The sequence below is a fragment of the Numenius arquata genome, chromosome 6 (genome assembly GCF_964106895.1).
Source record: "Numenius arquata chromosome 6, bNumArq3.hap1.1, whole genome shotgun sequence".
In the NCBI taxonomy this organism is placed as follows: domain Eukaryota; kingdom Metazoa; phylum Chordata; class Aves; order Charadriiformes; family Scolopacidae; genus Numenius; species Numenius arquata.
This window is the reverse complement of record NC_133581.1, coordinates 7,874,445-8,162,802: the sequence shown is the minus strand read 5'-3', so window position 1 is coordinate 8,162,802 and position 288,358 is coordinate 7,874,445. Positions and strand designations below refer to the sequence as shown.

At 39.1% G+C, this 288,358-nt stretch overlaps 3 protein-coding genes across 4 annotated transcripts in view; 1 reads left to right on the top strand and 2 right to left on the bottom strand.

Annotated features, from left to right (window-relative positions):
- WARS1 (tryptophanyl-tRNA synthetase 1) overlaps nt 1–21,156 on the bottom strand; it is a 22,801-nt gene extending 1,645 nt beyond the window's left edge. Inside the window, exons 1-12 of one of the 2 annotated variants that reach the window (XM_074148441.1) lie at nt 21,109–21,155; nt 18,419–18,495; nt 16,085–16,294; nt 14,798–15,005; nt 10,948–11,056; nt 9,928–10,047; nt 9,140–9,322; nt 7,763–7,863; nt 6,433–6,545; nt 5,167–5,340; nt 2,124–2,264; nt 1–915 (exon numbers count right to left, since the gene is read on the bottom strand). The exon at nt 1–915 is cut by the window's left edge and continues 1,645 nt beyond it. In XM_074148441.1, the coding sequence (XP_074004542.1) occupies nt 757–915; nt 2,124–2,264; nt 5,167–5,340; nt 6,433–6,545; nt 7,763–7,863; nt 9,140–9,322; nt 9,928–10,047; nt 10,948–11,056; nt 14,798–15,005; nt 16,085–16,195 (1,419 nt within the window). In that variant the 5' untranslated portion in view covers nt 16,196–16,294; nt 18,419–18,495; nt 21,109–21,155 and the 3' untranslated portion in view covers nt 1–756. Of the gene's footprint in view, nt 916–2,123; nt 2,265–5,166; nt 5,341–6,432; nt 6,546–7,762; nt 7,864–9,139; nt 9,323–9,927; nt 10,048–10,947; nt 11,057–14,797; nt 15,006–16,084; nt 16,295–18,418; nt 18,496–21,108 lie in introns of both variants that reach the window. The other variant, XM_074148442.1, reaches the window with a different exon arrangement.
- Nucleotides 21,157–23,959: 2,803 nt separating this feature from the next.
- On the top strand, nt 23,960–87,264 carry WDR25 (WD repeat domain 25). Its single transcript, XM_074149503.1, has 6 exons — nt 23,960–24,735; nt 58,570–58,717; nt 68,394–68,524; nt 82,601–82,771; nt 85,836–85,976; nt 86,349–87,264. Exons 1-6 carry the CDS (start codon nt 24,019–24,021, stop codon nt 86,568–86,570), a joined length of 1,530 nt encoding a protein of 509 aa, XP_074005604.1. The 5' UTR covers nt 23,960–24,018; the 3' UTR covers nt 86,571–87,264.
- A 20,865-nt stretch (nt 87,265–108,129) lies between these two features.
- BEGAIN (brain enriched guanylate kinase associated) lies at nt 108,130–258,126 on the bottom strand. The gene is made up of 9 exons (XM_074149429.1): nt 257,383–258,126; nt 221,623–221,651; nt 182,679–182,768; nt 168,119–168,280; nt 166,492–166,548; nt 161,612–161,678; nt 116,179–116,286; nt 112,794–112,877; nt 108,130–109,503 (listed from the first exon to the last, which is right to left on the bottom strand). The coding sequence occupies exons 1-9, from the start codon at nt 258,124–258,126 to the stop codon at nt 108,130–108,132; spliced, it is 2,715 nt and encodes a 904-aa protein (XP_074005530.1).
- Nucleotides 258,127–288,358: the final 30,232 nt, after the last annotated feature.

Here is a 288,358-nt window from a genome sequence, read left to right as displayed (position 1 = left end):
ATTTAACACTTGGTATTTTTTATAACTAGAAATGAAAATTTGCATTTCTATACTATCTTCCGGCTGAGAATATGAAAGAACAAGGTTATAAACCCTTGTGATAACCTTCTCTGTCCAGAGGCAGTCAGACCAGTTAAACAGCTGCAGAAACAAAAGTACAGTGAGAGTTCTGTGACTTGCCCCGGGTCACAGAGGAAGGCAACAGCAAAACCCGCCTGATGTTTCTTTCTCTCCTGTTCAACTCGCAGATCTCCATTCTTTCTGCATTGATCCCGGGCCTGAGTCACTGTGCAATCTACTTTGTACCATCCCTGTCTTTTTGTGTGAAGCATGTTCCCAGAAGCCCAGCAAAGCAAGGTACACAGGACAAAAGAAAATGGAGCTACTAGTTATTTGTTTGAGATATGACCTCTTATCAACATATCTAAAACAATTTACAAGTTAGGCTTTATCATCAAAATGGAAGCTTTATTTATATTTTCAACATGAAATACAATAAAACACAGTGTTGTGCTGACAGACATGCTTTTCTGCAAGACTGGCCAATTTTGTCTTGTATATCCTGATTTTAAATTGATACGAGTCCTATTTTAAACTTTTCCTGTACTTTGACGTTAATTGTAATTAACTCATTAAAAGCAGTATTTATAAAGCACCGATTGCAGGCTGTACATAATAAGGGAGTGATGACATACAACAGAAGACAACAATTACTCAGTTTTGGTTTATCAAGTGGTAACTTACATACGCATTTCTTCAAAATTCAAAAGCCAGCTTCCGCGGGGTCATGAATTGCTTCACCATTTCGTCTGTAACCTGCTTCCGTCTCTCTTGATGAGCTGCTATCAAGGGCTGCAACGTTTCAATAAGAACCTTCTTCAGCTCCCCTGTGAGCAATTCCCCGCTTGTGTACGCCTGCCGAGAAAGTGATGATTCCTAAATCCGGCGCTATATGGAAAATGACTCAGTGACAAGTATTTCTTTAAGACCCTGCCCTAGCAATACAGATTTGGCTGTTTTAAAAATGAGCACACGTCTTAGAGGACCATGCGGTATCACTCTGAAAATGTAACTTCCAAAATTGCTTGTTGCCTCTTAAAAGATTAAGGCAGCTGGGCAATTTCACATGTGACAAGCTGTACGGACCGATTAAGCTACATTCACAAGAATTTAACTGGAAAATCCTGCAATTATTTGCAAGAAACCACAATTTTTTCTCCCCAGAATCCCAGTTCAAGTAAACAATCACCCTAGACTGTTTTTTGCAATAAGAGATATGAGTTCTCATATTTTTCTGTCATTGCATTTGTTTGGGTTAGAGGTTTGATGTGATTAAAGTACCCTTTCCACAGGAAAGACACTCAGAATCGATGCTCACACTAGGAGTCATATTCACAGTTGGTAACTCACAGTGTGCATGGGGATTAGTAGCTCTCCAGCCCTGCTCGTGGTGGAAAAGAGGAGAAGATTGGAGAAGAGGTTGCAGCCGTTCCCAGCAGGTAAAAGCAGATAAACCAATGTGACACAGGTATTATCAAACACTGACACTGCCTTCCAAAGAGCACGCACTGCCTAGTATTGATCACGGTCACACAGCTGAAGGGACTGAAATGTCTTGCTACCAACCCCAGGGACAGAAGTCTGCCAGATAGATTTAAGGAAAATGCAACTTCTATGAAGCAGTCTTTGCTTGGGATAAGTGAATCAATTCCTCATAGCCACTACATTTCTTGTAATGATAAGAAAAAACAAAAAACCAGCACGCTTTTGGCATTAGCTTTTGAAGTTTTGCAGAGCATCTAGGTACCTTGCACATAAGGAACAGTTGGAGTGTATTATACAATTAAAAACAACACTAATCCTAAGGTGGCCTTATTTCAAAAGATACTGTCCCACAGTGTTGGAGATCCATATGAAAATACTAGGGAAATTTATTATTATTTAAAAAGAAGAGACAGAATGACCTGTGAGAAAGGAGAACTTTGCAACAAATACAGAAGTCTTAATATTGAAACTTGTAAGGGATGGAGAGTGCAAGAATAACACCACAATGGGAGGACTTAGTTACAGCTTTGTCCTCGCAGTGAGGAATGAATAACATTACCTTCAACTTGGCTACTTACCTGCTTCAGTTGTTCAAGCCTGTCATCATCTTCCAGGAAGAAAGTCAGGTACATAAAAGACACGTCAACATCACAGTTACCTCCGTACTTCCTGTGCTCTTCAATAGTATCTCTGCCTCCCGAGAAGGCATGCTTGTTGATCTGAAAAAACAGAATGATGAATGATATTATGGTATAATTTCTAATAAATTCTAGATTATTATACTGTAAACAGAAGCGTATCATGATCCTCCAAATTCCATATTAAGGACTAGCTGAGCGGTGAGTGGGGCAAGTTAATGCAGAGCCTCCGGACTGAAGCAGGGAGGCAAAAAGGGGGTCCTTAGAAGCCAGCAGGGAAAAATGGCTATACACACACTCCCCAGACTGCATAAACAGATGAAAAATGAAGAAAAATTTAAAAATAATTCACCCAAGATTCAGACAAAAAAGTTTTAAGTCCCTTTTGCTGAAGCTATTGTCTGTTGGACAGAACTTTTGCTTACAGGAAATGTACTTCATGTAAGAAGAAACATTCATTCCATCAAGAAATTAATTTTGAAAGATACGAAGGCGTATATGAAATAAGAAATTTCTTCACTTGAAGAAATTTTAGAGAAGAACCTAGTCTCTTTCTCTTTTTTCAGGGAAAATGAAAAAAAAGAGAAACCAGAGTTAAAGATTACAAAACTCTGGCTAGAATGGCTAAAATTAGACAAATACCCAATTGTTCAGTCTAAAAACGGAATACTTACTCAATCTCCCCCCTCTTTTTAAGCACAGGTTCCTGTGGGGAGATGAACTGCAGTGGTGAATGGATCTACCTGCTAATCCCATCCCCAGTAAATCCAGAAGCTACCGGCTTATTTTAAAAACTTATCCATGTGTATAGAATTCTGAGAGGATGTTAACCTTCCTACAAATTTAAAGTAAATCAATTGCCAGGAAGATAAAAAACCCCCAGTATTTCTCAACTATAAGCTGAGCTTTCATTTGGCTCTTCTATCTTTCCAGATACCATCATCAGCCAGCCAAGAGACACACATGCATATAAAGTAGCTTTTTTCATTATTTTAGTTCTGGTATCTAGGAACTGCTATATATTTATAACTTCTGAACATTCTAATTAGCTGTATGACTGTCTGGTTCTTTTTTGAATCTTTCTAACCACCACGTTACAGATGATGTCCTGTGGCAATGAATTACATACAAAAATAATGCACTGCTGAATATCTTAACATAAACTGCCATCTGTCACATTCCATCTATTCTGATATTGTAGGGCAGCCTGAATAGCTGTCTCAGTATCTGCAAAACAAAGTTTTTACATATTGTTTTGCACTTCCCCTCACCCGTCTCCTTACTAGAGTTCGAAAGTCTTTGTATGAATTTTTTTCCTGTCTTTCATCCGTTCAGTTTGTCTTACTAAGGTGAGAGGAATTAAATACAATATGCCAGGTGAAAGCACGTGACTGTTTTATACAAAATGCTTCCTACAGTGATCTCAAGTTCATGTTTCACACATTCTGGCACCTACTTGTTGACTGGGGATTTCAATGATTTATCTATAGTGATGCACTGATATTTCCCCTGAATTAGTGCAGACTTAAAATCTAAACAGTTTCTAGGAACACAAATAAATAATTGAGCTGTAATTTGGTGCTGATAAGTGAAATAGGAATAGTTTATTACAGTGTTGCCGTTCATCTCCTTGGATTTCCTAGAAGCTTCTCAGCCTTTCACAGTGTCTAGTAATTTTTCATCTTCTATCACCTGTAAATTTTGAACCTCCTTATTTAGCAATGTACTAGTTGTCTGAAAAATGCTGTAAGCAGTAATATTTTTTTTTGTGCAGCAGTGGTACTCTCTTTTTAACCTTCATCCATCACCAGAAGTCACCTTTCCTACTCTAATTTTTTATTTGTTGGCCATAACAATATTTGGTGTTTCACTCAAGCTCTATTTCCATAAAGACTACTCTCTGATGGACTTCAGAAGCTGAAATAAATCTCAGTTTGTCCTCCATTACTCAATACTTTACATTATGTTCAGAATTTTCTCTTTATAGCTTTTATATTCCAAGTAGCTGGAATTATTTATTATTCCAACAAGTTCAAGGATAGCAGAAATAAGGCTTATTAATTGGACATAAGGCTTCTTCGATCTCTTTGCAGATTAGCTACTTGCCAGGAAAAAATGGAAGAATATTGCCAGTATTGTCACTAATCATGTATCCACTATTCTGAAATGATAGGCTTTTTAAAAAAGCAACTGCGTAACTGCGCAAGTAAACTGGCATTATTATAATCCAAGCACATGAAGAATTTGAATTCTTATTTCGTGTCTGGTTATCATGCCTAGAAATCCTGTTCCGAAGACCGAATTTTATTTCTTTTTTAAATACCACAACAGAGGTGAACTTTTGCCAAAGCAAATCATCTGACACTGAGTAAGAGGGATTTTCCTTTGAGCTATAAGGAGCACTAGGAGTATACTCAGATAGGAGAAAATACCCCTTCTAAAATTTAGGTGAAATTCAACATAATATTTGTTTGTGAATTGGGGGGAGGAGTGCAGAGCAGCAGCAGATCCCCAAGCCGCAGGAAAAATCTGACCTGTGTTGTAACCAACACTGCAATGTTTGGTGCTCCCAGCATGGAGAGGAAGTCAAGAGAAAGAGCTGTTTATTTGATTTACATCATGCACTGTCAGATTTCAAGACTACGGCAACATAATATTTATTTTTAGAGCATGAGCCTCCACAGCTCTTAGTCCTACACCACTGCTCTGCAGATATCAGACAAACAAACACACACAGTGTTTTGTATATTATTCTAGCTAATGTTTGTACTGTTAGACTAGTTGGCAAGGCAAAAGATTATATTTGTGAGTCTAGCTAAATTTGTATAACTTGGTCAATTCCCAAAGATGCTTTGCGATGAAACGTATGGAAAAAAGGATGCAGATATGTTCCAAGAAAACATTAAAAAATTGCCCTTGTAACCGTGAGGACCACCCTTCTTCGTTATCAAGCTTTGTGCTCTCAAGTTTTGTAGGTCCTTACCTTTGTCTTGATTTGTTTGGGTGTATCAGTGAGGAAGATGGAGGAGTTTGGGTCACTAGCGCTCATTTTTGTCTGTGCTCCTTGCAGGGCTGGGAAGAAGACTGAGTGCATTAGGGCTGGTTTAGGCTGTCCAATTCTAGGTGCTACATCTCGGGTCATTCTAAAATAAGGATCCTAGAACAACCATCAATAAAAGCACAGAATAAAGTCGAAAAGTGTGATTTAAAAGATGATTAGTGCTGACTCATTCATGTCTTAACAGGTGCTTTCAAGAAAAGGAAAAAAAAACCAACAAAAAACCCCAAGCAAACCACAAAATATTCCAGAGCTTACTTCTAATCCAGTTCATCAAGAGGAACAAACAAACAAAATCCCCTTTTTTATTTCCATAGTTTTGCTGTACACCCCGATTCCCTCAATTAATAGGTATATTTACAAAGATTTTAAATAGTTGTGAAAACTATGCTGAGTAGGCTTGGAGGTGGATGCAGATTAAGATGCCAGCTCCCTCCCAAAGCATTTAACAACCAGCACAATCTTAATTAAATCAGTCATCAAGCTGGCAGTGCTGTGCTGCTGATCTGACCAACTGGAATAATATTACTACATAATATTGTAGCTGAGGAATGCAATTACACCATCTTCCAGTGACTGTCCTGTGACTAAAATAGCTAAAGATACAGACAGCGCAGAATTTGACTCCTAGAAACAACACTTATTTAAAGTAATGACACTACCACTGTCATTTGTAGACGATGTTCTTCCATCCTCTCTATATAGATCTGAATTGTTAAGGTTCTGCAGCCTTTCTGGCAAACTATTTCAATGCTTCTTTATTCTTACTGATAGAAGGTTTTTCCCTATGGTTCAATGCAAGTCTCTTGTGCTGCAAGTTAAACTCGTTACATCTTGTCCTAGTTACCATGGAGATGGCCCAAAGTTTCTTCCTATCCCCACGTCATGATACTTCTGCATCGATTTTACTGTCTTTGCTTGCATAGGTGCCAGCTCACTGCGAACTGGGTTGAGATCAAGACAGATCCAACACTGGCAAGAACAAGTAATGCGTGACTCCATGATTGTTGGGTTAAGCCTTCATCTTTGTCAGGACACCACACAATACCTTTTTATCTCTTTCAGCTTCTGCTCAAGAAAGGTGCTTGTGGAAATGTTTTACAGATGTTTTGATAAACCACCATGAAGCTTGAATGGTACACTATAAAAACAAATCCATGAAAACTAAATTAAGTAGCATGATTTTCTTACCTGATCTATAGCACACGGGATAAGACACTGAATGTTCTCCTTGCCATTGAAGATCTGTGGAAATGATGAACTGAAGGATGGAGCAGCTTGAATAGCAGGAAAGCTGATCTTTCCTAGAAAACAAAATGGAAAAGCTGAGAAGCCAATATAAGCAATGATAAATACAGAAAACTTTTTGAATTATAAAAAAATGCACAACTGAATCATTCAGATGCTCAGTTGAAGACCAGCATCTATCTTTATCAAGCAGTGTTGCCTTATCTGAGGAAACTTTTTCACCTTTACCTTCTATGATGTCAAAAAACCTTCAACTAACATAGAAACTAATGAAAAAAGGCAGGCTGTGATCACAAAGGTTCTGGAAAAGGTTCATCAGCGAATACTCTCTTCATCATTGAACTATCCACCCTTCCCAGAAACATAATCTACTATATCATCACTCTGAGCTGCTCTTTTTTTCCTCTTTGTGAGAGAATGACTATAGAGCTACTTGTCAGCCAAGTTCCCCTCTAAGATCTTAGAATCATTGCTATATGCACCTGTACTTGTGAAGAAAATTAGGCACATCTAAGATGCTTTTTTAATCACATAGCGATCAACCTGCTTGCCTGATCAAAATCCTCTCAGAATAGAAAGCAAATAGCAGATTTTTCCAAACATGGAACGGAGTCCTTATCACAATACCAACTTTATTAGAACACTATTAAGACAGAAGTAGGAATCTGTTCCTTGATTACAGTAAAGGCTGAAAACCTGTCACTAGCCCAATTACTGGTCAAAGAATGCTCAGGGACCCCACGGTTTTAATGCAATCTTTGACACAGAATCTTTTTTTGGCTAATATGATAGAAACCTGCAATCACAGCGAAGTAAACAGAAGACAGAGTTACCCAGCACCTTAACAATTCAGCTTTTGAGTGCTCCTTTTCATATATGTGTATGTGTGTGTATTAATGTAACTTTTTCTGAAGAGAAAAGCTTCTATATAGTTTTGGCATTGAAATTTCTAGGAGGAATGAATAACTATAGCTGCAATGACTATATTAAAAAAAAATAAAAAAAATTCCATATCCTGGGCACTTCAACGTTGATGTTTTGTACTTTGCTGTTACTAAGGCCAAAACTGTAGATATCATGCCAGAAATTCCACTGTAAAGTGTTTTCAATACCGAAGGAAACACAATAACACCCTTTCACAATCAGCCTACAAACAATGCTTGTTGTATCTGTTTCGTGACTGGCAGATATTAATCTCTTTAAACAATTACTTAAGTAGTGCTACAGAAAGTGAAAGCAAGCATCACTTCTAGTCACTCATATTATTTCCTACCAATGCAATCACTGTCTGTAAAGCCAAAAATTCCTTTCACTTGGTTAAATGTCACATGCTTCTGAACTTTGACAATGTTTCTGTAGAATCCAGTACTCGACCTGTGAGAAAGAAAGTGGAAAAATAAAAAGAGAAGCCAAGAACAGAAAGGTGCAGGTATAAACTTTCACTCCAAAAGCTGAGAATGTAAAAAAACCTGCAGGATTAAATCTCACTATTGTGGTCTTTTTGTGGCCCACTGAGATCATAATTAGAGAATTATTTACAAACAAGAATTTTATGCCTTTAAAGCTTAATTTATTCTTCCCCCCCTCCAACATTTACCACAAACATTTTTTGTCACAATTGACCATCTAGACCTAGAAATATTTTGATTCGGAAATGGTGACAAAATACCTCACAGAGCCTGAAGTTTATTTATCCTTATGCTTCCCTGTGAACTTGGGCAACCTGAGTGGATCGTGTCTTCTATGTTGCTTGGTATCCCCAGTGTGTATCCCACACAGGACACTGTGGTTCACCAAAGGAATAGTAGCTCAAATCCTCCAAATTCTCATTTTCTAGAGGCTAGGTTTCCTGGTTGGACTTTGTCTGTCACCAAATACAGCAGCAGCATTTCCAAATCAAAAATAGCTCAGCTGAAGCACAAGCAACAGCAGTTCTGACCTGCCCTTGTTCAGCCACAGGGCAGATCTATATTCATGCAACTTAAGGCCGAGGAGTGAAAGGAGGAAAAACTGCTTTATAGGCTCCACATTCTTGGGGCTGTAGGATACACACTTTGTCTCTACAACATATATTCTCTCATCCTAATCTTTAAGAAAGCTCATCACCCACACGGAAGAACAAAACCCAAAACTTCAATTCTGAACTCTGCCATAAAACTTCTTCCTGCTGAGAACGCAGTTCCAATGGCAGTTTCTTCTTCTTAAATCTCCTATAAACTTTACTCAAAGCTCAAATAATAATCTTTCATGCTGTATTAAGTTAATTGACCACAACAAGTTGCTGAAGTGCGTTTTGTTGATGCAGATAAAGTGTAAACACATCTCAAAGGTTTTGATACCATCTTCAACAAGTCAATCTGAAGGTTTCTTGGTGGTTTACAATTTGGCTGTTTAATACATTTTTCATAATTTAAATTTAAGCATTTCATGCACAAGTGTTCATTCATATGTTATACAGAAGAATGACAGTAGGATATATAGAGAGAACGTTATCAGAAAAATTAATAGGTTTCTATTTTAAGTGATGTAAAACCTCTCTTGAAGCTTTCAAATTTAAATACATTTATTAAAATACTGCTGGCTGTCAAAGCTGGAGAGAAAATACAGAAACTTTTTTTCATTACAATGCCCTAAAGAACTTTATACTTACCCCAAATAGTCTAAATCCGAAAATATAAAGGTTTTATTGACGTCAAAACCACACGCAATGATGTCTTTTGCATTTTCTCTAGCATACTCATATGCCTTCTCAGTTGTCAGGTCCTTCCAAAGGTATTTCTCATCATCAGTTAACTGTATAACTAAGGGAACATCAAATACTTCTTGTAGCCACCTAATAAAAGCAGAAAGATTTTATCTCTAAGTTAAAATGAAGACGTTAGTCATGCAGCTAAAATATTTATACACTTTTGTTTACATGTATAAAAAGAGGTCTGCTTCTCTTCTCTTTGTATGCACACGCAGTTATGTTTATATGAACAGAATAAACATTTTATACAGATTATAACGACAACCTACCTGGAAAAAAAGGCTCATGCTTATTGTTTCCTGTACATATGATAGGGGTCACCATTTGCAACAGAAATAGAGACTTCAAACAGACTTTTAGCTCTTTGATTGCAACATCTGTGTGTCCTGCTGCTGCAGGCACTGCACTATAGAGTAATGTTACTGAGTCTCATCACAAATACGTTTTTAAGAAGAACAAAAATTCTAAGGAGTGCCCCAGGGCTAAGGGTGCAAAGAAGAGGGCTTTATGGTGATGCAAGGATTACAATCATTTTAATGAAAAGGTAAGATTGCATTGTTTAAGTTCATTATTATTCACCTCACAAACAGAACTCCCTGTAATGTATCATTTTGGCAGTTCCGTAAACCAGGTTCAATATTTCCTTAGAAAAAAAAAGTGGTTTAATGCAAATGGTAGAAATAACTTACTTTGTGAATATGAATGGGATAAGATGACCAACATGCATTGCCTGAGAAGATGGCCCTCTGCCTGTATAAAGGTAAAAGGACTTCTTATTTTCATAAGCATCAAGGATTTGGTCCATATCTCTAAAGATAAAACAGAGAAAACATGGTGCAACTCTTTAGGAAGAAACGTCTACAGGAAAAAGCTCCTATTCAAAATTTGAGCGCTCTTAAAGCTAAACATATTTATAAATAAAATACAGTACGATGAGTTTCCTAGGAATAAAAGGGTTTTGTTTGTTCATTTCTTTAATTTAAGAAAAGTGTCTTCTTCAGTCTCAATGAAAAAAAACTCAAAGAAAAATTAAATTTAAAAAATATTTTAATATTTAAATTGAAATTTAAAAAGTGTGCAACATGAAATTACTTAATTGGATAATAATTTCTAAGGCCCAGTAAAACAGAGCTGGCAATTATTTCCCAAATAGGTTCAAAGAACCAGCTTGGAATGGTCTCTGCTGGAGGTTATGCCCTAAATCATGCTCGGGCATTTATTTGAAATGTGCTAACTGTCATAGTCCAAAAGCCCATGCATGTTAACATTTAACAGTGTAGATGACTGGCAGGCTGATGCTTAAAATTATTGCCTGGGCCTTTTTTACGTAACAATACAGATGCATAGGTCTACAGGCCACGTAGACCCTTGTTGAGATCAGCAGTGACACCATGTGAGCCCTGGAGCTCTTTGCTAGGCCAATTCTTTCTCTGGCTGCAAATGTAGAGTCAAAACAGAATCAGTTCAAAACAAAGATTCCGCGTACATTTCTCCAATTTGAGATTAGTGAAGATGCATCAGAAACCGATGCGACCAAGGGTTTCAAATGTTGCCAGGGAAATCTGCAGCAGTTGCTAATTCAAATGACACAGTTGGTTAACCTTGGTAAAAGAACATGGTCTTTTGCTAGTCATACCTTTCTCCCAACAATGCTCATAGAAAGTCTGCCTGATAGGACCTTTTTGAAGTTTAAAATAGGAAAAACTCACCTGTGAGAGAAAAAGATTCCTCTACGTAGAAAGCGATGAGGTTTTTGCCCAATAGCTCTTTCTATTCGGTTGATCAGATCAGTGTCAATTTTACTGCTGCCAAACCGAACTATAATCATAAAATGTAAAAAACAATAAATTAATAAGTAGAGCATAGCTACAACCAGATCTTGGATTACCAAGAACATACCAATGCAGCCTAGATTAAAAAGGACATCTCCTTCTTCAAGTATCGGGTAAAATGACTAGATTTTCCTGCTTCTTGTCCGGAATCCCAGCAATCGCCTCCAATACTAACTCTCTGCTAGGAGACCCAGTCTACGCACAATCCGTAGCATTGCTCCATCCATGACTAATTATAATTGCAGTCTCCTTATAGCAGAAGTATTGATATTCAGAACAAAACATATTCCAAAGAAACATATTTAGGTCAATAACTTGGCCTCTGTAAGCCATAGAATAAAAGTGGCTGTGAGGCTCTGAACGTTCCTCTCTTGATGGCTAAATTTTCTGCCCTCAGATTACATGGTTTTTCACTTCCCAACCCCAAATAGTCTTCTGCAAAATAAATTCTTCTTTTATATGGATATGATTACAGACACTGCTCTCCTCAAGAGGGGTGTGAAAAGGTAATGCATAACACTCATCATGGCAGACAAGTATGGCTTATTACTTAGTGGTTTAGGAAATCAGGTGATTAATAAAACAATGTTTTCAGATGTAGTCATTTCATCCAAAAAAGGTTTTGGCAGAGTTAAATAGCAGTATTTTTCCAATTCCAAATAAAACTGAACTAGGGAAGCCTTATTTCTTCAGTAAAGCTTCCTATTCTCCAATCCCAATTCTTGGGCCCTAATAAGCAGGTCACTGCTTCTTGATTTGGGCTCGATTGAGAAAATCTAGACAAGAATCTACTCTCTGCTATCTTCTATTCTGCTCTATTCAACATTAGAATGACTGGCACTATTAACTACTAGAAATCAAAGAATCATAGAATAGTTTAGGTTGGAAGGGACCTTTAAAGGCCATCTAGTCCAACCCCCCCACAATAAGCAGGGACATCTTCAACTAGATCAGGTTGCTCAGAGCCCCTTCCAACCTGACCTTGAATGTTTCCAGGGATGGGGCATCTACCACGTCTCTGGGCAACCTGGGCCAGTGTTTCACCACCCTCATTGTAAAAAGTTTCTTCCTTATATCTAGTCTAAGTTTTCCCGCTTTTAGTTTAAAGCCATTACGCCTTGTCCTATCGCAACAGGCTCTGCTAAAAAGTTTGTCCCCATCTTTTGTATAGGCCCCTTTTAAGTACTGAAAGGGTGCAATAAGGTCTCCCTGGAGCCTTCTCTTCTCCAGGTCAAACAACCCCACTTCTCTCAGAAGAGAGTTCACCTCACAGGAGAGGTGCTCCAGCCCTCTGATCATCTTTGTGGTCTTCCTCTGGACTCGTTCCAACAGGTCCATGTCTTCTTATGTTGGGGGCCCCAGAGCTGGACGCAGTACTCCAGGTGGGGTCTCACCAGAGTAGAGTAAAGGGGCAGAACCACCTCCCTTGACCTGCTGGCCACGCTTCTTGTGATGCAGCCCAGAATGCAGTTAGCTTTCTGGGCTGAGAGCACACATTGTCAGCTCATGTCCAGCTTTTCATCTACCACTCCTCCCAAGTCTCTCTCGGCAGGGCTGCTCTCAATCCCTTCATCCCCCAGCCCATATTGATACTGGGGGTTGACCTAACCCAGGTGCAGGACCCTGCACTTGGCCTTGTTGAACCTCATGAGGTTCACATGGTCCCACTTCTGGAGCTTGTCCAGGATCCTCTGGATGGCATCCCATCCCTCAGGCATGTCAACCGCACCACACGGCTTGGTGTCTGCACCCTTATCCAACGAGAAACAAGTTCCTGCTTACAATCGTTCATTCACTCCAGGTGAGTCAAACAGGATATCATACAGGGGAAGAACTGGGCCCATCCACTGACCCACTAAAATAATTCAGCAACCACTGCTTTAATCCATATGTTTTCTGAGTGTTATCGCATCTGTTTGTCCTAAGCAAACCTTAGTTACTGAATTAATTTCTTCCTAGCAAATAAAATGCATTAAAAATCGTGAAGTAATTATAACCTGAATGAATGCTAAAAAGATCAAATGAACAAGAAAATGTATGATTCAGCAGAATAATAGGAAATGCTAAGAGAGTAATCTTACAGAAACAGAAAACATGAGAATGCCCCAGACGAATTGGGGCTAGCCACCCTAGAAATATTTGTATATTGTCATACAAAATGATTAAAAGCACTCCTTTATATAGAGCACTTCCCTGGAAATGTCTAAATACCTTTATTAAAAGTTCACAGACTGCACAACTCCCTTTTCTTTGTCCATCTTCATCTTTTCTGTTAAAAGTTTGGATAATTTTTCTCTACCTGCTTCCTCTTATTCCTCTTATGAGGACGTTCAAAACATTTTAGGCTCTCTATCCACAAAGAAACTGCTTCCCTAAACACCTTCTGCACACCTAGGACAAACATTTGAGAAGAATATCTCTTCCAATTATATGGTGTTTTTTGCACTTTCACTACTTCTATGTTTGAGTAAACACAAACACACTGGCAACTTTCTCAGGTACCGCTAGTAAATAAACAGATTATAGGTGGCACAAAAATGCCCTTTACGGTAAGAGCTACCAGATGTCAAGTTCTTGGACAATACTTTTTATTCTTTTTTTTTTTTAAGAGGGAGGAAAAGGATGAAGTTTATCAATAACAAGCAGTAACTTTTCTACTTCCTAAAGTGGCTAGGCTAGTACTCTTCTCTGAAAAATTTCACCACCACTTAGAACAAGCAGATTGACTCATCCACCAAGTTCCCCAATCTACTAGCAGTGTTAAGTAAGTAAAATCCCTTCATGCTAACCCACCCCTGTGGGTAGATCAAAAGGTCATACACAAACAGTTACTGGAAAAAAGGACATTGCTGTTAGGTGTTAGCGTTGCTTTAGAAAACTGATCTACAGTGAAGTCATGCTAGTCATTCTCAGAAAGATCTTGAGATTGTGCCAACACAAGTCTTGTACTCTTCCTACTTTTCTACAAGACTTAGAACCACCACTGAAGAAAACAAAAAGCCTTCTCCGCACCACCTACACAAGTAACAAGATGACAGATTTTGTGCATTTCCAGACTCTAGACATTTCTAACAATTATCTTTCTTCCTTATCCTCCACCAATATATTTCTTTCTTTACAGACTTCTCCCTTTCCAACATTTTCTTTCTCTATTACCTCCTGCAGACGAAGCCAGTATGCACGTACATTTGATGCGACCTTACAATAACATCACACCAAATTAAAAGAAAGCTGACTCTAGCAACTGACCTCCCAAAAGCAAATATATGGCTACTGACATAAGGGTGTATGCTCTATTGTGAGAAACAAGCTGCTAAGTAGACACCAGCAACTTAACAACTGTTATAGAATTTTCACTGAGGTACTAAATATGGATTGAATATTGACAATAATTTAATAAAAGCAGAAATAGTAACCTACCGTAACTTAACGTAACTTCTAATAACAGCTCTTTTGGCAGCTTATGCCAAAAGACAAACAGTAAAACTTTTATTTTAAACTGAAAAGTTCTTTGTAAAGTATTTAAGTCTTCCGCAGGAGATCCCTGCCTGGGACATTTTCAATTCCTACAGCAAATTCTTTAGACATGTGAACGCTAAGATTAGACATACATTAAATGATACCTATGATGGTTCTGATCAGGATTTGTTATGATCCCTTGCTGTTTTAGTGCTCATTAGGATCACTTGACATAAATTTCTTAGTAGCAGTCAAGAAAGATTTATACCTATGAGTTTGTCATAATCCACGCCTTTAGCATTTGATGTCTGCACAGTCCAGGGGTCCACAAAATCCTCATCCTCTTCTTTAGTTGTACCGTTGTTTATTAATACGAGATCTCTTGGAGGCAAGCCTGCCTGATAATCTTGCCCTGTTGTTGTTTTATATGACTGTTTTAATGATAATAGCATCCTCACTGCTGCATCAATTTCATCCTGAATAAAGGAAAAAAAAAAAAAAGCTGTTTGACTCGACTTAAGATAGATAATTACATTAATGTCCCAACCCTTCAAAATCCTACATCCATGCTTCGACTTGAATTGCATTATTCATAAACTCTAATCCTTTCTTTACATGTTTGTGGCATCACTGCCAAAGCAGTGATGAAAGAAATAGCAGGTGACCATTTCCTAACCAGCAGAATTTAGAGCATCACCATTGCCAAGATATTTAAAGCACCTCTGTCTCACTTTTCAAATTCTGCCTGAGGAAAAAAAAATGCTTGCCTACTTTTCAGAAGTACAACAAGCTTAACATTTCAAGCACAAATTTCTAAGATATATAAATATAATATAAATTATTATCTAATTTACTTCACAATGCTTTTAGTGGGTCACCTTAAAATAATTTATTCATTACAATTCATCAACAGACTTGAAGACAAACTAGAACAAAAAGTTATTTACAACTTTCATTGTTATGACCTTTTTAATACAAAGCTATTGTAACATCTCATGCAAGCAATAGACAGATCAATACTTTATTTAACTCCTGGTTTTCAAGGCTTAGTCCCACAGACAATACACTAAGAGACTCCATATTAAACCCGAGCTGTCATTGCCAACATAGTGATGACAGAATACGAAACTTGAAATTAATGGCAAATTACAAAATCACTTAAGAGACATTAAGCAGGGGGTGTCAGTACAGTTACAGGAAGACATATTTAAGAGATTTAAATAAAGAATCTAAAACCAGGGCAGAAGACAAGTGATAAAACTTTCACTTGAAAATCCAATACTTTGGATCCCACCATGTAGTGCAGCAACTGGCTGAAGCAGACTTCTAAGCCTATGACTCTCTGTTCTTACTTCAGAAGTAACAGCTTTGCTCTTGTTAACAACTACCTTGCTCCAGGTATGTCCACAGTTCACAAAATGGACATAAATATATTTTGACAATTTTTTTTTTTATTACAATACAAAATAGATCTCAGAACAATCCTATCCTTCAGTGCTCTTACAGACAGACCTAACTTGAAAAAGGACGAGTTCAAAACATGAAATGGAAATACCTTTGGTGCTTTTCCTGCTTTCAGTGCTCTGACTTTCTCTCCTTGTTCAGTTACTCTTTCAAACAGCTGAAGCGGACTCAGAGTCAAATCACAGTTTGGACTATCAGCCATTTTGCCTGACTGCAAAAGATCTGTTTATTTACAATTCTACTAAATTTAAGGTCTTCCAATTCTTCGGCTTGTAGATTCAAACAGCAGCAACAAGGAGAACTGTAGGGCAAAAAATAGTGTGTTTTATTCTTTTGCTTATATCTTGAAGATTAGATTAAGAGAATAAGAAAATAAAAACTATACTGACCTCATACCTAATCTTATTCATATCAGATTGATAAATGTGGAGACATTAACACAGCAAGCTTCAGTTTCATACAGAAATGGACTGAGAATGACAAGAGTACCGAATAAATTTAAAGATCACTCTTAATGTTGTTTGTCTACGTATCTCATTTAACACTAGGATACCTTTTCAAAGTCAAACTCTTGACAAAAGTAATTAAATTTACATATGATTCAGAGCATCTCAGAACAGTTGATAGAGGTTATCTGATTCCTGATTAGTTAATGGTTTTGTACTATTTGATATCTTGTCAGATTCTGACAATGACATCTTTATAACTATCTAATGGAATTTTGTCTTAATATATGTAATATAGTACTTCAGCCCAAAGAAAGAAATACAAGAAAAAAGCCTAGTCATCTTCTTTACTGCTTTGCTCCAGAAGTTACAAAACGTACTGATGATTAGCGGGAAATGCTGCTTTCTAAAGAATCCTTGGGTAAGCGAAAAATTTAGGCTGTAAATTTAAGGCACTATTTGTGTCTCAGCAATATGTAGGAAAAATAACCCTCGGAGATGGCTTGTGATGATGAGATGGCCTAGAATAATAACACAAGAGCCTTCCTATGTCTTATATATATCTTGATCACTGGAACTTCCTAGAACAGAGTGTGCCTGTGCTTCCACAAATGGGTTTCTCTCGCAGGCTAACATCTCTAATGTATAGATTAACAATAACATTATCTGAAAGCTTCTTAGCAGCATATTTTTCTTTTAATTAATAGCAGTTGAGACTTCAGAAAACTACAACTGCATAGTGTACAGTACACTAACACAGACAGTACAGAAAATTAAATAACACTGTTAAAATGCTAAGCATAGAGTTTTTGTTATTAAATGCATTAAAATCAGTAAGGTTATTTTCACTCTACATCAGAAATATCTTGATCTTTGTTCCATCGGTTATAATCTGAAATGCGTTACAAAGAAGCTCTGCTTTACTTATTTTTAATGAATACATTGAATACCACTTGGTAATTTCCAACACAGGAAACTCCTGTAACATGGATTACATTGTATTAACTCGTACTTTACTACACGTGCCTCTCATAAAGGTGGCACAGCAATTCATACTACCCCAGTAATTTCTTCGTCTAATTTTTCTAAAATCACCTGATAAATTCCCTTCAAATACTCTCTGATCTAATTATTGAGTTTTATTGATGTCTGAGAAACCTGGTGAACCTGTTATCAGCCTGCCAGGAGTGAAAACTCATTTCAAGTGCAAAGGCAGAATTCCTTATTTTAAGAAATCCTTATTTTCAAAAATTATTCATGCTCAGCAGCCCTCTGTAGAAAATGATGAGGTCTTTAGAAGTATACATGCTCTGAATCAGTTTTTTGTAAAAATTCAAGGATCGTGCTGTTTAAGTATTCGGAACTGAGGATAATCAAGCATTAACTTGATATGAGAAAAGAGTTTTAAAACCATTATGGTCCTGATTATAGTCAGCTTGCCACATTTACACAGAAGAAAGTAAGTGTTAAAAAGGGGAAAGGAGGACACCATCTGTTGGAAAAACAACATTGTAAATGAAACTGCGACTACGTCAAATCAATCCATTTGGGATGAACATACCACAATAACAAGGTACACAGAGAAGCATATAAAGAATGATAAGGAATTTCATAAACCATGAGGCTGTTAAAATGAGATAACAGTGCAGGTACTAATGACAAAAGTGAACTGAGGGAAAAGCAAATTTTCCGTAAAAACTGTAACTGCAACTTGGCCAGGGTTGTGAAGTGCTGCCTCACAATCTGATGTGGTCGATTTATGCAATCACCCAAGCTACTGCATAGCTTTTTCACTTGAGGAAAGCGATGCCACCTTAATTCATACACTGGTGCTTATTTGACGTGCACTGTATTCGGATGCGATAGTGACAAATGCAATGCATGTTGAAAGAGTAAATTAACTTCATACCGAGTTGCAAACAGCGGTGTGTTAGAAACACAGATTTCACCCTAAGCATTCTCTGTCATGCTGTACTCACGTCCATGAAGGATGAACTCTGTGCCCATGTAAAGTCCTCCTGACTCGCAAAGGATAATGTTTTTCTGGAGAGACTCCCTAGCATATTATTGATCCATTACTATGCATGGAGCATGAATAGATTGAGTTTACAAGATACATATGTAACTGAAGTGAATCACAAAAGCTGTTAATAAAAATTACGTTCATTTGGCTCCCTCTTCCCAGAATTAAAAAAGAACAAAAGCATATAATAGTTGCATTATCTGTTCAGCAGTATTTCCAAGCCTTCTACAAAATAATCAGCCTAATCACAACCTTAGTTATATTTACATAGCATATATTTAAACTGCCACTGTAAAAAGCCTTCACCTGCCTAGAAAACTTAAGAAGGTTGCTTTGGTAACTTGCTGGTTACCAAAGCGTAGCTATCATTAAGGCTTTGTTTGTCAGACAGGTGCAATATTCCCAGATTTCAGCTTCAGTTGAATACCCTGAGAAAGCTGAGAAGTGCGTACAGCCACTTGCTAATTTAATTCGCTTAGCCTATTAACAGATATCATACTTAGATTCCATAACTGCCTAAAAAAAAAAAAACCAAACTAACATATTAGCAGTAATACTTAAGTTTTTAACCTAATTATGATCCCTTCAAGCTTGATTATTTGCAGTGTGACAGTATTATTTTAAAGCAGTCATTTGAAGCATATCAAATAATTCTCTGATGTATTCCTACAATTTACTTATGTTCTTTTATTTGGATACTGATGTGTTCCTGTTTTTCATGGGCACAAGATATTTAACTGGAAAATAAAGTCTATAGAGTAAATTCATATTAGAAAATGTTTATGAATATTAACACATCCCCTTTCTGTAGGAATATGCCAGTTATATTTAGTGGGTTCAAATTTTACAAAATAGAAAAAGGTAAACAAGAATTATTCTTTAGTGTAGAACAAACTGTGACTTGGTGTTTTAACTTAATTCCCGAATGTACATTCTTACTGATAGATTTCCTCCAGTCAGAAAGGTTGAAATGTCACAGTTGAGACTAAGGATACATACTGGAGAGTGGTAACACAGAAAGACTTTTTAAAAAGTTTGAAATGTTATGGATTTTAGCTGAGCAAAGAATCCCAAATATAGGTGCTTTTTCAGTAAGAAGTAGCAAAAGTAATCTCATCACTGCAACAAGAGATGAGGATATCACGATTATAGAATGCAGAAGATACTGACTGCTACCTAAAATTTACTTCTATTTACCTCAGTACCTGTCCTTATTTGCTTGTGGAATTCAAACTAGGAATTCAATAATATGGAACACAGGTCTTCATCTTTTGAAATTCATAAATGCAATCATGAACAGTTTAAAGAAACCCCTGGATATTCTGCATTTTATCAGGACATTTTTTCTTGCTTTCTTAGTGGTGTTATGAAAACTAACAGTCCCAGACACATTAGATACCATATGTGAACAGATTTGGAGGACAAAAGTAATACATGGGAACCTGGGAATGTACTACAAAGACATTTAGGCCCAGAATCTAAGATGAACTTAAAAGCCTCAGTTTCACAGTGTGAACCTGAAAGCCAAGAATTGTGTGCCTTTTCTATCTATGCAATACATGCTAACTTGCAATGGGTATTGCTCTTGTGATTGTTTCAGAATATTAAATAATCATGAGACAAAGCTCAAAAATAATCCTTGGCATAAGTATCAGAAAACAACTGTATTCTCCTCTCTTTCCAGTTGGATGACAATCACAGATCTAAGATAATTTTCACTGTTTGCTATCTGATTTGGTAAGTTAGAGACCTGAGAATCAAAGAACAGGGTTTCACATTATGTTAAGAAGAGCTCTTTCAGGACAAACATTGCATGAAGGTACATCAAGACTTCCAAAGACAACAGTAATAAGAGAGTCCCCAAAGAATTTTCATGAACTAAAGAATGTGATGTTAAGTCTGACAGCACTTTTGTTCCTGAAAACTGTTTTAACTCCTGGAAATAAAACAAAAAATGAAACCTGAGATTAAAGCAGGTACTATGCACACAGATGTCGTGTAACACATGCCTTGAGAAGTGCTCCAACATAGGCTTTGTTTCATGGCAGACCTACCTTCCCAGCCATGGTAATCATCAATTTATCTATGAAAATACATTAAAAGTATACAAGACAATTCCCTGAGATGATAATATGGCCCCTCAACCACCCTCATCTGAACAAAGTCCGATGTGAATCTTTACTATACTACAGCTGTTAGGAGATAAGCTTTTCTGCACGAACAGTTATGCATAGAATTAGCCGGCAAGTGAACGTTTCCAGCGCTGGAGCCATGACACGCTCCCCTGTCACAGGCCTGCCCGGGCAGGGCAAAGGCCCTCGCCAGCTCTGCTCCCCCTGGGACTTTCCCAGCGGCCAGGACTCCCCCCTCCACCGTTCCTCAGGGAAAAGGCCTTTCTCTTCCGACGCGTTGGCGATGCAGAGGAGGAAAAAATCCCTCAAGAGCATCGACGTCTGGCGGAGGGAGGGAGAGAGGGAAGGATGGAATGTCCTCTGAAAGGACCCCCGCGCTCCCCACCCGCCACAGGGGCGGCAATAACCGCCCGACCAGCCCCTCTCCCGCCCGCCAGGATCTCTCACCGAAGCCTCATCCCCAACCCTGCCCTCACCCGCTCACCAAAACCCTGCCCAGCCAGATCCAGCTCACCTCAGCGCTCCCCTGTCACTGCCATTGCATCACCCCCCAACCGGCACGGCACTCAATACCTCCCGGCTGGGAAACGCACACCCCCGGAACCATCATTTCCCCTGCCCTCCCTCCACTTGCAGCCACCAGCCCAAAGAAACGCCCTCCCCACGGCCCGCAGCGGTGTGATAAGGGCTCCAGCGCGCCAAGCTACCGTCTGACTAAACCCGGGGTGCCTGCGGGAGGGCGGTGACAGAGGGAACCCTTTGAGTAGGGCGGCTTGTTTGCACCCGGCGCGTTTTGAGGCCGCTGGGCCGGCTGGTGACTTCCGGGCTGGGCCGGCGGCGCGGTGGAGCGGAGCAGGTACTGGCGGGGCGTGGAGGGGAAAGCGGTGAGGGTGAGGGTGAGGGTGAGGGTGGCCCCACGAGTGGCCTTAGTGGCCGGGGGTGAGGGCCGGGTTCGCGTGTGGCAGCGGCTGCGGTGTCGGGGTGAGGGGGGAAGAAGCGGTCCTCGGTGCCCGCTCCGCCCCCGAGAGCGCTCCTGGCCCCCCGTGTGGGCACCGAGGGGCCCTGAGCGGGCGTGTGGTGATCTGCGTTCAAATCTTTGCTTCAGCGGGCACGGGTAAATCACTCGTGTGGAAAGGAAAGAGAAACAGAAGGTTTGTGGGTTTCTCCGTTAGCTTGGTGCGTTGTGAATGGTGCCGTTCATAAATTCACAGCCTGGCTACAGCACGTTCCCAATGAAGTACGTTGTGGGGGTTTTCCCCTGCATTTGTCTATAGTTGGCATGAGAAACTCGGGGGTGGTGTTTCTTTGAAACAGAAGTTGAATGGGAAGTCTTAAGATGGCAGAGATGCTTTGCTTTTACAGAAATACTGAGGCTTGTGGGTGACGTGTGTGACGGGATGGATTTATGCTTGTTGATGACATTTCTTTCCAATATCCCATGGGAAACTTTTTTAACCTGGTGTGTGTAAAGCACTGTTTGCACTTAACTTTGAATCTCAGCTTAATTTTTTTTTTTTTATTTTTTCCTTGTTACAAGAAAGTAAAGTAACTTTGAAAGTCTAACCCCATACACTTGTGTATCTTTATTTATAGCTTTCCGCCAGAGGTCAACTTCTTACTGCATTTGTCCTTTGAACATGATGCATTTTGGCTGAGGCCTGTTTTTGGCACTGCAATACAAATAGTAACCACTTGTTGCAATTACTGAAGTGCAGTCCTTTAAAGTTACTGTTTATTTGATAAGAGGTTTCAGTTTGTGGCTATGAATTTCAATTTACTGGTTTTTTTTAATTGATTTAAGTTTTTCTGAAACACTATCTCATCAGTTTTTCCTTGATGCTGTTTAAGTGAAATGCTGTTTTAATAAATGAAACTGTATGATTAAAAAAAGAATTTTTCCTTGCTCTTAGTTGCTGTTGCTTATAGCTGTCCTAAATTTCAGATAAAGACAAAATGTCCTCTAGAGGGAGATCTTGATGCTTTTATGTGCTAAAATGTTAGTCACATTGTTCCAGTTAAATGTCTCGATCACTTGTCTTGGAAAGGATCTGTGATGATGAATGTGTACATCTTAATAGGAACCTGTTTTCTGGATCTGTACTTGGAAATTTCATTACAGAATACAGACCATGGCCTGTAGTGTAGGTTAAATGAAACATGCTCGTTTGGATTCAAAGAGCTCTAATTCTGAAGTTAAATGACTAATCTTTACAAGTTCCATTGTAGTAGTCCTGCAGTAGTATTTGTAGGACCTACATTTGTGACACTAATTCTGCAAATGCTTACGTAGATACCGACCTTCATACAGCATTCTCATTTTAATCATGATGCTTTTGGGGGCGGCTTCTCCACTGACATAAACCAAGAATTTCAGCAGCTGCTCTGAAAGTGTTATGGGTTAAATCACTTCAGCATGATGAGTGCTAGCAGCTGGGCAAGGACACAAAGCAGAAATAAAATGTCCCATTTAATTAGTCTTAGCAATTGAAGGATAGCAGTGCTTTTAGACTGCAAACAGCAGTGGCTGAAAGATTATTTTTTCAGGCATGTCAATTGCTTGAATGTAGTTAACCCTATATTCCACATGCTCTCCAAATTTTTGGAAGAAGCTTGGTGGGATTGTTGTGGTGTTGAGTTATTCAGCATGTTACATACCCAGTCTCAGCATGAGATTTCTTTCTCACAGACACTTTGAAAAAGTTTATTCCACAGTAAACAAGGCATCTATGCTCTTATTTTTCTGTAAGTAAATGCAAACAGTGAATTCAGTGTAGCTTCTAACATAAGCCAGTTCTGTAAAACTAAAGGCTGTTTGGAACTTGCTCTGTGGGTATAGTTGGAAGATTTCCCCATGCTGCAAGACTGCTGAATGAGTCAAAAATGTACTTTTTTAGTTGCAAGTTGAAGCCCTTCAAACTTCTTTCAAGTCATCTGTACCATTAAGAAATAGATATTGTTAGACTGACTCCAAAATAGCTGTAATTTTTGTATTACCAAACCACTTCATAATTAATTGCCCTCTTTTGTGTGTGTGTGTGGGGAAGCGCTACTGCAAGTAAGGTTAAAGTGATTTGCAGTACTTATGTTGCAAGTTTGTTTTCCTTTTCATACTCATTTTCATTGTTTTGTTGTATGCAAATGCATCTCTGCAATGCATTAAAAATGTATGTAAAGTGCTTGGAGCCAAATGGTGTTGCATAATTGAATGTGCAGATGTTTCATAATAGAGGAGTAATTTCCATTAATAAACAGGAGTAAAAGTTACGGGTTTTTTTTGTTAAGAAAAGCATATTTATATCCTGAAGTTACTCAAATTGTAGACTCCGTAATAAATTGTGCTCTGAATAATCAATTCTCTATTGTAGATCATCATTTTGGAGGATTCCAGCACTGAGGTTTCGGGAGTCTGCTGTGTCTAGCCATAATGAATTCGTCACTGGTTGCTTATGATGATTCAGACTCTGAGACAGAAACTGAAAAAACTGAAGTCCCCAATACTTCTAGCAGAGAAACAAGCTTTCCAAGTTCTTCTGTGAATCCTGTTCAGTACTTTGCACCTGGTAGTTTGAGTACGAAATCTACATATGAAATGCATCCTACTGAGAACACTGACAGTTCTGGCACAAGCAGCATTTGTGAAGATCCCCTTGAGCATTATGCACAGAATAATAGCGCTGATTTGACATCTCCTTATTGTAGGAGAGCATACTCAGGCCATACTGCTTTATCTATGTCCTACAAAAACTATGAACAGACATTGAGCTCTTCAACAAACTCTGGAAATGGCGTTTCCCAGAAGAGAATACATAAGGACAGTACCACTGCCATAAAAGGAATTAGACCCTATATCCCTAAAAGACTGCGTCAGGAAAATTCCAGTATGCCTGAAAATAAAGAATCTGATCAGAGACATAGCTCAGATTGTGATGTTAAGCTGGGCGTATCAGGAGAGCAGACTTTGAGAGGGACCTCTGAATTAATTAAGCCATATTTGGGATCCAAATATAAATTAACTGAAGTCCCCAAAAGCTTAATATTTTACATGTCTAAACACAGCGGCCCAGTTAATGAAATCCAGTGGTGTCCTGTACGAGAACAAAGTCACATGCTTCTCTCGGCTTCTATGGATAAAACAGTCAAGGTAATGTAAAGCAAGATGCTTTGTGGACCAGTCATCAAACTTAAAAATACTGTATTGAATAATGATCTTCTGGGAATAACGTCCTTGCTTGTGTGTATTTAACAGTTCCAAAGTATTCATGGAAGAGATGCTTTGCAGTACAAGACTCTATTATGAACTTGCAGCCTAATCCTTCACTGTACCTACAGTCAGTTCTTTTATTTTGGAATGTGGGTTTGGTTTTTTTTGTGTTAAACATGTCAGTGTTTTAGATCTTAAGAAGTTAGATTTCTAATAGGTCATCTGTAATAATCTGTATTAATGTTGGGTTTTGATTATTTCCTACTTTTTAATGTCACAGTGGCCACAAGCGCGGTGGTCTGCATACAGATTCTGCCTTAAGTCATCAAACAACTGACTGCCACTACTGGAATAGTATTTTGAGGAACTTTACCTTTCTGAGAGGCCAAAGTGATTACTGCTGGAGGAGGTATGTCAGGTCAGATGGATTTTTCATCTGAACTAATGTGGCAGGTCCTGCACCCCAGAAAGGTGTCCTGTCATGATCTAAGGAGTCTTCCCACTTTAAGTTTGTTTCAAGGGTTATTTGCTCAATACTTAAAGTGTGTTTTCCTTCTAGCTTTATTGAATTTGGCTTCAGTTCTTTGTTTGTAAATTTAGTCAGACCAATGAGTCTTACTTTCATATTAAGAATGCATAATAAAAATATTTTATGCGTATGCTTTCCCAGATGTAGAGCTAATGCCATCTCTGGGTTAAAGTAATAGTCTTCCAAAGTGCGTTTGCACAGGCACAGAGTTTTGATCAGAGCAGGGAGAAAAGTGTCCTTTTTGGTGGAAGGCATGCTTTATTGTATCTAACATGTATTTAATTTAGGGCTTTAAGTAAATCTTACTAAGTAAAGAGGCAAGAAGAACATCCTTTGTAATGGCATACTTCTAAAACCAAAGGAGAGGAGGGAAATTTGAATTTGAATTCTGATTTCATAAAGGAAAAAAATTCTTAAATCTTATTTTTAATAAGAGAATTTATTTATTTTTAAGTCTTTTGCTGCTTAATTTGTAGTGGAGAATTTGGTTTCATCTAGTTTGGCTTTTGTGTGATTTTTCTTATCTTAGGTCTTTTTTTCTTTTTTTTTTTCTTTCCTCTTTACCCAAATTTGCCAGAGGCCCTGTGAAATATGTGCTGACTTTGCATCTTTGAAGCAGTGATGTTCTTGAATCTTGGACAGAGTTTTTGCTTTTTTCTCCTTAATGTGTATTAAAGCACTGGTGCTCACAAAAAAGCCCAGATCTATAGTATGAATAAAATTTACTCAGTTGCTTGTCTTCTGTTCTCTTAAGTCACAATAACTTCACTGGTTCTGTAGTCAGCATAACCTATCAGACCATCAAAGTCTGAATACTTTGAACTGTGGGTAATTCCTCCTTCATCTTCTTTTCAAAGCTCTTTTAACATCTTTGTCTTAAAGATTAAATGGAGGAAAAAAGTACCTTTGTTTTCTTTGCAAGTGTTCTTTAATATATTGAATAAGTTAAATCTTGGCTGCAGCTTGAAGGACAGAGTTAGAAGGAAAAGACCAAGATATGAAAAAAGTGCTGATAGATGTTTTTAGTAAGCAGCAATTTAAATTTGGGTTGTATAAAACTATATGCACCTCTGACTTCAATGTGTCTGAATGTGACCTTTTGCCTTAAACTGTCACACCACATGCTTAATGTTTGTTTACTATCCCAGAGCCTCATTTTACTGATGAATGAAATCATGGACGTGTTAAACTTGGTAAAACAATCCAAAATCAAAGCTGTTGCTGCAATGTAAAATAATTAAAAAATGGAAATAATAGCCTGTCTGTTTTGTTTTCTAAGCAGAAAGAAATATTAGTGGCTTTTTTTTTTTTCTGAAGCAGTGTTACTACCCCTGATTGGAAGCAGTCTTTAAAATTAAAGCTGTTTTTTGAAGAAATCAAGTTGCTTAGGTGACCCAAGCAATGTAAACAAAGTATGTTAATGTTGGCAACACTTCAGAGCATGTGACTCCAAAACATTAATAAAGTAATAATGTCAGTGTTACAAAGCATATTAAAACACACTTCCGTATTTTGGAAGGTAGCCTGTAGAGAAATACCTATGAATGCTTTTCTTTCATAATGAAATGGAAACCCATAGCGGTATGAGCAGCAGCATCTCAGGTCTGCACCTTCACACAAGCGCCTCTCAGGCCAGTAGAGGGCACGGTTAGATCAAGTATTGACTTGATGGTACGAAACTAATTTCTCTAACTTTCTAGGGTCATGAGCCCATAAATCTCTAATGACTATGACAGCAGTAGTTTATCTTCTGGGGATTTTTTGGCTGTCTACTGTTCCCTGAAGTTCTCAGTTTTCTGATGTAAGCATAAAATAACTGATTCAAAATGCAGATGTAGATGCTATTTTTTTTCGATCCTGTACCTTCCCACAGCTTACTTTTTTTGTTGTTTTCTTCCAAAAACACCTGCTTGGATTTGCTAGTTTAAATCCAGGCCGTGGAAGCGTGTTCTCTTTCCCTTTAGTGGGAGTATGCAGACACTGAGGATGTTTCCACTATTTACTTTGAACATCTGATTCGGATAAAACTCAAAGCACAGTTAGAAGCCTAAAATCCCTGTATGATCAGAGACAGTAGGCAATCCAGAGCCTTAAAACTCTGTACTTTCAGTTAGTCATGTCAATAACTGGTTGAATATTTTTGTGTGTAAATATCTTGGATTCAGTCCTTGCATTCAGCCTCTGCATTAAGACATTTATCTTTTGAAGAGTCGAATATTAGTGGTGATTTCTCAGAATTGAGATTTATGGCTAAGAAGATCTGACTGACTGTGGTAGTTTAAATTAGGCTTAAATAAAACTTCCTACAGTTGTATGCATTTTTGGTAGTATTTAGCCAAAGAATTTTGCATCTTTTATCTGCTCTTGTGTGCTTAAGTATTTTCTTCTTAAAGTTTTCATCACAAACTACGAATTTCCCTTTATGGGAAAGGATTTTCTTTTTTTATTTTGGTATGGAGAAGGAAGAAATACTTGGTTCAGCTATCTTAATCTAATTTCTTTATTCCCATCTAAATTACTGTGACTAAATTGTCCGTATCACACAGGGATATATCTAAAATGTATATATAGAACTGATTATTTGGTTTTGTACTTTTTAAGTGTTTGTAACCTGTTTAAAACAGGGGAAAGGAACAGTCTTCCATTTATGTTCTCCCAGATTAACAAACGTACACAATACCATCCTCTTTATGAATCAGTGTAAGTCATATTAAAATATTTACAAAACCTGTGTTGATGTTTTCAGTTTGTGTTGACTGAAGAGTAGCCCAGTGTCAGGAAAGATCATCTGAAGCAGTTTGTATATCTTGCAAATTTAGGAAGGAATAAAAGTATTTCGTCTTAGTTTTTTGTCTACGACTGCATTTAAAAAAAAACCAAACAGTTATCAAGTGGTACGGTTGGAAAAACAAAATCAGTTATCAGCTCAGGGGTGTAATTTTCTAGACTAACATTTCTACCAGCAGATGGGCTCCTCAGTATCTGAGAAAGGGATGGTAACTAAACTGTTCCTTTAAAGACTGGAAGATTTTAATGTTTGCCTCCATGTTGTGTGTTGAAAAACCAAAATTAAAAGTTTATGCATATGTTGCAAACCTTATAAGAAAACTTCATAGAGACCTGGAGGTAAGATAGAACCTCATATGGGAAGTGATATGTGCTGTAGATTAATTACCCACAGTTCTTCAAGTCAGGATCATTAACAGAAGAATATTTCATGGTAAACTTTAAATTTGTAAGGAATGAAAAAAAAAAAGTTAGATTAGGATTTGGTAAGTCTTTTACACTCTATTTTCTTAGGATTTTGAGCTTCCCCTTTGGAAGGGGAAGTTGATAGTACTTTCAGCCTAAATAGCTGGAGAAAGGGGCAGGAAACCTGGTTCACGTTAGGGAAAGTACTGTTGGGAGCTCTTACTGTGGCAGTGCTCTTCTTCACTATTACATTCTAACTGTATTATCAGTGGGTTATGTTTCTAGTTTAAGTATGTATTTTAAGGATTGTGAAACATAATTGTCTGAACTGATTAAATGTTTTCTTTGGATAATATTTCTTCTCTACCTTCTCTTTGAATAGCTCCTGTAAATGAAATTTAGGCTACTACTGCCATTTTTGGTTTTGCCTATTTAAACATTGAAATAGTGTTTGTGATTTTAAATCTCATCTAGTATTTTTTGCATAAATTTTGAGACTCAGCACTATTATTAAAAGTGCCTAGTTTCTGTAGCGTGGATATTTAACGCTTTCTGAACATCAGACCTTGTTTAGGTATTTCTGGTTTAGAACCTCAAATACAGAAGCCAAAAATCACAGGTTACCATTGAATACAGCTGTTTACCTCAGGCAGCAGGGTAGATAAAAAGTTGTCTCTTGAAAGACATGTTTACCAATTGCAGAAACCACAGGATGGTATTCACATTGTTTGTGTCTTTTATTTGGAACACCTTGTAATTGCATAGAGCCACAGAGATGTAAACGTTTTCACTAGTTAATTCTGCTGGACTTAGCTTTTTAATAATGGTATGGGAGGCTTGAGCTATGAACAATTATTCTGTATTTCCTATTTTGTCTTAAATTAACTCAAGGTAACATCTTTATATAATCATCTGTAAAGTTTTAATTCCCTGTTCCTGGTTTTCTATTTAGAGCATCACAGCAGGTGTTCTGTTTGTTTCAAAGTATTTCTTCATTTTCAGTGCTTTCACCCTCCACTGATAAGCAAGATCAAGACAAGTATGTACTGTGATACTTTGGTATGCAAAATGTATATTAATAGCACTTTGATGGGATAACTTGTATTGTAACTCATTGTTGGAAGTTTTTCTTATGCTTTTTGTTCCCTACATGTCTGGTTGAATTGTATCTTCATTTAGTCACAGCTGAACCTATACAAGGAAAGTAAAAGTTTTTAAAATTAGTTTAGTAACGTCAGCCTGTTGGAACAGAGGTGTTGCCTACTTCTCCTGATAAAGAATACAAGAACATCCATAGTGGTTCAGACCAGGGCTCTGTCTAGCCCAGTGGTCGATCTCTAGTAGGGTCCACAAGGAGATGCCTAGAGAAGAAGAACAAGTCAAAGTTTTACAGTGCCCTTAAGTGTCCTTATCTGGTCTCTGCTTCTTTTGAAGTCAGGGGATTTCTGGGCTCCAAAGTAGTTCATCTTTGTATCTTGCTACCTCAAGAAATCTCTTCCAGATACTTCTGCAGTCTTATCAGACTCTCTTGTGATCACTGGATCTAGAGTGGTAAATTACTTGTACTGGTTGAATTTAGTGTATGAATTTTGCTTCCTGGAGTGTACCAAGTACTACAAGAAATACCATTTATATTCATATTTTCAAAACGTTTTATTCTTTTGTGTTTGTGTGTGCGTCAGGAGATAGATAGCATCATAGTATATTCCAGGAATTTGTTAGTCTTGACCCTGTTCTATCAGACTGAAAGCGATGGAACATGATGGCCTCCCTTCATCCGTATCATGGGTGTAGTCCTGGTGGGAGCAATGCAGATTCCCTAGATACTGCCATTACCCTGCTTCAGAGTAACAAACTCTGATGTTTCTGTCTTCAACCATTCTGCACGCAAGTTGCTTGAAATAGGCAGCGTTTCTTGTTGTTCTGTCACACGCACATCTGTTTATGAAGGAATGAATTTAAGCTGCTGGCATATTTCCTATAAACTCAGGCGTAGCTGTCAGATGGCTATAGCCCCGTCACTGCTAGGCTAGATTCAAACTCTTCACTAAGCACTATTAGGTAGCGTGCTGCCCAAGTGTTGCAATTCTTAAATTCATTTTTAAAATCCAATTGTGGCACTGCTCCTTTAGCTCTAGCTGATGCATAAGATGAGAATTTGGGGAGTCATCGTATTTAATACGTATATTCCACTTTAATTGAAATTCTGATAAATGAAAATATCTCTCTGATGTTGGTACACTTTTAATACTGTATTTTAAAAATAACAAGAAGTTCTCCCCATTATCTTGGAAGTGGCAAAAAACCGCTCATATTCTGGAGATTGTGTGCTGCTTACCTAGACGTGTGAACAAAGCGCTGTCATTTTCTTCTTAAGAGGCTATTGTTGAGGAGGCTACTAAATAGGCTATTGTGAAATACTGGAGCTGACTTTTCTTTATGACGCCTTGTTCTGACCTTCTTCTCTTGTCTGTTTAGAACTATGTATATTTTTTTTTTCCAAGGACTTTAAGATTGCTGATTATGAAGATGGAAGTACACTTTGATAGGTATGATAGGTATATGCATGGTAATACCAATTTCCTGAGTGCTGGAAGGGCTTCTTTGTATACCTTGATCTTTTTTGAACAAAATTATTTCATACATCTCAATGAGAAGTATTCTTCATAATGCTTTTTTTTTTTTTTTTTGTAAGAAAAGTAACATCATGCAGGAAGGGTGCTTGACCATCAATGAAAGCTCCTGACTGTGCTTATGCCTAGGCGATAATAGAGATCAGGATGTAATAGCCAGCTCTCACTCAATTGTTCTGCAAAAGCCATTAACACAAGTCAGCAAAGAACAGTTCATGAGGGTGGTGGATTTTGGTCCCTTCATCACAAAGGTATGTGTGGGTAAGGGTTGATCCACACTCGGTATGTGAACACCTAGATGCGTTTAGAGATCATTGTTACACAGAGATGTATTTTTTTAATTATTTTCTTGTTTCCAGCAATGCTGTTGTCAAGGAAACAGAAATCTTTGTAATGCCTTTGTTCACTTTCTCAGAATCCACAGCTGGAGATGACTTGTATAGTTTTTATTATGTTCTTAGTAGTTGACACACTCTTGTGCCTCAAAGGATTTTTTTCAAAGGAGTTTGTTTCTTTGAGTATAAATAGCACCATCCTGATCTCTACGCTGTTTGATAGACCATTGGTTTTTTTTCCTTCTTCACTAACAAGAACTAAATTCAGTGCTACTTTCGATTAGAATTTATCTTAACACTTGCGTGAAAACTGACTTTTTTTTTTTTTTTTTTTAAAAAAAGGAGGGGAGGGGCCAAAACCGTGGTGAACCTGTCAGGTTCTGGGTTAGATTTTCAGTTCTGTAAGGGCGTTAGTTTTTCTTTACACTTGGAAATGTCTCCTCAATGAGGATCTCCTTAAACAATTTTAGAGTAGCACACAAAGTGGTCTTGCAAAGCAATTTCGACTACTTTATGGCCATTTTAGAGAATGTGGGTATGGGAGAGAAGATTGAGATTTCATGGCACAGCTAATATGCTTGTGTTTCCCTCAAAACTGGGAATTATTTAAAGAAAAAATACAGAAAACAGAAAATTAAGTTCTTCCAAATAGCAGTAGAGTTAATGGAGCCTGGCTGTGTGTTGAGGCAGGCTGGCTGGCTGTAGATTCTCTTGAATTTCTCTTTCAGGGCTTGTGCAGTGTCTTTCCCTTTTATTTAGCTGCTTAGCTTGATTAAATCTTGAGGGGAAAATGCTGAGACCTCTGTGAAATTTGGTTAATATTGACCAATAGGTGCAAAGTGGCCACCAGCGAGATGCACAGGGTGCGTGGCTGTTTTGACGGTGTTATTTCACAAACCTTTCTTTCTGCAGAAATCCGAAAGGATGGAGGGTAACTTTTGGATATCCTTAACAGTGATGTGGAAGAAAGGATTCTGTTTCCTCATGTGACCTAAAAAGAATTGTGGTTATTTGTGTCATTACTTACAGAAATATCAGGAATATTGTTTATCTGACTTTTTTCTTAGAAACCCATCTGTCCTGAATGGCTGAGTTCTGCACATCCTTTTTACTGAGAACTCTACCAGCTGTTCACCAAGAGTCTCTTAAGCAGCAGAGAAATAAGCAACCTTGTCCTCCCTCCCAGTATAGCCAGCCTACTGGGAAGAAAAAGTCAGGGCTAGAGAGATCAATGAAGTAGTGTCTCTAATGAAGCTTAACTGATAATGTCATAAATGAAGCCCTCCAAATATGCATGGGATCTCTGTGGGCAGCTGCTGTGGAGTCGAACATCAGAATGTTACCTGAGATGGGAGAAATGTCTGGTGGTATTATCCCCCTCCTGGATGCTTCAGTAAGATTGCTGGTGAAAAAGTCAAGATTTTGGTGCTTGGGAAAAAAATGGAACTATAGTAGTTTTTAGTTCTGAAGTTCCTGTCATACGTTGTGGGAGTATCTCTATTTATTTAACAGTTGAGAAATTCTGAATATTTTTGCTGTTTAGGAATATAAATAACACCAGTCTCACTTTGCATCTTTCTAGAAGTCTAGCTTTATAGATGCATCTCACATGCTGCTATGTATTAAAAAAAAATCTGCTAACAAAGCTACAAGATATCTTATGACTTAGATTCCTTACCTCTCTTGGTCTGTCGATGTTGTCAAGGAAACATGTTTTTCAGAAGCTTTGCTCTACTTTTTTAGGTTCTGTAGAGAGATTACTTGTGTAGGATTTATCCTACATTGGGAGTAGAAACAATTGGCCTGAAGTTTCTATTCTTTTCAGTATGTTCATGTCCTTGCTTTATTTTAAGCATATTTTATATTTAATGTGTGAAATAGCTTCATCTTTAAGGTCATAATATCAGTGAATGTACCAAAGATTGCTGACATTTGATCTTTAGATGAAGCCTGCTAAAAAGATCTTTAATGACATTTTGCTATATACTTACGCTATAAAGACAACTGTTAGTTATAGATTCCTTTTAAATTAAAGGGGAAAGAAACGTTAATAAACCCCTCGTTCTTTAGAGAAGTTGCTTCACTACTATGGAACTAATGGCTTAACGTCCTTTATCATACATATCATGTTTCATTGCAGTAATCCTCCCTCTTCAAAGAAGAAGTGTTTTGTAGCTGGTCTGGAACTGCCTTTGATTTGTCTCCCAGTTCATACATGCTGGCTGACCGGCTGGTTAGGGTACTGTGACTGAGCTTCACCATCAGTGTGCTTTTGGGGCCTTTTATTTATTTAATTATTTCAAAATTTAAATAAAACTGCTGATGTTCTTCTAGGACACATCTTAAAAAATGCAGTTATAGAAACTTCTACTTTTCTCAAATGTTTTAGTGGGTTAATGGATCAAAGATACTGGGCAAGACAGATAATAAAGACTGCACGTGCTTGTATCTTGTGCTTGTGCCGACTGTGTAACACCTCACTTCCTGAAGTCAGCTTTTGGAATTCATCCTTTTCTCTAGTCATCTTGTCTTTTTCCAGATTGTACTTTCCTCACTAAAAGAATTTTTCTCATTCTGAGCATTGTGACTCGTGGCTGGAATTGTATATTTTTATATACTGAGGAAGGGACACAGCTGGTTCTCTATGGAAAGGATGGCTATTGTAAATGCAGGTGGTTAGGGATGACATAGTCTTTATAAAGATGTTAAAGCTAGCACTATGTTAACAATGCAAAAGAAATTAAAATTAATTAGGTAGTTCAATCTTACTCTGCTTGCTAGTATTGAAATAGTACTAGTTATAAATGTCTTCATTGCCAACAAAACACATTGCTGCTTGACATAATTAATAGTTTATTTTCATAATTAAATACCTAGTTCTGCTCACGTTTAAAACTGGTTTATGTCACTGAAATCAGTGGGTTTAGGATTGCATCTATATTTTCCATAGCCAAGGATTTTTCATCTCTTTTTTTTTCCTTTTTGTTTTTCCTTTTTCCTCCCCAGTTACTAAAGTTGTCAATAGCCTTGGGAACAATAAACAGTATATCTTTTAGTTGATAGAATGAACAGCTGCAAAGAAAATGTTACTTGCCCAGACTTACTGATAAATGAATGCAAGATTCGTTAAAGCTCAGGTTTTCACATAGCTGTTCTAAATCGCTAACTGTACGCTGCCCCTCATAGTTAGATAATACTTCAAATCAGTGTACTCCTTAATATAAGAAAGCCACCTGAAATGCTGCCAGCCCTGCCCCTGCTGCCAGTGTCCCCGCCTGCCTTGTGCTGGTGGCTGGGTCAGGGGAGCTTGTCCGTACCTGTTGTCCCTGCTGGGTCAAGTTCTCCTGGTGGATAATGTGCAAGAATGAGACAGCTTAAATGGCTCCTTTTATTTTGTTGTGTTTGTGCTTATTTGTTATATTGACTGTAATAACAGAAGAGATGGTTACCTGATTTTATATATGTACGTATAAGGACGAGAGGCCTTAGCTGATTGACAGTTTTCATAGAATCATGGAATGTGTTGGATTGGAAGGGACCTTTAGAGGTCATCTAGTCCAACCCCCCTGCAGTAAGCAGGGACAGCTTTAACTAGATCAGATTGTTCAGAGCCTCATCAAACCTGACCTTGAATGTCTTCAATGATGGGGCCTCCACCACCTCTCTGGGCAACCTGTTCCAGTGTCTCACCACCCTCGGCATAAACAACTTCTTCCTAATGTCTAATCTAAATCTGCTCTGCTCTAGTTTAAAACCATTGCCCCTCCCCAGCTTTCTTTTAGGCCCCCTTTTTATATTTAAAAAAAATATGATAATATTGAATTCCAGTACAAATAGGTATGTTTGATAGCCACTGTTTAACTAAAGTTTAAGTAAAAAAAACAAACCCAAACATCTCCCTCTTCAGAAATAAGCTGTAGGTCAACAGCAAATAGATACACAGTGTTTCAGAAGCTGTTGGATGTACAGGGGCGTACAGTTGCTAAGACTGTATGTATATTCTGAATAGAACAGCGTTTCTTACTCTAGTAGCGGATGTTCAAAATCTGTGAGATGTGGTGTTCTGAACGTATCTCTCCAGTCCTTAGTTACCTGTAGGAATTGAGGACAATTAAGACAATTTGCCTCGGAAGTGCTGTAAGTCTGAAATTGAGATGTTTAAGACTTATGAGGAATCCTCACTTTTTAATAGAGCATAAATGTATGTGATCTTGGGCAAGTGATTGATGCTAATGAACATGATACATAAAGGTGAAGGGAAAATCAGATTATTTAATAAATGGCTATAGTAATTCAGCTAATTATCTCCAGGGGAGTTGTAATACATTTGAAGTTCTTCTCGTTTGCCTGCTGGTAAGATATTGATTACTTAAGTGTTTTTTGGACATGAATACTAAGTACTAGTAACTGCTACTGTGATTGTGCTTTTAGGTGGTCTGAACACGTTTATATCATTCTTAACACACTACTATTACACTGGGAAGTTAATGAGAAACTGCCAAATTTACGACTTCTTTTCCCATATAGGTTCAGCAGAAGAAAATTTAGTGATTTTAGAGTAATTCTTAATAGCTACCTGTCATTATATATTGGTTTCTCCTGACTTACTTGAATGTGTGTGTCAAACTGCTCTGCTTTAAGTATGTCATCCCAAATATACCTAATGTCCGATTTATCTGAAGTAAATTTTTGTGCATTCTTTTTCTTAAGCCAAAATTTTAGTAAATGTAGTATACAGCTGGGGTGGGGATATAAATATCTTTGCCTTACTTGGTTTAGCTTTCTGCTAAAATAATTCTGATTTTTCATATTGTACAACTAACCATAGCTTAAATCACTAACTGATTTATAAGTATCTTGTAACTTCTTTTCATTTTTTTTTCATTTTCCAGGAACTTACCATTTTAGGTACATCCACAGGGTTAGCCATATTACAATGATTAGTCACAAAACATTTAAAGGTTAACTGCAAAATAGGTGGAAATTCTTCCCTTTATTTTGGTGTGTGTGGGAAGTTACTTCTCTTGCACTGTCTGCCCAGCATGAATGTACGATTGCTATTTTGTAGGTAGAAAAAAACTAATCATGGTCCTAACTTTTAGCTAGCTGAAAATGTGGTGTGTCTGAGCATCTTCCTTAGAGTCAATGGTTTATGGAGAATTTGCGTTTTGCCTCAGACATGATTATCCCAGAATCTTTCTGCACAATAAAGAACACACTACATTAAAAGGGGTAATGGTTTTAAATTGGAAGAGGGGAGATTTAGATTAGGTATTAGGAGGAAATTCTTTACTGTGAGGGTGGTGAAGCACTGAAACAAGTTGCCCAGGGAAGTTGTGGATGCCCCATCCCTGGAAGTGTTCAAGGCCAGGCTGGATGGGGCTTTGAGCAACCTGCTCTAGTGGGGGTGTCCCTGCCCATGGCAGGGGGGTTGGAACTCCATGATCTTTAAGGTCCCTTCCAACCTGAACCATTCTGTGGTTCTATGATTCTATGGAAAGATGGCCATCAATGGCAGACACACTTTGTTGTTGTGGATAGAGTCGCTGATAAACAATGATTTTAAATATCCTTTACTGTGTACATATACTTATTTACAAATTGCCTTTTTTTTTTTTTTGTGAGCTTTGCTTGTAATGTAAAGATTGCCTGTCTTCAGAGTGAAAAATATTTTTTTTTTATAGGTGATTCTCTTTTTCTTCTTTTTTTTCTTTTTTTCTTCCCTTATCAGCTTGCCTTATTGTTCAGCATTTGGTAAGCATACCTCTTTTGCAGATAGTGGGAATTTAGCTATAAAAAGATGGATTGGTATAGATTGCTAAAATATCAGATGAAGTCTTCGATCGTATGAATCTTACTGTTTGGCCTGATTTGCCTCAACTGTTCTTGTAACTAATTTGATGTTTTGGCTGAGAGTTTCTGATGTTTCCTTTGGATTGCCTAATACATAGGGTGTTAAATTCTAGGCTCCTTTAGTACGAATCTCTGCAGTAATTCAGAGAATACTTAATTTGGATTTAGAATGCTATGATTCTATGATTCTAATTCAGAGAATACTTAATTTGGATTTTAAAATTTTTCGAGAAAATAATGTGTAATCTACATGTTGGTGAGTTATGATGGTCTAATGCCATCAGAATGTCCTATAGAATAGATGAATTCAGATGAAAAACATGTTTTAAATGTTGCTTTCCTCTTATTTTGCTGCAAATTCAGTGAGGAGCATCAGAAACATACATGTTTATTCCCCTGAAATGTCAAAAGGCATTATCTTGTCATACTTCCACAGTAGTAGGAGAACAATGCTAACAACATAGTTTTGATTCTTATTTATTCCTTCTATTCTCTGGTTGTATTGTTCCAAAAAGCAGTACCCCTTGGAGAGTCCCCAGCTCCCTTGGGGAGGTTAAAATCTGCGTTAGCTTTAAGAATGTGGACCATAGCCATTGACTTTCAATTAATGCCTGTTTGGCAGACCTGGCTTGCGTTAGGGCTAACTTTTTCCATTTGGTTAGTGTAATGTAACCTCCCACTGTCCACTTGATTCTGCTGACCACTTTATATGGGAACAGAAGTAGCGCTCATGAAACTTTCCAAAAGTGACTATTGCTGAATTTTGACTGTAAGAAAGTGTTTCCACAGTACTTTTGGTGTTCTTACACAGAAGAAAGAGAGGGACAAGAAAGATCTATACTAAATTTTACTCCTCCACTGTATTTCTTTTTTTGGATAGGCCTGATTAGGTTGGTTTTTTTCTGAAACATGCCTTGAGCACTTGTTGGAGAACTACAGTTGTGATTTTATTGACTAGTTTGGTTGAAGATCACTTTTATCTGAACTTGTATCTTGAGTTGAAGTGCAGCAACATGGGCTTAACTCTCACTGTTGTTCATGCCCAGAGATTTTTATAAACATTTTTGTCCATTTACAGCTTAAGGTAACAGATACTGGAGGAGGTAGGTAGCATGTAGATGTCTTGAAGAAGTTCTTCCCAAAGTAGGAATTGGGAGTCTGAGATTTATGTGCTCTTTGGGGTCAGGTACTGTCATTTTGCTGATGAGAAAAGGACCAAGGGTTTCTTGGAGGGTGACATCCTCCCGAGCAAAGTCCAGCTGGCTCCTGTTCTAGGCAGGGGGGGTTAATGACCTGCAGCATGGAGCGTCTCATACCCGTCTCTGTTCTCGGTGCAGTTGGCATTGCCAGGGCTTGCGAGGCACCTTTGAAGCAGAACACTAAATGCGCACTTACGCAGCGAGGCAGCAGCAGGAACTGTCCTTTAGACAAGGTCAGGAGTTTCTTGGCACTACACACTTTTTCAGAACATATGATTTTTCTTTTTTTTTAGAAAGATTTCACCTCATTTTCTCTCCAAACATGATTCTTGACAAAACTCAGGAGAGACTCTTTGGGTATAGAATAAAACTGCTAGTCAAACTGGGTTGAGAGATACAGACCAGTAGGACATCCTTATAACATACCATTATTTACAGTTATTTTTACTGATTAAAAATCCTCTGTGTCAAATCATTGGAAAGCAATAGAGTAAGCTTAATATTTTGTACCTTAGAATGTTGCCTATATGTTTCTTCTCTATCTTGGAGCACATTATTCATTATTCTAGTGAAAAGAGGCTTTCTTTACTTTTGGAAAAATTAAGGATAAAATACCAAGGCATGACTGTTTTGACACCCTGTGCTTGGGGTCAGTTTTTCCCTATTTTAGGGTATTTCTCCAGGAAGCCTTGATCAAGACCAAGATCAGTGTTGATGATCAAAGCCTCCTTCCTTCTCTGAAGACAATAATGGTTATACCTTTTTTTCCCAACAGAATCATGTCAATGCATTTTCTGATTTCCCACACTTTTGCATTATGCATTGTATTTCATCCCTGTAATTTGGTTGAGTTTTTCTTTTTGTAATGAATTTGACTTAGCTGTAAACAAGATGGAAGAAAATACAGAACCTAATGTGGATAGTATCCTTAGTATGCACCTTAGTAGCGGTACCCTGGCTTGATGATGAATACTTTAAAACAAGTATCCCTCGTGTCAGTCTTGTGATCCTGAGTTCAATTAAGGAAGCTCAGTCATTTTTGTTCTGGTCTCCATCTGATGGTGTGAGGAATTTATTTTTAACTGTCTCTTCTGAGAAAACAATCAGAATTAGTGTTTTGTTGTTTTGGGTTTTTTTTCTTAGCTTTTGCCTGAAGGAGAGTTTCTTAACAAAAGCCATGTACTTGCATTTGAACACATATCCCTATATTAGGAGGTAAGCAAAGGTATCCAATTTTCCTGAGCAACAAAATACTTGATTACAGGTCTAATGATAGTTTAAGAGGTGTTTTCAGATGTGCTGAAATCAAGGACTTGAAGCAGATGAACTTAATTATCTTTGTGAATATTCACAATCACATTATGTGCTTTAAATGTCACACTTGGAAATAGTGCCTCATTGCTAGTTAATTAACAATAATTACTCAAGGTAGTACTTATGTTTCTAGAATTTCTTACCCACTGCGAAAAATGTACTTTGCTTCTAAAGGTTTAGCAGTATAAAACGCAGATGTTACTTAACTCATTCTTGAAGTGTTACTGTTGCTTAGACCCTCTGTACTTTTTACTTCCAGCGTTGCTGCGTGGAGAATCAATTATTCCATTCCATTTGCTCCGCTACATCTGGGCAGTGTACACCTGAACAGTGAACACCTGAACCATGCCGTATACTATATTTTTTTTCTTTTTAAAAAAAGTGAGGGGTCGATTTATTTTACTGTTTTTGGTTTTTTTTTAGCAGAATAAGGAGAAAAGCAGTAGCAAATTAGACTGTCAGCCTAGATCCATCATGAGGTGTTACCAAGGTGTGTTGATATCTTCAGCTAAAGAAATACGGCTTATGATAATACCAGAAGGGTTTTTTCAGTCATAGCACCTATGCTCAGTATGTTTTCCTCTCTGCAAGGATGGCTTTTCTTGACAAAGAGCATTATACAACCCAAGATAGCTTACACTGCAATTGGAAAAAGCCCTCATAGATGCTAGAAAATCCTCCCTATGCTGTAGTTTCCAGTTTCCTTCTTCCATTGTTCTTCTCTGCCTTTCCTGTAGAAACTTAATTGAAATGTCAAAGGATTCCCTTCAAGTTTTTTCCCTTAAAAAATAAATCTTTCTTCAACAACGATAGTCTCCTTGTTTGCACCAGCACAATACATGTGCTCGTGTGTGTATCTATTAAAATATATATATCTTTATATATATAAAGAGCTTTAACAGAAAACCTCTATTGTCAGTTATTTGTACTTACAGAATGGGTATTCTCTGCCTGCATACTTCATTCACCTGTGTGAATGAGGTGTCCATTGAAATCCTGGTAATAATGTGTAACTAATATTTCATAATAATCTTTTTCTGTAAAGTACATTAAATGCTTTGTTTTAAAGTTTTTAATTTGTGACAGCACTTGCAACATGCTAAGCAGATGTTTTAATTCTCATACATCAATTTAAAGCTAATTCAGAGAACAGCAAGAAAAGCTACTAAATTTTAGAAACAGTCATGAAGATTAATTAAACTAATTATCTGTGCTTTGTGCAGTGGGAGTGGAGATAACTGCAGGTACATGAAAGCATAACCAAGGAAGTGATGAATATTGTTTGGAGTGGTAAAAGTATTTTAGTGATGGCAACACAGATGGAGAAGCAGCTGAGCGATAGGAAGCCAAAATAATAAATGAATGCGATTGTGGAAGGGACTTCAATGTGTTATGTGAAAATAGTGTTGGAAGTGGTAAGCACTTCATTAGGGAGACTTCCCAATAGAAATTTTTCAGTTGTAGAATGACTTGGGGGGGGGGAAGCTTTTCACAACTACCAGGTTTTGTTTTTAAGTATTTGGAGAACATCGTGGACCCATTCTAACTGAGTGGTTATGTTCCGAACGTCAACAGCTTTCACCCATATGACTGCTATGTCAAATGGCTTGAACCAAAATGATACTTACTGCTTATTTTTTTCCCACCGTTATACATGAAGGACTCCCTTCTTTGTAAGGACTGATGAGAAATCTGCTTTTGGGTATCTCAGTACAGAGCCTTGTTTATCAAAAAGCTTGATAGGCAGCTGCTGACATTATGATTGTTTATTTTAGAAATTGTTCATTTTTATGTGCTTAAATAGGAATTATATATGTCTGAAAAATATGTTCAAAACTGGTCACTAATCTCCTTAAATTTTTGTTAAGATGCAGAAGCCTGTAATGCTACCAGAATTTTCAAGTAACCCAAACCCAAAATATTTACATTAGCTTTTCATTTTTAAATCATTCATTCAGTAGTTCTACACGGATAGTGAAGTAAATGCAATTAAATACTTACAGTGGTGACGTGGCAATTTCTCTAGGTGTGTCATACAGCAGTGAGAAATGCTGAACCAAATTCTACTCGACGAGAGGCTGTATTACGGTAGTGCCAAGGAGTCGAGCACCCTGGGACATATGGTGAAAGTTACTTTGGGTTTATGTGCGTATTTCAGTGCTGCCAGCCTGGGGCTAGAAGCTGCAGAGCAGGTTTGGGGTGATGCCCTCATGAGCAAGGTAGTCCTTCCTCTGGGGTGAGGTTAACAGTGGGATGTCTCATGGTACCACTGCACTGATGTGATGATCGTGTAGGTTGGCACTACAGCAATGTAGTCAGAGGCAGCCCGTACTGATAGAATAAAATTATTATGCATTATTGCTTGCTAAAATGAAGTGTGTTCATCAGGCTTTAGAAAAAGAAAAAGTGTGTTGGAGGGGCAGTAGTGTGTAATCTTACAAATATCTAAATATTACATTTGCTTATAGTTAAATAGAACTTAACTGAGTCCTATGTAAATGCCAGGCAATGTTTGTAAGTATCATTATGGTCATATCTGCTCCTTGATAACTCTACATTGCCATTGCTTTATGGTTTCATGTCAATGTCCAATTAGGAGAAAGCTAGTTTTTAACCTGATTCTAGATTTTTAGTATGGAGTATGATTTTCACTTCCAGCTCCAAAGGTATGCCCTTATACCAGCTGTAAAATGAAAGTTAGTAATACTGTCCCTTTAATATGACAAAATCACAATAATTTTGCAGGCTTTAAGTTAATTTCTAAGCTGTTACTATAGAGTAATATGGTAGATTCTTTTAAACTTGTACAATTCTGAATATTTGTAGATGCTTTCACTCACACTTTTATAGCAGGACTTCTCACTCGAGCTGTACTAATAGTTTAAATTTAAAAAAAATTAGTTACATCTGGCAAATAGCTTTGAAAACATTTGAACTACAGTAACAATAATCGCTCTTTAAGGCACAGCTTCTTTTATCTTAAATTGCTGTCATTTTTCTCACCATATGATAGCCAGGTAAAGTAAATACACAATTTTCAGATGCTTATCAGCTTAAGGAAAAAAACCTCATGTGGGTTTTTAAAATTAACTGAGGCTGTGTTTAATATTGTTGAATCTATTATTAAAGTAAACAGCTCTCTAAGGTATTAATAAAGAAAAGGCTATTTGACGCAAACTGTTCTGCTTTGTATTGTTGAAAAATATAGTCAAAGATCTGTTGTTCAAGTGTCAGGTTGGTTGTGTCAGTGTGTTACATTTTAGGAATGCAAGCCAACACAGAAAACCCTCTCTGCTGATTAGATGTACATTAGGTTTGCAAATGACATACCATGCCCTTTGGGATAAAGGCCTTCATGAAATCATTGGCAATAACTTCTGTTGGGTTGACTTATGTAATAGGTTGTTCTTCAAAATTTCGCAGGAGAGAGATTAAGAGTTATAAAGTCTGAAGTACAGAAACTCTGTAGGGCAATCTAAATGATGTTATAGGAACCAAACTATATTACAAAGAGGAATATTAAACATATTTGCAATCTTCTGTTATTTGTTATACGAGTACCAGGCCCCTTTCTGTCTAATGGGTTGCATAGATATGCAAAGGAGAAATAACAAAAGCTAATCAGTTTTGTTTTATGTAAAGCTGTTAATATGTAGATACTTGAGTTCCCTCAAAAAAAAAATAATCTGAGTATTCTAATGATGCATGTTGACATTGTGTAAATTGCTTGGAGAAGAGGAGCTGCTGTAATCACTTCACTTGAAAAGTGAATATACTTAAAAAGAAAATAGGATGACACAGCCGATGTTGTACATCTGCGCTAAAATTACTGTGAAATAGTCAAGTCCCAGTTAACCTGAGACAGTTGGTGTAAAGCTGGTGGGGGCTTTACCAACTGGGAAAACAAAACAAAACTGTACCCTTTCTTTAGTGTAGAGACACATGGATGTGAAAAGCATCAGTGCAATGGGCTCAGCATGCTGGAGACAAATGTGAAAGTGAAATAAATAGTGTGTGGCATGGGGCAGGCTGGAAGGGAAGGTGAGACTTCTGTGGGTCACAGTAAGCTTCTGGGCATCTTACCAGCCCTGCAGCTGTGCAGTCCCCACCAGTGGGCCAAGGAATGAAGGAATAGTTATGGTGATGGCCACACTGGGTGAAGAAAACTGAGTTGTGGTCTGTGTTTGGTGGGAGACTGCAAAAAAAAAAAATTAAAAAAATTAAAAATGGGCAAGTTGTTTTGCAACTGACTTGTTTCCTAGATAGTCGCTGCAGAGCAGGATTGTCTCTACTACACTGAAATGTCAGGAATATGCTGAGGGAATACCTTTGGTGTGCACTGCTGCACACATTAAAGAAAACCTGGGCTCTGTGGAAGGTATCCATCACCATCTGTGGTGCAAACTGTTAGCTTTGCGTTAGCAGATTTTCTAGGAGGTACTGAATATCCTGGGAGCCAAATGTGAACCTTTGAGAAATCCTGAGGTCTTTGGGGCATCTGCCTCCTACACTCCCAAATACTAGAGGCAGTCCTTGTGAGTATCCAGGAAATGAAAACATCCTTAAGGTAATCATCACTTGTATTTCACCATGTTACTCATTCTGTGATGCTCTTCAGCTTCCAGGATTTAACAGTATTTTTCACAGAATTCATTCTGGGTAAAATCTGCCTTCGGCCATCCAGTGGAGACACACCTGAGCAGGAATTCCTGCAGTAGAGAGATTTGGACTTTATGCTGATCTCCCTAAGAGGAAGTGTCAGTGAGGATTACAGAAGGCAGCTTTGTGCTCAGAGTTGTTATCTGGAGGCTCTTTAATTTATATAGGAAGTACACACCTCCAATTCACGTGCAGCAATTCAATGTATGTGTTAGAAGGCGTGATATTCACAACACACTTAGCAGCTTGTTCCAGGGGTTGCAGGAGACCAAACCTTGTACCCAGAGACCTTTGTGACTTGGCCCATAAACTTCCTGTATGTTTTCCCTATTACTTTCCCCAATTCTTATAGATACATAAAAATCATAATAGCTCAGTAATGGTACAAACAATTGTTATAAACCAGGATGACTTCCATAAGAAAAATAGGAAAGATTCTCAGTCTGGCTGATCCTGGTATAACTTGAACAAGTGGAGGCTCCTATATAGTACATCCAACCTGCTAGGACAAGAGGAAATGGCCTCAAGTTGCTCCAGGGGAGGTTCAGGTTGGATATTAGGAGAAATCTTTACACTGAAAGGGTTATTAAGCATTGGAATGGGCTGCCCAGGGAAGTGGTTGAGGCACCATCCCTGAAGGTATTTAAAAGATGGGTAGGCATCGTGCTTATAGACGTGGCTTAGTGATGTTTTTTATCAGAGTTAGGTTGATGGTTGGACTAGATGATATTAAAGGTCCCTTCCAACCTAGACAATTCTATGATTCTATGATCTTCTGGAGAAAAATCCTGAAAAGACCTCAACCGAAGTTTACACCCAGCCTGAAGGCTATAGGGGTATTCTTCAGAGCAGTTAAAAAATATCCAGTATCATTTAAAAGAAGCTATCAAAATAAATTACCTTTTTCTGTGCTCTCTTGTTGTCCTGGCTAAACTGGTTCTAGTACAAAGCCAGGTGAGGTATCGCAGCTACAACTGCGGTTTAGTCTTATCCTCGGTGTCACTTAAAATAATCCGTCTGCTCGCTGTATTTCTCAAACTGTATTCCGCTCTGGGAAATCAAAAAAAAAAATCTGCTCTTACTTCAAGACCTTTACTGCAAGAACTTAATCAAACAGTGGGCTTGCAGCCATCTTTTCTCTTCACCCCTGTTTCTGACCTCCTGCAGAGTAAGGCTATTTCTGTGGAAAGGAATCAAGCTGTTAAAGTTGCTCAGCTGCCAGAGGTGGCTCTGATATTTCTTCCTCTGAAGGTAAAAAAAATCACTCCAGCTTGTTGTTAATTGTGTAATACAGCTTCAGTAAAATGCTACTACAAGCTGTGGTGGGCAGTCCTGAATTATTCATCTGGATATTAAAATATCTAGCCAAAATCAAATCAAATACCTTCAAATCCAAGATAACACAGATCCTACACCTTAATATATGTTTAACTTTCTGCAGTTCCCAGTGTGTCTAGATTAGTATAGTGTTTTTTATATATATATGTTTTGTTTGTATAGTATAGAGATTGCAGCTTCCCTGCCTTCTAGAGACGAGCGAGTGCTGGGAGTAATGTGACCAATTCCCTTGCCTTCATTTGAGGTCTTGGTGCTGCAGAGTTTTTGCTGCATCCAGCAGTGGCGCTGGGTAGTGCAGGGGATGCTGAAGCGGGCTGAGGAGCTCCCGGCCGCCCTGCTGTGCCCCAAGGCTCTTGCTGGCCTTGAAAGGGCTCTTAGCCAACAGGGCCATATTCAGAGTGGTCTGATGTGAATGGAAAGCGAAGTATTTTCCCAAATCTCGGGAATGGGGAAAGAACGCCGCTCTTACCTCTATTGCATCTCCATTCTTTTGGAATCTCTCCTTTTTAAGAACAAAGACGAACTGGGAAAACTCTAGCTGTCTGCTAAAATAAAAGTCAAAAGTAAATCTCCAAATACACTGATCCTTGATCTCATTATGTGAAGAATTTATGGTGCAAACGGCTGCAATTTTCTAGTGTCTCTTAAAATCGTACAAGCAATATAAAACATTCTAACAAACAAATATGTGCTTTTGGAGAAGGAATCAATGTGTTTTGAAAGTCTACCGGTGTAATTTCCCTGAAGTTTTTAAATGAGCAGGCAAGATAAAATGGTTTCAGGAGAATTTTGTTAATAATGATGTTTTGGTTTCAAGGAAGGAAACTAGAACTGTGAAGATTTCACTTGGCAATATAGAAAAAAATACATGAAAATAATGGAAATAAGCATGTCAGTTTTCTCTCCACTTTAATGCTGTAAAGAAATGTAACCAATAAAAAATGCTAGCAACTGCACAATGATCGTGTTTTGAACAGATTTATACTGTAGCTTCTAACCAACATATGAATTAAAGCTCCAATACATATTAGCAGAAACTAAGCTGCTTTTTCACACCACTCTGTGTATCTGCCCACCTTGATTATAGTTTAAATAGATGATTAAAATTTGATGGTTCTCTGGTTCTTCAACATGTCTCCTCAGTTTTTAGTTTATATCCCCCTCGGGATGGCAGTCATTCCCATAGAAAGATTCAGATGATGTCTTAAGGAACAATGAATTGTGTCAGTGCTTCTCTTTGTTGCCCATTTCTCTGGAAGTATTTTTTAAACAGCAAGATCATCTTACTGAGCTTATTTTAATATTTTTTTCTTTTAGTAGGGGTGGAACCTGTGCTGCTAGTACTGTTCATTAAACAAGTAAGGTATATAGTTCCTACTGGACTTAATTTGTTGAAACTGATTTTGTCACTTCTTAAATGTGCTTTGTATGCCACTGTGATAGTAAAAATAAATGTATATTTGAAACTTGTAGCTCTCAGCTGTGTTTAAAAAGCAAACACGTGCCCCTAAGACTCAAAGCTTGGTGCCGTATCTGAACTAGATGTTTACTGGAAATGCTACAAAACAATGAACTGAAGTCAGATGGTCCCTGATGGTGTTACAAAACTCATGTAAAAAACAAAACAAAACAAAAACCACCCCAAACCCCTCAAACAAGGAATTTTAGATTGATTTTATTGTCAAGTAAGTATGGGAGTACTCCAGCATTTAAAAATGCTCTGAAGTTTCATTTTAAAAACATGCCTTTAAAAAGACTACCTCAAATTTAAAAGCTTTTTGTTTAAATAGTGATCAAAGATGTTAAGAATTAAAGCAGATGTTGATCTGTAAAGTATTATGACACTTAGAAGCGTAGAATGCTGCTTTATCTTGCCCTTTTATGTGGTATTTAATATCAGGCATGTGCAACACGTTATGGGATACTCTTTCATTTGTAGAATCTAAATCTCTCTCTATGCTATTTTTTAATATCGCTGTCACTATTCAAACTCATAATTGATTTTAAATACATAAGTGGTTCTAATTATTCCAGGTCCTGCTTAAACAGTGTGTATGTATAGATGTTTAGTACTTTGATTCTGAAACATGTATTTTGGGTTGGCGGGGAAAAAGTTTTTTACTTCTAAATGGTGTGGAATAATTTATTTCTCAAGGAAGAGGCACTGGTTCCAAGTCTCGCCCCCTCCCGCCTTCAGCCTGTAATTATCAGAGTTGAAAAATCAACTACTGTTGAAGTTAATCAGTTTTCATTTGTTTTGGGTGAGAGTTTCAAAGCTGAAGTACCTTGATAACAAATGATAGGGCAAAGCTTGCACAGTAGCGATCATACTTCAATAATGTAATTATACTCTAAAAATATCATTTAATAGGTAGTAGTAATGTCTTAAGCCTGTGATTACTGAATCCTTGGGAATATCTTACTTCTAAGGGACCTATAAAAAATGATTAAAAGTGCATTACTTGACAGTTGGTTTAAGGTAGCTGTGCAGTCTGTGTCCTCACTGGGGGTTTCCTTCGGTTCTGGAAACTGAAACAGATTGAAACCCACTTTAGTATTGCTTTTTTTTTGGAGATGCTGTTGATTATCACCACGTAATAGCATGTTCTCTAACAGTACCTTTTTACAGCCGTATTTAATAACAAAATGTCTGATTATTGTTCCCCTGAACCCCTCTTCCGAGCAGTGCCTGTGTCTGATTCTGCCCTGCTCATCCTTAGGAAGAGGTGTCTGGTCCATGTTGTGGTCGCTGGTGGTGTGATGGAGGGTGGAGGGAGGGTAGGGTGCTGCTGGTCATAAATATATTGTCTAGTTGTTCTTGACTGTATACACGCAGCATATGTGTGAAGCTGCTAACTGCTTAATCAGAAATTAATAGTGGTGTTATTATTCCCTCAGTTAGGAGGGTAAGTTATAGGAGGTATTATAACATTGAAAGGTTAAAATCCAAATTTTCAAATTCAATCTAAAGTTTAAAGTTTATTAACCCTCTACCCTCAACTTCCATTGGCATTAATGACTCTTGTAAGTGCCAACACATCTGGAAATTGGACCGCTTGGATCTTAATTCTTACATGAGCAAGCAGAAGGTTAACAAATTTAAAAATTGCAAACTAAAGACCCAAAATGAGGATGATGTAGTTATTTGGAATTAGAATACTTTTTTGGGGGGTGAGAATTACATTCCTCTCTTTAAAATGATGGTATGACTTGTAATGAAGTAGCTTTACTCATGAAGTTAAACACTATAATGATCTTTTAATGGCACCTTAATGGCCTCTCCGAGGACTTGCACTGAAATAATTTTACCTTCTCATAATTGCACTTCATAATGGGCTGTAGCAGCACAATTTAAGATCTCCTTAATTTTTTCATTGGTTTGTTAAATTTAGCAAACTCTCTAAGTTACCATTCTGTCAAATAGAGGAAGTATTAGATTTTTTTTTTTTTGATTGTTGTATCAGGTGTATCTTCCATACCTAAATATTTTGTCTGTCTCAGTAATAATAAGTTAGAGATTTTTGTAAAATTTTTTCTATTGGGTGAAATAATAATAATGTGTATACTGAATTGATTTGCCATCCAAGAGGAGAATTTCTCGTGATACCTTAATAACAATACCTGAAATTCAGGTGTATGTGTGACTCAGAAGCTAGGTTTCGTGAAGAAGTAGATTATTACCTATCCAGCGCTTATGTTATTCTGTGCAAATAGCCTGAAAGAAAGTGCCTGTTCAGCTTTGTTATTTCTGTGAAGCCCAGGTGATGGATGGAAATAGTTCACTATAAATCTGTCATGACTTCAGTTCAACGGGCACAGCAACAGATATGCCATAATAAAAGGAAAATTTTACAATGTCTTGCTGTGTCATGAAAGCACTCAAATGTAATTGCTATTGAATAACTTTGAAACTTTTGACTTGGTTTTCATGTAAATGACCTCGCAGGCCAAGATTTCACCCTGAGCTTGTTCATACTTTGACAGTTTTATTTCAGTTCTTATCACGGAGATGTTAATTTTAGGTAAACATCCTTTATAAGCAAACTAATTCTAATCTGTATCTTCAGTTTTTAAAGGCAGCAGGGCCTATTTCTGAATAATTATGTAATATGCTAGCATTTATTTACTTTAATCGAGCGTTTAAATGTGTTGTTAGTATTCTGATACTTCATGTTGCAACATCAATGCATGTGTTACTTGGCAATGTTTAGCAGCATTTCATCCGGACATGAAATGTGTGTGTAAGTGCCGTCCAAAGACCTTGAAGGTCTCCCTCTGAGAAGGTTGTGAAACACTGGGGGATTGAGCTTGTTTGTCCAGAAACTGCATATAATTACCAGGGGCAGAATATTGAAAGCCACCAAATGGAAGTAATGTCTTTTCCCAGCTATCCTGTCATCTTGTCTGATTTTCTGTAATTCCAGACATGAATACCATCCAAGAAATAGGGATTCACTGGTGTCAATGCTTTCTTTTCTTTTTCCATTTCTGAATCAAGGGGATGGAAAAAAAGCTATTTACAGTTGAGATTAGTATGTCCTAAGAAAAATATAGCATGTGGGGTAAAATTTCAGCTTTTGATACAATGGCAATATGTAATTTACAAATTCTCTGATAGAAGTGTCTATGAAGTGTTTCTATCAGTCTTGTTCAGCCTCTTATCGTTACCCATTTTTTTATAATTTACACCTTTTTAAGAGTTCTGTTTGCCAGTTTTGACTTGAAAGGCTCCAATGGAGGCGCTATTAATTATTTATATTGGCAAAAATCCAGCCACTTTGTATACATTAAAATTCTTTATGTATTTTTTGATTTGCTGATTAGATTTTCTTTGTGCTACAAGTCAGCTTTTGAAGTATGGAATCTTTAGGTGTATTTCCAAGAGTAGATGGCCAACAAACAAGCTTAGGTTAGATGTAGTAGCTCTCGTTATTAAAGCTTTACCAAGAACATTCCCTTATTTTATATAACCAGATGGATAGCTCTTACCGTAGGGGTGTGGGGTTTTTGTTTTCTTTCTACAGAATTCTATTTTACTTTTCTTGTCTCGCCCTTTGCCAGCTGAAAATGTCAACATTTTATCTTGGTTTATTAGTGCTTTCTTAAAATCATTTTATAGGATGCTGACAGCTCAAAGTACACTTTTGATTAGGTTTTTATTTTCCTGTTAATGGCAAAACCACCAAAATGAAGCTTCAAAATTAACAATTATGGAGCCTTCCTTGGGGAAAGGACTGCTGAGTTTCTGTGGGAGGGAAGATTAAAATAAAACACACCAAATAATTGGAAATGTATTTCATAGCCATGCATAGTATGTTAGTGCTGCCTCATGAAGCTAAATGCAATGCTTGTACTTAACTCAGCATTTGCTGGATTCACCAGGGTTAAAGCTTCTTGACATATTTGCGAATCAGTTTTCATATTGCTGACTAGTTTCTAGTAGTACTGCTAACTTGGTTAGTTAGTATTATAACTTTAAATGCTTCTGCCTGAATAAAGCCCCCTACAAAATTAAGACCTATCTTATGATCCAATGTATTGTTCCATCTTTTTTTTTTTTTGCAAACGAGAAGTTTTTCCACCTCATTGGCTTGATAAATGTATTTGAAACATTTTAATATTAAAATTTTTGGTGGAAAAAAAAATAATGAAGTGAGACCTTATGCTGACTGTATCAGCTAATTGAATTTATTATATTTTGCTACTTTCCATTCCCCTTGTTTCTGTAGTAGTGAAGGTAGTAATAAACTATCCAAATACAAACCCTTATTCAGATATTAAAGCAATAATAAAGTTAGCTCCTTTTTGTCAGTCGCTAGTCCTATGCTTTGTATCAGTAAGCTAATAGTGTTTTGAGTTATGTCTGCTGCAAGAAGGAAAGTAGTGGAAATCTGTAAGTGGTTGGTCAAATGACAGTGTTCATATATAATTCTTACACCATGTCTAGATTAGGAAGATGGATGTCATTTCAAATATGTTCCCTAGCACACTTTTAAACATTCCTGGAGCAAGTGTTCAACACATCTGAAAATGTGTTAGCTTTATCTGACTTAACAGAATCCTGCTGAAAAACTCTTTTTTGGGACACTTAGTTTACAAATTAAACTGGTATGCCCAAAATGGCATCAATCATAGTCTATATAACACTCTGAACATCTATTTACATCCTTCATATCTGGATGAAAATAAATTTATTAACGCTTACATGTCTAAGTAAGCTAGACCTTAGGTCATCGTTTTTCCTTAACTCTTAGTTGTCACACAACTTGTAAACTTTTAGTTTAACTACAAGTTTAGACAAAAGATTACAAAGACAGTGATCCATTTTGTAATTTCATTTCAACATTTCAACAACTTCTACCTTCTACTAAAACTGTAATATTTAGCTTGCTATTTTAAAAAGCCACTAATTGAAACAACAATGAAATATTCTAAATTTTCCTGTAGTTACTCTAGGAGTTTATACATATTACATTCCATTCCCACTCAAGATCAGATTTTTTTCAGTCATGCAGTGGCTTGGGGAGGTTCAGGCACACGCTAATGCTTGGCTGTTTATTGCTTTTCAGCTATTTGTTGCATTTTTCTGGCTTTCTGTTGTCTCAATTCTATGAACTAAAGAATATACTTGTGCATGTGAGTGCCGCCTTGTCCTTACTGCTCTTGGTTAGAGATACTCAAGGGGCACCTTTAACTCTTGCAATCCTGCCCAAAGCTGCACCTCATCCAAGTAGGAAATCTGAAGAAGCAGCAGCAAATACCTTTTTGTAAGTTTGCCGTGGGCCTAACACTGCCCTCTGGCCCACTGACTTTTGAAGAACCTTTTAAACTACAGTTCTGAGCTTGCTTTGCAAACTAGAAAAGACGTAGTTTTCTGCAGATAGTGTGGGGCTTCCGTCTTTACTGTATTTATTAGAAATTGCAGTATTTAGATACTGATGAGATCAGAAAAGCAGTATGGTTCAGGGAGTACCATTCGCTTGAATCTATGCACGTTAGCAGATATGACGTGTTCAAATTACAGAGATTAATTCAGTTCTGCAGTTAAAAATATACAGAAAAGGACAAAACAGTGGGTTTTTTTTTTATCCTTGAGACATGCTAGGGAGCAATGTTATTCCAAAAAGGAAAAGGAGAAGGTCGTGTGTCTCCAGCTTCACAAGTCTGTGGAGCAACCTGAGCATGCTTTGGAAGGGAGCAGCATATGTTCTAGTTGAAGCATAGTAATTCTTCATGTGTCCTGTAACTCAGTACTGTCACACCGTCCCATGTCATCCCTGAACAGGGCTGTTTCTTAAATGCTATCTTTGTATTTAGATTAATCTAGAAGTTGGAAACTATTTTTTTCTGTTGTTCATGTAGTAGGAGCCACTGACAGAGGAAGTTGGTAATTACAGAAGAATGGCACAACGTAGTTAAACTGAGGGGAGAGATTTCTGTTATTTTAGTATCGATGTTATGTTGACATTAACTTGAATTGATCTGTTAAAGTTTTTAATTTTGTTATGCATGCTCCAGAAATTAATTTCTTGTTTAGTATTCTTGATTGGCTCTGCTGTAGTTCCTTTGTGCATGCAAATTCAAAACGCATACAACTTAGTTCCTGATACTTGCTTCCAACCTGTAATTCATCACAACTGAATCTTTGTTTTTGGGTTGACTGTGCAATTAGTGACTGTCTGTTTGAATAGATGCACCTTTCTCTTTCTAAAAGTAAGGCTTCTGTATTTTCTTTTCTGCAATCTAATTGCTTGGAGGCAAGTGCGTTATAGATAATCGTAGAATGACAATGGCAGAAATGTGCTCAATTCCTAATTTATCAGTCTTTGTATGCTAGATGAGTTCTCACATTACTTTGGCTACTCTGCTTACGTTGCTGTGACTCTTTTTTCCTAGGAATGAATGCCTAGTTTGGATGGTCAGTAAAATAAAAGCCTTTATTGTGTCCTATGAGCTGGCTGATAGCCTAGCAGACCCCTGAACATTCTTCTGTGGCTGCGATTTACTTGAATAGCAAACGCTTACCTCTTCCTGTTTTCTTCTGTGACCTACCAAGAGAGTTTTTATTATCTTCAACCTGAAGTACCTAATTTTCAGGGGCTGTTTTCCTGAAAGCTTTCAGTCAGAAAATAGGATCTGGAAACATATAATCTATAATAAATCTCAACTGTTATACTGTTTAGCTGCTTACATGATTTGTGAACTTCTGATCTTGAGGGTGAGGAGGTCTGGTTATATTACCTAAAATGCTGGTTACAGTATTTTCACAGCCTTCCTAAACTATACAGGAAAGGAAGAAACTTCTAAAGCTTTTATTTCCAAATATTATTAAGAACGTGAAAGAGCAATTGAATTACAACATGCTTTGGAGAAAGTAAAAAGAAAATTGCTTTTGTAAAGAAATCTCTAGTATAATTTTGTCACTTGGCTGTTTGTACCTGCCATTTTGGCCCCATATATTAATCCTAGGAGATAACTATGTAATCACCATACGTTCTATAATATGAGAGGTAATGAAATGAAATCAGTTGGTGGAAAAGAAATAGAAAGGCAATGTTATAAATAGTGAAGTATGGAAGAGTAAGAATTAGTAGTGAAATATGAACCAGCTTGACACATTGAAGCCAATTTTAATAAAATTGGAAAAAATGCAATTAAACTGTTCATGATACCTTAATGCCAGAAAGGAATTGAAGAAAATATTTCAAAAGAACTAGTTAACTTCAAAGCTTTGAGTCTTGGCTGTTTATTTCTTTCAAATATTGGTGAATTCATTAGTTTATAATTGTAGATTTAGGGGAGATAATCCAGTAATATGTGCCTTTTTCCTAATGACAGTAGTTGCATATTTCATTCTTTTTGGGATTCTTTCTAAAGGGACAGGATGGACTGATTACTGTTTATAACATGAAACATTTCTTGAATGTGTGGCAATAAGCAGACTCGCTAAGAAAATGCAGGCTTGATGGTGGCTTTGTGATGAACCTTTGAATCATCTTTCCTTGGTAAGGAAATACAGTAGATTCTCCATTTCTGGGAGTAACACAGTTAACATCTCTTGTCAATTCTATAGACAGAACAGTGTTTATAACTTGGGACAGAATCATTCTGTTACAGCTGGGCATGCATAGCTCCCACCTTTTCATAATTTCTTATTTGTACAGATGGTGCATAGCTTGTCCTTTAATTGCCTTGTTTTGGGTTCTGCACACCCATTTCTGTTTCTTGTTATGCAATGGCTCACCTTTATATGACTTTCTGTGGGCATCGCTGCCTCTTTAAGTGATTGCTGAAGAGCTAACTGTAAATATCAAATACCACTTCTTGCAAATAGCAAGTAGAGCTTCCCTTTTCTTGTGGAAGGTGAATATTGGATCTTCAAACTCTGAAATTGTTCTGGGGATGCACTGCACAGTATCCTCCTCGCAGCAGGGCGCACACTTGATGTATCAAAGTTACACTGAGCTAAATTCACTAGACATGAGACTTGAAGGAAAATCCCAAGCAGGTCATTTGGAACCCTACATAGGGGTGAATGCGCCTGGATGAAGCTTGCACTGCACAGCAGGACAGGGTCTGCCACCCTCTTCTGCTGCCTTGTTTGACTTCTCTATCCATTAAGCTGTGAAGCCACAGCAGGAGCGGCACCTCTCAGCATTATTTAAAAGCACATTTGTGGGCTCCAGTGAATTTGCACTGGACCGTATCTTGATGGAGGTCTGTCATAACTCTTCTGTCTGAACTGACTGCTTGTATTGGGCATAAACGGTGGGGTTTGGTAGCAGGGGCTGCAGGGTTCCCCTGTGTGGGAGAAGGTAGTGGGCTGCCGTGTGCTGCTACACCTCATTCCAGCTCACTCTGAAATGGATGAAAACAACTCACTGTGAGACAGAACTTCAGAAGAGCATGTGGTGCCTCTGCTCGAGCACATTGAAGAAAAGGAGCGGCTGCTGAGGGCAGGGGACACAAGGACACACATGAGGAAACATGAGGATGTGTGTGAGGACATAGAAGGCGATGGGGAGGTAAAGACACAAGGGGAAGAGTTGTCCATCTGGTGAGGAGGAGCAGAGAAAGGATGAAGAGAGTAAGGTGCAAGGAGAGGCAGCAAGAAACCTCTAGGCCCTGCGACGGCCGTTGTCTGGCCGAAGGGATGTGCATAAGGCCTGGTGAAAATGGGGAGCTGGGATAGGAATAAGGGAGGAGAAATGCTGGGCTGAAGTGGGACCTGGGGAGGGAAAGGGCTCCTCTTGAGGCCTCGTTTAACTCTTGCTCTTTTTCCCACAATACTTGAATCTGTAATTAAAAGCTTACGTTAATTGGCAATAAACTAAGTGAATTTGCTCAGTGAAGACTGCCTTGCCCACGCGGCTGTAATCGCAGAAGGCATTGCAGCAGCACCGTTACCTGAGCAGAAGGGAGCTGATGGAAAGCAAAACAGTGAAGAGAAACATGGCGTTCGGTAACGTGTCCCTTGTGCGCGGTCACTGCATGGTCTCATCCACCGGCGTCGATCGTGTCTTCCGTTTCACATAACAGGGAAATGTGCAGCTTTAAGGCTGCGCTTTTTCCATTTATACAGCTTTTTTTTTTTTTTTTTTAATCAAGCGGGAGCTCAGAAGTGCTGTTGAACTTGCTTTACTTCATCCTTCTTGTGAAAATTGAGTTTTCATACTTAATCACTAAAACATGACAGAAAAATATCTGAAGCATGTACCACCTGTTTTTCCTTTCATCTTGATTCATTCATTAGCTTCCTCGCATTAAAAGCCCTCCAAGACACAATTAACCCTTTTTTAATACTGTGAAGCTTGAAATGATCATTAAAACTCATTAAAGCAGAAAACTTACTTTCAAAAGGAGTTTAATATTAAAATTTTCCTGGTTTCTTTTCTAGTGGATAGGGTAGAATACTTAGGGTATGGCCATCACGGTTCCAGTCTTAACTGACTATTCAAGTAATTAATGATAATTGGTTGCTTTGCATTGCAGAACTGCGTTCCGTGCTGGAAGATACTTTGATGAAATAATCTTCTATAATGGAACATTGTCTTCTGAGTATGGACTATATAATAATGATATTGTCAGTGAGTCCTTTTTGTCCAGTAAGAAGAATATATAATTGAAGATACAATACATTACCAAAAAGCCTTGCTTTTTTCTCCCCTTTACATTCTCCTGTATTGTGAATTGTGCTGTTGCCACAAGAAAGCAAACATCTACTTATGTTTTCTGATTTACTGAGTTGTTTTTGGTTTTAACATCCTTTAAAATCCACAAACATGCAGTTGATTGTATTTTGGTACTAACTTCAGTGTTTGTGTGTTAATATCCATGAAGGTTGAATTTGATCTCACTTTAAAAAAAAGTCTTTTTTTGGTATTCTGTTAATTGCCTGGCATTATATAAACAATCTTGGAATTGAGAAATTGATCAGAATAGACAAAATTCAGAATAACCTTCTAAGCTCATAGGCAGTGTTGTTTTCATCCTGCAAGTTTTTGCAGGATGAAAATGACTAACCACAAATAGAAGTACCATGAAGTAAAATGGTGACTTTAAAGCAATAAACTGCCTTGGATTTACTGAAGCTGCAATAAAACTATCATGAAGCACTGTCAAAGTGTTGATTTATTTGTACTACTAATATTAGAAATAATAAAATGTAGGAGTTACTGGTATGGTTATAGCATTTGATATCCATTTTATTAGACGACTCAACAGTATGTTATATTGTATCATACAATCATAAAATATTTTATAATCTAGCTTTTACTGAAGCAGAATATTCATTGGGAAAATAGTTTTGATATTTAGCCTTCTGTCTCAGAACTGAGCATACTGGATATTTATATAGGTCATTTGTTGATAAACTTCTAATTTTATCTTAAAACTATGACAAAAAGAGCACCATGAAAAGGATGTAGTTTTGATTATTGTGAACTGTATTTGGTAACTGAAATTATAATTCAAACTGGTTCTGTTTTCTAAAATATATTATTTGGAAACAACTGCCTTTATCTTTAAAAATTGCTTTAAAAATCTGAGCAGGACTACTTATGATCTGAAAATATTAGCTGTTGTATACTTAAAAAAACCCTGGATAACTAGTAGAATAGAATTTTCAGAAGTGCTTAGCATCAACTTAATTCTGTCCAGAAAAATGAGAGGACTTAGACCAGTCCTTAGAAATCTCCATGTAGATGCATGATGATGTTCTTATCTGCCTCCTCAGTGAAGTTAAGATAAAATTCTACTTAAAATTAGAAACTGATTGACAAATATGATAATAGCCTATCTATAGGTAGATGCGAAAGCTGTAATCTGCTAGGATTCCTCTTACTTGCTGGAAAGCAAGATATGGTAGAGACAGAAATTTAGAAGAAAAATTATTTAAAGGGAAAATATATTTGGATACGTATCTGCACAGAGGTAGGACAGCATTATGAATGGGAAAGTATAAGATGAATTGCCATTGAGAGCAACGTAGACACTTCAAGAAATAATAGAAGTTATAAATGTGTATTACTGATTTGTGCCTTGTTAATTAAATGCCATAATTCTAATCAACTGTGTAGTTACTTCAAGCAGACTTTTGAGGCTTAGCAACTTTGGAATGAAAAGCTTTCTCAGGCATGATGATTTGCTGTAGCTACTTATCAGTACATTGAAAAAAAAATACTGTGATTCTTTACAAAGTTGTCCTTATCCTTCTTTTTAAGGTATGGGACGCTGTAGATACCGGCTGCTGTTTAAGAACATATTCCTGTCACTCTTGTGCTGTTCGAGCTGCCCGGTGGTCATCTTGTGGAAGAAGGATCCTCAGTGGGGGCTTTGATTCCATGCTGCATTTAACAGATGTAGAAACAGGTAAAGGTCACATAAGGGTGTATTATAGCCCTATCTTTATTGAGTATAGATAACTTTGGATCTCATTAGCCTTATTCTTTCTTCTAAAAATATAGATAAAATCTATAAATCAGAGTTAGAGTTCTTGAAAAGTATCCTCATTTAAAAAAAAAGTATCTGGAGTAGTTGGAGATCTTTAAGAAAACTGACCTATCTTTAACTTCATGATCACCTGTAATGTCTGTTGTCAGGTACTGCAGAGATGAACAGAATGTAACGTGTATTTTTTTATGGTCTGTTATGATCATTCCTTAAAGCATTTGAAGAGCCTCTTAAGGCTGACTTCAGTAACATTTATACATACGGTTAATTTAAACATAGGCTTGTACCTCATTCTCAATTGGGTGGGTTTTAAGTTTGTCCTTGAAGTTATTTTGGTGGGGTTTTTTTCCTGACTAGGTCCTTAATTAGGAGTATAGAAACTTACATTCTGGTATGAAAACTTGAGACTGAACCTGTGTTGCTTTGATGCAGTTGTAAATTTGATTTGGGATTTGATTTTTGTGACCTTAGAACTAGTTTACTGGATGCTATCTCTCCTTATGTCTCCTTCACAAACTAAAGTGCTTCTATCAGCTGTATTTCTTCTCTCCTTTATATGTTATCAGCATTCATACAGCAGCATTCATTGGGGCTGTACATAATAGGACACCTCTGTATGTATAAATGATTAGGCCTAAAATAGTACCTTCTCAACTGAAGAGACAGAATTTTATTTTTTCCACTTAATTTATTTTTAAATGTTTAACTCCTGCAAAGGTGCAATATTTTTTTGGTAAGACTACAAAGAAACCTTTACAAAAATTACAAGAAGTTCTTGTCTACTAGGGTTTTCTCTTACGTCAAAGTAAGAAGTACATTGTGTGTGAATATCTGGAGAGCACATTCCTATTCAGATGAACTGGGAAAGTGGCCAGGAAATTTATGAATATTGTTCACATGAAAAGAAGATTCTTTTTCATGCTCTAAGAATTTGTTTTTCTCAATATTTGTCATACCAGAAGTATTTAAATTCATTGGTGGCTGGAAGAGAGCTGTTGTAGCTTGGGAATGTAAAACAGGTGACACAGTTATGGAATATTGATGTTTTGAGAATATTCAGGTTTTGTAATGGGGAAAAGAACTTTATATATCTGATGCAGTGGTAATACATTAGGTTAGTATATACCAAGTCATTAATTTTGTCAGACGACTTTATGTTCAGTCTCATTGCAGCAACTTTCTCATTTCTGGTCTCAAATATAACTGAATCTTACTAATCCAAGGGTATTTAATTTTGGCTGTAGTGCTTACAAGTTCTAAAAAGAATGGCTACTGCTGTTAATCGGATTTATAGCAGCAGAATAGATTTTAGAATAGATTTTGAAGGGACTACTCTGGGGAAAATCTCATTTTATAAAACCATAGAACAAATTCCAAAGATACGTAATTTTAATCATATACTTTAATTTCTAACTTCTCTTTGACTTAACTATCCAGTAATGGGATAGTAGTCTGGGTTGATTGTAGTGGTTCATTTAAAATAAGGTATTTCTAGTGTTTTAGGAAATGACAACAGTAACAAATTATATTTACAAAGTTTCAAAACAGATAAGATTATAAATGGTTCTTTCCTTACTGGCTTGTAAGTTATGTAGTATTTCTAACTACTTAATTAAACTGTATGTGTAAAGGCAAAATGAATGCTTACAATCCTTGAAAATACCAAATATTCGTTATTGCCTTATGTCAAGGATGCAGGATTCCTTGTAGCATCTGTGAACTGCAGTTGTAATGTTGATGTTTGGACCTGAATTTCGGTGATACACGCCTCATTTGGAAAAGTGTGATATGAGTGATCGGAATTTTATTCTGATTTGCTACGCATGCAGGCCAGTTTCTGATTTCCTTCTCTGTTGTATAGTTACTCTTTCTTTTATACAGATCAGTCAATTCCTTTCAGAGCAACAGGACAAGCAGTTTGCCTCTGGAATCCAAATCAATTCGATATAAAAAGCCTCATTTCCATTTGAAAACCACTAAGGCAGCTATAAGATTTTGATTTACATTAGTTTACTGAATCATTCATTCCTCCTCACTCTTCATCAGTGCTGAGATGATTTCTTCTTTGATTAACTTCAGATAGATGTTAGAACTGTTCCTTCACAGAGGACTTTTAGATACTTTTTTAGACTTTGGTGTTAATTACTTTCCATTGCTAGACTGAACTAACTACCCGTGTGTTTAAATGCCGTAAATGCATGCTGGTGGGATTTTATAAATAATAATACTGTCTTTAAGGCTCTGTGCTCTTGTCTCGTGTGTTGTTCTGGTTCAACACTTTTCTAGTAATTTTTGCTAAAGTTTAATCTTTCTTGTCTTTGTTGTCAGTATAGATTTTATATATTACATGTGTTTTAAAAATTGGTACGTGTCCTTCACCAAAAAAACCCTAACAGTCTGAAGAGAATTACTTTTAAAAGTTTAGGGAAGGTTACAAATACAGTTTAGTACATGTGTGGTATTGAGCTGCTCAGTTGGGATTTTTTTGTCATTTTGGGTTGGTTTTCTTTTAGGAACATAGTTTCTGCCCTATTAAATCAAAACTGTAGTCTAGCTAATTGTTTGTTCTGGGTCTGATGACATCTAGTTATGAGATTCTTCAAAGGAATGTGCCAGCATTGTTGTAACAAACAGTGCTAGAATAAATTCTCCAGGAAATTTTGTTTCTAAGCTTGGACTTAACTTGGGATGTTGCATTTTCTAGGGTAATTTCTTTCTTTTCTTTTTTTTTTTTTTTTTTCTTTTAATCTTTATGATTTGAACAACATCAGAATAGAAGCAAACACTGAAATCTCATTAATCACAAAGCAGAATTTTTCTTGTTGCTGGCAAGGGTAGAAGCCACATCTATGAAATCTTATCCTGCAGTTTTACACCATCAAACCTCTTCCCTTTGTCAAGTGTATTTAATGAAAGTTCTTATAAAAAGAAGATCTAAGATGCTGCAAACAGGAAAAATGGGCTGATAGGAGCCCCATGAAGTTCAACAAACACAAATAGGAAGTCCTGCATCTGGAATGAAGTAATCCCATACAACAGAACAGGCTGGTGGTAAACTGGCTAGAAAGCAGCTTTGCAGAAAAATACCTGGGGGTCCCGGTGCTGAATATGAATCAGGAGTGTTCTCTTGCAGCAGAGGTCAACTTTGTCCCAGGCCAGATTAGCAAGTGTTTACCTACTACACAGAGAAGATGATGACAGGATCTTCTCAGAGGTGCACAGTGAAAGGATGAGAGACAAAGAACAAATGTAGGAACACGGGAAAATCTTTTGGCTCAAACACTAAAATAGGTTGTCCAGAGAGGCTGTGGAGTCTCTATACTTGGAGATACTCAGAACTTCAGTGGACAGGCCCTAAGTAACCTGCTGCAGCTGCACCTACTTTGAAACAGGTTTGGGCTAGATGACCCCTGGAGGTCCAACCTACATGATTTGTTGATGCTATGTTGAAGAACGGGGAAAGAGAAGAATTCAAGTGATTGGGGTACAAGAAGCTCACTTGTCCTGGTTTGGTGAAAACAGATACTGTTGTACAAGCCGCCTTTTTCTAAATTCATTTTTTATAGATTTATTTATTTATTATTTTAAAGGGTCATCCATTGGCCTAACACCAGGATGTCAAGTTAAGACTTCCACAAATATGGTTTTCTTGAAAATTGTTGTATGCATTCAGAGTATATCTGATCCAAAATATGCATAAAATGTTTATGAAACGCAAGGTTATTCATGCGTCATTCACGTGAGTGGTTTTGTGGCTACCGTTTGCATGAGACAAGTCTAGTACTGCAACATGGGGTTTCATAAATTTTAATAGATCCAAAAATTGCAGCTGAGCTGCCTGTAAAGATTACTGGGTAATTTTTTTATTTTATTGTTGTATTTCGTATACGTTATTTCTTTGTAAAAATAAAGCTTTTTGAAATGTTTCACAAATGTAACAATGCAACAGTTTGAACAAGTGAGACTCCCTGTTTTTTTTCATCTCTACTAACACCACACTTGCAGTCATTTTTACTAGTGATAGTTCAGCCGCTTTGTTATTTACAGACCAGTAAGTAGTGGTGTATTCAGAGAGTACTTAAAAAAAAAATTGCTTTTAAAACAGTTCTAGGTCAAGTACATTTGACATTTAACTTCTGTTACGTCCAGATGTGATGGAGATGCTCCACCAACTTTAGAAGGGTAATTGTATTTTTAAAATTTATTTATAACTATTTTATTTTGAAATATATGTTTTATTCATCAGTGGTTTTTTCATTAGTCACAAATGAATTGGTACAATAGCATAGGCAGAACATTGGCTGGGTTGGAACTATTTGCATATTGTAGATACTTTTCATTTCTTTAATATTATGACAGAGGGAATCTTCCAAGAAATTTTGGCACACTTCCTGTGTTGCCAAATGCTGCAGTTGTATTTTAGTTCATGGATTGAGCATGATTTCAAATATAACTTCCTCAGATTCATAATGGCAAATTTAAATTCCCCATTATTTTTAAACTTTTAGCATTATCATGACTAGGATATTGAAATTAAGCTGTTGGTTTTGAAGGACAGTTATATAAATATATATTGTGGTCACATAAATCTTTTTAAACCTATTTTATTTTACAGTATTTTGAGAGTTTCTTAATGGAACATTCTGTATCTCCAAGAGGATGCTTCAAACTTGCTTTTCTACATTTTCCTTTATATTAGAATTCGGTAGTTCTATAGATATGAGATTATTTATGTTAATGTAATTCCATTTGTTCACACAGGAGTTTTAGTGCTTATACATAAATGTCACCTCAGGAGAGCTGTGACTTTCTTCTGCTATTCGTCACCTTCTCTCCCAGTACAATGTAGACAGTACGTTGTTTGAATGTGCATGTAAGGTTTTTTGTGACACCTCAGAAAAATATCCAGTTGATTGATTTTTCTATTTTTAATTTTTTTTTTATTTTAAATACGTACAGGCATCTTTGATATGAGGTCTTAAGATTCCCCACAAAATTCAGCAGTTTTAAGTAATGTGTTGAACATAGTTTAGTGGCCACTCTCCAGCTAGGAGGTAACAGCATTTTACTTTTTATACTCACTAATGTGAAGTCCTTGCAATAAGAAGAGAGAAAAATATTTATTTTGGCAACATTTTAAAGGGTAAAACATAAAATGATTTAACATTTCTAGCACCTTTGCATGCCAGAAACTTGTGACTAGGTAGGGGAAAAAATTTGGAAACACATATTGGCAGTATAAGTTTGGAAAAATAATAAAGCAATTTGTAAGCGTGCCAAGATAAAACGGACAAGTAACAGCCAACATTGGTTTGTTAAGAAGAAATTATGTCTGATCAATCTAATTTTCTTCTCACTATTCTGCGTGAGAGAGATTGCCACTGCAATGAGATTTTTTTTTTAAATATATTGTTTTATGTCTTTTTGTAAATACAGAAGGGAAATCCGTTCTGCTTACCAAGATTACTCTCATGTCCTTGTAAGTTTTAGGCTTCACTTTTCTTTACAAATTAGTGTGAGGAAGTGAATGTTTTTGGATTATGTAGGTAGAGGTGTGAACCTCAGGACCACTAAACACGGTTACAGAAGCATCCTGTGCTCAATAACTGTGCTGGTGTTCTGTGAAAAATTCACAATGTTAAATAGCCTTTAAAATATCTGATTTCATAGTTGAGCAGTTTCACAGTAGGCTGCAGCATAAAGGAGCAGAAGCATATGTTCAAGATGTTTTTAAAGATTTTTTTTTTTCATACTGTGTGTGTTACTGGTGAGCTTTTAATGAATGAAGAATTGAATTAAAGCACCTTCAGAATATAAAACGCACTGTAAAGATGTAGTGGATATTGTTACTGAAATTGTGAAAATTAAAGATTGAGAGAAACATTTGCTTTCTGCTTTGGTATAGCGACCTCCCATACAGGAAAATGATACGTGGTATGGATTTTCCCTCAATTAGCCAAATAGATTTTCAGAAGATGTAATTTTCTACAGCCTATGACTTGGTTGAGTCTTTGTTATGCTGCCTTTAGGAACTAAAATACAATAAATATATACACAATAGAAGTGCATACAAGCTTGCTGATTTACACCCATTGTACTCTATTATGGATAAAGGAGTCTTCTGCTCATATTTGCAATATGTAAAATAAGGCCTGAAAAGTTGAATGTGTTTAATGTTAAATAAACTGAGTAATTGTAGACAAAAATATACATAACTGTAAATACCGACTGCCAGAAAGTTGGAGCAGGATCTCAAGCAAACACTGAAGCTGGATTTCCCAAGCATGGGGCTAGGTTCTGTCGCAGCGTGGTTACAGCGTGGGAAACAGCAAATTCTGCTCATAGTAGTAAAACACACTAGAGAGTGTGGAAAGGGGCTCAGAGTTGAATTCATTGTTTTAACGCACTGAATTACGTGAGCTATTTTGCCTCACATCATCTCCCAGAGTGATCTGTTCATCTCTCAGGTGGGTATCTTTCCTAAGTTTCTGAGGTTCTGAAAGATGTCTGTTGATAGAGGTTTCACAGTTGTGTAGAAAATGGGCCTCAGCACTTCAGCCCTGCAGTCCTAATGCTTAAAAGGGAAGAGTTTAAGGGATGTATGCATATAAGTGTTAGGAAAGTTCATTTTGCTGGGTTCGGGCATGTTTGTATGGCAAGCAGTCCGATTTAGGTTCTGTGTATTGTGCAGAAATTTCAGTTCTAGCAATAGGAGAATTTCCTTGCTGTACTGTTGCAATCCTCCTCTTTTGAATATGTTGCCTGCTGGTTCTTTGCTTTCCATGCTCTTTTTTTTCCCCATTCCAGCCTGTTTCTTATTTTCTGTGACATGAGAGTAGAATGAAATTCATATATGCATCTAATAACAGCAGACTCTTCAGAACACTGTTTACTAAGCTTCCAAAAAGAGACATTTGATTCAGTTTCACCCGGGGGAGTGAGAGAATGAGAGAGAGTTGTATTTCAAAGTATTAATTGGAGAGCCTGAAATTTTAAGATTAGTGTCTCCTGATTGCTCCTCAGACCAGTCAAAAAACTAGCGTGGTTAATATCTGCATCAAACAGGTTAAGATAGGAAAAGGAAGGGGTTAAAGAGTGTACAGGTGAATGAGATGCTCCAGTTGTTTGCATTAATTCAATTTAGTATTACATTAAAATGCAGAATTCATAGAATTACACTGTAATGATCTCAGTACTAGGAGAGTTTTTGGATGAATTGCAGACTCTAGAAGACAAGAAAATGGCAAACGCAGTACTCGCTTCTTAAAACAGGAGGAGATGAAGTAGGGAATTAGAGAACTTTAGTTTCTGGAGAAAATAGTGAGCAAATGATTGAGTTACTTGGAAGTAGCTGGGGATGAGATTGAAAGATGGACTAAGTAATAACAAATTATGTTAAATCAATCTTCTTTCTGTGGAAAAAGTAACAGGTCTTGTAGTTAGTAGATTAACTGTGTCTTGAATTTAGTGCACATCTTTTTTGATTGTCTCACCTGCTTTCTCATCTCTTAGGCTAGAGTGCTTGTGGAGAGCGCAACGGCAAGAGAAATGTATGCATTATAGAAGAAGCAGTTTTCAGAAGTCTTGTGGAAGTAAAAACAGGTCTCAGTAAAGTCAGTTAAACAATTAATGTTTGTTGGAAGGTTAGATGATGAGTTCCACTGGATCACTTATGTATGTATTTAATGCCATTTAGACAATACACTTTATGAAGAACTATGCCTTGATGCACACTTTGTGAACCTGTTTGTCAGGAATAGTACAGGTAGGCTGCAGTTTTGCTAATTTCAGGCTGCAGTACCATTAAAATCTTGCTCACAGAGTGTTTATTAAACTAGGTACTAGTAGGAACCAAATTCCTTGGGAACAAACTGACTAGTGAGGCTCCATGGGGAAATTCAGTATTTTTCTCAAGTGCTGTGGATGCTTTTCTAAAGCCTGCAAATGATGCCTGGTAGTGGTGTACATGAGTCCAATATCTTGTTACTCCTATAACTGATGATTTTGATACTTTCTTCCTTCCCCATGGAGTCTTTTTTTGCTTCTGTAGCTGTTGGGGTACTGAAAGCTCCCATGGTGAGAGATGGTCACTGTTGCATATGACTCGTAGGGGGGGGCTTCTGCTGCCCTTGTGACTTTTTTTCTCTGGGGAAGGAACTTATGGAATACATTAAATCTTTTGCTCAGTAGTGACAGAAAGGCCCTTTAGATCTTGCATGGGTAATGAGTGGAGAAACCATTAAAAAAGAACAAAAACAACTACAAAAACCTGTTTTCACATAAAACAGCACTCACCTCTTCCTTCGCTCCCTGCAATCCATTTTCCCTGACCCTGCTAGCTTGAAGAGCACATGATGAAGTAAAATCTCTCTTCTTTTCTTTAAAGTGAATAAATAAATAATTTGACAAGTCTTAGCTGCTTGACTGTATAAGTTGAGTTCAGCAGATGGGGAAAATGGAACTGATGACAAAATCAAATAAATTTGCTCCAAATCATAAAATAAGCATAAAAAAAAATCTATACGTATGTTTTTCTGAATTGTTCGCCTCACAGTAAGTATTTGCACCCATCACTAATGTTTTTATCTCAAAGTATTTTCAGTTAAGAAAGTCTATCTTAAGACAACTTTCACTTGCCGAAAATGTAGATTAATGAATATTTTAAGAGGCTTTTGTCATAGTATTTTAAGGGTTCTTTTTGACTTCTGCAGTGCCTTCTTCACTGTGGCTTAAAGCAGTAACTTTATTTAATGTAGATCTTTATATGTGATATGTAGAATATAAAGTACAGTTGAAATTGTGAAACCAAGTAAATGTATTTATCTTATTCCATGCTGCTGTTCCAAAAATGATATTTCAGTGAATATACATTAATATCATGAATTTCTTAGCATGAAAGGAAGCAGCGGACTGTGAAAAAGTCCTATAAATTAACCTAGCTGAATTCTGTTGCCTTTGAAAGTGCCGACAATCCAATTGATACTAACCACAGGATCCTGCGGAGATTGGTGTACACAATTAACTGTTGGGAACGGTGTATCCATGGGAACAGCTATTGCTTTCATATTGCCTCCATGGTATGCAAATTATTTCCTGTTTTCAAGAAGAAGTTTCACTCCTACCCTCACAGAAAGATAAAAAAACAAGTCAAGAGTTGTGGTATAGTTTGAGATGCGGTATTCCTGTACATATAATGTTTTGTTCTGGTTACTTTTATCCCTTTGAAAGAAAGACTATGGCTACTCTCTAGGGAAACATTCAGCCATTAGTTTTGTAGATATAATCCTGCATGTTGACTGAACTGGGACCTTGGTGGAGCTCCTTTTCTTAATGTGAGAAACCACTTGTTCTCTCCTCTCACTAGGAAGCATTCAGTAGTGTAGAGGCCCATGAGCAGGAGCAATTTTACATAGATAGAAATTAGCAAGTTCAATTTTGTAGTTTCAGTAAATCAGAGTATCCCCAGATACTTGAAATGTGTTAATATAAACATACTCACCTTTGACAACCTTGATTTTTTTGAAACTAGGTTGGAATGAATAACATATTTCATTTTCCGCTCAAATTTTAATCTCCACTTCTCACTTTATTTTAGGGAAGCAGATATTTAGCAGCAAAAATGAATTTAGGATCAGCGCACTGAAGTTCCACCCTACAGAGTCAAATATTTTCATTTGTGGAGGTTTCAGCCCGGAAGTTAAAGCTTGGGATGTAAGGACTTCGAAGGTAATGGAAAACTTTTTTTCTCTTTTTCTTTTAGGATATTTCCCAGGTTGGACGAGCTGTACATTTCTAAGCTGCTAGAGGTACTGGTCTTTTGATGAAATGTTATTCTGAAGTATTTTGCATTTCTCATTGATTGTGTTGCCATTTGTTGCTACCTCTGTAATGTTTTTGAAGCACAAAGAGGAACATTGTGCGCAAAAAATATGGGGGTTTTGGTTTATGTAAATATGAATAGCATATAATTGAATTAAGTAAAGTCAATAGCTCACCTCAGGACTGTGAAAAAGGCAGTTATGTACTAGGAAGCAGTACAGGTGACTTGGTCTTCAAGCTCTTAGGTGTGGGTCAGGGTGTGTGTTCCTGCACCTTTTGTGTAGAATCCTGGAGTAATTTTTACATTTGTGAAAGAGCACAGGGAGGCATGTACAGTCTCTGCCTCTACTTTATCCTGAGCCATGCAGAATGGTGTGTTCCCAGCTGCCAGTCAGAGCTCAGGTAAGACCAGTCCTGTAATCTGCCAGTGGGAGTGTAAGGCAAGCTGACATCCTCAGGCACAGAACAGCTCAAAGAGCAGCAGTGACTGTAAAGTGAGTAGTTCTTTGTTTTCCTTTGATCTTCTATGTGGGTAGATCCTACTCATTGTAGTTAGCCATCTGTTTGCTCTTGAGGGTGACAGAAGGGATCTGAAAAAGATGATTGCTTATCCAAACTCTGTCTCTGACTTTGGTGTGCTAAGAATAGACTAAGGTGTAGGATCTATTCCTCAGGCTTCTGTCACATTAATAAATTCTTACAAGAAAAACATTACTAAATGCATATCAAGAATGCTAAGTCTGAGGCTGCTGTGAAGATAAATTTACTGCGAGTTTCAGAGTTACGTTGTCAGCACGAAAACCCTTCTATGAAGTCTGATGGGATTTATTTCATCCATCTTGTTTGTATGGTGGCTAGTTTTCCTTGATAAGCATATGAAGAGATACTCAAAGCATGGTTCTATGAAGGAAGGTGATTCCAGTTTTAGATTGCAAAAATTGTAAATACTTATGATAAAGAGTACCTATGTAACTTTTTTTGAAGTGATGAGATTTTCCATAGTAACTCTTCCTTCCCTCCCCCTGCCTCACACTGGTAAACAGTACTCTAGCGTTGTCAATAAGTGATTTTGTTGTACTGTCTTTAGTGTGGGCAACTTACAGAGCATGAAAATATATACGACACAAATCGTAAATAGTACCAGTTCAAAGGGTATTCATTCCAGATAATCAGAGGTAACTCTGTATATTTACTGTAGAAAAAAACATCTTTTTTTTTCTGGCAGGGTGCTGGAGAAGGAAGACTAATAGAAGTCTTCTCTCCTGAACAGCAGGGTCAGTGATTTCGTGGCATGGAAATGAAGTAGAGAATACCATTGTGCTCTCTTGAGGTTCTCCTAACAGTAGACCTTAACTGAGGGGAGGAGGTGCAGTCTGTAATTGAACACTTAGCCGTCCTTTTTAACATAGAGAAGCCATTGTATGTCATGGTAGGGTGAACTTCCTTTAAAAAGTGCTTCAGGAACTAACTGAGTATCATCTTTTAAGACTTAAAGATTGTTGTCTGTAGTGTCAAATTTGAGATATTTGATCCTAGTCAAGGAGAAGATGGCAGACGTAGGTGACAAAACATTCTTTCCGAGATTTTCTGACTTGGTGTAATAAGCTTTCCTGTAAATGATATTGTAGTTATATATGTAGAAAGCCAGAGCCATTCTTTCTTTCACCCCCTATAGTTGCTTTATGATGGATTTTACACTTGAGTATGTCTTTGAGTGACTATCTCCAAGATGATTTTTCTCTAGATTTGAAATCAACTGTGATTGATGAGCATGTTAATGCCAAATATGGCCATACCTCCAGCTTGGATATGTCAAAGGTGCCCAGTCTCTACAGATGGAAAATTATAACTAATTCTGTTCTATAGTAAAAATAACCAAAATGGCATGTTGCAAAAATGTGCCCGTCTGAAAGGTAACTCACTGTTGGATACAGCTATGGAGGAATATGGTTAGAAATCTTGCATAAATGGTAGGAGACAATCTAAAATATTGATAATGGTGAAGGCACTATAGTTTCAAGGAAATAGAAGATTCATTTACAATGGATATTTACAGTTCAAGGGTTATACTTGAATGAGGGTTGTTTTTTTATTAGCCCACCCATTAATATCTTCTGTAATTCTGATAAAACTGCCAGTACCCTGGTTTGAGATAATCTTCTGGTATATTTTATATCTGTAAACTACATCTGGCAAAATCGAGGAGGAAGACTGCAGTTTTCATTTACCATTGCGCAGCTGAAAGAAACAATAGTTATGCTTGAGATCACTTTTGTGTAGGTTGCAGGGGATGATGTGTGTGTGTCAGTGTGCAGAGCCAGTAGCGAACACTTTAGGTGACAACATCTATGATTCATTTCCAGAGGACAGACACCCTAAAAGCCATTTATGTCTATGTAGAAGTGAAACATGAATACTTAACATATTATTAATTTCACTGTACATTCAGTCTAAAACAGCCCTCATGTTTTCTGCTAATTAGAGAATATATTATTTTTATGAGATTCAAACTTTTGGGTTTTATCTTTATGCTTTACTACTGTGGGTTTTTTTGCCTCCTTGCTTACTGATCTAGGTATGGTGCCTTTTTCAAATGGCTACAGTGGGGGTATTTGTCTTTCCATGGCTCATCCTCTGTCCACTATTAATACTGTTACTGAAATAGAGGGTACTTATGATTTTTACCTTATGATTTTTTTCTTTTTGACTGAGAGCATTGTTGTTGTGTACAGTATGTCACAGCTCCTTTGATCTCATTTTATGACACAATTCCTCAAAAGGCAGTGCTTTCTGTGGCCAGGATGCTATATACAGCAAAAATGAGACTAGAAGAATAATGCATTTTTATCTCAATAACTAACCACACGCTCATTTTGCAATGCTGAAGCTTCAGCCTTGGAACCTGCCTTAAGAGCTGTTGATCACTGGGGAACCCACACTGCCGTTGTCTCACCGTTGATTGAATGTGTATTCTGACAGGTAAAATAGGAAAGGTTCTAGGCTTGGTAAAAGAAAAACCCCAGCCTGTTTCTTTTGCACAGATCCTGTTCTGGGTTCTCTCTGGAAATTTTTAGAAGCTGTTACATGCATTGTTCATTAGGAAACAATTATATTAATATAGAACTTCATCAGTTGGAAAACTAGCCAATTAAGTAGTGCATGAGGAATATTAATTTCAATAACGAGCAGAGTCTAATCACCTTAGAAAGTGGAAGGCTTGGGTTTAGCCTGGTAACAGATATTGATCCTTTTTTGTTTGTTTGACATGTTTGCTCATTTGAAAACCATTATTTTGTATGTACTGTGTTTGTCTAAAGCAGCAGTGTGGTTTACTCACTCTGAAACATTTCCAAAAGGGGGAGAGAGAGTTTCTATTATCCTTTGATAATTTTTTTTCCCATCTGAGGTAGCTGTAGCTCAGTGATGGGTGTAGTGTTAGACACGTATATTTGTATTAGTTTTAAAATTTTAAGCACTGTTATGTGTGTACTGAGTGCATATGGAAGGTCATAGCTGAGTGGAGAAAAGGGAAAAAACATAAACATCTGATTTGACTGTTTATGGCTGCTTCTTGCAGAATGGCAAGTATCACCTATGCATCATTACTGCAAAATAATGTAGTTCCATTTCAAACTGTCAGCCATAGAATGGTATGTTGGTTAGGCATGAATCATCAACATCGTCAGTATCTCATGTCTGATTCTCCCTAGCTTGGGGGATTTCAATGGATTCTTCAGGTATTCCTGCTTTCAGCTTATATTGTTAACTTTATTCCCAAGATAAACTAAGCATGCTTTCAATCTTTTCCATCTTACAAAGTTATGGCCGTATTCAAGGCTGGATAAAGTGTCCTGGCCAATATTTTGAAATTTATCCTTTTCTAACAAGTGCCATTTGCTCTTAACTGAAATAGATGTCTGAGGCCTCTTGCCACTTTGTTTCAGTTTTGATGCAAACAACCTTAATATCTTTCGAGTGCTTTCATCCTAATTCATTACAAGATTTTCCTGTTTTGCCTGTTTTTCAAGTGTGTTCACCTGTCATTCAGCTTGGAACGATGTGTGGGTGAACTAATGATTCTTTTTGTACCCATCATCATACTCCTGATAGCCTTTTCAGACTTTGCAGCATATTTTGTCAATAGATTGAGCACCCTAAATCAAGAGCTTGAATCTTGTTACTCGTTGCACATTGAAAACTCAATATCAGCATTTGCTGGTAATTCAATTTCAGAGGTCATTCGTTAGATGTATTCCTGTGCTTTAACAGGCTCTCCGCTTGTACATCTTAAATTTAACTATGTGAGGCAAAATGATAAATATATCAGGAAATGAGGTAATTTTTTGGTGGAAATACAGAGCAAAGCATCACAGAGATAGAGAGAATGACTAATAACAAAAATATTGTCCAATTACCCATACATCTGCAGTGGTTGAAATGGGCCGCTTTATGCCAGCGTGCCACATTGGTGCTTTCTGCTGATGGAAAATGACACAGAATAGCTGATAGTGGTATTTTTCCAAATTAGATTTTTCCAAATCTTGCTTTGATTTTGATGGGCAACTAGTTTTTATCAAGAACATAAATTTATGAGCATAAATTACTAATATTTATGTATTGAATGTGGTATAAAAATTTGATTTCTAAGTCCCAGAAAAAATGTATGAATATAGGTTTGAGGCAGCCTTTCAGCTACTAAAACATTGACATGTACAGTAGGCTATTAATCAGAAAGGCAGATATAAAAAAAAAAAAGGAGGAATGTTGAAAGACATGTATTGTTATCCCTGTTCTGTTGAGCAAATAAGCAAAATGAATTCAAATGTAGCATTGGGTACTGAGAAAGATAAAGAATGAAAGAACAATATGGGAGTTAAAATCTTCAAGATAAAGCTAAGCAATATACTTCAGAGAAATGAATGGATGGAACAGCTTGTTAACTGCTCAGTGAAATGTAAAGGATACAGGCATCTCAAAATTACAGAGACAAATAATCAAAGCCTGAAAAAAAAAGAAAGAATAAGAGGCAGTTGAATAGCATGTAGAGATTTATTATAGTGGTATTTCTTTCTGTGTGTGTTAAACCCAGTTTTGTCTCTCCGGTGAAGAGATTATTCTGGAGATCTTATATTGCGGTATAACTGATTAAATTTATGAAACATTTGGAGAATGTTTATAGAGACTTTATGAAAAGACCAGAAAACTTGGAAGTGAGCTGCTAAGTTTAAAAAAAGAGATCTCTGCAGTGTTGACTGAGGAGAGAGCATCATATTGAACAGCCCCCATGGGATCTTTGGACCTCAGTGCTGAACCTAGAAAAGCCTTGTAAAAAAGTCTGTAAAAAGAGTTGTGCAATAACACTGAGACCTTCAAGTAGTTATGTATTTTAGAAGTATTTCCTTTCTCTGAGCTGTGGAAGAATTTATTCAAATGCTCAGTTGAATTACACAGTCGCTCTCTGTTTTGGCTGATCTACATTAGCTTTCAGACAGGAGATAATATACGTTCCAACCACTTATCTGCCTGAAATCTTAATATTCCTTGAAATACCAAAGAGAACAAAGGATTGAGACTTGTATCCTTTAGCTCAGCAATGAAGCCTTTATTGTGTTCCAAAAGAAAGTATGACTACAGCGAATTTATTTTTCTTTTTAATTTGGATTTCTAAGCTTCCACATTTGTAATATCAGAGCAAGACTACAGGTGTAACTGTCTTGTCCTGATAATACTTTTAAAGGAGCTAAAGTTCCTTATATCACAAGTGAATTCTCAGGCTGAATTGAAAAGATTTATTTATAGGTGTCAGCAAAGTTTGCATAGTGTAAAGCAAGGATGCTAATAACTCTGCTGAAAGGACATACAGCACTCAAGAGCTTGCATCTGAATGTATTCATTTAAATTTTCTAAATGTATCCATATAATTATTTTTGAGGTTTGCATATTTTACCTTTTATTTACATTCTGCTTTGATTGATGAAACTCTTAACATTTTATAAGCATTCAGGAACTGTTTCTTTATCATGTGCATACAGAAATGCAAGGAACTCTAAAGGTAGGGAGATCTCTAACATTTTTTGGACTCTGTTAAGAACAGAGGAATAATTTATTCAGCTGTTGGATGTACTCTGTTTTTGATCTCCTGTCTGTTGATGTTCATGTGTTCTGTTTCACAAACCACCGAGGCCCACTGGAGCTTTGCCAATAGCTCTCTGCTACAGCTGTTGGAACAGCAAGTCCTGACGAAGCACCACGCAGTAATCTGGAGAGGGAATAAGTGGAAGGCGACAGGGCTGTGGCTGGGGCTCTGATCTCTAAGCAGTACTTGAAGTTCTTAGACCTCCATAAATGCAAATCCACTGCTTATGTTAAAGAGAGGAAGGGCATCGAGCAGTGGAGACCCAGTAGCATGACCTGACATGGCCATGGAACAGAGTTTGAAGGAAAAATGAGTTAAAGATATAAGTGAAATAATAATTTTAAAAAATAGTTAGAAGAGTGAAGCAAAGGTAGATTGTGTGAAGCTTGCTTGATGTCATTCTATGATTGATACTTTATGAGGTTGTTCAACCTGGAGAAGGGAAGGCTCCAGGGAGACCTTATAGCAGCCTTCCAGTACCTGAAAGGGCCTACAGGAGAGATGGGGAGGGACTCTTGATCAGGGAGTGGAGTGATAGGACGAGGGGTTAAGGGTTTTAAACTGGAAGAGGGGAGATTTAGATTAGATATCAGGAAGGAAGAAATTCTTTACTGTGAGGGTGGTGAAGCACTGGAACAGGTTGCCCAGAGCAGCTGTGGGTGCCCCATCCCTGAAGGTTTTCAAGACCAGGCTGGATGGAGCTTTGAGTAACCTGGTCTAGTGGGGGGTGTCCCTGCCCGTGGCAGGGGGGTTGGAACTCGATGATCTTTAAGGTCCCTTCCAACTCAAACCATTCTATGATTCTGTGATTCTATGATTTCTTTGTTAGACTTTGGTAGAGCAATTAGAGAAGCTGAAGAAGGCAGGTACTAACCCAAGTATTGTGAAATGAGAAAACTATCTACAGGGGAGATCTCAAAAAAGGAAACCGACCAGGAGCAATTTAGTGAAGTGCATCAGGAATGGCTTCAAATGGACACAACACTAAATATTTTATTTTTGAAGAATGTTTGTTACAGAAAGTAGTTTGCTAGCACAATCAATAATAATAATAAAAAAAGAATAGAGTATCATGCAGGAAAGATAGCAATGACTTCGAATTTGAATGAATACAAATGAATGCACAAGTCCAGCCTTTTGAGCTTAATAAAATGTTGTCAGGACATAAGGAAGATTTCAAAAAAGTTGAATACAAAGTCAGTCTGTTGGAGTGATAAAAAAATTTGAGGAAAATTTAAATTTTAAGATTTACAAAAAAATCCCATTTTTGAAATTGAGGTATTATAAGCTATTGAATAAATTCACTAGAAAAATGGTAGAAGCAGTTATTTTTAGCTTTTAAAATTAGTCTAGAAATGCACTAGAGAATTTTTATTATTAACTGAGGCCAAGGCAGAGTAACAACAGGGTTGTTTTTTTTCATATCTTGGTGTATTATTCTGGAATGAACATTGTTTAGGTAAAAAATTGCAACTATCACCTATAGCTTTATGCTTAAAAAGAAAAAATGAAGGAGATGCTCTTTATGTTGTTGAGCTATTTCTCCATACTTGATTTTATAAAGAAATAAGCCTAAGCCATTAAAGCACAGTTAAAAAAATTAATAAATTTAGAGTGCAAGTGCAATGCATTTGTTTCCTTGGAAACATTCTATTGCAATTTCTTTCAGATGAGATGCAGTCATTTTAAGTAGCGTGTATTTAGGAGACCTAATGAATTTGTCTCCTGATAGCATATAAATATGAAAAAAGGGTGCTGAAATTGGTGAAGCTACTTGCACTTCTGGTTTCTATAGAAACAGCCAATACATTGTCATGTACTGGTGGTATTAGGAAGAACAATGTAATTAAAATAAGATGATTTATTCAGCACTTTGGAAAGCTAAAGTTATTCTTCTTGCACTGTAGGAGAAATCCTTTCTGAATCTATGGACAAAAGTGTCAAAGAGATATGGTGAGGGTACATTTGCACTTGCATAATGTCATTTGTTTTTAAATGTTAATATTCAGGGATCCTTTCTGAGTGTGAAGGCACTTTTTAATGTGGCTGTAACACACACATGAGCAGTTCTGCTGTCTTTATTTGGAAACCTCACATGGTGGTATCACAGGTGAGAAATGTAGACCTGTCTGTGCATATAATATCTCCAGGAGTAACTGCTCCTGGAGAGACTGAAATTGGCCAGGAAAAAAACCCATGCCTCCTTCTGCTGTGAGAGTATTCGAGTGAGAAGCTGTTGGGGAATAGCAGTTCTGTTTTCAGCCCATTTCTAGACAAATTTTACACCCCCAGCAGCGACCAGTATGCATTTAAATAAACAAGAGTATGAAAGCACAGCAAACTTTTTTATCACAATTCCCAGCAATGGTTACCCAGGCCTTTCTGACTTACAGTTTGGGGACTTCCTGCACCACAGATAGCATCTTTGTCTTCCGTGGTGCTCTTTGAGTTTTCGTGCTGTGGAATTGGTTGTTCTTGATATTTTTTTTATTTTTTTTTTAAGATCTGCAACATCCTGTAATAAGGAATTAATCAACTTAAATATGCCTTGTATGAAGAAGCATCTCTCTCTGTGTTTTGAAACTCCCTTTTGCTAGTTTGGAGTCTAAATTCTTATAATGGAAGAAACCATTCATGTTCTCCATGCCGTTCGGACTTTATTTCCAATGCTTTCAAATTCCCTTAGTAGTCTCATTTCTGGACTGAAAAATCCTTTATTATTGCTCCTCATAGAAAAGCCATTCTGTATTTTGATGTTCCTTGTTTGTTTCCTGTGTACAGGTTTCGCTTCTTATCCTATTTCAAATGGGGAGATAATTTTAAACAAGAAATCTGATGGGAAAATGTTGGTTTTTTTTTTCCCCTTACTAATAAATAGTCGATGATTTCCATCACAAGATTCTTGTACCTTTTCAAGCAATCTGAAAGTAACTTTACAAAAAACAGTGTACATTGTTCATACCTAACGTTTTATAAGTCAACAGTGGATTAAGTTCAACTGCTTATTCATTTTAATCAGTCTCCCTTTTCTTTTAATTATTCTTAGGACCTCTTGCTAATCTTGAGTTATGTCTGAAAACAGAGCAGTTACAAACAGGAAAAACTTCAATAGAAAAGCAAAATTTTTTTTTCAATAACATAAAGAGAAATACACGACTCGTTAAAATACTTTAAAAGTACATAAAATTGTAGCATGCTTGATCTTCCTCTCTATGATGTTCTCATGTGTTTTGATTAAAACTGCCATTAGAACTTTGAGATGGAGATCAGAAACAGATTGGATTTGTCGTGTGGTTGTGCCTTTGTTGTGAACATGTAGCTAAAAAGCAAATAGGTGTCATCTGCCTCCACACCTTACCCTATAGAATAGATCAGCACAAATGGCTTGCACTGCAGTAGATAAAAATGCTTGTATTTTGTGCAAAATAAGCTTTCTTTGAAGTTGAAATGCACATTTTATGACTAGGTGTAGTACTGTTTCAGAGAGGAAACTTAAATCAGTCCCCCATTGCATTAATTACCCAACATGCCAGTGGGAAGAAGCAGTTCCACGCCAAAGCACACAATCTAAAAAGGTAGGACAAGCAGTGAAAGAAAAAAGCTGGCCATTTTGCAGGTTGGCAACCGAGGCACAGAGTCATCAAGGGTTTTTTTCCATGACCATCCAGAGTGCATGTAGTCTTATTAGAGTTGTTTTGAGACTTTATCTCCTGGTGCTCAGGACAATGATTATAAAAGCACGTTTCTCTCTCATCACTTGCATAAAGCTTGAGGGAATTTTAGGAAAGTGCAGTGCACACAGGTTGCAGGTGACCAGCACAGGGCTGGGGCGAGCAGCAGCTTCTGAATTGCTTGTGTGGAGGCTTTGAGCTTTCTTGACAAACTAAATACCAGGCATTCCATGTGCTTTATGCAGAGAAGTGCTATAGAACACCCATCTGAAAGACATGCCTTGAATTCAGCATCATAGCATGCTTTTCAAATCACCAGAACCAAAAGAATGTTTGAAATGGATTTAATTTGCCTAAATTACCTTTCTTGTCGAATGCCTGCAGCCATGAACTCCTGCCTTACTAAAGAAGCTTTATTATTATGTTGGATTGTGTTGACACCAGAAATTTCAAATTCCTTTGAAATTATTTCTTTTATGTCCAGAAAATGCTTAGATTAAAGAAGTGGACTGTGGCTTTCCAATGCTTATGGGTGATAAATCTGCAAAAGGAAAAAGAGCAAAAGCTGTTATTAACAAACTCAATCCAGCAGGGTAGGGAAACTGTTGTGTTCCCTAAGCAAGTTCCTCAGGCATGTCAGGAATTAATTGTCTAAGGTAGAACAAAACAGGTTTAATTATGAGTACTTTTCTGAGCAGGGGTGTTGCAATTAGTTATTTTTGAAAGCTATCTTTATGGGGGAATTTAAATACTACGTATATCAAGTTCCCAACTGCTATTCAAAGTGTTAATTTATTGTTCTCTGAGTCAGTTCTTACATGTGGTTTGAAGATTAAACAGCATAGTTTTTCTGAGGTATGTATCAAACATATAGAAAAAGATGGTCTTTTGTACTGATTTTTATTTTTATTTTCCTGTTGCAAAGCTAAGATACACAGGTAATTTGGTTAGATATCCTATTAAATAACAGACAAGCAAATCTATTTAATGATTAGCAGTGAAAAATGTTCAAATTGACAGTGACAGTTTATGTAAGAGCCCAATGAATTCAGCAAAATTAACAGTATGTTCCCATTACCAACTTCACAGTCTCTTCTTTTTCCATTACTGAGAGATGTCTGTTGCTCCAAGAACATGTTAAAAAAAAATTCACAAACCTAAACCTTATCCCCTTAACAGTGCTGGACAGAGTGTATGTATGGATACACACCTATGTACATTTCACAAGGGTTTTTTAGAAGCTGAGTATATCTGGGTTTGTTTCATCTTTAAAATAAGAAAATATTAAAGAATCACTACCTTTAAATCACCATTTGGGAATTTATTACCTTTCATTGCTCTATATTGTTTTTCTTCATTTCTTGGCAGCAGTTGGCTTTTATTTCTGCCTCTCTGTCCCTGTTTCTACGCATTAGTGCTTCTCTGCTCTCTGATCTTCTCGACTCTCCGGTTGGGACTTGTCACTTCTGTGAAGGTGCCTGCTGCTAAGGAGCTGCCTCCTTCAGTCTGTTGGGGTGGTAGAGCCTTTTGTGTCCCCTCCTCTCAATTTAACTTTATTTCAGTTCTCCTGCAGTTCCTACACCTGTCAGGTTTCTGTATGGTTTTCCATTTCTCATTCCAGGCAGCTATTATGAATTGGGTATATACTGGGGGGTTTTTTTAGGGTTGGTTTTGGGTTGTGGGTTTTTTTTGTACAAAATAGTTTAATTTTCTACTTTACTAATGAACTATGGGCTTCTTTTTATAACTCTGTGAAGAAATAGCTATGCATGGTGATTTCTCCATAGACAAAGCAGAGGCTATAAATATGCAAATATCACTTTTGGCTTTACAAAGTTTAATTGCTTTGTATATTATGCAGATTCTAGGCTGAAAAATCTGACTAGAGCAAGTAACACGTTTGTATATTCACTGTCTTAAAAATGCAGGCGGATTGCTGACAAGTGTGCCGGGTTTTTGAGTCTGCAGGTTTACATCTTGTTGATGTTATCACAGGGTGTGTAGGGTGCTTGCAGGACCGAGGTTCTTCACTGAATGCGAACATCGCGTTTCTAAACTGTACATTTCACAGAGCCTGTGAAAATCAATTGGAGCAGCTGCTGCTGCCATCCTTCTACAGGCAGATATCACAAGATGGCAGAGCTGGAAGGGACCTCAGGAGATCATCTAGTATATCTCTACCCTAGAGCAGGATCAGCTAGTTCTGATCATTTCCAAACAGCCATAGATTTTTGAGCTTGAGGCAAGAAATCAAGAAGTTCTCATGTTGTGTTTGATATTTGAAGTGATTTTTTCTTTCATTTCTTCAAGTATAAAACAGAGGTATAATCCAGGAAAAATATTTTAAAAAAAACAGCTATGTGCTTACAGTATCTGTCAGAGCTCTAGGCCCCGATCTCTGTAGCCATGTACTGTGTTACGGGTGTAAGACAGGCGCTGAAATGCCTCACAAAGTTGGGAACTGGTTCAGTATAGTACTTCAAGCCCTCTCTCTGCTCAGCTGGTATTTCAAGTGAGGTTAAAAGAAGGACTAACCCGTGAACACCCTGTTGGAAGGGCAGGCTGCTATGTTTTAGCTATCTTGGAGAGAGAGATTTAGATATTAATAACTAGGAGTCTTCCAGTGTCCTAGTTTTAAGGATCACCATATTCAGAGAGATGGATTGCTTTGATCTGGCCACTTGCCTTGAAGTTTCTCTTCACTGGAGGCAAATCAGAGAAAAAGAAAGCAAAGGTATTGATTCACAAAATTCAAAGTAGACAACATAGATGCAGAATTTCATGAAGAAAGGTGGAAAAAAAAAGGAAATTCATATTATTCATGTATTCCTTAGAATAATTCAAAATCTCTCCTACTTTTTAAGATCCAACTCACAGGCTGCTAAAATATTCAGAATCCTGTGGCTGAGGACTTATCTCTGCATGAATCCAACCCACTTTGGTGTAAGTCCTGAAAGAGGATCTAGATTTGGGAACTCTTGTGGTTTTGATTTGGGAAGGAGATTTGGGAACTTTGGTATTTCCTTTTACATCACAAACTTCTGTAAAGATTGTTCATATGCATTAATTACATGATGGGAACTAGTGGATGAGACATATTATTTACTCATGAGCCCAGATGTGCTTTGAAGTACTGACTTTTCCTGCTGCCCTGCATTTTCAGCAGAGTGGCAGAAAAAGCCTCTGCTTCAGCAGAAGCAGCAGAGGACGCCTCTTGCCACGACAGTCAGTAGGAAGATGAGGTGGGAGGTGTAGGATTGAATCCCCCATAGACAAAGGCAGGATCCTGGCTGTGTCCTTATAACACTGAACTGTTTGACAGCAGTGCTCCTGTCACCTCCATCCCGCGCTCCCTGGCAGCCCTTTAAAAGAGTAAACTCTGCTTGGGTTTCTTTTTTCAGGAGAGAGTGTCAGACTGAGTCTGTAATGGGACCGAGATACCTTCTGCAGGGGGAACACCCTTCTGCTGAGCGTGTCCATGTTGGCCTTGTAGGCACCAGGGTCTTACCAATTGCAAGTTAAGCAGTGCCATGCAGCAGCATGGGACCGTGAGAGTCTTGAACCATCAATTTTACTCATCCCCAGTCATAAACAGTGATTTATAAATAAGTCCAGAATGATCAACAAGAATATTCACTTCCTGCCATGTTCTTTTTATACCTGTAAGTCCCAAATCCTCACTAACCTAATTACTTTCCTTTCCCTGGCTCTATAGCTAGCTGAAGCTTTTGAGGGCAAAAAGACCAAAAACGTACACTTCTGAAGTTTCCTAGAAGGAGGAAGGACAGATCCTCAGATTGATCCTCAGAGTGCTCCGAGTTCATAAAATACAAGGGAGTATGTATAGACCCAGGTCCAAAACACTGTGTTGTCTAAAGCTCTTTTTGGATCTAATTCTAGTTCCTTGGGAATTTATAACAGAATCTTATGTATATGTAAATATAATACATAAATTGTACAAACTGATGCTTTCTTTTATCGCATTTAGTTTTCCTGTGTATGGACTCTACATATATTAACAAGCTACACTTGTACTTCAACATTTAAAAATTAGTTACTTTTTCACATTTTAAAATAGTATATAATTTGTTGGAAATGATAGTTATTAGCCCAGAGAGAGAAAACATAGGTTATCATGTTATAATCTGTCAAAAAATAACCTTTTTTATCCACTAGGTTTTAAGAGTGTACAAAGCAGCAGTACAACAGACATTGGATATACTTTTTCTCCCTGAAGGAAGAGAATTTCTTACAAGCACAGACGCAGTGAGCCGGGACTCAGCTGATCGTACCATTATTGCATGGGACTTCCAAAGTGCTGCGAAAATCTCCAATCAGATTTTTCATGTAAGATTAACAATTAGTAATGTTTGGGTTATGATTTAGTATTTCATACTTGCCAACATTATAAAAAAAGGCTTTCGATTTTCTGTGAGATCATTGTGTGGTGTATAAAATGTTCTTAATGTAAATTGAGGGCTTGCTTTATTTTTATATTTTCAAAACACTTATTCTTAAAAAATTACCTTGAAGACTGATAGGTCTCCTTGTGTTAAAAATATTTACTTTTCAGTGCTCATTTACTGACATCTGAGCTATATTTAGGTAAGGCCACTGCAGTGCCATTCTAGCTTGCCAGTGGTGCATGGCAGTAGTTGCTATAGTGCTACATTTCCTTTCCCCCACTTTTTCATCAGCTGTAATGAGGGCTACTCACAAATTGAGTTTAATATTCGCATGGTAATAGCAACCTGCTACATGCATATAGATACCTAGTACAGCATAATCACAGAGGCAAAATTTACTTTTATCAGTGCAGGTGCAGTATTTCTCTCAGTAATCTATCCAGGCAAGACATTTAATGGACTAAATTGTCTAGAAAGGCTGACAGCTTCAAAGGAGATTACCAAGAAAGTTAATAGATAATTCCAACTCCCTAGGCCTTTTTTGAAAACCCAAGTCTAATATCCTATGTAATGTGATTGGATTGTATATAGATGCTTTTTGGCTGAAATGAACAGTTCCCTACTGACAAGGACATGAAGCTGATGATCTCGTGGGATTGTTTCATGTCTCATTTCCATAGTTATGTCTTTGTCCAATATTGGATCTGTCAACATCTTGGAAAGGCAACAGGAAAAAAATGAAAAAAAAGGCAAAAAAAGGTGTGAATGTATAAAGTACACACCAGTCAGGTTCAGTATCAAGGAGTGAAAAATAACCAACCAATTTTTTTCTCCTTATCCCCTGCAAAACAAACAAACAAAAAACCCCCCACAGCCTACCATCCGATGACTTACAGCATCTCTGAAATGGACTGTTTTCTCCCTTTTCTGCGCTGTGAATAAACAAAACTAGGTGGTTATTTTGGAAACTCTGCTTCGCTTTTCTGATTTTCACCTCTGAACCCTTCAAGGCAGGAGAGAACCCCTGAGCTCTCCAAACAGACAAGATCCTGTAGGGATCTAATCTACTGCTTGTCTGCATTAACAAATCATAGAATCATAGAATTATTCTGGTTGGAAGAGCCCTTTAACATCATGAAGTCCAGCCATTAACCTGGCACTGCCAAGTTACTACTACACCATGTCCCTAAGCACCACATCTACATGTCTATTTAAATACCTCCAGGGATGGTGACTCAACCCCTTCCTGTTCCAATGCTTGACAATCCTTTCAGTGAAGAAATTTTTCCTAATATCCAGTCTAAACCTTCCCTGATGCAACTTGAGGCCATTTCCTCTTGTCATATTGCCTGTTACTTGCAAGAAGAGACCGACCCTCACCTCGCTACAACCTCCTTTCAGGGAGTTGTAGAGAATGAGAAGGTCTCCCCTCAGCCTTCCTTTCTCCAGACTAAACAACCCCAGTTCCCTCAGCTGCTCCTCATAAGACTTGTTCTCCAGACCCCTCACCAGCTTCACTGCCGTTCTCTGGACACCGTCCAGAACCTCAATGTCTTTCTTGTAGTGAGCGGCCCAAAACCGAACACAGTACTCAAGGTGCCGCCTCTCCAGTGCTGAGTACAGGGGGACAATCTCTGCCCTCGTCCTGCTGGCCCATACCATTTCTGATACAACCAGGATGCTGTTGGCCTTCTTGGCCACCTGGGCACACTGCTGGCTCATATTTAGCTGGCTGTCGGCCAACACCCCCAGGTCATTTTCCACCAGGCAACTTTCCAGCCACTCTTCCCCAAGCGTGTAGTGTTCACGGGGTTGTTGTGACCCAAGTGCAGGACCTTGTTGGTCCAACACAACTTGGCCTTGTTGAACCAAATAGTTGAATAGTTAAGAGCTCTAAAATAACCCTTTACTACAGTATACCCAGCATAACAGCCCAGTGCTCCTGCAGGTTGCGTTGCGCTTTCAGATCCCTTCCTGTTAGACCTAGTTTCTCCCCAGAAGCATGGCTGACCAGGCGCACTGCCTAACCCTGTTTTGGTTTCTGTGCCCCATACCTTACAAAACCCAGAACTTCCTTCCCTGTTCATTACTTCCAAACCACATAGCAAAACCAGACTGATGTTCTTCCCACTCTGCCACATAGCCCATGGTGTCCAGTGGTCACGGTCAGCCTGGTGTCCTTCATGTGCAGACACATCCTAGAGCCAAAGCTCTCTTAATTTGTATTCCTGGCATCAAACTTCAGCACTGTGTCTTTGGATTAGGCTGAATATAGAATACACTTGGACCTGGTGGAAACATTGTGAGCACAGTTGATTTCTGGTGCTCTCACCATCCTGAGTTTTGAAAGTAATCTTAGTTCAGTCTTAAATAGGAACACTAGTGTAAAGCGAAGTGTTAATTTTTGCAGAGATTTATGACTTTACAGCCAGCAGCAGTCTACATGGCAAATCACTGTCGTAAGTAACTTCTGACATAGTTGGCTAATAATGATTCATTTTTCTTTTTTCTTTTTTCCTTTTTTTTATATATGAGTGGAGCAGGGAAAGATGTCTGTTTAAATGGAGTGATTTCTATTCCTGTCAGTGTGGCCAGAGCCGAGAAGATGGAGGATTTGAGGACTGTACAAAGTAGCACGGGAGGCACAGTATGGCTTTGGAGGAAGGGATACAGGAGAAGAAGATTCACTTTCATATTCAAACTTCAGTTTCTCTTGGGCAGGAAGAGGATGATTGAGTACCATCAGCTTGGAGTTACCTTTCTGCAGTATAATTGTGGTTCAGAGTGAGATGGGGTTTTGGTCAATATCTAGAAAATCAGGGTAGAGATTTGATTTGATCTCTGTCTTGGGTGTAGGACTTTCAGTAGATTGTTATAAGTATCTTTATATAATGTATACTATGGAGATGACTTACATATACTTTGCCTTTTACGGTCTTTCAAGTTTCAGGTCAAAAAGATTTGTTCAGATGAATCAGGTTATTTTTCTTTAAAATTATTTTCAGGAGCGTTACACTTGTCCAAATCTGACCCTGCACCCAAAGGAGTCTGTGTTTGTTGCTCAGACGAATGGGAACTACATGGCTTTGTTTTCTGCCCAGCGACCTTACCGAATCAACAAAAAGAAAAGATACGAAGGACATAAGGTATTCGTCTTCGCCGGGAAGCTAGTAACCAAGTCTAGAAGGAAGATAGATAGCAAAATACCTGTGCTTTTTAATATGTAATAGTGTTTGATTATAAATCAGTGATAGATATTAATTGGCTTCATTTGCTTTCCTGTGTGCCAGTCTTATTTTGAATCATATGTACTCTGAAGAAAATAGATTTATGAATACTTAATAGCTTGATTAAATAAGGTTGTGTTATAGCTGTGTCTTAATAAACACCTGGAGAAGTCCTTAGTGTATATTTATTTAAAGATACTTTTTTTTTTGGTGTACCGTATTAATTTTCAATATATCACAAAGAACTTTTCTAATCAGCATCAGGAGTTACACTGTTATTGATTTTCACAGGTGGAAGGATTTGCAGTGGGCTGTGAATTTTCTCCAGATGGAACACTTCTGGTGACGGGAAGTTCAGATGGCAAAGTGTTTTTCTACAACTATCATACTGCTAGGATTATTCGCACTTTGTCTGCACATAAAGAAGCTTGTGTGAGTGCAATATTTCACCCAGTCTTGCCATCGCTCCTTGCGACATGTGATTGGGCTGGAGAAATCAAGATCTGGCAATAGCAAGCAGAGCTACTTTTCAGGGTGTCTCCTGTTAGTCTGTCAAAGGCACAGGGAATAAACCATGGTATGCAACATGAAATTTTGTTGTGATGTGTTGTTAGCAGGAGAGACTGTTGTCTTACACATCTAAGTGTATGCTTTCGTAATGCAGTTAAGATGGTCTTGTGATTAGCTGCTGAGCAAAGAAGTGGTCTTACTCTCTCTACCAGCCCTGGTGACAAATTTCTGCCCCTTTTGTGTCAATCTTCTGGTGCTCATCTAGTCCCACCCTGGTTTGAGTAGCTAAACTTGAAGAAAATTATCGCTCCTTTTAAGTGGCTTTTCACTGCAGCTTTCTTAAACTAGGTTTTCACTAGTTTAGCTCCCTTGCCTGGTCACTGAAGAGTTAGACAAGCAATAGTGTAGTTCTAGGCAAAACAGCTTCTACACACAAGAAGGGGGAAGATGGCAGGGCAGGTGAGACTGCTGCTTTTGGAAATGGGTAGCTGCTCCCAGCTGAGCTTACTGCAAAATGCCTTCTGAGAGGTCCAGGGAAAGGTGTGCCAGATAACTTGAAGCTAATATTTAAGTCAGTAAGTTTGTGTCCTTGAAATCCCAACACTTAAGCTTTAAACTTACGTATATGACATATGTACATAAACAAAGCAAAACTATGTGTAAATATTTTTAATGAAAAAAATAAATTTTTTTTTTTAATACATGGTGTCTGTATTTCACTGTTTTACTCCTGTTATTCTTGACAAGTTAGTACTCAAGACTGTAATGGAATTGATATTGGCGGGGGGGGGAATAATGAATATGCTACCCTAATTTATTGCCAACACACATGCATTTCTCCACACCTCTTGATGTCACTTACACACAGAAAATTGTCATCATGCAGCGCAAGGGATGTTCTTTGACATTCAGACAGGAGCTGGGCTATTCTCCAGCGAACAGAAAATTCATTAGCCCATAACTCTGTATTTACATATGTGTACATTGATTGTAAATATATTTTAAATTTGCATTCCCTGCACTTGTATTGCTTGGTTCTATAAAGCATTATTCATTTTACATGTGTGTGTGTATGTATACATATACATATTGTTGAAAAAGATATGTCTATGCATCACATAAACCATATGTATTCCCAGCCCTGACTCCATATAAATATGTGCTGCCTTGAAGTGAGTGCTATAAGCTTGGCTTGCATTTGGTCTGATTAGTCTATAAAGGTATTTTAACACACACAGGATAATTGTGTTGAGTAAACTGTTTCTGTCATGGAATCCAGAAGTCATGTGTACAGAAGTCATGTTACCAGCTTTTCTGTGTAACATCTTTTTATTCTTCTGATTTTTTTCTTATTGGCACAACTATAAGGTTTTTTTATCCATTTTTCACATACTCAGTTAAAACAGCTTTTCAGAGAAGAATTTTCAGAACACTCATGCAAATGGCAGTTTTTAATCAAGTAATGAGCAAAATGTACTCCATTGGTTTGTAGTTTGTGTTCCTTATATGTTGTAGTAAGAAATAAACCTGTACCAAGATGTGGCTCCACAGCTATATTGTTTGAAGTCAGGACCAAGGTATTGTGGTTTTAATCATCTTATCAACAGTTATAGCAGGTTTTAACACAGGGCATTAACTTGTAGTGAACCGTGCAATGTAGTGTGAGTAACCTTTTTTTTCTTTCCCCCCAGACCATTCTTAATTTCTTGCTTCCTTGTTCAGCAATTAGCTGTTTGACGGGAGCCTGGATGTTGTACTTCTCATGATTTCTCCCAGATGGACCCTTTAAATGGCAACCAGTGCAGTGATTTGATGAGTCCTAGTTCAAGCTGTGGGATCTTCATAAATGTCAGAAGGAGTTCAGCTGAAAGTAAGGTAGTAGTTGCCCATCATTGGGCAGGTTGAATCACAATGGCATGGCATTTTCTAAGAGAGTGGTCCTTCCCTCCAGGCATTTTCTAAGACCTGTGTCCTTCCCTCCAGGTATTTTAGTTCCAACCTAGATGATTCTCTGATTCTATGAAAATGTGCTATTGACACTTTAAGACTTCTGGCAACCAGTAGTGTCTATATGAAGGATGGGCAGCACTGTAACCATGCAATGCATCCTGTTATCTCCACAAGAGATTATCTGTCTTTTATTAAATACAGTATTGAGAAAGGCCTCTGAAACAAATGTGAGAAATGGTAGAAATGCCTTATTGGATGAGCCTCCAGCCTAAATGATGACTGCTCTGTATCCGAATGAGCTCTCAGCACATTCAGCCTCAGCTGGGAGCATCTCTGGATAGAGTGACAGAGAGCAGTCTTTGGGAATTGTTGCACATATTGTGTAGAAAAGCAATTGCATTTTGTAATATTACCCATGTTGTTGCTTAAGTTTAACTTATGTCCTGAGGCATGATTCTGGTGTCTGATGTTTATCCCCCCTGAAATCATCTTGTAAGCATAAATTTTAGACTATTTGGGGAGGGGGGAAGCTTAAATTTTGTTACAGGTAGTGAAGAAAAATAAAAGAAACTTGACACTGTGCAATCTTAAAGAATATTGAAATTGGAATTGAATTTGTGTCAGATTTCTAAGATGGCTGGAGTTTTAATTACTTATGAGATCCAGCCAAAGGTTTTATAAAGCAATGAAATTATGTTCACAGCATTATCTTGTTAAAATCTCTTTCTAATATAAAACTGATTAAGACACAGACTGAAACTTAATCATTGGAAATATTTTAACATAGTGGTGTCAATTAAGTTTTCATTATGATTCAAAGACAAATTCTTCCTTGTAATCTTATGTAATGAACTGTAATCAAAAATATCCACATTGCTCCATCATTCTGCAATTACCAAATACTGTTTGGGCTGCAAACAAGAATTATTATGGTCAGATGAAGCTTTTAGAATGTAATGAATTGTTAGTTAATTAATTTTATTCATAAAGTTGTAATCTAGAAATGTTTGAATCTTGCTTTAGGAGCAGTTCTTCTAGCTTTATATAGAGCTCTCTAGGGCATTGGATATTAAAGCCAAGGCAGCGATCTTCAACATTTTGAAATGGTCTAGGCTGCGTAGATAAACAAGCCAGATTCATTTTAATCTATTTTGTACTGTACCAAAAAGTAATAATGCCAATCTCTACCACTTTATTATTTGCTACTGGAGCGTTATTAATTTGGGGTGTTAGAGGATGCAAGCTATTCGACTGTCTTTATCTCAAAAACCTGCTAATTAGCAGATAGTTATTAGAATCATTGTGTTCACTCAGCTGAAATACTGTTGATGAGTCACTCTGTATTTCAACTATAGGCCTAATCAGGAAAATAAGGTATGGCATTACAATGGGATGACTCTAGGGGACAGGCAAATGTAAAGCTACAGGACTATGGCAGAACAGAACAAACCAGGAAGATCAAAAAATCTTGGGGTCTGAAATTGTCCTGATAGATGGGTTTGGACTGCATTCAACTGAAAATATTTGCTCCACTTGCTTCAGCTAACCTTCATCTTGTTCTCTTAATCCCAGCTCCTTCTAGCCACTGCTTGCATCCTCACCATTTAATTTTCAGTTTTTCTGTCCTTGTTTCGGCACCTTGTCTTCTGCGTTTAAAAGTGTAGTACCCTATATGCTTATGCTACATTCATCTTCCTGTCAATAAATTTCATTTTGCTGTGCTCTGACTCGTGGCTTTCAGGCTTTCATCCCAGCTGTCATTAGAAAAGTAGCCAGAAATCCCAGAGCATTTTGCACTCTGTTCTTGCCTTTCTCTGTTTTTCAGTTTTAATGAGGGTTATTACTTTTGGAGATTCTCCTCTTTTTCTTAGCTTCTCTTCTGTCTGCTTCTCTTTCTTGCTTTGATTACTGCTTTACTGTCTTGCAGTTCCTTTCTATTAGAGCATTTCCTACAAGGCACCTACATCGGTGTTTTAGTTTATCAGGAGTGCACTTTTTGGGGAAAAAAAAAATAGTAACAATAAAAATCTCCCAGTTATTGCCACTTACAATACTTTGGTTCACAGAGTGCACAAACTGCATTTCTTTCAAATGAACCTAAATGAGAATGTGCTCCAAGTCCGTATTTAACATGTCCCAGCTGGTGGGGCTAGGCTGGAGATAATTCAGAGTATCCCCTACCCCCAAAATGCTGCATTTTCAGAAGTGAGACAAACCCTACAGTTTTACTCTTGTGCCTTGCTACTTGCTAACGTAAATGTAGCCTCAGGAGTTTCAAAGAGTTTTTGGCATTTTCCCCTTTCTTTGATAAATCTCTCACCTATCTCTTCATGACTCACCTCTCTGTGCAGAGTGGTCGTACATCTGATGTTTTCACACTTCAAAGAGTGGAAATGCAGGAAATTAAATTAATTTATGAACAGAAAAGAAAGCAATTTTAGAAGCACTTGATCTCCCATGGGAGTAAGACAAGCTGGCCCCTGCCCAGAGCTTGATGAATTCTGCCACATGTGCGGAACAGCTCCAAGTTGGGACACAGCAGCCTGGTCTATAATGGGAACGGTGGGTCTCTAGATGGGAGTAGGGCTCCCAATGAGCTTATTCATCTCCCTTTTCCAGACCTTAGATATCCTTCTACATGAGCTTATTTAGAAGCCTAGCAGAAAGTTCCTAGGTACTGCACAAAAATGATGATGCTTCATCCAAATGTAATTCTTGCTACATTTTCACCATTCTGGATAAGTGCCACTTAAAATCAACCTTAAAACTTGTGCAGGAACTCTTTGGAGAAGTTCACCAAGGTTGAAAATGCCTGAAGTTACAGTCCGGACAGTGGCAGCTGGATCCATTTGTCTCCTGTTTCCATCATCAGGGCCACTAAACTCGTGTAACGTTTCTAGTCCCGAGTAAGATTTATACTAACAAATTGTTTGTCCTTTAGAAGAGCAATTTATGTTACAACTTGTACCATCCCTCGTACAGACCTGGTTACCTTGAGAAAGCAATTTTCTTCTGTTCAGGTTGTTACCACTCTCTTATAAGCAAGCAGCAAAGAATTGCCTCAGAATATCGTTTAGATGTATCTTCACCCGTGAACTATGTTGTTTTTCATGTTTTTTCTGCATAATTACCTCCTTTGTTACCTTCCCATTAAGTGATATAAGTAAATTCCAGAACCCTTCCACCTCACAGTGCATAGGAAATTATTTAAGTTGAATATTAGGTAAAGAACATCATACTTTATGAAGCAAATGAGTTATTTTGATTTCTTGCTTTTCCTTCCTTTGTTTATCCTTGATAAGGCTAGCTCTTCTCGTTTCCAAATGGAATTTCTTATAAGTAAAGATAAAAGATCCATTAGCCCCAGCCAGTCTGGATGGTTCATTTGCACATCTTTGCTGTTTGTTTTAATACAAGCAATTACTTGAAATGCAGTAACCATTTCAACTCATGTAGTACTTTTAGTACAAAAATGAAAATGTTCATTATGCCATTAATATGAAACATGCAATCTGTGAACTGTAGACATGACACGGACTAATGTTTTTGTTGTTGTTGTTGCAACCTAAAACAGATATTTTGACCAGATATGTGGCCTCTGAATCTGGGCAAAAGCAGTGAAGTGAAATCTTAATCATATCAAAACACTCATCTACAGATCTTTACTTTTCTCAAACATCAAACATGAGAGGTTTATAAAACAAAAATAAAAATCCTAGGAGATTGTAATAGTGGTGCGGGAAAAAGACATGGGGTTCCTTCTACTAGTACAAAGGAGGTAACATCTCTCTTCAGTTCACTGGTACTAATCTCAAGCTCTCTTCGCTTTGGGTTCTTTCCTAATTTTTAATGCCTCAGAAATTAAGTGGCTGATGGTGAGCACTCAGGTGATCACACCCTAATGTAAAAAGATCTCTGAGCCATTGCATACTGTCCATAGGATGCATGGTATGCACAGATCTGAATATATGCAGAAATTCCTCTTTTTTTTTTTTTTTAATCAGGCACCATTTGTGTATCACAGTTCATAAACCAAAGACTAATACCAAGCCCCTGAAACCCTCTAGTCCAAGACTCAAGGGAGGTCGGTTGCCCAGGGAGGTTGTGGATGCCCCATCCCTGGAAGTGTTCAAGGCCAGGCTGGATGGGGCTTTGAGCAACATGCTCTAGTGGGGGTGTCCCTGCCCTAGGCAGGGGGGTTGGAACTCCATGATCTTTAAGGTCCCTTCCAACTCTAACCATTCTATGATTCTGTGATTCAATTCTGCAAGGCTTTTATGTAGCGCTTATATTCTTCTGTTGAGCATGTGCTTGACTGTCCTCAGAGACGCACACCTGGAGCGGGAGGGAAGAGTGGCAGCTCGCAATAAGCAGCATGATCTGTAAAGTCTTGTGAATAGGAGGAGATTAGAAGGAAACGGGAGAATGTGCTTGGAGGATGAAGGGCAACGTCAGGTGAAAAATAGCATAAGAGAAGATAAGAAGAGAAAGGCGAGATGAGAGCAGAGAAGAATGGATGTGGCTAATCACAGGACATGAGAAGGAGATGTGAAGAGCTTAGCGCTATTGGCAGAAGCGTGCAAAGCATGGCTGAAAGGAACGAGCCCAGCAGTGAAAGCGAGGACAAATATGACATGAATAAAACGAGCCAGAGGATCTAGTTCTGGGAGGACACTTAGCAGTGGTCTCTGCTAGCAATGGACCTGTTGTGCCCTTGGCCCAGAGGGTGGCTGTTCGGGGGGGCTGAGCAGACTGGGGCTGCGCAAGCAGAAGTCAGTGATGCTGGGAAAGGAGGTGTCAGCTGAGAGCTGCCTCCCAGGAGTAGGCTGCTGGAGTAACCACAGCTCCAGCAGAGCCTCTCTCCTTGTCAAAGTCTCAAGCTGCTACAGCCAGGGGTAACTCCATGCTCCTTTTCAGACGGACAATCTTATGCTGTCACCCTGCCAGAGGTGTGGAGCTGCAGCAGACTGGTGACAGTTTCTGGCTGATTATAGAATCACAGAATGGTTCAGGTTGGAAGAGACCTTAAAGATCATCGAGTTCCAACCCCCCTGCCATGGGCAGAGACACCCCCCACTAGAGCAGGTTGCTCAAAGCCCCATCCAGCCTGACCTTGAACACCTCCAGGGATGGGGCATCCACAGCTGCTCTGGGCAACCTGTTCCAGTGCCTCACCACCTTCACAGTAAAAAATTTCTTCCTGATATCTAATTGAAATCTACCCTCTTTCAGTTTAAAACTGTTTCCCCTCGTCCTATCACTCTGCTCCCTGATAGAGTCCCTCCCCACCTCTCCTGTAGCGCCCTTTAAATACTGGAAGGGGCTATAAGGTCTCCCTGGAGCCTTCTCTTCTCCAGGCTGAACAACCCCAACTCTCTCAGCCTGTCTTCATAGGAGAGGTGCTCCATCCCTCTGATCATCTTCGTGGCCCTCTCCGCTTGCTGTACTGCACCTATTTATAAAAAACAGCATAAATTTGCCCTGAGTTTGTGGCTGTGCTTGCAGGACAGCTCTGCAGCAGTTTAGTTTTCAATTAGTAAACTCTGGCACCGTTATCGCAGTCTGGTCACGGCTGCTTCAATGGCAGTTGAATTGCAAAATTCACCCGAGGAGCTGTGTACTTCCTTGGGTAATTGGCATTTTGAGAGCGTTACAGAGAAGGCAGTAGAGACTTTGTATCATTATTAAAATAAAGACAATGCTTTTGGGATTCCAGCATCTGATATAATTTACATTTGGACCTCTGGTCAGTACTAGTGCAATTTTTAATAATATTTTTATTAACGATGTATAGAATGTTTCCTTGTTTTTCAACATACTAGCTGAACTACAACATTAATTATGCACCTTTAGGGGTTTTTGCTATTTGGTGCATTTTGAATGCCCTTCAGAGAGGGAGGTTTGCAAGTGAGAAGTCTAACAAGGTTTTTCTGAGGGAATCGGCAATTTCTCCTCTTACTTTTACAATTGCTTGTATTAAATTGTGTGCCCTCTTTGGTGCAAATGAACTAAATACCACTGCGATAATGGAACATGCATCCCTTTGTACAAAATAAAAATGTAGCCAGGACCCGGTCAAAACAGAATCCTTGACTTAAATGCTTGCATTTTGGCCAATATTTATGGGTCTTTAATATAAAAACCCTGTGTTCAAATTTGGATGTGCTCATACAAATACTTGACACGCAAAGTGGCCTTTGGAAATGGTGTTCCACAGGATGAAAACTCTTAATTCCTGCTCCAGCATGACTCTTTGGTGGGTCTGGGCTGTGGCACTGGAGGGATTGCTTTTCTGTTCACGTTACCTTGCCACAGGAACGAATAACAGTTAGCCCTGAGATGACTTCCTTCCCTCCTCCTTTTCTCTACCCTCCCATTTTCCATATATTTTAAAGGATGCTGAAACATTCCCTCGGGGACTGCAGTCCTAAAAAAAATGAGGATATTGACCTTTTCAATGTGTTTTAAACTGCCTTTTACTTAGGTGTCTGTCAAGGGAGACCTTTGAGAGAAATCATATTCTTCACAATCTGCACTGAGATCTGACGGTAGCATTTTTATTCAAATTAGGAAACCTATCTAACTTTCCACCAAACTTCTCTAGTTTAACAAATTCCCATTAGTTTTGCATTAATTATTTCTGAACCTGAGATGATCTTGCAAGGTGGCAACTGTATGAGGGAATATAAAATAATGTCGTAAGAGAACTTGTCAAAGGAAAATTTTGGCAGTAATTTGAGTAAATTATGGCAAAAATATCAATGAACTCTTCAGATATTTTCTAGAGGGATGTTATTTTTCTTCATAACATAAGGGCTCATCTTTTGCTCCTGAAATTAATAGCTCTGTTTTTATTTTTAGCATTCATAATTAGACATTAATTTGCTCTCTGAATGCTTACATTTCAAATTCTGCAATCATTCCCTTTTGAGCAAGTACTACTCTAAATCTCTGTGAGAAAAATTCATGACGATTAAGTACATTTGAAGTGTTACTACATTATGTGGGTGATTTATTTTTACGTTCATGCAAGGCACAGTCCCATCGACGTTGAAGTCACTGTCAGACATAGAAGACTCAATAGGAATTCCAATCAAGGCTTCCACACAACGTCACTGCTCAGGTCTAAACCTCACAAGCTCCTACAAAAACCTCTTCTTTCTGCTTTTAAATATAACTTTTACCACATACGTCAAGAATTGTTTAAATTGCCCCATGTTTTCTTGCTATTTTTCTCCTGTGCTTCTGTTATTTCTCTGCTTGTTGGTCCTTAGTGGCCCCTCAGGTCAAGGACTACGGCATCGCTGAATGCCTTTAACGCACCCTTCCCATCATGGGCACAACCACAAAGAAACCTGATGTTGGAAGACTTTCAGCCATCAGTTTTATCTGGCCTGTAGAGAACAGCTAAAGTGGGGTGGTAGTAGCTGTGGCTGGGAAGTTATTAAGCACATATCAACACAACAGCAGCATCGTTGATCTCTCTATTTTGAATGCCATCTTTCATCAACCAAATAATATGATGATTTGTGAAAAAAGGCATACATGAAAAAACTGTTTTCTGTTTGTCTATGTGTGGTGCCTAGTCTTCCAGCAGCTAGACTTCAGAACAGCGTGTCATCCAGGCAGCTGTTTAGGAACATTTTCTAGTGTTACGTATCAGTGAGATGATAAAGCTTGTTTTTCCTTTGTCACCTCTTTGACCTATTGCTGCATCTTGCACCGAGATGATAGGCTTGAACCACTTTTGCTTTCTCTGTGTAACACACTATAAAGGTAAAAAGCATGTTTTCTTTTTATTAGATTGGTTATGGGACAGGAGGTCCTGAAGTTTTGTTCACAGAGGACCACTTCACAGGAGAAGACATCAGGGTGAGAAACACATAATGAACTTACCACTTCTCTCTCCAACTTCCTAGGAGAGCCCCAGCCACGGGATTTCATTTCAGATCCCTCGTGCTCAAAGGCTGTGTGCCAGAGCAGTGTCCTCTTAGCAGCAGAGGCACAACTGTGTCTGAGCAACGTGTCATCCCTGGAACTGACGGCTCTTCCACGGCTCCTAACCATTGTGCAGAGCCCTGCAGAGGGAAGGGATAGCCAGGGGAGGCTGGAAGGTGTACTGGACAGGATTTTTGCTGCAGAAAGGCTGACACCCTTGAGTGCTCAGCACTCCCCTGCGTCCTCAGGCAGTTGAAATACCCTTGTGGCTGCTATGGGGGAGACGGCCTCCATGGGGCTGGTGGAAGGTGTTTATAATTGGAAGCCTCTCTGCTGTATTTGGATAGGATTTCTCAAGCTGTACTTTGGAAATTGCTCTTACAGGGGTTTGGAGGGATTTGGTAGCAGATGTTTTCAAAGCATGTGCAGGCCCTCGACTAAACATTTGGCGCACATCCATGTGCAATTGCAGAGAGAAGTCTTGCTGGCATTGGCAATCCCCACGAGTCACATAGTCTACAGGGTCCCAAAGCATAAGTATGCAGTGAGGTATTTGCTTACACCTCTAACCGAGAGGTTAACCACCGACTTTGGCCCGTCCAAGCCTGTGACGAAACTGTCCCTTTGCAGAGACGCTGGGAAACAGAAGAAACCTAGGATTTAGGGAAGGAAAGCACACTGCTATGCACTTTTTTATTGCAGCACTGTTTTCAGGAAGTGCTTTGAACACGTTAGTGCAATAAATAAAAGAAGTAGAGCTAATAGGTTGCCTTGCACCTTTATTATGAAGAGGGAAATAATCAGTAGATCTCATACTCCAGGAGGCTGAACACATCAGATGTCAGCCTGACATAATGAAATCTCTGCTGTGGGCTGCACAAGAATCACTCCGCAACTGGCAACCCCCTCAGGTAGGAGTGCCTTCTGCAAGGACAGCATTTCAGGGGAACGAGTTCCTGATCTTTAAAGGATTACACTACTTAACTGACACATTTGTTCCTCACTGTAACGTAATTGTACAGTTTTCCATACTGATTATTTTCTATCTTTAAATTAGGTTTTTATTTGTGTCTTAGCAGCCTGCTTTTAATGTCTCTTCTGTGGCTGGGGTAAGAAATGTACATCTAGCTTTTATAATGCAGCCAATATTCTTCTCAGGCTTCAGATCAAATGCTCTTGCTGTAGGGCTGAAACTCATCTAAATTATTAATAGAAAGTTTTTAACTGTAAGGAAATTGTCATAATTTAAGTATTGGGAATAACGTGTAAGTTCGCAAGCTTTATGGTAGAAAATATCTTCCTCCTAATCAGGATGTGGGTATACATGCAAAGATAAATGAGTGGCCCAGCAAAAGTCTCTGCTATTTTTCTAGGTAAACAATACAATACAGCAGTCAAATGGAAATTCATTTGTTAAATAGAATTCAGAGCAGGTTACTCTAGCTGCTGGAGGGGTTATGCTGACAAGGATCAAGATGGGTAGTTTATTTGCAGTTTGTATTCTAATTTGTCTAAATTTCCTGAATAATTCTAATGTGATTCAGATGTGTAAGGTAATTAAATGTGACATTTCACAGCCAGATAGCACAGTCTGTATCATCAGTAGGTTTAAAATGAGCCCTAAAGCCTTTATAAGATTTGGTGTGTGGGATGTCCCTAGGATGGCTAGAGGCCCGAATTGAATGTACTGTAAATAAACTATGGCATGAAAACTTTCACTATTGCCCAGAGAGGACAGAAAATGCTGATGAGTGTCGAAATGATAACATTTGAATGCAGTGGGTAACTCCTGCCTGACACGCCTAGGGCTGGAGCAGAGAAAAATTGATTAATTCAGCCAGCACAGTGAGGGAAAAGCCTGACTCTGACACCACCACTAATTAGGGAAAATTTTGAGATGGTATATGTTTTTTTCATCTTTGTTCTGCATTTCTGAGGAGCTGCTGCCCTGGTGCCTGCTCTGCTGATGCGAGGCTACAACACGAGGAGACACAATGATTTTCTCAGGTCTGCCCTGTGAGCCTGTCGCCAAGTTCAGAACTGATTCTTTCTTCATTTCCAGGCTCTATTTCCTGGACAACAGGCAGCAGGCTCAGCAATAATAACGGTAAAACTAACCATAGCCTGGATCCTGAGGGTCTGGGAGGTCCCTGGGTTTGGCTGCTGTTTCCTCCCTTGTTGATGTGTCTCACTTCATTCTGTTTGTCGTTGTACAATCTTAGGTAGGATTGTATAGCCCAAGACATGAAATGTAAACATGCCTCTCTCTTGTGCCCTTGCCTTTTTTCCCTTTTCCTTTTCCTTTTCCTTTCCCTTTCCCTTTCCCTTTCGCATTCCTCTTCTTTTTCCCCCAGTATTCACAACTGTGCAGTCCCCTCGCGTTATGCCCCAAATGTCAAAACCTGCCCAGGAAGCCTGTGGCACCTTTATCACTGCTGTTGCTGTGTGGAGTACAACAAATGCTATAGCATCTGTATAGCAACCGAGAGCCTTAAAGGCATCATCCTAGACTTGTCCTGGTGTAAATGTGCTCCAAAATCTCAAAATCTGACTGTCACCAGCCTCTGAAAGAGCTACTGAAAAAGAGACTTTGCTCGTTGCTGTCTGTCAGCAATATTACATTCATGAGTCTTCTTCTAGACTTTTGCTAGTTAGCTACCTGCTGAAGAGCGTAAGCGTGCTCTGCAGTGAAGGGGGTGCCTCTGGGAAGTCTTTCTCAGGTGATGGGTACTTCCTTGTTGCCTCATTAATAGCTGTACCAGTCCAATGAACTCCCTGTGCAGTCCTGCCTCTTTGAAGCCCTCCTTTTTCTTTTTTTTTTTTTTTTTTCGTTTTTCCCCAGGAAGAGCTTTTTCTTTCAACAGTTGTGCTGTTCTCCACTCAGCAGGAGAATACGAAAAGATTCAAAGCAATACATAAGTGTCAATGTCTTGCTAGCGTGGATGGCACTAATGGAAGATGGGGCAGATGTGTCAAGGTAGTTGGTGGCAAGGGTGGTGCCTTTTTTGAATACATCTCTTGCGTGGATTGATAAATAGCTTTGGCTTGCAAGCGAGTGTAAATATAAACTGAAGAGTGACAAGAAATGCAATACATGTGATGTCTGTGCCTATAGAAACATGAGGTGGAGCCCAGCCGCACTGTAGTAATTTCTGAATATTATATGCTGAGACACTTGCTCTGTTTCGGTTGCAGGGCCTTGTAAAGAGAAAGGACGGGCAAGAGAAAGGTTCACAGCAATGGAAGGGCAGGGGGTTTCTTGGGGAGTGAAGTGTAGACAGCCACATGCATGTCAAAAGAAATCATTCTGGCTGAGGTGGGTCTGCGGTAGAGGTGAACACGCACGTAGCTGCTGTTTTCAGACTTAAAGAGTAGACTTGGCCTCGGAAGGCTGAAAGTCCACCGTATTCACTCTTGATCTTAGAGAAATGAAGGGGACTATTTGAATGTCATCCCAGGTGTGAGGTATTGTAGCTGTGTGGTGAGGTATTGTGGCCCAGCGACTGGCCTATGAATTGGAAATCTTAGAAGGGGAAAAAAAGCTAAGGACAAGAAAACATGATATTTGGTAAAGCTAGGCAGGTAATGCAATATGCATAGCCTATGCAATTACAATCAAGAGACTATTATGTCAAGTACTGTATAATCAAGTAATAAGAGACAATCCATCCTTCATAAGCTTATAGGATAAAAAGATAGAAGAATTATCCTAACTTTTCGTAAGGATAAAATACGAATGTTGGATAAATGAACTATTTGGCAGGGCTTGGGAATTGTGTGTGTATTTTCATGAGTTGCAAGTTGTTTGAGTGGGAGCAACACTTTCTCTCTAAACAAAGCAGAAATTTAAAGCTCAAAACAAAATAGTCTTAAAAGTGAGAGACAAGTGGAGTTATAAGGAACTCAAGCAAGAAATCAAGTTTAATTGGTGCTGTCTAGAGTGCCAAAAAGTGCATTTCATCTTCACCATCAATAGAGAATGAAAGAAAAGTAAAAGGCAGTCTAATCCTATTTTAAATAAAATACTTGTTCAGGGTCTTTGTGAAGTGTGACTTCACTGGATTTGTTGTGTTTCCACACCTTGCCTTTCTGGGCTCTGCGATCTCAGTAATGAGCTGTTTACTGACATTCTTTTCAATTAGACCATTTCTCCTTGTGTAACAAATGTTCTTCTGTTAAATTGATTTGTTCTCGGGATTGTTTTTCCCTACTGACACAAGTCAGGTCATTGTGGGCAGGACTGACAGCTCCAGCAAAAACTCCCATATCACTGTAGCTTACAAAACATGATTTTTTTTCTCTTTAAAAAGAGGAGGGAAAAAAAACCCAACGTGAGAATGACAGAAAATAGTCTGTGTTGCTAAAAGCCTTTCCCTGAGTGTTTTTCATAATGTACCCTAAAGATCAGAAGAACAGAGTAAATGTTGTGACTGAAATCTTTTAGTGCATTTTGTGCTGACACAGCCATCATCCTTGCTCTGCCTCCATTCCCTGGTCTATCCTGCAGCTTGTCAGGAAAATTCAAGCTGGTTCAAAGCAGCAAGATGCAAGTTCTCAACTCAGTTCCACATTTTCTCTGGGCAACTCCATTGTGTGTATTCTCTGGGCAAAACATGAAAAAATGTTTTATTGTGTAAACACTAATGTCTTAGAAATGATTGGGCATTTTAATAGTTTAGATGTACAGATTCATTTTTGAATTTTCTTTCTTCCAGTTTCAGGTCTTGCCTTCCTCACCTTCAGAGCATTGTGAACTCTGAAAGCACAGGTAAGTGTGGATGAATGAGAAAATGATGATTCAGTTCCTGTGCTAAGACTGGGCTTGAGAACTCAAGCTTTCATTCTTTATCTGTTTCTGAAGTTACAACATAAACACAAGGCCAAGATCCTTAAAGTCTGCTAAAACTAAAATAGCTAAATCCTTGCTCTCTCGCTGGGATTAGGCACCTCATTTTAGTGTAACTCTCTGGGCTTTGGGGATCAGAGCATTTCCCTCACTTGTGAAGGATAAAGACTGTGAGGTGCTGAAGGTCCATTGAAACAAATTGTCAAATTCTGGTCAAATGAATCATAAACGCTGATTTATCTCCCGGCCAAAAATAATCCCAGCAGAGTCAACACTCGTAATTTCTCAGTTAGAAGTGCTGCTACTGTTGTCCCCACCTCCTCAGGTCGGTGGCACAGTAGTTTCCTTGAGGTGAGAGGTTGCAGGGTGTCTGGACATTCAGTGTAGGACTTCCTTTTCTTACCACCCTACACAACTGGTGTCCAGACTAAGAAGCTTTCTACTGCAGGAAAAAAGCTACATGAGGGCTTGACTGGGAGGCTGCTGAAATTCATAACCCTGGTGTGCTGAATTATTCCTTGTGATCTGTTTTATGCTGTCACACATGAAGAATTGGAATGGGAAAGGATGCTGATTGACACTGACATTACAAATCTAATTAATCTGGGAGTTGCTGCTGTTTCTCTTCTAAATCATAGAGCTGTCATCACTCAGCTAGGTATAGTAAATATTGCTGTGGCTCTGCAGCTCATATGTGTGTCTGGTCTGATTCATAAATTGCAAAAATCTAGATTGGTGGACAAATTTAAATATGAATTCATTAGAGCTGACTTCAAAAACAAGAATTTGTCTGAATAATCATAGTTAGAATATTAATGTATATATGTCAGTGATGGGTGTGTTGCTGAGAAGGCATTTAACTTCCATCAGGGATCTTTCCAATGTTTGTATCTTGTATCATTCAGAGTTTTGGCCCTTGTAGATGAAGACATTGTCCCTACTCTGGGACTGTGGGGCCATCAGCAGCCTTAAGGAGCTCCCATCTGGCAGAAAGCAGAGTGCACTTTTCTGCAGCGTCGGTGCTGCAAAAGCCTGGAGAAGAGAAAGGTCTCCAAACAGCAGCTTTCCAAAACCTGCAAGGAGCCAGGCTTTTCACAGTGGTGCCTTAGACACCAAGCTGGTGGCTAACCAGGTCTTGTGGGGTAAAAAGGTGTCTGGGGTCCACTGACGGATGGTCACCAACTGAGCCTTCTGCTTACCTCTATTGCAGATGGACATTTTACTCCTGAATCTCTCTGGAGACTGACCTGTGTAGCTAGCTGTAATTTAAGTCACACTTTTCAAGGCTTTAGGAAACTTTGTCCTAATCTTACATGGCAGTAAAGATGACATTAGGATCCTGTTTCCCTTGTGATTCCTTGAAAGGGTGGAATTCTTATCTGCTCTGTCCTACTAATCAGAGGTTTGTGGGGATTTGCCTTTGTAGGTGTTTGGAGATGTTTTATAAGACAAGTTACCTTAGAAAGTAACACTTTATAAGGTAAAATCTTAATAAATCTGTTTGCACTTTGAAACCTAAATTGAAGACCTGTTAGTTAAAATTGCTTTACTGTGGGGAAATGTCATTTTAGGCAATGAAGAGGTTATGGCCTCTTGTAGGTAAAGCTCAGCATCAGTGTAGATTGGCATGAAAATAGTCAGTAGCTGTTTGCCAGAGACAGAATATATATATACTTAGCTACTGTTGTAAAGGATTAGAGTATATTGCCCACGCTTAGGCAGATTCTCATGGCATATAGTGGATCTACAGATAATGGTACATCCTCTCTAGCCACATCATATAGGACTTTGTTCAGCAGAGCACTTAAGTACACAATCCTGAGGTCAAGTTTCTCATCAAGCACTTATTACTTCATTTAGAAAGCATATATAGAGGAATTAAGACAGACTGAGAAGTGATAATTGTGGCTTTGGAAAGGAGACAGCCCTTGGATCTGAGTGTTATAAAAGATTCCACACTGGAACTGGAGAAGAATTGCAATAGAAGTTTATCAAGTGAGGGGAGGAAAAAAAAGACATATTTTTCCACAGAATAAAAGTGTAAAAGCACCAAGTGAAAAGGGCAAGACAGAATGTCAGTGGAAGTGCATTCACTGTACAAGCAGCAAAACCTTTTATTGCATAAGAATTCAAGTTGTTTTTCTTTTTCAGCTTCAGCTAAACAAAACCCCTCAATGACTAAAATAGCTTTGCTAATAGAGTCAAAAGAAAGTATCAAAGAGAAAGCAACATGAGAAAGAAGCTGGAATGAATGACAGGCTGTTAAAGAATGAATTGCTGAAGTTGTTTTGTATCAATGAGTTTTTAAAAAAAGACATGGAGGAAAGATTGGGAAAATAATGAAAATCTGATAATATTGATATAAGACCACATAGAAAAGAACAGTCCAAGATTTAATGCATACAGATAAGCATGTCCAGCTAATGGTCATTAGAAGCTGCTGCTTACGCTGAGGACTGTTGTTAGATCCAAAGTACTTTGAAAAGTTGCCTTAGCTCTTTTCTGAAAAGTGACATAGATTTTTAAGTCTGGAAATGGAACTGCTTTATGGGGCTTAGAAAACCTGGTACTAAGAAGCAGTAGATCTATTGATTTTGGGAGAGACAGGAGAGCCTAACAAACCAATGGCATTCTAGGCTATATCACAAGAAGCTTGGCCAGCAGGTTGAGGGAGGTGATTCTACCCCTCTACTCCACTCTCAGTACTGCATCCAGCTCTGGGGCCCCCAGTATAAGAAAGACATGGACCTGTTGGAGCGAGTCCAGAGGAGGACCACAAAGATGATGAGAGGGCTGGAGTGCCTCTCCTGTAAGGATAGGCTGAGAGAATTGGGGTTGTTCAGCCTGGAGAAGGGAAGGCTCTGGGGAGACCTTATAGCAGTCTTCCAGCACCTGAAGGGGGCTACAGGAGAGATGGGGGGGGGACTCTTTGTCAGGGAGTGGAGTGATAGGACAAGGGGTAATGGTTTTAAACTGAAAGAAGGAAGATTCAGATCAGATATTAGGAAGAAATTCTATACTGTGAGGGTGGAACAGGTTGCCCAGAGACGTTGTGGATGCCCCATGGGATCCACATGGTCTGACATTCTTTGCATCAAAAAGCAAATCTTTAAATTTGGCTATTTGAAAGTACAGTTGAAAAGACTTTTCTTACGGATGTGTCTGACCAGCTATCTACATTTATTTAGAATTTCAGTGCTGGGAGCATCACACATGCAGTTGCTCTGAGCTGTGTAGTCCCCTCTTTTCCTTGTACTGCTTTCTTGTACAGTGAGTTTGAGCATCTCAGTGTTCATATTAAAATATTCTGGTCTTCAGCAGTAGAAAGGTGAGGAGGGTTTTCCATGAAAGAATTAGAAACAGCTAGAGTCCTGAAAGGAGTGTGTTCCAAGGAAAAATGGAGATGACTATAACTGCACAATTTAAGCAATATTTAAGGAGAGATATCATAATACTGTGTAAGAATTACAAGGTTGTAAACATGAATGGGGGATAAGAATTTTGTAGGAAAGTCCAGAGGATGTCAATTAGTATTTTAAAGTTAAACAAGGGGAAATTAATCTAAGTAGCTGGATAATCATTCTCAGTGATAGATGTTGGAGTGGAAATACTTTTTAATTAAAAGTGCTGGAAGGGGAAAGGATTAGTTTGATAAATTTTCTAGTTTGGGAGAAGAAGTTAGAAACTGTTGAATTGAAAGATACCTATTTTGTGGCTTGCCATGATTTAAACTTAGACATTTTAGCTATTTCTAGATGTCTAAAACATTTAAAAGAAAGTGATATATGTTATTCAAAATTATTGAGGTTTTGCACTTGTTTTTAGCTTTAATTTGGAGTAAGAAAACTGTTTCCACATCTTAAAAAATGCATTTGCTTTTCATGATTTCATAACACTTATGCACTGTTATTCCTGGTGAATTATATCCTATTTCCCTGGTATCTTTTCTCTACTCTTATCTGGTTTAATATGTGATTTGGTATGCCTCACTCTGATCTCTTCCAGCCCCCTTTGTTTTTCCCTGCTCAGTGTTCTGTGTCATGTACATTTTGCTTTCAGTTTTCACTCATTAAAATGACTTTTCTCATCTTCTGCTTCACTGCATTGTTGAGGACTTGCCACTTCTTTTCCTCGCCCTCTCTGTTCTTACTCATGGCAAATGAAATAATTAATGAAAGCAAAAATCCTGCATACAGAATTTGGCTACTTCAGACATCACTTGGAAAGGTGAGGTTTTGTAGCAACCTGGAGACACCTTGGCATTTTTATAATGCTTAAGAGAAAATTCAGCATTTATGTCCCTGGGAAAAGGTATTTCAAGGCAAATTCTCAGCCACTGAAGTGGAGGGGTTGTCAGCACTTGGCTGAAGATCTGTTGTTCTGCATTTCTGGAGTCACTTATTAAATGAACGTAAGAGTAGAGTCAAGTTCATCAAACAACACCTGGTGTTAATCTGCACTATTAACTATTAATCTGCACTCTTAGCTATTAAATCTGCAGTCGGGCCAAACATGTTGTCTGGTGGCACAACAGAGCCCTCCTAAAGTCACAGCGCACTGCAGTAAGTCTGGAGAGACCAAGTGAAGAAAAGCGGGTAGTCAGTATTAAATATCGCCAGTGACATACTCCAAAAATCTTCTCCATAACAGGATTTTTTTGATGATTTTCTCTCAGTGTGAAAACTGAAGATAAGGAAAAAGTTAAAACACCACCACAAAGAAAATGTAAATCTGTTGTGAAAACACTTAGTATCTTTCTAGTCTTATGACTCTGATATCTCTCTGCGGTTGTCTCATGAAATGAAAACAGAATGTGCCAAAAAAAGAGGGAATATTTTACTATAATCTTTCAAAAGTCTTTTTGTTTTGAAAAATTAAACAAAATCATGGTTAATTCTGAGAAATTTCTGAGAAAATTCTGGCGAACTACTGAAACTTTTTTTTCCCTCACGTTCATAGAAAATTTGCAAACTTATTGTCAGTTTCTCTGATGAAACAGAAATTAAAATTGACATTAAATAACTTTTCTAGTCATTTTTATTGATTCAGTTGAAATTCATTACAGGGTTACATATTGTTCTGTAACAGAATTTGTTACAGAAAAAAGTTACAAGATTATAGGCCATTTTACAAGGAAAACCCAGTACTAATTGGCTGGAAAGGCTGGTTTCAGTCTACATATTAGTACACATAAACTAGGAAAAAGAGTCAAGTGAAGCATAGAAGCAGACTTTGAAATTGCAGAAGTATGAAAGGACATAATAGAGCAGGATATTAAATAATCAGATATATAATATCTAGCAGAAACCTAATTTTGTGTAATTGCCAAAATAGCAGTTTAGTGTCAAATAATGAATAATATTATAAAAGGATTAGTCTGATACTGTGTTCCAGTTCATAAATGTCATGATTTATTGTTCCATAGCTTACATAATTTTTTAGGTGAGATAATAGTTAATTTTCACTTCTTGCATACAAATCCTTGCATTCATTGCCCAGAGTAATGAATGTCTTGCCTTAGAGATTGTCTAAATTTTATATACCTGAATGAGTCAACAGTGAGGTTTTTTCACATCTGTTTTCTATCTTAGTGTTTTGAAGGAGAAATAACAACTTTTTTTGGATCTCCAAGTCTATTCACTGTAGGTCAGATTCCGTCGTAAGAAGCAGTTGGCCTTGGGGAACTTTATTCTATATGGGTTTTATGGACTTCATGGGATTATTTGTAGCATGACCTACCACTCACACTCACTGTGAGCAAGTTTGGGAGCATAAAAGCACAAGGCGTGTTATAGCTTTTGTTCTGAAATAAGCCTCAGTTGAGAGTTATGTTGAGCCTTACCTGTGTGATATTATTAGCTACCGTTGTTCTTCATAGTGCTGCTACAGATCTCGGAGGTACTGTAGGGACTGGATGCTAGATCTTCAAAATAGCACAGTGAGTACTTGCACACATCGATGATGGTCAAATGTTTATATTATCCATGAATAATAACTTTTGCTGGACTGATGCCACCCAGAGCAATCCCACGTTCTATTGTGCAGGGTATGTTTTAATGAAGGAAAAAAAACCCCAAGATATCTCCACTGGTGTCTTTTATTAAGTAATGCAAAATACAGTATTAATTATGACACTGCATGCATTTTAGACAATATAAATGCAAGCCTACAGAAAATGTGACAAAGAAACCCTCAATTAATTTTGAGGTAGTATACAAGGAAAAATAGGAAAGCAGAAACACAGTGGATTAAAAGAACAAAATATTAGTATCACTTTGTGCATACATTAGTCACTCATAAATACATTTGTATGAAATAACTTAAGATACAATTCCATTCTTGTTAAAAAATATACTTCTTCAAATTCACCGTTCTTGTTTGTTTTTTTGTTTGGTTTTTTTTTTCACATGACATTTTATGGTATTTTATCAGGTGGATTTATTTTTGATCACCGTCGTCATGATTTTACCCTTTTCCTCCAAGAGTTTAGGCACAGATGGCCTCATGCACAAAAAATAAATAAGAAACCTGCTTGAAGGGAAAAGAATTCTGCTCAAATAGCTTAGGATAGTCTAATAAATACCATTTTGTTTATAAAAATATTTCAGGTTTACAAAAGAGGGGAGGGGACGGTCTCCCACGTGGAAAGGATGTTAAGTGAAAAGTGCTGTATAACATTTTTGAAGAGATTTTGTTTTAAACATATAGTACCATTATGAATATATATTTTATAATAATCCTGTTTCTTAGAACCTTATTGTTCACTAGAAGTATCAAATGCTGTTCGCTTCCTTTTGTTTGTTGTCTTATTGCCATTTTGGAAGATGCCTAGTTCAGAAGGGTTCCGTATAATTGTGCTTTTGTAAGGCTGTCCTTCCGACTCAAACCAGTACTCCCAGTCCGCTGAAACTGCTGCTGTTTGCTGTGAATACCTGGATGGCTTCCTTGCTCCATGGAAGACTGGTGGATTTCTGAAGGCTCCATTGAACTCTGATTGAGGGACTCTGCTGAGCTGTTGGGGCTCACGTCCACATATTCTCTTTTCAATACTGGGCTATTTTCAATGTTTTTGCTACTGCATAACTGGACGGTGATCCTTTCGTTTTTTTGGTCTCTTGATTCTTTTGTTTTGTAAGTGGGCAGTTTGTCCTGTTTACAGCTAGTGCTGATGTCAATATTCAGGCCACTGTCTGTTCTCAGGAAGCAAGAATCCACAAGTCTGCTTTGGCAGATATCGTCTCCCTCCGAGCAGCTATCTGCTTTGTAACTAGCATAGATGGGGCTTGTTCGACTGTCTCCCTTCTTAATTGGGCTGCTGTAGTACTGCTCTGAAAAACTACAGGGCGACAGCCTTCCAGCGTTCCTGTATGAGTACGCCCCAATGTCCTCCACGCTCAATTGCCTCCACCGGCCAGGCAGGTCTTCTTCTGAAAGGTGGGCGCTCCTGCACTCGTTCCTCATTTTCTGATTCGCTAAAGCCTGCTGTGGTGTTATGGCTGAGAAATGGAAAGGTTCGTTTGCATAAGGAGGCAGAGTCCTAGTAAAAGTGGGCGAGTTCTCGTTGTCGTCGGCAAGCTCCATGTGCTGCGCAGGTTTGGACTTGGCAAACCTAGGACTTCCCTGATGCTCATAACCTGCAGGTGACTTTCTTTCAAACAGCTCATCTCGGTTGCTCATGTAGATTGCTTGCTGAGAGGCTGTCAGAGTGTTGGCTTGGGCGTTCTCCTTCTCCTCGGATGTGACGCTGAAGCTGGAGTAGGAGCTGGAGGTGGGCAGAGAGGTAATGTACTCTGGGAAGGCTTCGTGAGAGAAGCTGGAATGGAAACCGTCTTCTTCAACGGTGCTGTCGGTGGAGTTCTGGGACCGCAGGAACCCCACGTCTTTCACTTGTGTGTCCACACTCTGCCTCCTCTCTCTCCTCCTCTCCTCGGGGCAGTAAAGGGCAGTGTCGCTGCAGTAGATGTCCGTCTTGTACTGGGGCCTTTGTCCAAGTTTTCCAGCAGAGTCCTGAAAATTGAGATCTCTTGTAGATGGGCTTGACAAGTGTGAAGACAAGCTGTTTGGATCTGGCTTTTCCAGTACTTTGGCAATGACACAAGTGGGTATGGTATCAGCGTAAGATGTGTGGCACAAGGGGACAGAAAGGCTGCACCCGTGTTTTTCCAGATGGATGCTGACTCTTTCCTGAAAGTCAGATGGCAACTGTAACATAAAGAGGTGGCAAAGGGGACAGGAGAAAAGGTGCATGTCAATACTGGTGTCTGCTTGGGCTTATACAACATTGATAAATGAGTGCTGTTTACGGCATTGCACAGCTCACTGTATATAGTTCTTTGACTAATGTGATGGCCACAACCTCTTTGAGCATTTCTGAAAACAAACGTAATCCAATGACTTTCATTTATTAACATTTGGAAATCTTAATCTGCTTCCCCTCATGGAAAACAGTGTGAAACGGAAATGTTTGGATAGGAATGATGTAAAGAATGTAGTAAACCATGATCTTAAAAAGGCAGGTAGGGAATTACAGCCTACAGTGACACTTTCCAGGCTGCACACATGGGTACGATCTGCAGTTGGAGTTTTGGGTGTGGAGGTCACTGCTGGGGTGAGGGAAGAGGAGGAGGAGATCAGATCTACTCTGTTCTTCTTTCGCCTTTCTTCGAGCTCATCTCTTGCCTCCAACCTGGTGCCAAATTGGCTCCTGCCCTTCAGTGTCGCATTTGATAAACAATGCTGTTTGAAGAGGCAGGAAAGTTGGTTTCACTGACACTTAAAGCAATGGTACTGGCTGCTGTGACAGGAGTGTTCCTGTGCTGGGAAGAAGCAAATCAAACTGGCTACCTTGCCCCAGCACTTGGGCACTGTTTGTCAGATCAGCTGTCCGTATGAGCCTTGATGTGCCCCCTGCTTCCAGCAGCTGCTACCTGACTGCTTTTCTAGTTTCTTGCTGCAGTGGCAGAAATAAGAGATAAGACCTGAATTTACATTATGATTCCTGTAACTGACTAGCCAGAATTAATCAATATGTCTGTTATGCATCAGAGATCGTGTAGTTTTTGGAGAAGTCAGGATCTGCTCTGTGGATGGTTGGTTCCACCTGCCATTCTATCATGTGGACCAGAAGGGACCGAGAGCCTGCATTCCTTGGTGCAGCTCAAAAGCCTGGCAGGTAATGCCTACACAGATATTACCAAGCATTCTTACCAGTCGGGTTTATTTGCATTCCTTTTTTCAAATCTCTAGCAATGATCAGACAGCGATACAAGAGAGTGCTGCACGATGGTTGTCTCTCAGCATTTCTTACTGGAAATCAAAGGAACTGAAGTTTGGACTAAGTTTTGAGTTTGTGACTGTGATATCTCCTTTGATATCCATGTTGATTTACACCACTTAAGAATTTAGCCCCTGAATGCTTGGCTGAACCCTGATTTACTCAGGGTTTCTTTCTTTTTATATATACACTTTCTTTTTATAACTAGAAATGAAGTTCCTCTTTAACACATAATCAGTGGTTACTCTTACAGCCCTAACAATTGCACTCCCTCCTTAACTTTGTTTCTCTAGAGGAGAGAACCCTACAAATACTGAAGTGGTTCCCCGCCGTCTTCCCCCGTCTCCATTCTAGGCAAGAGAAATTTAAGCTGCCTGCTCCTTGTAATCATCTCACAACATATAAGATACGGAGCTCTTCTTTTAGCTTCACTGGGAAGTTTTTAAATTTAGTTTAATCCTCAAAACTCAATGTATTCAAAATATGGCATGTTGTGAAATGGCATTCCTATTAATGTGGAGTAGGATGAGTGCTTTTTCAACCAACAGACCTTCCAGGATATTTTGAATTAATCATTATGTTGTTAATTATCTCGTATGTCTTCCATTGGAAATAAAGAGTACAATATTGCCAATCTGCTGGCAGACAGCAATATTAGTCATAGTAAGTACGGATGCAACAAAGATTGAATAAATGGGTTTTAAAATAGGGCTGCTGTAAATTGCCACAGTAATGAGAAGTACAGTTCGTTTAATGTGAAACTGCTGTATGGGGTAGCTTATTTATATTTTTGTATCCTATAACACCACTGTTTGATCTATTTTATATACATTACTTAGATTATGAAATGTGTTAAGAAAAAAACCAGTATTTTCTGGGCATTGCACTGGAAACTGGAATTGCTAAAATGATATTGCTGTCACATTACTATACTGTACTGTAGTTTAGGCTTCTGGATAATATACAATACTTTATCAGGCAGGCAACATTAACATTTTTAAGGAATTCAATTGGCTGTGACAGCACATTCATACTTGCTAAATTAATAAATACTTGGACTTATGAGTGGGGACTTTGCCTATTTAATTGCACGTATGACAGTCTGGGAAATTGTGGGGAGATCCCACATTTGTGATAGTTTTCTGCAAGTGAACCACTAAATACTTTTAAGGTCCTAATTCTTACTAACATATAGGGTGCATTCAAGCGTGAGTAATGTCATGATAACTCCTGGATATGAGTTGCTAAGGGAAGCCAGTTACTAGGAAAAAAATAACAGGACTAGGATAATGCTTAATTTGGAAGTTCTGTCTCAGTTCCAGAAAATCATTGCCCGTTTGACAGAAGGGTCTTGCTCTGTCCTTATATACCAGGGTTGTTTAGTGCTTGCAAGCAGTCTACTGGTGTAGAAATCGTTTATACATTCCACATTCAATTTGGCATTACTCTGTCACAGAATTGCACAAGAGATACCATTTGGGGGACATCAAACTGATGGGATTGATGAAGGGGAAACTTTTCTCCATGACCTTCACTGAAGCAATACACATGAGGAAGGTGCTATTGCTTTGTGTAGGGCCTGCATCCCTAAAGACAGTCTTGTTCACTAAGATAATATTTGCCTCCCCTTTAAGGAGTCTGTTGCTCAAGCCTCGTTTCCTTGGAAGCGAGGATTATTAATTAAAGTTTACACCTTGGAAATCAATCATTCAGTGCTCTGGTTGCTTTAGAAAAAGATATTTGTGCTGTCAGTCCATTTAAAAATTGAGGTTTAGAAATTAGCTGGACTGGAAAATAGCTTCAGGAGGAAAATTGATTATATCAGAATCTCTGATGCCTGTTATTCCCCTGCTTTCACACGCACACACACCCCAGCCTTCCTCCCCCAGCATTTTGCAGTTTAGAGTTCTCAGCACTTTGGTTTTGCTAAAATCTTTATTTTTGACGTGATTAGCACTAGGTCCATTTTACCCAATAGCAGATGTTTTGGGGAAGACAGTACCTCCAAGCTCCATTACTAGCTGTGATTTTGTCAGCACCTCCCTCAGCTGCAGAGGGTACCAGCAGGCACACAAGCCCTCCTGCTCCTCAAAGGGGGAAGGGGTGCAGAAATAAAAGCCTTAAGGGCAAACGAGTTCTGGAATTGATACATGTAAAATAACCTGTTTTCCATAAAATATTTATTTCTTCCAATATTCACCAAGTTCGGTCACATTACCTCCGAAAGCTTATGTGCCCTGTCGTAATTCTTGCTGCACTGGAGCAACTGAGCAGCTAAATTGCAGTCCTTCCTATAGAGCTCCTAGAAAAACAAAAAATAGCCTGTTTTTTAAAGTTTGCAAACAGCTTGTGGCTTTCAGCCTTTCTCCCATGCCTGAGCAATCTTTTAAAAATTGACTTTGGGACAATTTGGAGCATACTTTTAAATACATTAAGATTTGCATTTCTTGCATGGTCCTGAGATGCCCTTTTGCTCCGTGAGGGCTGATAAAATTACTAAAAAGAAAAATTTGAGAAGCGTTACTAGAGAACACTAATCTATTTTTCAAAAGATGGATACTTACCGTTAGGAACTGGACTTTATTCTGTTAACATGCACGATGCTATGGAGGCTAAAATAAACACGATCTTTTAAGCAAAAAGAAAACTTAAGAACAGACAATTTTTACTGAGTATTATCCAGATCAGCAGTAAGATACTACTTTAGAAAATGCTTAAATAATCCTATGAGACTGTGGGAGAAATTCATTGCAGAACTATACATTGTATTGTATTGTTTTTAAAAAAAGGTCGTTGCTTCCTTACAAAACTTTCTTGCTGGTTCCTGGCTCCTTTCATATCGTGCAGAATGCAGCTATACAAATATATTAAATCTCACTGCAAATATTTGATGCTGCAGAACAGGATATTTTTACTGGGTAAGAAATTACCATGAGAATTCCACACAGGGAAAAAGAGAATTTAAACAAGCCGTTTATACTATTTTTGTATTGAATGGCTCCCACAGCCTGTTTAATGGGAAAATTCAGTACATAGATTTGCCCTTCATCTAAATTTAATTTAGCATACATGACTGTAACTGTATCCTTCAACCAGTATCTCTTGGTCCCTGGAGGTAAGAGTTGTATGTTGCTTCTGATCTAGGTGCCATTAAAAAGAAAGGTGGCTTCAGAAGTTTTATTTATAGGTGTGCATAAATGAGACAGACAAAGCATAAAGGTACTGCGGACACAAGGCTGTGTTAACCTTTAAAAATTAGGAAATATTTATAGAGAAAAGGTGTTACATACTGAAATGTTATAATTTTATTGCTTGAAGATTTTTACTGTACCACTTGCTCTTTTAAAAACAGACAAAGAAATTTCCTGTGAACAGGTGGAAATTCCTTCTGTTTTGAAAAATAATTTTAAAGGTATTGTTTAATAACAGGTGCAACAAGATGTTCCTGGGAGTCTGTGAGGCACTGGGGTAGTAAATGTATTTTTCCTATGACCATTAGTTCATTATACTCTTGTTTGTAATTTTTTTTATACACATCACTTCTGTCTTAAATTTAGTGGGGAGATATGTTCATTTATGTAGGTCCTAACTTTTATAATAGTACACACTATTTTTATTCCTGAAAACAGATGCAAACAGTAGGAATCCAAGAATTCAATTTAGAAACAAAACCCCTTGCATGTGATTGTGACATGTTACATGCACATTAAACACATAATATGTTGCTGCACAATGGACAGTGCAAACAAGTACTCCAAGTCCCGTATGGCATTACTAGTAGGCACAGAAAAAAGAAATCACTCCAAAATCTAATCCTTTCTACAAAAAGCTGTGAGGCTCTGTTTCTGTGAAGTGGTTGTCATGGAGAGTACAAAAAGTGTTTCTGACACTTTATTTTTAGCAGCTTTAAAAATTACTACAGAAAAATGACATGCCAGTTGAATGTGCCACGTGTGCTTCGTCCTCAACATGCTGGGACATGCCATGCGGCTGGAGGGATTTTCTGTCCTTTAATGTTTAGCTAAATGGAAGCTAGCCACGTCTGTGGCAACTAGAACAACAATCAGCAATTAATGCCAAAAGTGTTTTCCGTAGTCTAAGACATGTTTTTGCATCAAAAGCATCATTTTGCATATCTGTCAGAAAAATAAGGGGAAATATAATCAAATGAAGAAATATTGGCAAGACAAAAATACATTCTCTCCATCTGGCATTCTTCAGTATTCTCCATTCAGCATTCTTCAAGCATGAAGAAGTGGTACTGTTATTTGAGGCTTCTGGACCATACTCTAATGTTCAGAGTAGTTCAGAATAATTCTCGGAAGAAGAGTACTCCAGTCCAGTCTGAGCTGCCTTTTAGAAACTATGAATATTTAAAACACTTCTTCAAATGTGGGCTCAAAGCTGACTCCATGAAGCAGTGTAAATGCATGAATACTGACTGCAGAGTTTTAAAATTTCCCCCCTCCCCCCAGTTTAAAACTGGAATAACTTCACTGATTTCAGCTGAATTAGTCTGGATGTATACCTGTGCTTCTAAAACCTAAAGGTAGCCCATTGCATTTACCATGTTCTGTCCGTTACAGCAATCAGAGTTATGCTGTTGTTTCAGCATAATTTCTATAAAAGTAAAAAAGGGTCAGATTGCGAACTCTTTGTTTCCGTTGGAAAGCTGTTAATTGCATAGGACCAATTCACATCAACAGGCATATTAATGGGATCAAATGCTCCCTACTATGATTAAGAGTTTGTATGAAATATGGGAAGATTGAATGCAAGATGCTGAAAAATAAGTGCTAAGAGAAACATGTCTTCTGTAGATGAATTTTTTATTAAGTGTCTAAGGAATGGCAGAATAATGAACTAAATGCCTGCAATCTTCTTTTCTTTACTGTCTTTTTAGGTTTGTCCCTGGAAGGTTTTCATGAGTGTGGTTGCCAGCTGCAGTACACATACCAGTTTTCAGCAGGGTTTAATGAAATGCAGGGTGACAATTGCCAGAGATGTTCCCTGTGTTGTTCCACACAGAGACAGGTAAATTGTTACACTTGAACCACAGCTGGGGAAAACCTGACTCCCTGCAATGATCCGGGCGACCAGGTTGGATCAATCCTACCTTCTGCTATCTGAGCTCACTTGTGCTGGGCATCCCATTTCAGTGAGCAAAGACTGAAGAATCAGGGGGACTGCAGGAAATGTAGTGCTCTACACCGTGTTTTAAATCCTAATGATGAATCCTCCAACCTTACAGGTGTTCACCTAATAGCTCTGAGCATGTGCTTCCACCAGGTTGCTGTACTAGACTGAAACCCATGGCAAAATCGATGTGGGAACATTGCCACGTCTTAGATTTGTTTTTTCATCAGTTTTAGGTTAGACATAAGGAAAAAAAAAATCATTGAAAAGTCTCACCCCAGCCCCATAGCTTAAGAAGAGCTGAATTTACAGAATGATGGGAACATCAAACATGAATTTTAACTATTGAGGTGGCAAGTTACATTTTATGTAAACAGTGAGAAATTATTCTATAATTCCGCGGGAAGTGTATGGCATAATTTATTTCTGAATACAATCTCAAGATCTATCCATAATTAAATACTTACATTGTCTTCTGACAACTTATCTATTGTCACCTTGGCCTCTATTAAGTGATTATTGAGTGCAATTATTTCATGGCTCAAAGCCCGTTTTTCCTCTTCGTAATGTTGACCCTGTGTAGAAAATGGAGCAGTCAGTATTTTTTCTACTGTCAGAATACTTCAGAAAAAGGCCCAAAGGTTGATGTCATTCTTAAATCCAGGGAAAAGCACAACAGACCAACAGACCAATATTTCTTTCTTTTTTTTTTTTTTTCTCTGTTTTTTGCTATTTTCACACAGCAGATGAGGCAACGCACCTTGAAAATATGGAGGTCAAATGGAGCTCACATTAGGAACCTTCACAAAAGGCTGTAGCTTGCCTGTGCAAAAGCATTCGATTGAGCACCAGCTATACCTTCTTCATCACAAGGCAGGGTTATCGAACCTGGAAGGGACTTGGGCTGCTCTCAGCTTTTGATACAAGAGTGTTTCATTTACGCCATTAGTTTCCATTCTCACCAGGGAGGAAGAACAATATTTAAAAAGGAAAGCAGTTGTGTTTAAGCCAATTTTTTTTTAGCTGTTGACTGTGTTGGCTGCTTTAAAAACCCTGAATGAGGTTGTTCCTTTCTCAAGACGAATGTTTGTTTGATTGCAGGGTTAACACTCATTAGCGGAATGTGGCCTGCTGCGGGATAACAGGAAAATAGTCTGATTCAACTTCTTGCTGCCCACTAATTTAATCTTGTTACCAGTAGGCTGTAACTCTTTAATATAAATGCAAAGAAATAGCGGGAAAAGTAAAGTGCCACTGACCCCTCCTATACTCTGTCCCATTTTTGTATTACAGTGCTTATTGCACCACCTCATATATCAATAAATATTTTTTAGCAATCTTTTATAACCCTGTCTCCAGCCTTACATTAGTATTAAAAAGTATGGTAGCTTCTGAATGCTTTAGTTGAGATCAAGGCACCTTTTTTGCTCTCAGAGCTGTACAAGACCATGATAACGAGAAGGTTTGCCAATTATCTTTTAGCAAAGATAATTGCTAAAATTAGGAAGCAGCATTGCAATAAGAGCAGAAGGTAGGGTAAACTTTCATGTGCACCCATTTTGTTTCGTGAACTCGATCCAGTGACAAATTCACAATCTGACTTCCCATTCTAAAATTGTTAGAGTAATTTGTGAAGGACTTTCTCCAGCAGGTTGATTGTATTAGCTACTGATATTTCCCAAATGCCATATTGCCAGGGTCACACAAAAATCTTCCATCAACACACAGCCGGCATTGTCAGCTAATTGACAGCAATGGGAGTTGTGTGTTTCAAAGTCCGAATGAATATCAAGGTTAATTACCCAGCTGTAGAGCACCAGGCTATATTAAAAAGGGGTGATTGAATTGGAAGTGGCAACTCTCATCCTAAGTTGCTATTTAAAGAAAAACACCTTTTCAAATGGTCTAGGCAAACCCACGGCTTGCTATAAACAGCACAAATATGATTGAAGTCTCTTTGTCAAGGTCTGAACTGGCCTGTTTTAATGTCAGCTTTTCTACAGACCATCTGTTCCCTCTGGTGCAAGACCTGGGTCCTGACAGCCCAGCTGTGCCTGGAGGCTGGCTCAGGCTTGAGACCTCTCCTTGTTTTGTTCCCATTGATCATAGAATGGCTCCAGTTGGAAGGGACTTTAAAGATCATGGAGTCCCAACCCCTCTGCCATGGGCAGGGACACCTCCCACTAGACCAAGCTGATCAAAGCCCCATCCGGCCTGGCCTTGAACACCTCCAGGGATGGGGCATCCACAACTTCTCTGGGCAACCTGTTCCAGTGTCTCGCCACCCTCACAGTATAGAATTTCTTCCTGATATCTCATCTAAATCTCCCCTCTTTCAGTTTAAAACCATCACCCCTTGTCCTATCACTCCACTCCCTGATCAAGGGTCCCTTCCCATCTCTCCTGTAGGCCCTTTCAGGTACTGGAAGGCTGCTATAAGGTCTCCCTGGAGCCTTCTCTTCTCCAGGCTGAACAATCCCAGCTCTCTCAGCCTGTCAGGTGCTTCTGCTGGCTGCCTGGTGACTCTATCATGGACAGCCAAAGCATAGCTTTGAGAGCTCCAACCTTACTGGTTTTAACAAGACATATGATCTTAAGGGCTGTATTTTGTGATTAGGCAGATTGACATGGTTTTATATGAGGCCCTTAACTCTCATTGATTTTATTGTGAAATAAACAACTAGGCACTTTGTAAACCTCCTGGACATCTGGACACCTCCAGGAATCTCCTTTGAGAGTATGACATTTTAAAAGGTATTTAGCTGCGTAATGAGGTAGACAAGTGCTATATTGGCATCTCCAACTACTGACGTACCTGGGAAAAATGTGTCCCCTCAATTTTCCCAGTGGTTTCATGCTTTTGAAGGATCCAGGCCCACTGAATACAGACTTAATCTTCCAAATAACCATTTGTATTGAAGATTTTATTAATCCTTGTATGACAAGTTTTCATCAATGCCAGGGCAGATGATTTGTAGGATCCCCTTTTGCTCTAAGTGTCTGATTTCAATGAGTGTTGCTCCTGCCTAATGAAATTGAACTTGACTCAATATGTTTTACAGTTCAGGAAAGATCATCTGATCAAGGATTTATAGTCTTCAGCACAGAGAGGGCAGCAGATTCAGACTTTGGAAGCTGTAGTTTCCATTGCATTGAGTAATGCTGAGTGTGACTGAATTATGGTTTCATTTTATTTCAGTTATGGTAACTTTGGGGCTGATTTTTTCCAGACTTTGTATCTGACCAAGTGTGACTTTATAAAATATTTTATATTTGTTGAACTGTAAAATTCACTTCAGTCCAAATTTATACTATATAGGGCAGCAGAGAGACACCAAAGCCATAAACATCTCAGGAGTGCTGTGGAGGAGGGGGAATGAAAAAGAAAGTCCCAGTCTTCTCCACCAGTATATGTTGGCATCTCTCTCTTGAAATCAGTGTTGTTGACATCAACAAAGAGTCTGTCCCACTGTGGAAAAAAGAGGTAGCCTAAGGGTGGACATGACCTGGAAAGGCTCTGGCATATTGTCCACATACTGTGTGTCCATTTTTAAAAGTTCAGGGCTTCAGCCAGATGGTACTGTGGTCCAGTGGTGGCAAGAAGAGGACAGAAGCTTAATCCTGACACCATGTTGGGGAACATGGTACAGCTGGAAGAGATGGCGTGGTAGTGCTGGGTCACTGCATTAAAAGGATTGCTGGTTACTGGGGACAGTAACTTTGAGCACTCCATTTGCAGTCAGAAAGTCATATTTTCAGCATCAGGTACAGATGTCAGAGAGGGGTGAAAGGATGGCTGGAATTATAATATCAGTGCTATGATTGTGATTTACAAACAGAAATGCTTATTTTCCTTATAACTACTTTTGGCAGATCCCTCTATGTCTGATATTTTTTAGATGCTTGGTCCTCCTGCTCTTCCATTAGGCTGGTGACCTGTCCTCTTTCCTTTTGGCAATGCTTTCTGCTCTGCCGGTGCTAACAACCTGTCTCTCAAAACTCAATAACAGATTAAGTTAATGGTGCTATTGATATACCAATAGCTTGCAGCTGGGCTGAGAGCTCCTGAAGTCCACTCCAAAATACCATAGCTATAGGCTGCAATGGGCTGAGCTTCTGGTGGATCTTTGTTCAGAAATCTTTGTTGAGTCAGCTCAGTGCGTCTTGCCCTTGCCTCCTACCCCTGCACACAGCCAACATAAAAGAATGCAGCTCCTTAGTGTCTGACTAACTCTAGAGAACTGCAATCATGTGCCCACGTCTGAGTCAGATCAAATTCATACTGCTGGGTGTCTCCAGCAGCGCACAGCACTGATATTAATGTTGGAGGAACCAAGCACTCGGAGCCCTTGCTCCTAGCCTGGATTTAGCATGAGTCTCACCACTTCCTTCCCAGATTTGATGGAATTGGGTATTTGCTCTTCACAATGGGATCAAATGATATAATAAAAGACTCCATCTCTGTCTGGAACACTGTTTTTCTTATAATTTGTATCTATCATAATGACAGTATCCCTCATGTATTCACAGATCCATAAAAATATAAGGTGGGACTGTCAAAAGTGTTTGGTATCATCTAGTCCCTACACCTGTTATCTGTGGTACAAGTGGGGTGAAAAGACTTTTGGTAAGTTGGTACAGCACGAAATAATAGATAAGTGTATTTTGGAAGGTAACAAAAGCTGGATGAAAAGACCTGCTTTTCTTGTGGATTAGTGGAACCACAAAGGCCCCTTCTTTTGTCCTTTGGCAGAAATGGAGCAGCCTAAAAGTTGGCTGTGTCTCTGGTAATGTTTCAGCCTCCCTTCAATGATTTCCAGCAGCTGGAGAGTGTCCTACCATAAAGCAGTGTCAGCCTATTAGTCAAGGCTAGGCTGCTTACTGCCGTCTGCTGTCCCGCGGGAGCTCTGAGTTGTGTACAGACCTTTTGAAATCAGTCTCAATGTTGCAAATGAGCAGTGCAGGTCTGTGGAAATGTCAGCCTTTTCAAACACGGCAAAGGAAATCTGTTCTTGATGTTGCTGTAAGGAGCATTTCAATGGATGGCATTTCACTGCTACTGGGAGAATAATATAATGGTAGTGGCGGCCATCAAGGCAGGTCAGCAGATTTCTTTTGGAAATACCTCTTAATACGTAATGCCTGAATGACAGACAGAAAGAAAGAGATTTCTTCTGTTACAAATACCACCAAAGTGGCACTGGTATCCCATCCTGAATGCCCAGATGTTTTTTGATGTGGAATACAGGCAGAACTCTGTTCCCTTGTCTCTTTACTACTGTGCTTGCCCAGGAGGAAGACAGCGCTTCCACAGGAGAAGTTCCCCACTGGTCCAGTAACACTGTTAACTCAGTACTTTTCTCACAGAACACTAGTCATGATCTTTCATGGCAAATATTAATAGGTGCTGTAAAGTATCTGCTAAGCAACTGTAATGCATTTACTTTGGTGAGCAAGTGCTTGTGGGGGGTATATTTTGAAAACAAGGTCTGTATATTTTAAGGCGGTACTTTACAATCCCATTGAAATTATCCTATGAAGGATAAAACAGAGCAGTTGTAGATGACACAAAACTGAGAGGAGTGGGTGATACAGCAGAGGGTTGTGCTGCCATGCAGAGGGACCTCAACAGGCCAGGGAAATGGGCTGACAGGAAGCTCATGAAGTTCAACAAGGGGAAGTGCAAAGTCTTGCGCCTGGGGAGGAGCAACCCCATGCAGCAGTATATGCTGGGGGCCATCCAGCTGGAAAGCAGCTTTGCAGGAAAGGACCCAGGGGTCCTGGTGGACCCATGCTTTTGCTACAAAGAAGGCCAAAGGTAACCGGGGCTGCATTGGGAGAAGTGTTGCCAGCAAGTCAAGGGAGGTGATCCTTCCCCTCTACTCAGTGCTGGTAAGGTCACATCTGGAATACTGTGTCCAGTTCAGGCTCCTCAGTACAAGACAGATATGAACATTCTTGAGAAAGAGTCCAAGAAACGGCCAGGAAGATGATTAAGGGATTGAAGCATCTCTCTTACGAGAAAAGACTGAGACAGCTGGGACATTTTTAGCCTGGAGAAGACAAGGCTCAGGTGGAACCTCATCAATATGTATAAATATCTGAAGGGAGGGTGCAAAGATGGAGCCAGGCTCTTCTCAGTGGTGCCCAAGGACAAGATGAGAGGCAATGGGCACAAACTGAATCGTAAGCAGTGGCATCTGAACATCAGGAAACCCATTTACTGTGAGGGTAACTGAGCACTGGAAAAGGTTCCCCAGAGGTAGAAGTAGAGTTTCCATCCTTGAAGATATTCAAAAGCTGTCTGGGTGTGGTCCTGGGCAACCTACTCTAGGTGCTTGAGCAGGGTGTTGGACCAGATAACCTCCAGAGGCCCCTTCCAACCCCACCCATACTGTGATTCTGTGAGTTCTGCAACAAATTATGGCTACCATACCTCATGACCGCTGTGTTAACTGTATGCAGCATTTGGAGTTTTTATGATATATGGTATTTAAAAATCCTGTTATTAGCAAATACTGACATCTGTCATAGAAGCAAATGCTGTTATTGTTATGCAAAGACAATTTAATATATAATTGATACACCTCTAGGTCCTAATAAAATAGAGAGCAAGTATGCATTGAATGTATAAGTTCACATGTTTCTCCCTGGTATTTCATCAAGACTTCAAACAGACCTCAGGTTAGACTTGGTGCGTGTGAATACATGTCTTTCTTTTGGAGTCAGTGAAGCAGCATTTAATTATTACTAATAATAGGGGGATGAGAATGTGTTATCTACGACAAAGAAAGGGCATCTAGATGCTCCATGCATTCTCAGTGATTGTTCAATGACAGTAATTCAATGATGAGTGAGGATGAATTTGTTTTATAGCATCTGTCAGTGCATCTCTCATATCCTGGTGAGATATAAATAAAAATAGTCATCCCTTGTGGAACTGAAGGTTGGGAGAGTATGCAATAGTCTCTCCCACCAGGTGTGGAAACTTTTCACTGTTGCAGGGGCTAATTGTGTAGCTTATTTCAAGCTTATATGTACTCTTCACATTCAGGTTTGTCATGGTCTCTACTGAGCAAGGTAGTTTTGAAACACAGCATTTGAACCAAGGGACCTCTTAGCTTGCTTGCAGAGTCTTAAACAAAAACTGGGTTGGTGAGGGGGATGACTAGGCCAGAGGCATATCCAACTATGAAAAGAAAGCAAGAATGAGAAAACTAGTGGTGGAAATAAAAGCTTTTTTTCTATTGTAACTCTTAAAGTTAGCAGCTGTTCTATTTACAGTACTTCCCCATAGACCATATGCACAACATATGTTTTATCAATTGGCTCATAAAAAAAGCAAAATATGGTTTAGACTTGCAGATATTACTGGGTATTCTCTGCAGAAATTCATGATTTCAAGCATTACTGCATGTTAGTTTCTGCTCTGCAGATCTTCATGTTATTATGACAGATTATGCGTTTGTGTGTGTGCATGTTTATGGATGCTTTGGAGCTATGTGAGTTTATCTGCCAGTTAAGAGCCTAGCTATGGATATCTCCTACTCACACTCACTTGCACCCATGGGCAGAAACTGTAATAAAAACAGAGAACTGACAAGATGAGAAAAAAACCTAAGAATAATGAAAGACATTTCAATAAATAATGAAACTGTATCAACTGATACCAGTTCATGACATGATCCTTGGGGTGCAGGATTTGGTGCTGATCATTGCCTGAGAGCACCATTAAATACGTATTGTGCTTTTGGTTTTATTTCTTTGTATAAAAATCATATTTTCGTTTAATAGTAAAATGAGTATCCCAAGGAGCTATTCACTTAGAGTGGGTAAGTGAACTTCACTGAACCCACAAGTCTGTTTAAGAATGTGAATCTTTACAAGCGACTAGAGCAAAAGAGTCAAATGTTTAATTAATTTATTAGGTAATTTTTGTCAAGTTACAAACAAAACTGCGGGAATGTATAGGGACATATGCAGAGTCTGTGGCAGCATCCTGATTGCATTTCATGACGTACCACTGTCTCGTCTTTGCTTCCCACTACAGTAATTTCCAGGACTCCCATCCTTGTCTCAACACCTCTTCATAATGCTAATAGATCCTGGCTTTCAGGAATGATGTAACATTACAGTAAGGAGTAATGACTAATTCATTATATTTATTCTATGGTATATTAGATATTTATTTAAAGTGATTTTCTGTTTCCAAGCTGCCAAGGGTGCAGGCAAGGCTGCAGTCTTCAGAAACAAGTGTTTGGCATTAAGGATTTTAAAATATTCACTGTTCTGGAAGGGTCAGAGAAGGTATGTTGTTAATGTCTCCTGTGCCAGGGGCTTTACCTACTGCAAAAATCTATGTCATGTTGGAGTACTTCCACTTAAAAAAGATAGTGGCAAGAACATTATTGCAATATGACAAGCCTTTCTTATGATGAGCACATGGGATAAAAGGAAGTGACAGCTGTATGAGGCTTGGGTTGGCTCAGGAAGACACTAGATTGTTTGCTCTTGCTACAGCTTAAGTTCTTTTATTCTGTAATTTTATCTAGGAGTTCATCAAAAAAATTAGAAAAGAATTATATAGTCATAGTGAGATGAAAAGAATAGAGACTTCAACTGAGCTACTGGTAAGGAGCGAAACATTTTGCAAAGAGAAAAAAAAGTAGCATGAATGGGTGACAAAGGAGAAGTACCATTACTCCAGGCCACACAATGTAGGCTCATCAGGCTTGCAGCTTGAAGCTGTCACTCAAATGACTGATTGTTTGATGCTCAAACTTTCTAGTCACACAGGTTCACCTGTGAAAACGGAGAAATTACTGGAGACAGGATATTGCTTAGACACTGCTTAAATGGACTGGGAAGAGAAAGGTGCATTAATTTCTCTGATTAAAGCAGAAAAATGGCCTAGGAAGGAAAATGTGGAATTCTGAACCTTGGAATCCTATATTAATTCATATTAATTTCAGATCTTTTTAATATGCAAGTGAATTCTAATTAGAGTTGACTACTTAAGCAAGATCAATTTCCCAACCAACAACAAAACTAAGGCTAAACTGTTTGCAGCACTTTGCTCTTTAATACTTTGGCTTGTTCTTGGAATTTTTAAATTCTTATTTCCTGTCACCTTTTGACGTTTTTTCTTAGTAATTAGTTGCGTAGAAGAAAAATGAAACCCCCTCCTCTTCCCCCTGTAATTGCTGTCTTAAAATAACTGTTTAGCTAAATGCTCTCTCTTGGGAGTTAAGATATTTCTCTCTCAGAAAAGTTGGCTCTGATTTATCGCACTCCTGTGGCAATGCTGAATTTTCCTCTCTAGGTTTATAACTGCACTCGAGTGCACAAGGTCCGTTCTTGTAGCAAAGACTTGTGCTGGGGCCAGATTTGTGTCCAAGCCTTGCTTGGTGGTACTCGGCCAGCTTGGAGTCAGCTCCAGGTGGTCTGATTTCCCCATAGCGCTTGTCATGATATTAATCCTGGTACTAGTCTTATTGTTGTATTATTGTTATCCTGTAGGCTTCTGTCTCCTGACTACCCTAGTTCACATCTAAGGCTCTTCCTCTTGTTGAATTTGATCTTTGTAAACACGTCCACATCCAACGTGTGTATGCCTTTTATATTCTGCTCTTCTTGTCTCTTAACTGTATTTAATATACATTGAAACATCAACTGGGATGTTGATTGGAAAGATTTGGTAAGCTGGCTGAAAAATTGCAAGTACAGGGAATAGGCATAATGCACTTGTGTCTTTTCTCTGTTAAATTAGTCCCTCCTTTTTTATTAAAAAATACCTCTGCTATTTACTTTGTAAAATCTCATGTTGGGGAAAGCTATTTAAGGTTTGGCATTTGTTTCACCCCATTCAACCCCAGCTCCTTGAGAACACTGTGATAAATCCCTATAAGCTCTTTTCAAGGCAGAGCAGGGGAAGTTCATTAAAATGCTCTGTTCAAATATCCAGCCCCTCAGACCCTGCTAAACAGTGTCTGTTTGGCAGCATCCCAATTCAAACTGCCATAACCAAATATAATGGCTATATTAAATAACTAGTGCGAAAAGAAGTCTAAAAAAGAAAAGGACCATTAGGTAAATTGCTTGAACAAAGAGAGAATTTTGCTTCCAATCCTGCTAACGTGTTAACTCGAGTCTCCTCTGCCTCCTAACACTGCTCTCTACAGAGCTCTTTCGGTGGTTGTTGCTGTAGTGCTTTTTTTATATGGGTTTAATTGTGTCTCTTCGGAATTCCTGAGAAACCCTGGGTGGAGGGACAGTCAGGAGTGTGCTAGAGAGCTGGAGTGAAGTCTACTGCACGTTTGGGGTCACATGAGGCTTTGCTAGATATAGTCACAGTTGATCCTCCTCTCAGGTCCACTGTTTCTGCTGACTAGTGTTTGAGGAGTAAACTCTCCTGGAAGGCTGCAGAATGGATCTCTTGGTGTACTGATTAAGCTTTACTATAAAGGAAGCGCAACGCTTCCTCCCCATCTGACTGCTGGGATCAAATCCAAAGAAAATAAACCACGGATATATTTTTATGAAAGCATTTGCTCCTACAAGCAGATAGGAAACTCGCTGCTCTATGTTCTTTATGTTGCTATTCAGGGCCGTCACTTGAACTGTTGCCTCCAGCGTTTGTGTAGATGAGGGAGACTCTACCTCTTGGTCAAGAGAAATGCCATAATCTTTCTTCCATGTCATAAGATCAGCTGTCTTACTTGAATCAGCTCTAGTCTCCTCTGCAGCATTTCAGAGTTATTCTGGAATTTCATTTTCCTCCTTAACTATTCTGCGTTATACTCTAACTCCACAGTCCTTTTTTTCAGTGGTTACTCTGGTTTAAAAGGCCTTTGCTGCCACAAAGCAGTTCATGGCCCCATCAGCTGTGCTGGCAAAACTTTGTTGCCATCCTGAAAGCCAGGCTGGTGAAAAATAACCCTTTAAAATGGAAAAAAACTTTTTTTGAGAAAGAGTTCTTTTAAGCTATCTTTGCCATTAAGGAAAGTGTACACAGATTCAATACCCTCAGTATTTCTTTGTGGCATTCAGAGATCTGGCTCACAGTCTGAATATTGTCCTGTAGTATCTTAAGATTCAGTTTTCTTTCACTCTAGAGCTTTGAAAAAATCTGAACACTGTGATTTCTTGATACCATTTATCATATCTATTCATATACCTCCTAATACTATTAAGTCTCTAAGGTATTATTTTCACAGCAGCTTATAAATATTAATATCCTCTTTAGCAGAGGCTAAGGCAGACCATCCCTTATTTACATGTCTAGAGTGTCATTGTCCAAGTTTAAACCAGTCACCTTCCTGCCTTCTTTCAATCAGCATAGAGATTTCTTCAAAGCATGAAATTCCCCATTGTATAGTTATTTTTTTGAGAATTGTCAGAGGAACAGCTCTCCAACAGTGCCTCCTTCTCTCCACTGGCTGTTAGAGATGCTGAGGATAAAAATACTTCAGACTTTTACATGCTAAATAGGCATTTAGCTTTTAGATACCTAAAACTATGTAAAATGAAAGTTACTTTAAGTAACTAGCTCAATGGCATACAAATAATGTTTGGCAGAGGCAAGGACTGAATCCATTATCTCCCAAGACAAAAGTCTTGTAATTCATGGGAAGCCCACTTTTCTGGGTCTGTAGTTGTCCCCAGGGAAGAGCAGCATGAAGGGATTGTGCAATTAGTGTGAATCTAGCTGACATACACTTTCAGTAAATTGATTGGAAGTGACCTGTTGCCATACCAGTTTTGATGGGAAAACCTCAAGAAATGGAGCATGTGCTGCTTCCCTGGGTAACCGGAGCTCTATGTCTTGCATTTTTCCTCATTTGAACAGGTTTGGTTCCTGCCTGTAGCCATCGTTCATGGTTCATTTGCTTAAAAAGCTGTCTGATATTTAGCATTTTCTCCCTGTGAAGACATTTATACAAGCCAGTTGTCCTTCTTCGCTACACTAAACAAGTGAGGTCCTTGAGCCTCTTGCTGAGGCAGCTTCTTTACTTCTCAGGCTTATTTTTCAGTTGTCAGTCAACTTGAGCAATTTTCTACACCCTTTAAAAAAATGTAAATACCAGAAATTCATCCACTACCTTCAAACTGGATTTTCCCTTGTCTGAAAGTGTGGCAAAATCACCATTCTACTCTATTCCCTTTCTCCATGGTTATACAAATATTATGTTTGTCGTCTTTGCCATGGCTGCTGCTGGAAGCTCCTGTTGGATTGTTCAGCCAGTGACTTTTAGAGTCACTGACCTTTCCTGAGTTACTGCTTTCCAGAGTATGGCCCCCTCCCTCCACTTCCCCCTCCCTGTGTTTCAGGTAAGTTCTGCAAAGCATCTCCATAGATTTTAGTCTTCTAATTGTCAGTGTGAAAACATATTTTGACTGAATGGGCACTTACTTATCACCATTTAACAATGTTGTTATTTCTTCTTATCTCATTTTATCAGCAATAATTTTATATTTACTTTTAGGACACTGTTGAAAGCATCGATTAATGCTGAGAATTGCACCAGTCACTGGGCTGTCCTGATCCAGCCCTCTGAAGACTCTTCATAATGGAAATACCCCAATGCCAGCTACTTTTTGAGGTGGCTTGTAGTAATTTGGCAACTCATCTACTAAATGCTCTTGATACAGTATCACAGTAGTTTTGTAATCACAATCTTACAAAGTGGTACTCATCACATCTTACTATCCAGATATATCTACTTGATTGCCTTTGCTAAAGAAATTGTGCTTTATTTAACAATTTTTCATAAAAACGTGTTGATTATTTATACTCCTGTGATTTAGTTTTCCAGTAGCTGAACGTAACTGTAATAAACAATCACTTTGTGTTTTGTACAACCTCTATTTACTCCATTCTATGCTTGACCTCTTGGATGTTGGTACAGACGAGCAATTTTTTCAACCTCTAAGAATTATCCCAACATACAGAGACATTTAAAATAAACATCAGCTTAACACATTAGTATGTATTTTTAATTTAGCTTGGAGTAGGAAGCTGGGAATCTGCTCAGCTAGTTCTTTTAGGACTCTTAGGCAGAAGCTTATGTAGGCTGCTGTTTTTTTAAAAAAATATTTTTACAAGTGTTCCTTAAGACGTATCGTTCAACATTGTCTGTAGTTTCCACTGAATTTGGAAGTTGGATTGCAGTCAGTAGTTAAAAAAGTTCTGGCTTAAAGCAAAGTGTGGCACAAGAGCTCTGCCTCCTGCTAAGAGCAGCTGAGTGAAGAGGGAAAGATGCTCATTGGGTTTCTGGTCCATGTGGCAAGGCAAGGACTTGGAGTGGCATCGATTGCCCCAGTTGTGTCAGGAGGGGACGTTTTCCAGCACGGGCAGCCTGTGACAGTGGCTTTGCAAAGCTGGTGTAAGAAGCACATGACAGTTATAATATAGTCAGGAGGGAGCTGCTTCACATTGGGACAACAAAGGGCCACAGAGACAAGATGGGGGTAATTTGTCCAATATTATTGCTTGACTTTTGAGGTACTCCAGCAGCAGAAACATTCAGTATATTTCTCTGGGTGTGACACCAAGTGATTTTGAAAAACTCTTCTGCAAAGCATCAGGGATGGAAACTGTCTGTAATGAGCTTTTCAGTTTAACCTTAACACACTTGATTTCTTTTTTTAACTGTGGTGTTTGTCGAGTGACATTGCTCTGAAAGATAATTACTGCTTATAACTAATTCACTTACTTTCAGACACAGCTCTCTGGGAAAAAAGGAAAAACAAAACCCAAAACTCAAATCAAACCAAAACACAAAACTTCCTGGTAAACATACAATGTTAAAACAAATTGGTTTTAATTTGCTCTTTTTGGTAATTTGATTCTTTTCCCTTCTCTGAGGGGCGGTCCCTCAATCATGGAAGCTGAAATCATTTGACAGCTACCTCCTTCCTGCCAAGGGAATATGAAAGGTCCTGGGAGCCTGGTGCATAAAGTATCCTGTGGCATTTAAAAAATTAGATTTAGACGCCATAATAAAATCCTCTCTCACTGTGAAGAATAAGACTTTATTTGCTTACGGGAAATGTAAGTGTTGAGCAGGATTTTAGGCCCCTGAACCTGTCAGAAAAGGAAGGAAAAAGACTTGTACTTGAGAACAGTGGTGGTTGATGCTTCTGACTTTGATCTTAGGAAGGAACTTTAGGGGGACTCTTTTTAATCATAAAGTTTGGGAAGGTATGGGAAATATTTGTCAGAGAAAACCACCACAAAATTAACGGTTGGAGGCCAGACCCAAAGGCACCACTCTAGAAAAGCCCATGTCCTTCTTCTCCTATTGCTTGCTTTCTGATTCCTTCCACCTTCCATCTTGCAGTTGTTCAAAAATGTTTCTAGGAATATTGTTTTAAATTCAGGGAAACTTCATCTAATCAGTCTGACTTTGTCCTCAAATTTTGTTTTATGACCTTTGTTTGTGACTTGGTTTATTGGCTTTTTTTTTTCCTTGTATTTGCATATTGTTCTGTTTGCACACAACGTGGCACATTTCGTGTACTGGTTGTCTTCAGAATTGACATCTAATTTACTGGTCCTTTTCTAAAGCTTCCTGTCATAACATTTTATGCTTTCAGAGTTGATATATACTTTGCTTTTCAGCTATTGAGGTCTGTTTATTGAGAGAAACATACTAATGTGGAAGGACACTTAAGAGCTGTGATGATTCTCATTAGTGATAAGAAATTTGTGTCAAGGCTTTAGACAAAATCTCTGATTGTCAAAAGGGCTCTTTTATCATAATTTTTAGCCATAGCTTTGAATTGTAACAAATACCATTTCCCTTTTGCCCCTACCAAATAAGAGAATGAATACTCTCCCATGCATGAATGTATTTGAGGCAACTATGATGCTAACCCTCAGGCAATCTGACAGCTAGAAAGTAATGCTGGATGCCCCTGCACTAGTCAAAAGGTTCAGCAGAAGTCATAGGAGTCATTCTTAAAGGTAGAGAAGGTCAAGTATGTTCTGCATCAAAACATGTTTAAATTCCCTTCTCTAACTTGCTGTGGCAGGGAAAATTCTTGGTGTGCTCCAGAATCTAGATCTAATAAATGGTTTAAAGTCATCAGCAAAACTAGAGCTTGGATTCTTCTCATTTTACTTGCTATCGCTGTAGGAAAAAATAACCTAATTTTGATATTTTTAAATATGTTAAAGTGCAATTTAATACAGGTAAGTAGGAGAAAAAAAAAAACTTTCATTGCAGGCAATAGGAGATCTATACTGTTTAAACCTCATCACAGCCTGTGCTAACTGCTGGTGGTGATAAAACCAGGCACTATGGGAAGGTACAAAAACACTTCCTACCACTCTGGCATGATTTCAAAGTCCATATTTTCCAGCAGATTTGATACAGGAGGTTGATTCTAAGCAATGTCCTAATTGCTATTTGATAGCTAACACAAATGCAACTGAAGAGCTGGCATGAGGTGCCATGTCAGATTTTAGGATCTCTAGATCTGTCTTGTGTGAAAATCCAGGCGTTCATCAATAATTTAATCAACCCAGTCAAAACAACATGATTTTTAATAGGTTTTCTGTGCCAGCAAGAAACCACTGTGATCGACTCATCTGATCCATCTAGCTCATGCCATAAACATTTCAATCAGCATTTCCTCTGTTTGAATAATCCGTATCTTTTTCTATTGGTGAGTAACTGCCTGAAGACCCTGCAGAAGGCTGGCTAACATTTCATAAGATGCTTGTTGCCCAGTTGAAGAAGGCTGAGTCCGTACATGTCCCCTGCATGTCCCAGTGCAGTTAAGAACCACCCTAGAGATCTCTCCCTGCTCCACATAGCTGAAGGTCATCACCAGAGTAGCCTGTCTTCTCCTTGGGTTTGACATTTTGTGAAAAATGGGTTTGTGAAAGCTTTGAGCCGTGGTGGGCTGCTCTGAATTGTCATATGAGTCCGCCCAGTCTTTGCTGGGAAAGCCTCGGCAGGGGTCACCACACATCAGCCTCAGTGAGAAGAAGGGCTGCCATTGAATGGGGCCTAGAGCCAGGTCATTGACACGAGGATGAATGGGAGTGTGAGGACTGTAGGAGAAATGGAAATGAAAAATGAAAGTCAAACAGTGAGATCTTTAAACTGTACAACGTGTTAATTGTCACTATTTATCACTGTCAAATGGCCGTGGACCTGTTAGAAGTTTAGAATTGAAAACCTTAATGTATTCTTTATAGGAACAAAAGCTCCTGAATTATGCAGCAGCCTAAAATGTTCCTGCTACAGGTGCCTCTGCTTCTCTATTATTTAAAGAGTCCTGTGATAGCAGTCTGCTGCTATGTAACTGCAATCTATACCACCCTTTTTCACTGTTTTTTTTTTTTTAAAAAATCCCTAATTCTAATTGCAATCACTGGAAACAGTCCTACTAAGGCAGTATTTTAAATATATAGTAGAACTGATGGTGACTCCTTTCTAATTTTGGAGAATGAAAGCTGGAATCGTAGAATCGTATTTGCATTTCCAGTCTGTGAAAAGACATTTCAAGAACATCTAAGCTCTATGCTAGGGGATTGTCTAGAAGATGTGGAGCAGCATCAGAACAGCAGGTTAAGATGCTCAAGTGCTCTGTGATTAGGAAGGAAGCGGTGGAAGCAGCTTCTTGCAAGACTTTAAACTATCTGCCAAGACAGAGCACTATACCCTGACTCAGAATGGTGTTTTAATGTTAACGTGACGCAAATGCAGAAAAAACTTGAGTTTTGGCTTCTCTTCAAGCTTCAATCAGAAAATCACTGACCAGAAACCACACATCTCATATCACTTCAGCAACCTCTACATATCTGGAAGACATCCATTTCGCTTGTTGTTGTAGTACTGTTTCATAAGTAAAGTGTCATGAACACTTAAAAATATTAAGGGATTCCCTCTAAGGTTCATTTTCCATTATTCATGTGTTTCTAAAAGATTTTCTTCAAATTATCACTATAAAAACTCTCCTCTGTTTTTCAAAATGTAACAGACAAAACAGAGCTTTAAAATAGAATTTGCTTTCCAGGCTTAAAACTGAAAAGCATTACTCTGTGCTCATAAAATGAATGAGATGCGCAAAATTTCTTTTAAAAGAGGATTAAAATCCAATAATCTCATTGGGAAATATTATGGTGTCAAAACACAGTTGATGAGAGAACCATTTTATTATCATACCACTTGTTGTGAGGATGAACAGGAATTTCCAAATTAAAGAGCCAAGTGTGTATGTGTGTGTGCGTAAAATCCCTCCAGCCTGAACCTTTTCATAACACTGATGTTAATTTCTCTCCTCTCCCAAATCTCATTTTTAAAGGCACTTTTCAATTCTGAAAGTGGGGAAAAGAATATGATTGGCTGTTTCTATAGCAATTGCAGAGGCTGCCACCTCCTGACTGCTGGGAAGAACTGCTGGATAAGATGCAGAACTGAAAATTGAGTCAGAATAGGATTTTTTTTTTATTTTTCAGCTGCTCAACTACGTGCAGCAGTACTTCCCAATCATATTTACAACCAGGACCCATTCTCAAAATTACTCTAAGTTACTTTGTATATTAACCTGTGTGGGACTCTGAAAGTCATAGCGTCATAGAATGGTTTCTGTTGGAAGGGACCTTAAAAACCATTTAGTTCCAACTCCCCTGCCATGGGCAGGGACACTTCCCACTAGACCAGGTTGCTCAAAGCCCCATCCAGCCTGGCCTTGAACACCTCCAGGGATAGGGCATCCACAGCTTCTCCGGGCAACCTGTTCCAGTGCTTCACCACCCTCACAGTAAAGAATTTCTTCCTGATATCTAATCTAAATCTCCCCTCTTTCAGTTTAAAACTGTTACCCCTCATCCTATTGCTCCACTCCCTGATCAAGAGTCCATCCCCATCTCTCCTGTAGGCCCCCTTTAGGTACTGGAAGGTGTACAAGGTCTCCCTGGAGCCTTTTCCAGGCTGAACAACCCCAACTCTCTCAGCCTGTCTTCACAGGGGAGGTGCTCCAGCCCTCCAATCATCTTTCTGGTCCTCCTCTGGACTTGCTCCAACAGGTCCATGTCTGTCTTGTGCTCAGGACTCCAAATCTGGATGCAGTACTCCAGGTGGTGTCTCACAAGAGCAGAGTAGTGGGGCAGAATCACCTCCCCGGACCTGCTGAACCTTCTTTTGGTGCAGCCCAGGATACGGTTGGCTTTCTGGGCTGCGAATGCTCGTTCCCAGCTCATGTTGAGCTGCTCATCAACCAAGACCCCCAAGACCTTCTCCTCAGGGCTGCTCTCAATCCATTTGCTGCCCAGCCTGTATTTGTATGTGGGTGGTCCCTCTGTTCTGGCATTTCTAACTATGAAAGAACCAAGGGTTAACAAGCATTGAATGTGCTACTGCTCCCTCAGATTGAGCACAAAGGAACGTTAGTGATTAAAACTGGAAAATGAATTGCATGAGAGTGCTGAGGAGCTACTTAATGCTCCTACCTTTTCAAATGTCTGCAGAGATCAGGAAAAGTAAAATGTATTTTGGCCTTTAGGAAAAATTAAAAATAATGTCAATTATGTCAGTAATTCCAGTAACTTCAGGAAGAAAAAAATGCAGGTGCCATATGGCGTTATGGCATATACAAGCACTGCAAGGATGATCACTCACTGAAATGAATAAAAATTTACTGCTGAGATGTTATTGCATTCCCTGGTATTGCAGTAGTGTCTGGGAGCCTTAGTCACGGATCAGGACCCCAGTCAGGAGCAAAATGCCATGCAGGGAAGAAAAATGAAGAGATCTCAACATCAGTGGGGATCATTGTAGGCCTCAGCCGCCTAAACATACTTTAGCCACATCATGTGTTTTTGTATAAAGGAGCCTGATTTTGTTTGTTAAGAGAACCTTTTAGGACTCATGGTGTTTCATCTGCATCATCCCTTTGGATTCATCCTTAAAAGATGACTCTTGCCAAAGACACACAAAGACACACAGCTGGTGGAAAATCTGGCAGGTTTCTAATATGCCATCTAAGATATACATGTTTTCTGTAAACAATGCTCAAAGAGTGATGGGTGGGGGCTGGTGCCTTGCACAGGAGACACTGTCATGTTGATGCTGATGCTTACCTAAAAATGTGATTACACGGTGGTATTCAGAAGAGGAGAAATTACCTTTTACGTTCTATTTTAGGCACTGTTTCTATGTCTTTGTCTGTATATAATAATCCTGTATCAAAACTGAATATGTTGGTAACTCATAGTATCTCCTCTCAGCCGTTGTCATCGCTTTGCTTTCTCTCCCCCACTACCTCCTCTTTGCAAACAACCAGCCCCTGTCACTTTTGCCTTAGCCAGACTCAGCCTGCAGCCAGCTGGCTTTCAGCTGACTCCCTGACTTCTGTGAAATATAAAGGAAACAAGGACGGCTTTCCTCTGGCTTAGATTTTTTGTTGTTGTAAGCCCTCAGTAGGCCTTTATTTTCATTTCTGGCACAGAACATGGTCCCTGAAAGAGTATACGATAAGAAAGAAAAGTCAGCATCTGCTGAAGAGTCAACACGCTCAAGTGTGTGTATCCGAGGAGAGTGTGTGTACCCTATGACTGCAGACCACTTCTGAAAATTTGGCCTTTGTCTCTGTGAGGCACAAAGGTCTTTGAAAATGTAGCACTACACATATAAATGCATCGAATTCAGAGCAATGCTGAGAAAATGCTCAGTTCACAAAGAGAAATATCTGAGGCCAAAGTTGCATTGGACTAGAAAGGACCCTATGAGTTAATGAGTCCCATTCCTTGCTATTGCAGGCAGCTGTGCTGTAAATCCTAGCTGTAAACTGATCACACTTCAGCATCAATGTAACTTAGCAGTGGAGCGGCCCCTAATAAAAGTTGTTCTAGTCCTCTGGGGGTTTGCAACCTTCCTTGAATATTCAGGCTAAATTTATTAATGGCTAGTGTCTATCCATTTGTTATAGTAGCAGCAGGGTCTTTAAGTTTAAATAGCTCTTAGTCTCTGCTAAGTTTATAGAAACTTAGACTGATGGATTTATAGAAAGCAGTCAGAATTGCCACAACCTTTATTCTCAACACAAGCCAGCATCTTTTAATCTCATTTCAGAAGATAAATTCTTCATTTCCTTGATTATTGTAGTCCTGTTACAGACTGAATTAATCTTCCTTGCATCTGCAGTCCCCCATCCGGGACTGCATATTGTATTCCAGATGGCCTCATCATGGCCTTGTTCTCTAAAAATGCCTCACAAGAGACATCTGAAACCAAATGACTTTTACAGCTATGATTGACTAATCAAGCCAGAATTTTCTTCCTTTCTGGCACCTCCAGTGGGCAATCCCTAATTTATAACAGATTTTTTCCATTAGTTTGAGGGCAGAGATTTTTCCTGCCTATGGGTAGTTACATCTCTGAGCAAACTGTTGAAGCACAGGACCCTTCCTGCTCATGCAGTCAGTTGAGTAAAACAACCGCTCCAAGAGACTGATTCATATTCTTTTTGATGCTGGAAGTGCCCATCTTTCCTTGTTGACTGTAGAAAGAACATGGGAATTTCATGTTCCTAAATTGGGTTACTTGATGAGGTGGGCTGAGCCTGGCCAAAGATATGCAGCACACGTCTTGTAGTGTGTGCTGCAAAATTTCATCTCATTCCTATGATCCAGGGGCACCTACTCTCTTGTGTGCTTCCCAGTTCCCACCATAGCAGCACAATTGCTGGATGTAGGGCAAGTGGTCACTTGCCCACTGACTGTAGAAAGGCCTTATATTGGCTTACTCTGACCGTAAAACTGCATCCTGCGTTCCCTAGAACGTACATGGTTCAGCTGCCTTTTGCCTTAGCATCGTTATGTCCTGCTTCCATGTGGTAAGCTTCTATTTTGTATCTTTCTTTGTATGAGTTATTCTTTTTGCTTTTTTTCCACGAGTGTCTGCTTCACTTCTTTTTGGGCTACCCTGAACACCAATTTCTCCACTCTCTTTTTAGGTGACTTTTTTTCTTGTCCAACTATTTACACGGACAAAGTTCCTTTTGCTATATGCTTTACTTTCCCTTGCAACGTCTAGCTCACCTTGAGTTTTGGCAATTTTAATTTTATTTCTATGCTTTATGATGTACAAGTTTCTCTTTCCGAGCCCTTCAGATGGTCTGTTTATTCAAAATATTACCTAACAGGCAGTTTCTCATTCACTTAATCTCAGAACTGTTCTATACAATGCTTCCTTCTAATTTGCAGTGCATAATCCTGTATCTTTCATTACAAGAGCTTTCAGGCCTTTTCCACATTCCAAGTTCTTGAATTCTTTAGTCCAGTTAAACAGTCCCCTTAATTCCTCTGAATTCTGACAGTCCAGATAAATATTCCTCTTAATTTCTCAGAATTCTGCTGTAAATTCCAAATTCAGAGCTGCGCATACAAATCTGATGTTATTCTGTCTCTAAGTTATCTTTCAAAAGAGTTTTTTTCTAACATTAACTCAACTCTTTAATGACAACCATTTGAGTGTTTCTGTAAGTTAGTACTAGTTGAGCTTCTCAAACTACCTTTCTTTAGTGTGGATCACATCCCATTTAAAACTGTGTGGACCTTTTCCATGCACTGATCTCATGGTGACACTGTAATGACCAAGCAGTCTCCTTTAATTGCACTCCATGCTCCATGGAAAGCATCTTCAATAGATATTCTGATAAAAATTGGTAACAAATAAGGAGGAAAAGAAATAAACTGTTCTGTTACACTTCTGTGACCGTAGCTGTTCCCATGACAATCAATGAACTAGTTTCAACCTAACCAGTACCCTACATTTCTGTTTACTGGATTTTAGTTATTTTTTCTGTTTTATTGGGAGGATTATGGAAGAAAAAACTTATATCATGGGAACTGTTCTTCCAGGCCATTCACATCACTATGAGGTGAACTATTTCTCAGCTCTTCCTCTAAGTTTATAAATACAGCTCAGACAAAGTGGTGTCTCTTGGCTTTGTGGGGAGGGAATGAAATAAAATAATAGGCATTTTTTTTACCCAGATCTCAGTCATCTAACTGGGTGACTTTCAACTAGATTAAACTAATTGCATTGAAACTATGAGGTGCATAACAGCAAAAGAACTCAGCAAATGCAGGGATTCACTTGTTAGGTTTACAGTGCTCTCCACAGCAACTGACTATCCCAGTTCTAATCTTTCTTACCATTTCTTACCCAATTAGGCCCATTCCTGAGGCATTTGTGTCTGTCCAAATACACGAGAGACTGCGCAGGGGATCTTTAAAACTCAGGATTTGAGCCAAAAATCCTCCTGTACAGGTAAGACCTAGAGCAGACTTATGTTTCCTGGTGATATGCAGCACATCCTGACCATTGGGTTTCGAGTGCTCATTTAAAATAAACCATGGGTTATGGACTTTGGTTGGCAGCTTATTTGGTTGACAGTTTAATTGCCCTAGTGTGATCACTTGCGTGCATTTCTCTCTCTCCTTCTCTTCTCCCTCCTTCCCCTCCTCCTCTCCACTGACATTAAAGCTAGCACCTTGGAGATCCATATTTGATCACCCAGTCAAACTTCAGTGAGATATGTTTGATTCCTTTCACAGTTTATACCTTGGGATGTTTGGCTGAAGGTAATTTTAGCTCCTTGAACCATGTTAAAGCAGGACTGGCATTTCAACTACCCTTGTAGGAACTAATTAATAGGTCATAAACATGTCACTGGAAGTAAATGTTTACCTTTTATTTTGAAAAGAAGGTAAATTTGGAGATTTTTTCATCCTCATAGGAGGAAAAAAAATATGCTACAACACCAGTTCTATGTACCTTTTAATTAGGTTATTTAATCAAGCTGCTTTTGATCTGAACATTATTGTTCTGTATTGCATTCCGGAGGGACTGATCAGTCTGAAATTCAACTTCCCATGGATAACCAGCAGCACTTGGCTGCAAAGCAGGATGATCTCTTAAACTACCTGGAAAATTCTCTTAAGAGCTGTCTCTGAACATGGGGATTAATCTAGACTGTGTATTTCAGCTCCATTTCAATTCTTTAACTATTTGCTTACTGGAAAAGAAAATAAAACTTTACTGCCTTTCTGAAGGGTTTTTATGCAGGCATCTGTGCATTTCAAGCACATAGGAACTTATGTAGAATACAAGCTGGTGATTTAAATAGGGTTGTGGGAATAGCACTGGGAAAAGCTGAACAAATAAAATGGAACTAGTTCATTTATCATTTTAATAGCATTTAGCTTGCCTCATAAAGAAAGTGGCAGCTTTTATTGCTCATACAAGGACTTATGCCACTATTAAAGAACCATGCTTCAGCTACTCTTGCTCTAAACTGCAGAGTGTGACGAACCCCAGTAGACTGAATTCTATTTACTACTTAGTACCTAAATGCTAACTAATAAAGCAAAGTGGAAGGGTAGTGTTTGGACACAGAAATTGCAATATTTAAAACCTGATGGTAGGGAGAAAACCTTAAACAAAAACACTTGGCTCAGCATGTTGAGCTGTTAGATGTTTCCAGATTCAAACGTGTTGAATTCATGTTGCATTAAAACAGCAAGGTGTAATAGTGTTAAAGCTTCATTGAAACATGACTTCTGCTCTAAAATGCTTAGGAACTGTGATTCTCCATCACTGTGGAGAAATCTTGTTAGATGCACTCCTAACCCTTCCTGTGCCTGCCACTGATTTTCACCCAGTCACTGCATCCAAAGACTCAGAGAAAAATCTAGAAGCACTGACAAACCATTTAAGCTTCCACAATTCAGGACTTAATGCTGCAACAATGAAGGATGAAGAAGAGAGGTGAAATACCTCTTTTTGGCCAAAAATGTTGTTTCAGAAGTGTTCCCTCCAGAGAACTGCAGTGTAGATAGCTCTTGCATGCTTCTGCTTTGTGATATGGGGTCCCTGGGCTGCTGATGTATTCTGTAGTCTATTTTTGCTCTGAATCATTGCTGTACCTCATGGGAACTGTTGTTCATTAAGGGCAGATGGTACAGAGAAGTTAGTGAGACAAGGACCCAAATGACAAATCCCTGAGACACTTTGGTGCCATTTCTGACACAGTGTTCAGTTGAGTTTGCAGTCACAAACTGAACACCTTTCGATTACTTTTTAAATGAAAAGCTGAAGTTTGCCCTTAAAAATCTGACACCATCTGAGAAAAAAAAATGTCCAACATCATCATTTTGGAGATCAAACATCAGACTGGGTAATTTTCCACTGAAAAAGAGTTAAAACAATTTTTTTTTTCTACCAGTCTTAAAGAAGGTCTCATAGGTTTTTATCCTCTGCTTCTACTAAGCTAAAGTTATCCACTCCTGCAGAGAGCATTGTGGGTGTCTGTCTGTCCTGGACATTTTAAAATCATATCCAATCTCTGATCAGTCTTTACTGACGCTTTTACTCATGTGTTCCCCCATCACGAATAGCTGGGGACAGCTCCTACCTGACTGCTGAACCTCTCAGTATAAAAGGGGGAGCAATTTGTTAATGGGATAGGTAGAAAAGGATGGAGCAGAAAAAGCTGTAAAAGGTGGATATAAAAATATCCTGGTAAGGTATCTAACCAGGAAGGAATGAAATATGAGCTGTTTGTCTCTCAGATTTATTTTGGTTTCATGGTTTACCTTTCTGGCCTACAGGTTGCATCAGCTTACAATTTCCCAACTAAATATTTTACTGAGACCAATAAAAGGTCTAAACAACAGGAGAACTGTACTAGTCAGGCCAGAGGTGATCTCGCCTACCACCTGTTTGAGAGCAGAGGTGCCCAGAGCAGTGTACATGAACAGAGCAAGCACAGAGTCACAATTTCCCAGAATATCCTCCCAGCCTCTGGTAACTTGCAATTTAAAGTCTTACTTACTTACAGGTGATACTACACCCAAGTAATATCTTTTAATCACTTTCTTAATCTGGATGTGATTCAGATATCCTGTGGCAGGAAGCTCTTTACCTAGGTGCTGCGTGGAATTGCCTCCCCCCCCCCCCCCCCTTTTTTTTTTTTTTTTTTTGAGTCTGTCACTTGCTACTGTCATTTGATGCTCTCTGGTTCTTTTTCTGGCTGGGATGAGAAGTCATTCCTGTTTACTTTTTCCTTGCTGCCCATAGCTTTTCAGATGTCCTTCCTGGGATCCTCCTCTCTCTGCCACTTCTTCTACAAGCTGAAGAGTCCTGTTTGTGTATTTGCTCTTTGCATGGAACGCGCTCCGAAGTTTTCTCATCCTGGTGCTCTTTGCTGTATTTTTTCTATTTCTTCTATATCTTTTTTGAGATGGAGAAACCTATGCTGCATACAACAGTCACTTTATGAATGCACCATTGACTTTTACTGTGGCATAACGATGTTTCTATTTTTTTCTTTAACCTTTTATAGTATACAGAATAGTTTCAAGATGGTGTTTTACTAGAGCACCTATTATAACTCAAAGCCCTGAGTGGTAATAGGTAGTTCTGAATCTCTCGGAGCATGTGTGAAGTTAGAGCTGTGTTTATGACATGCTGTCAGTCCCTCTGCTCAAAAATCCTTCTGCAGATTGTCACAATCTCCTTTGACCCCACGGCTCTGGGCAGCTCATGGCAGTCAGGGAATGTTCCCATCGCACTGGTCATCTGCCTTTTACAGGTCATCTCTTAACATGCACAGGCCTGAGATCAGATCTGCCCCTCATTTTTCTTCATTGACAAAATTGACTACTTTTACCTACATTTAATTTATCACCTTTTTAATATCTCTTAACAATAGGATAATACTAATTTGTACCCATCATTATCAGTTACACGATAATCTAAATTTAACCACTCATGTCTTCTGTACCTTTTTTACATGGAACTTATATATAAGGTACATCAAGTTTATATCGAGTTTATAACAATAAAAACTTCAGTGCCTCTATTCTCGTTGCCAGTAAGCACTATAAGGGACATACCTTGATTTCCACATCATGTATTTCCGGTGCAGGCAATTAGAAATAATGAGTATGAAGATATGAATCTGGAGTTAGCCACTCTGTTTAGACATATAACAGCAATTTGCCTTCCCCTGCCCCCCATTCTTTTTTATTTTGAAGAAGTCTTATCTTTAGCTGTTGTATTCAACTTGGAAAGTGAAGGCTATGACATTGCTTCTGGATCCACCAGTCATCTGCTGAGTATCCCATTCTGACTAAGTATGTGCACTGCCAACTTGAAGGCTTTAATTTTCACATTTTGCTTAGTGTTTGGTTGGAGAAGAAGTAAGAATAATTGGCTGTAATAATGGACTGCTCATGCCTGCAAAGTAAAATGAACACATTCATGGGCTCACTTCCTTCTGCTGTTGGTGCAGACTGCTTTATTCAAACTGATTTGCAGTGGAAGCTTATCTCTAGGTTCTGGCTGTGAGAGGAAAAGTAAATAAGCCTAAGCAATTAGAGTAATGTTCATGCAGGTGCAAAGAGCCTGCACAAAGCCCTATTTACTCTTGCCTTCAAGCCCCTTGAATCATCATTGCGGAGCTTAAGTCGTACATGAGTATTTTCTGCGGTGTATTTCCCACATAGAGTATTTGAGTGCTTCTATTTCACTATAGAAATCCTCATCCCTAGACACATATTTGGTACCAAAATAGCTCCGAGCATCTTCTCAGTCCTTGATGGAATGAGCCACTTCAGTAATGACTGGACAAGCGGTACAGTCTCCAAGGTCATTCAAAGGTTTATAGTACTGATTAGTGGCAATGTAAAAAAAAAAAAAAAAAAAATCTAATCTGTGTAATTCTACAAACAATAGATACAGACAGCAAACGAAAAATACTGGGAATCAAAGACTTCTGAAAAACAGCAACACTACCTCAGTAATTATCTGCACATCTAATGAAGTGTAAACCCCTATGGAAATCAATATACTATTGGGATTGTCTTTTCTGTAATTTATTATTTTGTGTAATTCTTTTTTCTTTGGTAATGAAATCTCCTTTTGTTTGCTTGCCCCACCGTTACTTCAAAATTGAGCAGTTAAAACTGTACTGCAAGGATTTCCCAAAAAAATGTTATTCATGTTACTGAAATTCACAATAACTGCTTATTTCTTTCTCTTGTGGTGCATCCTAAAATACCAAAGCACAAAGTGAGTGATTTATCTATTTAGGTTTACATTAGTGGTGGCCTGAGGGGATAATTTCAGCAGAAATTCTATAATATTTTCTGCAGCAAAGCTCTTGCTTTAAGGGCAGAAAAAATCACAAGGCTGTTGAACTGATGCTCCTATTCTCCGGTAAACCTACAACAAAAGAGCAATTTTTTGCTCATTTATTAAGAAAAACTTTAAGTATAAGCAAATATTTCAGCAATGTGTATTTTATTTTTGAATGAAGGATATGTTAAATTGACCGAGTCATAGATTTTCTGGTTTAAAGATAATGTTAAATTAGCTAATATAATCTCATCTATAAATCAGTTCATTGAATTTCAGTCTTGCACTAAGAACAATAATATGTGTTGGCTGAGGAACACCTATAGTACATACAAATTTGGTTGTACCTCCAGCAAAAAGAATTCCTTGGGTTCTTGTGTGTATTTCTTTTTCCTTTGGTGTTTTTTTGTTTGGTCTGGGCTTTCTTGTTGTTGTTGTTTTTGTTTTCACCTTCCAATGCATGATTCATCTCAGACACAGAACATAAAGGTAGTTGAAAATTTTGGGCGTTTATCATTGTCCCTGGTCAGTTATCAGAGTTTGCCCCCATCTGCTACCACATCTCTCATCAGTTTTATTCTCCTGTGAAAGTCCCTGTGTATCTGTTTTTTTGATGATGTCTTCTCCTACCAGGCTAAAAGGATAGTACAATTTTTTCTCCCAGCCAGGATATTACAGGGAGGAGAGAGGAGAACACTGTTAGAAAGGGAGCTGGAGCCACCATCAAGCCAGTATTTTTATTCACCCTTTCCTTTTGGGAATTGGAGACCAGTCTCATATCTAGTGGCAAATCTGGCCCAAGCATCTCAATGAGATAGGTCATACTGGGATTTTGGAAGAACTGTAGATGGTGGGGTAGAAATGACCAATGAGCTTTACAGCAGGGATCCACACAGGAGTCTTGGGCTCCTAGACTCTTTCCCCCATTCCTCTGGAGTACAGGACTTCATCTGTACTCACGACCATGTAGTTGACAGTCCCTACTGGTAGCACCTCACTGGTAGCTGGTTCTATGTTCTGGCCATGAGTAATATTTGAATCATCAAATGAGAAACATTTGAATCATACTTGCTTGAAGAGATACAGAAGGCATCTGCTACAAGGAGTGAAGGGTAGTAACTACTGGCCTAAGTAATGAGACTTTTTGGTAGAGCCTTAGTTGGTCTGTATTCAATGGGTTCATGTATTTTCCAAGTTATATGTTCATGTTAACCTGACAACTGAAATATAAGATTTACTTTACTTTCCCTTTATTCTGGCTTATGTACAAATATATTTAAACTATCCCCTTTTTCATAGTGCAAACATAAGGTGTTTTTTGAATTATCATGAAGAAATTAATCTTCTAGATACCTGGCTGCTTGCTCTTTGAATTATTTAACTTCTACACTTGTTAAAAACCCCAAAATTATGTATTAAATCCATCAGCTATTGTTGAAAAACAAATTTGAGAGTTGTGGAGTTGGCAAATACAGGAAACTCCTTATCCATCTTGAACATTTTTCATTCTTCATTATGGCAAAGCAGGTGTGAGTTTCAGGCCTAGATTTAGAAGATAGCTGCAAGCATAGAGGTTTTATATATAACACATTTAACAGAGGTTTAAGTACAGCACTGTCTAGTTGAAAAGTACTGACTAATTTGTAATTTTTCTTTGTGAGCATACAGCAGCTGGAGAGGTCTGCTCTTGGAAGGAAATATGATGGACATGGGGAAAGGTGAATGATGCCTGGGAGAAACAGGCCTGGAATCCATGGAGGTGATAGGAAAACCACCGGTGGTTCCTCAGGTCCAGTTAAGCACTTTACCATTCAACATCCACACTTTGAAACATCAGGAAGTGCTTTGAAATGCAGCATCTCCATAAGACATATCCCTTCTATGGAACGCATTCTGTTGCCCCTATTTATAGGAAAAGTGCTGCTGAAGACACAGAGGATAGCAGAAATCTCAGACTGGATTTAAGTGAAAAAACACTAAAACCCCCATGAAGTGCAAATTAATTGGAAAGAGTTTAATTGGGATCACCAGTTTATTGGGATATCTCCCAGGGAACTGATTTAGTCTAATGAGAATGGATGGCAGTACCTGCTGATTAACTGGAAGAGTGTTAGTATACGTTGAGCTTAATGGGAAGGGCTCTGGCAAGTTTCAAAGTATGTTGAAGGTTTTTCCGAGCTCGGAAGGGTAAGGTCTGCATTTGTGTTACTATTGTCAGAAGAGGATTGAATTTAGGAATGAATCTCATCCAGACTGTTTTGCATACAAACTCTTCCTTCCACCAGCAGATTCTCCAACTGTGCTATAATAAAGGAAATAATATATTTTTGAAAAGTTGGACCATCTGTCTTCCTACAATAAATATAATTAGAGATAGCTATAAGGTACCTTAGCAGAGAGAGGAAAAGCAATTCTACTATCAATGGACACAGGTGACAAGACAGGATTGGCAGATGCTTGTGTTATTTTAACAACTATGTTCCTAGACCTTTTACTCTTTCTGTCTCAGTTGGGTGCTAAAAAATTATTCCTATTCTGATCAATTCAGGGACTTATTATTCTATTTAGCTAATATGCATAGCTTTACAGTATTGTTGAAAGCTCAGCTAGATCACGTATAAAATTTTGCCTTCAAAGTTCCTTGAAGTGCCACGTCCAAGATACATCTCTAGTCCTTCTTGCTTCTACTGACTTTTCATAACCTTTCCCTATGAAACAACCTGTGTTCTTCTAAAATTCTTGGCATCCCAATTTAATATAATTCAGAATTTCTTATGCAGTGTATGCTGTAATAAGGTATGCCTTAATATCTATTGGCCTTTGGTTATCCTTAATTGCTTGTATGAAGTCGCTTAGGTTAAGAGCTTTTACTTCAAGTTTAAACTCTCCTGGTACAATAATGTCCTGCTGAGAAGGTTTTGATTTAAGACCTGCCTCTGTTTAACTTGGCTCATGTTTAAATATTTGTACTGCTGAATTTTAATTCTTTGTACTGTACCCAGGGATTCAGGGCAGAAAAGTTTGTGTGCAAAAGTAATACAAATGATTGATACAGCCTCTATCAAAGTTGCCAAACTTGCTAATCTCTATATTTGCAATGTTAATGTTTTCTATAAAATTGTCAGTTAACTTGTCTATTATGGTATTAAATAATCCTGGCTGCCAGAGCCAAGCTGTGCAGAAGTCAGCTACGCAGTTATTAAACGCATTAAAGTAGAAGATATCAACAAAGAGCATTTTCCCTTCCTCCTGGCACCTTTCACTTGGTGCAGGTGTTTGATTGTATTTCAGGAGTTGTAGTAGAAAAATCCATGAAAACAGGTTATTCTCCAGGGTCCCGTTTTACTATAAAGACAGCCGTTTATACCACCATTCTGTTCCTTCTTCATTTCTGCTGTCATTCCCTGTTACTTCTTTGCACTTCACAATCTATTGCACTCTTCCTGTGTGAGACCAAACCTCCCACTGACAAGCTCTGGTCATGGGGAAACCCTTTCTCTTTTATCAACATTTTCCAACCACCGGCCTGCTCCCATTTAGGCTGTCATTCACCTGAAGACTTCTTGGACTCAATCCCCCTGTCAAGACTCAAAGCTTTCTTCCCCATCAGTGATATCCTACTCCCTCCTCAGTCCACTGTAAGTATGATTTCTTCACTTTTGTACCCACACCATCCTCTCTAGGATAATAGTTGGTCCTATTCTGTAACTGGGCATCTTTAGAGGCCACTTTTCTCATGCTCTGCCTTCAGCTTTCTTCTATACATGTGACTCTATGCGTTACCAGGATGGATATATAGCATACATTTCTAATCTAGGGGGAATGTGAAAATACAGTGTTTCCCGCTCCATAAGTGTACCTTTATAAGGTTTCACAGACTTTTTGAGCCTACAAAAACAAACCAACCATATTTAAAAAAAAAAACCCAACCACAAAACAGCAGAAAGTAACAACTGCCTGCCAAAACCCCCCAACCTACTATTTTCTGCAGCAGCTGTATGCCAATAAAAGCATTTCATACTCAGAAGGAGAAGTGTGGGGTGGAGCTTTGTGTTTTGAATAGAAAACCATGGATCTCATCAAAAGGAAGTATCATCCAATTACTGGGTCATTTTCAACATGACAATGTTGCAGCTAAGAGTTGACTTTGGTACCGCTATCAGTCCCCCAGAGTTTTGCTGTTGAATTCTATGGGTGCAAGTTTATGCTTAAAACTATCTATATAACATTTCTACTATGAAACCTACACTGACACTATTAAACCTGATCTTGTCACTCTTCAGGTGAATACTTGCTTGAAATTCACTTGGTAGTGCAATGGCACAAACAGAAAGTCCTACATAAATCATTTAGTAGACAGAGTCAGGAATCTTGGTCTCTCCTAATAGTGTTAACAAATTTTGACATCATGAGCAAGAACTTCCCATCTTGCAGTATTGGAAATCTCTGCAGAACAACTTAGGTCATCTGTTGTTGATACAGGGGGAGGGAACAGAGTCTGAGTAGCATGGGAAAGGATGTGTAGATACACTGCAAACTCATCACACGGCATAGGACGATAGCAACTCTCTGCAAAACCCAATATGCTGCTACAAAGCTGAGCTGGCTTTAGTGTGTTTGGCAGAAGGAGGATTGCAAGCAAAGATGAGAGCAGGTGGAGAAGCTCAGAAAATTTGTAAGAGGATCTTTGTAGAAATGACCTTCCTCTGAGGCTTTCTCCAACAGTTGAGACCTTAGGAGAGGGTGATCTAAGCCCTGAGAGTTTATCAGATTTGGATTTAAAACCCCACGGCTTTAAGCTACAGAGACACCTTTCAGGTTGTGCAAAGCCTTTGCTCACTTCAGGTTAAATATGATCTCTCCTTTAAATGAACCAAAGCTTTTATAACCCTCAGGCTGTGGTAAAGGAACTGTTTTGTTTTAAAAGAAATGTTGGGGCAACAGGAAGAGTTAATCCAGAAAAGAGCAAAATATGAGATTTTTTTTTTTACCCTACTAAACATAGAATGATATTCAGGGATGCTACTTGTACAGTCATCTATACAAGACTATAATGTTTCACCCCAGCGTACTACCAAACAGTTATTGAAACTGAACTTAAAGAACCGTACCCGGAATATGAGTATAATGTTTAGATAGTGTATGTAAAAAGAAAACCATCTGAAACTCTCATCATAAATGCCCTAACACTGGGTAGCTATCCGCTAATTCTGCAGTGCTCTTGGATTACTAGAGCACAGTAAATATGAAAATATTTAGAAAAGGAAGTATGCTTCAGGCCCTTGAGGAAAGCTCTGCATACCTAAATAATGATTCTTGACTTGTTTTTAATGGTTGTTCTGCTAGTCTTCCCAGTTTGATACATTATTTTCAATAAAATCAAATTTCATGGCACAACTTTTTAATGGATTGGACTATCTTTTTTTCTACTAAAATTTGTGAAGTCTTCAGTCTTTTTTTCTTCTTAAGAAGGATCATTTTAAGTATATTACTCTTTTAGGACACAAAAGAAGAAACATAGATATCCAGGATGAACATAGTAATGGATTCATAACTTTGAATGACAGTATTATCAGAGTCACAGGAGCCTGGTATTCATCTCTCATAACTTAATGCCATCTCACCATCTAAAGGTAAGGCACTGAATTAAGCTGCTTGTCCAGTCTCTACTGAGTGGAAGGGATGTGTCCAAAGGGTATTTATGCCTGTGTGCTTAGACACCTGTTTTAAGATGATGCAGTCACACTGTAGAGGTGTTTCTATCTCTTATTTGACTTTAAAGGAACTTGGGGGCTATCTGAGCCCTTATGCTTAATTAATAAAGTAATAGTAGGTGAAATAAAGCACATATTTTGTCTTAAGTTCCGAATAGTGCTTCCTTGTATTAGCTTTGTTGAAAATCTAGTAGGTGGCCAAGAGTGAAGCTCTTAGGAAAAAAAAAAAAAGACCTCTAGTTCACTGCTCATTGCATTTCCATTTTTTATGTAATGGGATATCAGTTTTCTTTCAATCTTCTGGAAATTCTCCATGGTTCTCAGATTCCTTAATAATATATTCATTATATTCATTTCAAAACCTGAAACAGTGTTTATAAAGAGTTGCTAAGTTAAAACCAACCATTTTTACTTATCTGTGTCTACTTTCATCCCCAATTACTGTCACAATACAAAATATTTTGTCATCTAATGACATAAAATTATTGTATTTTCACAAGCACAAAAAGCTCATTGACTTCTCCTCCATTACAGTCCTAAAGCCAATGCACGCTCCACCATGCCTAGTAGGTAAAATACCAGTCGTCATTTAAATTTCTTCTAGTTATATGAACTTCAGCTGCATTATTATACCTAGTATCTTACAAATTCTTTCCCTGTATCTTTTTGCTTCCTGTAACTATTCTCTATATTTCAGAGTTTGTAATTGGTATTGACTGACATCAGTTCTTCTTTCCACTTGCTACTTGTACAGTTCCAATTTTACATAGCAATTTTTACTTCTTCTCCTAGAGTTTTTTAATCATAGCTTTCTTCTCTTTTATTCCTAAATGTGACGTGTTCTTAGCAAAACAATGTAAATGGTAACTGACAATTGTTTAAAATTTCATCTCCTGGATGGTTTGGCTCAAAATAATTATCGGGTTTGCAAGATTCACTCTTTTTTTTTTTTTTTGCATTAAATACATATATCGTTGGTTTGGATTTTATTCTGTGTACAGATATCAAATGTAATAAATTCATGATCTCCTACCCTTAAACTATAACTAATTTTGCTTCAAAGATGAGGCCCTGTATTTACCATAATGAAGGTGAAGAGAGTATTCCTTCATATTTAATGCAGCATTTTCGTTTCAATCAGGAAATTGTCGTTCTAATTTTTCTAAACTGCTTCTAGAGAGCTCTGTACTGGCTGTAAGTGACCATTAGCATAGGTCATTAAAAGTAAAGATGACAGCATTTTTTCCTTCTGTGTCCTACAAATCTCTTTATAAAGATATTGCACAACTGGTTGCAGTGTGATGGTCTATAGCAGGCACAGACCAGCACGTAATCTGCCTCTGCCTTCCATTAATAATTCAGAAATATTCAAGACTACTATTTTAGAGTTGCAGATCCCAAGCTCTGCAATCCCCTTGATCCATCCCAAACCAGCTAATTTAAACATTTTAGTTGCACAAGTCTTTTCCATGAGCTTCAGTTACAGTCTGTCACTAATGCACACACATTGTTTCCAGTTCTAGTTTATTACTAGATTTTTAGTGCAGGCATATAGGCAGCTAGCGAGTCTCTTTTCATACCCCTTGGTGACTGGATTGGTTTTATCCTTGACATGTTGATTTAGTGGCAAATGAGAATACTTTATTTTTTCCTTTCAATGCCTTTTTTGTTATTTAGGTTGATGCCTGGCTGGTATAGCTCACCACTTCCACAGACGGTACTTTCCTGTTTGCTTTAGCAGAGTACAGCTAAACCAAACAGCTTCTTTTCCTCATAGCAAATGGATCAGGACTCCACAGAGCCCAAATCCACCACCTAAAGCCACATGCCTAGTTAGCAACTCTCTTCCTGGGCATCCTGCGTTCTATCTTGTTTAACTTGTAAGAGAGGAATGCTCTCTGACCAGCAATTATGTGGATGGCTCCTGCCTTTCAGCAGTCTACTGGGAACTCTTCTTTTGGAGACAGCGAAGCTACCTGGCACTAGCCCCTGTTGGGAAATTACCAGTAAAATTCCTCATTCTAATCTCTGAGCCTTTAGAATTGTGTTAAATCAGCTTAAGGAAGAGTATATGATGTCGTTAAAAGGTTGGAAGAAGCAGGCAGATCCATGATCCTTTAGCACTCTCTTCCAAAAGGGCTTCTAGCCTGTATTTCTTCTTCCTCATGGAATATATTCTCATTCATTATTTTTCATCTCTGGCTAGTTACTCAGAAGACAAATTCCTGGAAGCTGAGCAATGGAAAGCTGGGCAAGACCATGTAGTGAGGGTTTATCAAAATCTCATTGCAGCAGATAAAGCCAATTACGTGTGTCACCACGGAGTAAAATAAGCCTTGTTCAAATGAAGTTTCTCCCTGTGATATTTGCTGAGATCCTGCATCACTGTAACTGGGAACCCTGAGATGTAGATACATTAATATAACAGTATGAAAATTCACAGAGGAGCAGAACAGGTACTGAGGAGGCATCTAACGGGGAGATAATTCTCCAGTCACCCTGGGAAGGGGAGAGGAGACAGCTGCTCTCCTTTGAGCAGAGTGTCACACAGGGCTGTTGGCATCTCTCCTGTCTACAGGCTATTTCCCTCCCCAGTGCACTCTAGGAAGAAACATGTAGCTGGAAAAAAAACCAGAGTGATTAAGCAAAGACAATCAGACTGAGGAGAAAAAGTTGTGCTTTCTGCGACCTGCTGGCAGTATCCAGCTCAGGGCGCTCTCCTACTCGCAAGGTGGGCTTGTCCCAGGACTCCAGCCAAGGACAGAGGTGTCACCACTCCTGTGGTAGCTCCAGGGGAGCATTTTGTTTGCTCACCTTCCTCCTCATGTCACACCATAAAGCCAGGTGGCTTGAGCTCTACACGTGGGAAATCTTAGCACAGCAGGTTGACACAACCATATTTTGCAGTCCCTGAATTTTCTTACTAGGTTGTTTTTGGAGATCCAACACAACTGAATCCCTCATAGAGACACGTCTTATTAGCATCTTGAGTTGGGTATTGAATGCCTGTACCCTATTAGAATGAATTAAATCTATCTTGATAAGACATATTTAATAATTGATAACTTAGAAACCTGTGAGAGCCTTTAATCTGCTTTCCTGGCATCTTGTATACACATTAAAGTTTTACTTTATTTGACGTCTTTTTTTTCCCATTGTTTGATATCTCTTCTATCTGCATTAGAAATTTGAAAGAAAAATTGCTGAAATATTTAAACAGAAAAGTACAGAAGTTTTGAAAGAAGCCTTAAAGTATCAGATAATTTGAGAAAAAAACATCCCAATGTATAGTACTATGTTCTTCAATTATTCCCACAACACAGAAAACTGTGTTTTGTGACAAAACAGAATCCGCTACTACTTTAGCATCACGCAACATTGGAACAAACTTCATTGAGCTTACTACAGCTGGTGCATAAAGATCCATTCAGTAAATTATGCTTTAAAAACTGCATTGAGAGACTTGGGGTAATTTTATTAGAGGTTTTAATTCTGATTCTCTGTCTAGTAGCTGGGTAACTGTAAAAGAACTATTTATTAATTTAAAGCTCATACAGCTGATTGATGCATGCTAATGCATTTTAAATTTAATAATCACATCTTCCTTAATTGAATTGTATTTGCTCAGACAGAGCATATAATTAAATCAAGTCTTTTCTAATCCGTCTCATACCAGATTATTCTATGGTACATTGGGAAAGAATAGTCAAAAGTATGCACTTAGTTAATTTAAACTCATTGAAAAAATCCATAGTCACATTGTGAATATTTGGGATATTCATCATTTTCCAAAATAAAGAGATGTATTTTTCCATACATATCTTCTGCAATAATTAAGTGTAGAGGCAGCAAGACTGAAAATATGGGTAGGAAGGAAACAGTTTTAAGAAAACCAGCAAATTTATACAGCAGATAGTGAAATCCACATACCACGACCAGCAAGCTATTTCAGACAAATGCTCTCAAATGCCTTTATGGGTAAGGTGACAGTCCTGTTGCTCAGAAACGTTCACTTGCTTTACCTGTTCCTTATTATTTTGTCTCATGATGCAGAGTTAAGCAAGGCTATCAGAGAGAAGACACAGAAAACAAAGCCAAGACATAGATATGAAATCACAGAAAAGAATGAGGAAATGCTTTACTGAGATACTCTGATGTGTTTGTGTGTGCCCGGTCAGTTGGTTCCAAGATGCAAGTCCAGCACCAAGGGGATTCCAAGACATAAAAGATTAAAAAACCTGGCTTGGATGAGGGGGGAAAGTTATTTAGAGTTGGGGATGGATTTCAGAGTTGCAAGAGAAGGGCAGAGTTTAGGCATACAAAGGTTTACTTTTTTAAAACTTTTCTCTGATTGCTGTGGACCTTTTGATAGAAGAAAAATACGGGAACATAACTCATAGCGGAATGTTCAAACTTGGCATTTTCTTTTTATGATAGATCAGGGGAACTGGATATATGGAGCTACCAATGCATCTTCTGTGTCCATAACACTTTAAAAGATTTATTCTGCAAAACAGAGCTATGGAAATAAGCAGCATATTTTTCTCTGATAAATGATGTGTTGCCTCAAGTCTAAATTACTGACCTGATCTAATTTGTCCATCAGAGTTAGATTATAGAATTTATCCTTTTTAATAAACAACGCTGGTTGATGATTAAAAAATGTCCTGCAGCAGAATCTGATTTCTCTTGATTTCCGAACAGTATAATGTTATTAAACATAACATTGTGGGACTATAGTTTTTTTTTCTGAGGATTTTGATCTCATGCTCTATGGCATTTCACTTGAAGAATGATTTGCTCTTAATATCATATTCAACCTTGTACTGGGAAAGGTCTTATAAAAATTTGTTTCCTTGACTACCCCATGTCACAAGCTTGAAATGTAATTCCATAGCAGTAAGAGGAAAAAAAATATATTTCAGCACTGGTGTATAATTAATAACGTATCACAGAAAAAAATCTGGTTAGTGAAGTGCTGTCAAGGAGCTGCTTGTGAAGTAAAGGCATGCTTTTTTTCGCAAGTGATTTGTAAAACATATGCAGGATGATTATTTTTCTTCCCAGTACAAGAAAGTACTATGGTTGGTCTTTAACGTTTCTTCATGGGGGCAAGCATGCATTGACTAAGGAGAGTACGAATATTGACTTTCTGAGCAGGGTATGTCAGCTCATACGACCTATCACTGACAGCTATAGGGGTTTGCTCCTTATTTGAAATAAGGCCAACCTACACAGCACACACTGTGTAAATGGACATTATAATAAAACCTGCTTATATCTGCACCTCCTGCTTAAGGTCTTCTTGTCACAGTGTCATCTGGAAATAAAATCTCAGTTCAATGAACACTCCTTGTCTTACAGGAGCTCAGGATAAAGGCACCTGTTATCTCTTATCCAGCTCTTTTGGAACGGAAATCTGAGCAGAAAATTTCAGCTATAAACAGGGATACTTCATCTAAATTCAATGACTGCAAACTAACCCGGCCCTGGGCTGGGAAAAGGTCCTGGCCTGGGTTCTGCTTAGATATACTCTTTGATACAAAATATGGATGAGCAGGGCATCACTGCACATGCTGATTGCTCCTCTAAGCATGAATTAGCTGGCTACTCATCTTTTTCAAGTGCTCAGGACTTTACTCCAGGCACTAGATGTCTTCTGTGGCAAAAAGTTTCTTTCCAGTTTACGATTGTTTTATCCTGCTGACTTAGGACCAATTCTTTAGGAAACCAGCAGCACTGAGGATCTGCTATTTATAAATGAACATAATGAGTTCATTGCCTTACCCCACTGACAGCAGGGCCAACTTGTTGGAAGCCAGAGGGATGGTTTTACTTGCCATCACTTTTCTTGGTCTCTGCCAACATTGCAATTATTATTGAAACAAATATCTTACTTATCAGCTTATTAAAAGCCTTTCTAAACTGGCTAGTCATCTTCACAGCTGGTACTCTTTCTACTAGCAACTTAGATGAAGTTGACAAAATGTGCTTATAGTCTTTCTGTGTACCTATCGTCTTCTATATTTCACATCAGTCGCATGCCTTGCCAGGCTAAAGCCCTGCTGGATAATAAAATGCTACATAAATTATAGCTGGAGGGAATAGAGATGGTGTTGATTGATGCTAATTCCCTGAAGTGAATGTAATAGTATCTTCTGAGGCTGTGTTAGTGACAGTAGGTTGAAAGAAGAAGTGTTTGTTTCTGGAGGAAAAAAAGAAAAGAAGAAAAGGTACAAGAGTACATATTATATGTCTAGTGGGAAAAGAGGACTCTGCTGGAGGTACAGGCCACTTGTGATAATAAAATTGACCAAAGATCTTATGATGTTGATAATCCTACACACCTGTAATACTGTTCTGTGAGTACAAGGAGTACATCTAGAACAAGACGATATACAAATCAGACTTTCTCCATCCCTCTTTTCATTTTCTCTCCACAAAAGCTATTGCCTTCTTATCTCAATTAATTCCACATTCCCTCCTGTACAGACAAAATGACATGGCTTTGAGTTCTGAAGATGCTAGACTATTTCCAAAAAGTAATTTTCTTTATTTAGAAATTAAATAGATTATAGAAAGAGATGACAGAAACCCCTGATAGGGACCTGAACTAAATGGACCAATAATCTGCTTGTACATGCTTTTTTTTTCCTTTCTTTTTTTTTTTTCTTTTAACTTTGATAAACCCTGCCTTTGCCATGTTCTGTTTATTTTGTAAACAGAAGTAAATGGCATTGAAAATTAGATCTAAGAGAACCTAGGAAGTCCTGTGATCTTTTTTGTAGGTACTGAATTTGGATGAAGAAGACCTAGAAGTTATTTGGAAATTTGCTCCTTCATTCTTGATGACCTTGGCCAAGACACTTCGCTCTTCTGTGCCTTGTTTTCCACATTCATAGATGACTTTGAGATGTGGAGTGCCTGGTACAGAACACCTTTCAGGCTTATTCTTCTCCTTGCTTTCCATCTGACATGACAGATGGACCAAGGCACTTACAAGGAAGGTCAAAGATACCCACATCGCACAAACATTTCTATTATTTTCAGTGACTTTGAAAACAGCTGCTTTTTCTGTTCCCAGCTGGTCACAATGGTAGCCCCAGGGTGTGTCCAGAGAGACAGAGACCAAACCACGGAGATCAGGATGAAGAAAATGAAACCTCAGGTATCAGAAATGCATACTGGTGGCTGAGAGATAAGATGTATGTTGAGAAGGAAAGAGTTCTGTCATCACGCAACAGAGACAATGTTGGAAGTGAGAAGTGTCTGTCGTCACTTCACAGGTTCCTTAGGCTGCTTGTACTTGTGGAAGACGTCCAACTAAGAGGGAGGGACAGAGCAGAAGAACAGTCCCATGGCTTTGGAAAAAAAACGGAAAGTAGTTTCCAGAACAGTCTCTCATGATGTCATATTCATCTACAGCAATTAGGAAGAGGTTGGACTGCCTTAGGAGCCTTTTGGAAAGAAGGATGGCCCTGCCAGCCACATAACAATGGGATAACAATGGGAAATGAATCTCTATTCAGAGAGACAGAAAGGACTGAGGATATCTGAAAGCCTGTGTGCTCCTGCGAGGCAGAGTCATGTCCCAACCTACCCTGGAGGATTCATTTATTTGACTGCAAAACAAATGGATCTACTCAGTCTGAGGCAGTGTAGTTGCTACAGGTGTTAATGTGCATAGGTTTAAAAGGCTGGTCCTATTGCCTATTTGGCAATTTTTTTTTTAACTGGAAAATGAGTGTGAAAACACTTAGTGAGAGATGGAGATCTTTAGCATGAAATGCCTGTAGGCATAAAAAGATGAAACCTAAAGTCCTTTTAGAAATGCATTTTTTCTACTGCTATTTTTATAAATGACTTGTTTCTGTGGCATTTACGGTCATTTCCTTCCTCAGAAATGTTGTTTTGTAGTTGTTTTTGTCCACAAAGCACAGACCTTCTCTGGCTTCTGCCTTAACTAACCAACCAGTATAAATTTCTCTTGAAATTCACAGCTGTCTTCACTGAATGTGAGCAAATGAGCCTGTCAGGTTGAGCTGACTCTAAACTTTTCTTGTCTTTGGGATGCAAATCCTTTTAAGTATATTTAGGTCATCTCTATTTGATTTTCACGGGACATACAGTGAGTGGGGGGGAGCAAGTTATTCTTCATAAAGGAGAGAAAATGAAAAAGATGTGCTTTAAATCACTCCATTCAAAGTCACTGTCAAAGTCGTCATGTTCCATGCAGGAACCTGAACATGCTGGGCTTCTGCTTTCCTTTAATGGAATCAGACCTGCTTTGTGTCAGAAATAGGCTTTTTCTCTATTGCCTACATCTTTCACTTATGACTTAAACTGTATTGGGGAGTGACTGGTAGCTATCATGGGAGACTCAGGTGAAATCTAATGATTGACTGGTTTAAATTCCAAAGCCAAAGTGTTGGGCTCATCCTAGTAGTTAGGTGCTTTTAACGCTTGACTGAAATTGTTCTTCAAATTCCCCACCACTTTCCATATTCTTTACCTTCCTGGCCTGGATACCCAGCAAGCTTCTTCCTGTAAAATAACATTCCCCTGACACAAAGTCTCAGAGCATCGCTTAAAATTGCCCAGCTCATATTTAATTCATTTTTGGATTTCTCCAGCAGGAGATGCTTAGGTATATATTATGGCCAGCAGACTGGAAAGTTCCAGATATTCAAGAGCCGGATAAATAACTCTTAATAACACAGAGCATGAAGTATTTGCTGTACCTCTCAGTCCTCCTCCAGCTCATAGGCAGAGGAAGAAACAGGATGAAAATCAGTGCAGTGCTCAGATAGATAGTGCAGTGATCATCCCTAACAGAAATCTCTCTTTACTGCTGGTTTATGTAATAATTTCTTCCAACTTTATGGCTGAGTCACACCCCCCAGCCTGCCTTAATGTAAATGAAAAATCAGGCATTAATGTAATGTAGCAGTTTTCATTGTGACAGTTGATAAAATGTGTGCAGAGGGATGATGCTGGCTTTGCAGGACAGGGAACCAGAGCTCCAGTGGCTGGGGCTGTGCTGGGGAGCACAGCAGGGCTGGCAGAGCTGGTGCCCAGCATCTCCTACACCACAGAGCAGTCCCGTCCTTGATGTCTGACAGCATTCAGTATTGCCTACACTACTGAAAGGTCCTGAACTGGCACCAAGGGAGAAAAAAGCAACTTCTTTCCTTAGAAACAGCAACCAAACTCAACAGGACTGGGGATGACACTTTGAAGAACTAGAGCTTTCAGTTTGGCAGCAGGCTTGAGGCAGATGGGCTGGCAGATCAAGGGGTATGTGGGAGTAAGGGTTTATGAAGTGGGTGCATTGATTTATCAGCTGCTTCCCCTGCTCATCAGAGGGCTCTTCTCCTAACCACAGGGCTGTCACCTTCCATACCCACCTCCAATGCTGCCTGTGTATTTTTGCATTAGATGCAGATAACGTGCATTTTAGACCCAGCAGAGGTTTACTTACTTGCCTCTTGAAGGACTTTGCATGAGAAGTGAGCTTGTGTCATCAAGCAGTCTGTCTGTCAAACTGCTACTTTCTAGTTACAAAAGACATATTTTAGGATGTTTCTGGAGGATAAGGTTTCATGAGATCTTTGTGGCTGGATTTCTGTGATCAAGTTTTCAAGAACATTCAAAACGCAGATGGGGGAGGAGAAATGGGTGTGATTTTCATTAGCAGTTAGGTTTATTAGGCAGCTATTATTAGGTATCAGTTCTTCCCAAATGTAGATACAATTAACATCTGGCTTACGGATTTAAAGTTAAAATTACAGAACTAACTGCAATCAAAAGCCTTAAAACATCAGAAGCTTTAAAAATATATTGGTTAATTCCACTGAGGATACAGTTGGATTGAGATCATATAAAGGATTTCTTAACATGTGGTTGGGATGACTTGCATAATCTATTTGTAATTGCTGTTTGTGAGCAACACGACCATGGCAGAGCATCCTTGGGAAACTCAGACAAGTGTAAGGGAAAGTGAAGACTACTGGTGACAACTGGGACTAGACAGTATAAAAAGTTCTTTAATTGAACAGTCCTTTAATGGAATCACAGTGCAAAATTTGAGGACTCTGTTTAGTCTTTTCCCGCATCTTAATGGAAAAAAGAGTTATAAAGCTAAATTATTTAAGAAGACAGTCTGTATATTCCCCTGCTTAACTAGTGCTTACAGGACCAAACAAATCATCTCCCCAGCTGTGGTAAGAACAGGAGTTTTATGAGTAGTGACAGGAAAATTTTAGTTCTGTGCTACATCTGCCTCTACTGTGCCACGTTTAGCCTTGCCCAGTTTAATACAGCAAACTCTCCCCTGATTTCAGGATTGCATTTTTTAGCTCTTAGCCAACACAGACACTGTGGTTTATATTTTATATTTTTATTTTGAGTTCTGTTGTGACAGAGGTTTCAATTGGATACCATTTGCTGTGATCAGAAGTGTGCTTTCAAATATTTTTGAATATTTTATAGATTAGCACTCAAAAGGAAGCAGAGCCTAGAAGAAAAATAACTGCTATTTCAGCTTCTTTTCTGTGACTGCTGATGAATTAATGATTATTTTTTACATCCCTTATACCAATAGCAGACTTAAAAGGCTTTAACATTCAGGATACCCAAAAACATTAGAAGAGGGAGGCCAAGGTGGAGTCGTAGATTAGTTGTGATGAGCTGGGGCCAGTCACTGGGAGAGGGGTGGTTGTGGGTTACCTGTAAGGGTAGGGAGAAAGTGGTCTCCTGGGAGCATCCCAGGTCACCTGCAGGCAGGGGGAGTGAGGGCCCACTGCCCTGGGAGTCTTCTTTTCCCTACTTGTTGCATTTGGACACATTAAATTGTCAAAACTGGTACTCTCAAATCTGAGTGTGTATATGTGTGTGTGTGTACACATATATGCGTGCGTATAGAGGGATGGGGTAGGGGAGAAAGGAGAAAGTAAACACATGGTTTATGTATTTGGATTTGTATAAAGGTAGAGAAATCAAAGGCTTTTGATTTTGGAATGACAAACTGACTAAATTATACAAAAAAATAAACACAGCTGCTCTAAGCAGGAAAGGGAGAGAAAGGTATCCAAGAGCCCAGTCCACCATAAGCTGCTGATTAACCAGACCAGCTGTTACTTAATCCAACTTTCTCTGAAGTATTGAGGGATTTTGGAGTGCCTTGAAAATCAAATGGTTGGCTTATCTAAATCAAATATGGTACTATTTTCCTCTTTTTTTTTTTTTTTTTGCTTTTAATAGAGTTTCCATTTGATATTTGATTGGTTTTGTTTTGAGTCTTCAGTTTCAGTGTTTCAGAAGGCAAAGCGGTCTGAAGTTAAGTGGCGTACAGAGCCTGGTTGATTTTCTTCAAGCCTCTAAATCTACCTTCAATGACCATCATATTAGTGGGATAAAGAAAGGTACAGTGCTCCATGGAACCACTCTTCCTTATTTCTGTGCTGTGCTCTGAAATCATTGCTCGGGATTTGAAGTGGATGCTGAAACAGCAGTTTAAAAATTCTTTGCTTTGATCTAAAAAACCTGATAAAAAAGCATGGATTTTCTGGAGTCCTTATTTCTATGTTTCTAACCTTTTCATTTCATATACCAGTCAGGATGCCTCTACTTTATTTACCTTTTGTAGCGGATATGTACTTACTATTAGGCCACAGATGAAGACAAAATCCCAAAGTGATTTGTGTTAAAGGAAAAAGAACGTAACAAAGGAAGACTGAAGAAAAAAACCCAGTATCATGAGATCAAATGTTATTCATGCTTGTACAGTGTTTATACATATACTTATGAACAAACATCAGCTATAACCCAGCTGTAACTTTGCCCTGTTCTTAGCCAGTTACAAAAGCATCAGTACTCTATCCATTGTCAGCTATTTAAACAGACTCCTGAGATAAGAATGATGACATTTAAAAGAAATTGTTTTTTGTTTCTTACTAAAGGCTGGTGTCTCTCCAATATGTTGCCATAGTCCCTATTAACTCTCAAAGCACAATAATCTGTTCCTCTCATTCCAAGCTGCCCACCCATGCAAATGTTACATATGAGACCTGTGTAAAAGGTGGGCTTATCCCTGCGTCCTTATAGCTGTAGGTCAGGGCTCTGCCTGGGCCCATGAACTGCATGTTTATGTGTGTGCCCTGTGCTTGCCCGGGCCACGCCGGGTGTGGGGCTGGGCAGAAGGGGAGCAGGGAACCACCGACCGTACTGATCCGGGAGAGGAGGAAGCAGCTTGGGCTGTGCTCCCGACCTAAAGATCTTTGGAAGTTCAAAACTGTTGTTCTTTCCTCTCTAAGTATTACCCTCACATTTCTCTGTAAATTCTCTCTTGACAGTGAGTATGATGTCCCAGCAGCATTAGCAATGAACCGGGGCACTAAAGGCATTGCCCTTTTTTTTTTTTTTAACATCAAACTATTTTGAATGAACAGTGCCGTGTGTTGTAATATCAGTCCTAGACGTGGAGCCCGTAAATGGTGCAGTGATTTCCTCACTCAGTTCCTAATTGGCCTGTGACAGTGACATTGACATTGCGGTTGCAGACACATGCAGATCGGAAATTAATACGCTGAGATTGATAGTTATGGCAGCATATACAAGTCAGACCATCCAAGCTCTATTAAATCACTTAATAAAAGCTGAGTGAAAGTATCTAAGAAGCATGAGAAAACCTTGGATTACCTTATTTAAATTTGTTACTTAATGACAACATAAATCCTTGAAACCCATGAAGTTATTAACTAAATTAACCAGAATTATTTTAAAGGTACAATTTACTCAGCCAGATCATCAGTCAATGCGATCTCCATTTAAATTGATGGAGCTATGCTGTCGTACACAGTTTGAGCTTTAGATCATGATACTGATCGTCACATATCTTTTCTAAGCATACTGCATTTGGAGCATGAGGAGGTTTTTGTGTGACAGCTACGTATACATTTGTCCTATGACTTCAGAACCATAAAAACACATTTGATACATTAAAAAAAGTTCATGAGATAACTTACCATTCTGTAAAGTTTATCCTCCAGATCCTGATTAATTCTTTGTAAGGCTAGGTAATTGTTTTGTATCCTAAAACAAAGATGATATCATGTAATTGAATGCATTGTTTTTTGTGTTGTTTTTTTTACCTGTAATTTTCACATCAGTACAAAACCTTGGCTTGCACTACTTGAAATCTATTTTCTTATCACTCCTGTTGCCAGTCAGTGGTTGCCTTTGAAACGTAATTACCACCTACTCCCTAAGCAAAACTTCTTTGTCATATTTGCTTACTATATTTAGTGGCAAATTCCATCAGGAAATGAAAATACATTTGCCATTCTGCACTTGTGTGCAGACATGCATCACAGCATAGGAACCTGCACAAAGAGACTGTAGCTTTACATCAGGCTCAGGAATGATATGTTAGAGAGGAAGCTTGAGCTTAGAAAGTACAGAAAAAGACTTATGGAGCTCTGTTAATAAGGAGAATTGCAGCAGAAACCTAATGACTGTAGCAAAAGCAACATGTGTGTGTCACCACATGACTTAGAATATCTCTTCTTTTTACAGAAGTTCAAGGAATTGCCTATTCTCAAGAGCTAAACACATCCCCTTTCTTCAGGAAATACATTTAGATAGCTTAGCCTGGAAAAGGTGGGTATTTATTTTTATCAGCACTGAGGGATTGAATGGACTCACAAAATGAGACTCCCCTGCTTATTCCAGAGCAATACACCAAAGAAAAGTTTCAGTCTGTACATCCTTAGGTTACTTAGATGGTAACCTTGGTATTTCAATGAACAAGATGTGCAACCTGTGGGAAAAACATCGCTATTTTGGTAGTAGCTGTGCCTGCCTTTTCACAGGAGGCAAGGAGGATAGTACCTTGTTCTTGTTTGTACATATCACCTCAGCAGGATTTATAACAACTATAAAGCAAATGTTAGAAGCTCAGCTGTGAAAAGTTTGTCTGAATACATCTATATGTTTGTACTGAGAGTCTTAGGTCAATAGGTCAAAGTATTTTCAGTGGTGAATTGATTTTAGGCAATGGGCAAGGGCGTTCACTGTACGAATGCACTGAGATGTAGTACACGTTCTTTCAGCAGAAAGCCACTTGTTCCAGAAGGCTTGGATCTGGATGTCATTTCCATAATGATCAGGAAGGGATTTGGATTAAAGTAATCTCTTTGGTTTATCGTATGGTTAGGAGTGCCTGTTGAAACCAGAACCAAGACCTGCATCTGAACCATGCCATGGCTGCGAATCGAGGGGTCCAACCCACCCCTTCCTGGCAGTGGTGTGTCTCTCCCTGCTTCTGTTGCCATGGAGATTTTCTTTCCAGTTAAATGATCAAAATTCTCTGTTCAAGGGCACGCTAGTGGCTCGTGGTGTCTCTCATGAGGCATGCAAAGCTCCCGCTGGGGCTCCCAGTATTACTGTAACATCTGCTGCATGGACCTGGGAGGGAAGGTCTGCGCCGAGGACAACTGCTTTGTGGGCATAAATACTGACATCCCCGTGAGTGAAACTCCCCGGGGTACCGAGGGTCAGCCCAGACTCAGGGCAGTCATTTCAAACATGTGTTGCGAGCCTGGAGGAAGTTTCAGCGTCACGTACTTTTTACAGAGCTGCTAAGCAGAGATTTCCTCCTAGTAAGGAGATCTGTGGTAAAGAGCGCTTGCTAAGGTGGTGACCCAAATGGGCTGAAAATCTGTGAGACTTATACTAACCTACAGCTTGGTCATTACTCACCAGGTCTCACAGTGCTATTGTGTAAATGTCCAGGTGACTTAAAGGATTGACTGGAGTTTATGGATCTCTGCATCTCCGCGTTGTCCATGCTCCTGTCAGATGCAGCATTTGCTACTAAGCCTCTGTACAGACATTTATTTGTGCAGCTCTAGGTATACTTGGGATTTTCACAGCTGCTTCACCGGAGTCAACACAACAGAAAGAAATCTTAGGGTACCCTGTACCCAGCTTTTCATGGCAAAGGAGAAGGCAGAGACGATCTTGGTAAATCAGTGGAAGCAAGGAAGCTTAAACTGGCTTTGCGTGCAGACAGCTACTCAGCACAAGCAGAGTTATGTTTTGCTGGTAAGGCTGCGTGCTATGGTGTGGGGAACAAGGATTTAGAAAAATAAGATCAGGCCTGCTGGGTGAGACCAGAAGTGCTTCAGTATCTTTTCTGTCATGGTCTATAGTTTTTTCTCTAGTAAAGCAAAATAGAACGGGTTAAAATTGCTTTGCACCCAGGCAGCTCATGGCTCGAGTAGAGGTGGTGTAAAACCAATGTAAAATTTTAGCACTTGCAACCTCCTGAAAATTTGCACGGATTGAAGAGCATCTGCATAAATTCCTGAAAGAAAAGGGGAAAAAAATACTGGTTGAGGGCTTTTCTAGGTCAGGCGTCTCCGTACCTCAGTCTGTTCTGTAGTGTCGATGTAAGTGGAAAGCTCAAGGAAGACCCTGTTCCATAAATTTGAGATGATGAATAAAACCAGCAGTAATTGCTACTTGGATATCTGGCTTATGATGGTGGCAATGCATCACTGGGTTTGCTCCTCAGCTTCTGTTGACACTTTTTCTCTTGATATGGATGACTGGAAGGTTGGTTACCATTAATATAATTACTCTTGGATGGCAACACTTCCATGACATAGATGGTAGAGGGTTTTTGTAAGAGCTTAGCACAATCTGCTTCTCTGCTTGTAACTTCTTTTGTCCTTCCCCATAAAATTTTCCCCTGTTGTATGGTTAGGAGAAAGTAGCCCACAAATCCTGGTTCTCTAACATATTCATTTTGCACTGAAAAAATTGACCACCTCCCAGAAAAATCAAATTCAAGCTAAAGAAAACATCCACAGTAAGTAGGAAGCTGAGCTTCAAAAAGTGTTTCTATTGAGAACAGTGTGCAAAGGTAGTCAAAATAACCACAAACACATGTACACATACACAAGCACATACACATGCACATATATGCATAAAACCCAAATTGGAAATCCACTGTGCCAAAAGAAGTGTCAGCAAATGTGGGTGGCAAGGAGAGAAATGGACCCAGAAATATATGGAAGAAAGTGTTAAAGGGATAAAACAGGAACAGAGTAATCAAATCAATTTTTGGGAAAAACTGTAAAATAAAGGAGAACTGGGGAAAATTATTCAAATTTGAAAATGATCAGACGAGCAAAACCCTGTTTGCAGGAAAAATACACCCAAATAGCTTGAACATTGTGAAGTATGAAACATTTTAATGTTGTAAATCTGGCTTCTGTGTAAATAAAGCAAAGAGTAGGTTAGGTCAGCTTCACTACCCTGTGAAACTGCTATAAGAATAAACTCCTGTGAATCAACAACTTATTATAATTTTTTGATGGCATTTTGTGTTGTTCATATTATTAGGTGATACTCATGTGCCTCCAGGTGCATATAAGTGCATGCATTAAATGCATGTTTAGATTCTTGCCCAAATTAGTACCTAATGAAAAATGTTCTGACCACATTGAACATTAGGTGTCTGTGCTCTAACCTAGAAGACAACACACACCTCTCTAAGACTGCAGATCACCACTAAAGAGGAAGTCTGAAAAAGCCTCAATTTCTCTGCTTGCACGCAGTCTCAAGCCCTCTTAAGGCCATGACATATATCTAAAGTAAAACACAGGTTTGGGCTGACTCTCTCTAAAGAAGAGAATTTCACTCAGACCGCAGTTTAGCTTTAAAGAGTCTGTTAAAATAGTGACTTCTTGTTCAAAAACCCTTTTCCCTCTCTGTTATCACAAGTTACTTCCTTATGAAAACAGGAGAGTTTTCCCCACATTTATTCCAAAGCTAACACAGCTAGGGGATTCCTGTTCAGAACACCTCTTTAGTCCACCAAATGTTTCACTTTTGGTGAAACAATTATGTGTGGGGGCTAATCCAAGTGCTAAATATATGCTTGTATGGGTTTATTTCTCGTGTCTTAAAATAACTCTGCTCTCTGGTAAAAGCTAGGATGAGGACCTTGCCAAGTTGTTACCCAGGGTGGGGTCTCAACGAGGAAACCCAAATTGAATTTTGGAGTCCAGTTTCCATTCCAAGATTGGTATTTGAATTTTTTTTTCAATTTTAACTTTAAAAAGCAATGCTGATCACGTCAGATAGGGGATCACTATGACGTATATGAAATCCCCCATTTCACTGAATTTCACTGAATTTCACTGAATTTTTTTTAGAGTTGGAAGGGACCGTATAGATCATCTAGTCCAACTCCCCTGCTGAAGCAGGATTGCTTAGAGAATGCTACTCAGGACTCCATCTCAGTCACTTTTCAAAGCTGAACCTATGCTTTACAGTTAATATTTTCAAACCTACTCAGCACTGCCCTGTTTTTGCTCCCACTGGAAAAAAAAGCAAAAGGCCACTTCTAAATGTAGAGAGGTCAAAAACTTGAACATCAACCCACATGAGTGATCTCCTTGCCTGGTTAAGAGAGAGGAGGCCTAGCAGCAACATAGGCAATTCTGGATAAATTAAAACAATAAAGGCTTTTGGAAAGGAGTAGAAAAGGATAGTCATTCAGCCCCTTGGAAAAATTCTGCACTTGACAGTAATGGAAGTTTAATAACAGAAATGTCTTCCAGTACACAAGTGGGATCTTGTTGCACAGGGCTTATTTATTGGGGGTGGGGGGTGAATTTCTTTCCCTGTGCAGTGAATAAAGCAAGGGACACATTATTGAAACTAATTCTAGTTCCTAGATTTTCCCACATTGATTTTCCTCTGTGACATGTTGCTGACACGCTTTTGGATGACAGTTTTGTTTCAGACATTATCCTTCTCCAGGTTGAGAAATCTAGTTGTTCAACTTGTGGTATGCCTTGCTATTCTCAATAGAAACATTTTTAAAGCTCACCTTGTGAAATATTTTGGGCTTCCAATATGATTTGTCTTCGGGGGAGTAATCACCTGCCTGAAATATAATTTTTAATATAAGTTTTCTTCATAATATGGTACAATGTTCCATTAGAATATTGGAAAATAATTTCTACTAATCTGATGTTTGGGTATGAGGGCTAGACTTTGTCATGAGCAAAGAAAGACTGCCTGGCCTGAGTTTTGAAGGGTGCTTAACTCATCAGTGCCCAATGAAGTTGATATGAGGTTTCCTTCTGAGTAGGAAGCCCCTTTGTTTTAACAGAAATGGGATGGTCAGCCCCTCTGCTGAATTATGGCAGCTGTGTCTGAAATAATGCTTGAAGAGAGTTCCAGCATTCCCTGTCCTGTAACGTATTGGAGCAAAACTACGTCAAGGGTGAAGTTACTTTAAATAGCTCTGCTCTAAATGAAGTGATAGGAAAAATATTGTTGGAAAGAAAACAATATGGAGAACTGCTCTTTATAGATGTGTGTAGATTTCAAGACCATAATGATACCTGCTTGTTTTAGCCTTGTTTTAAGAAGCCTCCCCAGTTAGGGAAACATTTAAGTAATAAGACCACACTAGGATGTTTCCTAATTTGAGGTCTCACAGCCTCATTCTGCATCAAATTTGCATAAAATGGTTTGGTTGACTCAGTTTGTTGGTGGTTTCTGTCTTTGTTTTGGTTTGGCTTTTGCCTTCTGCAAGGAATGAAAAATATTTCTTTGGGTATAGCCCTGGAATGATTCGTTATGAATTTCATTTTGACTCATCCAATGAACTAAATCAAACAGTTCAATTATCTACATCAGTTTAGGAAAGTCCTCACAAGAAATGCAGATATATTCCTGCATAAATGGGTAATGGTAGGTTCAGAAGTTTTGCAAACAAATGAAAAAATGTATATTAAGAATCACTGATAAATTTAAAACTTAATCAGTGCCAGGAATTTCGGGAGTGCATGTTTATAATAATTTGTCATTAACTGGGCTCCTGATTTGCAACAGCACTGTACCACAGCTTCAACGGTTTTAAATAATAGGTTTACAGTATCATTCCATTCTACTTGGGATTAAAACGCAAACAATTTGCTATAGCATAATGTGAAATGTCATAATATTATTTGAATTGAACATAGTCTCAGATTTGAGTGATGGAGGGCCAAATTCAGTTCTCTTGTATCACTGCAATGTAGAGTAAAACCAGAAAATACACAGCCAATTCATTAAAAACATTTATCTGTATATATATATAATATAAGTATATATATGTAGTGTGTTTATAACCTTTGTATGTGTAACACAATGTGGCACTAACCCACATGTATGTTTACACAGAAACAATGTCATATATGCACATATATAGGTATATTTCCATTTGCATATATACTTTCTATACAGAGGCATCTTACATATCACATGTAGATAACTTAATGTAGTATGTAATACATATTCAGGTAAGTGAAAGGTATATATTCAATGTGAAAACACAATGCATAATCAATAAATAATAAATGATCTATGCTTGAGACTATATGCTTGCATTTTTACTTACACGTCTTTAACACAGTCACTTGCAAATTCCTAATTACTCTGTTTATTTCAAAAAGTCAGTTACTAACCTTCTCAGTTTTTCAGTTACTTTTTCAAGTTCCTCCTGAGCACGTCTCAATTCTATTTCAAGATACTGACGTGTAGAATCAAATTCCGTTTCAAGCATTTCCAACTTATGGGTAGTGTACGATAGACGCTTTCGTAATTCCCCCTTCTGTTCTTGCAAAGTACTAGAAAAACAAAGACCACAGCTGTAGAATTTAGCTGCTCCCAAAAAGTATTTTATGATTCACTCTTTGACCAGTTCCCTAGTGTATAGGTTGGCATTAAGCCAGGGAAGTGTGCTTAATAATTTGTTTACTGCACTTTGAAAATCTTCTGATTTAGACATTTGACTATCTTCCCATCTGTCCTTTCTAGTGCATTTGTTGCTAGTATCTCATTAGCCATAATGGAATATTTTGTGAAAGAATCCTCATTAAAATGCAAAATACAGTCTAGAGTTTGGTTTCACACAGGACCTTTCCTTTAGTGATATCTTAACAGACTAGGACTGAAGTAGCAGATATCTATGGAGCAGTAACTCTAAACAGACTATGCAAAAATATTACCTTGCCAATAATCCTAGTTATAACACATTTTGTGGAGAAAGAAAATTTTGTCTTCTTTGATTCAATTTCCACCCCAATCCCTGGCCATAGAGCTGCTAGAGATGTTATCATTCAGTATTTCATCTGGAGAATGGTAACCGATTAATATAATAGTAATTTTAAACTTATGAATCTTCCCAGACTCAGGTGTGATCCCTAATTTTTCACAGTTCTTTCACTAATTGCCTTGTGCCCTGCTTGTTAGCTAGCTTCAGTTCCGCTCTTTAACAAAACAAAACCCTAGGCACAGAATTTGGAGAGGAAGGTTTTCGCTTTGTTGTTTTCTTTTTATTTTAGAGATGACATAAGATAGTGTAAAGCCAGGAGATCCAAGAAAAATTTTTTATCATGAAGGTCAAAGTGCTATTTGCATCCAAATAACCCCTCTGGACATGGAACGATGAACCTGGGGATCCTTCCCTTGTTTTACTGGAGCTCAGCTGTGTGACTTCAGGCCAGTCTGTACTTGCCTCAGTTCTTATCTGCACAACAGATATCTTTTATCCGTGTCTATTTAGTTTGTAAGCTCCTCAGTCTTCTAGCGTGTTTGCCAGTTGCACAGCAGGACAGGGTTCCAGTCAGAGCTGGTATCTCTGGAGGTGACTGTAACTTGTTTCAAATACTGAAACCTCAGTATTGAGCTGATCTCTTGGCTTCAGGTGGGACCTCTGAAGCACTACGGAATTGGACTCTGCCATCACCTAGAGACAAAAGTGCTACCACATGATGCACTGTGAATTGTCTTGCTTCTTTTTAATAATATGATAAAAATAATTCTTCATAAAAGAATGGAAAATCTTGATTCCCTTTGATGTCAAGTGAGTACTGCCATCAGCTTCAGTAGAATAATGTTTGGGGTCTTTAATTAGACAAGAGAGTTGGGAACAACATGCCATTCTTCAAGAAACACTTATTTGAGCTGTCCTCAGTGTTACTGCCTTCTCGACAAACCGCAATAGGAGCTTCAGTAAGTTAGTGGAAAAGCTTTACAATTGATCCACGCTGCTTAGAGCTGGGAAACAGTCTGATGTTTTGCCAACACATTGCTCTATTTCAATTACACATATTGCGTGGTTACAGTTATACTTAGATTACCACTTGTAGTTATATTCTTTTAAAATAATATATTCTAATTCAGACATTTAATGCAGCTCCAGTTAATGCAATCATTTGGTTATTATACTTCAGTTGGTGAATAAAACCCCCAAATTGTCTAGGCAAATGAGAATCTGAACCTATGTTGCTCCTTTCTGTATGTCCTCATTTATGATATTATCACATTGTACCATCTTTCACTTTGTCTGCTTCTTGCTACTCATCTGCTCATCTTGGAAAAGAAAACTGGTCAGTTTTCCTTCCCGTAGCCTGGCAACTTGGATTTTCTTCTATGAGGTGGGAGTTACAGTGTCAAAACTGTTTAGAGTGAGAAGAGATTTGATCTCAAGCCTTCTGCTGCTCTAAAAATCTAATCACTAGGATTTGCACAAAAAGTGGACAGTAGGTTCTCCAGCTATGATTTTGGATAAAAATCCCCAGGCTGCTGCTCTATGCTGGACAAGTGCAGTCAATGCAAGTTAAGCCAGATCAGGGGCAGCTACAACATCCTGCTACACTGGGGAGATTTGGCCACAGGCAGAGTTTGACCTCTGGAAGGAAGAGGGGCTGTAGGGGTATAAATATAATAGAAATGCCAGGGATGTTCAAGTCATTGATAGCTGGAGAATGCTTGACGAAAGAGGAAAAAAGAAAGTTAATGGCCTCCGATAACTTTGTATTCTGCTTCCTCATGTAGGTACTTTCTTGCTCTGGGTCTCAGTTGTGTGAAGATTAGCTAGGAGCAAAGCACCTGAGTCCTCAAATGAAGTTGCTTCTGCATATACCTCTTTGCCTAGACCTGTCTACGTGGGGAAATGTGGGTTCAAAATGTGAGTCCTGGAAAAGAAGGAAGGAAGGAAGGAAGGAAGGAAGGAAGGAAGGAAGGAAGGAAGGAAGGAAGGAAGGAAGGAAGGAAGGAGAAAGAAAGAAAGAACGGAATCCTGGGCTGCATAGGGAAGAGTGTGGCTAGTAGGTCGAGGGAAGTCATTCTCCCCCTCTACTCTGCACTGGTGAGGCCACAACTGGAGTATTGCATCCAGTTCTGGGCTCCCCAATTCAAGAGGGACAGGGAACTACTGGAAAGAGAAAAAGAAAGAAAGAAAAAGAAAGAGAAAGAAAGAAAGAAAGAAAGAAAGAAAGAAAGAAAGAAAGAAAGAAAGAAAGAAAGAAAGAAAGAAAGAAAAAAAAAGAAAGAAAAAGAAAGACAGACCCCAACAGGGAAAGCACTTAACTATCAGCTTTAATATCATTATTTAGCCAAGAAAGTTCTTGGAAGATAGCTAACTTTAAGCAATGATACGATGAAACTTGTGCTTATGATTGGCACAAAATGAATTTTCCTGAGTCTGGGACTGAAACCATGGAATGGGTACGAATAGCTGTAACACTGAGAGCAGATTTCCCAGGATTCCCAGAACAGTTTCAATTTCTGCAGGACTTAAGCCTTATCTAGATACATTCCTGGTTTAAGGTAAAGCCTGTTGCTGGTTTAAGGTAAAGCCTTGTTGCTTACAGTTATATGTGAGCAAACACCTAAGAAGCAAAGGCAGGGAAAGTGAGAGAAACAGTAGGAAGACGAACATACAATGTGTCAAATTTAGTATCTCTAGTAGCAGGATTAGAGGCTCAATTTTTGTTTTATACAAATCTATTTCATGAGCTTTTTATTTTTTTATTTTTTTGCATTTCTCATTAAACAGATATTCTTCCTCTGAAAACCTTCTCCTTACTGTTAGCTTCCAGTGGTATTGCATAATTCTGTGTCTGAATTCTTTCCTTAGGCTGTGTTGTATACTTTCTTCTTCTGGAAGTCTGGGCTTTTCATAAGGCACGCTTAATTTTGTTGTGTATCTCTGTAAATTTGGTAGGGGTATTTTAGGGTTGAAAAGAGGGAAAAAATAAAAATTAAAGATATGGAGACATGAAGTCAAGCATTTATTATTTTCCCTTTTCTCCAAAGCAACCAACTCTACAAACTAGCTGCGTTTTGTTTCTGCTTGCCACATACCAGTTAATTACAAAAGTTCACTGCACAATTTTTTTAAAGTTGGTTAATCAATACATTTTATTTCATAATTTATCTTCTCTGGCTAGTCAGCCCTCACGGTTCTTTATTACGTATCAAATACATTTTACATATATATATTAATTATATAGTTAAAAACTAAGAAAATAATTCAATGGAAAAAGTACAGACAGGAGAAAGGAGATGACTTACTTGCAAATAAATAGTGGTCTTGGGAAATCTGGTAGTATTATGTTTTAGAAAACACCTAGATTTTGTGAACCTCTGATAGCTGGGAGGAATTACAGGACAGGATGCAAAAACCTGTAGACTAGGAACTTTTGCATAAGTGGTTGTCTGTTTCTTCTAATGATCTCCAAAGTCCTGCTCCTGTGACAACATAGTCATTACCTATTTTGCTTTGTTATAGTATTTCTCTAAAAACAATGACAGTAAGTACAATATTAAATATTTAGACTAGTGAAAGAAAACCTCTCAAGGGAAGGTACTATAAAGGTTATTAAAAACAGGTCTTCAGACTTTCCAAAGTATTACATTCACCAATTAGCTCTGTTTATGCTCATTGAAAATATAAAATAGGTATGAAAACATATATTGGCACAGAAATTTGTGCCCACAAACATTGTAATGCTACCAGTAATTGCCGGGTTTGAATTCTGGAGTCGCTTCTTGCTGGGGAATTTGAAGTCCTCTTCCCTTGGGCAGTGCTCCTACAGAGACACAAAGCCTCACTGTTGCATCCTGCTTCTGGAGTTGATCCTCTGCAACAATTCAGAGGCTGTTCAGGGGGGGATATTACCAGGTGGGAGTTAGCACTACTCAGGCTCTATGTTTAGTGAAAAGGGTTCTATTTTATAGGAGAAAGATGAGAAGGCTGTGCAGGCAAGTTCAAGTACCACCAAATACTTCTGGTATTTTCCTGGCATTAAAATTTTGCCATGCCAGCTTGCACAAGAGTTGAAGCAAAGAGATGTTTGCATTCTTGGTGTCACCTCTCCCTCTCCAATAGACCTTTGTCCAAAAAGGGTGGTCAGTGGCCAAAATACATATATTTTTTTCTAGATGTTCCCACCAGTCTGTACATCAAGCTGAGCATTGGTGCCACTCTGCACAGCTTCAGCCCCAGGGAAGGATGTGCAGGTCGATGAGCAGAACGGAGACAGACGTTTGCTTATCTCAGTCTGCAACTGTTGGTCAGGATTCACCTGCAGTGCTGGCTGGAGAAGATCCAGGTGAACATATTTCCACTGGAGCATTTCAGGCAAAGCTAAGATGCCGTGTGGTGATGGCTCTATTCTGAGGAAGGTGTGCTAGAGAACAAGCAGGTTTTCATTGTACCTGTCTGATCTTCTGCCAGCTCATCTGCCTGGCAGATGGCTTGATGACAGAGGAGTGCTGGTGTGCAAAGTTGTGGCTGTTCAGCTGCCTGAAGGCAGGAGGACTTCTAGAGCTTATTCTCCTTGTACAGTCCATAAAGAGGATGCTCCCTGAGCTGCTACTCTCTAAGAATCAATGTCTATGGGGCTGCCCCATTGGTGGAACATCCACCCACACCTCCACCTGGCTGGTCAAACTGCTTCAGCATCACTTTCACATCTGTCTCCCACATCAGGGCTTTGCTTTGTAGATGGTTCTGCAATGTTTTTTAAAGCAGGAGCAAAACCATTCTTTGAACTATTGAAATTCTCCCTGAATGGACTGATTATGTTCCTTCACACAGCTCTAGCAGTGAGTAAAACAAAATATGATTAGTGGTGTTAGGAGGGAAATTAGCAGTGAAAGGAATGCAAAATGAGGGCAAGATAGACACCCATGTCAAATATGCTAAAAAAAAAAACATATCAAAGGTTCTAATTTCTGGGTATTGAAACAGAAGTTTTAATGCAGCTGTGAAATCCTATGTCAAACTAATTGCATTTTGTGAGTAAACATCCTGCCTTGCAAGAAGGAATGTGTAAGTAGGGACTAACCTGGTCAGGGGTTTGGGGCTCTAAGTCTTGTATCAGGCTTTGCCAAATGTGCCTGGTGGTATGCAGGTTGAGTGACTTAAGGCAAGACTGACCTGACCAGAAACAGATGTCAATACTGCTGGTCAGCTCTGGATCCCTGTTCTTAGTCGGGCATGACGAGCAGGCGCTATCAGAAAGAGATTAATCTGACCTATTTCAGAAGCCTACTTTTAGATGAGGTGACGCAAATCTGGAAGTACCCGTTTCTGTTGATTACAAAAGGAATATAGTCAAGTAGCTCAGACGTAGACAACCGCATCTCATCAGATAACTCCCCCTCTTCCTGACTCAGTACTGTGTGTATGAGATGAGGTAATAGTGTTGCCTTTCTTGTTTGCTTAGAGTATGTGGAGGCCCGCAAAAAAAAGAACTGCTAAATGCTTTTAAAGTGTTTATCAGATCTCTTTCATGTCTGCGATGTCTCACATTCTCAAAAAGAGCTTCATAGGATCAGGAATTTGGGAGCACTGAAGAAAATTTAAAAAATATATATTCTGGAACAGAATTTCAAAAAGCACCTTTTCTTCTTCCACCCTGTGGTTTTTATCTAGGGAAAAGTGAAAAACAGCCCTGCACAGGTGCTTCCTGTGAAAGATTCTGAAGAGCAAGAAAGGATCTCTGGGAAGGGCCAAATGACCTCCTGTGAGCCCAGCCATGCTGTGCTGACTTAGGCCACTGAAGACAGCCAGGAGCAGTGACGTGGTGGGCAGCCAGAGAGCCTGGGGACAGGTTTGTGCCCTTGCTTTTCTGGAATTGCTTTCCCACCAGTGTGAGGCTGCTGTGGATCTCTGCAAAGAGATGGCCTGTTTGGCTCGAGGAGGGTAAACATCCACAATTCCCGGTTTTATTTCTGATCTTTGAAAGGAGTCTATCATCACAGGGATGAGGACAGTCAGCCAGGCAGGAGGCAAGGCCCTGGGGGACCTCTTCCTGACATGTAGCTCACACCCCAGGGAGCAGCAAGCTGGGGACAGAGCTCTGCGGACATTTGCAGCTAGCAGAGATGCCAACAGGTCCTCAGTGCCACTGCCTTGTTACTTAACGGAGCTGGACTGCATCACCAACTTAATCTTGGGACTACCAGGGAATTTTGGCTTCAGCAGCTCCTGCTGATCCATGTCTGGTGGTCTGGATTACCCAGGACCTTTTATTCCAGCACAGCTCTGCTGCTGGTCACAGGGCACGGCTCTGGCATGGGTCACACTAGATCTGCCAGCTGCCCAGGGTGGACATGGCACAAGAAAGGTCCCCAAACCTCAGATAGGAGGAATAGCTTTGAGATGATATTTATGTCATTGAATCTAACCCCCCATCAACGTTTTTAGATTTGTTGTTGTTGGGAAATGAAGTCCAAGCATTTTACAAGTGTTTTCTAGATTAATGAAAGATCTTTAATGAAACAGTAATTGGATTTCTATGTTAATCAAGTTTTGATTATGTTACATGCTCAGGGTCACTGTTTCAAAAGGGTAATGGCAAAACTATTTTCCTTGCCTGCAGTTTTTGTGGCTAACCTTGCGCTCGCTCCATCTGATTAGGAGGGGGGTGGGATCAAATGGCAAAGTCTAGATACAGATTCTGAGAACACACCTGCAGACTTGAAACCAGTTTTATTGGGGAAATAGATTATGTTGCTGTAGCTCAGACCCAGAGCCCAGTCCACAAATCCCAATGCTCCTGTGCTCTTTATTCAGCAGCTTCATTTGTACCCAACAAATGCCCCAGCAAATGGTCTACAATAGGCATTTTCCTATAAGTTCAGGCTCACGCACACTCTGTTCAGCTCACCTATTTTTTTTCAGTTTTCCACCAACGTCTGTCAGGTTTGTTTTCACTACAGCCCATCCACCAAATTTCTCTGGTACTTTCAAAGAAGTTTGTTAAGTATTTGAAACTTTGCAGTATGAACAGTTTGCCTGTCAAATTGCATGCAGATCTTTCCTTCCTATAGATATATATACACACGTATACACACACATATATAGATAGATAGCCGTTTGAATTTTCTTTTCAGTACTCATTTTCAAAATAAACAACCTGAAGCTGGGTTTGGATTGTGAGAGGGAAGGCCTATACATATGTTGCAGAACAAATGTGTGGGTGATCCAAATCTGGATCTCAGATAGTTTCCAGATGACTGACGGACACATAAAACAAGTAACAGAGTCCTTTTCTTAGTTTCCTGGAATTCTGGCAGAATTAAACCAGAGAGGAGGGATGCTTTATCAGAAACATTAAAGAGAGTTGATTTGGAAGGGAAGTGGAAGATGTTTAGCAGTTGAGGTCTGAAGTCCCGTGGGACAGATCCTTAGCATAAGAGCCTCTTTACAGCACCTGGAGAGTTGATGTAGCTACCTAAAACAGAATTATTGCTGGATTTTGGAAGGTATCTTTTCTTCACTTAGGATGTGAGTACCTGACTGTTGTATAATTCGCAAAATTAAAAATTCAGATCAGGCAAGAGGTATTATATGGTAAATGTGTCTAAACTGTGCTGGGCTTATTCATAAAAGGTAGAAAAGAGAGATCTCTCTTAAAAATAAAACTGGATTATGTTTTGGTTATATTGACCTGACAGTCTTTCATTGCAGAAGGGGTGACTTCTATAACAAGTATCTGAAACCCACAGACACTTCTATCCAACAAGAGCGTTCAATACTAACCGTACTATGAGGCAATTAAGATATGAAAATTCAGTTACATGTTGACATACAAAAAACCCTTAGAGGACCAGCTGTCAGCACTGAGTTGTCTTAAGTGACTGCAATATTGTCTGTGGAACATGGTAAGATTTTTGAAATGTGCTCATAATAAAGACGTACAATTTGTCCTTTATTTAAAGGTACTATCCATAACCTAAGGCTCTGAACAGATTGAATAGAAATACCATGAATAAAATTACACCTTTCAGAAATAGACATTAAAGGTGTTTTGATAATTTAAATGAAGTTTCTTCAGCAGGCTATTGTGATGCCTTCAGAGTGCTGAAAACTGCAAAGGGCAGATGAACAGTGAGAATCCAGACATCATCCAGGCAGCACGTCATTGTGGAGAGCGCTAAGGAACCCAGGGTGCAGAGCAGCTCATGGAGAGGGAAGAATGTGGGCTTATGAAGACAGGCTGAGAGAGTTGGGGTTGTTCAGCCTGGAGAAGAGAAGGCTCCAGGGAGACCTTATAGCAGCCTTCCAGTACCTAAAGGGGGCCTACAGGAGAGATGGGGAGGGACTCTATCAGGGAGTGTAGCGGTACAATGAGGGGTAATGGTTTTAAACCAACAGAGGGGAGATTTAGATTAGTTATTAGGAAGAAATTCTTTACTGTGTGGGTGGTGAGACACTGAACAGGTTTCCCTGTGGATGCCCCATCCCTGGAGGTGTTCAAGGCCAGGCTGGATGGGGCTTTGAGCAACCTGTTCTAGTGGGAGGTGTCCCTGCCCATGGCAGGGGGGTTGGAACTCGATGATCTTTAAGGTCCCTTCCAACTCTAACCATTCTATGATTCTATGACTTACCATCCAGGATGTAGACTGGCCTGGTAGACACACACAGCTGTACTGGCCAGCCCAGTGCTGTGCTCGGCACAGGGCTGCACAGAGACTGAAGAGCTGAGCAAGCTCTCTGAGGACTGATTTAGTACTTCTGCTAACTTGATTTGGATCTGGAATCTTCAAAATACATTTCTTTTTCCTATTAACAAGATGACCACTTGTGCTTATGAGACACTTTTGAGGTTGAATACCTGAGTGTAGTTGGGCTGGCTGTATGTGAGAAATTAATGCAGCAAAAAAGCAGTGCTCATATTCAAAGGTAACTAAAGCAGAATGATCAGTGGAAGTAGAAGAAACTGTTACCATCTCTGCCTTCTTCCAGGCTGTCTCCTAGTGCCTCTGTTAGGCTCTCCCTAAAGTCTGTGGGGACTGACTGACTTCAGCTCCAGCAGGTAGACTCTTAGAGTCAGTGGCTTAAATGCAAATGGTTAGGTTCACTAAGTGATCCTACAGAAGTTTGAATAAAGGCTATCCCTGTTCAATTTATTTCTCTGTGTTCCTAGAAAATGAAGGGATGAAGAGGTGGAAAATAAGGGTGCAAGAGAAGAAAGCAAGCCTGCAATTCAAGGAAGAATACATGTTTTCTGACTCATTCTCTAGAGGTAGGAAGAGTATTCTTATTTTCTCACAGTAATGGAAGATTCTGCTCACGTTCACGCCCTACTCCAAATTGTCTGCACTGTCCAGATGTTGCCTAGTGCCCTGGACAACATCTGAAATGACTCACTGATGAAGCTGGGAGAGAAGGGAGTTAAATTCTGGCATGGCAAACTTCAGCCAGCATTTGTCCAAGAGAACAGAGATGTAACGACCCTCACCATTCCTAGGCATGAAAGGATCTTCACACTGCTTGCTGCCCAGACTCTTGACATGACTCTGGAAGAAGGCTCACCTCTGTTAAGAGCTGCTGGGTTTTGGCTTTCCAGAGGCTGATATGTTTGCATAAAACTTTGGGCTAGAAAAAAATGGTGTGTTACAATGTAGAGTTGTAGGGTACAAAAGGATAAGAAAAGCAGGAGAAAGAGCTGACTGTAACAAATGCATCTTGCTGTAACAAAGGCTACTCGGGGGGGGGGGGGGGGGGGGGGGGGGGGAAGGGAGGAGGGAGGCTGCCTTCCACAGAAAGTGATTTGAAGTTGTTGAACAGACATTGCCTGCTTTTTAACGCCTGGCAGAGTCCTAGCAGTCTGCACTGCATCTCACTAGGGAATCCAGACAACTAAGCAGTGATGAGAGAGGAGAGAAAAAAAAATAGAATGACTTATTGAGAAACAGAGGTAGCAAAATTAAAGGTAGATTTCAATTTATGATTTGGAAGCCAAAGAGAGCTCTCCAGGTGATCGAGCAAGCTACCTTTGGTTGCAGCAGCTCTCCTTACAGCTTTGAGTGGCCAGCTTCTAGATTGCTTTGGTTTGTAGTCACGGATAAGCATTCCCTCTGGAAATTACTGAAGTAGCCTGCCACATCAGCTCACAAGCTCGTAAAGTTATATTTTAATTGTGTTATTAAACCTTTCTCACTTTTGCTTTTGTCTGTTTACCTTCCTGATTCATCTGGACCAAGCTGTTCTGGAACAAGAATGTGGTTGCTCCTGAATTATGCTGTTTATTTGTCATAGGACGTGCAATGAGAATGGGTGAAACCATTCAGAAGCCCAGAAGCAAGCTGAAATTCATCTTACTTTTTCTATTAAAGGACTGAGGTTGGAGGTGGGGTAGTGGAGTACTATTGAAATGTGCTTTAACAGCAGGGAAAGAAGTTTTTTCCATTTCATTTGATATAAAGCATCCAGATATAGGCTGATGGACCGAGTTTATCATCTCTGTTCTCACCTAAGCTATTTCCTTCCTTTCCCAATCCTTTTCTCTTTCCTCTGATTTGAAATTCATCTTTGCCTGGTTCAAGGGGCTCATTTTGGTGGCTATCTGAGCAGTTCCCATCAGAAAGGTTATGCTAAGCTGTTGAAAAAATTAAATATATTCTTTTGGATCCAGGACCAGTCAGATAGAATTATTACTGGGGCTGAGGGGAGGAGGAACTGCAGATGCCACTGCTTTTTTCCTTTATAAGCAGTGACTATTACCTTCTTTTGAGTAAATTACTGCATTTACCTATATCTGCCCACAGTTGCATTCTCTTTTGTGACAGAAGTCATACAAGCCAGAAGCTCGTGTTGTATCTCTGACTTGAATCCACAGGTGCTCACCTTTAAAGCAATGCCAATACTTGCCAGATATTATTACTAAAGAATATAGGAGATAGATAACATTGCTGTTGCTCGGAGACACAGCACTGACCCCTCAGACACCTTCAGTAGCCATCAATGCAGTTCTACCGCAGTCTGTTTATCATTTGGTTCCCCCATCACATGCAGCTGTATGACATTACTAACACGACATGCCACAGAGGAGGCTCCAGGAACTTTTTGAAAGGTTTTCTGGCAGTAGAATAGATCATCGATTTGTTAACACAAGCAAACGGTTAAATGTAATAAATTAATAAATTGATTTAATGCATTGATTAAATAATACACCTTAGCCTGGACACACCTAAATTCTCAGCCATGCACATGTAATTCAGATTCTGAGGGAAACTGTTACTACACACAGACTCATGTATAAGGTGTTGAACAGGAACAATGAGGGCTACCGGCTGTTATGTGAATGAATATATCTTGCCTGATTATTTCAAGATATTTTTAGTTTCCTACAACAACAAATGATCCTCAGCTCTTTGATCAACTTCATATTACAGCAAAAGAAGAGAAGGTAAAAAAAGAGAAAGGAATTGCCATCTGTCATCTTTGGCTAATTATTTCAAGCCCTACCTTGCTTCATACACTGCAGCACACTATTTTAGGACTTGTTAACTAAGAAGTCTTCTACTCTGCAAGAGTATAAATGAGTTCACCTCTAGCAAACTTCCTACTGCTCAGCATGTTGTGCTGTCATTTCATACAACCTTCCTCCCAAACTAATGTCATGATTTATTAGTTCAGTCAAGTCTATTTTATCCTGCTCCCTCAGCCGAACTGGCTTTGCAGTGTAAGACTCAGTTTTGTTGCCTTTCTTTGCGGGTGTATGAGGAAGGAGAGGGAACAGGACTTCATTCCTCCAAACTCCTGTTAGCAGGCCAGCACCTTGGCATTAGCCCTTCTGTAGTGTTTGAAGTGAGACAGTAAATGAAGGACGTCTCTGTAAGTGTGGAGGGATGAAATCAGGCAGCAGGCATTCATCTGAAAATAAGCAGTATTTATGTGAAAAGCAATACGCAATGTGCGCCTTCAGAGGCGAGCCAGGACCTCTCTTCTTCCACCTACCCCGCAGGTGCAGCACCCCAAAGAGTCATGCAGCATGAAGAAACAGCTTCGTTTTCCAGACTTCCCCAAAAATTCCTTTTGTGCCCTGAGATGTGGACTACTTAAACACAAAATACATTTTTTTTTGCCTTATAACTGAACTACTTTAGCATTCTAGGTGAATTGATACTCGCTTTTTTTAACTCTCCTGCTGAAATTGTTGTTGCTTTCTCACTAGTTTTTTAAAGGTTAAGGTGCATCAGGCTGGGTAAAATAGAATCTATCCTCATTTTGTAAGTGGTGACAGTTGTCATACTCACTATCTTTCATTTTCACAAACAAATGCCTTTTTTTTTTCTTGTTCCATCAGCAAGCTGATGTTTTTCAATATAATTGGAAAGCAAGTTTCCAGATAAATTTTTAAAGTCTAGGTATGTTGAAACAATGTGATTAAGATGGGAGTTAATAAACAAGAAAGAAACAAGCAAGCTTTCAGAAACTAATAAAATCTCTCTATAACAATTTAGATCCTTTTGAGCTTTTTAAAAAGCGTGGGGAAATTAAATCTTTCAATGGCTAAAATGAAATGGCTAAATAGCCTGAGCCAAAATCCTGGACTTGTGCATTTTAAGCTTCAGTGTATTTGGAGATAAACTCTGGTATTGTCCTCCATAAAAGTAAGCTTATTTTCTTTCTAAAGTAAGAACAAGAAGTGGACGATGATGGGAGGAAAAGAGGTTTTTTTGAGAAAGCTCTACAGAAAGACTACTAAACATCATCCCAACACTCTGAACTTCCCCACAGGTATCCATTTAAAAATACCACATAAGATCAAACTCAGTGACTATACCGTGGATGTGCAAATTTGTTTCGATTTAAAAAGACTTCCAAATAATCAGTCAAATTGGAATCAGGGTCAAACATTTTGAAAAACAGTTCTACATGCCCTGATTATATTTTACTTCACTGGCTATCTCCTGGTTTTGAGAGACAAGCAGCAGAACACAGCTATTTTTGCATCAAGCTCATCTAACACCAGGTAAGCGTAGAGTGCATGTGCAGAGCCCCAGGGAACTGAAAAACAGGGATTCAAATCACTTTTCCAAGACTGTTGGTTTTTTTCACTCCATAGAGTGTAGACCGTGCCAAAAAGTACCGAAAGAATCTCACGTCTTTCTTGCACTAGCAGCTCTCTTAAGATGAAAATTCACACACATTATTCAATGAAAATCAATAGACCACAAGAAGGCAATCTAAAGCTTAGCCTGTCTTTATTCTTTTTTTATCTAATTAAGTTTTTACTGTGAAATACATTTCAATTTTTCATATGTCATTGAAAACTATAGGATCAGTGAATGACATTTGCTCTACATACCTGCCACTTGAAATAAAACCAAGCAACAAAGAACAAAGAGTAAATTCAAGAGAAAAGTAGAAAAGAATCTAAGCAAACTATGGAAAAATGACTCATTACTTAAACTTATACTATGTGCTTCATAGGAATGTAAACTAGAATCAGTCATAACTCCTCCATCCTTTAAACATCTCTGTACTATAACACTGAAAAAATCCTTTCTTCAGGAGACCAAAGATTAATGTAAACCTGATAAAGGAGAGAGAATACACACATACCAGCAATTAAGAAAGGTGGATGAGCTGCCCAGATAACTGTGGTATCAACAATTAAATTCAATGCATCTGTATTATAAGAACTATCTCTTTCAGAAAAAAATATTAATTGATAGTAAGTAGCTGTGGATTTTGAAGCTTCTTAAACAACTTTCAGTTTTTATACACATTAATAATAATTATTACAGGCTTGGCTGAGGCAAGCATCTAGAGTACTCTAATAAACAGATCTGCTGTCATTCCCCTAGTTCAGAAAACATAGCACAACTGTATGATGAGAGACTACAGACTGACATGAAAAAATGAAACATTTTTACAGACATCAGAAAGTCAGAAAGAAAGCATAACTTCACAAAACATCACTTTTTAGTTACCTGTCCCAGAGAGTAGGTGAAGATTTTGCGAGCCTGCCCTGGAGAATTCTAGGTTGCCATAGGCAGGTTGGCACCCAGGAATTTCGTACCCTGCAGCATGAATAGAGGATAAACCATGGCTAGGTATGGCTCATAAGACATACGAGTGATAACCTAGCTAGATTTGCTGCATATTAGTGAGCTATGGCATAATTTGGTACTAATTATTATTCAGGATATCTTACTTTAAAGCAGTATTAAAACTACAAAACAATGTGATGTTAAGGCACACACATTTAGTGATTTTCTCATATGGCTACTTTTGGTCAGAACAAGCCTTTAGGATGGACCTTATTATGGCTGTAAATGGATGCTACTCCATCTATTTTACTGGAGAAGCATTTGCTCTTAAGATTTGTGAATCAAGCCCTTATATTTTTGCATTGTAAAAACATCAGATTAAACAAATTTATGCTTCATTGAAAGAGGGTCAGCAAAATTCCTTCTGAGCACCATAGTGAGAACATGTTTAACAGTTTTAATTAAATCTGGGCTGAGGTTCAAGTTCCACATACCAGGTTCCATGCACATCTACCAGCAGCAGAACAATAGCTGCAAAATATTTGCTGGAAATGAAAAGCACACAGGGAAGCAATCTGAACTAGCAATATAAGATATGAATAACACACAGCAAATGCAGATCCAGAGCCCAGGAAAAGGCCAAGGAGGCAGGCAAATTAGCAATGAGAACTGTTGCCCAACATGAGCATCAAGCAATGCTGGTAAGGTCCAAAACACTTTGTTCAGTCCTTAGTCCAACAAATTCTCACTCAAGTCAAAGCTGGTTTTTCCTGAGTAAAATCTGAGTAAGGACTATGATATTTGCCCACGCAGAATACCTCATACAGTACTGCTGTTTTCTTTCGCAATATCAGAAATACAACGTATTATGCCTTGAAAGATAAAGTCAATAAAGATCAGTTTCTCCTCACTCAAGCACATTCATATTTGTGAACCAGAATTTTTGCATAAGCTTTCCCTGTGGTCAGTGATCTCTATACATGCAGAAAATTCCTCCTTCCAGTATTCACCATGAATTACCAGCAGGTATTGCAAAATAGGGATTGTCTGGACTGTGAACACATCTTTACATACACGGACGTGTTTCAGGAGCAATAGCTGTGCTACAATGAGCAGAAGAGAATCTCAGTATTTATGGGAAAGGGGAACTCTGATGAGTCTCTTGCTGCTGCTGTAAGTCCACCCTGGGATTGGCTTCATGTCAAGATGATGCTCTTTAAGGCACTCCGAGGAAAAGCACTAACTGAATTCCAGCACGTTACTCTAGTTGTACTGCTGAGTTGTTCATTGAATAAGGAAGTATCTTTTTTAAGTATCTTTTAACTTCTTCCACAACAGATTTAGATTAAGTATGTGAAGACTGCCAGAGACGACAGAAAAAATGAGGTGGCCTGAGGTTTAGGTGTCGTCATCACACAAATTTAGAGCAATATTAGCTTTAAAATCAAAGTGGAGGTGAGAATAAATCTCTGCAATCTGTAATACCTCGGTATTGTTGGTTCTTCCCTGAACTGTCAGTATTACTTTGGATTATGTATCTCTCACAGCTTTTCTGATGTTCTCAAACTGCAAATCTCATAATCAAGAGGTGTGTACTTATTTAATATATACCAATTCTACAGTACTTCACTATATATTTTCATTGTCAACTATGGGTGTCATGAAAACAGTCCATTGTAGGAATACAGATTTGAAAATGGTCTCTATCTAGGTCTCCTTTTTATATCTGCCTATTTTTAGGTGCGAAATTGTAAATTGCTCCTGAAAATCAGGTCTCTGAAATCGTAATTTTGAAAAAATCAGTGAATTCAGCCACAGGTTTTTCTAGAACCAGTGGAGATTTTTCAAACCAGTGCTTTTTGCATATTTATCCGCACTTCACTGAGAAATCCTCCTTAGTTGTTTTCTAATGAAATTACAAAACTTGCAAATTCTGAGATGGATGAAATGAAAACATTGGACTTTTCAAGCCCACAAAATTAGTTAAATTGGGACTCCTGGAGCAAGGAAGCCATTTGAGCAGGGAGAAATCTCTGCTGTCTTCAGATCCATTGCCAGCCCTCTTCCATTTAGTCTTAATCTAACCTATCTCATACCTTTTACTAATAAATAACAAATAGTTTTGCTGTAGATAATCTTGATAAAACATTTTAACGCTATGAGGTTGTGAGATGTTTTGACAGAGAGGGGAGGGGTGTGAAATCCACTTTAGTTATTTGCTCAGTGTTTTTCCTGACATCTTCTCAATAGTAAGTTCCGTGTAATTGCTCCATAAATGAGCTAATGCAGAGAAAAGCTCTGTGCTCTAAATGTGGTGGGTCTTTCAGAAGCTCCCCAAAGGGATTTAATAACATCCTGTCTTAGATAATCAGTGTCAGTTGTAGTCAGTCTAATCACATTCTCATATGCAAGGTTGAAAAATAATTAGTAACTGTAAGATTTATTTATTTGCCTGATATACAAACACAAAAATTAATTTGTCAGCTTCTGCAATTTACGTGGGATATTGTTTCATCATTGGCAAATCAGAAATGAGCAAAACATGCATACATTTTTGTTTAAAGCAACCGTACATTTTAAAGGAAACAAAACAGGAAATACTCCCAGTTCTGTCACTGTGCTGTTGCCCTTCTGAAACAACAGTTGTAAGAAACTTGTAAGTTTTGAAAATGATAAAAAACTTATTAAAAAGAATATTGTATAGTCACAGTATACAAGTAGTAGTTCACTACAGGAAAAATATCAGTCCCAAAAACCTGAGGAGAAAGTATTTCAGATTATCAAATTTTAAGATGACTTTTTATTATGCCGTAGCATGATAGAGTAACATTTTCCACTTCTTTTCTACAGAGCTTTCCTTATTCCTCACTGATGTGATTGAGACAGACTCCAGTGTCAAGTAAGGTTCGAATTTGGGCATACTCTTGTAATAGCCTGTGTTTCCTTGTCTTGTCCTAGAACATGCAGTATGTTACTTCAAATGTTGTCTGTGTCTCATCTGACAATAATCATGGAAGATACTTACAGAGCTATAGCCAATTTGAAAAAAAAAAAAAAAAAAAGGTGGATTTCTCAGGGAAACACGATCAACACTTTATTTCACTGTCTAGAGAAGAACAACTATCAATTCATCGGTTTTGGTGGCAGATGGTGATTGATCTGCTGTGCCTGGAGTAGAGTCATATGCACTGCTTTGTCTATTTAAGAAATAATGTTACGAGAAAAGTAAACACAATGCCCCTTATGCTCCCCTCTCCGTATGTCATAGGTGAGTAAAGTTTGTAGCATTTGATATGTATAAAGGCCCCTGGTTCGCTCGCTACTCTTCAAAAACACTGCTCTTTTGATGCTAGAATATACATGGGTATTTTACTAATACCAATGTAAATATGAATTATTTTTCTGGAATAACGTGTTTTTCAGAAGCTGAAGAATTTCATGGTTGCTCCTTTCTCCACTTGTGAGTGGAGGACTTAGTGAATAGCCTTTAGCATTCTCTAAGCAAAAGCCACCCCAAATCTTGCACCTGTTAAAGGGAGAAGGATTTTCTGTAGAGCAGGAATGTGTCCTGGTCTGATTTTAGCTTAAGCTCAGTGCTTTTTAAGACCTGAAAGGGATTTGAAAGTCACCCTTAAACTGGGTTGAGCTATTATGATTTCTGTACTTGCCCAATTTAGCCCTGTTTTACCCCAGTATGAAGAAGTTAAGCACAAGAACTGCTATTTTTGCTTCTATTAACACGGTGCAGCTATTTTAGGGACATGCTTTTATAAACACTAATAACCTCAGATGAAACATTGACAGAGCAAGCTGGAAGAACTACACGGACACCTTGGAACATACTGTCACGACTCTAGCTCCTGTCCTCACTGAAGAGGCACGTGGCAGTGATGCTGATTTAGCATCACAGACTTGCAAGATGCTGTCAGCTGTGCTCGCTACCTACTTTCCTACCAGTCATGCCAATGTAGGCAACTGGCTGTCATCTCCACGGAACAAAGGCTGGAGCTAATAAAAATGTCAAAAAATCCATTTTCTGTGAGGGGGTGGCAGTTCTATTCCTGGAGTTACCCAGAACTATCTATGACCACAGCATTAAATAATGTAAAACCGCTGCAGGAACTGCAACAATATATCTTAATGAATATTTTAAATGTAATTCCTTAATTGAAAAACAGGGTCCTATGGAATCATGCATCAGGTGGGGTAATCTGCAGGGACTAGACCAGTAGCTCCGCATTGCAGACACAGATGCTAACCGAGTACCTGGAAATATAAGGAGGTTGGGTACGTCCATCAAGAATTAAAGGGAGGAAGGGGAGTACACCTGTTATCAGTGAAGTTAATACCTATTTTCTGACAGCATAGGAATACAGAGATATTACTTTGCCAGCTCAGCTTAACACATTTCAGGAGAGTGTTTCACTGGCAAAAGGCCTGCTGGCTTGGGCACCTCTCAGTATCCTTCAGACAAGGCTCAAAAATCCACCCTTTTTCCTCATGCCATTTCTTGTCTTTTTTTGCCCCATTCTTCTAACAAGCTCCTGCCATGGCTTCTCTTCTTCTCCAGCTTTGCTAACCTGTGCAATTCCCATCTAATATGTTTCTGGTCCGACCACTGGCTCCCCTTGGCGCGTCATCGGCTGCAATGCTGAAGGTGAAAGACCACTTCCATGTCCGCTCTTGGGAAGCCAGACTTTACAGCAAGCTTCACCTGCCAGGAAGAGTTAGGAAGTCTTCTTCGGTCTTGAAACTCTGGGAGCAACAAGACCTAACTGAGATTGAATGTATGTGAGATTTAGTTGCCAAACTCATTTGTCTCTGTTAACCAGGTATAGTCTTTTTTTTTTTTCCAGATGCTTTTGAATTGTGCAACTTTGAATGTTTATAAAAATGTTATAACACAAATTCTTGACACTCTGGAAGGCTCCTTGAAGTATTTTAGGTTCCAGCCCAAAAGCAAACAGGCTGAGGGCTTCTCAATGAAAAAAAATCATTGGCTATTTTTTTCCTCTACTCATATTTTTTTCCTTAGTTATATTTTCAGAAATATCTAAGGCGGTTTAACATAGAAATATGTCATGCAGTATTCCAACTGATACAGTTAAAATTCTGAAAAGCATTAAGTAATCTGTCAGTGGAAAATTTTGGGTGACCTCAGTGATCAGCAATGCTATTGGGTCGTCATATCTACCCTACCTAGCTGTTTATCTAACTATATTTATCAAACTATGTGGGTAGCCTTTTGTGGACTAAATGTGTCTGTATATGTGTATGTACATATTTTAAACCCAATATTTGCAGAAAATGTATGTGATAAATAGTATATAAAGCTTTTAGAGTTAAACTTCCACACTCAGACTTTAAATATGTGAATGAATAATTACCACTGTATTAGGCACGTTGACAGAGCAGTTGTGGTAGGATTGGAACTTCTTGCAATGTTTGATTTAGTTTGTTGATGCCTTCAAATATGTGTGTAGCCAAAACACCAATTGTGTTTCACTCAGACACAAGGCACTTGGTTCAATACAGGTGTATCAACAAAATGTAAGGATTTATGGCTAAATGAATTAATGAACTTTCTGTTCTCAAAATTCTGATGCCATGCCCTCTGTGAATAATTCCACAGGAGATGACACGAGCTAATCAGTTGTACATAAATTTCTAATAATTAACAAGTGGTTTAAGCTCTCAAAAGAATCCATTGAAACAGACTATATTTTTCCAAACTTTTGCTAACTTTATTGCATTAACTGGGTACTCTAGTTTGCATATGAATATCCACCATTTGCTTTAATCTAGTTAGGTATTACAACAGAATCCAAGTCTGTGTGAAGCTTTGCAAGCTTGGTGATCACTTCTCTTGGTATCACTGTGGCATTTTATTGTGACTATATGACTTCATATTTTGTCAGTCTTTAAATGCATGAAGTTTACTAACTGATCTGAAATTTAACAGCTGGCTGAGTACAATTTTACTGATGATTAGATTCGGGGGAAAAGAAACAGGTGCAGAAACACTCCCTCCTGCAACTACAGAAAAATATGATAGGAATTAGTCATTCGGTATCTGCGTGGAAATAATCATAAATTGTTAATAATATTTCATTTTGAGTCTCCTACTTGGGAAGCTGATCATCTGCATATTGTGAAAAGCATTAGATAGCTTTACTGTCTTGCAGCTTATGAACTACTGCTATAGAATAAAAACAGTCACAATTTTCAGAGTTATAGATCATCTTTGCAATATAATTCAATGACAGCTGATAGTTTGTATACTGCTTAAATGCATTTTGTTATTTCCTGTGTGAAGAAATAACCATAAATGCACTGTATAGGTGCCAAAACATACCTGTAGGCATTTCCCATTGGAGCTATACTTGCTTATCTGTTTTATATCTCATGAAGTTTCAGTATTGGTAATGGCTCTCCAATGCTGTCAATGATAACATCCAATAGTTTCTCTGAGGCATTTATTTTGATGATGAGTTTTTGTATTATGGCAGAGCTCAATTTTCATGAGGAATGGTTTTCCACACACAGGAAAACAAATACCAGACTAACATAAGGCTGTCCTTCCCTCCTTTTCCCTTGGGCTCTTTTCTTCAGCTAGCTGAATAAGTGCTGTTTCTAACATAATTAGGCCACCACGAACCATTTCCCACCTACTTTTTCCCTGTCATAAATGCTTTGCTCCAGTGTCCCAGCAGCAGATCCGTTTTTCATCCTTTTTTATGGTTTGACTTCAGGCAACCCTTACACAGCTCCAGCTACCCTCTCTGAGTGCACTTACAAAGCTTTGTTTCAACACAGAGAACATTACGGGGTAGCTGGCAGTAGTTATCTGGCCAAGAAGACTTCTGTGTCTAGAAGTGAAATTTTATCAATCTTAATGAGACAAATTTGGAAAGATATTTTTGTTTCCTTATATGGAAGTAAGAACTAGAGATGCTTAAGATATCAGCTGCTTAAATTAGTAATACATGAAAAGTTAACTTCTAAGTTCTTCTTTATTGCCAATGTAATTCTCCCTTTTTCTCATTTTTCCACAGTCTTGCTTGGAGAGTCTAAGTTTGGGAGCTTTGGATAATCTCTGACTCATTTTGTCATCTAGGAATGGACTATGTAAAAGGACTTCTAAATATATGGATGTATTTACTGCAGACATCAACTGTGCTTGTATTTATATTTCATACCTTTTCCAAAATCTGCTATGATGTTTTTAAGTAGGCATGTGAATGCGTGAATAAAATCATACTGAATATAGAGTAGGATTAACTTTACTGAGAATAGCAGCTCTTTTGTGCAAAGGCTGGTCTGTGCTTGCACGGTTCCAGCAATCCATGCCTGGTGCCTCCAGAGAATCTGGAAGAACTAATAATTACACAACATCCCTTTCAAAATGGCACTTGTTTTACATGGTAAGCAGCATAAAGCTAACATTTAAGACTGAAGTATACTTCTTTCACGCCAAAGAGATATCCTAAACTATATCTGGTAGCTCAATAACTTTCATTTGCTCACTGAATACAGAGGCTAAAGATCTGGTTTTTAAGCAGCTCCATCATAAGCTGTAAAACATCATGTGAGGTGTTTCTGCAAGAGAGGGAAGTGTTGGCATGCCAGGGAAAGGGCAGTGATGTCTCTCTGGGAATGCCATGCAGAAGCCCCATCACCCATTTCCAGGAGAGGGATTCAGTCTCAAAGAGATGCACTGAAAAGGTTTTTCCTGAGACTTAAGAGGCATCTTAGAAAACAAAGTCAAAAGCAAAGCTGGCATAGATCAGTCCAAGAAAAGAAAGACTGAGTGAGAATGTGGCTACCATTTTAAACATAACAGGGAGGGTGGAAAAATTCTTTCCTCCAAAGAAAGCATTGGCTTAAGAACAAGTGAACAGAACTGGTCATTATTACATTTTCTTCAGGAAATTAGAACACTTCTCAAGACAGAATAACATGATTCTGGAACAGCCTTCCGATAAGAGTAGCAGATAGAAAACCACTTAGAAGATGGAGTATGTTGTTGCCTGTAACTGCAGGTAACTGTTCCAAAATGTCCATGTTCCTAAATGCCTTTTTTTCCTTGTCCCGGTTTGAAGTAAAACCGAACCAATTTTCTGTTCTGTAACTTTACATCCTAGCTAGGCCTCCTCTAACTCTCTGAAATTAACGGCATATTGTGGAGAAAACTGCTCGTTCTCAGAATGATAAGACCAATGTTTGTGCTCCATGCCAAGGAACGATATGCAGGGAGGCCCTTGCTTATACTTATTGCTATAACAACCAAGGTCGGCCGATTTCGTTATTTGCCCCCTTAGAGGGTCGGAAACGGAAAAAACGTAGAGGGGTCACATCAGTGGGGAGGAGTGGACAGGACAGGTGACCCAAACCTGACCAACTGGGGTATTCCATCCCATCTGCCCCATGCTCAGTATAAAGGCTGAGGGATCAAAGGGTCAGCCCCCTTCCTGCAATGGCCGACGTCCAGAGAGGACTCTGTCTGTTCATCTGCCTTTGATCCCGATCCGTGTGTTCCTGACTCCAGAGCTGGAATCCAGTTCCCATTCGTCACTGAGTCCAGTCTGGGACTTCCCCAGTGCCTGCCGGTGATGTGACTGTCATCCTGGGAGCTTGATACGGTTTTGTATATATTGTATCTATTTCATTATTTTCTTCTTTATTTTTATTTTAATATTAATTCTTCATTAAAGTAGTTTAGTTCATTCTAAACTTCTGAATCTCCTTATCTCTTTCTCCTCCTCTCTCCTCTTTTAGGGGGGGGAAGGGGGGGGAAGGGCCATCTGCCGGTCCAGTTTTGGTAAATTCAGCCGAAACCACGACATATTGCTTTTTCATAAAAAGTCTACTGTCAATGGATTTATTCTAACAATGGATCTCAGCCCTTCCAAATCTTATTCCCTCACTGTTCAGCGACATTCAAGTAAACTGTTACTTGTGGGAGAACATAACCGAGCACCAGCTCAGTAGTGCCAATGACAGGAGTCAGAAATGGAAGAACTCTCATTGAGAAAGCCAGTGCCAAGAGTCCTAACTTTCAGAACCTGATGCAGCTAATGAATTCATCATTTGATCTCTGCATTTATCAGTCCAACACTTTCACGTGTTTACACTCCAAATGCACTGCAAAAGAGCTGTTGTCTTTCCTATTGAGAATACTATGATTACAGAGGTAATATCTAGAGAAAAATTCCCAGGAGATGCTTCCCAGCAGCTTAAAATCAATAGAAGCGATGAGTATTTTACATCTCTTCCAATTTTGCTTCTGTTTTGTCTATATAACCCTTATCTTTTACCCCTGAAGAGCATGGGTGCTTTCACTGTGGATAGATTTTTACGTTCCTTTTGCTGAGAAAATCAAGCACTGAGTGATCTGCTTCAGAAATCTGCTCTCTGGAGAATTGGTAAATATGCATGTAAACAACTGCCCTAGAGTACAATCTGAGCTATTTTTGTGTTGTAGTTTGGTAGGTTAGAAGGAGGAATTAATTAAGAAAAGAGAGACTAGATTTCAGTTCAGAAATTGTTTTTCTGTCTGCTTAGAAGTCATCCTTTCCTGCCTGCCACCATAGGTTTAGATTATTTTTGGTAAATTCTGCTCTTAGTGAAGAAGTTATTCATCACTGAATGCACCTCTGATGAAATAATTCAATGGAATTGCCTAGGCTGGTTGGCATGGAGTTTACCTCTTTTATATCCATACAGGTTCTCTCAGTCCATCTAGCACTCTGCAGGGCTATTTGAAATTGATTCTTTCTAGCTTTATGTGTCTTCCATCATAAAGGACAGATCTTCTGTTGTCTTAGGGCATACTACATTCATTTTGAAGACACTTATCTATGCCAGGCACTGTAACATTGGACTCTCGGGTAAATGATATGGCTCCCAACGCAGAGAAAATCAGCTCACTTTGCTGTCACTCGACTTGCTCTTCTACCCTTTTTCCTTCTCATTCATTTAAAGTATGAGTTCATTGAGGGAGAAGAAATGTCTTAGTGTTTTGGAAGAACAGCATGCAGTATAACAAGTCCTTATCTCAGGATGGAACTTTGAGTGATAAAGAGAAAATGAGAGGAAGATTCTGGTGGGGTTACCTGAGTTGAGGGTCTTTTGAGAAATCAAGAAAAAAGCTAGAAAAACCAGTATCTGAGGGATGGCAGTCCTTGAGATGTATTAAAAACATCCTAATACTCTCAGATTTGTTTGGGGTTAAATTTCAAATTAGCTAATGGGAAGATTTGAAAATTACTTCATTATCCTGAATACCATTTTAAACCAGACAAACTTCGATTAAAAGACTGAATCCAGAAGAATGCAGGAACCAGAGTAGGCCCAGAGATAAAGACAACGCAGAACTTCACCACCCCAAGGATAAGCGCTGCCAGGAACAGGGGCAGCACTGGGATGAAGAAGCAGGCTCGATGCTCCTGCTTGTGCCAGAGCAAGGGGCCGTGACTCCTGCTTCTGCAAGAGGGATAAGCAAGAGGTTTTAGCTTACTCACACCATCCCTTCCCTTGGCAGTAGCAGTGGCAGGTCTCTGGCAGAGGCGAAGCAGGCAGCTGCCCCAGCAACTGCGTACTTTGTCTGTGTCTAGAGCTGGCTCTGCAAATCCCGTTCCATTAATTTCAGGGCTTGAATCATATACTATACCTGGCGCAAGGCCCATTCTATGCTTTGAAAGTGCTTTGGGGAAAAAATAAAAGTGCTGCAAAACAAAATTGCCAGGTGTGAGCAATCAGAGCACAATTAAATCTATTACGAATGGAATGAATTATCTCCTTAAAAAAAATATTAGCTGTTGTGGAACATGTCTCATTTAGCAATTTAAAAATGTATATGTTCAGGTGAGTCTTATTACTGCCTGGCTAACTCCTGTCATGCGCTGTTTCATGCTTTCTTTTGCCAGAACTGGCTGTGTTGCAGAAAAGTCTCAGTCTTCATCCAGATGTACATCAGTGAGTCACGGGCACGAGACGGCTTTATTCAGTATAGACAATTTCTAACTATGATAGCAACAAACCAATGGATACTTTTAAAACTAGAGAGATATAAATACAGAATGTATAATCATGAGAATTCAATTATATGGAACGCACCTCTCAAAGGGAGGGCATCAAGGATAAAAGGTGAGACAGGCTCTGAAGCATTAGGTGGCTGAAGTGCAGATTCTGTTTTCAAGACATGAATACAGGAAGGTTATTCTTTCTCAGCAGAGACACTTACATTGGGATTCTGGGGTGTCCTGGAAGGTTGGACAGACACTGAGCAGCCTGGGGTTGAGCGGCCTGGCTTCCCGGCACTACTGTGACTCCCCTGTGAGGCAAGAGCTACAGGTCCCCGGAGGAGCTTGTCCCATTCACAGTGCTTCAAGTCCACCTAACCCTTAGGGACGGTCAATACAGAGTTAGCACAGAGCCCAGCAGCTGTCATCTCTTTTTTTAAGAACCCAGTGATGATGGTATATATCCCACACTTTTGGTGATCTGAGGAGGGAGCACTGACTTGTTTCAATTTGTGATACCTCAGTCCTGTTTCTACTTTTTCTCAGGATATACCCTTGCTAGGTGGCTATCGGCAGAGATTTCCATGCCTGCCATTGAAACCTGGCACTGGATAACCAGGAATAAAAAGTCATGAAGCCAACATGAAAGAGAAAAAATAAAAATCGGTTCTGTAGCTCTTGTTTCCTTGACTCTATGGTATTTCTTCCTTCAGCTGCTTGAGGCTCCTGATTCAGGTGGTCTGAAAGGCTCCTCTGGAACCAAGGATCTCTTCTTGAGGCAATGTAGTGGCTGTATTTTGGGCCCAGAATATGATTTGGCTCAGATACCAGTAGAGCCAGCATGCATGACTTTAGGTGCAGTATGCTAATGCTAACTAGGCTGTGCAAATTGAAATTTTTATACATTCCTTTGGATTTGGCTGCCAAGTGCGACTGATGGCTAATCGGGCCTGAGGTCTGTAACAGTGTTAACTTGTTATGGTACAAACATGGAAATCAGAAGGTCTGATCTGGTAGCCGATCCCCTCAAACAAAACGAAAGCACATACAAGAAGCTGGGGAGGCGGAATATCCAGGGGCCAAGACACGTGGAAATCTGGTTCCTATTTGGGCAAGCTTTACTGGTCATAAGCAATTAGAATCAAATTCCCACCTCAGCCAAAGGATAACAGTGTAATACCTCCCTAATGTATACTGAGGCTCTGGGCCAGGCCTGAAGGAGTTGGAAAAGTATCACGTGGCCCATCTTTTAGGGATGCAGGGGTCAAGTGAGCTTGTTAATAGCAGATTGTACTCCCTTCACTCTCATGTAATTCTGGATCTTCTTAACTTTCTCATGGTCCCTACTAAAAGGTGCCATCTCCTTTGCCAGAAATGTGCTACTGCTTAGCAGCTGAGTAATGGGTCTTGTCTCTTTGCAAAATACCAGCTTCAGGCTCCTGCCAGTTCCAGACCAGAGCTGCAGCCTCTTGGCTCCTACAAGCGTAGAAGGTATTGGATTAAACCAGGGTAGATTAAAGGGTTACCTCTAGGTAAAAAAACTACTTTCCTTGGCTTTTGAAGTGCGGAAAGCATCATGTCTGATAAACAGACACCACAACTCAGCTAATGAAAGTGACAGGGGTTGGGTAGCATTTGATCAGGGGGTAAGCAGTCCTCCCCCACCCTGGTCAGCTGGGTGGTATTTGCAGAAGCTGGTGACTACTTAATAATGTTTTAGGTTGCAAAGGACCCCTGGGAATGTAAGAGGAGAAAGGCAGTATTTGTGGGGAGAAAGAAGCACTAAATAAGTTGAATGACCCTGTGGCCATGTTTAGCATAGCTCAGGTAAGTTCTCAATTATTACATAGTTGATTCAGAACAGTTTGGGTTTTCTTTTTGCTGTGACGTTCTCTTTGCCTTGTAGAAAGGGAATTTTGGGAGCTGAAGGGCTACCTCCCATCAGCTTCATTGGTCTTGCTTGTACATTGCTCATTCCTAATATCCCGGTGATTTCCTCTGCATAATAAGAACTGAGAATATAAAATTAAGAGAGGTTTAACTTTCCTATGTCCTTGTATTGCTTACGTACAGCACAAGATCACAGAAAGGCCTGAAATTTCTGTTCTGTCTGAGCAGGAGCTATTCCACAGGAAGGGTGACAACCTTGATTGTCACCAGAGGCTGCTCTGACTCACTGCTAACCACTGCACCATTGCAACTGGTGAACATGAGAGCTCTTGGTATTAGAATTCAGAAATTTTCTTACAAGACATTTTTCTCTATTTCTCTGCCTCTGAGCATAGCTAAACAGCGCACCTTGTTAGTTATTTCAGCAGCTGCTTGTCACTTTGTCTCAATCTATCCAACCTCTTTTGGAAAGAAGCTGCACTCTTCCATTGCTCCTGGAAGGCTTAGGCTTGATCTTGGCAGCTGTTTTACACCTTTAGATGAACAATCTTCTTGAATACTCGCAGGAGTATCCAGGTAAGGTCTTTATAGCTTCTTCTGACAGAATTTTTTCTTCCTGACTCTCTCCTTCTTTTACAAAGTGTATTTCGGCATCATCTCTGAACTTCCTACTGGCAACTACCTCTTTGCTGAGAAGTGACATCCTTTCATGGTCTAACGCCCAGTGTCTTGTTCCTGTCTTGTTTTCATGTAATCTACTTTTAACAACCCCAGACATCTTGGCAGGAGGTCCGAAACGTACTCACTATCTGTATTTCTTGGCCTTTTTCTGATAAGACTTAGAGTTTCTCTGCTCCCGATGGACCCTCGTATGAACATGGAAGAGGAATGCAAAATCCTACTCTCCTTCTCCCTTGCTGTGTTTAAGTGCAACAGGAATGGCAGTTCCTGCACTCCTGGAAATGCAGACATGCTAAACTGGTTGGATAGCAAGAGGATGGAAGGGTATGGGCACAGCCCTGTTCTCTGCCTGCATCACTGGCCAACATCTGGGAGAGCTCCATGGGAGTCCAACAATGAAGACTTCTTTTTCATAGTAGGTTTCTTAAAGCCACATTTTGATACTTTAGGATGAATTCCTGCCCTAGTGAAGTTAACGTTGAAGAGCAAGTGGGAATTTGGGATCGAGTTTCTTCTCTGGTTTCTTGTGAGTTCTCTGACCAGACCTGAGAACAGGTCTTACACTTTGGTGTAACACTTTAACACTTAACACTATATGACAATAGCTTTATGCTCTTACGTGACTGTCTACTAATAGATTCTGTATTTATAACCTGGCAGAGCCATGAGCTGCTACTTTCTAACTCCTGAAGACTAATCCAGGTAGATGATCAGCTCTATCACCTCATATTAATCAGACCCGAGTTAACAAAAAACCCCAGATATTAGAATGTTCTGATATTTGGCTTTTTTTTTTTCCCCAACATATTTCAGAAACATTTCAATTAAACCATTTGTCTTGGACAATTAGACTGAGATAAGGCTACAAAAATTGGAAACTAAGGGAGAAAAAGGAAACCTTTAACATTAGCTAGTGATGCGTTCAGTCAGCTGTGCACATTTCTGGTTTATAGCATGAGCTAAAAGGAATTAGTACATTGAGTATCAGTAGTAAGTGTGGGAATAGCTCATTAAAACAAATGTGGATTTTACACACCTTGTAGAAAGTTGTGTGACCATTTCAACCTTTACTAAATAATTCATGAAGTGTTATGGAAAATAAAAATTTTATTTCCATTTGTAAGGGTTTTACATCCTCGTGTGAAAAAGCCTTTAATTTCAGACAAGTTCTGTTCTCTGATTAAATCCTATAGGTAGGGTAAAAGTATTAATAGATTTTTTCTATCTTCACCTCACTGATCTTCAATCTCAGGTTCTTTCCAACTCTGCACTTTTTTAGAGGATAGTAATTTGCTGAAGGAATTCTTAGCAAGTTGATGTCAATCTGATTACAATTAACAATATGTTCCATTTCCCTCCTTCAAATGAAGTTGAATGATGGCAGTACAAGTTAGAAAAGGGATTTAAAATAAGCTGAGGTCTCTCTAGATTTCTATAAATACAGGGTTCATTCTTTTATGGTAGATAGCAATTTCTTGTACGGATCCCACCAGTTTTCTCTTCATTTGGACCTGACAAAGTAAATGAATAATAAAAAAAAGGTAGATGCAAAGAAAATGCAGTTGTCTGGATTTATTGAGCCCAATTGATGGTGTTGAAATTATTTTTACTTATTTTTATAGCCATTCATTCTGCTCAGGCCTGCTAGTGTATGTCAAACATCACATAAATGAATAAAGAAACAAACGATTCTTATGTATTAATGGAAATGATGTAGTCTAAAATTAGTGCGTTTACTGCAGCACAGAATAATAGAAACTGAACAACTTGTTCTCTTCTCTGTAAATTGAATTCAAATATAAATATGAAATATAACAGCTCTTGGTTAAAATAGAGAGTCCCACAAATTCAGAAGGTGGAAACAGATGGGTAGCCCCACTAGAGACATTTAAGGAGCAGGCAGGTGAACCACCACAAGTGCTGGGGAGGTAGAACACAGGCCAAGCATGTTGCAGTATGCTCCCAGCAGCATGTGAGGCCACCAAATCATCAGATCCTGGTGGTGGCAATGGGCCATAGGAGTGCTTTGCTGGCAGGCTTTGACTTGCAGGTTACCTGGTGCAGGTGGGCTGTGGTGACTGACCCCAAGGACAGGAGGCTCACTCCCAGCATTGGCTCCCTCTAGCATTTGCTGAGGACTGTCTGAAAAGCTCCTGAGAGATACTACTAGGGTTTGGGAAGGCTGCAGAAAGAGGTGCCTGACACACAGCTCCTGAGAAGGCTATTAGCAGCCTACATCTGTGCTGCTCCATCTGAACTGCAAGGGGGAAAGGTCTGAGAAATCCCCATTTGGAGAGCCTGGACTGAAGCAGAAAGGTTAATGGATAGGAGACAAGACATGGAAAAAGAGCACCCACTCCTTTCTCCAACAATTTGCTAGGTATTTGCACCTCCTCATGCACCACAGCTGAGGTGTTTCTTGCCTGGTGCAGCTTTAGCCTCACCTGCCCTCTGCAGCCTGGGAAAGCAGTGAGTGAGCTGTCTGAAACTCCAGAACGAATGCAAGGAAGGTAAATATTAGGACCCTAAATTATGAGCATCTTCTGACCTGTTGTTTTACAGGAATGAGGCACAGCAATAAACGTGTAATGGACACTTAGCAGTGAATTACTTGGGTACTGCTGCCGATACTAAAGGTAAATGGCTTATTGCCTTCATCTCCCTCTCCCTTATTGTTCAGGGGTAAAGAAAGATATAAAGAAAGATATTGAAGGTATATCACATCTGCCTTTTATTGTGTAGTGTGAATAGACTGTGGGCTATACAGTTTAGCTCCCCCTGTGCCAGATTATCTGTCCTCCAACGCTGTTTGGCCTCTGCAATTTATATCCCTATTTCTTTTCCTTCAGTTTCTCACCTAATCAAATCTCACACACAATCTAAACAGAGAACAAGGCACAAAGAAACAGTTAAAGAAGGTATCACAATTTTTCCTTTAATGCAAGACTAAAATAAGTACTTTGGGCTACAGAGATGTGCTCCCTACTATCATGTTCTATAATCCATTTAATCAACTAATCAGATTTTTCTTAAAACTAAATTAGTTCTAGTTTTTAGCCCCATTTTTATGGTTACAAATAGTCTTTCAACTGTAAGACTAAATGTATGCCTGCTCAGTTCATGCTCATTTGTTTTTATACCTGTGCTGCCCTGTAGCTTAAAGCATTTGTCTCCCTCTCTGCTCTGTCATACCTTTTGTTTACTTATAAAGAACAAAGGAGGGGGGAGTAGTGGAGGGAGGAGACAGTCAGAAAAATTACTTGGGAATAAGTGAGATTTAACAAGGAATCTCCAGGTAGATGAGGTATTTGGTGAGTTTGGAGATTGACCTTTTCTTCTCCTTTGTCCTCCTGCTAGTGTTGGTTTAAGTCAGTTATATCCACTGATTTGTGACATTTGACTTTGTGAAAAGGGAACTGCAGAAATCTAGCTGAGGGAAATGTAAGGATAACCTGCAAGAACACCCAAACACCTCATGGGGTGAGGTTAGAGGGGACTGAGCAGGTCAGGACATGGCCCTGGGGGCAAGGAGCCGACCAAGAGTTGTGTGAGGTGAAGGGCACTCGCTCTGTTTCTACCTTGAAGACTGATCTCTTCTATTTGAACTCTGGACATTTCCTGTTGTCACTAAAGCAGTTTCATTATTTCAATAAAGATCAGATGGTTATTTTGGTAGTATTTTAAGGAGGGCTTGCTGATTGCTGCTGTTAGCACCCCGCTTCGCGTTCTCCAAATGAACGGGGTGAATGTTTGTTTACTGCTCCCAACTTCAGAGTGCCTTTATCACCACAGTAACAACACAATGAGGTTTTTAAATGCATTGTCTCTCCCAGTAAAGATGAGAGTACTGAGCCAAAGAGACCCAGGCTCAAAGCCCCCTGTCAGAGCTAGAGTGGGAGCTAAGATCTTCCTGTCCCTGAATTCTCTGTGCCATGTTGATATGTCCCTTTCCCCAGGGGTCCATGGTTTTGCCATATTCTGCAGGCAGGCCTGGGCAGGTGGCATTGAAATTCAAAAAAGTTTAATCAGAAATCATTCCTCTGAAACAGTAACATGGTCCCTGCATAATGAGGCTGCATGTTGCCCCAGAAGAGAAGAATCCATCCCTTGGCTTAAGCTAAGGCGCTTCCAAGGAAGAAACCTGCTCTATGGCAGAAACACACTTGAATATTTGTATTTTGCTGTCGTTTGTAGCACAGGCTACAACTATTTTTCGTCCAAGTATTACATCTTGGCTGGGGAGCTGATAAGGAGACTCTGAGATTTATTTATTTTTTCCTACCTTGCAGATACTTTTTGTGTGACTTAATCCCTTCCAGTCCTAAGGAATAGCTTTGATGTTCTCATGTATTCTCATGAGCTGCACAAAATAATCTCAAATAAATTTTTAGTGTTGTGACCTTCTTTGTTAGTGTTAAGTTCTCTGCCTTTGCTGGTTGAGTGAAGTCCTCCAGGGCAAGTTCAAAATTCTGGCAATGGATGGCTGTACTTGTTTGCTCTGAGCTGTCCCATTGACTGCTGGACTCAGGAACGCAACTCCTCTCCTTCCCATTGGTGCCTGCAATTTTATTATTTTTTTTTCAGGCTGCTCTCTGATCTTCATTATGGCTTGTTTTTAATAGCACATTCTGTCCTCTGACAGGTCTTTTTATAGTGCTCCAACCAAGCAACCCTCTTCTTGTAGGGTGAATCCAGTACTGGGGTGTTCACAGACTGAAAATGTTGTTCAACTTTGCATGCTGGGGAAACAGCATTTTTGTGAGGTCTAAGAGTGAACAGGAATCTTCATTAAACAAAACACAGACTAAAGACTTTCCTCCTCCAAAACGGCCTGAAATATGCTGGCTGGGGTTATGAGATCCTGAGCAGGGATTTTTAAGATTTCCTCACAATACTAAATCAATATGGGTTGCTGTAAGATCTTTTTAGGGAGAGATTGAAGCCTCTGGCTTTCCAAATAGGTGCTTCTCATAAATTGAAATTCATATGAAAAGCTTACAGTGAGAAGAGGATAAGGACAGGCTGACTACACTATATCGGAAGACCTGTTGATTGGGCAGTGCATCCAGTTCAGCGTGTTTAATCATTTTCCACTTTGTGCAGGCTGCTTTATAGCCCTGAGTTGGCACGGTTCTTGCCTGCACATGTGGGCAATGGAATAAAAGCAAAGGGCTCTGAGGGATTCTTGAACTTGAAGAAACATCATGTACTACAAGTAATAATCTGTTCTGGGTAGGTGTGTACAGCTTGGTAGCACGTTTTTTATTGTTGTTTTATTTTGCAGCATCAGGCACTTAAAAACTGTGCCTGGAACCGCACCATTCACATCCCTGTTGTAAAATATGACTGCCTTCTATCTATTAGTAGTAATGGCACTGCCTTAGCAGCGCTAGCAGAGGTGATTGGAAAAGGTGTCTGTGTTAATATGAAGAATGTCACTGTTCAGTTCCAAGCAAAAAACAATTTTATACAACCGCATGCCATACAGTAATTAATTTTCTCCCTAGCTCGGAGCTGTAGCTAATCTATGTATTTCCAGCATACCTATTACTGCAACATTTAGACATTTTCATATTTGGTGTTTAGAAGTGTTTGATGTTTATTTAACTAATTGGAGAAAATACAGACTATCCACTTTCATAAATGAAAGAGCAAAAATTAATTGAAAAGTAACCACATTATTCTGAAGTACTAGATCAACTAAGTTAAAATGGAGTTTCACAGTAAGATTAATTATGCTCTGTGCTTCCTGTTGAGTAATTGTGTTCAATAAAAATCATTCTGTACAGTTCAGTACAAGCTGCCATTTCAGCGAGTGGTGTGTAATGGGCTGAGATGCGCACCCTGATGTGTTTTACACAAGAGATTTCCACAAGTCTGTTCCATTTCGTCTCTGGGAAAGGACTTGTGCATGTTCAGGGGAAATGTGAGGCCTGGCATACCTGCCTCTTTGGGAACAAATGTGCCCAGCAGAGGTGCTTTTCTGGCAGCTGGAAAAGCACTTCCCCCTGGGCAGTGGCTCTCAAATGGAGGGTTTTTTTCCTCTCCCGTGTTTGTGCATCCTGATGAAGTGAGTGTGCTTAGGGACTGGGAAGCATGCTGGGAACAGACTGGGAGAGATGGTGGTGTCAGGGATGGGACAGAAGGGTTCTTGTGAGGCACTGTGGTGAGCAGGAGCAAAGGGAAATTTTGACTTTCAGAAGCTTCTTGGGCATTTACTGTTGTGACAGTTTCCCATCCCTGGTTGGCACAGAGGGACAGAGAGTAGGGTGTTCCCCAAGCTGTCTGGCTGGAGCAGCCTTCTCTCTGAGGCTCCAAGTTTGATCCTGTCATCTGTTCTCTACTCTGTTCCTTGCTATTTTCTCTAAAGCTCCTCAGATCTAGTCCCTAGATGAGAAAGTAGCCCACAAATTGGGTCAGATAATATATCCCATTATCCTGGACAAATGCTGACCTCATACTCCATCTTGTTACCTTAAGCACCTTCTTTCCCAAAACTGCAGTTGTAGGGGCACTCTCTTGACATTTTTCCTCAAGGGGCAAGTATCGGATCAAGAAAGATTCATAAAGATTTTTCTAAATATTTCTAAAGTTATCACCCTTTAATTAGTTAGCATAAGATGGACAAAAGGGTTGCTGAGCATTGGAACAGGCTGCCTAAGGAAGCAGTTAAGTTACCATCCCTGGAGGTATTTAAAAGACACATAGATGTGGCACTTAGGGACATGGTTTAGTGGTGGACTTGGCAGTCCTAGCTTAACAGCTGGACTCAATCTTAAGGGTCTTTTCCAACCTAAATGATTCTATGAAATTAACATGTACATGCACTTGTCTCCGTTCCTTTGGTTTCCTACAGTCCTGGAAAAGATTTTTCTAAGCCCTCTGAGACCATTCCTTTCCTTCATTCCATTAATCCCAATTACAAACACTCTGTTGGGGCCAGACAAGTTCTTTGTTTGCTGAGGCCTCCCGCAACGAGAGGGTGCTGCCCAAAGTTTTCACCTGACCTTCCTGCTGCTTTTTGCTTTGACTCTACTCTGAACAACAACTGGGCAGTGGCTTTGGCCAGCAAACCACTGGCCAAAAAGTGCTCTGCTCTCCTTGCAAACCTCTTCATTACTGTCATGCTTACTGAGGAGTGCAATAGAAGTGTGAGGAGTCCTGCCAGAATGCATCCAAACAGACTGTATTCAACTGTGTTATAATTTTGTATAATTGCTTTTTTTAAGCAACCGATATTCTGATGTCTGGAGTGATTAAAACTTTTCTATAGGTCTTTTGGTATTTACTTACCAGGTTTATACTCCGGCTCTCGGCTATATTCTTACATTGTATTGACTTCAGTAGGGCTCTAGTTACATTGCAGATGTCAGACTTTTTGGCTCTTCATCTTTACAATGATGAGGAGGAACTTCATCATTTCACAGGGGTGGGAAAAGTAAATAACTTACGTCCTTAAATTGAACCATGTAAAAGAAAAACTACTGAAATGAAACACATCTATGGTTGATACAGATGTTGCCCTTTAAACTCCAATTCCCTCCACTGAGAATTCCAGTGTACAAAGGACTTGGACTAGGGGTATGTAGAATCATAGAATTAGGCTGGAAGGTGCTTCTGGAGGTCATGTGCCCTCTGATCATTTTTGTGGCCCTCCTCTGGACCCACTCCAACAGCACACGCTCAGCCTGTGACTATTTGAGCAGACTCAACCTTCCAGAACAACTTATCTGGTCTTTAGCTTGTTTCTTGCTTTCTCCTCTGACAGTCTGAATAGTTTCTGCCAGGGTTCCAGCTCTTTTTCCCTACTGAGGGGAGGATGGCAAATTTCCTATCATGGGACCCCAATGCAAGTGGTCCTCCCATTGCGTGACAGAGGTGGTTGCTGGGATCAAACTATGCAGGTATCGATGGGAGCACTATAGAAATGGGAATCTGAAAAAACAAAAAAGCTTGTCTTTTCCATGCCTTTAAGAGCTGCTGCATAGTGAAAGGCTAGACATCTCTACTCTTTCACTTAATGTAAAATTTCTTCACTGAACTCAAAATAAATACACCAGATTAAAGAGAAGGCATATCTGTAGCATGCAGTAGACTATCCAGTTTGTTCTTGTGCTTTAGTATCATCACTGGTGTGACTGCAGGAATGGTCAAGAAGACAGTATTTCTCCCAGTTGTGTAATTTTTAGCCAACTCTTCCCAGTGCAGCTGCAGCATTTATTCATTCTCATTCCAATCTTGTCTACTTCGATATCTTTTTAATTGGATGCATGACACCTTCTCTGCTAGAGCAAAATGCCACAAGCAGACAAGGTACTCGCTTGTAAGGAAAAGCAGCCTGATCTGCAAATCCCTTTCTTCAACCCCACATTGATTTATTTTTTTTTTCCCATTTCCATTTTCTCAATTGGAAAGATAAGGCTTACTGCTAGCATTGCAGAGTGCAAGCAGCTCTGGCTTAGCATTATTTTTAGGAAGAACTTTTAAAAGTGCATTTTAGAAAGATTCCGGTGGCAGTTAGAAATAGATGTGTGTATAAGCACATGTATGTATCTACAAGGTACCCAAGCCCAATGCCTGAATAGATGCAGAGCTGGGATGGTGTCCCTCTTTGAAACCGCAAGAAGCTTGGTGTATCTTTTTGGGACCCACAGATAAGGAAGAAAGGCGAGTGTCTTAGAAAGCTGAGCTGAAAGCTTCAACTACAGAAAGGGACCTGGAGTGCAGGGTTCCCGTTGCTGAACCCTGGGGCCAAGTGCTCTCATGGGCTGCCCAATAGCTATGAGCTTGGAACTGTCACCCACAGGCTCTATACGCTGGGCTAGGGGAGCTGCAGTTGCTGAGTTTATTCATGTAAGTGCTGAATGTTTTGTTTTAAATTACATGCTTAAAATGTCCATTTGTTCCCATTTGAATATACTCCATTCAAACTTGCCAAGATTTATGTTCTAAAATGGGAACTGATGTCCCATTCTTTACAATCACTGTATTAGCACTCAAATAGTCTTTCTACCCAGCTGGAGAGTCCTTTGAACAATCAGAGCACCTAAATATGGGAGATCCATATCAAGAATGCAGTTTATAATGCACAACTTAAAAAGTCCAAACAGTACTCTGAGAATGGGAGCAAAAGATACAAAGATCAAAAAGCATAAAATGCCCCGTTTCTTTCCAAGTCAAAGCAAGTGTATAACTTCAAATGTGAAGAACTACACAGAAAGTACGGTGATATCTTATTTACCTAATGACGACTGAAGTAACTCATGAGCTTTTAATGATATAGCAACAAATAGCAGATATGAACTCATTATGCAATGACTCTTCTGCAGTTCTGAATCTTTCTCTGGTGTAGTACTAATCAATAAACTCCCATGCCCCACCTACACCTATATTTGAATTAGATAACCACTTCATGGAGGTGCCTCATAGTTTTCTATATGCTTAACTAATGTTTTCCTTTTAGACTGGGAAAGAGGTCTCCATCACCCCCAGTTTACAGATGAAAACAGAGGCCCAAAAATGTTAAAGGTCAGATCCATACAGTCATTTGAATCTTGAATCCCCTTTGCGATGTTTGCAGTATCTATTTGCATTTTGAGGTAAATTTCTTAAACCTGTCTGTTGCAAGAATTTTCCTGCAAGGATGCTTCCAGCTTGGCTACGAAGTTCCATCTTACTAAACAGACCCCTTGGTTTCTTTAACCTTTGCCTTTTGGACCTGTAAGGAGCAGTCTGTGTGGGGTACCCTATGGCATCAGCAGTTTTCTGCCAACAGCCACTGCGTGCTACTGCTCCTCCTGCCTGGGCGTAGCACGCGTTACCGGCAGCGACTGGGCAGCAAAAATGCCTCAGGTTTTCCCATGTGGCAGAAGACTCTCTCTTCTTTGTTATATCCCTCTAAATGCCTCCTCTAGTGGTCCGTGTAAGAAGAAAAGGATCTGAAAGTCTCTTTGATTGATATCTCAATCTGTCTTTTGATTTCTCCTGCTGCCTGTTTCACCTAGCTTCTGTCACTGATAATTTGCTTTTAAATGTAATGGATAAGCTTCCGAACCATCCATCTCCTCCTTTAACCACAACTTCTTTCAGTGCATTAATGACTGAAAAGTTACGTTTTCATTTAATGTGAATTTGCAAAGAAACCTTTAGATAATAGGCAGCTCTAATATTCTGACATCGCTGAAGCGATTTATTAGAAGAATAAATCAAAAGAAAATTCTCCTGCTGCTGCCTGAGCAAAACGGGGAGAAGGATAGGGCAAAGGCCCCAATACTGTGATGCTACACAACAGCAATTACCATAAGCTGAAAAGGGCACAGAAATGGTAGTTAGAGTTGGGCTTCTCTCTCTGAAGCTGAGAGACTTGAGGATGGGGGGGGGGGGGGAAGACCCACTACTGAAACTGAAGCAATGTTAATTGCCTTCATCTCACACTATGTTTTTTACTCCTTATTGGCTGACCTTTTTTCATGCACAAGAAAACATCAGAATAAATCAAAGATATTACCTGTAGAAACTGCAGTAACTATTTTCATCTGAATGCAGTAGAGTCCGCTCACACTGGTGGTGGATTTAGGTCTTAAACGTAGTTAGTAGTACTTTGCTTGCAAGAATGTATACAGTGATGCTTATCTGGTATCCCTAAGTGATATCGAGGGTCTGTATCTGTGTAATGAGTAGCACTGGTTTTGTGGTGATTATTTATACTTGGGGACAAGCTGGGGACAAATTAAGGACAAGTTGGTATATCTGTATCTTTCCTCATAAGGGGTCTATGCTACCATGTTGTGGAGAGGAAACAGTGATGGGGAGAAAAACAGTCACAAATCAGTTTTGAAATCATTTGTGAAACAGGGAAGAAGCAAGCAGTACCATAAGCGTTTTGATTTTGCTGAGGGATGTTCTGCTTTGGAACTTGTCCCTGCTCCTCGGCTGAATGAAACTACTCATTTCAGAAGTGGTTATTCTGCTCCTGGAGCAAGAACTTCATTCTCTTGCTCTACGTTCTCTGCCTTCTTTGCCTTAAAGTAATAACTTGCATGTCTGTCTTGGTTTTGACAGAAGCCCCTCAAAGAACTTGAAGAAGTCACTTAACCATTCTCAGTCTCACCTTTAAGAAGGCAATAACGCTTGCAGGAGCCACAGAGGGTTTCTGAGACTTGGTTGACATCTAGAAGCGCAAATGTTCCTTTGTTGGCCAAACAAACCTACACAGTGCAGAGGCAGAAAGTAATGATTTCAGATTTCTCTCTCTCTGCTATGCTTCTGCACTTTGTTCAAGGAAGGGTAGGCAAAAAAGACATGCTTTATATTTCCTTTACATTACAACTCCAGTACGTTTACAATTTTAATGCTTTACATGCTGATCTAGTGTTTTGGGGTTTTTTTAATGTGACTGATACTCAAGCAATTTAATGATTACTTGCATAATTCTCATTATGCAGTTAGCAATGTATCTACCTTTACAGTGCAGATAATGCTATACAGCTGATGAAGCTCCAGAATCACTAGTAACTTGACCTTCCTGTCTGATTCATGCTTATGAATCTAATAATAAATAATCACATGTGGAAGAGTCAATAGAGAAATAATGTAACACACTTCTTTTAGTACCCTAATTCAGCAGAATAAACCATGACAAGCATTTCAGTAATTTACTATAGTAAGTGCTCTCAGCAGCTTCTGTATTTCAGCTGTTTGGTGCTCCAGCATGAAGATAATTATCTTGGTAATTAGTTATATTGTTATTTAATAGTCCCAAGACAATATTCTATTTTTTGAAGGAACCGGCCTTTCCTTCTATATCTTCCTCCCCCATTACAAAAAATGTTTATCTATGAATCTTTCCCCTTGTCGAATCTTCTTCTTTTTTTTTTCCCTTTTTTCTGTTTACTACTTTCTCCAAAAAGATCCCAGTTATTGAAAGACAGCTTCTGCTTAGCAGCTGCATCGATGGAGCCACAGGAGACTCCCTCTTCTTGCGTCTCTGAGAAAGCCACGGGAACCACTCCTGAACAAGCAGGGCTGGCAAGGGAGCTCAGGTGAGGGGAGAGCAGCCGCCGGCAGCGCTGCAGACTGAGACCACAGAACTGCCCTCTAAAACCTGGGTGTCTCCTCAACAGATAAAGTGAAAAGATTGATGAAGTGGACTGGCATTCAGGACAATAGTGAACATCAGTCTCTGAAGTTTGATGAAAATTAGTCTGTGTTACAGTTGCATTACCTTAGGCAGTGAGTTTTCGACTGGAGTAACAGTGGTGAAAAACAACAGTCTGAGGGAAAAAAACAGGATGAGGAAGAATGAACTACTTCCTGGGAGGACTCGAGCTTAGGTAACTTAAATAAGTGGTTAATCTCCCAAAAATTGCTGGATTGGGAAATGTCTGAGGTCTGCAGAATGTCAGCTCTAGTCACCATTTGGGGAGGGGAAGAGGTGGAGCTGCTGATGGAGCACAAAGGAGAATCCCTCCAGAAGGTGAAGGGGTGGCAACACCTGAGGAAAAGACATAAGGCTAGGGAGAGGTGGGGGAAAAGGCTGGAGACTTGAATTTGAGTGTAGGTGGTTATGAAATCAATAAAAAGACACTTCCCCCGGCATCACCCTCGCTCTCAAAGTGATTTTTATTCCTCGTTTAAAAGGAACAGACTGTCGTCTCTTTTTTGGGTTTTTTTTTCTTTTTTTTTCCTGTCTCACATCACTCCCTCTGTGGTATTATTTCTTACAGCCTTAGCAGGAAACAGCTTGTTTGCATATACCTCTTATAATAAACAACATAGCTTCCAGTTTATTTAACGCTTCCAGACTTTGTGCTTTCTGAGTACTGGCCTTCTTGCAGTTGTCCCTTCAAACAATGCCGGTTCTAAGAAGCCAAGATTTTCTCTAACTTTTTGACTGTACAGAAGATGATCTATTTTTCTGGTTTTTTTGTTTTTTTTTTTAAAAAATCACTTAGTGACTCAAACTCCACAAAGTACCATTCCTACTTCTCACCAGCTGGTGGTCCATATGCCGCTGCATCTCTACTCTTGTAAATACAAGTTTGAAGTCATCCTCACAGTTCAGACTTTTGGTGGTTAATATGGCAATATGTTAAAATGTCAAATGATGCAGAGTGAGTGAGTCAGGGGGGTGAAAAAACCCCAACAGTATTCTGCAGATTTATAAAATGTTCCTTCTAAGGGGCTCCCAGTGGTTTGCAGATGTCAGGGGATTTGTGCAAGCCTGACAGGGTCAGCACAGGCCTGAGATTTGGGATCCACAGCATCTTGAGAGAAGCATCTGTGAGAGGCAGTGGCTCCCAGCTTCTCAATGTTGTCTACCAACATGTTTAAGCTCTAAATTAGGAACAAAAAATACAGTTTGGCACCTTGCCCATGAAAGATTGCCAGCTTCTAGCTGAAACTCTTCATTACTCTAGAAAGGGTGCTAAGTGTTCCCGTGAGGAGATGGAAGTTTGTGATTTGTACAGTGCTCAAAAAAAAAAAAAGGGGGGCAAGGAAAAAAGAAGACAATCCTTTGAACCTTGACAGTGCTTCTGAGAGAGTCCTAAAGAGTCCTAATGTTTGTGGCTGTAACCCATGTCTGTAGAGCAAGACTGTCAGATCCTTCAAAGCTTTAGACCTTAGTCCGTGTTTTCAACTCGGTAATGGCAGCACCTTCATCACCTGCACTTCAAGCAGATGTACAATCTCTGACCTGTTATACTTCCTCTTTCCATTGCATAATTGCCCTTAATTTCAGCAATCAGGGCATGACTCCGCAAGCCAGTGCCCTAATTTCTAGTGCTGAAGAAAATAGTCAGGGTAAGAATAGAAAATATAACTAATATCTTTCTGTACAAGAGCTTCCTCTAGTAAAGGGACAACAGTTTTTGTTGATTTTACTGATTCTGCTGTTAAAAAGAATGCCTGCTGCCATTGTGAAAGTTGCAGTTAACTAGTCTCCAGTTCACTGGCTCATAGTAAAGTTGTAAGGAAAGAAGTTCTAAGTGGATTTGGGAAACCTTGAGTAGCTCAGTAGCTTTGTGCCATGAATCCATGCTGTAGGTGTACGCCAGCTGTGGTTCCAGTTAATGCAGACTTGTAGCAGGCAACATTCTAGATATGGGTGACAGTCGGATCATGTGAATGTTTTGTTCTTCACATGAATGCAAAAAAGTATAAATAACATTACCTTTCACATAAAAGAATATGTGTCTTTCTGATTCCATTAATGTCTCTGCAAAATTGTAGTTAACAGTTTTCAGCTTCTGTGTGGTCTGTGCAAACCAATACATAATGTAACTAATCTATGCATAATGAGGTAGATAACACTCAAAAAGGAGCTGTAGTTCTGGGAAAAACTGGAGTCCTCCAAGGATGCAGCAATGGATTCATTCAGTTACTTAGAATTCAGCATGCAACCATATCTATGCCTATTTATATCTTAAGATGCTTTCCCGATGTTGTGTATATAGAGATGATGAATAAGGAGATGGGATGGTCTAGAAATCCAGGCTGGCAATTTAATCGGAAACGTCTGCTCTGCGTGCCATGATAATTAGGGGTTCAATGCTATAGGAAACTTAAGATGAAAATCCTGATAAACTTTGTTTTTACTGTGCGGTAGGATTTGGAGAGCTCTTCAGGGGATGGAGATGAGAATGCAAAGCAACTGCAAAACCACAGAAGAGTAGTCCAGTCTACATTGAATTACCAGCAAAATATTCATTAGAATTTTACTATCAAAACTGTAAATGAAATTTTCCATGTTCCTTGAATCCAAGTAACATGTAGCTGTTGTCGTTTATTTGCTACATGTTCCTAGGTTATAATAAAAGTTGTTTTCCACAATGGACCATGGGAGGGTTTTCACTGCCTTAAAAAAAGAAGTGCTTTTAGATGAGAAAAATGTTCTTCAAAGCAAAGTATATTAAGCAAAACTGGCTAGGTTAGCATTGTTTCTCTCAAATGGCTCCAAGTGCACTGTGTGCTGGAATTAATGGGACATCTCTCTCAGAGGTTTTTGTCTTTTACATTTAGATGATATTCAGTCCTGGTTTGTAAAGAAAACCCTCTAGAAGCTCACAGCATGTGAAACCCGTCACTTCTAGTAACTGAATCTACCAAGGAAAGCAGGTTGAAGTCTACAGTTACTGTAAATATCTGCATCAGCAGCTTTTTCAAGGTGGAGAAAAAAAAAATATGTTCCTGTTGTCAGGAGTTTCCTGTTATCTGGAACTATTTGCATCATATACAGTAGACAAGACAGCTTTACTCCTCTAAACTGGCATTTGTTAGCAGACGACCTGTTTAGTGCTATAACTTCTTGTACTTTTAATTTCTCAGAAAAAAAATTTTCATTACTTTTTTGTTGTGATTTCTCTTGTGGATTGAGGAGGGAAGGGGGGAGGGAAGTTGCTCTGTTAACAAACAGTATAGGTCAGCTAAATTTGGCCAGAAGAAACTCATGTCAGTTGTCTCTACCTATGACTCATTTCTTCCCTCTCCTGCCCATATGCTCTGTTGCCAGAGCTACCTCTTGACTTGTAAAAAGGGATAATTAACCTTCCTCACAGAAAAGCCAAGACTCTTGAATTTGGTCGTTCCTTCACATGGGACTGGGTAGAACTGTGTACCTCTTAGAGCTTTCCTGTTCTTGGTTCCTCCAGTAATGAAAGAGTTAAATAGAGAACATTTGATATAAAGACAAGGCACAAACTGGCTGCATCTTCTGAAGAAATAAAACAAGACCAAAGAAACAAGAAAACATGCTTCAGGAGGCTCCACAACTGGCAATATCATTTTAGTAGGTGGTCTCTGGCACCTACTACGATAGCTCCAGCTGCAGGGCAAGGGGACCACTTTTCCTTCCACAAGTGGGAAAATAGAAGCAAACTGAATGAAGGGACTTTCTATCTCTTTACACCCCTCTGCTTGCCCCCAAACTTGCCAGATATCTAGGGGCTCCAGAGCAAATACTGGCATTAACTGGACTGTCCTAGGCAATGTGAGCTGAAAATCTCCTCAGGAGTCTTCCTGTCATGCTCATGGCACTTGGTGGCATTGTTGCAGTAAGGACAGGGACAAGGCAGGAAGATTTTGTTCTTCGTAAAGGCTTGTGAGGGGTCAGAAATGAAGTGGAACTGGCGAGGCTGAGATTTGGCAGGGTCACGCTGCTGATGTGGGTTGAGAAACCAGGCGCTTCTGTGTGTGACTGCCTGGCACTGTTTGCGAGGCTGCAAGGAGATGGCAGAGTTGGGGTACTTGGGCCAGCTGCTCTGCAGATTTGGACAAAAATAAGCCAGGTCAGTCATGCACCCCTTTTAGCAAGAGCCTGTCTGTGAATCAGCACTGGAAAGGGTAGGACTGAAGGCCTATTTGGACTTGTGTAAAAACTTCTTGCTCTGTTTTTTTTGACTAGGAATATCAAATTTTCCAATGTGTTGGGCTATGGTATTGCTTTCCAAGTAATTTACTTAAATGTCATTGCTGGTCTGTCTTTCACCACTCTACTTGCATTGCTTTGGGCTACTTTGCTGGGTTTCTTATTTTGAACTTATTTTTGACTCACTTAATCTTTCACTCTTTAATTGTCGGTCTCTCATCAATCTAAATCAGAATGCAAATACAAATAAAAACATCATTGCTATTCATCAGCTGAGAGTCAAAGCTGAATGTACAATTCATTTTCAGTTCAAACAGAGCTGTTTCAGTGCTATAGATTGTTTGTATGCAGTCTAAAAATCTTTATTTCTTTATAGAAAGCAGCACTTTCCTCATCATGAAGGATATGCCTCTGTCTGTGAATATACTTTGTTACCAGTCCCCTGTTGAGTTGTTAAGAATATTGGGTAGAGCTGCAAAACATTTATTCTTCAGTCACTCATGGATCTGCATTAAGTCTTGGAATATATTTAGTACATGTTGGTCTGGACTGTTTCCAATTAACTCCCTGGAAATACTACTTCCTTGTTACAGCATAGAGACTGGATTCATATGAAGAGGAAATAATATCTCAAAGGGCAAGGGACCCAGCAGTTACAAACTTAGTTAAATATGCGTATGCAAAGTCATTTGCCATGCATTTAGTGCTACTTAAATGTCATTTCAAGTACCTACATCTGTAGGACTTCTTGGCAGTAAGACCAATTATACAGATATATAGACAATCTCTTTTTCCATCTGTAGACTACTCTGTACAGGCGAAGCATTGAAAACTGTTAATTTGTGCAGTACCTTGGTTAAGCCAACATCCCTGAGTTAAATAGCAGCTCAAAGATTTAACACTTCTTAAACAGAAATGCACAGAAAAGAGGAGTGCTGATTGCTTATCTCTTTAAATTGCCTACTCCAAGAATGAGCTCTTGGGGGATGGTGAGGGAAAAGATTAAGTTGCCATTCATTCCTGGGAATTCCAGTATAGCTCTTGGAAGGCCTTAAAAATAGAGCAGCTCCTTAAACTGATCCTCTTGTCTAAATGGCAGTTACAGCTAACAGAAACATAAAATGAGCTCATTTGTTTGACCTGATTTGTACAGAAACTTCAAAGTTAAGGCCCTTTGCTCTGACATGGATATGAGACTTGGTCTTGTTGAACAGAGGGCAGCAATTTGGAGCTGTTGAGTCATGAAAGCTTCTTGTGAACATGAGGGTCTTTGTAGCACAGCAGGGACTCCCTGAAGAACTCAATGGCTTCCAGAAAACAGTTTGAAGCTCTTCTTTTTTTTCTCGGACACCCCCCTTCTCTTTCTCCTCCTTCTTTTAAAGATGGGCAAAATGAAGGTGCATTGGTCAAAATTTGCATTTTGTTATGAGTAGCTGAAACGGCACTGATGTAGTCATGAGGTCCTAGTACATCACATCCGTCACTCAGCTACTGCTTTGCCAAAAGTATTGCTCTCAAATACTATTTGCCCCCCTAGATGCAAGTCTGCTGCCTGATGCGTGTGTATGTTCTCTCACACACAGCTTCTGTTATGGTTTTGCTAACATGAGGACAGTTGGGCAAGCTCAGGATGAACACTAGATTTCTCAATGCTTTTCAGAGCTTTGCAAATGCGTATATGGAGAAAGTCATGCTCTAAGAGGCAATATACATGCATGTGACGTGGAGGCCCTTTTTACCCCAGTATAAACATTAGTACAAGACAGGCAATGAGCAGTGACACTGTGCACTGTTCAATGAAGTGGATCTTGTTACTCCTGGAAGAGTTGAGTAAGAGGAGTTGTGCAGTTCACATGAGCAGTAGGATAGTCACATGCATCAGAGAAATCCAGTAAGGAGCTACAGGCACTTATCATCCTGCTATCCCGCTTGAGGGCTCTGTAAATTATACAACCCTCATATTCATGAATTCCAAAAAGCATGATTATAGCTCACTATCTGCTGCCTATTTTTCAGAACATTGTACTTCATGCTAAGCTGGCTCTAGGTCATCATTAAAACATTAAGACAATTCAACCCCTTCAATTTTTTTTTATGTGAAAAGCTTAATAGTTTTGATCTATCTCAGATGCTTTTGATTTTTAAAGAACATTGAATCAAATGTGGTGATAGAGAGTTTTTATTTGAATGCATTCTAAAGTCACTTGTGCGTAAATCAAAGAATTGATTGGTAAATTAAATTGCCTAAGCCATGCCAGCAGCAGCGGAACTGGCAATTGCAAAAGCCTGTAAAAAAGTGTTGCAGACAACTTATCTCCTTCCTTTCATCAGTCTGTGCACTGTAGTAGCAGCAACCATTCAAATTGTACTTGATTTCACCACAGAGCACACTCAAGTGTGGTTCACAAACTATACTGCCCTTGAAACATCTGGGGTTTGCAGCTTGGAACCTCTTATACTCTTCAGCTTATTAAGATTGTTTTGTTACTGCTGCAGTCACTGCACAGTTTGCTTTGTAAGTCGCTGCTTTTACTGTTCAGCACACATCCCTCGATAGCTTTGGTCAGAAAGCTTACATAAACCAGAGTCTAGTTGCTGTTAGCAATACAGGGGATGCAGACAGCATCCGATTTTCCCACCTTTTAATTTTCTGACCATCAAGCATCGTTGCATCTTCTTGGGGGGGGGTGGGGGGGGAGGGGGGAAGTCCAACAGAAATCCAACAAAAAAAACATCTGTTCTGGAAGCTCCTCACTGTGCTACAAAGTTTTTGAACTTACCACAAACACTACGAAAAATGGACCTTTTTTTTTTTTTCCCTTTCCTTAAATATTTGTCCAAAATTCTCCCTCCCCCTTTTTTCCTGAGCAGCTTATGGTATTGCTCAGTGATGCACTTTGCCTTGCAAGAAAGGGGTAGGCAGAGCATTATCTGTAGGCTTGGTATCACCTAGGTCCAGCCTCTTCCCCATGACTCACTGCAGCTCCCAGTTGATGGCATGGCTCATCTCCTCCTACCTACCTCCTTGGTCTCTTCAGATGTTTGTTCAGCTCCCACTTGTCCCTGCAGGCCACTTTACATAGCTATACCTGGTTTCACTCAACTTGAATCTATTCTACTTTCTGTTCCTGTCACCTTTCTGTTCCTGTCACATTTCCTGTTTGCTGGATACTTTTATTCCACCAAATATTTACCTAGAGCTAAAAGATATAACACAACACTTGTTACAGGAGGTGACTGGAGATGATTCCTTCCATACAGGCATCCCTTCCTTTTAGATCATTCTTCCAAGCAGCAGACAGCAGTTGAGGCACAGGGTTGTAGGACAACATAACAGTAACCCTATTGCTTCACTTATGTAGTGCTAATTTGACTGACTAGCACAGGTAACAGTAATAGTGGAAATGAAGAGGGATGAAGTTCAGTAGAAGCTACACAAGTGTACTGTGCCCCTGGCAGCATTAATAAAATTCCCAGATGTGCGAGTGTAGGTAGATCAGCATGGCTCTGTGCCCCAGATGATCCCAGTTCCAAGTCTATAGCTCCCCTGGGGAGCTGTGAATACCCCTGTGAATATATCCTTGTGTGTCCATTGCTCCTGTTGCTATGGTTGGCCAACCACCAAACTTCAGGCTGCATGTAGTCCCTCGGGGGGAGAGAGGTGCGGTTTAGCTGTGCTGCAGTCACACCTTGGATGGCAGCATGAACAAACCAGATGTGCCGAAAACAGCACTGCAGGGCTGTCACTGCTACTGGGACTGCCTGGGAGATGAAAACATCTTGCAGAGCAGAGAAAAATGAAAACCTGCGTTACCTATTTGAATATAAGTAGGCAGCTCTCTTTTCCTTTTCCTATTTTTCCTCCCTCTTTCAAAATGGACCCAGTATTCCCTCAGCTGGGTGACTTTTCTACTATAACCTCTAATGACCCCTCTAAACTCACGGCCCTTTCACACCAGCATTTCCCTGTGCTCTGTTGCTTCTGAGCTTGCCCTGTGCCATCTCTTCGCCTGTCTCCTCAGCTGTGGTTTGAAGTCCCAGCATCAGCTCGAGCCCGCAGCCACTGCCGAGCAGATGCTGGAGCTGCTGCTTGCACAACAATGCTGCTGTCCTGTGGCATTGTACCTCTGTGCAAGGCAGTGGTTCCCAGCACAGCAGCTGTGGATGTGAAGCAAGACCTAGGGTAAAGTAAACCGTGTTTGGTGGTTAACTTTCCGGAAACAAAAAAAATGCTCTCCTGATGTTCAAGTAACTACAGTAAAATTAATGTAGATACAGGCTGACAGAAGGAAAAAGGGCAAGGTGGGGATGGCAGGAAATTGCACTGTGTTCATTAGCATATGAAGAGGGCTATATTTATACCAAGTGCAAGGAAGCGGTATGATCTAGTGGGCATTTAGGAAGGTATTCACATTTTCACTTCTACTGCAGAAGCTCTTCCCTAGGACTGCACATGCCTCTGACATTGCTTTTGAAGAGACTGATATTCCTTCTTTACCACAGATGAACTCAAACATGCTTGAGAAAAGTCCAAGTCTGAAAATTCAAGAGACTTGGACTGAGCTGCTGACTTACTACCAGCTCTGTGTGCAAAATAAATCACTTCACTTTCATATGCTCAGAAACAAGGACCACAATGAAATAAAGATGTTGCCTCACAGGTTCCTTGAGACATGGATCACTTTCATCAGAGATCCTTGGATGATTAGTATAGTGCCACTACTGATGCTACCAAAATAAAGTAATCCTCAGATGGGGAATACCATGGTTACACTGCAAAGTAGGAAGTCAGCCTTCTTACAGGCACTAATTATGTGAGCCTGGCAGTTGATGGTGGTGATGATATGTCCTGTTTTATGTACTTTTAGATACACAGCTCAGCTGATTGTGGATCCTGAAGCTTAGAACTAAGAATATTGATTTATAGAGTTTCTGAATTGTCACTGAAATTATAGGAGTGTATTTAAAAAAAAGAAAAAGCTTTTATTGAATTATATCTGTCTCTTTGGCATTTCCTGTGGAGTGAGATACTCTTCAGTGTAAGAAACACTGAGAATCTGGTCAATATTTGTGAACAAAAATATATTTGGAGGTCTCTTATGCCAAAACTTACAACATTTTCACTTGAAAGGTTGAATGTTATAACCTGTATTTCAAGTAGGATTAAATGGAAGCAAAGGAAAAGTTACCAGGAGTTTATACAGCAGTTGCGGTGGAACTGGTCTTTCGTTTGCACATCTAGCAATGCTATGGATTCAATCTGACTTAAAGGAGCAGTTTCCAGAGTACCAGAATGTAATTTTGTGTGCCAGCCACCACAGATCTGCAAGGCCTCAGACTTGGAAGGCATGTGCTTCTCTTGTGCGCCAAAGATAGCACAAGAGTCAAAATAAGATAGTATAGGTATATTTGAAATTTACTTTACTTAACTAAGATTTTAAGTCCTTTTTTATAGACATGAAGAAGAACCAGATCTAAAAAACTGTATTTAAATGGTTGTAGTCAGAAGTAATTAATGTTTAAAGTGACTGTATAACCATACACAGCCAACCTACAAAAGTGCAGATCCTCAAGAGGTTTGCGATTAGTAGTTCGCCTTACTTCCTGCCTAATATATTGGTACCTTGAGATGTTATAAACACTATGTACTGCTAGGAATTGTTCACGCTGTGAAGGCTTCATTGCAGTAACTGATTCGCCTAGTCAAAGTTTTAGCACAAAATAGCATGTTTCCACTTCTAGAGGAAGTCAGGAAGTCATCCCTGTGTCAGGCTAAATACTGATAACCTCCCACCTCTACTTCTTACTGCTCCTTCCACCTGTAATGCTGTCATGGCAAGACCCTGCTGAGAAGGACAGGATGTGACATTGCAGGTCACAATCGCTCCTTGGTCTGCAAGGGGAACTATTACTGCGTTATGTGAGATGAATTGCCTCTTTCCAGCTAGAGTGAGTGAAGGAATGTAATGCCGAGAGGTGTGTTAGTTCTCTGCACTGCTGCTTGTGCTATCCTGGCTCAGTGAATTCAGGGCTTCACTGGATCAATTCTGTAGGCTCCTTCATTTGCATCCCTGTCTGAATGGGCCTGGCCACCCCATTCCTTGAGCATGCCCCAGATGCACTGGACTGGAGAATGGGCAAAGCTCACTCAAAGGCTTCCAGAGCTGCCTTTTTAAAATGTTTGGCCCCATGAGTTCCCAAGGACTATCATTGTGGAGCAGCTCCACTGAAAAGTGTGATTCTCTGCACCTATTCTTCATATTTACGAGGCTTTCTTAGCTTGAAGTGCACTGTGGAATGCAAACATGGATTTCTCTAACCCTGAGGGTTCTCAGCCTGGTTATCCTGTGGGTATCCACCTTGCTCCTCTTCTCCTGTTTCTCCAACAAGGCTTTAGTTTGTTTCCCTTTTGCTCATCCCAGACCCCCTTCCTCTCCCTGTTGTGCAGGAGCCTTGTACCCTCTGTGCACCCCAGCTCTGCAGCTGGCATGGGCTCACCCTCTAGTTCTCGGGCCAGCACCCTCCCAGCTGATGGCACATCCTCAGCTGGTTGCAAAAAGAGAGTGGGGAAGGAGATGGGTTCAGGGGATAGGGCAGAAGAAATTCAAGCATCATGTGGGAATGGCTTCTCCTGTGATGTTACACTGGTTTCTACACGTAACAAAAAATTCCTCTTTCCTCCTGGCCTGCCCTTTTCCCACTTGTTTCTTTCTTCCTTCCCCTGGCTTCAGGCTATCTCTCTTCATGGCCTTTCTGAAACCACTGTGCTTAAAAGACAAGGCAAACTGTTTTTCACCTGGGTGCCAGACTTGGATAGGTTTAGGAAAAACCTAATTCTCTCAGGGCTGTGGGTTCACCAGTATTTAAAATAATGACTCCAGAACGCGTTACTATTTCCTTAAACTGCTGAGGGTTCTGTCAGTTCGCATCCAAAATGATGACTATTGAGAGGGAGCCTGGAAAAGTTCAGGACGGAGCAGCACAGCTCCTGCTCCGTGTCCTGCCGGAGCTCCCCCAGCCCAGCTCGCTGCTCTGCTTAGGAGCCCAGGAAGCCTTTGCACTGGCCTTGCACCTGCTTGGGTGATGGAGATGAATGTCCTACAGAAGCAACTTTTATACACAAGAATTGTAAACAGAAAATTTAATTAACAAACTCCTGACACAGGCTGACCCTTCTCTTGTTGGAGTTAATAGCTAAACTCCCTCTGCCTTCAGCAGGGCACTATGGGCTTTTCCATCTATAGAGTGCTCGAGAACTGAGGAAAGGACTCCTGCACGCCTGACAGCTGCAAAACTAGGGTGCTAGGAAAATGGAGCTTTATGCTTGTTTACTCTTGTCATAAAAAATTCTTTCTCTTTCAATACATTCCTGAGCTCATTCTCCTGGGCTCTGCAGCCCATTATTGAAAATGTGGCAGGAGCCTGTCTACTAAAACCAGAGGCCAAGGCATGCTCAGGAAAGTATTACAAGTATCGTATTGCATTTGTGCCCATATGCTTATCAAGCAAACATGTAAATATATATCTGCTTGCATCTTCTGACAGAGTTATTCATTACATGAGTGTGCATATAACATAGATGACCTTGTTTGGAATTTTTACTAAATGCAGGACCACATACTGAGGTGCTTTCTCAGTCGTTACTCAGGAAAAACTCACAGCTTTAACATTATAGTGCTTATATACATGCAAAACCATAATACATCACACAACATTTTTCTTTCAGCTCAAAAATTATAATACTTTCATTGTCACGAGACACCACAAAAATGTACAACTGAAGCATATTATAAATAAATTCTATTAGAAACTTTCGGACATGCATCTTCAAGTCCACTGTAAGAGACTTAATCTCTTCCTTCTCAAATGAAAAACAAGATTTTGTTTCCAGCCCAGAATTCATTAAACACTCGGTAAAATCTCTGTTCTTTCACATTTGCCACTTCTTCCCCAGTTATTTCCAGAATTTTAGAACTTTTCTGCATTTCTAATAACTCAGGATAGCCATTCCAAACTCTAAAAAGTTGTGCTTGGACAATTGCTGTCACTAACCAAACTGAGTCACCAGGTTCGGAGAAGGAATTTGGGCTTGTCCGATAAAACCAAATAAGAGCACGGCCAATGTTTTGGGTTGTTAAAATAAAATCCATAAAGTATCTAAAGGGTAGTAAAAAGTTCAGCTTTTACCTATCACTTTGATAATGCCTGGGGATTCTATTAACAGAGAGGATTTGAATTTTTTTTAATTTATTTTTAAAAAAGGGCTAGAATGCTTTCTTCTTTCTTTTTCTTTCTTAACAGCATACACAAAAGCAATATCCCCCAAAGCAGACTTGCACTCGGACATGAGATGAAAAACTTATGTTTATAAAAGCCATCTCCTTTTGCTTAAAGCAGAGAGATGTGCTGAGAAACTGGTACAGTATGACAACATTTTAAACACAGAGGAGACAAGATTTATCTGGCTGGTATACAATATAAAACAAAAATCGAACACCAATGTTACAGCATTATATTGAAACAAACCACAGTAATTAGATGCTTTGAAGTCAAGCCTATATTTTCTTCAGCTTTTTCATGAATTATTGATCCACTTTCCTCATTAAATGGAATGGCAGGCTCTTGCAGTAAATGGACAAGTGACTACAACATTTATATAATCAAATATCCTCTGCATCTGGCAATAAAACATGTTTGTGAGTAAAACATCCCTTCTGAATTGACATCCCTGCAAAATAGATTACTAGAATAACCACATTCCTTTTGTTTTGTCTCTAAAACACAGCTTCCCTTGCATTATCATGCAATCCAGTATTTTACACTGATCGTATTAAGCAAAATATTTTCCAAGAGCCTGTATCTTCCATTGTGCAACAGAACATTTCTTCTATATAATGAGATGTAAATAAACTATCTCACTTACCTTATTTTCTCCATCTCTGCCGCAGAGGCCTACAAGAAATCAAATAATAGGAGCAAGTGAATGAAAGAAAACATTCACTCTGCAGATTTATGCATAGTTAAGGCTTTCCAAATGGTTTTCGACAAGTGTCTACAAAGCGACGGTACGCGAACCCCACATCTGCATTAGCTGAAAATAACATTGACAGATGAACTGGGGAATAATGCAGCACGCTGCAGGAGCACTGTATACCCACGAGCCATGGGCAACAGAATGACTCAGTTGTAGCGCTGAGGCAGAAAATGGGGAGGGAAGGAAAAAAAAAAAGAAGCAAGCAGCAGCAAGTAACAGGTTACTGTGCCTCCTGGGTTTCGGAGGAAAAGTTGAAATACGGTGCTCCCCTCTGCTCGGTGGGCATGGCAGCAGTGCTCTGCTGGCGGGGAAACGACAGTGACTTCATCACACGTGAGTTTTGAGTTCAATTCATCATCTTTCACAGAGCCCGACAGATGGAAGGGACACAAGCTTGCCTCCTTAGTGGGAGTTTCGAGTAATCAAATTACTTTCCTCAAGTAATACACTATCTTGACAATTAGCATCTCAATACATGGAGGCTTTTCATTAACCCTTTCATTGCTACTTACCCAGGCTGTAGCTTAAAACTCCGGTAACTCCTCTGGTACCGCCGCTGCAGCCAGGCTCCCATTAACCCTTAGACAGCAGCTCAGAACTCTACAGCCCCAAATCTTTACATCCCGGCAGAGCTGTTGGTGGTCGTTTCATTAATCTGTCTGCTTGCTTTTTACCGTACAGATGCTGTAAATCCCTACTTATCTATAGCATGGAGACTCATTAATCTCTCTGACACTACTTATATCAAAAGCATAGTCTTTTTAACCCTTTGGGTTCTTTTCATCATTACCTCGCACAGATCCTTAATAGCTGCTTCCATTTCATTTTATCACACCGCTGGCACAGAATCTCATCAATCCTCCTGGTCCCGCTTTATTGTAACTAAGGAATGAGCACTCAGAGCAATCCTGCAATCGCTAGAGCCAGATAAATCCCAGCATCACAGAATCTCTTATTTATACTGAAGGCATTACCCATTAATCATGAACACTTTAAACCTTATTGATTAATGGCTAACAATCATATTTGAGTATGAAATAAATTAAAGATTAAAAATAGGCAAATGTAAATTTAATCAGTTAACCAGCAGGAAATTTGTCAAACTGCCTAATAAAACATCCCAAATGACAAATTGTTGGTTCTTCATTGGGTCACTCATCTTCCCTTCTTCTCATTTACTTTTTGATTTCCCGTTAGGTAAGTTGTTGGTCAGGCTGGTGTTTGTACGATAATTTCTGATGATATGCATTAAGGATTTTAGGCATTCACCATAAATTGGTACACAAGAAGCCAGCTGCAGGAAAAGCCCTCCTCAGCTTCCCAGTAACGGATATAATACGTGTTTACGTGGTCCCTGCATGTCTGTTGGAAGCACAGGGTTGCCCCCGTGCTTCCTTTCCCAGATTAAAAATCTAATGTAGGGACCTATAATTCTTTCTCTAATTTATTTCTATCCATTGAATCCATGCAGGAAATAGTTTAAACATTGTTCACCAGAAAACGAACCATAGGGGCGTTCTCCCTGGGCGTGGGAAGTTACTGGCAGCCTCATGGGCTTCCCAGTTTGGTTTTCTGTAGACAAACTCTCAAAAACTGCCTTACTTATCATGCTCCTGTCATTTTGGGCAGGTGGGACGGTTTTCCCCAGGGCCACTTGCTACTTCTTTACCTTGAACTGTGGCAGTCAACCATGAAGACAGAGTACTTGGAGTATCTGATTTCAGTGCTTCTATTATGTCAATATGTACAGACGTAAGGGGAAGCTGCCTTGCTTTTGCCTAGTGCTTTGAATATTGCTGTACTTACGGGTTCGGAGTGGGGGTTGTTTTGTGTGATAAAGGCGCAGGATGGAGAAGAGAAGCTGTAGGCTGGCTTTCTGGCTATACTCATCTGTGATTGCAGGTGAGTCATTGGCTGCCAATCCCGACAGGAAATTAGTAGGGAAAAAAGCACAGCAAATGCTTGACACCAAAACAAACCAGAAAACTAAACCAAGCTGCAATTAATTCCGTTTGAACTATTCACCTTTTTTTTTTTTTTTTTTTTTTTCCCATGATAGGGATTTTTTTTTAACCTCCTCACAGTAAAAGCTACTTGTTCTGTGGAACATGGCCAACTTTCCTTTGGACCATCAGGGATGTTGTCCTCTGCTTTTCCCTGACAGCCTGTGCAGCAAAGAGAGGGCTCCTCTCTGATGTGGGAGCAATGGGTTCAGCTCAGTCCTCCTCAAGGAAAATGTTCTGACCCAGGTCAGAGCCCTTTCTGGGCTGTGGCACTGCAACACTCCGTTACTTCTTTTGATGGGAATACGCTTTCAGCAAATAAATAGGAGCAGACGAAAGGACTAGAGCCCAGCTGTTTTTCAGGGAAATGTCCTAGGCTTAAGGCTAGAGAGTGAAATGAGCATACAGGAACTTGAGATGGTAAAAACAAAGATAAGAGCATCTGTAGAAATGTACCTTTCATCCCAAGCAGTTTATTTTTTCAGATAATTGTGCTCCTTAGGAAGGTCTTTTTCCTATCCTTTTCCCTCTCTTCTTCTTCTTCTTCTTCTTCTGCTTCTGCTTCTGCTTCTTCTGCTTCTTTCTTTTTTTTATTTTTTCTTCATTTCTTTTCTCCAAGAAAAGCCTTAGCATCTCAAAATTATTTCAGAAGTTGGTGGTTTTCTGAAACAACTCTGTTTTCACAAGGTGACATTTTTACTAAGGCAAAATTGCTGTTTTCTAGCCAGATCCCTGCCACTGATACAGCCTGTGGAAGTTTAGAGGCTATATCATCCTCCCACTGCTCTCCATGAAGGCTCCTATCTGAAATATCCTACTGAATTGATTTTAAAATACATTCTAAACAGCTCTGAATTGGGCACTTTTAGGACCGATCTTGTCCTGAAAGTCTTGTTGAACGTATTTCAAGCAGAAAGACTGAAGTAAATGTTGGTATGAGAATGTCCCTTATGGTATGTCATTTATAAGTTGCTACTTGCTAGTGGGTTGATTTATTTTCAAGTGCTTCTTGATGCCTGAACTGAGCAGTGTGATTGAAGCTGTGTGACTTTTTTTTTTAAAATAAAATATTTTTAATTAAGATCAGTAATTACCTTTAATTACAGAAATATCAGACGTGACTTAAATACCTTCTTTTTTTTTTTAACCATATCAATGCAGTGTCACTAAAGAATTTATTTAATCAGCCTAAAAATAACAATTTTTCCTTTTAATAAAAAGGTTGGCCTCAGTAATTCAATATCCTACATTTCCATATATGGTCTAGTACTTAAAATACAGTGACTGGTTTGAGACTGATTTTCCTTTATACAGAAGTACTTGGTGTGGCAACTTTGCCTGGAAGCACTTTCAGGCAATGCCTAAGAGTGCTGGTAGAAACTTGACTTGTTTCCAAGTATTTGAAGAAAACAAGTGTAAAACAGAACAACTGACAAGACTCTCCTTTTCTGAAAGTGCTGAGCATTTTAAAGTCCATTTTGGAGCAGGTATTCTTAGAATCTTAGTCTTAGTGGTTGGAAGGGACCTTTGAGATCATCGAGTCCAACCACATTAAAAAAAAAAAACAACCCCACAACACACAAAAACAAACAAACAAGCAAACAAAAAAACAACAACAACAACAACAACAAAAAAGCACCCACCAACTAAACCCCACACCCACAACCTCACACACAACACCCCACCACAAACCAACAATCCCGGGCACTAGAGCATGCCCTGAAGAGCCATGTCTACATGTTTCTTAAATACCCCCAGGGATGGTGACTCCACCACCTCCCTGGGCAGGCTGTTCCAGTGCTTGACCACTCTTTCAGTAAAGTAATTCTTCCTAATATCTAATCTAAACCTCCCTTGCCGCAGCTTCATACCATTAAAGGACAAATACCATATCATACCATTCAAAGGACAAATCAGTTATCTTTTTTTTTTTTTAAATCATCCTACCCCCTCCCTGCATATTCTAGATTGCAAATTGATATTCTTTGACAAAAAAGTAATTTGCTGGCTTGAATGAAAGCAGGGATGCTGTTAATGGAAACTCCAGGAAATTGTACTGTGGCTTTTTTTCCCTTTAGAATATGGTTACTGTTTCAGGCAGCATGACAACTTCTCAGTTGTTTTCAAGTTAGCAGAGCAAATGAAAAATATTGTGATCCCCTAATGATCAAATTCTTGGTTTTTTTTGTTATATGATTGGTGTCTATAGTGTTAATTATTGAACCAGAAGTTTTAAAAATAAAATATCTATCATTCTATTCAATTCACCTGGTGACTGCATTGGTAAAATACTGTGGTTATTATTTCTTTTCTTTATTGTATTATCACTTTCTGAAGGACAAGCAATCATGAGATTTCAGATCTTCCAGATGTGTAATGAATTTTCCTTGAGGTCAGTTTTCATCCTTCTGCATTTTCCCAATATATGTGTGAAAAAGGAGAAATACCCTGGAGGTGACTTTTTTTTCCTTGGAAACAGATGTTTCATTTTAGAGGGAGGGACAGGATCCAGAGTCTGGCTTAGTGCTCATTGGTCTTCCCATTGAGTTCAGTGGACTTTAGGCTGGTATGTTGGCTAGTTGCTATGAAATGTATACGAAAAGAAAGAGTAGCAGGAAATTACTACCACTCATTTAGTCTGACTGTTATGACTCTAACTTGTTTAGTACTGTGGGAGTTGCTTTTATTTCTGTGGTGAGTAGAGCTGTAAATGAGAGTTCACTCACAGCTAATGTCGTCTGGACTTCGGGCACATTTGTAACCTACCACGTTTTCAATCACAACTATTTTACTTGAGCATTTCTTTTGTGCTCGCAGTTGTACTAATGTTTTATTGATAGGAACACCTGTGGCCATTTTCCTTTTTTTAAACTATAGGGTACAAGAGTAAAAGATTTGATTTAATAAAATTTACAGACTACATAATTTGATAGGATCAGTCTTTAATTAGACTCTTAATCAATTTTTAGAGATTTCTTTGTGGAGGCTTTAAAGTACCACTCAAGTGATGCCAGAAGAAAGACTAAGATTTAATCTATAAAAACTTTAGTAGAGCTGGAGGAAGTGTCCGGCTGCATTTGATTTATCTTCATATATTGAATGTATCTAGTTGGTGTTTATAAAAAACGAATCTTTCTGTAAAAATTTTGCCTGAAATTGTCATGGAGATACAAAGAAAATTGAGTCCAGTTCTCCACAGTTACCGTTGTAATAGACAGTTTGTTCAGAAAGCACCTCCTCCAAGCATACCTCCAGACCACGGGCCATAAAACACCTCCAATATTCTCAGACCATCTGAAGGCAGTTCATATATATGGTGAAGAGGTTTAACACTGAGGGAAGAACGCAGAAGAGGTCAAGACTTACATCCTATATCCCTACAATACTAAGGAACTTGTTAGGACCATTGAACATTTTCCCCTGGCAAGAAGAACATTACACATACTAGAAACAATGGGAGAGTTTCATTAAGCTGTGGGGTTTTTACATGTCTGACCTTAGGAAAAGGATCTGTCAATCAGTTTAGACATAAGTAGCCATGAATAAGACATACCAAATCTCTCTACACCACCCAGAGTAGCACTGCACCTTCACAGCATCCCTTCCCTATCTGGGACCAACTTCTGATGCTCCTTAGGGTGAAAGAAGAAATCCTCCACAGCAAAATCAGATGTTTGGGACTAACTGCATACAACAAAGATATGGTGTAATTGGACCCAACTCAGTGAAGAAATAGATAAATTGTCTTTTTAATTCTTAGAGCAGATGACTAAGTTCAACACACAAAATTTTCACACCACATGTGAATGAGTATTTCCAGAACACTACTACTCCATCATGCAATGTCCATAAGGCTGCCGGGCTCCACCTTGAAAGAGTTAATTTTTTCTTCTCTGTGTGTTCCCAAACACTACTAAACTGATTGAAATCAGAGAGTGATTCCAACTATGTTAAACTTTGTATGACCAGTTTGATCTTGTACCGATTTTATGTTTAAAGGTTTCTACTCCCACCCTGTTTTTAAATTCCCATATGCATTTATGAAGAGATGTCTTATTTAAAAGGGAAAATGACATTATTCTTTGACTGCTCAGTCATTTCAGTATCCCTTCTCTGGATCTGTTCAAAATTAACTTAAATCTGATTTGAAAGTGGGTGATCAGAGCTGTATATCATGTACAAAACACCTTAGCAGTACCTTGTATAATAATATGAATGCTTCAATGACTCTAAAGAAAATATATCTGCAGTGCATCTTAGGCTTGTCTCAGATTTCCTGTGGTCCTGTCACAATGGAGATTCATAGCTGTTTTGCTCCATTTCTCTGCTGCTTCCAAATGACGAGCCCCACTACATAAAGTCTTTATGTGGATGGTTTTGTGTTAAATTTCATCCTGTTTCCATTATTCTGCTTATAAATAAAACAGTTCTTATATGAGCTTCCTAATTGTTGTCAAATGCTGTTATCATTTAGGCAAGCCCACTTATTGATTCGAAGTCCCTAACAAGTATATGTAACAAGATGTGTCCAAAAACTTCTTCCAAAGTTCCAATAACCTTTTCCCAATCTGACAGACTTCCTTTCTAACACGCTACTTTTTTTTAAATACAATTTTAATTCAGGTTAATAATCTTGAATTACTCTCCATTATATTGGTTTTAGGCAGTAATTCTCAGCTGAGCACTTTATGAACTGCTTCATGCAAATCTAGATAGATCATGACATGTTCCTTGAGTATGAAATTGCTCCTCTTAACAAAAAGTTACTTTTGCTAAAACTGTTGTGTTTTATACCACTTCTCTGCATCCTTGATTGCTCAGCCAGCTTGACCATGAAGCCTTTGCTCCACTTATGTTACATTTTCCCTTTACCAGTTAGAATATAACTTTTGAACCAATGCACACAGTGAAAAGCTTTGCTTCCGACCTTGCAGCTTCATGTGTCAATCAATCAGGATTTTGGGCTGGAGATTACCACAGGATTCCTGATATCACCAGGGTGAATGGGCTCAGTTTGCTCCTACCTTAATTACAGTGGTTTCTGTTAAACCTTCCTCATTCTTAATCAGATATGCTACAATTATTCCCATGTTCACTACAATTCTTATTGAAAGATGAGACAAAATATCCCTTTAATAATTGGACCACATCTAAGTTATCCTGAACTTCTGTCTGACCTTCAGCATACACTAGGTCTTCCTTTTTTTTCTTTTTCTGTCTGTATGGTTGAAGATCTCTTCAGCCCTAGTCTTGAAAAAATCCTTAGCAAGGTTGAACTTCACTGAAATTTTGGCTAAAGGAGACCGGGGAATAACCACAACAGTAATAAGATGAAAAGAAATCTTGGGCATTTTTCTCACGATAGGCCTTCAACTCCTCTGTGGCATATACTGTATGTGTGAACATGTATCAAATAACCACAAATTAAATCGCAACTATAACCTACAGGCTTCTCTTCTGCATGCTTGGGAAAACATAGCATTCTCAAGCTGTTTTATTTCCTAATATTTTAGGATCTTTGTTTTGCTTCCTTAGTTTCATTTTCACTCTGTAAAGTCTCAGAGCCAGATTCCCAACAGGGGTAAATTAGCAGAACTCCAGTGAAGTCAAGCCTTGCTGATTTATACCACTAGAGGGTCTGCTCTTAAATGGTTGTTTTGGTGAGTCAAGCTGATTTCTGTCATACCCAGTACTCTCAGCTAGCATGAAATGCCATAGTCCTTCTCAAAAAGCAGTCCCAAAAGAACCCCCACCTCTTCTCTATATCGCTTGGCAAACCATCCAGTGAAACCTGAACAAAGATTATCAAAACCAGGAGGCTTCCTGCCTTAAAATGACAGCTAAGCCTCCACTTGAAATCTTCAGTATGCTTTTTCTCAATCAGATGATTTGAACCTGTGTATGTAATTAATGTGATTAAAGTGCTTATTTGTATTAAAATAGCCCTTGTAGCCATCAGCAAAGATGAGGATCCATGGTGTTAGGAGCTGTGCAAACTCCTCATACAAAGACAAAAGGCTTTTCCAGACAATCTAACCAGCTAAAACAGAGACAGATACGTGCAGTATTTTTGTTTCTTTTATAATGCAGAGACACAGCAGCACTTTTGTCTTCTGAGAATGGATCAATGAACTATGGGGGTTTTTTTACCATTGTTCAGCATCATACAATGCCACAGAATTACAAAAGGTTAAAATAGTGAGGTAAAGCCACACTGCTTGTCCAAATGACCCTCTACACACTTCACTTCCAGCTAGCTTGACTCCAGTGTGACCCCACCAGCTACAGTATAACTGTAAATATTGTGAGTGGAGACTGAGAAGCCAGAGGAACATGCAACCTAATTGACTAACTGGAGTCTGCGTCTCTTAAACTAATACGTGGCACTACTGAGTGCGCATTGCCAGTATACTTATGTGGGTGTTTATATTACAGACATTGGTAACTGTAATTACAGGCATTACATTAAAGTATTTAGCCACAGCAGTTGCCATTTAAAAAGTCCCTGTTTGTCAACAGATAATATAAAGTGATATCTGAGACAGTCAGGAGTAACTGCAATATCCTGGAGCATTGACTCCTGACTTGTTAAGGGCGGCCGTGTACTGAGTGGGACCAAAGCCTGGCTTGTCATGAGCCAGGGTGGCATATGAATTCTAACATAGCTGATCCTATGCATTTCTGTGTTTGCATCTTTATATCTCTACATATGTCTCTACATACCAGAGATGTTTTTTTTCGTGAATGTTGGTGATGGGAAGTGGGAGCGAGAGATGAGAGGGGGAGCAGAACTGTAAAATTCCCACGTCCTACACTCATAAAGCTCTGTTTGTTACAAAATATGAATTTTCTTCTCTAAATACATCTGCATCTATCTAGGTGATAGGAGTAATCACCTGCGGTCCTGTTAAACAAAGCTTCACCTTTTATTCTTCTTATTGTGGTTACTAGCTTTGTGCCCTGTTCTCAGCACCACACCTAAAGGAATGGTTCAGAGGAAGGCAACCAGAATACTAAGAGAGAGAGAAAACTCATTCTAGCAAAAACAAGACTGAAATAAGTAAAAATAATTGTCTTCAAGCAGGGAAGACATAGATGTAAAGAGAAAGGAAATCAACCATTTTCCAGGTTCAGTCGATTGAGTAGTAAATAATGGGTTCAAAGCCAAAAGATTTAGGGGAAATGTTAAGGGGAATATTTTAATCACAGGGATAGTTATGTACTGAGGAGATTTCCCATAATTGCTGTGGGATGTCCTATAAAGTTTGGAAGGATTTACATACAACTTTCCTGCCTTAGAGCAGGAGGAGAGACTAGACACCTTTCACGGTCCTTTCTGACTCTTTTGACTATGACTTCTCCCCCACAAAGAAAGGCCAACATAAAGCAGTGCGGACATTTCTACCAATGTAGAACAAACAGAATTTGCTCTCTGCTTTACTGCCTTCAACATAAGTCAGTTCCTAAGGCACCATTGCTTCCCTGGGACCCAAGCCCTGGGGAGCTGACCGAGTCTCCTAAAAATAGGACACTTGTCTTTATGCTCTTTTTTTCACTTATGAACTTGTCTGTGGACAGGGAAGAGTAAAATAAATAAGGTGCAGTGATATACCCAGACAATGTCATAGACACTTCCTTGAAAAGAAAGCCAAACTTCAAAGCTTTCACTTCTCCTGTCACACAGCACTGGTGGAAAACAATATCTGTTTATTGATTCACCTTATTTTTTAATCCCATTTCCAACCAACGTGTGTGGTGCTTCAAAGTCATACCGGTGGGGCTCTATCTATTTCTGGAACTAAGGTTATTCCAGTGAATAAAAAAGCCATGGCCTATGATAGATCATTTGGATTTGTGCCTATAATTGTTTAAGAAGAGAACTTTACTTAAGCAATAAAAGAATGAGGCCAGATAATAATATTAAGGAGATCTTTGATCTTCCTCCTTCAAACCAGCCTCTCTCTTCACCAAAGGAATAGGATCTTTCTAATAATATTATGGATGAGATAAAAAAAAAATCTCCCCAACTCACAGCAGACTAGAAGGGAATTAGGGTGTTACTTGAATCAAAGTAACTGGTTCTAGTCACCACTTTGGCCAGGAAAATCCAAGTATGGGGAAGAAAAGAGGAGATGATATTCCTAGAAGTGCTGTTGGTTGATGCTGATTTCTTTTTACCACAAGACACCAGTGCAAAGCCTACTCTGTACATTTGAGCTCTCAGTGGTAGGGTACATGCAAAATATGCATTTGTAAAACAGTCTTAAAAAGTTGTATGCTTCAGTCCTTTACTGTTAAAGTTGTAAACTGTCTTCTGCTATCTACCTGGAGGTCAAGAGATGATGAGGGACCATTCATTATATATTCACAATGTATGACATAGAATCATAGAATCATAGAAAGGTTAGAGTTGGAAGGGACCTTAAAAATCCTCTAGTTCCAATCCCCCTGCCATGGGCAGTGATACCTCCTACCAGACCAGGTTGCTCAAAGCCCCATTCAGCCTGGCCTTGAACATCTCCAGGGATGAGGCATCAACAGCTTCTCTGGGCAACGTGTTCCAGTGCTTCACCACCCTCACAGTAAAGAATTTCTTCCTGATATCTAAGTCTACTCTCTTTCAGTTTAAAACCATTGACCATCATCCTTTCCCTACACTCCCTGATAAAGAGTCCCTCCCCATCTTTCCTGTGGGCCTTGAGCCCCCTTTAAGTACTGGAAGGCTGCTATAGGTTCTCCTGGGAGCCTTCTCTTCTCCAGGCTGAACAACCCCAACTCTCTTGGCCTGTCTTCAGAGGAGAGGTGCTCCAGCCCTCTGATCATCTCTGTGGTCCTCCTTTGTACCTGCTCCAACAGGTCCATGACCTTCTTTTGTTGGAGGCCCCAGAGCTGGACAGAGTACTCCAGGTGGGGTTTCACCATAGTGGAATAGAGGGTCACTGCCCTTGACCTGCTGGCCACGTTTATATCTATATAACATGCAGATACATTTATATGGATAACTCACTGAGAGCCTCAAGATGGTGAATATTAATTACCATCAAGTTAATCTGTGAGATAAGATAGGTTTGGAGAGGTACCTATTTTACAGAGAGCTTGATTTCCTTAAGGGAGTCCCAAGGTCAGACGATGATGTTAAAAGGTAGAAGAGACTTGAACCTTATAATTCCAAGACTTCAGCTAATTTGTGAACCACTTAATCTACCTCTTTCTTCACTTCTTTTTAGGCAGGGTAAGAAAGTAAGAAAAGCTCCTTTTGCTTGCCCCTATCTGCACTCCTGCATAAGAGCCAGCCAGATTCTCACTCCACTATTGTCTAGTAAAAAAGGTAAAATATTTCCTAAGCTGCAGTGATTTTGGTTTCTGCAAAGCCACAGTGTTACTGGTCTCTGTCAGCATTGTTGAGTCCACTTGTGTAATTGTAATAATTTTAAGCATAAGGGGACTTCTCTGCTGGACTTGGATGGTGTCTTAATTGCTACAGGGTCATAAGAGGTCTCTTCTTTTTATATTCACCATGTTGTGCATTAGCATTCTTCTCAGGGGTTCTTTTCTGCGAGTTTAAAGAAGTCTGTTCTTACTCCTACACAAAACGTGGAATTGTTAGGCTTTACTGTGGAGACATTAAATCAGACTCTGGAGATTCCTGTGTTGAAAAGGAAGCTGTATTGTGAAAATTACATCTGGCTTTTGCACGTGTCATATTTCACAGGAGCATTGAGCCCATATTATCTAGTGGCTTTGCTTGCAGTCTTTCTTCACGCAGTGCTATTTTTAGATTTTCATCCTGTTCGAATTCAATAGTCTAGTTGTCAAGGCAAGCAAGAGAAGATAGCTAAGGTTGAATTTGTCAATGATTCAGCCATGTTTGTTGTTACTATTACTATATAATCTTGCCGTAGTGGGGGACAAATACCACATTCAGGACATATAATTGCATGGAACTGTCAGGTTTTAGATTGAAATTATAAAGTGCTTAAATATAATTATAAAACAGGTTTGAATCATTACAAAATAAGAAGGTTATCAAGACTCTGAGCAAAGTTGTATTTTTCCTGAAAGGAATGGCAGTGCTCCACACTTTGGCTTCAGCTAGGATTTTGCCCTTTTTCCTTCTCCCCTGCCCTGTATGTCTCCATGGGCGCTTTCTTTCATATATCTTTACTGTCACATAAAGGAGAAAAGAGTTTGGCTGTGGTGTTAGATGGTGGTGTTAGTGAAGGATCAGATCAGAACATTATTCTATCCTGGTGCATGATAAGAAACGAGGATATTTGCAGTTAAAGAGAATCAGGCTCAAAATCCATGAAAAGGCTGACTCCAGTGGGCTACAGACCAAGGTTTAATACTGTGACATTACACTGAGCAACTGAAAAGCTATGAATGAGAAAATAGACATAATTCTTCGTAGGTGAATATCTTTGTAATGTATATCTACTTAAACAGTACTAAAGGCAATGATCCAGCAAAGCAAAACCCTTATGCAGCTCTGATCACAAGTGTAATTTCACTGAAAATAGTCTGCTCTTGTGCTTAGCGTAGCTCTTGGGTCAAAATGAATACAGAATTTTAAAGATCACCAAATTATAACCCTCAGTGATTTCCAAGATCCTTACTGTGCCCTCTCAGACATTGTAACAAAATCACTCTGATTTAGAAGATACGGGATATTCCCTTTAATGAAGTTAAAATTAGGCACACTCCTAAAACTCCACAACAGCATCCCTGATGCTGGGTGGATGTATCCTGAGATATTTAGGTGCTGGGGTGAAAAATACACTTGCTGTTTCTGTAGCTGTCAGCTGGGAGACCCCAAAGGTGGACGGAGCTGCAGGTGGTGCTGGTTTGAGGTTTCTCAGGGTGCAGACTGTGTGCGTGTACGGGAATGGAGATGGCAGGCCTGGGGATGACAAAACTCTCTCTGAACTGTCTTAAATGAGCTCAACACTTTCTATGCTGGCTGAAACCTGCCAGCGCACTGAAACTAAGTTTCTAGATATCAGACACCCTAGGTATTATTGATTAAAGAAGGATGTAAGGATGGCATATTATAGATGCAAAGTAAAATACCTACTTAGAGAAATCCCACAACTCTTAAATTTTCCTGTTCTACAAATTTAAGATTAAATCACAAATTTTAAACAATAAGCCACAAACTTCAGTTGTTTGAGTGCTGTCTGGCAGGGAAACCTGACTATTGCCAGTTTGCTCTTTGCAGTGTGGAAGATTTGCAGGACTGAACTACCAGTCTCCTAGCAACCACAGATCCTCTAAGAATCTTCTCTTTGATAGTCCCTAAAATATGTTAATGCCACTAGATATTGCAAAATAAAACACTGGGGCCCACACCTAATGAAATAAGGAATTTTGATGTCTATCTTCAGTCCAGAATAACAATGCACTAGTCTGTAACTGTAGCACAGTTCTGACAGTGACTCAACCCAGTTTGGGTTGCTAACCATTTTTGTTTTGTTTAATTAGATTCTCATTACTAAATCCCAATAGTGCAAAAGCTTATACACATAACTGTGTGCACGAGTAGTCCCAGTGAACTTCATGTGACTATTTATGTGTTTAATTACTTGCTGGACTAAAGATTTACTGTCTAAATTTTAGCAGACAATATTTTAAAGGTACTGCTTCTCTCTCTTCCCCTGGTTATCTACACGCATCTTATTAGAAGATTATTCTCTGACAATCTGTTATACTTATGCTGAGAAATAGAGAATTTAAATCTTGAAAGCAAAGTTCAAAGCTCACATCCTCGTGGGAGATTTTGATTCAGCAATTATGTTGTCCTCAGAGCATCCCCAGAGTGCCTCACCCCTCCAAAATGCAGTAAATCTTTCAGGGTGCAGCCCTGAGAGCAGGAGGGAAAGAAAAAAGGAGCAAGCGTGTTAATCAATTCAAATACCTACTACGAGGGACAGCTGCAGTGGTGTGCCAAGAGACATCAAAAGGGCTACACGAATGTAAGCCAGCCCAGGATGCAAGATTGTGCATTTAATGTAGAATCCCAAAGGATATATTCAGGCTGCTGCATTGCTATTTTTAATGAATGAAGCAGGAGGGACCATAGTGCCACACGGAACTTGGTGGAAGGGACTGATATTCTAGATTTCTGAAGAATAAGGAGGAGAGTTCACAAATGTTTTTTTGAAAGGATTTTTCCCCCTGAACTGTGGCTTTCTGAAGAGACAAAAGAGTTCAAAGAGAACAAACTGTATGAAATAGGTCCTCAGGAATCTTGGAATTAGCAAAAATGGATCTTCCCATATGGAGCTGTGCTATAAAGAACCCATGTATGCTAAGTCTCTTTAGGGCAGTTGTGGTGATTACACAAAGGGTAGCATTTCTCATCCATTTCTACTAATAATTTTTAAGTGCCATAGAATCTCATTAGTTTGGTCTTTATTGCATTCATTATAGAGGCTTCACCAAGAAGAAAAAGCCTTGCCCTTATTGTTTTTATAGGCAAAAGACAACTGACCATTCTGCGTCAGAATATCCGATTGGTTTCTTTCAGAATGAAAAAAGAGATAATAGAACAGAAGTGAGGCATATGAAAGGCAGTGTCGTGTCTGTCTCCTCCAGAGCAGCCCTGCCCGAGCTCTCAAGTGCAAGAAGGAAGGGAACTTTCCTTCTATTTAAAGCACTTCTATTTGTAGCATATTGAAAAGAGCTGCCATTAATTTCTATGCGTGTAATCAGTAAGCAAAGCTACAGTAAAGTGGAGGGGGATCCTCCAGGTAATGAAGTCCTCTGTAATTGAGGACTATGGCCTTTTCAGAATAATTATAAACAGGTACTTCTAGATCTTCCAGATTTCTGAAACTGCTAAGCAATGTTGCAGACATCTGATTGTGTGCTTGTATGGAGCTCTGACATTCAATAACTTTTTAGAAGTTACTGCAAAGGCAAGGAAATTTCTTTCTGTGAGTTCTCTGGCATGTGCTGTCAGTGGACACAGACAGCTGATTACTGCAATGGTCTAAAAGGAAAGCTTTTTACAAACTGGATTTATCAGTGAAAAATCAAGAACATAAACAGGCCTAAAACGGTTCTCTATTTTTACCCCATGGCTTAACTAGCAAAAAATTATGATGGAATTTCATGACTGGAAGCAAGTATCTTTTTTCTCTATTCAACAAGATTATTTCTTTCTTATTGCCCACATCATTATTCAGCACAACAGTAAAACTTGTCCCCACATCAGGGATACAGACTGTCCTCCTTTGTGACCCCAAAACATTTCCGAGCCATAGACCATATGTGAAGCAGTGCTATTGATGAAGGTCAGTCAGTCTTCTGTTCACATCCCAGGTGGCTGCCACTGAGACAAGAAAAAGGGACTGAAACATAAGGAGAGCCTACCAAAAGGCTATAGAGAAGAGAAGAATGGGGAGGTATCAAATAATGACAGCCTACACCTGCAAACGTCATGCTGTACTGATAAAATTTAGAAGTATTATTGCCTTAATAATGCGTTCTCCAGTGCTTTGCTAGGCTAATGGTTTTCTGATGAATACCTGGCAAAGAGAGGTGGGGAACAGAGAGGTTCTGGCCTTTCCCAAGCTGCAGAACGTTACAGAACTGCTCTCTTTCACCAGAGGTCAATAGAAAGTCAGTGGACTCTGAGTGCCGGTAGAAGAAGTGTATATAATACAGGCCAGAAAAGGTTCTCCCTTGCCAAGTGGCAATGAAAGAGACAGAGCAGGCCACATCAAAGGGACTTCAGCCAGAGTGTCCTTATTAAATACTCCGAAAGAGCTTCTGGGGAGATAACAAATAGAGAGAGAGTGAGAGTCAAAGGGAATTTCCTCCACTGCCATCAGAACTGCTGTTTTGAGAGTGGGTTTTTTTAGATGTTATTATTTCAAAGGGGCTGGGCATCTTTAGAACTGTGTTATGTCCATCACTCCTAGGAGAATGGCAGGTTCGGGCATCAGGAAGACAAGTGAACAAGGACAGTCACTTGCAGAGACTCAAGAATATTGCACTGGTTTGGAGAAACAAGGAATATCTGAGTGGGACCCTAATAAATTAATGAGCAATGCTCTATAAATAGTGTCACCACATGCTAGCTTTTCAGTCAAGGTTAAATGAAGACATAGTGACTTTCTTTTAAGAGGTCAGCTAAAAAGGGAGCTACTGTTTCAAACAGCAAGGGGATGTTAACAACCTGGGTTCAATTCCTTCAACTGGAGCACCTCTCCTATCAGGACAGGCTGAGAGAGTTGGGGTTATTCAGCCTGGAGAAGAGAAGGCTCTGGAGAGACCTTTTTGTGGCCTTTCGGAATTTAAGGGGGCCTACAGGAAAGATGAGGACAGACTTTTTGGCACGGCCTGTTGCAATAGGACAAGGGGTAATGGCTTTAAACTAAAAGAGGGAAAATTTAGACTAGGTATAAGGAAGACTTTATTTACACTGAGGGTAGTGAAACACTGGAAGAGGCTGCTCAGAGAGGTGGTTGATGCCCCATCCCTGGAAACATTCAAGGTCAGGTTGGGTGGGGCTCTGAGCAACCTGTTCTAGTTGAAGATGTCGCTGCTCATTGCAGGGGGGGTTGGACTAGATGACCTTTCAAGGTCCCTTCCAACCCAAACTATTTTATGATTCTGTGATCTACTGGTCATTTCCTTTGTGACATTCAGTGAGCCTCTTGAACCCTACTATTGCAAAAATAGCTAACTGTACTCACATGTGGATATTTCGGGTTTAAACCCCCATCTGTCCTATAGCTTACAGCATACCTGCACTACAAATATTACAATTCATGCAATGAAAATTGCAATCCTAATCCGATTTCAGTTAGGAGGGCTGTATTATTACTGTACTGATTTGATGAAAAAGGCAAGGAAAATACAACTGATAAAGATTCAACTTGTATAAGCTCTATACACTGAAATATATTTAGTATCTGTTAAAGGTTTTGTTTTCTATTTAAACTGAATTTTTCTATCAAAGAGGGAAGACCTTGCTGTGGTTCAATACTCCATTTCATCTAGCTTCCCAAATCTTGCTTTTCAACTCATTCTTTCTGTGACAATGAGACTATTCAGGAGATGGATTTGTGTCTTAGTGTCTCAGTACTGATACCTGTAAAACAAAGGCTGTAAACAGCGCTTCCTAATATCACAAATATGCAGAGAGAAGAAAAGAACCAAGGACTGTGAAATCTTCAGAGACAAAAGGAGCTGGATTCAGTAAAAGAATAACAGGCAGTCTCATATCTGTAAAACACTTATGCCTGTCTATGGCAAGGAAATGGGGCATTAAATTGGATATAAATTAAACTGAAGGCACATTTATATTGGTAGTGATCTTTGGTGTGACAATACAGTTGTGAATATCAAGCAGTGAAATAATTGCTCTTGTGCAGAAATAAACAAAGGGAGGCTATGCATTTGCCAAATGCTTTGGAGCAAAGTAGATGGGATTTTAGTGCTGAAAATCTGCTTGAGAAATTAATCAGCCTGATAAACTGGGGACAGGCAGATCGCTAAACAGTAAAGCATATAAGCAACTACAAAGTATGTAAGGGTATTTTCTTAAAATAGCTTTCCGGATGTCCAAAAAAGAAGGAGTCACGGTGAGAATCTGAACCTCAAGGTAGAGTATTATCATCTCATAGAACTGTACATTTCTTCTTTGAACAGTGTAAACATGAGACATCGAGGGAAGAGAACCAGGGAAAGAAGCATTGTCACCAGTGTGGCAGAATAAAGAATCCATTGAACCAAAAAATTAATATGAAGTATAAAACGAAAAGGACTGAGATAACTAACTAAAATATGTATAGGCTTAAAAAGGACAATTAGCTGGACAGTGTGCTGGGCCATCTTGTCTAGACCATGCTTTTGCCAAGAAAGGCTGGCCCAGATGATCCTTGAGGTCCCTTCTAACCTGGTATTCTATGATTCTATGACATGTCTAGAAAACGTAGGAGTAAATGGAAACTAAAAGGCTCAGCAGTAAAAATAGAAATTTTAGTATATAATATTAATATATATGTATAATTCTAGCCAACATGCCAGGAGCATTTTTTTCATATACACTGTAGGAAAGTGCCAGAGCCAGCTGGAGAAACCTCATCCTCTGATGTCCTTTTTCAACTGGGAAAGGATCTAAATTTATAGACTGAAATTCTGGCTCTATTGATCTGTCTGTGATTTTTGCTATTTGATTCGACTGTTTCCAGAGTTTCACCCAACAGGCATATTCCTCTGGGGTAGAAAATTCACTTTAACTTCCAACTTGATATTAGTATTTATCAGGGAGAGGATGACACCACTCTTCTCTCTCTTAAACCAAAGGGGATAGCAAGGCTTTGCCTGAAAGCATGTACTTCAGCCATCTCTAGAAAGGGCTGTCAGGGTCATCTCCTCTTTAGGCTGCAGGGAGGTCGGTCTAACAGCCTGGCTATGACTGTGGAGCCAAATGAACCCTCAGAAAGAAATATTTCACACTGTCAGGTCACTCTTTCAAATAGCAAAGGTGGTTTTTTTTTCTCTTTAGAGCAGTAACTGACACATATGAAATGAGCTAGTCGAGTTTTATAGGGAGAATTAATACATTTTATTACACCAGTTGGTACATTCTGAGAAGCAAACAGAAAAGTCATGATGTTCCTGAAACTTTATTAGAAAGAAACAAAGGTTTAAACACATGAAGAGGCTTTGTTGTTGTTGTTTTCTTCCGTCAGATGTATCACTTGGCCCAATAGAACTTTTCTTAGCCTGCAAACATTGCCTGTTTATATCGTCACATTTTCAGAGCTGGAATAGATCTGCAAAAATATGTAGTATGGATATTGTGTATACTTCCAGATTTGGCTACTGCTGCATAGGGTTGTCTTCAGCTTGGTGTTGTCCTAAACACTCCTCTCTCTCCTAATCTTCCACATCATTGGTCTCCAGAGGAGCATTTTAGAATTTATGGCTCCTGGTATCACAGCATCTAAACTAAAGGTCTTATCCCTAATGTTTCACAAGAAAAAGTACAAAGTGACATAGTGAGCGATTATGGAATAACCCGTAAGTAGGAACTAACTTCCTAACTCCTGCCAGGTAGGGTTTATACCTTGCTGCCTGAGGATTTATATACCTTCAGATAAATGTCTAACTTTACTCTGATTCCTATTGATCTTTTAGACCTGCAGATTTTTTTTGTGACAATGAGCTCCATATGCAACTTACTCTGTTTAAAAATCACTTCTTTTGATCAGTTTTGAATTTATTGCCTTTCTGTGTCTTTTGAGTCTTTCATTCTTGCATTATGAAGGTAGAAACTGGAGCACCTGGCAATCATTTTTCTATCCATGGTTTTGTATATGTTTCTCCTAAATTTACTCCACTCTTTTTGCTCTCTCTTCCTAAAGAAGTCTTTTAAGTACTTTTAGTTCCTCTTTCCTGAAAAGTTTCTGTTTTGCCAACTTGGTGTTGGCAAGATGAAGATCAGAAATTTTTTCAGTACTCTAGACCAGAGTTATATAGTCACAAAAATTATAATTTTTTTTTCTACCTACTTTTTTGACTAAAGCAGTGTTCAGCAAATCTTCCTAATGGGTTTTCCCTGAGGGTATTTTGTTCTGCTTCTGTCTTTTCCCCAAAATAAATTTAGACTTCTTGCCACCAAGCACACTTGGACTTGTCAGTACTGAATTTTGCCTTCCCTTGTGCTATACCTTCATCCAGTTCTGTTAGTTCTCCTTGACATGTATCATCTCTTGATTTTCCTGAATAAGTTTGTGCTTTATTTAAGGTTTTTTTCCTTCACTCTTTATCTGCTTTTTCTACATATATCACTAAAGTATGACTCACCAGTCACTGTGGTAACTATTATTAACCTTTACCTTTTATTAGCCTTTTGGACCACTTAGTCTTACAATTTCTTTTTCTCAGTTTGTTTTGAATGACAACAAAACTTTACTTCTCTCTCACTCCTTTCTGACTTCTTGATTTAACTAATAGGAGCTCACTTTCTCTACTGAGCTCCCCAGGACCTAGCAAATGTATCATATACGATCTTCTGGAATGACTTGGAGAACGCTAACTTTAAGAAACCTTTCAGAAGGAAGTGTTGGAGAATTACACATCAGTCAACCTTGCCCCTGAGCCTGGAATGACCATGGAGCATACCCTCTTTGAATCCATTTCCATGCACGTGAATTTCTTCTGGTGCGGCAAAATTCTCCGCTCTCTCTTCTATGCCACCCTTGATATTTTGTCAATCTTTCTAACATTGCTCTTGTCTATTCTGTGTGCAGAAGCAAAGATACCTCTTTAACATTCTTATCCCTCTAGTTTTAAATCCGAGGTTATGTTATCTTGTTTTCAGATATATACTCAGAGCTCCTTGACCTTCAAGAGAGTCTTCTAGTCTAAAAGCATGAACTTTCTTTCTTACATCTAGATATATAATTTTATCAATGACTATATTAATGTTCTTTCAAAAAATTAAAAGTGAGATCACTTTGTTTGCTCTGATCTCATCATTATTTACCGCACTGTGAATGTTTGCATTATCCATAAATTAATCATAATTTAAAAAGTTTTCCTTGCAATCACCAATGAAAAGGCCTAATATTGTTAGGCTTGATTTCTGAGATTCTTGTAAGGTGATTTGCTTTGAAACAACCTTTTAGAGAGCTGTTAGTCAGTTTTTATTCACTGAAAAACTGTTTTATTGCTATTGTACAGCTCTGTACATTTTTTAAGGAAGGCATCATGTCATATTAAATCAAATATCTTTAAAAGACTGTTATAGCCGCTCTTTTAAACTCATCAGTCCTTTGGGGAATGTTGGCCAGAGTGTGAAGCTGACATTGTCTATAGGGATAGTTTAATTCTTTCCTTCCAACCTGCTGTGATTATGTAGGACTCAGACTGAGAAATCGGTTACTTCAATTACTTAGCAGAATAAATGGAGACTCAGGCTCTGTGAGGACTATGCACTCCTTTTGGGGGTGTCCTTTGGTCCTGGCTCTTGTCTGTTTAGATTGGGGATCTGACTGAAGCACACTATTCCTTCCTTCTGGAATGGGCAGCTGGATTTTCCTCCCATAAAAAGCAATGGACAATGGTAGGAGAGAGAGTGCAATCTGAAGTCTCATGTGGCATAGAATCAGGATTATTTGGGACTTGTATGTGGGCAGAGAAGCATGGGAATTTGCCTGAAATTAACATCAGGCAAAAGAAGACATAAATTCTTCTACTTAAGTATGTGGCTAATTCAGAAGGAAGAGCAGGTTGGGGGAGTAAATGCAAAAATAAATAATGGAAATGTGTTACCAGATAAACAGCCTGAAGGCAAGACACCATTAAGGAAGAACTACTGAAATTCCTATTCAGAATTCTTGAGAAAGTTATGCCAATTTAAAATAAAAAGGTATTTTTAAAGTACAAACAAGGTAAAAAAAGGCCTGTTCATAAAAGAAAGAGACCTTTTCCCAAAAGAGCCAAAAGGTATGGAAGAATGACTTTTTAAAAAAAAAAAAAAAAAAAGAATTATAAGAAAAGATGCAGCAAGATTTTTTTGGAACATATTTTAAACCAGCTATTCCAAAAGATTACGAGTCAATTCAAATTAATAACTTATGTAGATAGAGTTTTAAATGAGCTGTTGCTTTGAAGACATTCTTACCTTTATACTAAGTAGTTTAGTTCAATAAATGATCAAATATAAGGCTGTGAAGTTCTGAACATTTATCAAAATGTTTCAAATCGTGCTGGGTAAACTATTAATAACCAAAGTCATAGGAGCAAGCTATTTTTAACCAAAGGGAATTCTTAACATTCGTTATCATCAGAAATTAGAGCATCTAATTCTTGGTGAAATTATGCAAATCATGTTGTCTACAAAGGTTGTTAGCAGTGCCAGGTTTTCACCCATGGCTCCAGAATGGAAAAGCTACCTCATCCTTCTCCATTAAGAAATTAAAGGCTTAGATAAATGTGGCCTCCACAGCATGTGCCCTGCTCCCTGGTTTCTATATAAATTTTCTCCATGTCCACGACGAGCTTAACTGGACAGTTTTCAAGGCATTTCAGGACTGAACAGCTCAAGTGCAGTGCCCATGCTGATGAGATGGGCAGGAGGGTGTCTGGCAGCAGGGGTTTAGGGTGATCTGAATCTGTCTCCATGGGAGAGACAATCTTGTGGAGGATGCTGCAAGCCTATCAATCAGGCTACCAGGCTAACCAGCTCATGTGTGATGACATCCCAGGGAAACCACCATCATTTACCTCCTGGGAATCAGTCCCAAAGCTACTCCCCTCTTACCTCTAAGCAGTACCTGTCACATGCATCTCATCTAGTTTTAGTACACAACCCACCCAAAGAATAAGGAAGACTGGTGACTCCAAGTACACGCAAGTACTTGTCTGCCTGTATGTGTTTCATTGCCTACCACATCAGAAAGCACAATGCCCCGCAGTGAGTGTTTGCAAGGCTGCGCTCCCAAACCCTACTGCTTTACCTTTGACATCATGTCTCAGAAATGAGCAGTTCCACAGTGGACATAATCTATTATACATTAATAATAACAGCACAAGTATCATTAGTCTTTTCTACTTAGGGTACTTGTCATGATCCTCAAACCATATTTTTCCACAAATAAATAAAACCCAGTGTTAGATAATTTCAGGCTTTTATGCCAGAAGCGCATGAAAACCTGTAAGTCTTTTACCACTTGTTTCTTTTTTTTCTCTGAGTTCTCTTTTTTGTTTTCTGCTTTTGATATTTTGAGAGGTAAAGTGTTAATATAAAACACTAACATTGCTGTCACTTAAGTTTCAATGTGGTCTATTAAGTGGAAATGCCTTACTGAATAAAGAGAATTTATGTGAAGCATTGTAGGCCTAAACTGATCACAGAACACCCCATTGCACCAGCTGTAAATAAAAATTACAGAAAGTATAAAGAGAAGCAGAGTTGTGCAAAGGTCTACTAGATCAGATATTTTTGGAAATACTGAAGGCAACTGGAAAATATTTTAATGGTGCACCTATCATCTGTGAAAGTAACAGATGACAACGGAAAGCAAGATAATCAAAAGGTAGATTTATTTCTGACAAGTGTAGCAAGTTCTGCTGCACTTTTACTGAAGTTAATGGTTTCCAGTTAATCCAGACACAGTAATTTAACTGTAAAACTGCATTAGAGGGCTTTGAGTACTTGACATAGAAATGTAAGATATTTTTAACTTTGAGCTATAAAAGGAAAGTGCAAATATAGAAAGTCTGTGACTGAACTAAGTCTGAACTGCATCAGCCTCACAGCTCAGAGAGGCTGAGTCCTGGGATGTGGCTGGCAAAAGCGGTACCGACTGCTGGAAGACTCAGGACAAACCTTAGACAAGACAGTTAAATTCGCCACATCATGCAGTCATTCCATGTAGCTCAATGTTTTCAGGGGTTAACGGTGCACTGACATTATAGATGGATTTGATTTAATTTTTTTGCTTACATACAACCCAACTGGAATTATATAAGCACAAAGGAATACTTTATTCAGGGAGAGAAATTTAGGTGGTATACGTGGGGGTTAATATATTCATAGGTTTAGTTGCCTTTAAAAGACCAATGAAGACAGCATTGCAGATATATTTGTCAACAGAAATGCTCCTAAGCAGCACAGATCAAGTACTTTAGTTTTATATTTGGTAAGCATCACAAGGGCATAGGAAAATTTTCCAGTATACATTAGCATAAAGACTCCTCAAACTATGCAGATAAGGGAATTATTTGATCATTCTATGACTGAATTCCTTCAACTTGCTAAGATATATTTTTGTAACACATCCATCTTATGAGAGGATTTTAAAACACTACACGAAACTGATTACTTTAAGAGTTCTTCTTATTTTACAGCTGGGGAAACTAAGGCAGTACAAAGATGAGCCTTTACCCAAAGCTACACAATAAACCAGTGGAGGCAACTGTAAGAAAAGCCAGTATTATGCTCTCCCTCTCTTTTTCCACCTCAGGAAAGCTTTCACCTGTCTCAGGAGCTTCCATTATTGTCCATTTAATAGAAGGGCCTCATACATAGTGGTAAACCCTATAGATCTATGTCAAATTTTACCTACATTTTGCAGCAATGCTTATCTGGGAAATAGTTGCGGTACACAAATTACAAACAGCACTGGAGCATTTGTGGTGTTAACAGGTGTTCAACAGAAAGTAAGGATTTAAAAGACATTTGTTAGCTAGTTCTTCCTGACAAATTAAAGCAGTGCACATACACCTTCATAAAATTCCATTATAACTTAGAGGACACATGCTAATATTTATTATAGCTATTAGGCTTCATAGTTTTGAGAAATGCAAGAATCAAGCTATCGATCTGTGGTACTAAAATAACTGAGTTACTAGAAGAGCTACCTGTTGTTTTTCATCTGGTGATAGAAGTCCAATAAGAGTAGAAAATACTTAATCCCTAGTTGTCATGATGTTTAGCTAATTATTGTGTTATTAAATAGTGACTCAGCCAGAAGGGTTCATTTGTTTCTTCCTTCTCAAAGAACTGGAGAGGTTATGCAATGAGAAAGTGAAAGCTGAAACTTTCTTCTCAGCACTCTGCTCTTTGGCACTAACATTTCCCAACACAGGGGAGAGATTTATTTCCTTCAAGGAAGGAACACTTAAGATGTGAATGAATACAAGAAAAGCAGGAAACCAACCGTGGCTGTCAATACACAATTTATAGAGCTGTAACAGTGCTGTGGTAATATCAGACAGAGACACAATAACCTGTAAAAATGATTCCTGCAGACCTGAACTTGGAAATGAAGCAGTTAGCTATGTTAGTACCCAGCATTTGTTCTGAAGGCCTGGTGTTTGAAGAACAAAGCCTCTTTCCTTCCCAGGTTTCTTCCTGCAATGTTAGCTCCTACACTCCAAAATGGTTGTGAGCAGGGTACAAAAAAGCTGTCAGTACCTTGTAAGGTGAACAGTCTCACTTCTTTCTGCCCTTGCCTATTTCCAACATAAATAAACACAGATAAATAATAATTTGCCAACAGCTTCCCCCCTGCTGTACAGGAATGTTTCATATTTTGTTGGAATAATTAACAGGGTTTTATTATTATTATTATTATTATTATTATTATTAATTATTTTCTACCACCATATGCTTCTTTACTGCTATGTATTTGCAATTCCTCAGTCCAGTTCCCAGTTTTGCAGCACTGGGAGCTGAAGGGCAGAGTGGCTGGGGAAGGTGGGGAGAGCAAGGGGAAGGTGGGGAAGGAGGGATTACACACACCCTAACACTGGAAGGAGACCTTAGAGCTGCATAAGCTCTGCTGCTGTAGCTATCAGTGAAGTAAAAAGCCATTTACTTTTAACTGGGGACTGACCGGCTCAACAAAAGAGCCAAACTAATTTTGTTTTAATTATTTATTGTGTTCCAATTCTCATTGCTGTTTCTGTTTTAATTGTATCTTTAATTAACTGCATTGATTGTAATGGACTGTACACTTCCCTCATGCAACTTTGCTGACTGGTTTAGCATCCATTTTGGTTTACTACAACATCAAAAAAACAAGCAAGAAAAAACCCTCAAAATACTGAAAAGTGGAGAAGACCGGCATATCCAAGGCAAATGAAGGGTCTTTTCTGCATTTTACTGCTTAATATGGGCACCCATGAAGAAAGTTTTAGCAGTTTTTTGCTACCAATTTGTTACTCCATGTAAATTCCTTATGATGCTTGAGTAACTCTGACCTTGTGTGCTTTGCAGTGTGGCGATTGTGTTTCCTCTTTGCGATAATCTCTCTTGTGCTGGGCAATATTTTATCTTCCACTGCTTTTTGGGGGTCGGCTCTGCTGGAGTGGCAGGAGGTGAGTGCTTCCATCCACCCTGTGTTTGTGAGCCCCATCGTGGGGCCCAGTGGCTGAGGGGCTCCCCTGGGGTCTGTCAGGGCCTGGCAGCCAGGGCCTGTCCCACCGCCCCAGCCAGGAGCAGGGCAGCCAGGGGGCACTGGGGGAAGCCCCCGCCCTGGGGATATGGCTGGGCTGGGATGTGGGCCTGCTGTGGGTATAGCTTGATGGGCCCACCACCAGGAGAGCAGGGCTGTGGGAAGCTGAGACTGGCCCTGCTGCGGCATCACTGGGACAGGAACTGATGGCCCCGGGGGGCTGACATGGCGTCCTGGGCTGTGGGCAGGGTTGGGGACACCTCATGTAGTCAGGGCCATTAGGGCCTGCTAGTGTCCTCCAGCCCCTGACTGCTCACCAGTGGCTGTTGCTGCTTTGTTTCCTCCGGCTGGCTTACAGGCAGTGCTGGTTTTCTTGTTGCAAGACTATGATTCAGCTCTGAGTCTCCAGAAATAGGACATGTCTGGTACTTTCTGTAAGCTCACAGCACAGCGCAGCAGAGCAAACAGTGCGAGGGTCTGGCTGGCTGCTGGAGAAATAAGTGGTTGTGAACCAGTTTTTGAAACCTCAATAGCTGCTCATTTTAACTGTGTTCACACAGCAGGTTTTTGTTACTACAGTTATCTAGGGAATAGCTGTTCTTTGGGGGAAATGTCACTTTATTTTCAAGAGAACAAATGTTGCTGTACATACGAACAGGCCTAGTATTTATTCCTCATTTTCTTTTGTTTAAAGTGCTGTCGCTATCCAAGCAGAGAGCAGGAGGCAGAGACTACTATATCACTGATCATTCTTGCCCAACTAACATCAAATATTAATGCAAACAGCTCATAAACTTGATGGATACAGATGTGCATTTGAATAATTTTAGTTTATCTTTGCAGGTATTAAATTTACTGTCAGAAATTGAGAGCTGGTGGCCAACAGGGTCGTAATAGAAGGCTTTGGAGACTACAGTCTATGAGATAGCTGTTCAGCAATAAATAGGTACTCCAATGCTGTTGTATCGAGCTTACGTGACTTTTTTCAACATTAAGCTCCCAACATGTTCTGGAATATCCTTTTGGTAGTGAAAAAGGAAGTAAATTTAGTTGTAGCTACAATTCTGATTTCAGGGATGTGGGACAGAGCAAGATGTTTAACCAACTTCTGTCCAGTCTAGCTACTAAATAAATTTTTTACAATTTAGAAAAGAAGGAGTTGAAGACTTTTCCACCCAGGCTGATTTTCAGAAATGGGAAAGCTTCCTTTAAATTTGATAAGTGTCTGCTTGTTGTTGGAGAGTCAGCATTTTAGAAATTTCACAAGCATCCTCTCAAGAGTATTACACAGGGGTATAAATGCGCTCCTTTATTTTCCAAATCAGACAAATGAGCAGAATTGCATGTTTTATTTACTGTCTGTAGATAGACAGCAATGGTATCTCAAAGCAAATGCATCTGCCTGCTAATAGCAAATAGTATTTGTCCCCCTGAGACCCCACTCACAACTGAATATTATGAACTACCCTCTCAATAAGATTTTCCAGTCAGTTTTGCATCTACCTTTTAATACTTTTCCCCATATTTTCCTGGCTTTCTTATGTGAATATCATGAGAGACTGTTTTAAAGCCAAGATTTATGGCATCTGCTGCTTCTTTCTTGTCCACAAGATGTGTTTTCCTGTCATCTAAAACTCCTGGCACTGAAGAGTTTCATCTGAGAAGGTCAAATTTAAGCCCCTGTTCCAACAGGAAGTCATTGAAAAAGAAGTCTGAGCTAGTCTGTGAAAATGCCATTTTTTTAGAGCTTTATGAAAAATATGTATTTTCTAAATATAAAAGAGCTTCCAAAATGGGGTTCTGCTTGTCCTTATCAGACCTGAGGTCAAAGTAAGCAATTCCTGATATTCTGAGACATGATTCATGGTGTTGGGGCAGGTATCTGAGGCCGTCATTTAGTGTAAAACACTCCAATCCATCCTGTAACTCATAAAAGTTTCTGCTCTTGAAATTTGTTGGTCTCAAAAGTTTTAATGCTATAGTTTTTGATTTGAGACTAAAACCTATAAAGCACCAGGACCTATGGAGAAACCAGGGTATTCCAAGGGCAGATTTTGCAGGGTAATGTAATACTCACTCCCTCTTTTCTGTCCCCAAAATAATGCTGTGATATGTTCATAGCTTACTATGAACTTTTATTTCACTCAGGTTAGATGTTAGAGCATGGTGGGGAGAGGAGCAAAGTTACGTTAGTGTTTCTATTCATTGCATGCATTACATCAGTGGGCAGAATTTTAATAGAGCCAAAAACCTTAGAATGAGTGGGGCAAAAATATCAGTCACTCACAAATGAAAAATACATCGGAGCAACCTCTGGCTTTGGGCAGTGCCTTGCACTTGAATCTTCTCATGGTAGAATTCAGAGATTTTCACTATGTTGACCAGACAAAATGGTTGTGTTAATTATTGTCTGTGTGAGAGAGTCACTGCATATTGAGGTCTTCTGCTTCTGTGATATACCAAGGCCATGCTGTGGCAGGGCAAAAAAAAATATTTCATAAACATGACAAACACACGCTGCTGGCTGAAGGAAGAAATGAAAAATAGGTTGAAACATCTGTAAAATCTGTTGTCGTAAATTACACAGGAAGGCTTAGACCAAACCTGGGCCAGAGAAGAAAGATCTATTGGTCTTTTCTATCTCTTGCTCTTTTGCTCTCCCTTGTCTGCCTCGGCAGTTTTCAGGCATCTCTGCTGATGGTAATTGCTATAAGCCTGTTTTAGCTTCCATTACTCTGAAAGTACCATTTCTTTCTAAAGGCACCTAAAGATAGAGAGTGCAATTGAGAAGTGATTTTCAAACTCAAAGGAAGGGGAAAAGTCATGTTAACAAAAATCACTGCTAAAGAAACACTAAACATTTTTTATTCCCAATGTTACTTTCCTGTGGCCAGGGCCAAGAGATATCGAAATCAAGGTGAACTTCATGCACTCAGCATTTTTCTCTGGCTGAGTAGCTGCCCCTCTGAAGGCAAATAGTAGATTTGGCTGGAAAATGGTTTTGTTTTCTGGATGGAGCCCTGAGTCCCGTGCAGAAATTCACCATTATAATAATGTCTGCTCCTTTATCCAAACATATCCCTCCCAGCTCACTTGCTGCTCCCCTTCTCTAAAAATGGGGATTGGGGGGGCAAGGAGGGCGGACAACCCAAGTATAAACCCTAACTTCAAAAATTGTAGGCTTTATGCTGAGATACTTAATTTCATTGAAGACACATTCTTTTTATTGTTGAGCAGCTCAGACTGTATTTTATCCTGTCTTGAATAAATAGCTTACTCTTTTGAGTACTGGCTTATAGTTGTCTATGCTCTGGAAAGAAGATTTTGATCTAATTTGTATTTGATGAGCTGAGAAGCTGTAAATGACCATATGCGTCATCTTGGGAACGTTGTAGCTTTATGCACTGTGTTCGACTAGACGAAGTATCCATTAGTGACCCAACGGAGGTGTTTTAGAGCAGGCAAGGAGAACTCTCTAAACACCATCTGCTCATACTGTTGCTTGTAAAACGATGTCACATCTGCTGCTCTAAAAACATTATGCTGATCTCTCCTACAGTACGTGGCTGCTGCACTCCTCTTAGCAGTGGGAAAAGGAGTCAATGCCACATTATTGGGACAAGAGGTGTTAACTATAGATGAAATTGCACATGGCCTTCTTGGCTTCCCATATCTTGTGACTGTACCATAAATGTCACAAACAAAATGAAGGAAAGGATTCAGCATTCTATATTTAACTGATGAAGCTGGGTAAATACTTGGACTGTTAGTCTTTGCTGAGCTCCATCTTGCCCCAGCTTGGCTGCTGCTGGTACAGCTACGTGCTCCAAACCTAACACAGCTAAGTCCTCTCAGAGATTGAGGAGATATTTAAGACAGCTTGATGAGTAGAAAATGAGGTTTGTCTTTGATTTCAGATGGAGTTAGGGTCAGAAAGCAGTACCATTTCTTTTATACATCAGACTTTATAGCTTAGAGTATTTGGCTGCCTAACACCTATGAGGCATTGTAAAGCTAATTTACCTACCCTGGAAGCTCCAAGTGTAGACACCTGCATACATTTTCAGTACCACTCATTACTATCGCACCCAGAGTGACAATTTCATAATAGTGTGTATAGAATTAGAAAAATAGTCAGTGTTGGTTTCAGAAGGAGAGAGGTTATAATGATGCAGTAGGAATCCTTGGAAGTAACAAGAAACTGCAGCCCCAATTAACTAAAGATGTGGTACTTGGCTTTCCACACCCAAATTCAATTGTTTTGACCTGTGATTTTCATACAGTATTACCAGACACTGTTTTCAGGGATTTGCAGAAGAAGAAAAAATAAGAGTGAAGTTGTTATGGTTTATATTGCTAGCAGTTCAGTGGCTAAGGTCACTTTGTGTGATAATGAGTTTAAAGCTAGGAAGTCTGAAAATTGCAGTATTTGTCTAATGTCTCTGAATGGTGAAAAGAAGTGACTGATATGTTCTCTCAATCAAGTTTTTGGTAAAGGAACTAAGCTATATATTTTAGTATCCATTTTAACAAAACCTTTTTAGACTACTGCCAACCTGATGGTCACCTCCAATTTGCAAGGCAGAGGGGAGCAAACTTCTAAGCAGTCATGCGGGTTAACATGGCAAGAGAGAAGTCAGGGTTCCAGGAAAGGTGGCCATGTAGCATTTTCCATTGCCACAGAAGGTCTTAATGATATGATCTGTCATGTGCATGTCATGTGCTAAAGAACTGAAGCATCTGATAAAGTTCTCTTTCTTACCTTCCTCTCGGAACCTTGAGTTATCATAGCTATGGGTCAGAGCTTCGTTATTTCTGCTATTGAGGGTAGTTCTACATTGTTCTGCCTGCCTGAAGGAGCAGGAACAGACCAGAAAAACAGGACACTGGAAGGATTTTCAGGCCTGTGTTCTACTGCTCACTTGATCACTGACCTGGGCAAATCACTTCATGTCTCTGTGCTTCTGGTGCCACTTCTTACTATTTATCTTTGAGCATATTGCATGGATGAGTCAGTGAAATAATAGATGCTTTGCATTATAATGTATTTGAACCCAAATATTACTTGTAAACATCACTGTACTGTAAATCGAAATGAAAGATTTGGCATTCATCCAAGAACAAAGCAGTTGCCTGTTCTCACAGCATGGTAGCAGGCTGGAAGGGTTGTAAGAGGACTGAAAGCCTTGTATAAAAGAGCTTTGGCCTAGAGCAACAAAAATCACCATCTTGTGTGCTGTTTCAGTGAGATTCTGTTAGAACTCGAGTGCCCTAGAAACTGAGTTGCTTTAGAAATGGAAGATTAGCTGCATTTTCTACTGTTATGGCATTCTACCGCAGCCTTTGCAGGGCAGTCTTATTCAACCCCGGGTTCCTTCATGCCTGGGAAGTTATGTTTGCGATGCTACAATTTTTAGAGATGCCTCTGCACTGTCAGAGAGCCATCCCTATGCTAAGGCATTCTTCTTGCAAGAGAACCTGTAATGAACAGCAGGAATCCTCATGCATAACAGATAGCAGAAAGAGCAGAAATTAGTATCATTTTCCTTGATTGTGTTGTCAGTCAGCTACCTATAGGGTTCCTTAAGAATTAAATAGCCTGCCTGGATTAGATATATACATCATCAGGATATGAATCCTCTTGACTTCCTGTATAAATGTCTACATCTTTCACATTTCTTCTTTACAATAATTGTAGTAATACTAATTTATTGTGAGAGGAATGAAAAGGAGTGTTATTCTAGTGTGTGCTTCATTCATCTGCATTTTATAAGGATGCAAGCCTTTGTAACAGGCATTTGCCCCCTTCCATCTTGAGGGCTATAGACATTAAATACTTCAGGGCATACATTGATTGAAATCAGAGGATGAATACTTTGTTTTCAGATAGTATTTCTAAGGCTACAGGAGGGAATTGAGTTTCTTATACGGAGCCAAAGTTTGGCCATTTAGACTAAATCACACAGGAGACGGCATGACTGCATCAGTGTCTCTCCAGGTGCTGCCAGGTGGCGGTACCATCAACCTGAGCCGGGTGATGAGACCAGTGCAATTCATTTGAGAGGTGAAAGACAGATTAAGATGTCAGACAAGCAGGGTTGCAGTTAGCTTGGTAGCCATAGTATGTCAAATACAGAAGAAACCCTGAAGGTGGTGCCAAACCGATGTGAGAAGCACACCTGATGTGTTGCCACACAGACATATCACTCTGTGGCTCAATTATTCTCAGACACAGCTCCATAAGCATCGTTAGTTCGTACGGAGCAAGACCATGTTTCTGCCCTTACACCACCTGCCAGATTCAGGCATATATTATAGCACCTGGAGTCTTAACTTCCAAAATCTTTTGTAGAAGTGCCATTATCCCAACCCAAGCTTGATTTTTAAGACATCCTCTGCACCAAACTGGAACATTGTATTTCTAGCAACTCAGTAGGGATATTGCAATTTAGTAAGTCATTTGTATTGATCAGGCTTGACCTTGCTTATTTTGCGTAATGAGATACAAGTGCACAAGTCCTTAGGATATGTACGCATACAGTTGCAATGATAAGGTCAATAATTAAGTGCTTCTAAGACCTCTTGCACACAGAATGTACTACCAATAGTTTCTTATAATATGCAAAGATACAGCTCTTCTAAGAAAGAAACAAGACTGCTTTCCTGTGATTGAGAAAAATCAATGTCTAATATTGTGTTTTATGGTCCCATGTGCAGGCAAAAGTAGATATATAAATATGAGATCTAATTGGAAAGTTGATCCTCATTCACATATGACTAAAATTAACTGAGATGTAATATTCAGGTTGATTCTTATCTCAAGATGCTGCACACTAACTCAGGTCTGAATTCAGTCTCCTGTTTGATTATTTAAAAACTAAATTTTTACTCATAGTTTCTTCCTGGAACAATAGCAGTGGTATCCAAAGCTTTCCTGAAGGAATTTGTTACTTGGAACAAATATATTTAAGATGAAATGCATATTAAAAAACACAGACCAGTCTGCTTGCATGCCTGGATTTCTTTGAAAGATACCCTGCATCTGAGGAAAATACATATTGTTTGGATCCATCCACATTTTCCTCTGTCTTGATCTGTACTTTGACAGACTCCGACTTGGCATGTGTTCCTGGTTCTGAGAAACTTTCCATTATGTACAACTGTTTTCAGACTTTTCCTGCATTTTTCAGCCTACTGAACTGGTCATTTCATTTCAGCCTAGAAGTATGATCTAGTCTCAAGTTGTGCACACTCCTCTACATTGGTGTGGATTCAGAGGCTTGCTTTCATCTAGTTAAATCATTTTGCTTTCCTGCTTATTTATCCAGTGACTCCAAATGAGGTCAATATGTGGAAATGAGAAGTAATTCCATCCTGATGACCAGGTTACTTAAATATTTGGACAATAGCAATGTCATGTCTGTATTTTATAATTGCTTCTTACCTATCAGATTTCCCTTTAACTTCAGTCACTAAATAGGTCATCCTTTTTGATCCTGCTAGCTGTCTGGAAATTCTTCTGCATCGATCTACAGCAAGGGTGGTTTCTTTGTGAGATTTCATTTCTGTGGCAGCTGTTTTCAAACCGATAAATACTTGCTGCAGAAATATCCCTGAACGTTTTGACCAGTTCTCAGAAATCTCAAAGTTGAAAATCACTTTAGTGGGTCTGAATTAACTATAGACACATCAAATATAGCACAGACACAGTTGTGGACACCTCAGGGGTTTTCTTAAGAAAACATAACAGACAGGAGGCAATGCCATAGATTTCCTCTTCTAAGTCACATTTTTTTATTAGGTGCAGCTTTCTTAACCTCAAACTTTCAAGCATGTTCCTTCATGCTCTTCAGGATGTGTGTTGTTATACCTCTGCTATCCTGGTTTTATATTTAAGTCAATGTAACTGGATCCATTTCTTTCTCTCAAAGATTATCTTCTACATATGAATAATAACTTCACAACTAAAACATGAAACAATTTTATGCAATGTTCTTTATGTGTATTCAGATGAACATTACATAACCAAATACTTTTTAAATAACTTTACAATAATGGCACCCAAGACTGTACAGTTATCCTTTTGCTTCTCACTAGACAGGCTTCAGGTGAGGACTTGCATTAAATAAATTGCATTGAAGTAAAAATTTTTGCATGTAGGAGACATGAATCTATAGATGTGGCTGAACATGTTTTGCTTTTCCTTTTTGCCCTGCCACTCCTTTCTTTTTTCATGTTGAGCTCTGCAATCTGAGGCATTGTTTGTTGAGGCAAAATGGTTGGTAACTACTGTGTTTAATTTAAACGACTAGATTTAGAGCAGGCTGATGCTTAAATTGGAGTAGACTGATGGGTACATTAACTGAGTGGAATTACAGAACACTTGGGAGTGTTTAGTCAGTTAGTACTCGATCGGTTGGATGTTCCAATATGTACAGTATGAGCAAGTCCACTGGAAAAGATGGTCTGACAGATGGCTAATTGAAATGTGAAAAAAACATATCCTGCCATGGACTCAGGCTGGAGCTTCCTGACCCCATTGCAGGACTGCTCCTATTGTGGGGCTGTGACACGACACAGTGAGCGAATTCTCTCTGTGTTTCAATATCTTTCACCTCTTCTCTTCTCTTCTCTTCTCTTCTCCCTTCAGCCATCTTTGATAGGTGATAATTAAAACATCTAAGGACATCCTATAAAATCCTAAGCATGGGTTGCTGAAGATTGCATGAAATTCTTAAGACCAGGATGTTCTTCCACTTGCTACAGTCCTCTGTGAAAACAGACAACCTTTTGTTTCTTTGTTTTAAATTTGAATAGACTTTTTAAAGAATAATGAAGCTGTAGCACCTCCCATTCTAGCAACATCTGTGTGCATGTGTATAATCTTAAGCAACAGTTCCTGGACCTTTATTGTTTTAGAAGGAGTACAACTACTGCTCTGGAGACATAACAGCATAATGTATCAGTTAAAGTTTTGGCAGCTCAGGGTTCCCAACAATGCCATGCAATTACAACAATTTCCATTTGCTCTCCTCACATAGGCATAAATACCTCTTCCTCAACCAAACAAAGAATCTCATAAGAAAAAATTAAAAACATAAATATTTTTGATCAGACCACAGAAGAAAACTTCAGCCTTCTTTTGTTTCTTTTTCAGTTCTTAAGGGTTCTTTTCAGAAAAATCAGGAAAGAAATTATCGATCTAGATGTATTAACTCCAGACACACAAACCTTAGCAATGTTTTCAGAATGTCAGAGCTCTTGCTAGTACTTAAACACACTAATTGAGCATTCCTGTTTAATGTAGAGATACCCGAGCAAGTTATAAGCTAGTGAGTTAGACTACTTGAGTAGTCTGTCACAGTACCTTCTTCACCCTTTTCTGGGGGTGCCTTGACTGCTCATATCGAGCTGACCTGGCTACATATATGCTTCATTGCAGTGCAGGAATACCATTCTTGTTTGATCTTGCAAAGTCTTCCTTTAAGACACCAAACTATAAGGACCAGGGAGTTGTAGCCTGTCTTTCCTTCCTCCCATACCTTCTAGAGCTGGTTGCTTCAGCTACTAAAAATAAACCCTCCATGCATTTTCTACCCTGAAGAAAAGTTTGTGTACATGGTAACAGCCCACCCAGAAAGACAGAAACACTTCTCAAATAGTCATGTTAATGCACAAGTACTTGTCACATACCACATAAAGTGATTTGAGAGAGAGCTCACCATGCTTGTACTTCTAGGCAGAGATGCAGATTTTGTGGCTGGCATTTCTTTACTTTGAGAAATCATAATTTCTACAGGCAAGCCAGATCTTGTTCTGCATGAAGCACCATTGTCAAGTGACCTGAGAGAGGGACTTGTATCCAGGGACAAGGATTTCTCTAATTTGCGTGTTCGTGCTCCAGCCACAATGTCGTCACTTCTCAGGCTCTCTATGTCTACTTCTTCATGGGTTTTCCCATCTAGAGTGTTCTCTTTCCAGCTTTCAGGAGACTTTCTCTTAATATGCAAATCATCTAGGCTTCTCACACTGGATGTAAAGGTATTTTTCAGTTTAGCGGCTCGGTATGCCCTCAGGCTCATGGGATCAAGCACTCTGAATGTAACTTCATTAATAAATTGAGAGAATTTGAGTTTAGCTTCTATTTTTTCTTCCACAACAGACAATGAACTTGATGATCCTTGACTCACCAAGCTCAAATCAGATGCAGAGGAACTGCTTTTCTTGTGAGTCGTCTTCTGCCTCTGGAGCTTTTGGCTTGCGTTTCCCACTTCTGCTGGATGTAGAGAGGAGTGTTCCAGTCGTTGGGTTTTTTCACCCCCTTTCTGACAGTGCTTTGATCGATGTGGTCGATAGCCTTCATCCTTATTTTTGCTTTTAACAAAGCTTTTAGCTTCTGACCTCGTGCTAGCCTGTAACTCAAAGCTGTCCTCACTGGAGCTGCAGCGTTTTGAGTAACTGTTCATTGTCAAATCTCCAGAGAGATTCCTCTCTGCATCAGCTCCTACTCTTGGTGCACATGCGGCAGTGGATGCGCTGCATGCTCTTTCTTCAGTCGCCCTGCCAACCCCCTCTTGCTTGGCTGGTCTTCCAGGCACAGCACCCTCTGGCTTAACAGGGGAAATGGAGCCCTTTGTCAGTGACTCCATTTATTTTTGTGTCTGTATGTCAGCTGGCATCAGTGAAAGTGGCATTCCCATAAATCCTTTGCTATCTTGTAAGACAACAGGCATGACTTTGAAAGGCATAACAGTGCAGCCACCACATTTTATCCCATATACATCCCAATTTATGTATATGTTTCATAATTAGATCAATAGCACATTCTCATCATTTTAATTAGCCATACTAATGAATAGAATCTATAGGACATGCAAATTTTCCAGGGTATTGAGTGCTTAGTGGATGAGCATGGGCTTTCATTGATCCAAAGCAGCATATGATATATTCCTGTTTGTTGAACTGGAAACCGAACTACCATGATGTAGATCAATTCTCACTAAGTAAAGTCTGGGATGGTTCTGTTTCAGGGCTTTTTAAAATCCAATAGTAGAGAAGGTCAAGCTGTATTGTCCTAACGCTTACTAGTGTTTGCTATTCTGTTACAAAGCTTAGTGACAGATCTGCCAGACTCAGAAAGGCAAAAAAAGAATGTGATTCTCACTTCCTACCTGTTTTTCTTGCTGTAATTTTCATTCTAAGATAATTTTTAAAGGTTTGAATCCAAAACAAGGTGCCATATTTCAGCACTGTAAATGAGTCTGGAGTAGCAATGATGGGTTCTTCTTATACCCTGCATGTGAAGCTCTTCTCATTCTTTACTGTCTTTGTAGACAGGCAAGTCTGAACTGTGAACTGCAGAATTTCTATTTTCTTTGTATATGCGGGAACCTAAAGGCTAGTTTCAGTGAAGTTAAGGGCTAGAGTCTGACCTTATAATCAGTGTGAAGGTTTGGAGCGTCCTGATGATGTGCTGCCACAGGAACTGACCAAATAATGAATTGGCTGATAAACTCAAAAGGGTTTTTTGCATCTCCTTACTTTAGTATGAGGGTGAAAGCAAGTCATTTAACCCTTTTTGTATGATGTGAATCAGACTGTGCTTACATCACTGTTGTTGACACCACGATGCATTTCTGACTGATGAAATGCAGCAGGTGGAGAAAGGAAAGAAAAGAGAAGTGAATCACGAGCAGGAGCTTGTGAGTGACCTCCCTTAAACACTGAGGCAGGGTGACATGAGGAGGATCCCTGGAAAACACTGAGGAGTAGGAGAAGGACACAAGGAAGGGGAAAAAGTCAGTGAAGAGCACATTTAAAAGTATCTTACGTAGGTGACAGATCAGTGGCAGCTTGACTTGAAATCTAGTTCCATGAGCTTTTGAAGCAGCCATTGTATTTAGGTCCCTTATTACAGGTCACTTTGCCCACTGCACAGAATTTATTGACTCCACATCGGCAATTCCAGGACTCATTTAAATCATAGTTCATAAAAGCTGCTGAAGTGTTGCAAATCTCTCAAATTAACATAGTAAGTGCATTAATTTTGCAAATAACAGGGGGAAAGAAGATCCTTTTAACACATCAGAAATCAATTGCTTTTACTGGAATTACTTTCTGAAATGCTTCCATATTTTCTATGGGACTGTGCCATTCCATTGCATGTTACAAACATTATCCTGATCACAGTGATAATGTGGCTTAAAATGCATAAATCCTGTTCACACTGCCTTGTTTTAGATTAATTTATTCCTGTCTCACTTGAGTGTGCATGGTGACAGTTTAAAGGGATGGCAAATGCTTTCAATTGTCAACACAAAGATTTTCGTGACCTTTTCAATGCAATCAGGGAACAATAAAGACTACTCTCTTCTTGCAAAGCCAGAATGTAGGGCTTTTTCAGTATGTCATAATGCAGACTTCTGTAAACTTATGGTTACTCATTGAAGCAAACAGGATTCCCCAAAGAGGAAGGGTCTGTGCTAATGCATCTCAGGTCTTTTTCCTTCCAGGATCCATTAGAGCTTGGCAAAGTGTGAGTTCTGCAATTTTAATGGACTTTATTAATATGTCTGTTTCAGAAACAGAGCAAGCTTCATTGTTGAGCCAGAATCTGTAACAGCTTGTACATATTTGGAGAAGGGCTTTTTTATTCATGGGGGATTGGGGTCATTTGTGCCTGAACAAAGCTGTGTTAACTACAAGCAAAAATTCAGCTATCCATTGCATGGGTGAAAATTTTAAGATGTGAATCTGACAGAAGTTTGTGGTACAGCCAACAAAAATGGCTCATATAATTCTCTTCTATTGTCAGGAATAAGCCCATTTGTTCTGAAATATGTCATCTGTATAGCAGTCAAATATAATTTTTTTTAAAAAATAGGAAAAATATCAGGTCATAAGTTATGGGTAATCTAGGTAAGGTATATAACAATTATAAGGGTTCTTATACTGCTTATACTGCTGCTTCTTTTTCCTCAGATGATTTCTGCCTAATGACTTCAGACATATGACATAGACATATCAAATTATTAAGAAAAAACAATTAAGCCACAGCTGCAAAATGACAAATAGATCTTCTTACCTGAACGATATAGATCTTTTCACATCAATCCCACTACATCTTGATTGAAATAGCTGTTATTGAACTTTATAGTAACAATCAGTATTCAGTGGTTTGTCTTAAATAAATTCACCAAAATATTCTCTAGAGACTACCTGAACCACAGAAATTATTTCCACTAGTCACATGTACAAATGTGTACATGCTGAATATTAAACCAAAATATGCTTAAGAATCTGGATGTTTGAGACTTTGAACTCTTTTATGATGACTTGATGTTCATGATTTATTTTCCGTATGTTAAGTGACTTACTTTATAAAGTGTTAAAATTATTTTGTCTTATATATTTAAATCTCTTTTAACACATTGCTGATAAAGAGAATTTCTCATTCCAGTGCAAGCAGGTATGTCTGTGAATAGCAATGCATTGCTGCAGTAGTCTGGGCTATACTCTTGGAACAAATACATTCAGAGAGCTCAAATTCTTCCGTTATTTCTTGCTAAAACATGATTCTGTTTGGTAGATGTTTGCCTGATTTCTAAGTTCTTCTAAAATTGTCATATAAATATTAAAAGAATCTTAAGAGAAAAACTTATGCATTAATTTTGTTCTATTTTAGAAACGGTGGGCACAATTCTTGGAATAATACAGTACACTGTGCAAGTCAATTGAAAACTGTCTGCAAATCAATTGAAAACTGTCTGACATAAGTGACAGACTTTACTGTAAATAAGATGTCCTTTGTTATCAGCTCTGCCATTACCTTGTTAGCTGACCTTTGGTGAACGCCTGCACTTTCTTCTATAGCCACCATTGACTGTCCTTAAAAATTAGGAAAGGACTGTCTTTTTCTATGCATTGGTACACGATCTTGCATAATGGCACCCTGATCAAGGTGATATCTCCAGGTACTATAAAAACTCACATAGTGATAATTCATAAATGAACCATTTCTAGGGAGTCAAGTGGATCCAGTTTGTAATTTTGTGTAGTACAATGGCTAAGCTGTTCTATTCTATTTCAGTATTACTATAAGAATATAAACAAAGCAATACTGATCCTTTCCTGCTAAATTGCCTGCTGAATCTGAAACATTTATAACAGAATGATAGCTAAGATCGCATCTTAAATGGGACTTTCATAATGATTCAGTATTTCATTTGACAAGACTGAAGCATTCAGAGACTTGTGTAGTAAACTTGTTGCTTAGGAAAACACATGAAGATTTTTCTAAAGGTTAATTTAGGCTTATTTATATTCTGAGTGTCATTTTACGCAGGCACCATTAGAAATCTGCATATTTTATATAAAAATGGAGCATAACAGTTACTTCCAAACATGACTTGATGCAATGTAATGACTCTACAGACCACTGTCTGAAGATTTAATATTAAAAGCAGAGTTTTGTAGGAATTAAAAAAAAAAAAAAATAATTTCCCCCTCCCTTTTAAATAATATCCCTGTTTTTTAAACTTCAGGAGATTTTAATTTTTGCTAATAGTATCAAAAGCAAATGCAAGATATCTATGTAACAAAAAAGCTGCAGTAGGTTGTTATGACAACTGGAAGTTTCTTTGTGTAGAGCTCTGGAAGACATGATCATTTTTGGGTCAAAGCAGACAACACTCAATAGTTCTAGTACAAAAGAAGCATGCAAAGTTCTTGTATACCTAAAATTAGGCCTTTTGATACATTAACCATAATAGATTCAGCAGACTATCTGCATTAAAAAAATAAACAAGTCTAGAGGTTTTCCACATTTTGAGATTCATAAGAAATTTTTAGGTTATTAACGAAAAAAGTGTAAATCTGATTTTAAACAACACTGGGGTCTATTTTAATTCCAATTGATTCCAGAGCCTTTTGTATTCAGTGAGTTGACTCCAGGATTTTGGATCAATAATTACACTGTTCTCTGTGATGTTCTTGTTGCAACAAAGGGTTAGTTTTCCCATTACAATGGAGTGTATTTCCTATAAGTAATTTTGTTCCTGGTTCTCAGGCAGCCTTTCAACTGTCAGAAATACTGCCTGAGCACCAGAGCTAAATCCATCAGAGTTGGTAGGAATTGCAATTAATTTAAAGTTCTCAGCTTGCCCCACAGATGTGTAACTCCTTCAGCATACAGTCAAATCTCAAAATAGCTATATCTCAACTCTTGCAGTGCCCATTCTTCTTCAGCTATAGTCTTTCCCCCTGCATTGAATGAAAATTTTATATCTCTTATCCACTACTCTTTGCACTTAATGCAGTTAATTTTGGAGTGTTTCACGGTACCTTTCTGTTTTACAATTAAGTTTATCCATTTAAATAATACAGATGTTCCTCTATGGGTTTCTTTTAGCAGATGGTTTCTTTTTTCTTTTTTTGTTGTAAAGGTTTCCAAATACTAATTTGCTTTTAATACAAGGTTGTCTAGCCCAGTGTCTTCATCAAGATGCTGTTGGCTTAAAGTCTCCTCAGCATTGCTTTATTTAGCTGTTCTCCAGAAAGTGTATCATATTCGCAAATTAATGGGAATAATGTCTTTTTCTAGGATGCTAGATGTCATACAGCAACAATTCTATTTCACTAAATATTACCTTCACCGTCTTTTTTTTTTCTTTTTAGAACAAATCATTTCCAGTGTACAGGAGACATAGCCAGCATTGCCTGTAGTCATTTTACCACACGAGGTTCTGCTTGAAAGGCTTGCAGTCCTAAGGAAAATTCCAGCAGACGTTTGCTCTAACTCTGTAAGATACAGCTGTCTTCAGGACCAGTAGAATGAGAGTTCAGTTCCTTTATTTTAATGAGTGACTGTTAATGAGAACAAGTTAAAAATCTTCCCTTTCTCTATCAATTGTTGGTAGCTATGTCTCAGGTAATAACAACAGAAAATTGTACCAGTGCTGCCACCATTAAATCTGTCTGGATTCTTAACAAATGGTGGGTTTTATTGGCATGAAAAGGATGTGAAAAGGCACCGTGGTATCTTACAGACCAGAGGCATTTAAGAAACTCATGTTTCTATGCAGGAATCTGCATGGTGGACAGTGTCTGCATCCAACCTTGAATCTAAAGGATCTAAATTCCTCTGAAGCCTCATTATTCTACATCTTCACCATGATGAGGAAAACACTTATTTGTCTTACAAATACAGAGTGACCAAACACAATGCAACAGATTGCTGTGACATCTTTCTTGCCAGCAGTCATAAGTCTGATGATACATTTAATTTATAGTTATATACTAGACAGAGCTGTGCTAAGCCTGTAAGAAATGTTGAGCATTAGAGGAGAGATGTTATTTAACATAAATCCTGCACCACCCTGAAAACGGAGTCACTGTTCTCTGACAAATGCAGTAAAATTAGAGCCAGCCACCCTTTTAACATGCAAGTTATGCTTATAGCTTTAAAAACTGAATTAAAAATTAAGGAAGAGAAAAATGTAAGAACAAAATGTTTCAATATACCAATTTAAAAATTATTTTTATGGCAGTACAACAGAAGAAAAGAGTCTTTTCATTCAACACAGATCCTTACTGCATTCAGTATCACGCTGTCAGAGTGCCTTCCATTACTGTGCAAGTAGCCAAATTAGCATCAGTTGTAAGCTGTTGGCTGTCGTGTCGTCTGCTCCCTAGCAGTAGAAAATTGCACTGTGGACACATGTTGCTGTGTATATTTTTAAAACTGCTCAAAGAAATGTACCAGGCACTTGCGGCATTAGATAATGACATTTGGTTACCCTTAATTCCCAAGGGACTTTTTCCCCTTTCATTCTCCCATGAAGAGAAATTTTACTCTTGCTGAGAAAAGCCAGAGAAATGAAGCTGCCAACTGTGATCTTTTTTCAAGGGTTTTAAGTGATCTTTTATTTATCCACAGTTTTGAAGAGAGGAATACAAAATGATATGGAGGCTCATCTACAATATAGGGAACAGATTTGTGGTCTAGTTAGGCCAAGCTTCAGAGGATATATGCTATAGCATTTTCTCTGTGTTGGAACTTCTTAGTGCTACAAGCTTGTGATATCACCTGCCTGAGAGATTGTTGTCCTCATCCAAGAGAGAAGGCATTTCCTAGCTAACTGAAGATAATAACATCTGTGAATAATTGCTTCTTTATCAGATTAGCGTTTAGTGACCAACCGCGGCTGCATACCTTGACTGTGAATGAGTCCTCAAAATGCTTTCTGTCCTCTGCCAACATCCGCTTTTTCCTGCTCAGCTTCTGCTTTAGCCAGCTGCTCCATGAGCTCTTCTTCACACGCTGTACCTTCTTTGTAGCCGTGCTGTAGGATGGGTAGAGCTGTAGGTCATCTGCCTTACGCTAGCGTTTGATTCTCTGTCTCCAGTTCACTTTGTAGTCACTTGGTGAAAAGACAGCAAAATAATTGATCTTTCTGAGAATACACAGATGAGGAGTCTTAGTTTCTTCCACTGCTCCTTGAGCATGTGTGTTTGTAGGGAAGGGTCAAATCCTTGAGTCTATTCTTAAACCTGTCCTTCTTTGAGGTAGGATGGCAGTGTCATGTGGCTTTCCAAATTAGGTATACCATTTTCTTCATTTTACTCTCCCTTTTCTCTTCCTGTTTGCCAGCCTCTATATCCTATTATTATTATTATTACTATTATTATTATTGTTGTTGTTGTTGTTGTTATTTGGCAAAAGAGGAGGAAAAGGCATAAGAAAATTTAAGACAGTAGAGAGGAGAATGAGTGGAAGAATGGAATTAGTCTCTCATGCAAAATGAGACTTGGAATAAAAATGCACTTTTTCTTCAGGTGGAATGAAAAGATTTCCCACCCACTAAATTCTGCTTTATTTTAAAATTCATTATATTTTCCATACCATTTTAATTTTTTTTTACTTAAATCTATTCCTAGTTTGATGTTGGATGCCACAGTCTGCAAGGCCTTGCTGTTTCTGAAGTCATATAATGTCCCTTTTTGATGTGATACCACCTTACTGGGGAATTAAGGCTACCCAAAGTCCATCCCAGTGTTGCTTCCAGGAGCATGGAAGAGATCTTTCAGTACAGCAGCATTTTTCTTGTCATCTGTTTTATATCTGCAGGAATATGTAATTCTACTAATTAAATTTTAAACACAGAGGAAAGTTTAAGACTGGGGGAAAGTCTTTGTCAAATGCATAAACCACAAAGGAATAAGAAGTTGCTATGATATTATCTTCCCCCCTCCCCTGCCCCACCCTCTGTCCAGTGAGCTTATTCAAATTAGTAAATTCAATCTTAGACTGGGTTGTTCAAGAGCATATTACAAAATTCACAGTTCTTTGTAGTGGGTCCAATCCCTGGGGGCTTTGACTTTCATAAGGACAATTGACCTGTACTAGGTTTGTGGGATTTCATTAGAATCGTTCTTTTGGAGGATTAGGAAATCACAAAGGATAAGGAAGGAATGGGCCTTTTCATCTAGGCAATGCTGTCTCCTTGATCATGAAGTCACAGTTTCTCCTTGGAGGCCTCACAAATGCAGCCCTCTTCCTCCTCCTCGACCTCCTAGTCTGTCTCAGAAATAGGTACCAATGATCGCTTCCTCTTGTTGCTGAATAGTAATAGCTGTGGAAATGATCAAAGCTTGCTAGTGGTGTTACTACTCACTGATGTATCCTTTAGTCTCGTGGAGATGGTACCGTAAGTTTTACTACTTACTGGCCTTTTTATAACTATCCTGTGTTTTCCTGACATCTTTGGGAAGGGCTGTGGTATATCAGGCTAAACCTCTCCTTTACTGGCTTCTAATTTATTAGACTGTTCAGAGCTGGCCCTAGGAAGCTTAATGTTGCTTGCAAAAGGAAATATATAGTATTGTTCACCATAACTGTAACACAGTAATTTGGTTATCTCTGCTTTCATTATCTCTCCATATGCATAAGACTTTCTATTTCTATTACACAGTAAATAAAGAAATGGTTGTTCCAGTTCCATGCTTCAATATGTCCTGGAAAAGTTTGCTTAAAAAAGCTTGCCTGCATATAAATGAGTAGGCTTGCCAGTATGCTTTTGAATTTGTTATGAACAATTTGCAAATACCTGGGAGAAATAAATGGCAATTTCTTGACTTCTGTTGTCATGGGGTATTGGGGGATGGATAACTTGAGCAGGAAGAAAGTATTTATCTAGTTTTCTGTGGAAGTTAACTAAAAAATTAGATCTTCTTGCAGCATATTTTTCCTTACATAAAAAATTAAGATAAATAGTATTATTTGGAGATGTGTTAAAACTTTCCAGGATATTAGTACCAGAGCTGTAATGCCTCAGATGCAGCTACAATACAGTTTTTCTGAGTGCTGCAAACCTGTGTGTTTGCAGTCAGAGTTGCACGACAGGGGAAGCAGCTAAGCAGCCAGGACTAAATGAGAAAAAAAAAAAATGTTTGTTTGCATGTGGATATGTGTGTGTTTGCACACCAAATGTAAAGGTAGCTCTGTGGTTTGCCAGTTCCTAACTCCTTTCTGCTACAACAGTTGCAATTTAAACATGAAGCAAAATATTGCTATTTTTTTCTTTCAACTCCCATAGTCCCACCCCATTTCAGTATATTAAAGAGACATGTTCATCAGAGCTGTTTTAACACTCTCGCAGAAAGCATGCTAGAGTATGTGCTGTTTGTTTTGGCAAAAGGCATGCATTTATGTTGTTTCTCATACATGCAATTATTTCATCTATACTCTGTTGGGTTTAACAATGATTGATGAATACCTTGTATAACTATACAAAGTCATCCATTACAAATATTTTCCTTCAGCATTTAATATAAACCTGAGATAGGTTTAATGTTTGTATATTAGCTTTAATAATAATATTAATATCACTATCTGACTTTTTGCTTTCTTGAAGATAGAAAGGATTTTGTTAATTTCATACTTAATGGCTGGTGCATATTCAGAATACATATTCCAGTTCTGATGAAATCTAATAGACATGTTCCATGATGTGTATTATGCAAATAAAAGCACGTAACTCACTTTAAAAAAACCCTATCGTGACACTCAATTATAAATCATTCCATTAGCTTTCTAGCACCGCAGGTTTGAGAGGCTTCATCCATATAATTTGCTGTCTTGTACCTTAATGTATTTAATATTTCCTTTTTAAGGCAGTAATGTCTGCCAAATGAAACAACAGAGAATGTTAATTCATGTTTAAAGCAGGCATTCAGTTGTCATATTGCAGCACCACTAATTCAATGCTGAAGACTTCTTTACTACCTGTTATACATTTTAAATGAAAAAACAAACATGCTGTTAACAGAAAGCAATACTTACTTGAGAAAGATTCTGCAAGCTCTGTTCTGCTAGTCCACAGACTGAAATGATGGAGCCAGATTTAGAAGTAGCTTATTAGGTGTATGCTGCTTCAACAGTTACAGCTTTTCTTTTTTTTTTTTTTAACTGAAAGACAGGATTGTTTTCTTTTAATGAAGCCAGCATAGAATGATATGCTGTCCATGTTGCTATGAGAGCATAAACTTGCAGAGCAAAGCCAAGCAATTGCAGAACAACTTACTAAGGGTCATTCTCTGTCAAGTTGCCAGTGCTTTTCTGTGTAGTCACAAACTTTAACAGCATCAAGAAGGGTCATGGTATGTCACAAATGAAGAAAATTACTAGTTAGTCATGTACATTTGAGATTGAAAGTGATCTAGTCAGTATTGTTTGTGACTATAAGTAGAAAACTGGGTAGAGCCAAAATCTTTCAATTAAAACATCCACCGAATTCCCTTAAGAGGGGATAAGGCTCTGATTGCAATCAAAATGCAGTACCTGCTACTCTCTTTCGCTCTGGTTGTTGTATACTGCATCTAGAGCTCCAGCCCTGAGAAAAGAGTGTAGGAACTGCCTCAAAGGGATTACACAAATGTGAAAAACTAAGTCTTTTATTTTGCCTTTGATATTTTGGGAGAAAAATTTTTAAGCATCACATTTTTGAGTGTACAAAAAGCGTTGCAATTATAAAGGTATATAATTATTGTTATAAAATTATCTACATGTATCTATATTTTTTATATAAAACCATACACACTTTTGGAGTTTTAGTGATGCCACCATTTAAAGTATTTAAATGCTTTTGTTAGAATTCTGTCTGCATGAAGCCCAACACAAATATGTATGTCATGGTCCAGTAGTCAATTATATCTGCAATATTGCACTACAGAGAAGGGACCATTTTTTAAATTTAGCCCTGCCTTTTGAAATATTCTACTTCAAATTGGCTTTTGCCCAAGATGCTTTTGGATAGGGAGAGATCTCTGATGTATTTATCAATTGGAAGTTACTCTGAGAAGTCAGGTTTTGGCTTATCCTGAGTTGGCTTGTCCAAAAGACTGGACCTTTCATCTCTAATGTGAAGACAGAGGTAAACTGTGTTATCATCCATGCTCTGCATCATTAGCTTGCCAGCCTGAGGTGTGGAGATGCCAATGGTCAGCCACACCTCCATGCCTTGACTTGAAAAAAATAATAAAAAAAAAAGTTGTCAGGGGAAAGGGTTGGGTTGCATTAACGGGTTACATTAAGTTATTGCATTGTTCCTGTTGAGTTTCTACATTCATCCCAGAAAGAGGGGGTATGCTCAGGAGCTTCCCCTTACAGTTGCTCCTCATCAGCTGTCAGGAGATTTGGGTTTATTGCTCCCACTGAGTTTTGAACATTGAACAATGTGCAAGACGAGGGTGTTCAAGGAGGCAGAATTTCCCAGCATCCTACGGGCAAACTCTTATCAGCAGCACCTTACTTTCACCAGAAAAAAACAGACCGTACCTCTGAAAAGGCAACGATCAATGCCTCTGGACTGAGACTGAATTCAAAACTCAGCAGAAACTGCCGAAATCCAGCACTCGTTACTTCTCACAGCTGCAAGATGCAGACATATAGCAGAGGTTTCTAGCTCACAACTCCTGGTGACTTCAGTAGTAGAATGGCTCCTGTAGCCATAGTCAATTGTAACTGCATCCCTGCTTGTGTTCCCATTTGCTTTAACCATTGATGGCATGGAAAATATTTGGCTGCTCTTTATTCTGTGGTTTTTTCCAGACCAGCAAGGCAACTTCATAGCTCTGTAACTAGTTTTTCCATGATAAGATCTTTTGACTATCAAATTCTTCCTCTCAAGCTCCACTTTATCTTAGGAGCAGAGTGGTGAGTTCAAGCCAAATGCAAATGGACAGCCTTTATATGTCAGGACCTCCAAGACATGTACGGGGAAGGGAAGAACACTGCATTTCTTATGAGAAATGGTATTTTTTTCCAGTGAGCTGACGTGAGAGGAGAGGAAACCTGACTTCATTTGCAGACTTTGCTTTAACCACTGCTGTACTTACAGTTTGTAGGTTCAAGGGAGAAAATATTGCCCAGCCCTGTGTGTGTACCCCTTTTTCGTTTGGCTCTTGCTGGTGTGAAAATGTTTTTCCAAGTGTTAGTGGTCAATTCCAAACTGGCCCAACGAAGTTCCGGTTCTGGTTTCCAAATGAAAGTAACGCAAGGCAGAGAAATTCCTCATTGAACAAAACTTCTATCATGAACTACAAATAAACTCCCTTTCTCTCTACCTTCTTTTCCATTTCTCCATCATCTTGGCTTCCTTTCCCCTTTTCACACTCTGCAATGCTATACCAAAAAAGCCTCCTTTCTCTCCCTGCCTCTCCTTCAGCAGAGCTTTCTCCTGAATCCATAATCCTATTGTGAATTCCTGTACAGGAAACATGAAGCATTTCAGAATGAATGGCTGGCACAGCCACTGAGCTTGGGGAAAGATACAGAATTTATGATCACTAGCCTGGCTGAGAAAATATGATTGATTCTAAGTATATCTTCCAGAACACTGCTATCTAACTACTCATTCTCTCTCATTTTTTTTTTTTCTCCACCTCCCTCTTCTCTCAGGAAAACAATCGCTAACAATAACCTCAGCAGCAGCATGAAAAGAAAGTACAGTCAAGGCTCAACTTTGATTTTCAACAGTAATGTGACTGGAATCTTAGGTCTTGCCCCTTTATGGGATTAGAACTGAATATTTTAAACCTTATTCAAAATAAGAGGAGCAGGTCTTAGAAGGGTGAAAGAATGAATGCAACGAAACAGCTATTTCTAAAAGTTGGTGCTCCAAAAGGATAAAGCAAAAGTCTAAGGCAAGATTGATACCATTGTTCCGTTGGTCATTGGTTGTATAACTGAATTGGTTGGTAACTATGTGGACATCACGCAATTTTTATTGCACAAAACATAATAAAGATTAACTCCTCCAGTACATTCCAGCTCAACTTGAATGAGTAACAGGGATTGCCACAGAAATACTGTTGGGTGGCTTCAAGTATTCTCTAAGTGTTTATGAAGAAAGAGTACATTTCCCAGTGATGTTGGGTAACACATGTGAAAGCAGTCACAATACTTGAAAGAAAATAGAAGCTTTGGAAAGTTTAGTGCCTACTAGAGCCACTTTCTTTCAGTGTTACCTTCTTTCAGCATCATGTTTTAAATCCCTGTTGTTATAAATACTCTCATCACCTCAAACCTAGACATAAAATAATCAAAGGTTAGAAGCTAAAAAACTACCCAATGCAAAAGAAAGCATTAGTCTTTAACAAAGGCAGTAGTTTTCTTTCAAATAAGCCACTATGGAGTGTGATAAATTCTTGAGCATTCGGATTTTTTACTAAATTTATAAGTGCATGCAACACACGCATATATAAATGTATATAAATATGCACATATTTTGATTTGCAAAGTAATTTATGTATCCTTTTTTTCATTTACCTTCTTCAGACCAAGTTATTGCTAAAAACAAGGTCAAAGTAGAAGTACTCATAGCGTCTCTGAATGGTATCTTACGGTTTCAAAAGGAGCCTACTTTGTGGTGGTCAGGCGCTTTATTCGCTTCCCATTATCATGTGCAAAGCTCGGAAATGTGTCTTTTAAAAATCTTTCTTTGTGCTGTTATGAGAAAAATGTCATGAACACAGTAAAATGGAATGGCCACCACTGTTTGAATATAGGATTTTTTCATTAAAGTGACCAAATATTGTCATTAATTTAGTGTCTTAAATTGGTCTCATTCATCCTCCCTTCATGGAGTGATGTAAGCAGGTAGTTTGGAGAAAGAATATTTGTTACTCAGCCCTTGTGTATAGGGAATATTTTCTATTGCTAAGCCACAACATAATGGAAGGGGCTTGACAATGGCCTTCAAAATCCTTCCCTGACAGTCCAATGGCAGTTGTGCAAAACTTCACAACCCCTAGTCTTTAACAGGGAGAGGGAAGAAAAGGGGGCATTGACTTTCCTTTACTAACTCTCAGGGTGCAGCCAGGACCAGGGGGTCCCCGGGGCGAGGAGCCACAGAGGCTTTGCAGGGCTGGCAGAACAGGAGCCTCACCAGCCAGGGACTTGTGTTTTCCCTTTAGTGCCTGTGTATATCTCTTGGACCGCCCTGGGGAAAGTCATATGCTCTTGGTGACTGGAGCGACTCGTTCAGAGCAGAAGTCTTAGGAAGGATTAGCCCTGCAAATCGTTTACATTGGTGCAGCAGGACTTTTGGACAAACGTAAAGTCATCCCTTAAAAATTGAAGATCTGGCTTGAGCTATTTGCTGAATTTGACCTCAGTCTAGAAATAACCTCAGCTGCTCTGAACCTGCATTTCTAAACAAAAAATAAAAATGCCCAGCTTGTATGCTGAAGACCTAAGATGTACCTTGGCTGGGGGATTATTCTGTCTTTCTAAGTCCTCTGGGATTGTTCATCAAAATAAATGTGTCTCATCTGGCTGCAGTACTCATCACTCTGTCAGGTGTAATCAAATATGGGGAGAGGAGAGGGGAGATAACCTTGAGAGAGGGGGTGTGCTGCAAATTCAAGCAATATACAGCAAGTTCCTTTCCATGTGTGCACTAATCTTGTCTCCCACCATGTTTATCATTCTCCACACATAGCCTGTTATCTGCACATCAGTCACGTTCAACTTTCAGCAGCCTGGCTATTGCACACCTACGCACAGATTCCCACATTCTTCATTCATTTCACATTTGTAGCAGCATCTAAACACCTCTATCGAAACCATAGCATACACAGAAAATGAATGTTGTTAATGAGTGTGTTTGTGAGGAGACCTCTCTTTTTTTTTTCCTGGGAGATGGTCATTCTGGACACTTGTAGGTTAGATTTTGTGTTCCAGTAAACCATGTCTCTTTTATTTAAAAAAAAAAAAAAAAAAAAAAAAGTTCATGCAAATATCCTATGCAATGACTTTTGAGGAACATAAACTTTACTTTTGCCAAAAGAAACACATAGGAATTGGACGGTGTGAAGCTGAGAACATTATTAAAAATAGGGGATATAATACCACCCTGTTGAAGTCATTGACTCCAGTATAGCTTGAAGCAAAAAATACTTAACCTTGGGTCAGCACTGCTAAGAACATGACCTGTTAGTAATCTCTACCTTTAAATTTCAAGTGTATTTGGTTAACCCTGGAAATAGAGCTACTAAGCTGGAATGCTTTTAGAATTTATGAACTATTTTTGTATCCCATTCTTTTTATCTGTTGCTTTGAGTCTTTATGGATTTTCAACAAGATAGTGTTCTTTATACCATCTGTAACCAGCTTTTTTCCAATATGTTGCCAATGCTGCTTCTCAGATTATTTCTCCTAAAATTGCTTCAAGAAGATGTAGGGAAGGCAAAGTAGAAAAATCAGACTCCAGATGCCAAATTGATTTGCAGAAATGTGTATGCCTGTTAAGCTCTATTTAGTCAGCTTTTTGCTAAATGTATTTGTTGTACATTGTTAAATTTGACTCGATTGAAAATGAGTCTCCTTTCAAACTCTTCAAGGTAAGAAAGGGACATTTACGGCCTTATATCATGCTAGCTGATGTGAGGAAACAGGCCTTCCAAACCATAAACATCTGTCTCTTATTTCTAAAGACAGAGAATGCAAGCTAGTTCTTAGAACTGCCTTTTTATGATTTTTCTAGCTGGGCTTTCCTAATCTTTAGCCAAAGTAGGAAGAGAAATGAAATAGTGTAGAGTATTATAATGTATTATAGGTAGGAAAGATTATTTGTGATTTAGACATAATATTCTGCGTGTGTTGATCAGCAACTAGGTTCAAAATAATGTTTGCTTGCTTGAATGACTGAGGAAATATTGATTGCTTGAGGGTGCATGTCTCAGCCTAGGACATAATATGGCTATTGTTTTGGAGCCTTACTTTGAACAGCCTGCTTTTCACTTAGAAGGAATATGAAGAACAAACAGGTATTTGTAGAGGCTGTAACTCACCAGGATCCCCATGTAACCCTAACCTTCCCCAGAACCCAAGCATATCCGTCAGCTCTGAAAATTGAAAATTCTGTATCAGGGCAGGTGTCACTAACATACTGCTAATGGGACATGACAACCTATTCTGCCAGGTAGCATGACAGTTGCAGGGTGGTAATAATGTGGGATATTTTCTTTGCTGAAATGTAGTGTCTCTCCTTCAGGATCTGATGTATGGCTTCTATCAACAAAGAACACCATACTTACCAGCACAGGATCAGCATTCTTAAGGCAATTCTTCTGGGGAAAATAATTTTTTAGCTGTTTATACCACCTATCATATAAACCAGCCCATTTTCTTCATCTCTTAGTCTTATAAAATGTACTGTAGTTTAAAAACCCCACAATTTATTTAAATTTAACATCATGGAATCATATGACTCTTGGATTTAATTTATAAAAAAGGGAAGCTGTGCTTTAGCAGGAATACCTGCTAAATATTGCATCTGCACAGATACAGAGGTGAGATACCCCGAAACAAAGATCCATTGTTTATTTTAAATTGCTATTACTTCATATCATGTCTGACTCATAAAACTACAGTTTTTATTAGCTTGCAATTATGGTTTGTTCACATTGCAATTTGCAGTTTAAAGATGTTTTAGGACACTGTGTAAACAGCATGGTTGTGACCCCTCAAAAGACACGATCCAGTTCCGAATAGATGTACTATATTGGAAAGTGATCATCTAGACTAAACCCACTCTTGAACATATTTGATTCTACTGAGGAAAAATTATAATCTGCTGCAGTAGTGATTAAACTCAAAAATGCAAGTTCTATGCGATCCCCTGCAGGTTCATACATACAAGAGATACTTTTAATAAGCTTTTAATAAGTGTGTGGCAATGAGGAGGCTCAAAATTTCATCATCCAAATGGTAATATTTGGATTAATTTTATATTTTTGATCTTCCCAAAAGTTAAAGAAGCTTCAGAAATTTAGCCTGAACTTGTGATTAAAGTGACAGATATCCCATTTAGGATTGTTACATAAGAACGCTGCCGGAGAGCTCTGATGACTTATCAGGAGTCTGCCACATAGTGTGGTGTTTCAGTCTTCCACATGGATTTTAGCAAAGCTGTGCTTTCCACAATAGTCTGTATATCATGTCTTAACTCCTGAAGAATTACTCTGTTACTGCTCTCGTCCTCAATGAATTTCCCTGAAGAAATATTTTGTTTAAAGAGGCTTTCTTCTGCTAAAATATATTTTATTTCTGTCAGCTAATAAGACCATCTCTTACTTCTGTGCTGTCAAGGGGATTATAATGAGGTAGGCTGCACTAAAAGACACAGAACAGAAATTCACAATTGGTCTGGCAGAAGTATTCAGATACTGATGATGGATTGTGGTGATAGATAGTGGACCAACAAAACACCGACTGTCATTATTGCATTATCTGTATTTTTTGCTGTATGGGATGCTTTCTCTTACCTTCCCTCTTGTGAATCATAAGGCTTGTATTTGAGTATTCATGTTTATTTTGCTCAATAGAATTGTGAATCAGAGTGCCTCTGAGAGGAGAAAGTTTCTGGGGGAAGTTGAATTTGAGCTTTGATACAGTATGTTGCTCCAGGTTTTTGAAGGCTAATAACTTCTACCTGCATTCCTACCAAAAAAAAATAAAATGAATCTTCTATCATTACTGTTACAATGTTGAATAAAATACTGTTTTACATGAAATCTAGGATATGCACTTTCGCGGCCTTCTATTCCCACAGAAAGTTTTGTGATTCTGGAGTTTGAAAAAGAGAGAAAAGGAGGAAGCTGAGGAATAGAAGCACATCTATGAAGTTCAGAGCAGCCATTTCAGGACTCCCAGGAATGGCTAAGCATGTTATTTGAGATGTAACAGTCCTTGTAGCACACAGTAGCCAGGCGGACTAGCACTGTATCAAATCCTAGAATGAACAGAAATGGCTGTTGTAAATGACCTATCTCCAAAATTGCAAAACTTGCCTGAAGTGATATAGTAGGCCACAGGCTAAGAGAGGCAATCTAGCAGGTAGGAGGAATTTCTTAGAGAGATTAACGTATGTCCAATATAGTTTTATATTAAAGAAAAAGGAAAGCAGGAAGATTCATGAAGCTAGTGAATTAAGAGAATGAATAAATTTTCATCCAATATAGCATACTTACCATAAAGTAATCCTGATGTTTTCAGGGCAATTTGGATGAGGTTGCTTTGCTGATCCAAATGCAAATTTAAGAATTTCAGACAGTTATATGACAATAGAGGACGATAATTTTCATGAGCGCTCAATGCTACTGCCATTGAAAATTCAATCAAATCCCTGATATTTAAATCCAGTAGTATCCAAGCATCCAGCACTGTATTTTTTTGAGACCCATTAATATACAGAAAAAGATGACAGTTTTCTCCTGCTTGTGTTTGCTGCCCTGAGGCATCAACAGTATTCTCAGGGGACAGTAAATCTTCTTGATTTAACAATGTCTTTGGGCTTGGCCTTCTCAACCTTCAAGGAGGGGATGCTTATCAGAGAGCTCCTGGGCCACAGTGGCCATCCCAGGTGCCTTCAGCTCATTCCTTTGCTCGCATATCCAATTTGGCCAGCAGTTTTCTGGTAGAATTTATTACCATCTTTTCCAGATGTTTTCCATATCCTATTTTGATATATGTTCAGAGAGGAGAAACAATAGAAAATTTGCTTAACACCTTAAGTCTGGCAGATCTGAGTTATGCTCCACGAGCCTCTGCATGACAGAGTCAGCTCTAGTGGGTCCATGAAGAGCTATTCAAAGACGCAACCCCAACAGAAAACTTTTCGGGAAAATTATATGTCCCTCATGAATGGAATTATGTATCTCACATGACATCTTGTGCCACATCAAATTAGGTTGCTTAGGAGGAAAGTGAAATACCTTCTTCCCTATATCCTATTTTCTTCAGTTGAAGATATTCAGATCCTATATCCTAGTAACCAATTGTGCTAATAACCTTACGATAACGTATAAGGGCTACATATGAGGTCCTTTATCAAGTACCTTTATCATGTGCTGAAAATGAGGAAATGAAATATTTTCCCAAAAGCTGCATAATATTTTCCTATGATTGGATTGTGGGAGTAATGTATTTACAGTTACATCTCTAGTGTAGGATAAGTAAATGCAGAACCAGCAGAGTCAGAATTTTTTCTGGTCAGAAAAAAACAGAGTCAGAGTCAGTGAAAAGCCCTCATTAGATTTTGACAGAAACACACTAGTTATAAAATCTAAAGTACTATTTATCGGAGCAATGTAGTATATTCAATACATGAAATATATGATGTCAGGAAGACAGGTTCTTGTTTTACTCTGACCAAAAATTTAGACTAGACCTACTGTCAAACTGCAATTGGGGAAATGTCACTTTCTCTTCATAAGGCTTTTCCTTTAATTTCAATTTAAGAAGAAGATTACTTTTGTCTGCTGCTTAGATAGAACTGCTTATGTAGTACTGTGCTATGTAGCAGTTCCCACGGACTTTCCTGAGGTGCCTACAGTCAGTAATGGATGAAATGATCTCTATGTAAAAGAGGTGCTTTTCAGTTTATAAAATGGCATGGATTCTCATTAGTTACTTGAATGCCATCACTGTTCTCAGCGTGGTGCAAATATGCACTTTGTATCAAAGAAAGGAGAGCTATAACTTTGTCTGTGAAATGCTTACTTGAGTCAGCAACTGGCCAGGCTTTCATGCCTTTTGCCATTTATGGCTGTTCCACTGCTCTGCTCAGGATGGGTTGGTTACCCAGTAGCTTCTCACACAAAACATTTGGCTGCCAGTTACAGGGCAACGTAGCACTTCTGTGCTCCTCACACCTCTGTGAGGCAAAGTGTTCTGTTCCTTGGGGAGCAATTTTGAGGCCAAGCTTTTGCTCTCCTGTGTTAGACATGGTTTAATCACCATATTTTTGCTATTAATACCCCTATTTTGAAATACCTAATTCACTGAACTAATCATAGAGTCTTTTTTCTTTTTCCAGCACATAGTAAAGGTGTGTTGTACATTAGTCTTAACATAAGATAACTCATATCCCTCATACATAACCAAAGAAAATGGTTGTTTTGAAATTTTTTTCTGGATCATTTCAGCTCATCAACTTTTGGGTCCAAGTCCCACTAAAGTGATGAGCGAAACTACTCCTGGGACTGGGTCTGCAGACTCTATGTTTGCAAATCGGACTGGCTGTGCCTATATACTAGTTGATTAACATCTCTAGCATTGGGGCTAACTGGCACAAAATAACTTTGTCCATACCACTGATCTCTCTTAGCCTCCAAAATAAGACAGCTATTTGCAAATTTCCTCCTTGGAAAGTTCCTTTTCCGTATTGATTCTTAGACTGCACCCAGGAATTTTTTAGGAAAGGCCTAGTTATCTTGAGTTAAAGCTGTGCCTGGCTATAATGTGATTATAATGGCGTAGACAATTGTATTTCATTGCCAAGGAATGTTTCTTTATACTATTCACTAACATTGGTCTGGTCTACCACGAAGTCATTTATTTGTTTATCAAAAAGCCACAGGAACTCCATTCTGTCACATCTCTATTTCTTCTTCAATGTTCAGTTGTCTAAACTCAGCTAAGATAACAGCCTTGGTATTACTGATGGTTTATGTCATAGGACTATGCTATTGCACCTATGTTCATTATGTCTGGGTTTTGAGTAACCCAGCGAGCTCTTTGTCTACTCAAGAGTCACAATCAAATTGTGGTTTGGGGCTGGTTTTTTCTTGTTTTTACCTAGCTGGTTTCACTAAACTTCAATGCAACATAATGGCTCAACTCAGCGTTTTCCCGAGTTCCATGCAGAAAGTCCTCCTGGGTAGCAGCTTCTTTTACCAAACCTGTATTAGTCAATTCTGTGATGCTGATTTCCCAGAAATAGCACTGATTTCATTTTTCACGATTTCCATTCCACTCTTCCCCACCTCCCCACCTGCATTTTTACATTCATCTGTTCTCCTCATTGCTTAGAACAAGTACAGTCTAAAATCAGCATGCTCTTCTTTTATTCCTTAGTGCATGGATTAGGAATTCTAACTTTAGATACCTAAGCTTGAATATTGTGTCACCACATATAAATATAATCCATGCCTAGGAACAGGCTAGTGCTGGGATTCATAAGTTTGTCATTGCTGGTGATAAGTAAACCTCCCAAAACTTAGTCTGAATAATTACTTTTCCAAAGAAAGTGTGCCATAATGTTTATCAAGCTATCTTTTATGAAAATTTCAGGAATGCTTTCTTGACTTCTTGACTGGGAAAATGTATTATTTTATACACAACGTAGTTTAAGAGTTAAGGAGCTCTAGAAGGTATGCTGTGAACTACACTGTGCTCTGTGATGGTAACCTTGCAAGTCCTTACATAACCAAGTGAATAGCCCGTAAATAATATCTTTTATTGCAGAAAGACTTATGAAGACTGGGGACCAAGTTTGGCGCTCTGTATGTTTACATTGTTTATTCAAGAATTTTGGACATCTCAAAAACATGGCATCAACTATGCTAATTAAAACTGGTTTCAGCTGGAAATCTGCCTTCGTTACAATCTTTTATCAGCAGTGAACATTTCATTTCAAGTTCTTCTCAGTTTCTCATTTTCATTTCAAAAATATTATTTTGGGAGTTGAAATGGAAAGAATGTTTGCTGGAGCAGCTTCTGCTTTTGTAAGGCAAAGGGGAAAGTGGTATCATAGAATCAAACAGCCCAGGTTGGAAGGGATCTCAAATGATCATCTGGTCAAACCTTTCATGGGAAAGGGAGCCTAGATGAAATTATCTAGCACCCCATTCAATCATATCTTGAAAACCTCCAGTATTGCCATACCTAGAGTAATTTCACAGAAGTAACCTGAAAATAGTTGGATATTTTTTATTTTTAAGAATGTCTTGGTCTTGCTCTAAGTTTTTGAGGTTATTTTTACAGGTTTTTAAATGTGGAAAATAAGCTTTTATTCTTTGTAAGAAAAGCAAAATTTTGTGGGTCTTGGCATGATATTATCGGAAAAGACTTAATCTGCTTAAAGCTTGCAAACTGAAAAAAAAATTAATTTCATTGCACCAGTGGCTATAAGCTAAAATACAGTCAAGCCAGTAGAAAATACTCTAACTTAGCTGGGTGCGTTAGACACAGCAGGATGAGTCATTGACATCAGTGAATGAGTATTCTAAAGGGAGGCCTCACATTTCTTTAAAAATCCTAAAATACTTAAAATGATACAAGCAGCTTAGGCCTTGTCCTGACATCTTTTCAGGGACAAGTTGTTCTAGTGTTTAGCCACTCACAACAGGAAGATTTTTCCTTATGTTTAAAAGGAATTTCCTTTATTTCATCCTGTGCCCATTGCCTCTCATCCTGTCACTGTACCACTGAAAAGAGTCTGGCTCCATCTTCTTAACTCCTCTCCATCAGATTTTTATACACATGAATAAGACTCCCACCCTGAGCCGGTTCTCCAGGCTAAAAAACTCCAGCTGGCCCAGACTCTGCTCATACGACAGGTGCCCCAAACGATTCATTATCTTCATTGCCCTTCAATGAACTCACTCCAATAAGTTTCTCTTGTACTGGGGAGACCAGAACTGGATGCAGCACCCCAAGTATGTCTTACCAGGGCTGAGTAGAGTTGAAGAATCACTTCCCTCGACCTGTTGGCAACGCTTGTCGTAAAGCAGCTGAAGATGCTGTTCACCTTTCTTGTCATAGAGGCACATTGCTGGCTCATGTTCAACTTCTTGTCTAGCAGGAATCTCAGGTCCTTCTCAAAAAAATCTGTTTTCCAGCCTCCTGGCACCCAGCCTGTACCAGAGCATGGGTTATTCCTCCACAGATGCAGCAATTCCCTTTGCATTTTGTTTTTTTGAACTGCATTCCTCTCTGCTCACTTCTCCAGTCTGTCAAGGTCTCCCTAAATGGCAGCACAACCATTTGGTGTATCAACACCACTCCCAGTTTTGTATCATCTACAGAGTTGTTGGGGGTGCACTTGGGGGTGCACTTAGGGGTGCAATGTGTTGAACAATATTAGCCATGGTATCCATGCCTGAGATATTGCACTGGTGACTTATCTTTTATTAAAGAAAGAGAGGAACAATGCATTTGTGCATGATAAAATGAGTAGAAAGGCTAAAGGAAGGGGACAATGGAATTTTGCCTATTGTCCTTCTAAGGCTGCCCTTGCTTAGCTCAGATACCTTGGCATTTCCTATTTTGCCTTTCTCCCTTAAAGATCAAAATCCCACTAGGAATATAACCATATTGGCTTGAAGAAGTTGGTGGAGAAGGGGAAACAGTAGAGTTTACATACATCTACTATATTGATATGTGGAAGAGCAGTTTCATTTACTTTGGAAAGGCCTAATTGTTTCAATCTCTTTTACTGCTAGTGACCAATAAACCAAGGTGCAGAGGAAAGTTGACAAGATTCAGATAAAGAATGAAGTATCTTGAAATTATTTTTTTCATATCCAGATCTTGACATCATCAAAGTATGGGGTTTGATTTTTGACCACTTTTAGAAAACAGTTCTAATCAATTTAGTTAGCTCATGCAGTATATTGAAATTGAATGAGAGGAACAGAGATGCTGGCAACAAGTCAAAGTTGAAGGTACTTATTTGTCATTTAATAAAATAAATGAATGATTTTCTAGCACATCTTCTGAACTTTTAAGAAAGGTCACTCACTCACTGCAAGGGAAATTGTCTTTCAATCCTCTCCCTGCTTTGACTTGATTTATGTCTTATCATCTGAAGGAGCATCTGAAAATGAAAAAAAATAACATAATGCCATAAAGGTGTTATTGGAAAACAGAAAATAACATCACTTCCATTATTGCTGACATGAAACCAAACTGGCCTGTGAATAAAAGCATTACAGCTGATCAAAAGCTCCCATTTTGTTGTTGCCACCAAAGACACATCTCAAAATAACATTTTTCTTTGTGGTTACTTACTTTATTTCCAGTGTTGTTCTTGCAGAAAGTCTTTCCTGATTCTGGGAAAAAATAAGGCTCATTAATGGCATAATACAAGCTCACAGTTGTGGAGTTGCTTTTGGCAACAAGATAAGCACTGAAGGGATTTAAAAGAGGAAAAAGGCAATTCCCATGTGGTTGAGATGCCCTTCCAAGACTTAGAAGGTGGAATGGAGAAGGAAGAGATAAGATAGGGTGAGAAAGAAAAGAGGCAACTGTGTGAATTAAAGGTGGCTTGGTAGATAAGGTGGCCTTTAGAATGGGTATGTGCTTTCCACTACTTGCTGTGTGAGCTTGGGAGAACTAGTCAGTCTTTGGTACCTCGGCTGTCCATTTACATATGTGTAATTATCTCACGAGGACAAAACCATACCAGACAGTGGAATGCCCAGGAACTTCGGAAAAGAGGAGTTGTAAGACCCCATGGGACATGAGGTGGAGAGTTATGATACACCGAGAGCAAACAGCCAGGAAAATGTTGAGAGATGTTGTTCAGTATGAGAGGAACGAAAACCAAACATATATATATATATATACACTCTGGTTTATACGCCACTGCATTGCACAGATTGGTTGGTATGAGGCACCCAAACAGATTCTCTTTTACAAATCAGAAAACAGGAATATCAGGTGCTAAAAATGCTGAACCATCACCTGAAATAGCCAAATTTCAGAGCAGTCTGGTTTTTAGTTTCTTTATTAAAGAAAGAAACATTCCAGAGCATTCCTGGAACAGGTTGCCCAGAGAAGCTGGGGATGCCCCATCCCTGGAGGTGTCCAAGACCAGGCTGGATGGGGCTTTGAGAAACCTGGCCTAGTGGGAGGTGTCCTTGCCCATGGCTGTGGGGTTAGAGCTAGATTGTCTTTAAGGTTTCTTCCAACCTAAACCATTCTATGATTCTCTGATTTGAGGAAAATACACTGTTTTGAACAGTTAGCCATTGATTCAGCCTTATACCTGGGCAGTATGTTATCTGACTTAATAATATATTGTGTAGAAAAAGTGCAAAAGCATTCTCAGAACAAACTGCAGCAGAGAAAACTTCACTACATAATTACTAAAACATGTTCAGGCTTCATTTCCCAAAGCACCTCTGTCAATCAGATGGTGTCTTCCAGTGACTCTCAAACATGTTGACTGAATATAATGAATAGTTTAATCACCGTTTGGAGATGTAGACTCAGTCACTAATGCATTATCATACACGTACACTTTATAGAGTGTCAACTATTTATGGAGAAAGACACAGGTATTGGTTAAAGTCTACTACTTGAATCTCAAAGAATTTTTCCTTCTAAAATGTGGGATATTTTGATTGTTTGTTAACCCTTGTCTGTCAGCTCTCTGTCCATGGGATCATTACTAATTCTGTTTTACAGAAGACACAAAATGCCTGGCTCATCTTTATAGAGTGTCTTGTAATCTATTGCTCCAAAATAGTATTCAGCAATAACACGATTATCAATGTCAGATGTCCAAGCAAGTTGCTGTAAGACAGTTTGAGTGTCCTATGAATTGCATGATACTGCCATTTTTCTCTGAAATGCGACACAGAATAAAGGCGCAGAATGAGAGGTTTACATATAGCTTGTTGTACGACAATGAAATACTAAATGCATGGTAAAACTCCTTTGTTTTGTGGCTTTATGAGAAAAAAAAAAAAAGGAACCTGCTTAACCTGATTAAAATCACTGTCAAATACACAACTTGTCCTTCTCCCAGTATTTATTCAGCACACATTTTCAGTGTATTTGGGAATATGATTATTCACTGATGAGCAAGACTGGCTATATACTAAAAAACATGACTGACACATAGCTTCAAACATGGATAATTCTTATACCCACCGAACTGCTTGTACAAAAGCTGATAGGGAGTCTGACACGGTGCTGCTGTCTACGCAGCAACAGCAGGAGATAAGAGACTGCGGTATAGTGAAGTCAACTTCTGAACTGGAACTTGTCAGAATTAGGACAGCATTTAAAAATCTTACCTGCCTCGATTGGAGCTTGACCGATCCCAAAGTATTGAAAACGGTTTTGTATATATGTTATATGCATATATGACAAGATTGCTTGTCTTCTTACTGGATGTCTTCCTTCTTAAGATGACTAGCAGGAGTAAAGTATAGGAAATAACTATGGAGATGGAAGGAAAAGATAATTTTCTGTACCTTCTGTCCCTACACTTTATGGGGTTTTCTTGTTTCCTAGTATAGAAGGCATTTGAGAGTAGGGTCTTGTTTGCTGTGGTCTTAATTTTAAACATCAGAGTAACCTAAACTGAAATGTTATATTTGTATTGTATAAATTAAATTATAACAAGGGAAGAATTAATTTAATAGATTATTTAAACAGAGACTGGTTTTGCTACTTCTTTACAAGATTTTGCCAAAAGCAGCCCAACACGCTCTCTGCTTGCATCTAGAAATTGTCTACTTTTGCTTTCCTTTTACAAAATAAAAGGATAAGTGGGAATCCGAGCTTTTACATAACCATGATCACAAGGTACAAGTAGTACCTTACACAGAATAAGAGTGGATCTGGCTGCTCAGATATCGAATTCAATGCTGAAACTTAGATATTTGCAGTTCTGTCTTGTGGGCAACGTTGTTGACTCAGAGATAACAAGGAAACTGTGTTCTGTCCTGAGCATAAAAACTGAGTCTCTACACACGAGGGTGGAACTATTTCTACTTTGCATGGATTGACACAGAATGGCATTTGTAGTACCTCTTTGCTACTAGAAGCTGAAATGTTTAGGAAGGAATTTTTCTATTAGAACCTATCCTGGCACTGGAAAAATACCCTTACAGAAATAACAATGATCTGCTGAAGATGAAGCCTCTTTCTGTGTCGAGCTTTGTGTTGCTACTGTGAAGGGCTTATATTTAATGTTCTCCTTAAAGACATTTCTTTGACTTAACTGGGCCTTAGTCGTACTGGACATAGGTATTTCAGTTTGTGACGTTGGTCTCCTGTTCCTTGGAATGCAATCATCAAAGAAGCTAAACTTATGTTGTAGGGCTAAGTTTTGATTCCTTACTTTTGCTAATAAAATTTAAAAAGTACTTTCTGGGAATGTTATGCAGTGATATGTCTGAGCCTACAGACAGCTTCAAGCTCTAACTTTCATGGGAAAGGCCTTCCATGGATAAAGCTGTGGCTATAGCCTACAGCAAAAGCAGACTCTTCTGCTTCCCCCCTCACCCCAACCCTCTTCCGTCAAAAATTATGGGGGGGAAAGGGGATATAAATGAAAAGGATCAATGTGTAGGCCTGAATCCCACATATGTTGTTTTATTAGCTTTGGGAGGCCATCTTGTTTAAAGAAGAATGAAAGCATCTCGAGTGGAGAAAAATTTGTCTAATACCATGTAAAGTCTAGGGTAACTACTTAATGCCTTACTGTGCATGGGTTGAATGGTAAACTTGAAGTTAAGCAAAAGATTAGGAGCCATTGAAATGCAAACATTCCACCCTGCAATAGGAAAGAAGAAGGTAGGAGACAGGAACAGGTTGCCCAGGGAAGTTGTGGATGCCCCATCCCTGTAAGTGTTATACACCAGGCTGGATGGGGCTTTGAGCAACCTGCTCTAGTGGAGGTGTCCCTGCCCACGGCAGGGGGGTTGGAACTCGATGGTCTTTAAGGTCCCTTCCAACTCTAACCATTCTATGATTCTATGATTCTATAGACATTCCCAGACCACAGGAGACTTGCAAAGAAACATCTATTAAGATCTCTGTGCTGGGGGACTATTAGTCTTCAGTGTTCTGTGCATGGCTGAGAGCTAAAGCAGTGAGAGGAAGCTGCTAGGTAAAGCAAGGAGGATCATCGCCCGGGGAACTGGTGCTGCAGAAGGGAGAGGCACTCGAGAGGGTACTAGGCAGCCAGCAGCATGAAGGCAGCTCGCCACAAGATCAGTGGCAGCCTCAGCTAAGCTTTGCTGACAGGCAAGACCTGACAGCCCTCAGCCATGAAGCAGACATTGCCCAAGATTAAAAGCAACCAGCTGGCCTCGGCAGAGGTAAGGGCAGTAAAATAGCATTGATTACACTGCAGAACTAGGCAGTGCTCCTCTAGTTACCTGCTCTGCTAGGGCTTTGTTGTCTTCATTTAATAAGATATTGTGAAGCCAATTGATTCGTGTTTGCAAATGTAAAAATTAGCACATTAAACACCAGGTTTAACTTTTTTAGATTGATTGAGAGGCTCAGGACAAAGTTGTATTTCAGCCCTTTAAATCTGAGCCTGGCCCTTGTTGCTGCTAGTCCAGACTTGCCAGAAGAGTTACAGCTGCCCATGTTTATTCCAATCAAACACTAGCAGCTCTTAAGGTTGCTGGTAGGTTGGTATAACTACCAATTCAAAACACTAAGACCTTTTAGATCAGGTCAGAAGACTTACAAAATGGAAAGTAAAATAGTATTATTTTATTTAACACAAAAGTTTTATTGAAATGTTTTGTTTATAGGCAGATAAGAATGGAAAGGGAGGAATAGATTAATAGGAATGCTAAAAGAGGAAGTGCTCTGTCAATCCTTTTCCCTATTAACTGTCCTAGCAATTAGGGTTTAAGGCTTGAAGGAGCTTAAGGCAATTCTTGCTTCTTACCTGACGTGTCTAGGCTTCTCTAAGAGAAGTGCGCTAACAATCATATTAGCAGAGCTTTAGAATTTGGATGCCCTTGATCCTTCCTGTTAATGCTGTTCTTCTTGTGTCCTCTAGGTTGTGGATGAATCCCACCTTTTGAGGTACATAGGCTGATGGTTAACAGTATCACAGTTCTGAGGTGGATTTACAGCTCTACTGTTGGAAAGTGTAGTGCTGAGATTTTCTTAAGAAAATAAAAATGAGCCTCTAGTCTAGTGATTTGGACTTTCACCAAGGGAACAAAAGATTTTGGTTTCTGTTGCTGATTACAAAAGCAAGCAAACATATTTTTTAGAAGTGCAAATAGACCAAAAAAGAAGGATTGCAGACATACCCCCAAATAACTACTGATTTATATCATAGTTAGGAGATATGGGCTCATCTCCCCTTATCACCAAAGGGGACTGTGTGTCCCATGCCTCACCTGAGATGCAAAGGAAGGGGACAGTTTTCTTACTTCCTCTGGGGATGCTGGCTCTCCTACTAGAACTGATGTGTCTAATTTAAACTGAATTAGAATATTTCCAGGGTAACTGCATTGTTAGTTGAGTATGCTGTTTTCCATAAACAAATACATTAAGTGCCTCAGACCGAAAACAGTGCTATCAACTCGCCCTCAAGAGTGCATGTTTGGCATGAAGAGTCTTGTTTGTTGATTGAGGCAACGAGGGATCTGTACCAGTGAATTGGATGCTGGAAGGAGAAGAATGCCTGCTCTTTAGTCCATCCTCAGTAAAGAGGTAAGAGGTCTGACGGAAAGGAAAATGGAGATGCAGCATGTGGGTCAGTCTGCAAGAAGCTGTCTTGCAGGTAATTGGGATGAGCCTACTATTCCAGCCAGGGATCCTTGGATGTGAAGCCATTTTAGCTGGCTGAGAAGAGCTGCCATCCTTCCTCACAGACTGGATGGTGAGTCTGCTTCTCGCTGTTTGCAGCTGGAGTGCTCCATGATGGATAATCCACTGCTGCTTCCCCTTGGCTCAGAACTGGGAGGAGGCAGCTGGTGTTGTAACCTGGCTGAATCTGTGGAAGCTTCTGCAAATATGAATTTATACACAATCAGTTATAAAACCTGTATGTGCAATGTATTATTTTCTGGCTAGCAAAGTAAAAGAGCCATTGCTCTAATTCTTATGTTTCCAACAGTATTTCTTCAACTATTAAATTAAAACCATATCACTGGTATATGAGTGTTGTTCTAATCAGGTATTTAAAGGTTTCAGTTTTTCATTGCTCCCCAGTAGAGGAGGTCATTAAAACTTTGACACTCTAGTGTTTAATTAACTTATGTTTCCTTATTCATTTAAGGCCGTGTATTTTAACGTTAGCAGCAAGTGATAGGTTTGCCTTTACACAATATCATTAGAGAATAAATTGCACTATGTACTTTCCTCAGTCCTAATAGTCTGGAATCTTTGAGCTGAATTAACTTGACTGTAATTGCAGTGCTGTGGCAGAGGCCTTATGAAAAATAGAAGATGTTTCATACAGGCATTTATTTTGAAGAAATATTCTGGTTATTTATATGTAATTTTAAAGTAGAAAAATGGTGGTGGCCCAATATAGCTTTTAATCTGACATACTGTAGCCTAAACAATATCTGCTTAAAAACTAGCATTCTTTGGCTGGAAGGGGCAGAGCTGGTTCACTGGCTTTTCTGAAAGTT

Bases quoted from the DNA above. Each gene is read 5' to 3' on its own strand.
- BEGAIN (XM_074149429.1), bottom strand. From the start codon at position 258,126: ATGAACAGTTACTCAAAACGCTGCAGCTCCAGTGAGGACAGCTTTGAG. The intron at 166,549-168,118 runs GTTAGTAACTGA...ATTATATTTCAG, and splicing joins GTAACTGAAAAACTGAGAAG to GCAGGTGATTACTCCCCCGA. The intron at 161,679-166,491 runs GTGAGCTTTAAA...TCTTTGTTTTAG, and splicing joins AGCCCAAAATATTTCACAAG to GATACAAAACAATTACCTAG.
- WDR25 (XM_074149503.1), top strand. From the start codon at position 24,019: ATGAATTCGTCACTGGTTGCTTATGATGATTCAGACTCTGAGACAGAA. The intron at 58,718-68,393 runs GTAAAGGTCACA...ACTTTATTTTAG, and splicing joins TTTAACAGATGTAGAAACAG to GGAAGCAGATATTTAGCAGC. The intron at 82,772-85,835 runs GTAAGATTAACA...AATTATTTTCAG, and splicing joins TCTCCAATCAGATTTTTCAT to GAGCGTTACACTTGTCCAAA.